Here is a 288,358-nt window from a genome sequence, read left to right on the forward strand (position 1 = left end):
GTAAGGGTACCTCCCATGCTTGTCAGTTCGCGAAAATTAGCGGGTCCCAACTCTGCTTGGAGACTAGTTCTCCCTAGAGAGACCACAGATGGGAATTCAGAGGTCCCTAGAGGTGCAGGGAAGTAGCAAAGACCACTGGCGACGAGCTTTCGCAGGTGAGTTGAGCGCGCCGCCCTTTGAAGACCAAACTTGGGACCACTTTTTCTGGTTTACTTGGACTGGATGCAGAGATCGCCTTTTCCCTCACATAGGCTGCTTCCGACAGCCTCTTTTCCTGGACCCTTTGTCCCCAAGCGCCTGCACATACCTGCTCTGCGCTGGGTGGCAGGTCGGACCACCAGGACCTGGGATCGTCCTCAACAGAGCTGCAGAAGACCGGTTGCTGCCTCCGGCATCGCTTGGTCGAGCAGTCCCCGTGGGCACCTAGGGCGTCTCCAGGGTGACCTCCTCAAACACTGCCCGGGCCGCCCCTCCTCTGTTCGATGGGCCTCTGAGCCATCTTAGGAATCCCACCATCTCTGTCTTCTGGAGCCTTCCCAGTCCCGCTGCCTTGTACGGTTGCCAGGTCTGACGGTGAACATGTGCCCCAGAGCCCTGTATCATGTTTCTCCCCCGAGGACGTCAGGGATGCCAGTGGGAAACGTGCAAATTTTCTACGACAACTCAGACCTGAAGACTTAGAAGCTGCCCATTCCCCCCTCCCCCATCCCCCGCTGCTGACAGATGCTGTGCAGCGGTTCAGTTGGCACAAAACTCTGTCACAAAATGATTTTACAGAAGTAGCGCACCGAGAACTAGAACGTTAAAGGATGCACCTAGGAGCACAGGATTTGAAACTCTGCTGGTACAGAAGCAGGCTGCGCTCCTTCAAGCCCTCGGAGGACCCCAGACTACTGAAGCTTCAGAAGCGTTGTGGAGAAGGTATTTAGGTATTGAGGGTCCACATTCTATCCTCCCTGCTGTGGTGGACACCCACTGAATGAAGACAGGACGCCGCCCACTGAATACAGCCTATACAGCAGGGTGCTTGACAAATGTTCTCTTGGTCCGCGGGAGCCAGGGCGGTAATTAGCATTGGGACTCCAGCAAAGTGTTAAGAGCTCTAAAGCCCGTGCCTAGCCCTGTTTACACAAAGATAAGAGCAGGAAAGAATTGCCCATTGACTACTACCAACTAGGTTGATATCTGCTCAGTGACCAATAGCTGCTACCTCATTTAAACCTAAAGACCTGTTGTAGAAACCCCGTTATTCATTTTTAAAACACTTTTGTAATTTATTTTTATTTTACACACGTTGGTTTTCTGCCTACATGAATGTTTCTGTGAGGGTGTCAAATCCCCCGGAACTGGAATTACAGACAGTTGTGAGCTGCCATGTAGGTCCTGAGAGTTGAACCTGGGTCCTTTGGAAAATCAGCTAGTGCTCTTCTCTTAGCTAGAGCTAAGCCGTTTCTCTAGCACCACACCCTGCTATTCATTTTATTTTATTTTATATTATATTATTTTATTTTTGTTTTTATGAGGATATTTACAACTATGATGTAACATGCTTGGGTCTTTAGTCAAAGCATGGAATTGAATTCCCCCCACTTGAAAGCTCTTACCTTTGCTAGACCTTGGGTCTACCATCGTTTCCCTAATTATGGAATTACATTTTTCAGAAATGTAGGTAAAAATTTAAGGTGCAGGAAATAAAAGGTTCACAGCTTGGTTTATTTTCATATTTTTTCATTTATTTTCCAGGAAAAAAAATCACATTTCAATAACAACTTACATTAAACTGCATTTTCAAATGGGAATCCTATTTGCAATAATGTGTCATGAAGAATAATTGCATATTCAAGATTTTGTGAGATGGGTGACTGGAAGGACTATGAAGGCAAGGGCATTTATAAAAATCACCAGTTACAAAAAATGATATCCACACTTTTACTAACTCATAAGGTGAGTGATATGGTGATAGTCTCATGATTATTATCTTCAATCAGTTCAGCCACATTTCTGTCCTGCTTGCCCTGTAGAGAGCTCACAGCGGTGGGTCGTCAGAGGGAGCAAGCCTCTGCTGCTGCTGGGCTGAGCTCACAGGAAGCAGTAAGCCATACTGAGGCAGTAAGTCACACACTGTTGAAATGAGCAGGAAGGAAGAAAGACGAGGCACTGACTTTCTGACTAAAATTTAAATATACTTGAGTATCTGAACACACCGTTTCTTCTGTGAATATTTGATGCCCGAGATGTTTTGTGCGATGGTACATGTAGCAGAGGATTATACAGAGAGTCAGTGTACATTGCTACATGGGTCACAGATAATCTGAAATAAAGGCCACTACCAGGTCAAAGTACACACTGATAAACATCTTCACTGACCCGATGGATTGCGTAACTCTAAGTTAGAAACACAGCAACATTTCTCGGTGATGCCTTTCCTAGTTTCTTATTGTTAACAGTAAAACCCAAATGGCTTACACTGCCACTTGTTAGGAAATGATGATTCAAACTGGTCACTTCATTCAGAGAGGTTTTGCCCTAAACAAGGGAAAAACTAATGAGAAAACCTTTTCATTTGAAACACAATAGTGTTCAAACAGCCTAAAATCAGCCCTGGAAATTCCTCCTCTGCTGGTAGGGAGGGCTCTAGTGTTACCGCTGCAGCTCCTGCTGGTTTCCAAAAACAACTATCAACAGCAACTATCCAGATCCCTTTGCCTGAGTTAAGGGGCCAAGTGGGGTGGGGGTGTGTGTGAGGGGAGATGGGAGGAGGATGCAGGAGGATGGAAGGGGTAGGAAGATAGAGGGAGAGGCATCCATCTCTTCCATGCATGTTCATTTTAAAAAGCAGTAATTAAACACCGACCTGTGGAGTCAATGCAGCTCTAAGAAATGTCATCCCAGCCACTCCTAAGAAAAACACCAGGTATTGATGGTCTGAGACAGTCTTGCCGTTTATTATTTTAACTAGCTTAAGGTGATGATGGATAAATGAGATTCATTTTGCCAGAAAAGATGCCAATAAGATAATGAAGTTGGCTGAGTCAGGTGGAATTAATATGCGCTTAGTCTAGGAAGCAGGGAATTTATGGGTAGCTTGTCTTTCAGGTAATAACTCACAGACTCTGAGGGGATTAAAGGTTTTGAATTATGTTCAGAAAACATAAATGTCATTTCTGTCTGCTACAAACAATTTTAAATAAACATCTTTTAAATGTGATTTTATGTAAAAAATGATTATTTTTTTAAAAAGTAAAAAAAAAAAAAATAAAGAACCAAAACCAAACCAAACCAAAACAAACCTCAACAACAACAACAAAAAACCAAAGCCTACCTCAGGGTTAGTCCTCTGAATCTATGCTGAGAAAACAGTGCACTACATTTGGTTCTAACTAAAATGTTTTCATAGCAGTCCAAAAGTTATGTAAAACTACGATCAGCATGGCTCTAACAGGATTCTGCCATGATAACTGAAGAGTCTTCACTAGTGTCAATTACTCCAAGGATGTGGAACCTTTCAACAATAGGGGCTTGAAGTATTGATCAGAGATTCAAATCTTTAAAACGTGAAACAATTTCCATGTGGGGTTAAGAGTTCTTTAGAAAATAAAATTAAAACTCACTGAAAGATATTAGTAAGCACACATAACAACTCACTTCCAATGGGCAAAATTCCCTTAGAGCTACAATTATCTTTCTTATATAATTTGATTTACATATCCTTCGATGGAGCTGTGAATTATAATTAGACACGGCGTTTCCTAAAGTTTTTAAAGGGCTACTCTTATACTTAAAAATACCCTTACCAGTTTAGGGACACTCTAAGTTTCATGAGGACTTTGAAAGTTATTGCCCATATCTAAAGAGAGACAGCTGTGACACATTGTGTTGTTTCAGAACACAATGAATATTTGCTTGTGCTAATAAATCAAACATGATTTGGAAAATACTGGTGGACGTAGTATCAAATATACCACTTTTTCTTTAAAACAGCATTAAGGGTCACTTTAATCTGCACTGGCTTTGTACTGAAAGCTCTTTTTCTTATGAGGCTAAAGATGTGTTTAGCACAGGCTAAATGTACTCCGGGAATAAAGGGAGGAAGCCAGAAGTTCAGTTTGGAGAATAAATTATTATATCCATGATACATGTCCACAATCTGTCACACACAAACCATCCCCCTCCCCGCCCTGGCACTACCCATTTAGGATAGAAAACAGGAACTACACATGGGACCAGTCTACAAGGCTGATCCTAAGAGTTGACAGTGTTTCAAGAAGGAACGTTATTTCAGTTGGACATTAACAATGTGTCTCTGGCTTACTCTAGATAGCACAGCCCCAGAGCAGTGATGGGTGAAGAAGGCCAGTACTTTTTGTTTGTTCCTTTTTAATATTTGAAGATGTAAAGAGAGCAGTCTGGTCTCATTCCTCCTCCTCAGTCTATGGATTAACAGGAAACATGAGAGAAGCCATAGTGAAATCAGAAGCGAGAGAGTTGTGTTCTCCACTGTGTGCCAAACGAAGAAATGAAACCAACATAACACAAGCAAAAAGGTCAAGGAGGAGGGCAAGCCCAATAGAGCTGAGATCAATTCAGGAATGAGCGTGGAGGTTCGTTATGAGAGTCTCCTTAATCAGTGCCATGTGACTTGATTTAGGTATTTACACTAACAATTTGACTCATTGGTTAAGGTGAACGTCAGGAGGGGCATCATGGGAACATCACATTTCCTTATAGTAAGTTTCTAAGCTATATTCTGGCCCACACTGATGTCACTAAAAAACCCCTCTATTTTAGGTTTTAGAAGTAATTCAACAGAAAAAGATCACATGACAAAATAAATATATTCGACTGGGATTTTGCAAAATACATCCTCTTTGGGGGAAGAGAAATCTCTAACATATTTTCTCTCTCTCTCTCTCTCTCTCTCTCTCTCTCTCTCTCTCTAATCTCTCTCTTTCTAGTGGATATTTGCATATATTGCCATCATTCAACTTTCTCTGGCGACCTGGAACTGGTTTGAGGAAAAGACAAAGCAAAGCAAACATTGGTAAAATTCTTCTCGGAAAGCCAAGAGTTTGTGAGATAAAGTCAGGTTCCAGGGTTACTGTCTGAGTGTCTCTTGCAAGCCAGGAGCTACTATTAATTGGACTGAGTTGGGAGAAAACACTAGAAAAATAGCATTTATCTTAGAAATTAAATGCTTAAGTCCACTATAATGTGAGCAGTAAAAAGCGCTCTAGAGAATTATTAGGGCCACAATGCAATGCTCAGCTTTTGGGAACCTCTCAATGTATAGATTCCCAAGTGTTATCCCTAGAGATTGCTAAAGACTTGCTGGTACTCACTGCAGTCTGGCTAGGTTCTGAACGTATAACAGGGCCTCAACTTAAATCATTACTCTACTATGACTGGTTGGAAACAAGGGGTCTCACAGTTCATCCTTTGAAGAGAAACATCCGTTCTTTTAAAATGATATCTTATCAAGTTCCTCTTTAACACTTTCAATACAGACTTTACAGAGTGCCATTTATCTTGACATTCAAGTTGATGGTTTTATCAAAATGAACCAGGTGAAACAGCAAGGTACCCATTCTATTGTCAGGATAATTGAGGTCGTTACCAGCTGTGATGGCACTTTGGGGGGAAATGAATCAACCCAAGCCTCAATACCACCGCTGGGAAAACACAGACTGAAAAGGCTTTGTGCCATTTTGGAGTCTAAGGTAGAATGCAGTGATATCTGCAGTGTCTGGCAGCCCAGGAGCGCTCACAGTACACCGTACTGTACAGCCATTTTGCTATTTTTTATTGTGTAGCAGCTAATCACTATGATTACACATGTTCTTAGAGTCTCGAAAGGTAGTTTATCTGGGTTAAGTAGAAGTGTAAGTCTTCAGGGTTAGAAGTTACTTTGGAATCATTTACATATTGTAATGCAATGTTTCCGGATCTGGAGAAGCCCTTTCCCTGCTCGGCAACATTCTGCTATATAGGGTTCTAGGCACAAGCTTGTTAGAAAGAAAAAATTAGACGTCCCATTAAGGAAAACGTGAAAATTGCATATGGATCCACTCTCACCATAAAGGTGAGAAGAAGGCAGGGGCACATCTGCGTTTGCCCATCCGGTATCGCTGGCAGAGCAAAGGTAGGTTTGCTTCCTTCTAAAGAAGAATTAAAGGTGCAAATGTGTGTGAGGACGGCTCTGATACTTTGCAGACTGAGACAGGGGAGAAGTATACAAACTGTCGAAATGCACAAGCAGCTGCTCTTGGACTTTCCAGTCACCCTTTGCACAGGAACAGGCTTTCGAGGCAAGCGGCGTCCCAAATAGCATACAGGGAACGCTCTTTTGAGCTGTCGGTGGATCTCAGAGAGTTTTAGATTAGCAGTTGCAAGTTCCCATTATGATAAAATGGAAACTAGTTTAAACAGGAATTTATTTTTGAGAATTTCATAAAAATATGGGATTTGTTTGAAGAGGAATACATACTTTCCATGTCACCAAAATAAAACATGCACACTTTCTATCAGCCTTAAAGGTCAGAGTGTTTAGGAAATTGCTCTCTAACTAGAATTTTGTCTTAATTTAGCTTACTGTCCTGCCAACCATCTGTCTATGAGCTAACCCATTTTGTTTGAACAAAAGGGAACCTGACCCGACTGACACTGATAACTGAGACCTGGCCTGCCTAGTCTTGGACCTCGTCTCAGAATACGAATTTTTATCCTATAGTGCTGCACACAGAGCTTCACCAGGAGATGAAATTGCACAAGCTTAAAACCAAACAGCACTGACATCTCCATCTCTGATATGAGCAACTGTTGTTATTTGACCCACTCAGCCATTCCCCACTGAAGCTCTGAATTTTCAAGTCTTAATTTTGAGATCACCAACTGTCGTTTCATTTCACAATAGTCAATTAAGGGATTACAAGATTTCTTCATAGTTTCCAATTTGGTTCCAGGAAACATTTGAATAATGTTAGAGACTACTCAAATCTCTATCTTTAATTACATTTTTACAATATCAACAAAATTATTCTTTGGAAAGAAACACTGCATATTTCATGACCAATTAGTTCTAAAACTTCACAAAATAAGCTATAAAGAGAAAGACATGAGAAACAGTAATATTTACATATTTTTAATATGCTTTGTGTTAATATTCAATATTTTTCCATGAACTGACTACTTAAAAACATTGTATAATCACATTTTAGATAAGCTTCATTTTTTTTTCTGCTTCGTACTCTCCATTGGTTTAAATGTTTTCATTTCCACTTGTTCCATTAGATTTAAATTTTACATTTTATTTCTATATTTCGGTTTCAAAGCCAAACTTTTTGGTCAACAAATTAGTTTGTTCAAAAAAACCTTCAAAGCCGGACTGCTTTGGGGAATTAGGCAGGAGCCTATTTTAAATAGATGAATTGTTTGCAGGTAAAAATCCTCTTGGACATCCTTTCGGGAGCAAGCGTTGATCGAAGAGAACATAAATAAAGCTACAGAGCTCACTAGAAACAACTGCCAACCACAATCTCACTGTTGAAGTAAGACTTAAAACATTTTTAATTTGATTCTAAAATTGAAAAGGAGCTGACCACTCCTTGTCAGATTCGAGTGGATACAAAATGTGATTCAGCAGCCAATGCTACACATGCCAACTCAGTAGGAGAGCCCCAAACAGGAACTTTTCTGTTTAAAATAACTTGTGGTTTACTGGAAGACGTCTTCTTTAGGCCTCACACGACACTGCTTTGATTCCCCTCCGGTGGGGCAGACACCGTCCCCACTCCCAGAACTGTGGCATTTACTATGTTCAAAGCCACTGTCCCGTCTCTGGCTCTGCTTTCAATTCCCCAAGAGCGGCAAAGATTCACAGTTGTATATGATGAATCTTAAAATCATCCAAAAATATTCATAACAAGGTGAATAGAATTTCATTTATAAAGTTTATTTCTTCCTTCCCCCAAAGATGTAAAAGATAAGTTTAGAATTCTCCTTTTGGATGGACCAGGGGACTATTTGTTTTCCTCCATCCTTCTCTGTGTTTTGATTCTCATGAGTAAAGAAGAAACGAGGTACCCACCCCTGGATGCTGGACGAGGGAGGCCCCTCTGTCCCGAGCAATTGTGCAAAAGTTTTAACCAGTTCAGCTACAGAAAGTCTCGAAACTTTAAAAATCATGTTGGCTTTAATCCGATGACTTAGCAATCTCCACATTTGCTAAACGGCACAGAAGGGGCTAGGGGTCAGGTCGGACTTCAGCAACCTCTGCCCTCTTGGATATAATTTAATATACTTAAACTTTAAATATGAATTGCTTTTCCCTTTTTACACAAGTTATAAAAATAAGAGGCCCTGTTTACACAGTTTGCATTTTTATGAAATTTGCAGTTTGAAAAAAAAGCTCTTTAAAAAGTGGTAATTACTGTTTCTCTTTGAATATGCTGTAACTTTAGAATTTTCTTTTCTCTGAGATAGTGTGTGAATTTAACCCACTAAACTGAAGCTAGAAGTTTTTTTTAGCACTAGAGGGAAACATAGTAAAGAGTGAAGGAAAGTAGGCTGCGTGTTTTGTTTCTGGTTCTGTTTAAGGTTCTCGATGTGTGGCACCCCCTTTATGATAACTATCAACATCATATTTAAATTTTATATATTGACAAAATGCGCTGTATCTCTGTAAGCATTGTGCCGTTCAACAGTACTACTATTAAATTTACATACCACAGTTTAAATTACATCCGTTTCAGGAATGGAAAATGCTAAAACCCAAGTGTCTAACTGCCTTACTGGAATGAAGGTACAGTTTACAAATACAATAATTACATTTTAAAACCATTAACAAATATTACACCTATAAGTAAATACTGCAGAACTGAGCAGCACAGTACTGGGTGCCGGAAGTCACTGCTGAAAGCCAGGACCTTCCAGCTGACAGACCCCCAAGTACGGACATCGGTTTGTGTTCATCAAGCCAGATTAAAACATGTCTCTCAAACAACAGTTCTCCGGGGCATGGATCTTCCAAATCCTTGCATGACCTTTTATTAGTTATCTGCCAAGTACTTTCCTGCAAAACAAGATCACAGATCAATATGTCATCCACAAGCTCTATGGATGATCTATTGTTCCTGCTCTACCTCAGAACCAAACCCTGCAGGCTCGGAGTGCCGCGCTCCTACGATGCGGTGAGGTTTTCAGGTTTCTTAGTTCTCCACATCCAAAGTCACCATTTCTATTTCTGCAGACAGTTTGCCAAGCATTCTGGATCCTGCTCAGGTGGGTCAGGGGTTTGTCCCCGAATATGAGAAGCTGCTCATGTTTATTTTGGACTTAGTTCATTTGAGAATGAAAGGGATATAATGAATAATGAATTACATCAGAACAGCAGGCATAGAAACCAGGTCCCAGAGGAGCAGGAGGGGAGTGGTAATATATTGGCTTCAAATGTGTAAGGCTCTACCGGTGCCAGCCACTGACAAGCCCAGTCGCTATTTCTGGGGAGGTCCTGCCCTCTATACACTCTTGTTTGTGCCATACCTGGTTCCTGGGCAAACAGTTCATATCTATAGACTAGATATTTATCTATCGTCTGTCTGTCTGTCTGTCTATCTATCTATCTATCTATCTATCTATCTATCTATCTATCTTCCTGTTGGGGATGGGGAGGGAGGGAGAATGTATATACTTTGGCATTTATCTATCGTCTGTCTGTCTATCTATCTATCTATCTATCTATCTATCTATCTATCTATCTACCTTCCTGTTGGGGGTGGGGAGGGAGGGAGAATGTATATACTTTGGCATTTATCTATCGTCTGTCTATCTATCTATCTATCTATCTATCTATCTATCTATCTATCTACCTATCTACCTTCCTGTTGGGGGTGGGGAGGGAGGGAGAATGTGTATACTTTGGCGCAGTGTGGGAGTTAGAGGACAACTTGTGGTTGCTGGTTTTTTTCTTCCATCATCTCAACTTCTAAGGAGTCAAATTCGGGCTTGGTGGCAAGCACCTTTTCACCAACTCAAAAACTACACATATTCTTATTTTTTAAAAAGAATTATTATAGTATGTGTATAATGATGTGTGTGTGTGTGTGAGAATGTATGAGGCAGCACACATGGGGAGGTCAGAGGACAACTATTTTAAGTTGCTTTCTCTCCTTACACATTGGGACCTAACCCATGCTTTCAGGCTCACATGGTCAGGTCAGTGCCTTTAACTTGCTGAGCCATCTCATAGACACATTAAAGGTTGCTTTTAAAGTAAAAAAAAAAAAAAAAAAAAAATCAGATCTTCCCAGGGCCTTAGCTTAGCCTGTCTAAATTTCAAAAGTTAGGTACGTGGAAAAAAACCAAAAACCCTTCCTAGGAATCTAATGCCCCCCTGCCTTAGGTACGCCACACATTTTTATTCTTTCTTTCCTGTTTCAAAAATACATGTTCAAGTCAAAACTTAGTCTGCCAATCTTATTTGGCTATACAGTGGCAGGACTTATCCCACTGACTTCAATCAATATACAGATCAACCAGGTGGGAATGGTGGCTCAGCCCACCACGAGAAACAGACCCAGCACAAGCAGCCAGAACCTTTGTGCTGGAATTGCCAGTTCATCTGTACTTAATTCAATGATCAGTTTGCTCTCTAATGGGCTGTGGGGATAGGAGCTGTGAGGAGGCAGAGAAATCACAGCCAGTTCCTGCTCAAGGAGGGACAGCTAACCACATACCTGCAGCAAACCTCTTCTTAATGAGTGAAAACCGATAGCCAGCTCCAACAAGCTCAATGTCACAGCCAGAGAGAGTACTTCCTTCACTCGTGAACTGCACAACCAGTGGGGAAGGTTTGCTCGGGCCTTCGGATAATTGAAATCTCGCCAGTAAAGAACCTACGCCTTTAAAAGAAGAGCGTTACCGCAAGACAGCAGTTGGCAGCACTCTCCATGCAACTTTGAAGTCACACTTGAGGTGAACTGTGCAAGACTGGGCAGCCGAGGAAGCAGCGGATTCTTCGTTTGCAAAATGAGAGTGAGCAAAGCATCTTTGAGGAGCCTGAGCAGCTGGTCGGGGCACGTCAGCAGAGCGGTACTTTGAAATTTGTGACATGCTACAAGGATGGCTACATCCTTTCCAGCCTGTGATTTACATCAGAGGGAGAAAGAAAAGCATCTATGGGGACATGACACAGGGCGGACACATGCCGTGGTCTACATGGGAGTTGAGGGCTTGGTGGGAAAGGAGAGAGGAAGGTCTGCTAAAAGCCACTTGCTTTGATAGATGTTAGTAAGTAAAGAAAGACTAACAAAGCATTCTGCTTGCTTCTAGGGGTACGTGGCTTTGGGTTCATAGTTGGCCAATACCTGTAAGTTATGTCAGATTTAAGCCCGTGATTACAATTACCTCCATTTTCTGACTTCTGGGAGATATCGGGAATCTTCCATAATATTCTTTGTTGTTCAGCATTCCTACAAAATAAAAGGAAGAGCTTTCTCACACACCAAGAATTTGCCCAACAGATGTCACAGTTCCAGATAGTGCTAAACTAGAACAGACTCCAAACGTTTAGCTCTGCCTAACTGTATCTGTTCCCATGCGTGCATAATGTGCTTCCATTTCCTTATTCTAAGGAACCACAGCAATGTGAGACAAACAGAGGGTACACAGACCTTACAATACATCTACCCAGAAAGCAGATGAGAAGCGGTTGGTAATTGTGGTGTTTAGGTAATTTTCACTGCAAATGCTGGTTAGCGCTAGCTCACATTTGTTTTATTTTTTAAATATTAATTTATTAAAGTATATGAATGCTCTGTTTGCATGTACACCTGCATGACAGAAGGGGGCATGGGATCCTATTATAGATGCTTGTGAGACATTATGTGGTTGCTGGGAATTGAACTCAGGACTTCTGGAAGGGCAACCAGTGCTCTTAACTGCTGAGCCATCTCTCTAGTCCCCCACATTAGTTTTAAAGAAGTACTCTACATCTTGCTGGTACTTGTGAAAAACCTGAAGTCCTCCATATCCCCCCATTAGAGATGATTCTAGCACTCAGTGATTTCCTCAAGTCCCATCTGATTCCCACCAGCGAGCCTTTCTACAGTTTAGGGGCTCAATGGAACACTGCATTCCCCAGACTCTCCTGCAGTTAAGGTTCTAGCTCCAAGGGAGGCTCAGGTTTGGGAGGCAGAGGAGGCTGATGAACCTGTTTCCCTAGCCAGCAGCTGGGATGGAAAGAATCTTCAAACACAGGGTCCAGCCTGGGCCCCAGTGTGTGTGTGTTGAGAAGGAGTTAGGCCAGGTGTGTTTTCTGATCCTGGGAATCAAACTGTTAGGAGGCAAACCAACCTGATTTTCCTGGTAGCCAACTCCTCTCCTTCCCCAGGCCCTGTACATTCTGCAGTGCACTGGGAAACACTCACTTTCAGCTGAGATCCAGAGGGAAGCCTCTGCTCCATGCTTGCATGGTAAGCTAAACATCAGACTCCCCTGACTAAAGCCTTTTCCGCTCAACTGATCTGTAGTAGTTATCCGTTTCCACCCAAGTCCTCGGACTGGCCCTCTGAGGTCTCTTCCCACAGTGAAGCCTGGTGCTAAAAACTCTACAGTCCCTTAAGCAGGAGTCCCTTTAGAGGACAGAGCAGGGGGAGGGGAAAGTGAAGCTTTTTACCAGACTGCTGGAGGAAGCACAGCCTGAAGCTTGGTCACTCCTCCGTCTATGGGAACCAGGAACTGTACGTTGTTGAGGGCCACTGCAGTGGACATGGCATCCGTGTTGTACTTATAGTCTATGCGCAGGTCAGTGCTTGCAGGCTCACAGCGCCAGTTTACTGCCAAGTTCAGAGGTGTGGACTGAATGCCCTGGGCAGACACCTTGCCAAAGGACAGGAGAGAGAACGCGTAAGTCTCAACTGTTGATCTAAAACCAGAGGCTGTGGTTGGCTCCCACTGGTCTGGGCTTACAAATCCAAATGTCACACTATTGTTTGTGATGCTCACAAATGGGATCCCAGAGAAAGGGTGGTGACGCGCAGGTGACAGGTGGCGTACGGGTGGGAGTGTTGGGTCCTTGAGGTAACTGTGACAATTAGATGCACAAGGTCAGCTGTGGAAATCCCTACAGCATGTTCAAGTCCACAGAGGCATTTTCTGTACTTAGGAAGGTGAGCCAGCATGTTGGTTAGAAGCTGCGGCCACAAGACTGAACAGTCTTGGGTATGAAGTCTGGTTCTGTTGCTTAGCAACCTGATTGATCTTGGGCATATCACTAAACCTGCTCAGCCTCAATGGCTTTCTCATCTGCCAAATGGGAATTATAAAAACAACAGAGCTCATAGGCTGTCAGGAAAGTCCAAGGAGGAACAGCACCATGTCTGGCACATAGTATGCATATGTCTAGCATACAGCATCGGAGCGACTCCTTGATACTTGTTAACTGCTAATATGCATGTCGTGTTTGCTCTTCATGATGAACCAATGAGGCAGACAACGCTGGGCACTGTCATTATTCCTTTGAGATCTGTTTCCTTGGAGATTCCCTGAGATTCCTTAAGTTCAGAGGACCTGAACCAGGTTCTCTGCCTGGAAAACTACAGTCTATGCAGTCTAGTTAGAGCCAACAGTGAGGGAATCAGAACAAGAAAAGCCAGGTTTGAATAATAAAATGTTGCCATAGGACAGTGACATCAGTTCCTGGTGTGTAGTGTAGAATTCACCTCTCCCCATTCCCTCAGCACCCATCAGCTGCTAACAGCCCTTTGGCTAGAGGCTCCTCCATCATTGCATTATTTCTTAGCGTAAGTTTCATTAGAACTATTACATGATTAGAATTATTATCCTAGAAAAAAACTAGGTTAGTTATCCTTAATAATTTAAAATTAAAAGTATTAGAACACTTATGCTGTAACCACAATTATGCTGAGCTAACTTAGCAATACCTATCACATTTTAAAAATAGATTCATTATTTGTATGTGTATGTGTGTGTGCCACTAGGGAGCTGGAACTGAAGTTGTGTCTTCTGCAAGAGCAATAAGTGCTTTCCTTAGCTTAGCTTAACCTCTGACCTATTTTTCAGCTCCAACACTTATTAATTATGTATGTGAATTTTCAACTTCATTTTGGGGCCATGTTTCTATAATAATTAAAACAAAATATCTCACTTTGTATTTATGGGTATGATTAATAGTCTCCTCACTAGTCCCCTCATGATTCCTTAAGGCTTCGGTTTTAGAACCACAACATTTCAGTAATAGTAAAAGAAATGGTACTTTTATGCAATATTAGGTAATTTAGAATATAAGTTTTATAATGTGAAACAAGATAACCCTGACCATACAATCGGCTTACCTGATATTTGAGCATGTCCACATTATAGTATGTAGCCTGGGGTTTTTGTTCAGAGACTTTCTTTAGGTGAGTCATCAAATTTGGCATGTTTACCCAGAATTCCTTGGTATTGGCATCATTTTGTGTATTATCACTAGTAAGATGGGAAAAAAAATCAACAATTGAGCAGCATCTCATCAGTACTGTCACCTGCACAAGAAACGTCTCAGCAGACCATCTCTGATTTCTGCATCTGCCTTTGATAGTCAGCGCTAGATAGCATCACCAGTGTGGTTTTGGCATAATGCAGTTTGATGTGGTGTCCCATAAGCTGCCGGGTTCCCACAGGGAGGCACCGCTGTGCTGTCAAACATTCCTGAGAGGCCCTGTGTGTTAACCCAGCAGACTGACAACCAGCTGTTTCCTCATCCATACTTAACAGCTCTCCCCACATTATCTTACTTCTATTCAAACTTATCAGTCAGTACAACTAAGGGGGGGTAAATTGATTTTCCTTTGGACTGGCTTAACTAGTAGAGGCTTTCAGAAACTAACCAGGTAAAAGATTCAGTAGTACCCACTTGCAATCCTAGCATTTGGATCCCAAGACTGAGGCCAGCCTGGTGTACTTGGTGAGTCCTTATCTTAAAATGGAAAAAGTGAAGATTTGGTCTAACAGCTAACGTCACCAAGATCCTCTGCCAGCATGCATGATTTCACCCAACAGCATCTAGCTCAGAGGTTCTCAACCTCCCTAATGCTGCAACCCTTTAACACAGTTGCTCATGTTGTTGTGACCCCCAACCATACAATTATTTTTGTTGCTACTTCATAACTGTAACTTTGCTATTGTTATGAACCATAATGTAAGTATCTGTGTTTTCTGATATTCTTAGGGGACCTCTGTGAAAGGGTTGTTTGACTCCTCACCCAAATGGTGGAGAACTCACAGGTTGTGAACTGCTGAACTAATTAAAAAAAAAAAACCAACAACAACTAGCTTTATAAACAAGATGGTCTTGGAGTTTAATGGTGGTAATCATATTTATAGGAAAGCAGAATGCAGCCTTGGCCCTCTAAAAAGCTCAGTATTCTTGACAGGGTTCATCAGCTTGTTCAATGACCACATGCCTCATCTATCCTGCAGCTGCTTCTTCATCCAGGATGAAGGATGGCAGCCAGGTCCCAGGCCCTCTGGATTGTGCTATCTCATAGGGACAGGAGGGTGAATGAACAAACACGTGGATAGGAAATTTTTAATGAAAAGAATGGGGATTTTCCAGGAGAATGGCAGGGGGACAGGATTACTTTGGGGATGGTCAACGGGGTGGGAGAGGGCAAGGAGATGATCAGGGGAGATGGAGGAGATGAGAGGAAGTAGGGCCATAGGAAGGGGGGGGGGCAAATTAGCATGCCAAGCTTTGAGTGAGACCTGACTCCACTCGTCTTTGACACACAGGGACTAATGAGGAGAATGACTAGTGAAAGGACACATGGATCTAGGTAGATGCTCAGAGACAATGGCACCAAGCTGAGATTTTGGGCCATGGGCCACATGAAGCCACTGGTCAGCTTCGAGCAAACAGCAAAAAGCTATGACCTCATCAAGTTCGTTGGCTGTAGAAAATTTACTGAGCAGAGCCAGGCTGGGGTCAGGGAAGAAAGCAATCATGGCTGCCATAGCTGAGGGACATGATGTTAGTACTAGTCCAAGGGAAGACTCTGTAAAGGAGGAGTGTGGCCACTTTGGAGAGAGACTTTAAGCTAGACTAGCCACACTCTATGATGGACAGGAGTGACCTTTGTCACACCCACCATGAAGCAGCACACATGTGCAGAAGTATATAATAAAGGCAGCGCTTCAGGTCTGAAAATGAAAAGGTGTGCACTTACAGGGACAAGTACACCTGGCCTTCTCCGATGTGACACATGCCAACAGATGACCATTATAGTAAAGTTGTGTGCTTCACAGTTAAGGTTTTCAAATTCATGTGGGAGAATGACCCACAGTTCCAACATTATTTCATCTAAAAAGGTCTTGGTACAAGTTTTCCAATTATTGGGTTGGTCACCTACTACCCTTATCAACTGTTAAATAGCAAGAAGGCATGTGTGTACTGTCAGCAGAGTACTCAGGGCGTCAAGACAATCATAAGACTGTAAACAGAATCATATTTACCAGCAGAGAAGTTGGGGGTTCGGCAGGACGTGCTCTAACCTGCTGGAATTTACCACCCGGAAAGTCAGAGCTGCTGGGGATGGGTTGTTGGCAAAGTGTCTGGTGATACCAGCAGGGAAGGACAACACCATTTCTCCCGTGATCTTAACAATGCACCTGAAATACCAACCACATGAGAGGAAAGAAACAGAGTCAGCACGCTGGGATGCAAAGTGCGGTGCAGAAGAAGAGCTTTGACTGACAACCATAACACCCACACAGTTAGAGTTATGCTTCCTACCGCCAAGTCATTTCTAGCTTGCTTGAGAGCTCCAGTCCTGATTTTTTTCTTTTTAAGAGCCATAGTTGTAAGAAAATATATAGTTTGTTTCTAAAACGGGTGGCCTCTTCAAGAACTAGAAGTTTCAACTTACCTTTAGGGGACTTGACTACCTGTTTTGCGAAGTAACATATACCCCTCTGCTGAGACGTCACAAGCAAAGAGAAAAAAATGGCCTCAAGTCATATTTATTGTGTGTGGGTGCATGCACACGTATGTGTGGCAGTCAGAGGACAACTTGGGGGAGTGGTTTTCTCTTCCCATCATGTGGGTTCTAGGGATAGGCTCAGATCATCAGCCTCCTGGATCTGAGCCATTGCCAGTTAAACCATCTTGTTGGCCCAAAAGAGGCTGGCTGTTTTGTTAAATGTTTGAGTTGTAGAAGACCAACACGAAATCTAATGGTTGACCTTACAAATGGAATCATTTAGTGTTGTGATTTTTGTGTATTTGGAGATGGTCCCTTGAATGTTATCATCATAGCTCACTGGGAGGTACTTTAGCTCATTGGGTAGTATGGTCAGGGTCCTTTATATGTACCAAGGTAAAAATCTACTTTATTAGTTCTTCAGTCCATTAACTTGCCTATTTTGTCACAGTTAAAGTTAGTCATAGAAATTAAAACCCAGTTAGATGATAGCATGGAAGGTTTCCTGGAGGTATAAAGGTGATACGGTGTAGTTATTCATCACGTAGACTTTCATGCATTTGCATGTTATGACATCAACACAGTACCAAGCACCATGTTTCCATTATCCCCAAACATTTCTTCCTGACTTTCTGTAACCTCTCTGGCCCAGCTTTATACTCCCCAATCCCAGGTACTTTCTCTGTACTTTCATCACTCTGTATTGCTCTGCACTTTCTAGAATGCCATTTAACCTACTTGTGTTTGAGGGAGGGGTCAGACTCTGTTTCCCAGATAAATTAGCTTCATGGTTGTCCATGCAGTTCTGTGCATCAGTAGTTCATTTTTCCCCTCTTGGTGAGTGAATATAGCATATTTTTAAAAGAATGAATCCATTCACCCATTGAAAAAATTAGAGTTCATTCCAGCCTTCATCTCTCACAATGTGTGGTCAATGTATACAGAGGTCTTTGTGTGGGAGTAGCTCTAATTTTTCTTGCTAAATAGGAGGGATCACTGTGGCTTGTGTTGGGTATAGCCTTACCTTCTAATGAAACAGTCCAACTGCCTTTGTTTCTTTGCCCTAATCCCTCTTCCTGTGTCTTCTTTCCTTCCTTCCTTCCTTCCTTCCTTTCTTCCTTCCTTCCTTCCTTCCTTCCTTCCTTCCTTCCTTCCTTCCTTCCTTCCTTCTTCCCTTCCCTCTCTCTTTCCCTTCTTTTCTCCCCAAGTGTTTTCTAAAATGGAAAATGAAGCTGTGTGTGTATGTCAGCATTTCCACATACTAACCAGCACTGTGTACAATCTGTCTTCCCTTCAACTACTTGATGAATAGTGAGATTTAGTTTGACTTCATTTTATCTTGACTTTTAAAAAAGGCTAAGAATCTTAAGATCTTTAAAAAAGATTTATGCTATGGAGCATCTTTGGGGAGGTCAACTTGCAGGAGTTGGTTCTGTCCTTCTGCCACATGGTTTTCTGGGAGATGTTCAGGTTTGGCAAAGGTGTCTTTCTTTCCTGCTGTGTCATCTTGCTGGCCCCCCCTCAGATCCTTTTCCCGTGCTGATGTGTCCTTAGCAACTTGAAGGTGATCTTCCCAGATTCCCTGACAAGTCTTTAAATCACTTTTTTTTTCTCTTACTGAATTCCAAGTTATTTTCTTTCAGATATTCCAGGAGGATATTGTTCATCTGGTGTCAGCTTTGCAATCTTTTCTCAGATTTGGGGATCTGGTACCCTCTCCCCTGCCTCAGAACACTTGGAAGAGCAAGGAGGTTTTAACTTACACTTCCTTTTTAAGAATTACAAGAATTCAGGAATTCTTTTGATGTTCTATCTCAGAAGTCTTTGCTAAACCTAAGACCGAAAGAGTATCTCCTGTACTTTCTTCTAATTTCTATCATTTACTTTGTCATTTATCTTCATAAAACATTTTAGTAAATATTTGTATGTGTGAGATGCAGAGCTTAGTTGGTTTCTGTTCTTCATTTCCTTCTTTATTTTTCATCTTTCCTCTTCTCCCTACACCTCTCCTCTTCCAGTTGTTGGGGAAGCTCTATCTTTTCTTTCCTAAAGGAAATTGGAAATTGTGTTTATAGTTGTTATCTAGATAGGGGCCCATTGCTGGATCCATTATCTTGTTCCATTGAGATTGTTTGCTATTTGAAGCACACTGTCTTGTTTACTATAGTTTTATGATAATCTTGAAATCACATTATATTTGTCTTCCAAATTTGTTCTTTAAAAACATTTTTTGAGATTTACTTTATTTGTGTGTGTGTTTTGCTTGCATGTATTACTATCCACTCATACACGTATGTGTCTGGTGCCCTCTGAGGGCAGGAGAAGCCATTGGGTCCCCTAGCACTGGAGTCAAGAGTGGTTGTGAGTTACCATGTGGGTGCTCTAAACATAATAAGTTAGTCCTCTACAAGAGCAACAAATGCTTTTAACTGCTCAGCAATCTCTCCAGTTCCTGGCTTTGTTCTTTCCCAAAGTTCTTTTAGGAATGGGTCCTTTGTGTTGGTATTCTGTCTAAACTCCACCCCTACAGTTACCTGGCAGCAGCCAGATATTCCCCTCCCCACAGTTACCTGGCAATAGCCAGGTAGGCTTGTCCCTCTATAAAAAGGGCTGCTTGCCCCTCCTCTCTCTCTTATGCTCTTGCTCTCTCTTACATCTCGCTTCTCCCTCCTCATACACCCCCCCCCCCAACGTGGTCATGGCTGGCCTCCACTTCTCTATTCTCTTCTCTCTGCCTTTCTCTCTGCCTCTACTACTTTCTTAACTCCCCTCCCCATCCCCTAAATAAACTCTATTCTATACTTTACCAGTGTGTGGCTGGTCCCTCAGGGGGAAGGAATGCCTCGGCATGGGCACACATTCCCCCACACCGCGCCAGAGCATATTCTCAAAGCTTTCTCTTTTTATGATCACAACACTTTGTATTTCCAAATTGAATATAGAATCACAGTATCAATTTCAGCATAAAATCATTTTACAAACTCAATTCCAACTCATTCTCTACTACCTACTTTGGGAAAATTAGAATTAAAAAACATTGTTTTTCTTTGCCTACAGCATCAGGTAAAGCTTTGTCAGTAGAGGGTGCTGAAGAGAAAGTGTATGGAGTTTGCTTTGCCTAGATATCCTCTATATTCTCTAAATGAAAATGTAAGGTTATTGTAAATATAGATTACTAAATTCCATTGTTTGACGTGGTTTTATTTCTTTAGGAAAAGATTTTTAACCATAATGACTTTTCCTATGAGCATTTGATGTGAGCATCAATGTGTAATGTGAATCTGAATTATGAAAAATTTAAAATAATGCAAAATGGAAGAAATGCGTTCTTAAATGAAGCCTGGAGCCATGAAGCATTTACAGAGAATGAAGAGATTTCCAAGCCAAGTGGCCTGGCGTGTGGCTTAAAAAAAATCAGCCCTTCCTCCCCTCTTGCCATAGGCAGCAATTAATTCTCTAGCTGGGCTACCAGATCTGCAGCCTGTTCTAGTGAGGCACTGTGTGAGTCTCGAGAAAGGGGTGGGCATGAGAAACACATCTCTCCCTTGCGACTGCACTGCACTGTTAACTGCACACAGCTTCCTCTGAGCAAGCTCTGTGTGCATACACTTGAGCTGCCTAATCAACCCACTTGGGCTTATTCACTATGAAAAGTCTTTCCCCTCTTACAACACTCAGTTCAAAGGACCCTTTCTGAAGCCTTCCTTACCATCCTCATCCTTACCATCCTCACCTTAGCCTTCTTTCTTCACACTTTTCTAGGTTAGATATATGGACAGATTTAAAAAAAAAAACATGTGTAATCAAAATATTAAGGTCTTGTCTTCCACCGAATCATATTTACACCCCTTCTTCACCAGACTCTGGATTATCTCATAACATAAGCCTTATTTTCCACCCTAGGTGTCTTCACCTATTGCTTCCTGTCTGGCACAGTGCAGTGTAATAGTTTGGTAGAAGTTAGATGAGGGAGTCAGTGGGAGTCATTTAGCATCATTTAGTCACTTGAGCATCCCCAGCCTTGTTTGGATGCTGAAGACACAGCAATGGAGAAAGGAGTCAAAATTCATCTGCTGGAGGCTCCATTCCAGTGGACAGGGAGAGACAGACAATGGAAAACTGGGGGGAAATGTATGTGTGAGGTGTTAGGGGGTATGGAGGTGGTGGGGAAAGGGAGGGAGGGATGGAAGAGGTGGTGGGGAGGGTAAAGGGAGAGGAGGGGGCTGCTGTTTGTTGGCTGGATAAGAAATTCTGTTTGATAAATTTGTTGAAAACCCAAAGTGAGGGGTCAAACTGCTCATGTACATGGGAGAAAACTTCAGTGAAGCAGAGAGAGAGAGAGAGAGAGAGAGAGAGAGAGAGAGAGAGAGAGAGAGAGACTGAGTGGGAGACAGAATGAGGCAGAGAAGAGAAACAGCTATAGGCTAATGTGGCGGAAGTAGAGAGAATAGGGAGGTACATAGACAAGGAAGGAGGGAACAATCCAGGCTAGATCAGAGAGGGGGCAACTGGGTGTGGCTGGCAGTTCTTCATCAACTGAACACAGAGCGCCCAGGACCTCAGAAATCCCTGGGAAGTGTTTTCGCTGGGAACAGATGAGAGTTTGGAGCATGGGAGTGGTGTGCTGTGCGGAGATGGACTTCAGAGGGGCCGGAGTAGAAGCTGAGAACACTAGTTACATCTCTAAATACATCAGTGAGTGAATAAATGAAAGCCAGTAAGGAGGTAAGGTAGAGGACCCGCTGTGTGATTCCCCCACCACAGATTATACATTCTCTCCACATTTTATTAATTTTTAAAAATAAATATGCTTCTGTTTTCTTAGTTCTTATCAGTCTCAGTGTTCAAGGCATCAATCAGCAACCAGTGGCTCTTGCAACTCCTATAACAGGTAGTTGGACAAGTTGTTCTACCAGAGTCTACAGGACGAATATCTAAGTAGTAAGTATCTGTCAGCCTAAGCTGGCAGTGTTTATGTGCCCTATATGAGCCCCTCTCCTTTCTCCCCGATTCTCTCTTTCTCTCATGTCCCACCTCTCTGGATCAACCCCAGGCTTGTAGTGTTTGTTTGTTTGTATTATTATAGATCTAGAATAAAACCTAGTTGCTGTTGAAAAAGCTATGCCACCCAGGAAGAATGAAAGATCTAGTGACTAGGTAGGATGACTTGGGGGCTGGATTACTAATTATTTTGGCTTTCTAGGAGTGTATCAGGAGAGTCATGATGTTTCGAAACAATGTTTCAGAAGGGGAGAATGGATCCATATGTTGCCAGGTGAATTCCCACTTAAATGTGTTGCTCCAATCGTATTTAATTCTCACTGTTTAATAAAATTAGTAATGCCAATTGTGAGCACACCCGATGCTTCACATTCCTCTTGTCCTAGATTGTAAGTTTTTCTTGTTTTTAAAGTCCGGTTCTTGTGAGTGAAGAAAGACCTAAGAGCCATTCATCGCTCACTTAGGTTTCTTTTTGTTTATTGATGGGACTCAGGCCTAGAATTAAATTAATGATACACTTGGCAGTAGTCTGGTGAGAGTGTTTGGTGTGCAGGGTAGATTAATGATTCCTGTCAACAGTTTGGAGCCAGGATTCCCATTGGAACAGAGTGCTGAGAGCCGTATATCTCTCTGTGAAGAAATGCACACATAAGATGTGGCTCACATACGTCTTTAACGTCAGAACATGGGAGGCAGAGGCAGATCTTTGTGAGTTCAAAGCCAGTCTGTTCTATGTTGCCATCTCCAGACCAGCTAGCTACATAGTGAGATTGTCTTTGGAAAAAAAAAAGGATATGCAATATAATTTCAGAGAATTTTTAGATTTATGGATCTGATCCATAGAACTCTTTTTCAGAAGGCAGGGCTGACAGTGTCCTCCACCCCCCCCTGCCCCCCCCCCCCACACACACACACTAGATAGAACCAGGCTTTTAGAAGACAGTAGGCCTCATCCCAGGCTTACTTGCTTGGATCTGCTCCTTTGAAGTAGGCGTTGACAGTTTCTGTGAAAGCTGCTGCAACCGGGAGGGTGTCCTGGGCCCCCATAGTTAGGGGACTGGGCCCCCGGGAGGAACCTGTGGGAGACGAAAGACTTCCACTTATTTTCAGCGTCTGTAGAAATACACTGTATATGTCAAACTACAAATACAGTGCATTAAAGTTCACTAAAGGATTGGAGGGTGGGGTGACTCTCACTAAGAACGTGATTAAACAGCAGCTGTGTGTTCAACTCAGAGCACAAGTATTTAAGAGGAAATATTTGGCTGGCTTGTAGACAAACCTACTTGACTCGGTCACTTCACAACAGAAGAAAATCCAAGCAGATAACAAAGTCTCACAAGGGTTTACAAACGTCCTGTATAAAGCAAGAGGCAGTATTTGCATGACAGTTTGTGCAGCGGGTGGTTAAAAGAGAGAAGTGTTAGTTTTCTATTTCCCCGTTAGAGCCTTCCACCAATCACGCGCTCAGATTGAAAACTCACACTCCTTCCTTTGGAAGAGATGGTCACGTGGTGTTACAGAGCTCAGCGCTATGTTTCTGCATTATTTCTCTTTTAAAAAGCTCAGTTGCTCTCAGACTCAGCAGGTCAAGCTCCTTGCCTGAAGCATGTGCCACCGAAACGTACACATTGACAAAAGAAGGCACTCGGACCAAAGCGGTATCATCTCCATGCGCCAGGCGAGCCAATGAGTGCCTACCATGCAGGGTGTCACTCCACCTTCCCCTTAGTTCGGAAGATAGGCAAGCCACATTTTACAGAAGAGGAAGCTGAAGTTTAGAGAGCGTTGTCCAAGATAATACAGTTTTCCAAGCAGTAAAGCAAGAATCCAAATCTAGATTTGCTTTTCTGTAAAGTTTGTATTTTTACCGCCATGGATTTTTGCAATCCTCTCTCCCCTACTTTTTTCTATTTCATTCAGCTCTTAGTATCTTGTACTTGGTAGTAGGTCATCAATTTAACAAGTACTTGTTAGTATCATGTATCAGGTCCTCGGGTCCCTCAGCTGAGGATGCTCAAGATGAGTTAAACATGGTCTTTGTCCCGGGGAGCCATTCTTCAGTGTGTAGTTATGGCCATCCTCACACAACAGCATCATCCCCACTGGCATTACCATTTCCGTGAGCTCAGGCCTCCCTCAGCATTCTTTACTTCACATTTACTATCTGCGTTATGATACTCACTTAGCAGACTATATTACAGGCCTGGCTCCCAGCATGCAACACTTCCAGGGGATGTTGGAAACCTTAGGATATTGGGGTCACATGGAAAGAATTTAAGTCTTTGACAGTTTGCTGTTGAAGGAGATAAGACCCTACCTCTTTCCTGAATAACTCTTTGCTTTCTGGCCTCTATGAGACAAAAATGCCCCCTTCAATACACATTTCTGACAGGATACACTGTGCCACCACAGGCCTACAGCACAGGGCCAAGGAACTGTCACCCCAAATAAACCTTTTTTCCTTTTATGTTGATCTTTTTAAAAAAGTTTTTTTTTTTAATTTTTATTTAATGTGCAATGGCGTATTGCCTGCCTGTATGTCTGTGTGAGGGTGTCAGATCCTGGAACTGGGGTTACAGGCAGTTGTGAGATGCCAGTGGGTTTTGGGAATTGAACCCAAGTCCTCTGGCAGTTCTTAACTGCTGTTAAATAGTTAACTGCTGAGCCACCTCTCCAGTCCCTAAATTGAAGATCTTAAACATTTTGTCCCAGTAACAGAAAACCAATTAATACAGGACCAAGGCTCAAAGAGTTTCTACAACTTGCTCAGTTTTTGTCTAGCTGGAATGCAACAATATTAAGATTGGTACTAAAGTATGTGTGAATTCAAAATGTAGGCTCTGAGGACTATATTATTTTGTTTCCTTAGTGGAAAATTATAGGGCCATATGGGTCAAGAAAACAATTTCAGACAATTGGAGTGTGCATGCCACGGGATTGCAGATTTCCTGAAATAGAACCAAGATCATACATTCTAACCTTTCCTTAAGAATCAATCACCTATCGTTAGATCCGAGAAAGGTGATGTCGACACTCATTGATAAATAATTAGAGAAGAACGGAAGAAGGGATTTTATAGTGTTGCTCAATTCATTTGCTTACTTGGATATTTATAGAATGATTAACAAGTCCCGGAAGACAAGGTTCCCTAGCTGATACTAACAAGTAGGTCAGAGTGGAAAGGGGTTTAGGATGTTATCATTATAGCAAGATCATGATTCCACGTGATTGGAACTTAGAGCTTTGTTGAGGTAGTAATAAAAACAAAACAAAACAAAACAAAACAAAACAAAACAAAACAAAAAACCTGCCATCAAATACAGTAATTCAGCAAGTGCTTTAAAAGGCTGGTGTGGGAAAAGAAAACGGGATGGTTAGAAATTCAGTGATGAAGAGTTTTATAAAATATCTTGGAAAATTTGTAAGTGAAAACGTACACTAAAATAATTTTCCTCTGAGAATCTATATGAAAATCTCTGCATATGTCACAGAGCAAAGTACACATATATACAAGATTTGTACAATCTGAAGTAGCAGTATCGGTTTCTTGAGTTCTTTGGGGTTCCTGGAACTGAGATGATTAGAAAAGTTCCCTAGAGCCAGGTGTGGTGGTGCACGCCTTTAATCCCAGCACTTGGGAGGCAGAGGCAGAGGCAGAGGCAGAGGCAGAGGAGGCAGAGGCAGAGAGGCAGAGAGGCAGAGAGGCAGAGAGGCAGAGAGGCAGAGAGGCAGAGAGGCAGAGAGGCAGAGAGGCAGAGAGGCAGAGAGGCAGAGAGAGGCAGAGGCAGAGGCAGAGGCAGGTGGATTTCTGAGTTCGAGGCCAGCCTGGTCTACAAAGTGAGTTCCAGGACAGCCAGGGCTATACAGAGAAACCCTGTCTCGAAAAACCAAAAGAAAAGTCCCCTAGAAAATGAGAGACTATCCGGTGTGTGTGTGTGTGTGTGTGTGTGTGTGTGTGTGTGTGTGTGTATGTGTGTGTGTTCTACATTTAGATCATGTTCAGTATAATGTAGTCTACTCACTTCCCTTGTGTGTGCCTGGAGGGACCAGAGGTTGACATTGCATGTCTTCTTCAGTCCCTTTTGTCCCATCTTCTGAGACAAGAATTTTTTTTTTTTTTTTTTTGCATCAAGACCCCAATGTATTAGCCAGGCCCAAGGTTTAAATGCACAAGCAAAAGGGGAAGTACAGATACTTATCAGCGGGAGAGGTGGGGCAATACAAGCAAAAGGAGAAGTACTTATCAGTGGGAGGGGGGCAATAGAAATTTTTTTCTTTTGGCGTTATACGGGAAGCAGGAACTTGGTGGTATCAGGGTGTGGTCAGGACATCGGCGATGACTTAGGGCTGGAACATTCTGTGGTTATTCTCGGAATCGGTGTGTCAGTGGCTCACTTTTGACCCCCTTTTCTTCTCGGGGGGAGAAGCCCAATTCAGAGATCAGGACAATTGTGTTGTCTTAATGGCTCCCAACATCTCTCCCATTTTAATATTTTTATAAAGGCATATTGTGTAATAAATTTGTAGCCACGTTTTTAATGACCGCCTAAATATCTGTTTGCTCATCTGGTGATTTCTAACTAAAGCTGGAGCTGTTTTCCACTAAATTATCTGGGTAGCAGGCCCCTGGGACCCACCTGCCTCACGTCAGTTTTGGAGTCATATAGGCATACAGAGCCATGCCTGGCTTGCCCTGGGCACTGAGGATTGTACTCAGATCCACAAGCATATGTAGCCAAGCCCTTTACCCACTGAGCTATCTATCCAGTCCGAGGTCTCGCCTTAAAAAGAAAATAAAATTGATAAGAATTACAGATGTTAACAGATAAAGAGAATATCATGGGCATTTCATTCTTCAAAATTGCAAAACATTTGAATAGCCAGGATATTTTTTGTGAGTAAAGTGACATGATTTAGGTGGATAATGGTCTTTTAAAGTGAATGGACAATTACATGAGTCATGCGATGAATCAATGGAAAAATGTTTACTGAGGAAGGAATTGCTGGTAAGTGGTCTGGAGCTCTGCTCACAGACTGGCCTTTTATTACCAGAATTGTTAGGGGTGGGTGATGGGGGTGATGATGGCAGTACCAGTGATGATGGTGGTACCAGTGTGGAGACTAGAATAGACATTCAGCCATGACACTGGATCGAGTCTGGGAGAATAGGATTTGGCATCCAGCCTGGGATTGTTTCTTTTTCTGATACTTGTCTGAACTATTTTTGGGCAGAAATGATACAATCATAACCATTTTGTAGGCCTGTTGTGAGGATAAAAATGTATTCCATTTAGAGTAGTTCTTGGTCTGTAACAGCATCAAATTAGCTATTTTTATGATGATTGTCACAACTTAACACAGTATGGAGATTATCTGAGTAAGACAGGCTTACTGATGTGCTCAAGAATTTTTAAAAACTTGGGATATTGAGATGAAACTGATGCGAAAAGTAGCAAAAATAAATATGAAATTCCTATATATTAAGATTGAAAAATTGTCAAGCAATCTGGACATGGTGTTGCATATCTATAACCCCAGCATCCTGGAGGCTGAAGCAGGAGGATGACAAGTTGAGGGCAGTCTGGGCTACATACTGAGACTGTCTCAAAAGTCAAAACAAAACAAAAACATTGGAATAAGTAAGGCAAACATTTGTGGTTTTGACAAATAAAACTATCTCAGTAGATGGATATGTGGAAAAAGAAAACCAACTGGGGGATTTAGTTGGTTGATGAGCTTATAAGAAGGTCCCAGGAGCACTTCAGCAGTTAGACCAAACTCTGGGAGACCATGAAGACAAAGCTCTAACTCAGATCTCTCACTTCCTGTCACCTGACCCCGCCTAGTGGCCCCTACCATCTTCTACTGTTGCTGTGTCCACTTCTTGGACACTATAATCATTCTTATGGATTTGATCAATACAGTTACAAAAGCAGAAACATATATAAGATAAATATTTACAGAGAACACTTTTACCTGAAAGTACCCACAATTTACAGTTCTAATTCTTTCATAGGCTTGAACTTTGCCAAAATTAGAGCATCTTTGTATTTTATTTTATTTTAGTTTTTATGTATTTCTTTGGTCATCACATTCTGGTCTGTGTATAATTTCCAATAGCTATTTAATGCCTCTACAAAACTTTTCCAAATGTCAGGTCATTTCTAGGTAGTAATCTAAATTCATCTGTATATTCATTGATCTTTTCCCTCTGCATTATTTCCTGAAGATAAGAAAAAAAATCATTCCTATTGAGTTGTAAGATCAAATATAGATCATTTTTAATTGTGAAGAGTGCCAGGCTATATCACATAGATGCTGTGCTCAGTGTGGTTGGTCATAAGTGAGTGCTTCCATGTCCCCCATAAAACTTCAGAGTTTTTGTTTATTGAGGTTACTGACTGAAACTAGGATAATGTTAACGATGGTGAGAAAGTCAAAGTTATGGCCTAAGAGAACGAAGAAGAGCTTTTAAAATTTAAAAACATCTGAAATTGTGTTGTCCTACGACTTCAAGGGAACAGAATGTTTAAGGCCAAAAATCTGTAAGAAAACAGCATTGTGACCATAGGGAAGTCAGGTTACCCATACTTCTCTTGGGAGGACAGGGGTAGCAGACAGTGTACACTCAGATTTCTGTCTTGCAGTATCAGGTGCTTTGTAGATATTTAAGGTTGTCACTGTGAGAATAACTTTATAACAGAGAACAAATGCTCTGGACATAGCTTCCCCTCACTGGCAGGTTGAGTACACATACAGGTTCTGCTGTGTACAAGACAGAGGCGAGGACACAAACATGTAAATATAAGACATAAGCAAATGAAAAACTTAACACTAAGACAGTAGCTCTCAATCTGTGGGCCAAGCATGCAAATCCTCAACCCCTTTGGGGGTCAAAGAACCCTTTCACAGGGGTCACACATCAGATATCCTGCATGTCAGATATTTACATGACAACAGTAGCAAAATTACAGTTATGAAGTAGCAATGGAAACAGTTTTATTTATGATTGGGGGTCAGCACAACACGAGGAACTGAATTAAAGGGTCGCAGCATTAGGAAGGTTGAGAGCCACTGCACTAAGAGTGTACAACAGTGGTCCGTTAAATGCTTAGTTGACCACAAGGTGAACTTCCAAGTGAGGGGATGTGATCACTAGATCAACAAAGAGAGCATGGGCTCTACGGCCACATCCATCCAGGTATGATGTCTTGGTGTCCACTAGGACAGGCATTTGATATCTCTGTGGCTTAGTTTCCTCATCTTCAATATAGCATCAATAAAAAGAGAACACTAACAACTTGCATTACCCACTAGAGGCAGTATTTCTGAAGTCCTTACTGTGGTATACACTTGACGACCATGGTGCTTTTGCTGCCATGGGTAAGGTTATAGAACTACAGTTTAGTCTTTGAATTAGAATAAATTTTTAGGTACAAAGCAAAGGGAAGTTTAGAGATTCCTGTACAAAGGAAATTTGCAGGTTCCTTTCATCTCTCAACCTGATTTCTTGATGGTTTCTGTGCATACATGTTTAGTTTGGCATATATTTATACAGTAGGTGCCTACTATATTGGTTTAAATTGCTTTGTGTAGTATTTGTATCATGATAGGCTATAAAACTTGTTGGAATGCTTGTTTTATTAAAATTAATTTAAAAATAAAAAAGTATTTTAATTTTTACTTATTTAAAACAGCAATCATTATATTATGGTTAGCTTGCAAAAGACTCAAGGTAGGTGCAATATTTGTTATTACAATAACACACCTCTGGTGCTCCTAGAAGGGCCAGCCAAGTAATAGCAATTCCTGGGTACCTGTTGTGGGAAATATTTAAAAAATGAACCCGCCAACTCTCAGCGGGGCCAGGTCACGCTCTTGGGCTCCTGCCACCACCAACTCTCTAGAGCTAGCCCCTGCACCAGGTGATCTCACTTGCTCGGTCTCTTGGCAATGGAACTATTACCCTGGACTGAGGCTGGAGGGGTGAGGGATAAGTATCTAATGCAGACTCTGAACATGTTATGGAATAAGCCAGGGAAGGGAACATACTTTGCAAGCCATACCGCAGTGTCTTCTTTAGTAGAAAGCTAACTCAAACACTGTCATAAAATGTGATAGTTTAAAAAAAAGATGTGATAGTTTTTTATTTTTAAATCAACTATCAAAAGAAAGTCAAAACTTAAGAATGTCTATTGAGCTGTTTTTTTTGGTTTTTTTTTGTTGTTGTTGTTGTTTTTGTTTTTTGTTTTTGGTTTTTTGAGACAGGGTTTCACTGTATAGCCCTGGCTGTCCTGGAGCTCACTTTGTAGACCAGGCTGGCCTCGAACTCTGAAATCCGCCTGCCTCTACCTCCTGAGTGCTGGGGTTAAAGGCGTGCACCACCACGCCCGGCTCTATTGAGCTGTTTAATGTGTTTTCTTGCCTCCATTTATTTTGAAGTGGTTTAAGACTGCACAGTGGGCTAGGAAAGCTACACCCAGGCCTTACAGGAAGGGCAGCTCACCGAGCCTTTGTCCCTTTGTCCCTCTAATTTTGAATCAAGCTCAGGTGAGCTTTTCCAGCTTCTTTCATAGTCTCCCCAGCTGAGCTACTTAGATTAATTTCCCTTAACCTATCTGACTGAATTTCAACACAAGGAAATGTTATTTCCCTTGAAAATGCTTGGAAAAGAAAAAAAAAGTTATGCTTTGATGCAGCAAGAATGTGAAAAATCAGTTTATGCAGAAGATTAGCTCATTTATGTGGCTAGGCACCTTCCTTGGACCTTAAATCCTGTAACCTTAACAACTGGGACAAACAGGCTGACTGACAGGCTCGATGGACTAATACTTGGGTAGTGAAAGCTTCTGGCTGATTTTCAGGGACGCAGTTTGCTTTGCAGAAACTTAGAAATAAACTTGGAAAAAAAATAAATGTAGCTAAAATCCTGGAGTTCTTTTTTTATGTATTGTAAAATTAAGCTATCAATGTTATCACATTCAAATAAAATTAAAACAGCATACAAAGTCAAGATTATAAATATGTTTAACAAATCTAAATCACTGAATTAATAATCAAGTGCCGATTCCAGTCACCATTCAGGTATCTGAAGCTGTGACTTCTGATGGGTATGTGGAAGACAGTGGCTTGGATATCATCCTTTGTCATTGGTTAGTAAACAAATACTTGTCTCTATATTGAAGCTTATTTTGCACCTCAAAATAAACCAGTGGAGTGTGTATCATTAGATGGATTTGCGGTATCAACAAAATAATACACTGGTGTGTGTGCGTGTGCGCATGTGTGTGTACAGAAAGGTGCTTCTTCAAGAATTTAACAAAATATTAAAAATATTTTCTGTATCAATATAAAAAAAGTGTGATTTGGCACCCCAAATTTTTACTTTGTGCTTTTTGATATTTTTAAAAAATTTTTACAAGTAAAGTGTTTAAGTCAATATAATGATCACAAGAAAGCAAACCGTGGGTTATTCTCAGGTGCTTAGTAATGGCACCGAGGGTAGTTAAAATAAGGTGCTGTGTATGTGCTGTTTGGTCATAAAAGCAAGCCATAGATGCACAGAGTCACAGTCACAGGGAAAATATCATAACTGAAGTACAGCGGAACAATAATAGGCATTGTCTGCAGTTATTAGATCACAGATTATCTTACTTCCTTACATGTTTGTCTCTTCTATAACGTCCACAAGTAAGAGAATAATCAAATGGCATTTATTAGGAAATCTTACACAGAGGTGTCTACATTTCTGTTTTTAATTTCTTACATGGTTCCTTACAGTTAAAAAATGGATACTGGCAATTTTGAGAACTATTGAAAGTTATTTTTCCAATGGGGCTGACATGTATGTATGGATGGATGAAGGAGGAGGAAGAGGAGGAGGAGGAAGCTGCCTGGAACTGACTCCCTGAAAGTCCACAGTTTGAGTGGCCAGTTTCATTGACAATGAGCTGTGAGTTAATAGTTCAAAGCCAGCGACCACCTATAGACAGGAGGAGCCGTCACTAGTAACCATTGTTCCTGTCCTCTCAGCAATACAGTGTCACCATAGTATCCTGCAAAGACAACCCTGCCCTGCTTCCTCACCAGGCTTCCTGGAGTAACCCTGGGGCTTTATCAGAGGCCATCTTCATGCTTCTCTGTCATCACATAGGGCAACAAAAGCTTGTTCTCATCGGCTGAGCAGCAGACAACCGTAACTGTGAAGACACACAGCTCCTGTATAACTGATCACCTGCCAACCACAAAAGCAGCCTCATTCCTTTTGTGTTTCCTCACGTCCTGGTGACTCCTAAGCAGAGCAGTAGAAGAGAAAAACAATTCTACCCCAGGTCCCATGGGTTGACAGGCTCTGGAGGAATGACAGCCACATGCATGATGGCAAAAATCATTGATGAACTCCTAACAGTGACAACTGAACACTCCTCCTCCTGAGACCGTCAGAGCCATCTTGGATGCAGTGAAGCAATTAGTGCACAACTGTTACTACACATCCGGTGTTATTTATCTTCCCCATATTTAAAAGTGGGAAGGATATGTTTATGTTAGTAGCTATTATAAGGTGTAATTATGCTTGTGTTTCGGTTTTACATTTTGAAAGGATGTTTCATAACCAACAGTCTGAAGTCAGTTTGGAGGTAATGTGAATTAAATATGTTTCAAACCCAGAGACAGAAAGGATGTGAGAGGGAAGTGTCTCCCGAGTCTCCCCATCTCTTTATATCACCAGCGTACCTTCTCCACTCATTTATGGCACTCCCCCATCATAGGGTAGCTAGAGGCTCATAAAGGAGGTTTTCTCCCTTTTTCCTTCTTTTATCCTTTTGTAGTGCTGGGCCTCTTACATGCTAGGCATGCGGTGAACTGATGAGGCCTACCAGCCCTTAAAAGACTATTCTATTATGGGAGTATATAACCTAAAATTGTGGCTAGTCCTTCCTAAAAGACTCACAGCAAACATAAAAGCAACAGAGATTATTGGCCAGCCATTGTCTGAGGCAGGCTCAGGGCCACTGAAGAGCAAAGTGATTTTCTTTGCTTTCTTACCCTTCATTTTCTTCTGGGGAGGTTTGAAATTACTTGTCAAATCTGCCAAATGCTGTGGTTTATGAAAGAACGAGACAAAACCAGTTTTCCTGCCCATCTCCCCGCAGCTTTAGCACAGGAGCTCACCGTCAGCTAGACTATTAGTCTCCAGTCAGTCTGAAGGATTAGCTCAGGGGATGCGGGTGCAGAGGAAGGTGGTATTATGGGTCCAACCATCCTCTTGTTCCATAAGCAACCCAGGGGAAAAAATGCTTGCTGTCCATAGAAAGGAAAGTGAAGTAGCAACTCAGAGAAGATCATGTTGTGGGATTACTTATGTAGAAGACTGAAATGCCAGAGACTTCTTGAAAGCAAGCAAAATTGGCACAGAGACAGCACGTGTCACAAGCCAGGGATGTGTGAGGGTGGACAATGGTGGTAAAAGCTAAGATATACTGAATGCCCCACATTCACAGTGAACCCATGCTACTGTGCTGGGCTTTCATCTTGACCACAGTGGCATAGAAAGGTGCCATTATTATCCAGCTTCCAGAGCAAGAATGCAAAACTTAGATTATAACACAACGTGCTAAGGATGTAGTTCCAACCCCCAAGGTTTATTACAGATCCTAAACAGTATGTGTACTCAACACACATACACACACACACACACACACACACACACACACAGACACACACACCACTACCACCACTACCACACCCCTATTTAAGATATAAAATATGTCTATTCTACTTCTCTCCATATGTAATTGTATATATGCATGTGTAAATTATTACCAAGTACACTGATATAAACTAATGGGGGTTTCCTCTCTAGTATTTAGGATAAAACCAACTTACAGTTACAGTAGCACACCTATGGCATCTGATGATGTTTCAGAATGCTAACACAGCAACAGTGAGCAGTATTCAGAGAACTCTACCTAGACCTAAATCACTCCTATTTCTTCCATTGCCCTTAGGTTAAAGGAGAAAATAGCACAAGACACTGATGGATGCCCCCAGGGCACTGTAGCTCCTTACTAATAATATTCTTTACATGTTAGTGTCACTGTTCATTTGATGTCTGGGTTCTGTACATCATAAAGGTGAGGACATGCTTTTCTTCCTGACTGCTGTGTCCCGATAGCTTTCACAGTACCGGTGCACATAGCAGGTACCCAGTAAACAATCACTGGCTGAATGAGCACAGCTGTAATAACATTGATAACAAATGCACAGTACCTAAGCCAAGTTCTACAAATTTAATCATTGTTTTCCCTACCACATGCCTACCTGTTACAGTTAGTAAGCATGAAAAAAATTAGTCAATACAGTTCCATTATAATTAATCCTGAGAACCTACAGAAAGAGTCTTGACTCCTTTCACAGCTATAACTGTGAGCCTACCAGCAGGCATTTGCATGCTGAATCTACCTTAAGGGAGTATGTTAGTCAAACTCTGTAATACTGGCTGTCCTAACAGGACAGAAAACTTCTTCAGCATGACTTATATGACCCTAAGATTATGTGGGGTAGGTAGTGAACTTAATTTTTTTCTCTACCTGCTACATGGAAAAAGAAAAAAAAATGAAGTATTATATAAAAGTAACTCTTTTTACTAATAAAGAACTATACAATTTAACACTCAGTTACTTTATTGTGAACCATTTCATTTTTATTTGATATGAGCCAACAAATATAAATATCCCTTCAGTCTCAAGTCTGTAAGCATCCATGTGTGAGAGTCAGAAGGGAGAAAAGGCAGAGGTAATAGAAGATTATATCACAGAGAAGGATACAGGCGCAAGAGTGCTGGAAGCACTGACGGGCAGCAGGTCGGGAGGGGAGAAACATCCCACAAGTCCCCTGTTAACTTGTATTCTTGATAGCAACCAGGAAGAAGCTAACGCTTTTCTTCTGCAGTTTTCCCTTCTAGTGGTCAGGTTGTCACACTTAGGATGCCACAGGGTTTTAGATATTGCCACAGTCAGGAACAGGCAACAGAGAGAAGACAGCAAGACTTTTAGGCCATTAATAGGTTCTACAAAAATGTAACTGTTGACTGGCCCACTCAAAATTAATCGCTGATTCTTTTTTTTCCTTAAGAAAACCACAAAGGAGCAACTTCTGTTGCAGCTGCTCTAAACCTTCCTGTCTATGGATCCAGAGCCTGTCACACTCAGCAGACAGCTCCCTGTTTTTTACAGTCCATTTCTTCTTGTACTAATCTTCAATGGATTCTGCACAGGAACCTCAGTCCTTCTTCCTGGTCACATCACGGTTACTTGATTTCTTCCTCCTGATTAATGACAGACTTCTCCCTGGTTCTCCCATCCAAGTACTAAACAGGCAGAGCCCTGCTTAACTTCAGAGAACAAACGACACGTGGCAGTGCCGGAGGTGTGACTGTCCATGGCTCCTTAGATGGCTCCTTATCTGAAGGCAGACTCAGCCTTCCAATTTTCTGCCATACTACGAGGTATTAAAATTCACCTTGAACAGGGTTGCATTACAGATTCTTTCTCCAAGCAGGCAAAGCACTTTAGAATGTGGTCCTGATTTACTTGGTCCATCTTTGCAAACATTCCTCACTTGCCCAGGATTTATCAGTGCCGAGTACCAGTTAGATGTTTCTCACCTCGACTCCGACTCCGTTTAAGTCACTCTCTCAAGCCTGTGCACTTAGCTTTGTGAATCCTGGTTCTTTAACGTCAGCTGGGGCAAGTCCCCTTCCCTCTAAGAAGATGCTCCTGATTCTTCTCAGTTAACCCCTTGTGCTTTTCTAGAGTTTCACAACTCTCCCATGCCTTTGCTAAAGCCACCTTATGGGAAGTACTTCACTCCTGGTGTTTGTGTGTTTCTAGAAAGCAGACGCCATTTTGTTTGATCTTCATAATGTTCCAACACAGGGCCTTTAGCCAAGAAGACTGATGGAATAGTTGTATCCACCAAGGGAAGGAACAAGCGAATCTTTGTTAGCTTTTCTGATCTATTAATCATGGGCTATTTCCTTTTTCTGCTCTAGGGAAGTGCCAAACTCATGCTTCAGATTTCCAGTTGTCTCCGTGTAATAACTCTTCTTCTAGGACTTATGGCTTTGTGATCTTCCTGTTCGACAATTTCCTTCTGCACCCAGGCAAGTGTGATGTGCACTTGGGGCTCATCTCCTCTCTGAGGGGTGAAAGTTTCTATAAGTATAGCAGGTCTCCTGTTTTGGGCATATTTGTCGATCTGTTGGATTGTGTTCAATTTCTTTTGAGCACAATACAGTTCAATACACAATGCACTTTGGACCATCATTGTCTTAAAATGAGGAAAAGACACCACGGGCTGAATATGATGGATACACAAGAAAATCCTGGCCTAACTACTGACAAGGAGATAAAAGGTGACATCAGAGAGAAGGAAAATGCCAGAATCTAGAAAGCACAGTGTCTGGGACTCAGCACCTTTTTGGTCACATCACTTCATTTTTTTCTTACTCAGTTTGAATGCACCTCAAAGCATTGATAATTAAAAACCAAAACCAAATCCTTTCAGGTGATATAATAATTTAACAAACAAAAGACAAGTTGGTCCTTTTTGGTTTTCTTAATTATCTTGCTGGGTGGCTACCATCCCTTCCATTCTGAAGTTTATAAAACACAGACTAAGTGACATTAAGCCCTCAAGATTAGGAGTCTTGTTGGGCACAACAGAGACTTGAATACTATGGTGATTAAAACATAACTTTTAGGACTTAATAATTCCCCCATGAATGGTTTAATCACAGGACTTTGTGCTACCTTGAAGACATTTCCCAAGTTCCTGCATCTCTGCTCACCATTTGAGATGTTAGTAGTAGAGTGCCACAGCCTTAGGTCATGGTGTGAACAACCTGAGCCAATGCTATTGCAGTGGTAGCTCAGAAATGCACTACGATATGGGTTAGCCATAACATCCTGCAGCACCATTACTGGCAAAGATAGTGGTACTTAGATATGCAAAATAAATAAATACATAAGTCACCATTTCACTATCCAGGTATGCCCTGCCTGGCAACAGACTTGGCCCAGAAGCTATCATACATTAAATTTTCCCACAATTATATAGTCAGAGAGATTCTGACATGAGTTCTGGACATTCATGACCTTCTCAGGTGCCCCTACACACATTTTGCCTATATATCATGTTCAAGCAAGACGAATAAGGCACACTCTGCCCATTCTGTCTGCAGCATGCCTGCATTACACTAAATGTGAGTGAGGTGGGATGATGTCTTCAGACAGCAAGAACAAGTCAACATCCACCTGTTCATTCTGAGGGATTTTCAGAGCCAGGTGATGAGTTTACTATGAAGAGAAAATGGGAAAATCTAAATCTTTGCAGATTTCCCTGGTAGCACAGTTTGCATTTTTCAATTGCACTTTAATCTTTTAAACTGAGTTAGTATGTTAAAGCAAAGCATCAAGCCCTTGTGTGAGCTTCATTATTAAGGGAAAGGATTGGATAGTTCATCAGCATACGGCAGATAACACACAGTCTCAGAAGGGTACGGACTATGCCTGCATTTGGAATGAAGACTGATTTGAACTGATGCTTTTTATGTTCCGGCGTTGTTTCACCACCCTGACAACCCAACGCGGCGACTTTTGCAGTGAGTGCTCATTCGCTTTCATGTTTGTCCATTGAAAATATTGTACCTACCCTGAATGGGAAAGGTACAACTGGGGAACCCTTCCCACCAGAAGAACTCTAGGAATTTAGCAAAGCAAATGCTTCCCAGAAAACTGTCCACACCTTTCAATTTTCCTTTCCTTAATGACTTCCAAGTGAGTTAATTAGAAATTTTGTGATGAGAAGAATGTTGAGCCTTTCCAAACTCTTACAGTTTTCAATACATGTCTGTGTGAAGAGAAGTGAGTGATGCTGGGATGAAGGTCAGCGACAGGGCACGTGCCTAGGGGTTGTAAACTATGGGTTCAATCCCTAGAACCACAAGAAAGAGACACACAGACAGACAAAGCGGTGGTCGTGTGTTTCCTGCATGAAGTTATGACTTACCAGCGGTCAATTAGGGAAACTAAAAAGCCTGCTTAGGTTGGTCAGACATCTGGAGTGCTGTTTCTCGGAGACAACACAAGTTCAGAGAGAATAGAGTATCTTATTGCAGAGATGACCAGGGTGCTTCCAGAAACATATCTTCACTCTCTGGGATCTGGTCAGGATATAGAAAAGAATCCGAATGGCAGATTGGGCTGGTGGGCAGAGTCAGAGTAGAAAGGGTGGGAGAGGAGGTTTCTGGGAGGCCCAGGCAAGCTGTGCCTGGGAAGAAAAGAGCTGGAGAGCTGGAATGAGAGGAGGAGGGAAAATCCTGCTCTGCTGTTGAGACTCTTGAGTACTGTGGGCTGAGGGAGTGGCGCAGGGTGTTTTCCACAAAGCAGCTGAAATTTAAACCTCTAACTCTGCCGGCTGTGAGGCTCTGGAAAGCTGTTACCCAAATCTCATTTTCTATAGCAGTGGCTGGTGTAGGTGAAATGACAGCACAGAGGTGCTTCCTGCAGAGTGAGTGCTTGGGCACTGCTCTATTTTTATTCATTTCCTCTCTTCTCCTAACATGCTCCAGCCTTTTCCAGGTGTTATTTCTCATATAGAACTCATTCCCATCCCCCTACTATAGATGACACTTAATTCTCTCCTTATTTTTTATTCTGCATGCTGGAAGTAAGCTATGTAGCAACAGGGATTTTTTTTCCCCTAGTGTGAAGTGGTCAGCAAGGCGCTTGTATGCATCTCATGCTCAATAGATGCTGTTGAATGAGCGAGAATTAGTGCTTAACATAGTTCCTATTATATAAGACTTGTGACACGCTTTAGTTATGAAATGGCTAAACGGAGCCCTGCCAGGAAGCGTTGTTTCCAAGGTGCTGATGCTGAGCAGAGTGGAGGAACCAAGTTGGGGATGAAGAAACTGTTGAGGCCCTGGAGACCATGTTGGGGATGGGTCATCCCCACAGAACCGGAAGAGATGGTGCTTGAAAATGAAGATGATTCAAATGAAGTTGCTGGTACTTCACAGATAAATGCAGAGGGAGGCCCTGAGGTCAGGGGTCAAGGAATAATGAGGGAAGCCAGTGGAGTGATCGGATAGATGGTCAAATGACCAATATCTAAATCAGGAGGTTTTGACATGCAAAGCAGGGCTGTGGGAATTTAAGCCTGATTTTCAGTCCGATGGCATGTGGCCCCCAGGAAAGTGAAACACATTCTGTGGAGGCTGTTTCAGAGAGATGTGGGTCCCTGGAGAGAGTGGGGATTCAGTTAGGGAAGTGAGGGTGTTCCCTGAAGTGAGTTCAGCAAAGAGAGTGAAAATGTAGAGAGTGGGTGCCAAGGATGCTGGGCCAAGGGGAGCAGGGTCACAGAGGACAGTGTGACACGTCTGAGACACAAGATGACTCATGGCCACAAGGATTTGTTGTTGTTGTTGTTGTTGATTTTCACTGCCAGATGCAAGATGCTTTTATAGTTTAAAGAGCCATGAAGGAGAAAGGCAGTGCATTTTTGGAAACATCTTGACATTAAAAGGCACTACAGAATTGAAATATCTGTCAGGCTCAGTGATTTGTCACGGAAATATAATTTCATTCTACCTGAGGATACTTGATGGCTTCAGCAGTCAGCTACACGTGTGTGTGTGCATGTGTGTGTGTGCGTGTGAGTGTTCATTCAGGTGTGTGCCTTGTGTATGGGCATGACATGTGGGTATGTGGCAAAGGTCAGAGGTATCTTCTTCAATTGCTCTGCTCCCTACTTTTGAGGTAGAGTCTCTTGCTGAACCTGAAATTCACCATTTGGCTAGACTGACTCCTGAGATCCTTCAGTTTTCACCTCCACAGTGCTGGGATTATAGTGCGAATGGTGGTACCTGGGTCTTTAGGTGGGTGCTAGCTCCTCATACTTGTGTGATAATAAAGTCTTTACTAAACTGAGACTCGTCTCAAGCCCAGATTTTCTTTTGGTTGATTTAAAAGTTACTAGCATTTAAATAATTTTCTTAATAAGCTTAATATACATTAAATTTTCTAGCAAAGATATTTGTAAAATATATTTTTAGAAGCATTGAGATATATTTAGAAGCACTGTAATTTGTAACCCTGGTCTAAGGCCTTGTACCTCATTTGTTAGCAAGTCTGAGGTACTTCATGTCTTTTCAAACTGAACTCACTAGTCAGTGTTCACAGACTGGTCAATGACTCAAACATGAATGGAACGAGTGTAGAATCCTAATCATGATTAAGAACAAATGTGAGCAGAAAAAAACAATGAACAGTGAAGTTTTAAACACAAAAATGGTACAGAAGTCGGAAAATAAATGCAAAACTTCTTAAAACAAGCGAAGATTTTGACAAGAGAACCTTCAAGTTCTTCTTTCTCTGGATGAAGCATTGAAGAAAGGTGTGATTAATAAAAATAAATGTGAACAAACATGAACGTCCCAGAGACTCTGTTAAAATGCTATTCAACAGAATGTGTTGGATGGATTTTTGGAGTGTAAACACTGTGGTGGGGCCACGTTCTCAGGGTGTTATACAGCCACGTCTACGTCATTTTATCATGACAACAGAAAATAATCTTTGCCATCTTTTCAGGTTTTCCTAGGCGAAACCCCCTAGAGACTGATCTGTACGTATGAAGCTCTATTACATTAGTTAATTTCCTGGCTTAAAAATTGGAGTGCAGACTTCATTAGTGGCTCAGCTGAACAAGAGTTAGAGTCTTGGCAGGCTCAGCTGTGGGCTTGTGTGCACTTTAGCTTCCAACTCATCTTGAAGCAACCCATCCCAAAGCTACTTCGATCACTTTACTGATGTATTCGACAATAAAAAGATGCCTGTACATTTTGTGTTTGTTTGGTTTTGGACAGGTTCTCTCCAGCATGGAGCTTGCTACTATCCCTGACTACTCTCGAATGCATCAGACTCTCTGTGCTGGAATTACAGGGGTGCTTCGGCCCACCAGTCTCACCTGGACCCTTTAGTTTCAGCTGGTTGAAAGAGAAAATTTAGGGGGTCACGGGTTTGTGGGCTTACCATCTTTCTTATTAGAAAACTAACAGCTTCAGGTGATAAAGGCACACGAGAAAAAGGGCAACTCAGAAAAATCACCTAGTACCAGTTCTTAGCTCACACTGGGAAAAGGCTTCAGGGCATCAGAAAGGTTTACATAGACGGTTTTGGAAAATATTAAAATGGTCAATCTGCCATCTCTTTTGGTTTGTCGTTTTAGTTTACTTCATTTGTTTTGATTTAATTTGAACTAGGATAGGGAATAGTAGTCACTGACTCCAGAGTAGAGAGCACAGTGAAAACCATTGCCTGCTTTGAACAGGTATTAATAAAATAAATGTCTGTGGCTCTAGGCAGAGAGCTAACAGAAAGATGGTACAAAGATATATTGCTCTAATATGTCATGACGGCATACTCAAATTCTGTCTAATGTGGGCTCCATGGGAATTCTGGGTTTAGTTCCTGCTTTGACTAGCTGCCTGCTTATAAGCGGGTACAAATAGAAGTGTGACTCAATTGTATTAAGATGGCATAAAGATAGACTCCTTGCCTCACAGGATACTCGTATTTTGTCTAACATGGACTTTACAGGAATATTGGGTTTTATATCCTCTTGGCAACATAGGAAAGGCCTAAATATAGGCACATACAATATTTTAGTTTATTTCATTTGTTTTAGATTGTTTTAATTTTCAAAATAGGTGTGATGTTGAGTTTTATGCTTATATTATTCCTCTGGGAGAGAGGTCAAAATGAAGGCTTTTCTCGTTACTGGTTCAAGGCTATGCTTATTTTGAAAAAAAGGTTTTTGTCTTTGTGTTTTGGGAAAAGGTGATTGAGGTATTTACATCTTCCAGAGTTATGTGGATCAGATATGATGGACGGAGACCTCCAGAGGACTAGATTCCAGAAAATCAAACAAAAAATATATCTTGATGATACTGAAGTTTTGTTTTGAACTCCTGATGTCCTGGACTTCAGCTGGATCCAGTCAAGAAAACACAGATATCAGAGACTGATCAATCCTGTTTTCCCTACCCTTCTCCCCGGCCCCCTTCATAATATCTCAACACCCATATTCAGCTTGAAGAAGTTATGAAGAGTTGTTAACCCAGTTCCCTGGGCTTTGGGGCTGGAGAGAGTTATTAATAAGTTGTTGTCTTTCTAGGGAATGTAAAAATGCTCATATTTGGAACAGGGAGGAAATAGCTAGAATTGATTGTGTAGCCATAACCTCATTTGATAGACATCTTTATAATTGTTACTGGGTTGAAGTCATAAGTTCATTTGGTACAGAATTTATTATGATGCAAAATCAAGGTTACCTAGTATAAATTTCTTCTATTGACACTAAATATTTGAAAATACAAGGATTAGACCTAGTCCTTCTTTTGCTGTTTTTATAATCAGATCTGAGATGTTTAAGTTTGTGAATTTAGGGTCAAATAACAAATTCATGGCTCTGAGTTTATTGTTTGGGGGTTTTCAAGATTTTAACTAGAAACAGCTGAGAGTAGTTAACAGACAGCAATCCAGATTACTTTACATAGACAGTTGGTTTTCAAAAACATCAGAAATCCACAGAATGTGACGTTTAATGTTATTTATTCACTTGTTGTTGAGACTAGTCTGTGCTTGACAGCGTTCTCTGTCTTGGATTCAAAGAAGAAATTGAATATCTATGAGTTACTCCAGTTGTGGTGAGACAACTAGACAAAAATTGCCTTTTTTCATCTACAGACATAATATTGTCCAAAGAAAGAACACAATTACAGGTTTAGGACACCTTAATTCTGCTGTGACAGAGTAGGCTAGTCCTTAATATTCCTGTTTCTCTAGGTGTGTCAGATGGCCCTGGCCCAGAAGGCTAAAGACTGATGCTCCAACATTTTGAAGTAAAGAACTGTGCAGGTGTTCAGCAGTCTCTATCAATTGGCTAGTTTTGGAAGCTGTGTTACACTTCCTATATATTTTCAGTTATTATCAGTCATTCTTGGATTTATGATGGGGTTGAAAAACTATATAGTCTAGCCAACCCAGGCTTTTTACTTTGAGAGGAACAGATTTAAGAGAATGGTTTTCAGTTGACATTCAATCTTAAGGCAGGACATAGCCAGGTACAGAACTATAGTTTTCTAAGTTAGGATAGAGGACAGTGTTCAATTTTATTGGCAAAAATGTTGGACTGGGTGTTAGATCTATCGTATACCATATAATTTACAATATGGTAATAGTTGTGTTCAATTTGTATTTTGAGAGAAAGTCATGTTTTTGTTTTTGTTTGTTTGTTTTAATTAAACAGAAAGGGTGAAATGTTGCAGGATTTTCTCTGTCCAATCACATTAGGGCAGTGGCAGACCTGTGATTGGACAGGAAAAGAGAGGTGGAGCTAGGAGTTTAGGGGACAGGGAGAGAGATGGAGAGGTAGCAGGAGGGGAGAAGAGGAGAGGCCAATATGGATGCAGACAGACAGGAAGAAGATCATGATTCTGTATGGTTTCAAGCAGCCACAAGTAGCTAAGATTTTCACAAGGTTAGAATACTTGGGTTAAAGCTTTATCTTTATTAATTGGCTCTGAAAGTACCGTATTGGCATCTTGTAAATTGTGATCTTATTGTTATATAAATCTGATTGGATAATTAAGCCTTAAGAGTCATGTTTCTACTGTGTAACTAGGTGTTGAGATGGCTGATCGTGGGGTGTGTGGGGCGTTGCCGTGTGGAAATGAGGTGAACTCGATAGCTGGGAGAGAATAGCTCAGTGGTGAGAACACGCCGAGCAGGACCGTGGAGGGACATAGTGTTGGGCCCGCCAGTACTCTACTAGAGCGGGAACACAGACCAGCGGGGCAAGAGACATGGCAGATTGACCTTTTTAATATTTCCCACAACAATAGACCATGTTTTCTGCAAGCTACTCTGCATTAAGGGCTCCCGTCTTACAAGAAAAATTCACTGTGGGTGAATTTCATTTTCCTGTGTTTCATACTGCTCATATATTTCAGCCACTATAATTTTAAAAACTGCACTAAAACACACCCAAGTTCCTGTTGTCATGAAACACAAAGACAAGTTCTATATTGATATCTATTCTAAGAAGAAAAAAATTACATATACATATTTTTGTCATTTTTTTATACCAACTTTTGACCCTGGTATAAAACTTCACTATTTAAAATTACGCAAATAAGACCTTATATGATAAATCCTTATGCATAAAATGGCTGATTAATTAGGTAAAGTGCTTCATTTCCCCACACTGGTAGTTTAAGTGTGCCACTTAATCAAATTTCCAGCCCATGAAGATGAGTTAGAAGTTAAACACTTAACTAAGGGTTAGACTGAATTAAGGGTTAGACTGCTAACCCTTGATGGAAGATATAATAGATGGTCAAACCTTGAGTTTAAAAATTTGACATTATTTTTATGTGTTTTTTTTTTTTAACCTTCTAGAATGGCAGGTTCAACAGCGGTTGGTCTACTTTATTGCAGTTTTATTACAGTAGCAATTTCAGGAGATGCAGATGAAAGTTTCTTCTAACACTCCTTGTTGCCTCTGTTTGTCTGATTCCCTTGTGAACATTCATAATATGCACATGTATGCACGAGTACATGCACACGCGCGCGCACACACACACGCACACACACATGCACACACACACACATGTACATGCATATTTACAGTTTACAAGATTGAATTCTATATTTGGAATGTCAGTTTTCCAAAGCAACCCCAAACGTGCTTGAGTTTGCCACACACACTTGCAAAAGGGTTAGGCAAGAGCCTGGTTGACAGAGTCAAGTTCCTTACCTAAAGAAGGCTCCATTTTGTTCTGCTTTTAATTGGCCATCATTAATTAAGTAACCGAGGTCAACTGCAAATCAGCTTTAATTTGTTCAACGTGGATAATTGAAGAACACATACAAACCAAATTCATGAAATGCCTTCTTTAGTACTTGATGCTTTCTAAGTAGCCATAGCATTTTTCAATGGAGAAAGCAAGATCAGAAATTTTGAAGAAAAACTGGGGCTTTTGAAATGAGAATAAAAACAACACAGGACTATGGATTAGAATCTGGTATGCTATGCACTACTTACCTTCAAAAGTCAAATAAAACTTTCCTCTGTCAAACCAAACGAGGGAGGGCTGTTCATTCTCTGTTTGGCCAGGAGTTGAAGCGGGATGGGGAAGGTTAAGGAAAGGGAGAGAGAAGGACACGATGTGAGTCACAGAGCAGGTAATTAATCTCACTACGGGGAGGGGCGGGGCACTGCATGCCGTTAGCGTGCAGGAAAAAGGGAAGGCTGGCGGTCTAGAGCTGTTTGGTTTTTCTTTTTCCTTAAAATTGAGCAAACAAAGCAAAATCGAAGCTATGGAGACTGAAGGGATGGACACGCATGTAGGTAGCTTGAGGGCTAGGCACTTGTAAACATGGAGCAGATGTCTTCCTGGCCATGCAGGGGTGTCAGCATATTTCAACTGCATTAATTTGGGCAAACTTTCATTCAGCAATTGCTGTATCGTTTTCATCTTCAGTGTCATCCTCTTGCTTGTTGGCACAAACGATAAACTTGGCTAGTGGCTTATATGCAACATTCGCTTAGCATTGCATATCAATGTAAAGTCCGCAGATGATGTCAGAGACCTCCTGTCCCTTTCTGGGAACTGCCTTAGGCACCCAGTCACAACACACCCTTTACTTCCGTACTAAAGAGAAGAGACACTTCCAATGGTGCCTTGTTAACTGCTAAATTAGAAAGCAGACAATAGATTCTGGGTACCTAAATCACTCCTTCCTCTGAAAATTCACACAGCAATGACTCTCACCTGGTTTGAGCCTTTTCTCTTTTGAGAAACTGTCATGCAACCTGTTGCTTTATAATAAAATGTCCACTTAAAATAGGTTCAGTGACATGAGTTCCGCAATGGTCGGGACATGTACAGGGTGCATCTGAGAGGCACTGGGACTCATGAGGGGAGGAGGATGTCTAATGAAGCTTCTAGCATTCAGATGGAAAATAGCTTGGATTTGAAAACTCTAAGTGTCCAGAGATCACTCAGCTAGCACCGTACCTGCAGGCGTGTCACAGCGCCTTTCAAACGAGGGCAGTTTGTCATAAAAAACATCATCTTCTGACACTACAAACCAAAGAAACATAAACGAATGGAAAACAAAAACACAAGGACAGATTCCAAAGGAAACTGAGAAGCACGTTTACCGACCAAGGCAGGGATGATTTTCATGGCGAAAGGAAAGAACTTAAGGTTAAGACATTGGGATTAGGATGAAGATGGAAATCGATGAGTGTATTCGAGATGGTTCTATGAGGAAAAACTGAATTAAAAAGAGTCAGGGTTTAGCATCTATCAATGTGGTGGAAATCAGGGAAGGGGCTATGCCCTACCATCTCAGGGACTATTATTAATAATTGATTTCTGCAAGAATACTTCTCTCCAATGCAGTTCTCAAGGGGCTAGATGTATGTCAACACAAATCCCAGCACAGCCCTGACATCTCAACAAGATCGCCTGGCACATACATCTCCCCCAGGAGAAAGGAGTTAGCTTTTAACTTGACCACAAAGCAGCAGAATACATCCAGGGTTCCTTTGGGAGCAGTGCCATTAATTTGCTTGTACCTGCCTTTGACAGTTAACGATCATGAATTTTGAGCGGTGGCATCACACTGGTATTTCTGATCATGGCTCCAACTGTGGCTGAACATCTTTGGAAGGTGGCCCCAGCTTTATGAGCTGGGTCTTTGGACCTCAACTATTTTGGATCCTTAATCTCTCTTCTTACCAAATTACAAATACAAGAAACTTCTTTTTTCTTTTTCTTACTATATGAAATCAAAATATAATGCCACAAGTTTTAAAGGTGTTATTAGACCCTTAATAGATTAAGCAAATAAAACCAGTAATGGGCAAACCTATTCTCACTGCAGAGAAGCACAGAAATTAGGATCCTGCAAATGTTTCATGCACAGTGATGGTTCTGGAAGTCATTCTATTAACCTGCTGTCTAGACTTACGGTCCATGGCAGGGAAACTTTTCTTTTTCAATTCTTTAGGTTCTAAGATTAAAAAAAAAAGTATGTATGTGAATGTGAGTTTGAGTGTGTCTATGTGTGCTTGTGAGTGTGTGTCTATGTGCGTATGTGTGAGTGTATGTATATGAATATATAAATGTGTGTATTAGAGTATGTGTGTGTGTGTGTGGGGGGGGGAATGTTGGGAAGGCAAGTGCATGCTATGCCCATGGAAGCCAGAGGGCACTGGGTTTTCTGGAGTTGATTTAGGGTTGTTTACCATCTGATAAAGTTTGTTTAGAATTAATCCTGGGCCTTATGGGAGAACAGCAAGCACTTTTAAAAGTAAATTAACCAGTTAATTAACATATTTTGTATGTGTCTTGCTTGCATGTAATGCTGGTGCACCACATATATGCCAGCTCCCTCAGAGGCTGGAAGAGGGTGCGGGATTCCTTGGAACTGGAGTCTTAACCACTGAGTCTTCTCTGCAGCCCTAGGTTCCAGGATGCTACTTGTCAGTACTTAACTGTACTCTTAGGTTCCTTGCTGGTGGAATGACTCAGGAGAACATCTGTTCCATCACATAGGCATATGGATACAGACGCTTCACAAAATACAGCATCTTTTGTTAGACGCTTCACAAAATACAGCATCTTTTGTTTCCATTGCAGACTAACTCTCCCCCGCCCCCCCCCCCACAAGAAAGTTTATAAAATTTAGAACTGCTACCCCCCATTAGAGAAAATATTTTATATTGCATTACTTAGAATAAGTCACTTTTACTCAGGTTACGGACCAAAGGAAACATCAAAGTCCCTGCTTTGGACTTTGATGGACACTCACTTGGTTACTTTTGCTTTGTTACAGATTCCTGCCACATTAAAGATGCAAATCACAATGCATAATTGCCAGGGAATTGCCCTGTTATAAATAACAGGGTAGCAAATGCCTGTCTTTCATCATTTAGCAGTGGCAGTCTGGGAAATAGTTTACAAACATCTAAATAGATCCACAGAGAAACAAAACTTCTCACACTCACTGAATTGAAGTAAGAAGCAAGTAATAGGTGGATATTTGCAAGGAGAGATAAGGCTTTGCTATCTCTCCCGCTAGCTCTCATCTGATTCTTACAACTTCACTTTCTTTCTTTCATTAATAGCAATAGGTCTATTCCTCCTCTACATCAGACAGTGCTGGTCCTGTGGGCATTTTCTAGCACAAGAGTCATCTAGATATCTCCTCCATTCTAGAAGGGCATCTTTTCACATCCCCAGCTGTCTACAGTTGGGGCAGATTACACAGTTAGTGCGTAAGAAAAGTTCTACCCTAGCACATTTGAGATGTAAAATTTTTAGTCATGTGAAAAAATAATGGTATTTTAAAATTTGATAAATTCTTAAATTAAAAATTATACAGTTTGTAAAAACTCTTCATTATTTTGGGGGCAATGATACACAGAAACACCTATCTTCTCATGCTTTATTGGGTTCATACTCTATGATCATGGCTCTCGTAAAAATATTCCCACTTAAAAGTTCTTTATGGATATTTTCTTATGAATTATTGTGTGGGGGAGAGTTTAGAGTTGCTGTTATTTTATTTTTGGAGTTAGAGTCTCACTCTGTAGTTCAGGAACCCGTGATTCACTCTGCCTCAGTTTCCTGAGGTACACTACCAAATGTGGCACAGACTTGCTCTAAAAATGTTAGTTCACTTATGATTTTGAGACTGGTTCATTGGTACCCATGTAATTGCCGCAATACAAACGGCACAGGAAACAGCAGGTAAGTGTTGTGGAGGTGGGAGGGGACTGCTCATTCTCCAATTTAGGGAACTTGCTGTGGATTTTCAACCTCCCCCAATCCACTGCTTATGGTCAGTTGTCATTTTAGGCAAAACACAGCCTTTGGGGAAAACCAGAAACAACAGCACACAAGCTGGCTGGTCATGCCGCTGCAGAGTTACTGCTGAGAAAAATGGCGGTCATGTGACCCAAAGCAGACAGGATTGTAAAGACCAGGTCTGGGAGGACTTTAGTGGGCAGATGAAACCAAATTGAAACAACAGAAACTAGGGACCTTGGCAGGAGACATTTTGACAAGCTTCCTACTTGTCTCCAGTTTTCAAGCCCTCCATGGTTCATCTTGAAATAAAATACACGAGGTTTGAGTAGGACCAACGTTCCTGGCTGTAACGGGAGATCTCTGCAGCAGCCAGTATAGAAAAACACTGCCCCAAAGCATGAACACCATTCCGATTCCGTGTGCTCAGTTTTCTCCATGAATTATAGCGAGCCGAAAGAACACACTGAGGCCCATCTGAGGCAGAGTGTGGTTATGTTCTGAGCGACAACTCACTTTAATTCTTTTCTCGACAAATGAAGTCAAATGGAGTGTATGGAATGAATGAACTTGAGGAAGCCTAATATTAGGACAGGATTTGGGTAAATGACTGCTGAAATCATGAATAAGATAAGGGGTGGGTGGGGGGGGGAAGGAGGTTAGTAATTACAAAATTTAATAAAAACAAAGATTCAGAGAAGTGAGCTAATACTATTACTATACACTGAAAATCAGGAACTCTCAGATTGTCCTAATGAATACAGAAAAGGAGCAGATATAGCTATATAAGAAATCCTAAAAAAAAAAAAATCTGTCTTTTAAGAAGGTACATGAGCTGGGACATATGACTGTCTTGAAAAACTAAAAGGAAAAAAAATCACATGAAATTGAGAAAGTGGTTATATTTCCAATTTATTAATTTAACCCAAACTTGAAGGTTTGTGTGTGGGGGGAGTGGTGGTGGTGGATGGAGGGTGGGGTGGGGATGGTCTGACTTAAAGTATAGAATATATGATAGAGCTGAAATTCCCTTTGTGGTTCTTAGAGGCACAGTTTCATTTGTTTTTCTGGGAAGACATGGGCAGTTATTCCCTAGAAGAGCTTCTGGCTTTGTCTAGCTCCTTCTCAAATGAGTGATTCTGTGATGTGCTCTTCCAGAAGTAGCAGCAGGAATTCACTGAGCTGAGTGAACGATTCCCCCAAGCAGTGCAGAACGGGCCAGCTGGCTTACAGCATGGAAGAAATGGAGAGCAGGTCGGAGAGTTGGGGAGGGAGGAAGGTCACACAGGGAAGTGGGCAGGGAAAACTCCAGGTCAGACAGCATGCAGTAAAGAAGAGAGTGGGGAGATGGGGCGTGGGGGGAGGGAGGTGGGTGATGGTGATGGTGGGGAGCCACCCTGAGTCACCCTTCTCCACCCCCATCACTTTCATCACACCCAGAGGGGGCATTTGCTGGAAATGATACTTCCCCCACCCCGGGGGAAACTGACCACAGATCACTGAAAAGCAATGTGAAAAAACTTCCCAAGTATCCCAGTGCCAATGTCTACCTCAGATAACCCAAAAATGAAGAAGAACCGAAAGTTTCAAGAAAGCGAACTTTCCAAGATTTTTTAAAAAGAGAAAATATATATTACTTCTGATCTAAGCATTTTCTCTCAAAGGAGAATACTTCTTGTTTCGAGAAAGATCCAAATATTAGCACCTTCCTTGATGAGTTCTTCTGTGAGTCGATCTGCATGGGATAACATAAGAAAACTCCTACAAAATACATGCGCTCTCCCATTCTGTAGATTGCTAATTTGTATGGCTAGAGCTCTAGCTTCCTTAGCTGAGAAGGTGCTCTCGAGAGAAGAACCAGGTGATGGTAGAACACACAGCAAAACAATTAAGACTAGAAACAGGGCCTTGGGGAGCTCAGATCATGAAGGACAGCCAGTCAACAACCACAAACACATGAAAAGAGAGAGAGAGATCTTTTTACCAACTGTGGGAGTGGTGGCTGCGCTCAGTGAGTTAGTTGACGATATTGAAGAAGTGCTTTCAGCCCGGGCTAAGGGTGCTATCGGAGGAGGGCTGGAGGAGTGTATGGGTGGGCTAAAAGGTCTGGACTGTAGGGAGAAGAAAAGAGAAGAAAGTTAGACACAGACAGCCGAAATACTTCAGTTCAGTAGTTTAAAATGTTTATTGTGCTTTATTTATTTTGTGTTCATGTGTGTATACATGCCATGGAGTGCACATGAGGGTCAAATGACAGCCTTTTTCCTGTATGGGCCACAGAGATTGAAATCAGGTCTTGGCAGCCAGTGTCAACTAAGTCATCTATCCAAGCCTGGTTTCTGTATCTTTATTGGGTCGCAGCCCTGGAGATAAAAACCAAGGTTCTTGAAAGCCATGGTACCATTTTCACTGGATGGGTCTGTGTTTATACAAGCCAGTGTGCTGGATCTAGGGGGAAGGAGCCCCAGCCCCAGCCTGTGAGCTCAGAAGGCACTCTGGCTCACATGCGGTATCTACAGGTACTCCAGGACCTAAATGGGTGCTCTCCTACATAGAGAGGTTTCAAGACGGCATCTGAAGGTTATGATGCCATTCATTCTGAGACTGTTGTACAGGGGTCAATGAGATTTACCTCTGCCACAAGCTTCTTTTTTTTTTTAATTAATTTATTTATTTATTATATGTCTGCCACAAGCTTCTTAACTGAACCATTGAGAAGACCGTTCCCACCCCTCGATCTTAGGATTAAAATTTAAGGAAGCAACTGGAGCACACCTACAGGGCGCCACGCCACTCTACCTTTGTGTTGCCAAATGTCTGCTGCTGACGTATCTGGCTTCTGGGGTCAGAAGCCAGAAATGCTTTTATATATATGCTGGGTCCTCTTACACCCCAGAAGAGGGAATCTGATCCCATTACAGATGCTTGTGAGCCATCATGGAGGTGCTGGATATTGAGCTCAGGACATCTAGAAGAACAGTCAGGGCTCTTAACTGATGAGCCATCTTTCCAGCCCAGGAACCATTTTTTTTTCCTCTCACAGTTTTCTAGTGACTAAGACAATTATTGTAAAAAGAGTTCCCTCTCTCTGAAGATTCTCATGACTGACCACCACTATCCATGTTTGTCTCCAGCTGCTGCCAAGTACCCGATTCCTACCATTTTAGATCATGGCTTGCAAGCTGGGAGGAATTTGAGGTGGGTGGAAAAGGCATCCTCACACAGCAGTTACTCCTTTTCAGCTGGCCCCTGTGATGATGGTCATCTGTATAAGTGCTGTACTGCTTAGACCTGATGTTGGGATGGCCCATGTCAAGGGACTTGGGGATCTCATTCTGAGCAAGCTAGGGCAGGGAGGAACATACCACATCTCCAACTCCAGGCTTTCCTGGAGGTAGCTTTGGCCGGGATGGAGGCCGGGGAGGAGGTGGAGGCGGAGTGGTGCTGCAAGGAACTAAGGGGGTGGCTGGCCGAGCAGGAGAAGACGCACCTGGAAAACAGACAGGCATTAGAAGCAGCAGGAAACACAGGTAGCCAGGAGGCGGCAGTGCACAGGGCAATGTCTGGCACGGATGCATTTTTTTTTTCACTTTTTTCTTTGCAGTTACTATGCTAAACCTTTTGCACAACACATTTCTTTTTCTTTCAATAAAGAAGAAAGTTCCTCCGTTGAACTATGGTTGATGGCAGAAGCTGAAGCTTGGTACCGCGTTGTCATGTGACACCCAGTGGAAGGTAAATCCTTGATGGAAGGTGAACTCGAGGGACTCTTGGCTGGCCAGGAGGGGTGCTTCATTTGGATCATGTACACAAGGGACTTATGATACATTCTCTTGTTTTTGATTTACAGTCAGAATTTGTGTCCAAGTTGAAAATGAAAGTTTCAACTCAAAGGAAGCTGAATGCTTTTATTTTTTTCTCCCCACACTAGAATTTTCTTTTTTAAACACAGGTAGAGAATTATGCTGTTGACTCTATGTCAACCCCGAGTGCTAACTTCATCACTATCTCACACGTGTGTGATGAATAAAGGACACGAGTTCTTTGTGTGTTGAATCTTTATATCGGAAACACAGCAAGTGCTTTGAATGGACTGTCCCCGGGGGGGCCTGTTAAAAGTAGGGGTTGTTATTGTCTCTTTGGTGGTTTTTGAAAAGTCTCTTGGATTTACTTTTCTGGCTGTCCATGACAAGCATATGAAACACGGGTGACACACAGAGGCTGGCATGCACACCAAGCGTGGCGCTCAGGGACCTGTCTATCTTGAGTCATAAATGCATGGAGAACTACCTGGTCCCAAACCTTAGGAGGTGAAACTGATATTCAGACAGTTCTTGCTCAGAACTGTCACTTGGTTAGAAACAGCAGGTTGGAAAATCATGCCAAGGAAATTCCAGGAAATCTTGCTTTAGAAAAATACTCCTCTGCCTCTACATCCCTCCCCCACCAGCTGCCTCCAGACTCCCATCTCCACATTCCCCCCACCAGCTGCCTCCACTTTTCCCCTGCTTCCATAGTCTCCATTCCCGCAGCTGCCTCCACACCCCACCACTTCTATAACCCCTAGCTTACCAGTTGTCTCCACATCCACCCATCCTCACCGCCATATCCTCTACCGTTCTCCACCCACTTCCTTTACACAACACAACATAAAACCAGTATCACCAGAGTCCTAGACCAGCACCTCAGTCCAGATTCTGAGAGTCTCAAAGAACTTTAAATCTGAGAAGCCAAATCCATCTCAGAATCATTTTTCATCTCAAGAGAGCCTCTGGGGGCAAGTCTTGCTTCTCCTGTTTAAAGAGTGGAATCTTGAGCCTTGTCTCTGCATTGCTTCTACCTCCTAAGTGTGGGGACACTGTTACTGCTTCTCCTCCATACCCTCCCATGTCTCCCCTTCTACCACCAACTGCATACATTAATTCTACTCTTCCTCTTGCCTCAGTTGGCCAGGATCTGTGCTAGGGCTTTACATAGGTGGCATTATCCTCATGCTTAGCTTTGACATCTCAGTGAAGACTGAAGTTCTTTTAGCGGCATGTCCATGCTCATAAAGCACAAATGGTGTTTTTAACTCCAAAGGATATATGTCTCTTGAAGCCTCAGATAGACTATGGACTGCCACGATTTGCATACAATCTGCCTTCCTCCTGCATCTTGACATCTTGCACACGTCTTTCTTAATCTAAATGTTCTTAGTATTTGGGCAAATAGTCTTTTTAAAAATGAAGGCCCACTTACGAAAGTTTCTCTTGAGTACTAAGTAGATGTTATGCCTAACACAGTTTTAGAAGACAGAAGAGACAGTGTAGAGATAGACATACGTTCTCAAACAGCAGAGCTTTGTAGGAAGTTTTCATAGAACTTTTTTGGTGGACAGGGTTGTTTCATCCAGTCTTAGGACTATCTTTTTGCTATAGGAGTGTTCCTAAATGTTTGTTCATGTGTCTATAGTCTGAATTGAGATCAGGAAAACACAAGCTTCAGAAAAAAATTCAAGACCCCCTTTTATCAATGCTTGGGCTGAGGACTTGTCACCAGGGCCATATGGCTGGGTGAAAAGACAAAGTTCTGGCCCTGATGCCTTTTTCTGAGCTATGAGTGGGATCTTTACCTCTCTGAGACTCAGCTTTTGTGTCTCAAAAATTTATAAATGTTCTACCTTGCAAGGTACTTACAACAACTCAAACTGAAAGAGCTTCTGAGTTTGCTAAACACTAAGATGTTATCTAACACAAGGCAAGGGATGCTGTATATGAAGCTAAAGACTGTCTTTTGATGCAGGCATAGCCAAAAGTAAAAAAAAATAATAATGTTATTTAAAAAGTTGTTTTCCTTTTCCTTTATAGACTCCTTACTTAAGTCACATTATTTTTATTGAAGTAATAGGATTAATATATGTAGGTAGACAGTACAGGAATGTATAGGAGCTAAAGGACACACTGGATAATCCCTCCTGGCTAGAACCACAAGATCTAGCAGGATATGTGCAGGGCCTGATAAGTATCTAACAACTGAACCAGTGCTCCAAATCCTTCTGTGACATTGCTTACGGGCTTCAGGCGTTATGGCTGCAGGATCATAGTTGTATATCTCCATCTTCTCTGATTTTTCAGTCATCTTTTCATTTTACCCTTAATTAGGGTTTACTCTCAAGAAGGATGATGCGACATACACTGGGGAATCCATTGTTTAAGATGTAAGTTGTGCTACTGATGTTGGCAACCCTCACATGCTCCTGGCCCATTTGCTGCTCTCAACCCCAGTTTTAACAGTTTCTGAAGACCACAGGTACATGCGTTGTGTGTCTTCCTATGTATCAGTTTGGAGGGGGTTGGGGCAGTGGAGGCAGCTGACAGAAACTGGCAGAGGCAGAGGTCATGGACTCCAGCAGATCTTTAGCAGATCCGAGTTCTGCTACTCATAAGGTTTGCGAGCAGGACTGAGTTACTTCTTTGTGTGTTGGTTTTTGTTCTGCCAAACGAAGCTAATCACTATTTCCCTAAGATCAGCAATTAGTTTGATCAATTCAACCTCCTTTGTCTGCTTTTATGTCAACTTGACCCAAAATATTGTCATCTGAGAGGGGGGAACCTCAACAGAGAAAATGCCTCCATAAGATTGGGCTGTAGCCAGGCCTACATGGGAGTGCTCTGCCCATTTTGGGAGTACCACCTTGGGCCAGTGGTTCTCCTAGATTCTCTTCAAGAGCAAGATGAGCAAGCTATGAGTAGTAAGCCAGGAAGCAGCATCCCTCCATGCCTGCTGGATCAGCTCTTGTCTCCAGGTTCCCATCCTGTTTGAGTTCTTGCCTTAGTTTATCTCAGGACATAGAAGCCAAAAGAACTCATGCCTTATCAAGTTGCTTTTCACCATGGTGTTTCATCACAGCAACAGTAGGTGATCGAAGTCATTGTGTGTATGTTTATGTGTGTGTGTGATTTTGAGTAACACCGTTTGGCAGTTTGCTAGTTTCCTGACACTCTGAACCTAACTCTTAGCTTTCCCTGGCTTCCACACTTGCTGCAGGCCAGCAGAATGTTTCGAGAATGTCACACAGATGCCAGGAATAAGCATTTCAGTGAGACTATGCTCTATGTGAGGCTTAGGGACTTTTTGCTTGAAAGAAGTTAAGGCTATTGGAGCAAATTATTGGGCGCCAGATGTCTCAGCAGCAAGTAACTCTCCTGAGCCACGCTCTGGGGTCTACACTTGGTCAGCAGCAGACCTCTGGGACAAGTGTTTACTGGGTGGGGCGAAGCACACTTTGAGATGTCTAGGAAAAGGTGGTCAGACCAAGCTAAGGGCCATGAAGAGTAGAATTCAAACATCTTACTGTTGAGAACCTACATTTTCATTTTGGGCTGTGTGTCTACATTCCACCAATAAAAGATGAAGTCATGAATTAACTGGGACTTAATTAAGGAGATAATGGTTTAGAGTTTTATTTATTCATGGGTTTTACTAGCCGAGTTCAGATTTCCACTTATAAATTCAGTCCCTTAATGCAAGTGAATGCAGTGTTCTCTAGCTCACTTAGCAAGAATTAAGAGTCTCTACTGGTAACACTTTAAAAATAAGTTCAAATAAGGGCATGGAAGCTAATCACTGAAGTAGTAACCATACTTTCCAAGATCCCATAACAGAAAGGAAAGCTCTTCTCTTTACCAGATCAGTGGCCAATTAGCTTAAATATGCCAGGCGACAGGTAAGGGAGAACACAGGTGCACAGCAAACTCCCCTGATTAAAGGCATTTGCTTTGAGGAGTGCATGATGGCCCACCATTGGCTGATGATGGCTTTCTTGAAATATCCTTTCATAACCCTAAGGACCTAGGCCATGAACAAGAGCAACTCAGGAACTGATGGAGGTACAGCCCTCTTTGAAATGGACTTCTTCAGGATTGTGTTCAAGAGGCTGTTTACTCCCTTTACAGGTAAGCATGTAGCTTTGTCTAGACAAGACCTTACAAGGTAATGTCTGCATGGAGAGGCTGCTCTAGGCTTCTATGCCAGAGAGAGAAGCATAGAGTGGGGTCTTTTGCGATCATTTGGGAGGTCATAGCACTGTGCAGTACAGGAGGGCGTCAGTAGTAAAGCGCATTCAGTCTGTTTGTGATTGGACTTTTGGGAAGTACCTGACAATTCCAGTGGTTAGGAACAGCTCAGTGCTGGATTTAGATAACCCAAATGTCTAAATGCCAAATCTGATACTGCTAACTGTGTCAACGGTTTTGGTGTATGTAAAACGGGGGATATTTTACTACCAAAGACGGGTGGTCATTGTGAGGTTGAAGTGAGGTGTTTAGGACTGGAGACTAGTTGTTCTTATTATTGGGTAATAAAAGCTTTCAAGGTTCTTCTGGCAAAGGTGCTGGCCGTTTGTTTACTGCTCTGTCAGTGTTGAGTGTTTTCCTTTCTCAGGGGAGCACATGGTCCATCCAGCCCACTCTGATGTCCTTAGAACCTGTCACTTTACAAAACACAGGTTTATTTGTAGACACAGAGCAAATCCCAGAGGACACCCTGAAAAGATGCAGCAGTGGGATTAAGATAGCGGTCAATGCCCTTCCCCTCTGTCTTGTTCTAAAGTCCCTCACACTTGGTGGCCCCTTTCCAGGCTAATATCAAAGTGGCATTCACGACCTCCTGGGATGTGCTGAGACTGAGCCCTCATACAGAGGAAAGGAAACCAAGGCTCTCATTTGAGTGACTGGGCAGTGGGGTAACTGGTATAGAAAAGTCCTGGTATTTTCTTGGTGTATACAGCAAGTGTTCCTACTGTGTTATAATCAGGAAACACAAAATACAGTTTCAAATAAGAATGAGAAAGAGAGAAAAAAAAAAGAAAGAAATTCAACGGGTGAGTTTACATCCCAAGTCCCACTGTCTAACACATGGTGGCATGGTGGCTTGATGAATGTCAGACTCTGATATCTGACATCAAGCCTGGTCATGAGGCTCAGGTACAAGGGAGGCATCCAGTGGTTGTTCTCAAGTATCTCCTCCCACATTTTGACTTATAAACTGTAGGGCCCCCGTGAGGCATCTGACCAAAAGGAAAAAGAAAAAAAAATCAGACATGTGACCTGTAATCTATTTGCTGTGACATCTATCCTTCTAGAACTTTCTGGAATTCTAAACAATGACATCACAGCTTTCTTTACAAAAAAACAAACAAGCCCCCTCCATACCTCCTAACTGTAGGGTAGGAGTCAGGGCACTCCCAGGACTGGGAGTGCAGGACAGGACACATTCACAGGCTTGGACTCAACTGGAGCATTCAACGGACTAGAACATGCCACAGGGCCACAGGACACCAGACCAAAGGAGGAATGGCAGAAGCCCTACAGCCAGTTGCCAGGCAGGAGGGGGGTGTTGCTCTCACATCGCAGCAGCCACGGCCATTCCCCAGCACACGAAGCACACTCAAATAGTAAGACATACCACTGGTGGTCCCCGTACCACTGCCCGAGCCAGGTCCGGGGGACGAGACCACAGTCCTGTAGGTGGGTGGTGGTGGGGGAGGTGGAGTTGCTCTCTGTCCCAACCCACACTCTTTAGGAGATGAGAGTGTTTCTAAGTAATCATCTTTAATGAAGGGCTGCTCAGCGACTTTCTTCTGGACTTCTTCTAAATTGAGCGGAGATGGTACATGGCGAGGACCAGGAGGCCCTGGGGGACCTGCGGAGCCTGGGGGGCCAGGTGGGGCTGGAGCGGGGGAGTCAGCTGGGATGTCTGATGCAGCTGGTGGGGTCACCACCTGTTCCCTTGGAGTCAACTCTGGAGTAACATGTTCCGGGGATGCATCAGAAAAATGGACCCACTTCTCTTCAGTATTAACAGCAACAGACTTGGGCGACAACACTGGCCCAAAAATGCTGTCCAGGTCACTGATGGATGGTAGTTTCTCAATTTTGGCCTCTGTGGCTGCCTGGTCATTTCCTGTGGTTAAAGTAGTTGATTTTAAATTTTATTAACTCTTACTATTATCTGTATAGGGGCTAGAAGGAGGGAGGAGGCAAGACTTACATATAGCACCTTGTAAGGTGCCTCAGATTTTACACTTTCATGGTGTAAAAATACCTTTATCGACTTAAGCACTGAAAGGCGAGAAGCAGGTGGACGCTCAATTCAATACACGAGCGTCCTATTTCTGGGCCACTGTCCCCTCCTTTGTAAGGTGTCTGTGGCTGACCACCTCCCTATTATTAAAAATGGTGAGCATGATACACCTCTCAAGTGGAGTAGCGGTGATCATTTTGAAAAGTTAGTACGAGGGTCACAGAGACCTTCAGGCTCTGAAAGGGCAGCTACCCAAAGGGAAGGCACTTCTGAAAAGCTGGTCTGCTGAATACGCATAACGCTGGTCACAAAGATTTGAGCTCTGAAAACCGTCCTCATCTTTACAAAGTGTCTCCAGTCTAGGGTGTTAACAAGTGTTTGGTGGAACTAATGATAATCTCTGCTAATTGAAAAAGACACAAAGCAAAAACAAAACAGGACATCACATTTAGCTGTTGATTTACTTTAAATATACCATAAACACAAAAAAGTATACTTAAGATGATAACCCCACATGAATATACACAAACATACACACACACTCCACACACAACACACACGGGGCACAGCAAGGCATTTGCTACTGATTAGAAATGTTATATGTGTACCTGCATAACAGAGGAGAAAAACACCATCGAAACATTTTTAGATTTTTTTTTCTCACAAAGCTGAGCTTGTTAACAAACCAGTAGTGACTGAGATGCATAGCTTTCTCAAGTATGATGAAGGAAATTTCATTTTGCATAAATATTAGCAGTATATTCTTTTCAATATGTATCAATAGTATGGAAAAATAAAAAATGACTTCTTAAGTGAAGTATAAAATATTTGATAATTACAATTTGGAGAATAGTCCTTTTTCTTTCTTTTTAAACGATTATGAGGTTATTTAAATTAGAAATTGCTTCCTAAATAGGTGGAAGGCACGGCCAGACCCCATTTTACTTGTAAATGAAAGTAAAATGGGCTATAAGCACTGGCTTGGTATTTCCATACTTCTGTTTGGAAAGGAGTTACTTTCCAAGGCTCCACAGACACAGATAAATGGGGCAGCATCGTGCATGGCTGGCAATAAGTTATAATTTTGTTGCTGTCACAATTTATATGGAAACACAGGGTCTCCAAACAGCTGATCTCACAAATACCTTGTTTATGATGGTTTTGATGAGTCTCTACTGGGCTTGAGTCAGTATAAATTTCGTAAATGACTGTGCCTAACTTTCTGCTTCTCTGATAAATACCCTGTTCTGTCTCTATCAAACTCACCAGGCTGCAGAGACAGCCAAGCGTAAATGCTGCTATAGGACTCCAAAGGTGATAAAGAGCCCCATTCTAGGGCCCAGGTAAATAAAATCACCATCACCATTTTTGAATTGCTTGTCCAATAAGACCTAGCAGGTTATAAATTGCATGAATGCACAGTATTGATTTTTATAGGAAGGAAAAGTGGTGCCTCAGAAGTGTTATGTATAAAATAGTTTATAGCAATTCCTTGCCATATTTTGCAATGATGACTCCAGCTTTTGCAGGGAAATGACTACGTGAATGACCACTGGGGACAATAACTCCTCCACCAGTATACTCCTCATCCTGGGACCCACTAAGGTTTTTAAACACTAGCCATTCATAAATGTTAGTTCTAACAAAAGGCTTAAAGACTTGAAAGATACAGACTATGCTTCAAGACTTCATTTTCAGATCATTCAAATGAGAGCCAACACAGTCAGACATGGAGTAAACCAAGCAGCTGATTTTTTTTTTCTTTGTCTTATGGCTATTTTACTTTATAACTTGTGTGGCCGTCATCACATAAGATGATGTTGAAGGAAAACTGAGCGTTTGAGTACTCATGAAGACCGAGTCAGCACAAGAACTTGCAGTGATATGGAAATTCAACACCAATACTGTGTGGTTTTAGCACAGCCTGCACTTTCCAACATCAAGGGCACGTTGCAGTCCAAGGCCGTGGCTGTCTTTGCCACATCATTTCAGAGCCGTAAAGATTCTAGTTTACCTGTTGCAACTGTTAAGGGGGAGCCTGTTCGAGGCGGGGTGGCTGGTACAGTTTTTGGAGGCAGAGGTGGAGGTGCTATAAAGAGAGAATAACATGTCAGTGATCGCATTCTTCCAAAATTATACAACAAAGTAAAAGACACATGATTTGGGCTTTTATCTATACCCCTAGTCTTGGAAATGGGCTAGTCATGATCTAAATGTTAAAAAATGGCAACAGCAAGTGTGTTGGCTAATTTATGTCAACTAGATATAAGCCAGAATCATTGGAAAAGAGAAGAGGAAACTCAATTGAAAAAATGGCTCCATAAGATAGGGTTGCAGTTAGAGTTTGGTTTGGTTTGTTTTTTAAATCAGTAACTGTTATGCAAAGGCCCAGTGCATTGTGGGTAGGGCCACCCCTGAGCTGGTGGTCCTGGGTGTTGCAAGAAAGCAGGCAGAGCAAGCCATGGGAAGCAAGCCAGTAAGCAGTGCCCCTCCATGGCCTCTGCATCAGCTCCTGACTCCAGATTTCCACCCTGTTTGAGTTCCTTCCTTCTCTCAGTGGAAGGTGATTCAGGACTTGTAAGCCAAATTAACTCTTTCCTTCTAGGTTGCCTTTGGTCATGGTGCTTCATCGAAGCAGTGATGACCCTGACTAGGACACCAAGAGACAAGATGGTATGCAGACTCCTCCATCCTATGCCCATAGTTCTTCAAATGGCCCTAAACAACATCAACATTTTATTCATTCAACAAACATCAAGCCACAGTTATATTCAATTCCTTTACTAAGAGCCAGGGGCACTGTACTGAGTGAACCCTGGCTCTGCCCAGGAGGAATTGTGACTGAACACGAATCCTGGTCACACAGAACTCCAGTGCAGGGTGTGGTCAGGGAAACAGTACTGGTCCCAAGGGGGCTCCACAGAGGACTTTATATCCAGGCTGGATACAGTGTATCTGACAGACTTTGTAGCACTATGCTTTAACAATCTTTTTTTTTTTTTTTTTGGTTTTTGGTTTTTGGTTTTTTTTTTTTTCGAGACAGGGTTTCTCTGTGTAGCTCTGGCTGTCCTGGAACTCACTTTGTAGACCAGACTGGCCTCGAACTCAGAAATCTCCCTGCCTCTGCCTCCTAAGTGCTGGGATTAAAGGCGTGCACCACCACTGCCTGGCACTTCAACAATCTTAATATGTCTTAGAAAGTGAGAAATTGAATCATGGGTCAAAGAATAAATATCAAGTATAAATATTCCCAATAGCTACTCTTTATGGAATAAAACCCCAGGATTAAAAAAAGCAGAACCTTTTGGCCCCTACCAAAAGATTCATCCCTTTGAACAGCGTTTCTCATTTTGTAGATAAAATTTAGGAATTCTTCTTCCAACAGGTAAATGTTCTTTTTTTTTTCTTTAAATATATGTTATTTTCTCATCTGCTGTGTTTTGTATTCAAGAATTCACACAACTGTCATAAGCCCTCCCCAACTTCACACAAGTGTGGACTCATCTTTCATATCTTGAGATCAGAATGATCCAAGTGGGCCCAAAGCTAGGAAGCCCTGATGAGCCCTCTGCACCCTCTGCACCCGGGAGAGTTCTTCCTGACATTCCTCCCTCTTCACCCCCAGCACTATTTTATACATAAATGCTTCATAGATGCTTCAAGATAGAAAGGCAGGATGTAATATATAATTTAATATATTATAACGTTATATAATTATAACAATATAGTATATATTAATATATAAGTATATTATATCCCTCCTTTCTTAAAGCTCATGGATAAGTAATTCTGCATAGTGATTTTATTTTATGTGTATAATTGTTTGCCTGCATGTGTGTCAACAGTGTGAGTGCCCCTGGCAGTCAGAAGAGAGTGTCCAGTCCTACAGGGTTGGAGTTACAGAGAGCTGTGAGCAACCATGAGGGTGCTCGGAGCCAAACCCAGGACTTCTACAAGAGCAGCAAGTGCTTTAAAACCAATGAGTCATCTCTCCAGCCAGATAAGAGGTTCGTAACTTTAGCTATGAGCTGTCCAAAATCCTTCTGCAAGTGAATATTTTCCTGTGGAAGTTAGGAGCCAATCAGAGATTCTGCCTCTTACTCATCACCTCTATAAAATGTCAAGATGGTAATCCCTAGATATCATAGCACAGATCAGATGGCTAGATACCATAAGGCCTGACACTGAAGAGGAGCATGCACACTGTAACTACAAAGCAAGCAGTCTTGGCTGTGCTACAGAATCTACAGTTTGCAACTCTGAAGTTCCAACACATTATTGCCAGATAGACTTTTTACATCTTCTTGCCACTTTTCTAGGAATAGTTTCTAGGATAATTCAGATCTGTAAAGGAAGGTTCCCCCCCAACACCACCACAGGACCTTTTCATTGGCACTGTAGATTGTATTCCAAGTGCATGGAGAAGCAGCACTCAGAATCGTGCCTCTACAGTTCGAGCCATCTCTGATAGACCCTCCAGAGTTCAGAGGTTTGAGAAAAGCTGCCAACTCTTGCCTTTCCCACCTCTGTTTGAGGAAAATAGTTTTGTTTTTTTTTTTTTTTTAAAAAAAGACTGGATTACATGGCCTTATAGTGACAACATTCCCAACAACATTCCCTTTTAGCCTTTAATTCTGAATCCCCTTGGCTAATTCCTATGGCTAATTTTAAACACCAAAAAGGAAGCCCTGGAGATCCTGGGCTGGAGAAAGTATTTGTTGGTGAGTATCCATGCATAAACAAGGCCCTGAGAACTCCTTTACTCCCCAGTCACGCCATTCCTCCCATGACTATTCTAAGGAGTCCCCACTATACACATCCTGTATAGTGTGGAGTGTTTCTATGACGGAGACTTCATAAGCCCATGGGCAGCAGGCTTGACCTAGTGAGGAACCCATTCAGCTCAGCGCATCCAGTTCATCACAGGTAAGGGGGTTTCAAGGCTTCTTAGGACCCTCTCCAGTCACATGGGCTAGAACCAGCAGCCTTGACATACAAGTGGCTTGGTCTCATGGCAGTATCTCTCTGTTAGCAAGCCTGTTTGTCTTGCTTTCCAGGGGCGTCTTTCCTGTCTATGGGTTCCTTCTGTCCTGTGCAGTCTCAGTTGTTCACCTGGGACGAGAAGTGACCCAGCTGGACTTGTTCAGTGCTCATATTGTGTGGTTGTTCCATGCCTTCTGCTTAATTTCTTTTCTTTCTTTTTTTATTAATCATTTTATTCATTTACATTTCAAATGATATCTCCCTTCCCAGTTACCCCTCCACAAATCTCCCATTCCATATCCCCTCTCCCCCCTCCCCTTTGTCTCTATGAGGGTGCTCCACCCATTCACCCCTCTAGCATCCCCCTACCCTGGGTTATCAAGCCTCCCTCCCCTCCCATTGATGCCAGATAAGGCCATCCTCTCCTACATATGTATCTGGCGTCCTGGCTTCCTCCATGCACACACTTTTGTACACAGTCACACAGGAGGGATGGTTGAACAATGGAGCATGTAAGTTGTCATAAGAGGGGCTACCTCAAGTCTAACAGTGCCACTTCATTCTGTTATTTTATCCCAGTTTAGAGAACCTGATCTAGTCTGTTAGATAGTAATGCCTCTTTTTAAATTCAAATACTATTGACCCAGGCCTTCTAGGAGTGGGCTAAAGTTTTTACAATGCAGTCAGCGAGCAAGGTGAGTAGATCCATAACTTACTTCCAGTGGGGAAAGGTCTTGCTAGCTCTGGCGACTCCGTACTTGGGTTCATCGGTTGGCCTGAACCCCAGATCTCAGGCTGATCTAAAAGAACTGGAAACATGAAAATAGAATTCCTCAGGGTAAGTTCAAACAAGAGTTTAGAACTTCCATTAAAGTTGAGTTTCCAAACATGATCCCGATGCCTCCACTCACCCTAGAAGTTTAATGTCGGAGTGTGCCTATGCTGCACACACACTTTAGACAGAGAACAGGCCTAGAAGCATGGTGTGGGTGAGCAAGGGGTATCTGTGTGTATGTACATGGAGCTGAGCTAAGTTAAGCCAAAATCCAACTAGAACCTACATTTTCTTCCTGGTTGGTCACCTAAGGACATTCCAGATACCACTACACATACTGTCCCCATTTCTGTACCATTCCAAAATTGTAGAAGTTACTTCAAGAAGTTATTTTGCTGTTAGCTGGTTTATTTAAAGAGTTCTATGAATATATCTCAATGTTGAAAATATCTGGAGTCTGTACAGTGGTTCCTATTTTTAAAGATTGTTCACGCTCTTAACCCTTCACGGCATCATAAAAAGGAATAATTACTCTAAAGATGCTTGTTGAACATTTTGAGAGAACCAGATTTTTTTAAATTAAATTATTTTATTTTGTATGAATAGGTGTTTTGCCTTCATGTATGTCTGTGTACCATGTGTGTGCCTGGTGCTAGAAAAGGCCAGAAGAGGGAATTGGATCCCCTGGGACTGGAGTTGCAGATAGTTATGAGCTACCATGTGGGTGCTAGGAATTGAAGTCAGGTTGTCTGAAAGAGCAGTCAGTGCTCTTAACCACTGAACCATCTCGCCAGCCCAGCGATCAGAAAATGAATAGTTCTTTAGATGTGTGAAGCAGATCAAGGCAGCTAGGTATTGGTCTAAGAGCTGTGAATTTAAAACATTTTTCTTTGTTGTGTTGCTGTTGTTCACCTGTAAATCACCGGTCTATTTCAGCAAGTGCATTGCTATTCATTGTGCAATGGAGGAAACAAGTTGGATGTGGATTTCACTGTAGCTTATAGATTACTGTAGAATCTTGGGCAAGGCATTTAACCCCTCTGAGCATTCTTCCCGCAGTGGGAAGGGGAGACAATAATAACCTCAGGAGGATATTATTATTCAATCTGAAAGGGATGAAGAAGGTGGCAGGGTACAAACACATGCATGCATGAAAACGGTACATGAAGCACTCATCTGAGGCCAGTAGCTGTTATTTTGTCTTTCATTCTCACAGCACTACCACGTGGTAAAAGTCAATGCTGTTTGGGGGAGCAAAAACCCAATGACTAATGTTCACAAACACTTGACCATAGAAAGAGCAGAGGAGCCAAGATCTGATGCAGCCACAGCTCTTTGCTTCCTAGGTCTCCTAAGCAACCAACATTACTATCCAGAAAGAAAGCACTGCCAGCCATTTAGCAATGCTATGAGAGAAATATCTTCATTTCTGCCATTAAATACCTATTGGGTTGTCTACTAAATACATATTCTACAATTAAGTATTTAAGTCTTTAAAATTAACCTGTTTTTGAGGGACTATAAATAATATGTATTTTGATATAAGATACCTCCTTTAAAAAGATCTATTCTATATTTGAATTTTATTTATACCCAATGCATATACTGATAGTAGTATCAGTCTGAAGTAGTAAGATTATCTTGTCTGAGCTGGTAAGAAAGAGGGGATTGGCCAGGGGAAGGGCTGGTGTGGTTGGTGCAAATGCCAGAAATTGGCGGAAGTCCACTGGCTAAAGCCAGAAGGGCAGTCAAGCAAGACTTCTCAGAGAGCACAGATATATGTCTGCCCATCACAAGCTTCCATGCAGGGAGTGCTGGGAACAATATTGCTTCCATAGGCTCAATGTAGGGGGATAACCTAGATTTTAAAAATCTGTTTCTATTTTCAGTGAAGATATTTTTGTATGCTTATGGAATTCCTTAAATGGGCAAATTCAAATGCAACATACCAGCTCTCACCCCCGGTCACCTTATACAAATGAAAAATGATTACATCTGACCATAGATGATTTAGTAATACAAATGAAGGCCTTCCCCTAAGGCTACAGTTCTAGGTTACAAGTGTAAGGCCACCAAGATGGGATTTAGGAATGCATTTTATAAATTTGTCTCACTACGTCATTGAAAGCACCCAGGCGTAGCTTGCTGCTACAGAGCCAGTCTTCACAGAAAAGGGAGTTTTAGTAGGCCATGTTACACCAAATTCTCTGCAATGCACTTTGTGATGTGTTTAGAATTTAGAGTTTGTTCTCGTAACAGATGTCAGTGTCTCTGGCACCTGCCGGAATGAAAGGAGCTGGAGCAAGTCCTTGGACTCAGAGAGGAAGGTAACCACTGAAAACGAAAGACTAGCCCGGACACCCTATGGTTACCTCTATAACATTAACAAGAAATAATTTCTGTCTTCATTACTGCACTTTGAAACCTCTTTGTTACTTTAGCTTAGTCCACTTGTCTACCTACCATCCACATAAGTCTTTTGTGACAGGATCTCCCTATGTAGCTCTGGATGTCCTGGAACTCACTCTGTAGACCAGGCTAGACTAGAACTCACAGAGGTCTGCCTGCCTCTGCCTCCCAAGTGCTGAAATTAAAGGCATGCTCTGCTATATCTGATAAGTCTTAAGGAGGTTTGTCTAATGGAGCCTAGAGAGTTACTATCTTATCACAAAAAGATAGTATTTTAATATGTGTATATGTATATCTGTCTATGGGTATGCTCATGTGAATGCACGTGCCTTTGGAATTAAGAAGAAAGGGCTGAGTCCCCTGGAGCTGGAGTTACAGGCAGTTGTAAGCTGTTTCCTATAAGTACTGGGAACTGAATTTGAATCCTCTGCAAGTGTAGCATGTGTTCTTAACCACATTTCCATAAATGTGGGGCTATAGCTAGCTCTAATTTAGAGGTTTTAAGTCAAATAACTTTTTAAATGACATTCAATAATATCAAATAATAATAATAATTAAATAATATCATTTATTGGAAATATATACATTGGGCATAAATAAAATTAAAATATAGAATAGATCTTTTAAAGGTGGTAGTTTATATCAATAAATTATATATTATTTATAGCCCTTCAAAAACATGGTTTATTTTAAAGATTTAAATACCTGATTGTACAGTATGTAGTAGGTAACCTCAAGTTAATAACAGAAATTAAGATATTTCTCTCATAGCATTGCTGAATGGTTGGCAGTGCGTCCTGGGTCTTGAGCCGGTAGACCTGTGAGCTATCCCACTGACACTGCCCTGATGAGCACTCCCGAGGGTGAGAAGCCCACTGTCCATTTGCACTCATGCTCACGCCTCTCCAACTGTATTTACCTCGTAAGGATTTGCATAGATCTGCATTCACTTCTACTGGCCTATTTTCAGGAGTAAATTTGTTAGCCATTAGTTATTCTGGGAGTACAATTTCAAATCCTAAAATAGATGCTTTCAACTAAACCGAGAAAGCACAATTCCCTCAGAGCTTTTGTTCCACCATGACAGTCTGATTGTGCACTCACAATACACTTCAACTGTGTATGTTTACCTTGGAGAAGTAACAGGATAGCAGTGCTGTAGCCATGCAGTTCCCTACCTTCCGTCTTCTGCTCATCAAAAGCTGATTCTAATGGTGGACCAAAGAGGGGAGCAAGGGCCAGAGTGTCATCCAGAGGCTTCTTGCTAAACCATGCATTTGGAAGGGGCAGAATATACAGAGAAAAGGATCAAAAATCAATGCTTGAAACCATAATACAAACTCTCACTTTCCTTGTTTGAACAAATGTGCATTTGTGTGCACAGGAATGTACATGTGTGTATGAAGCTTCTGCTGGGCTTAGAAAGTACAGCATGAAGATGTCATGTGCAAAAGGGTCATGGTGGGAGATAGCTGTGCTCCTAATAGAGGCTCATGGACAGGGCCAACAGAAACATAATGAAGGAGAAAATGCTGCCAAGGGGTAAATAAGTCTTTACACATAGAAGTAACATATTACAAATGCCAGTTTACTACAAGGCACCTTTCTGTCACATGAACTTTTTATGGTTTTGAGACAGTTTCTTATAAAACCCAGGATGTATTAAATTTAACTCACAATCCTTATGCCTTTGCATTCTTTGTTTTAGGGCTACAGGTTTGTGCCAACATGCTTGGCCTAAAAATCTATACTTGTCATTACTTGTGCTGGCTAGTTTTTAGGTCACTTTGATATAAGCTAGGGTCACTGGGGAAGAAAGAATCTTAATTGAGAAAATGTCTCTATATGATTGGTTTGTGGGGGTCATTTCTTGATTGATAATTGATATGAGGGCCCAGTCTATTGTGAGTGGTTCCGTCCCTGGGCTGGTGATCTCCTGGGAGAAAATAGTTAGAGCAAGCCATGAAGGTGCAAGCCAAGTAAGCAGCATCCTTCCACAGCCTCTGCTTCAGTTTCTGCCTCCAGGTTCCAGCCTTGACTATTTTTGTTGATGGATTGTTAAACATTTTCCTTCTCAAGTTCTGTTTGGTCATGGTATTTTATCACAGCAGTCGCAATCCCAACCAACACATCACCTTATTTCTTGTAGATAATGCAGTTTGATGAAAGTCAGGCACTGGGCTATTTAAGTGGCACCCAGGAAGTTTGCCTTAGAATAAAAATAAAAAAGCCTGGGATACTCAGCTTCTAACTTCATCTTGCCCCCTTCCACTTAACAAACTAGTAATGTCCTGAACCCAGTGCATCTTAGAGAGGGCATTGTGATAGCGCATCTTTCCTCTTAACTATGAATCTAGTCTGATTATTGAGCAAGTGTTGCATAATTGCTTCCATTCCTTCTCTAGACCTGATTCCCATCAGGGAGACTAATGATTTCTGTGTGAGTCTCATGCAGGTGAAGGTTGAAGAGGAAAAAAGAGAGGCTGGGAGAAGATGAGACAGCAGAGTCCAAATTTTAAAGAGATGTAGCTAACTATCACTTTGGGAAACATTACCTACCTAACACTTCACTCAAAGAATCTACGATGCAATACAATAATTTGTGGGGGAAAAGAAAGAACCACAAAATATGAGGTCCTTTTGTTATGGGATTTGGAATGCATCAGCAATATAATGTATCTCAGATGAACACCCCTAAAATTAAAGGGTGTTTAAAAAAATTAAAGAATTTATGAAGAACTCGAGCCTTCTCATCAGTGAGTAGACCATAATTCTACTATAGACAAATGCAGGCACTTACAGTTTTCCCTTTTGGCTGCATATATGAGAAATGACAGCATATTTGGCCCATGCTAGGGATATATGAACTCACACACATGTTAGGCCCTTCATTCACAAAGGCCTGCAGGATATTTGCTGAATAGTTAAAAGTTCATGGTTAGTAAAACACAGCCAGTATCTTCCATGCTTACCTTGTAAGTTCTGGAGTTGGGGTGGAACGCCTGGGCCTTGCAACTTCTTCACCTGACACATAGGACAAAGGACCTTTTTAGGCATATCTTTAGCAGTCTCTTCTGGTGTGTCATATGAGCTATGTTTGAGAACACTTAGAGATTTAAGTCTTATCAATAATCAACTTAACATGGAAAGAGCAAAACAAACCCTCTCTCCTGGCAATGTGGCAGCCATATATCTGCCATGTGGAGTAGGATTTCTCTGGCATATTGTAAAACCTCATTAACCAAAGAACAACCATAAACAAGCCAACAGTTGAAGATTGTATGCTCTAGAGCTCAGAGGAACAGCCTACTATTCTCCAAATGCTTGCTGCCTAGATGGGTTCTGGTTCTCAGTTACCATAAAGGAATAATCCAGGCCACATGCCCATAGTACACAGATTCAGTCATCAGCCTGCTCTTTTCATGGCAAGAAACTGTTGCACCTTTAAGAATGAATTTAGATTTTCCTAGGACACATTGCATGTAGCAGAAGTGGATAGCAGACCCTATAGATGATAAACTGTATCATATCTCACTTTGGTGGGCTGGACATTTTATAGCCAATAACGTAAGAATGGATAAGTTGTATCTGCCTTTACTTCTATAGTCCCCTTCTCCCCACCCTTAGCAAGAGCATCTAATCAAACACATTTGATTAAATCAATTTCTAGGCTTAATGATACAGCCAGAGCTGGCAAATATAAGGAAGGAAGCACCAGTGTTTTTCCAAAAACATATTCGTTTTGACAATCTGAGCATTATTCAGAACCAGATTCTCTTCATCAAAAAAGAAATCTTCACTATAAATGTTTTTTAAGCCTTAAAAATCAATTCCCCAAACTGCAATTTGAATGCAAATATACTCCAAGATCCAAGGAACTATTCCTTCTGCCAAGGCACATTCTATTTCTGGGAGCTAAGATATACTTACTGGATAAGTTCCTTTTAATTGCACCCTAGAATTAGAAATAAACACTATAAGGCTTAAGACCACAGATATGTTACGTACAATATGTATTATTTCTGTCATTTCAATTAAACTGAACTCTGAGATACCCCAGATTGGGAAAAGGAAATTTGTCTCAAAACCACATCGAAGTTGGAACCTATACCACACACATACACACACCAGCTTCTCATGCGCCTCTATTGTGACCGAGAAGAGGGAGAGTGATCTATAAGTCACCAAAATGAGCAAGCCCCTTACCTGGGTGGATTTAGTAAGGACACAAAACTTGTCTCTTACATGAAGGATCCCTTTGAACTCTAGCAATAAGAATCCAAACTTATTAAATGTTCAGTATCTGAGAATTGTAGAGTGTGTGAGTACTGTTAGCTCCTGGTCAGATGGGATCCAGAACTGATGAATGGTGACTATTAGAGTTTACACATGTCCCATGGACAGGAGAGGTTTACTCAGGGAGCCCAGAAGCTCCACCCTCTCTATTCATCTTCTTTGACTTCCTGTCTCTGTTTGCCACCAGTCAGCCAACCAGGAACTCTCTCTTCCTGCAAGGCATGGTCGGAATGTAAACAGCTATGGCAGGGAGAGATTCCATGCAGATCAACTCTAAAGCTACCAAGTTAGGGCATAAACGTATCCAGATAACAGGAAAAGTGACTCATGGAAAGGTTCTGTCTAAAAGTGAAAGATTCTTTGCATAGGCCTTTCTAGAAAGGTAAAACATTGAGAAGGTAGCACCATGAGGCAGGGCATGGCTCACCTTCTGAGAAAGTTGGGGATGATGGAATACAAGGAAAATGTCCAAGAGGCACGCACCCATTCCCACTTTTCTCACTGTGGGGCAGGGAGCTGCTGGGCCTTGTTCTCTCAGATTATAATCTCAACAGTGCAGGGCATACTTTTAGTACTCTACAGAAGACCCATCTCTTCTAGAGCTAGCAAATCAGATGTTTTTCCTGCCCCAATTCGAATCCATTTATGACAGAACAGTTTGAGTCACAACAGACCCATTAGATGATTCTTGGTGGGTGGCTTAATCTCACAGACTGCATTTCCTAGTTTATTTTGCCTGAAAAAAGGCAATATGTTTGGTCTTACTGCGTGCTACATAGAGTGATCCCATGATTAGTAATGAAATGAAAAGGCTGATTTCAACCTGCTTTGCTCATTATGGGAGTCTGAATACAGGAGACATATAGACAGATGACCGAAGAATGAATTGTTAAAGCGGACTTGAAATGTTTTTCTGCATAGGCACAGCGGTTCAAGTACTGAACTCTGACATTAATGAGCTGAAGGGAGGAGCGGGGCTTCAGTTGTACTGTGAGAACTGTGATCCAGCAGATAGGAGACACCAGAGCCTTTAGGTCTATCTACACTGCCCACTTAATTAAAATTGCAATACACAAGGAAACAAAAAGGGCACCTCTTCAGTATTCACCAAGTACCATGTGTATGCATCCCTTCCATAGACACTTATCACTGAAAGTCAGTCAGCGAGGGAGCTGCTGTAACAGCATATCACCTCCCCAATGGGTGAGCTAAGTGGAAGCCAGACAGGGAAGAAATGTACAGAAAGGCTTGGTTATTTTGAAATGAGAAGGAATAAAGCAATTACAAAGGAATAGATTTTAAATGGCCTGCAGCAACAAGCCAGCCCAATAGGAAGGAGTCTCGCTGTCAGCTGGCTGTGTGGCACAGCCCTTGAGGACCCGAGGTTGCAGCATGACAAGTCAAGAATGAGGCTGAGGTACTGTCACCACAGAGTCCACACCCAGGAAGGATACCCATTGACTGAAACCTTAAGTGACCATGTTTTTATTTCAATGAATGTGTGTATATATACATACACACACACACACACACATACACATGTTCATATATAAAATGCATGTATACATATTTATATATATGTATATATGAACATGCACATATATGAATTAGTGAATTGTTATTTTGAATTAATGAATTCATTCCATATCAGTTACTTCTCACAATCTCAGAAAGCACCCAATGACTGGATCAGAATTACCACACTCTGGATCTTAAGATACTGTCTCATAGTTTAAATTGAAAACCGGCAGCATTTCCCCTGTGTAGGGTGGTAGTTGCCTCAAATAGTTGATTATTGATTGGTGCAAGCTTAGAGAGCTTCTCTCTCTCTCTCTCTCTCTCTCTCTCTCTCTCTCTCTCTCTCTCTCCTCTCAGATCTCCTCTCTCCTTCTCCTTCTCTCTCTCCCCCTCTTCTCTCTGAGATAGGATTTTGCTAAGTATTCCCAAGTGGACTTGACCGCACTATGTAGTCAAGATGGCTCTGAACTTACAATGATTTTCCTGCCTTAGAGTCCCAAGTGCTGGGGTTATAAGCATGCACTACCATACCAGCTCTGAAGGGACTGATTAGGTAGCTGGGTTATTCCAAACATCAAAGAGTTTCCTATATTGCTATAAACTCTCCTGATTCTTTGACCTGAGGAAAACAGCTCATTTCCCTTTGAAAAAGGTGGACTACCATGATGACACTATGCCAAAGTTGTCTAAAATGAGGGGATTTTGAATAATGTGACATTTTAGGAGCATGCTTCCCTTTCTCAGGGTGAGTTATGAGTCTGTATTAGTGTGTATTGACCAATGTAAGCTACAGTCCAAGGACATATCTTGAATTTGGGTAAAGAAATAATGTTTAAAAAATAATTTCTTCAGTTTCATTAATATTTTGAAAAGACTTTTATTATTTTAAAATTAGGTATGTATGTGCGTGTGAGGGCAGGTACATGCAGAGTCAAGAAAAGGGCAGATTCCCTGGGACTGGAGTTATAGGCAGTTATGTGTGCTTTGGGGAACTAACTCAAGTTCTTTACAGGCTCTTCACCATGGAGCCATTTTTTAGCCTTACATCATCATCATCAACATCATTATTATTTCTGAAGAAATTTCTCTTCTTAATTATCACCTACCACCACCACCATCATTATTACAAACATCATATATATCCCTATATCATACACCAGATGAACACTACTAATCACTAATTCAGTTTGTTATAGAAAGATGCTTTGGTAATTCTAAATTATGCCTTCAAATCTAGACAGCCAGTGAATCTACCAACCAGTGAACCCAGTCCATCGGCTTCTTGTACGCTGGGTGATCATAAAGGTAACGGGAACAACCTGGCCACCTCCCTTTTGCAGCAACATTCTCTACACACATTTAAGGTTTAAAACGTTGAGAGTTCTTACCGGGCTGCGCCTCTGTGATCAGCAAAAAGGAAGAGAGAACAGACACCTAGTCAGAGAATGATGGATCAGTCAACAGGCGTGGGTAACAGAAGACTTCAAAACAGCTACCAACCACACACTCCAAATCGCCAGGTCAGAGCCAGTCAGGCAGGAATGGGATTAGGGCTCATGAGGCATGTGATTAGGGCTCGTGAAGCTATAGGTGGCTTTGGAGAAATGTCTTTGCTAATGTGGTGCAGTTTTTTTTTTTTTTTTGTATTTATCCATAAGAACAAGGTACAAATGTATAGAATCCTCATTGATGGTAAAGTGTCCTGTTAAAAGCAGGGTTTTTTTGTTTGTTTGTTTTGACAGAATATTCCATAAATAGTAGATTCCCTGTAATTCCTACAATCAGGGCCCGAGGGAGTCTCCAAAGATGTAGCAGGACATAGAAAACCTACTCTGTAATTTCTCTTCATTGTTCTTAGAATGCTCATCTCAGGGGAGTAGTAGCTGTGGTTGTTGCTGCTTTACCATGCAACCTTCGGGAATGTGGGTCACCTCCTTATGGATAACTCCCAATAAAAGCATATGGAAACAGTGAAACTGCCTGGTGACAGTAAACACTTGTGGAGCAGGTGATCTCTGAGGAACACACCACACTGAGACACTGCTCTCTCGACTCCTCCCACCTCAGTGACAGCTGCCATCAATGTGCCCCAGCATTCTCTTCCTTTGTGATCTTTCTGCTTCAACAGGAGAGACTCAAATGTGGGAGGTGAAGGGGGTACACAAAGATTTGCTTTTAAGATGGATTAGAAGTTAGGGACTTCCACAGTAGAGGCCAGGAGCACAAACATAGGGACAGGCAAGGGGCTCAGACAAAGATAAACCGATCTTGGGAATGTAGCCTTTATACTTGGGAGGCTGCAGTGGACACTTAGTTCAAAGTGAGGTCTGAGACCCAGTTAGTGAGTCAGCCGAACTGGGACCAGGTTTTAGACCTCCATTCCTGTGATTTTGAGTATGCCATTGTGGGAGAACTCCTGGAGTGAGTTGTGGCTGGCACTGAGGCCTGGGCTACCATCCAGGCATGGTCATTTCTGAGACTGGTCAGGTTTGTAAGGGAGTTCACTAGACACAGGCTAACCAAAACGACTCCTAGTAGTTTAGACTTTGTTGTTATACTTTGTTAACTTCAGGTACCACTACGTGTTCATCCCACCTTTTTTACTGACCCTTGTCTATGTGGATGCAACTTAAGTACCATTAGAGCAAAAGGATACAGTATGTATCCTTGGGCTGAGATTATCATACTGTTTGAGGGGGAAAATATCACTTTTTAATGACTATTTCGGCTACATTATTGTTTAGTGACCTGACTAAAGTTCTTTAAATAAGGCAATATGGAGCTTACATGACAAAAAACGATAAATACCGTAAATAAGACACTGTGGTCGACACACTCCCCCACTATGAGATTATGATAAATCATGCAAAATAAAATGTAGACTGTGGCCAAACAGAGGCAGAATCTTACAAGTAAGACTTTCTGCATTTAAAATGAAACAAAACATTTTCAAAATATTACCAAATATTTTAACTTCAAATTAAGCCATGCCTTAATTTTCAATGAGTTAAAAGTATATTTTATCAATTAGTTCATTCTGAAAGCTCTCGTGATAACGTTTAGAAACTTCGTTCATATTTTTTTTTTCCATCAAAGATTAGCTGTCCAAATATATGCCGGTGCAGGCTGGTTAGCAAGACCCCCAAAGACGAGAAGCTGTGCCACATACAGACGCAGACAGTTTCAAGGTCTGTGATTAAGAGCTCCTGAAGCCCTTAGAAGCAAGATTTTCCTAGAAGTCAAGTGGAGAGGATTTACATAACTCACTACTGTTTAAGATCTCTACAGGACTAAAAGGCCAGGAAGGTAATCACCAGCTGGGGAGGGGGTGGAGCCTTTGCCAGCTAATCAGTTTTATGTGTGAGGCCTTGACGTCCTTCTGTGCACCGTAAAAGGGAAATTATTTTACCTAAAGTTCAAAACATTTAACCTTTTGTTGTGTTCTATGGATTATAGAACTTGCATCAAAGGTAGGTGAGAACAAATTTAGGATCTGGTGCTGGTCTGTTCTAGAAACAGGGAGACCTATCTAGATGCTCTTAGGATAGGAAGACGTGTGGTCAGGAAACTGTGTATCACCAAGCTCTGCTGTGTTGGCCACTGAACCCACAGTGTGAGGAGATGGGCTCACTGCAGCTTCCTCTTTAAAGGGAAATGAATAACCAGATTTTACAAAATAACTTGGTCTAGTTTTTAAATGTGGGCCAAAATTATTTTTAACTGCATAACTAAATAACACACCCATTCAGTTGTGCAGAGCCTGCAGGTGGCTAATGATTGCAGACATTTGTAGCACACAGAATTCGTTCTCATAATATTGGCCATACCTGAATCATTCAGAGGCCCTGTGATCCACTTGCTTGTGCTCTGGACATATTTCCTCCATTCATAATTAATCATTATTTAAATCCCTTGGTCATTTGTTGCACCCTGGAGAAGGCTCTGAGGATCAATTTTATTTTCTCTTTGAGGTAATCATTGTTTTGTATTTTGAGGATATTTTTGAAGTAAGCCCTGATATTTGTGATCCCCCTATCTCTGTCTCACTGGCACCAGGATTAAAAAAAAAATTTTATGTGCATTCTGGGACTCTAACTCAGGTCCTTGTAAATAAGCACATTACTAACTGAGCTATCTCTCCAGTCCTCATGTGTTGCAGAGTTTTCTTGGAAAGAATTAGAATTCATTAACATTAAGTAATTACTATGATCATGGCCAACAGACTGTGTTGCTTTTAAATGCTTTAGGGTCAGGCTAAAGTATATGGTAGACCTCTATTATCTTTGCTATTGTATTTGTCAATCCTTTAAGCTTGTTCTTGTGAATTACAAGGTTGGCTACACCAGCTATCTATTGCTCCCATAGGTGGTCAGTCTTCTGAAACCCCACTGGGAAGATGAAACAAAGATCCCATTAGCTATCAACAGTTCATTCACAGGGGAGCTGACTAAGCAATCAGCATGATGGACATTTCAAAACTAAGAGTTACACAATGTCTTGAAGGCATATGGTTAGTTCTAGATGCTGTAAGGACAACAACGTTTTCTCTTAGGAGGAAAAGCGAAGAGAAATGAAGAGTTTTGACAGTGCTACTGGGAAATTTTAATGAGAATTGGCCAACTTTGCTTAACTCAGAGGACAATCTAGGGTCAAGGAGAATATATAAAATTGGCCCCACATGAGGATATATATATATATAGTGTGCCTTGCATACTGTGTGACCCTCAGATCATGCACAGTCACAGAAGTTCAGCTTAGTAACAACAGAACACAGAATTGCACTTGGTTGATTTTAATTTTTATTATTATTTGGACTCATTTTTGTTCTGTGTCTCCCATTCTGTCTCCCTCCTAACATCTGAACTTGGAGTGCAGTTTCCTTGTGAGGTAGAGATGGAGTCAAGGTACAAGGTAAATAAGCACATGCTCCCATCATGAGTTGAACTCAGTGGAATAAGTCAACCACCTCTTAGTGTGTGCTGATATGAAAAAACAGGTTTGTACTTTACATTAGCATCATCCACATCAGGCTTGGGATGGGCATGCTATGAACATGTTCTCAAGTTCCAGGAAACCATGCCAATAGAACAAACTTTTCTTTCTTTCCTCTTCTTTTTTGAAAAATTTGTTTTTAAATCTAGTTTGCTCCAAGATAAAGAATGCAATCCTATTGTATCAGATTTGTGCCGTCACTAAAAACCACCCACTGGCACCAGCAAATAGCAAGGTGATATATGTTTTATTATACTCAAAGGTTGTGTCTGCATGTGGGTGCATGCATTCCATGGTTTGTGTGGTAGTCAGAAGACAACTTGTGGGAGTCAGTTTTCACCTTCTGCCCTGTGGTTCCCAAGATTCAAACTCAGGTCATCGGGCTTGGTGGCGCACACTTGTTACCCACTTTATAAAGATCTCTCTCTCTGGTCTCCAGCAATCCCAAGATGGGGTATTTTGATTTACTGAAACAAATATGAATGAATAAAACCAAAATAATCCTATATCATCTACTGTTCCCCTTTCAGAGGCCAGCTCCATAAACACTCTGGATTCTGGCAGGTTGTCCATTTTAAAAAAATGCTTATGGTTTCATTTTTGAGGTAGCTTGACCAGTTAACGTGGAAGCTGTAAGAAGTAAAACTTTGGATGAAATGTACTGGGCTAGGGCTGGTGAGATGGCTCAGCAGGTAAGAGCACTGACTGCTCTTCTGAAGGCCCTGAGTTCAAATTCCAGCAACCACATGGTGGCTCACAACCACCCGTAATGAGATCTGACACCCTCTTCTGGTGCGTCTGAAGTCAGCTACAGTATACTTATGTATAGTAATAAATAAATCTTTGGGTGGGAGTTGACCAGGGCGAGCAGAGGTCCTAAAAATTCAATTCCCAGCAACCACATGAAGGCTCACACCATCTGTACAGCTACAGTGTACTAATATGCATAAAATAAATAAATAAATCTTTAAAAAAAAGTATTGAGCTATATACCTGTGACCAAGGCAAAGGTAACTCCCCCCAAATCTACCTTCTAGCCCATAACAATGAGCATGCTATCTCTTAGCAACTGACTTCTTTATCCCCCAAACTGGCTTTGTTCTGGCTCACAAAGTTTTGCTTTAATATTGGAAACCTTGTTTTAATGTTAAACAGTCATTATACATTCAGATGGTAAAAATGAGTGGAATACATATAATTGTCCAAAATAAGAAAATTGGTTTCTCTTACCGGACTTTTCCTCTAAAAGCGAAGGCATAGGGAAGAAAAATAGAGAAAGTGAGAGAGTTGACAAGCACCTCAAAAGGAGGCACTCAAGACTCAGAACGACCTCATTTAAAGCAGCTCATCAAAGCACTGCTTCTGTATGCGCTTCCTGTTTGTGTCTGACACAGTCACTCCTAGGTTATTATTGTCTTTACTTCAAGGTTCTGGAGGGCAGAGACCTAACTCCGCAGCTCCACCGAAGCACATTTTAAGCTTTCTTTTCAATGATTCACAATGCTCAACCGTTTATGTCTTGAGAACAGGATGTTGGAAGTCACTGGAAAATGTCATTAGTTCGTTACAGGTAGGCATGGCCATTATAAGACAATATGAGAATTTTCTAGAAACTAATCTCACTGAAACCTGACAATATCTCCTCTTAAGTCATCCTGGCTACAGCTAGCTTGTCTCTGATCCCATCGTTCATTTCTTTCTGGTCTCTGCGGACAGTTAAATCTTCTGTCCCTGGTGAGTGGCCCCTGGCCCTCAGGACACTCTTATTTCCTCAGCAACATCTTAGCAAGAGCCCATTATCTCTTGCAGACAGTAGTTCTCTGTTTTACATGTTCTTCTGGCCTGTGAGTCTACTTCCAGTGGTGACAGTCTCCAGGATCACCTTCCAAGAAAAATGTCAGCCAAAAATGTCCTGTCTGTTCAGAGAACAGAGTGTGAGCTTCTCTCTAGCATAATGCCTTCCTGATGGGCTGCCACTGCCTACTGGCTCCCACCCTTTCCTTGTTTTTCTTGGGGAGGGCCGCTGTCTGAATTTAAAGGCATATTCTTGATACAAGTGTGGCATACTCAGAAGGCTTTTCTTCCTTCTCTCTTCATTGCTATCAGCCTCAATGGTGTCTCCCATTCAGCCAGCCAAAACCGTTCTTCATTCTTTTTAAGTCCAGAAGAAAAAAAAATTCCCATGAGACCATGAGGTCTTTCCCAAAGTTAAGAGCCCCACCCCCAATTCCTTCTCTTGTTTGTTCACAGTGAGTCTTTTTTGCACAGTAACGATCAGCCACCTTTCTAAACAAAACAAGATGCTCATAGTATGCTTTGCAGTTCCCGTTTTGTTCTGTATTAGCTGCCATCTCTCCTCCACTCCACAGCAGTGGCTACAAGTGAACCTCCTCTAACCCCAAACATGGTGCTGTGTATGCTTTGCCCTCAGGTTCATGGATTCCCGTTTTGGGTCCATTAAAGCATTAGGTAAACGTTTGAAGCACAATGTCTTCTGTTGGAAGTCATTTGCTGCTTCTCAGAAGCAGAAAAAAGAAAAAGAGAGAGACAGAGATCTGCCTCCCAGGCAGAGTCAAGGCAGGTTAGGGTCTGCTGGCAGATTTCCCGGCCTGCTGAAGCATGGAACAGCAAGAGGAAGTGCACTTGAGGCTCATGGCAAGGAGGCAGAAGATTATACTGACCTTGGTGGATTAAACAGGGAGGCTTTTGAATGGAAAGAGATATCTTTATGTGTATATTTCAGCAATTGTTTCTGTTAGCTTGTGGCTTTGCTTCCCATGGCACTGTAAATTATAAAATGGCTAAGAAAAGTGAACTCGCTGCTGGTGTGGTATTGACCTGCAGCCCTTCCATATCTGTCTCTTGCATCTTCTTTCTGCCTTTCCTGTCTTTAATCCCCACTCCCTCCTCAGAGGCTATTCAGCCCTGTGCTGGTGGGTCCAGTATAGGTGGAGCCCGAACTGTGGCGCTCTGTGAGTAGGGGATTAAAGTGGTGGACAACTCTTGAAAAAAGCAAGCCCTCCTAAAAGGTAAAAGTGCAGTGAAAATTTCTTGGGAAAGCACAGATAAGGGAGCTCAGAACAAGTAAAAGTCAAGAAGAAAAAGAAATAGAAAACAAGAAAAATTAGAAATGGAAAATGGAAACAGTCTTATGCTTTTTGTATCAATGCTTAGGAATATGCTTCACTAAAATAGGGCAACAACAATGACATCGTTTTTTAGATTTTGTAGAAAAGATTTGTCCTTAGTTTCTGGAGGAAGGTCCAATAAATTTAGCAACCTGGAAGAAGGTCCAAGAAAGACCATGCATGATGTGCATGGACTAGGTAAGGTGACTGTAAGGTAAGGATACTTTTAGCCTTTGGATCTGGATTAGGGCTAGTAGAGATAAGTGGGTTTCTGAGAAGGAAAGTGAAAAGTGAGCAGCCCTGGAGTCCTGGAGGCAGCTGGCCCCATCCAGGGGGCAGTCCCTTAAATTTCTTGGGCCCTCCATCCAGCACCCATTGAAGGAGCACCCACCAAACCCTGGAGGGGAGAAGATGGTGGCAGTGGGAGAGGGATAATGAGGGATGATACAGTGTCCTGAAGTGGCTGGTAGCCTGAGCTTGCTCCCTCCTGTCCCTCCTCTCAGGTACTAACATCGAGCACTGCAGCAGACATCATTGTGAACTTATGAGTTAGGATTCTTGGTTTTCACACAGGCGGCCCCAAGTTTAGATTATATAAATTAACATAGATTATACAAGCTAGAAATTATGTACATTGAAACATGTATATAAAATGTATATTTTATTCACATGTCCTCAGAAGATGACCCATCCTTGATAGCTACATGCATATGTATATATAAATTATCCACATTAAATATAAATTATATGTAAATATAAATTATACAAGTTAAATATAAATTATATACACTGAATATGATTTATACACATTAGTATATACATTATACACAATGAATAAATCACACATTAAATGTTATTTATATAGTTTAAATAAATCTTAAATATAAATTATATATGTTAAAATATAAATTAAATATAAGTAAACTATAAAATGAGTTATAATCTATATAAAATACATAATTTCACATGTCCTCAAGGACAAAGAACACAAGCCCACAGAGCCCTAAAAAAATCAGTTACATAAAATAAAAATGGGGAGTTATATACTCTTTCACTTTTTATTTTGAGTCTTTAGACCTTGGATGCCAAAAGATTATCTGCTGTTGAGTGTCTATGGTACCCTACCACTCAGCAACTTATGCCCAGGTGAAATGGAGGGACTTACTTTAACATGAATCTACCTCTGTTGTCTAACAGACATCTGTTAACTATATTTCTAAAACATGAATTTCAATACAGTTGTAAGCTAAAGTTCACATAAGCTTGGGGGGAATCAAGAGTCCTAAGACATGGACCCACCCGTCACAGATCAAATGGATTCCAGATAAGTATACCTGCTTGTTATTGAAAATGGGAATTTCCCTTGGTCTTGGGATTTCTTACCTTCCCCAATTGCTAGACAATTTTAATTTATGTTCCTAGTTTATATTTGTCTCATCAGATCTTCACTGGCTGACAGACTCCACCCAGGGATCAGCTGTGGAGCTGCTGAACTCTGGACTTGCTGAAGGTGATATTAACAAGTCCAACTGATGTGATTGCTCCCTGCTAGCCAGATGTTTTGATAACATTGCCCCATTGCCCAGCCTTTGGCAGGTATTTCGGCCTTCCTGGGCCCCTTTGCAATATCCTAATGTCAGCAGGAAGCAGATATAGAAGAGAGATACTACAGCCATTGTGTCCTACTCTAGGCAGAAATGCTGGGTCAAAAAAAGACCCCACCCCCACCCCATTATACTATGAAAACAACCCTTGCCCCTTGTCAGGTTTTATAATGGCTTATGTATCCTTTACTCCTGGGTTGATGGTTGGGCAAATGAATGTTTTTTTATGTCTGGAGATTTGTTTAATGTACCCTGTGACAATTGCACTGTAAATTTTATGGGTCCAGATTCAATGTAACTTGCTATGATTATAATTTGAATAATTGTATATCTGACATTGTACAAGGAATTATGCTATGGTTCTTTATCAGCCTCCATTTGTTAAACTTCCAGTTAATATTTCAGAACCTTGATATTCAGATAGAGGCTTGCAAGTGTTGGATAAAATTCAAAAAGTTTTGAGTAGACCTAAGAGAATGATCAGGTTGATCATTGCTGGGATTCTTGTTATGGTATCTATTATAGACATAGGATTATGCCTGTTATCACTTGTGGCTAAGTGTGTCTGTCCTCCGTTTCTTTTTGAACATCCATGCAGATCTCCATCATATATAGCTTAAAACTGTAATCTAGTAGGTTGAATACTCCATTGCAGAGGCTGACAGTCAAAGACAGGTAAGATTCTCTCAGAGGTAGATTGACCTCAGACAGGGTATGAATGCTAGGATTCACACACCAATGACAGGTAAGGTCCACTCTTCTTGAGGGGACACTAAGACAGGCACAATCTTTCTGCATCAATAGCTGAGACAGCCTTGGCTTGTATAAAATGAAAAAAGGAGAAAGAAAAAGAGAAAAGCCTATCTGCCAGGCAGAGCCAAGGCAGGTCAGGGTCTGCTGGCAGATTTCCCAGCCTGCTAAAGCATGGAACAGTAAGAGGAGGTGCACTTGAGGCTCAAGGAAAGAGGGCTAAAGATTCTACTGAACTTGGTGGAAGGAACAGGGAAGCTTTTGGATGGGAACAGATGTCTTTATGTGTATATTTTATTAGTTGTTTCTGTTATCTTGTGGCTTTGCTTCCCATGGCACTGTAAAGGTATAAAAAAGTCTAAGAAAAGTAAACTTGTTGCTGGTGTGGTATTGACCTGAAGCCCCCCCCCCCTCCTATCTTTAATTCTTACTTCTCCCTCAAAGGACTGTTCAACTTTGCACTGGCAGGGCCAGTACAGTCTTCTAAACTGTAAAAATCTATATTGTTCTCTAAGGCAGAATTGTGGACAGCCAAGGCATGTGGCCTTATCTGAAACAGTTCCTTTCACAGCTTTATCAGTTCTTCACTTTGCTCCTTCTTGAGTGTTTATTTCTCTGCCATTAGTGACCCTGGGTCTGACATGTTATAGCCTCTATAGGAGCATGGCTCACTACACATTAAAGGAACATTATAGGACTATATATCATGGGTGGGATTTCTCTTACAGGAAACACAAAGCTGCCTAAGAGCTGTAGTCCAGGGACCAGGAGAAGGCTGTCGTTGGTGCCGTTGTCAGATATAAAAAGCATTGGGAAGGACAGAGAGATGAAAATGATGAGGGTAGGTTCTCAATCTATAGACAAATACACCTTTAGGGTTAAAATAGGTAGCTGTAGAAGGGTTCGCACAGTGGAAGAGGTGTATATGTTCCACATACTCAAATTAGCCCAAACTGTTCTTTGTTCAATGCCTTTTGGCAAATCACTCTGGGCCTCATGTGAAATGGCACAGGTTATTGATTTCCTGTAAGGAAATATTTGAAAGACAAGAGTGATACTGGAAGCTATCAACCAAGAGAACCAACTTACCACAGCTTTGCCTAATGAGGTTGGTGCCATCACTCTCTAATTCAGCTATAACGGTGAAAAGAAGGATCATCAGAGGTCTAAGGCCACAAGGTTACAAAGGATCTGAGACTGGGTCCCAGACCACATAACTCCAAAAAGCTTAGATGGGCCCACAACTCTTAACCAGATGGAATCATTGTTCAAGGCCCGATCAGCACTGTGATCCAAAACAAAATCGTGTAATGCCCAAAGAAAAGGATAAAGTAAATCATGCTGTCTCCCTAGCAGTGATGCAAGCATCTTGGTGTGAACTTTTAATCTTTCAGTTGGGGATTAAACTCTGAGTGTAAGGCATATTTATTAGACTTTTCAAATGCATTTCTTCTCATTAAAATGAGAAGAACAAGCATGAAAACAGATGATATGGGTTCCTCTGTTCTTCCTGTGCTTCTCCATGCCAGGCAATAGGATGGGTCAAATCCCCTCAGTCAACATGTTGGTTGGTTGTGTTAGCAACCATTAACACCACTGAGAGTCTCTTAATGTAAGAGTTTCTTAAGTTTATTAAAAATAATACAAAATAAAGACACTTCTTGGTTTAAACTAAGCTAGTAACATCAAAGTTGAGTTTGGGAAACTCATGCGAAAACCTTTTCAGAAAGAGATGTGTAGTGGCTATTCCTGGTTGTCAACTTGACTATATCTGGAATGAACTACAGTCCAGAACTGGAAGGCTTACCAGTGATCCTAATCGTGAGACTGGAAGATACAAGTTTTTGACCTAGATCTTGGCATAGAGATCTTGAGGCATAGTGGCTATGAATCCCAGAAGATTAAGACAGGGAGATCTCTAAATTCAAGGTCATCTGGGATTAACAGATGGCACACACCTTTAATTTGGGCTAAACCTGCTGGAGGCCTACATAAGGACATTGGATAAAGGAAGATTGACTCCCTTCTTTGTCTGCTTGCCTTGTGGACCTGAGCAACTTCTAGATTTTTGGACTTCCATTCACAGCTGCTGCTGACCATTGTTGGGAGTTGGATTACAGACTGAAAGTCATCAATAAATTCCCTACTATATAGAGACTACCCATAAGTTCTGTGACTCTAGAGAACCCTGACTAATACAAGATGTATGCTATAGGCTCACATTCGGACATATCTCACAGACTCACATGTAAATCAATGTAGAATAAATGGATTTATGGATTGGAGAAAATTTAAGAAACATATTTTATTTTCCCATAGACAAAGAAAACCTGGTTCCTAACTTGCAAGCCTTTCTAAATGGCAGCTCAACCTTAAGATCAGCGACTTTTCAAGACACACACAGACCACAGAGGCAGAATCTCTTTCTAGCTGTTACTATTCCAGATAAGTGAGACAATAATGCAAACATTCATTCATTCATTCATTCACTCACTTATTCAAGTTTGGTCTCATTGAGTCCTACTTTTTCTTCTTCTTCTTTGTTTTCATAAGGGACTAAAATCAGCAGTATTTGAAACTGAATTCTGTGAAGACTGGAGCTGAGCTTGACAGTGGTGTATGCAGAAAATGACTGTAGATTTTGCTGATCCTCACTGGAAGCTTGGTGCTCTTAGTTCATGCCTGACACAAGGAACCAAGCTGCCCCTGTTCTTGGGGCATCAAAAATCACAGAGCTGGAAGGAGACCTTACACAGTCAGGTTTAAGTCACAGGCCTTTTAAGATTTTACAAATGTTCAACTTTAAAAATAAGGTGGTTGTCTTGGTGGTTTTACTGCTGTGAACAGACACTGTGAACAGACACCATGACCAAGGCAAGTCTTATAAAGGATAACATATATTTAGGGCTGGCTTACAGCAGAGGTTTAGTCCATTATCAAGGTGGGAGTATGGCAGCATCTAGGCAGGCATGGTGCAGGCAGAGCTGAGAGTTCTCCCTCTTCATCTGAAGGCTGCTAGTCGAAGACTGATTTCCAGGAAGCTAGGGTGAGAGTCTTAAGCCCATACCTACTTCAACACTACCCACAGTGACACATCTACTCCAACAGGGCCACATCTCCTAATAGTGCTACTCCCTGGGCCAAGGATTTACAAACCATCACAGGTGGCTAAACTATAGATCTTTGTATTCCAATTAATGGGATTATACTTCAAATCAACCATTTTCTATCATTTGTGACTAGCTGAATATTTATAAGAAGCAAAATGGGGTTCATTCATTCACTTGACCATTAATAGACAAGCACTCAGTAAGTACCAGACTCTAGTCTAGAAATGTTTGTGACCAATGGAGACAATGAGAAAGTTGCCATGAGCTCACCTTTGAAAACTGGGGAAGGAGACATGTACCAATACTACATATAATAAATAAGCATAGTATTAGTATTTAGAAGATGATAAAAATGTTTATTTTAAAACTGGAGCAAATAAAGGAGCTTAGAAATACCAAGTTAGGATGCTTTGTTATTTCAGTAACATTGTTGAAGTGACTGGTAAAGGCACAATACAGCTATCTGGGAGAGAGTTTGTAGGGAGATAAAAAGGAGTGGGACAAGGGGGAAGAATGGTAGCTGGTAAACAGTGTGGGTGTGGGGATGGAGGGCTGTTCTGACTCCTGGGGTCACAAAGCTGTTAAGACTATTCGCTCTGTATCTTGGGTATTCTAAGTTTCTGGGCTAATATCCACTTATCAGTGAGTAGAATACCCAAGATACAAGATACAATTTGCAAAACACATGAAACTCAAGAAGAACGAAGACCAAAGTGTGGACACTTTGCCCCTTCTTAGAATTGGGTACAAAACATCCATGGAAGGAGTTACAGAGACAAAGTTTGGAGCTGAGATGAAAGGATGGACCATCTAGAGACTGCCACACCCGGGGATCCATCCCATAATCAGCTTCCAAACGCTGACACCATTGCATACACCAGCAAGATTTTGCTGAAAGGACCCTTATATAGCTGTCTCTTGTGAGGCTATGCAGGGGCCTAGCAAACACAGAAGTGGATGCTCACAGTCAGCTATTGGAACACAGGGCTACCAATGGAGGAGCTAGAGAAAGTGCCCAAGGAGCTAAAGGGGTCTGCAACCCTATAGGTGGAACAACAATATGATCTAACCAGTACTCCCGGAGCTCGTGTCTCTAGCTGCATATGTATTAAAAGATGGCCTAGTTGGAAATCATTGGGAAGAGAGACCCCTTGGTTTTGCAAACTTTATATGCCTCAGTACAGGGGAACGCCAGGGCCAAGAAGTGGGAGTGGGTGGGTAGAAGAGTGGGGGGGCGGAGTATGGGGGACTTTTGGGATGGCATTTGAAATGTAAATGAAGAAAATACCTAATTAAAAAAACCCTATTCACTGTTCCAGTGTGACTTATACCTGTCACTTAGGAACTCTGTAGTATGGGGGTCAAGTTTGTTGGCTTACAAGAGACAGAGAAAAACTGTCTTAGGGTTTCCGTTGGTGTGAAGAGATGTCATGACTAAGGCAACTCTTATAAAGGAAAACATTTATAGGTTCTGAGGTTCAGTCATTATCATCATCATGACGGGAAGCATGACAACCTACAGGCAGGCCTGATGCTGGAGGAGCTGAGAGTTCTACATCTTGATCCAAAGGCAACCAGGAGAAAACTGACATCCAGGCAGCTAGGAGGAGAGTCTCAAAGCCCAAGCCCAAAGAGACACACTTCCCCCAATAAGTCCACATCTACTCTAACAAGGCTACACCTCTTAATAGTGCCACTCCCTGGGCCAAGCATATTCAAACCACCACACTAACACAGGAAACAATGCCAGAAAACACGTAGATGTAATACATGCTACTATTTGATATTAGTCTTTGAAAGCTTGTTTTGGTTCTCCATGTTAGAAAATATAAAAGCAGTCTCCAAGTAGGGTAAGAAGTGGGTAAGAAATTTCAAATAGACCATACAAAATGGGCACAGTGCATCTTGCTTTCAGTCTGTGCTGTCCACAGTGGGATATGAAGCCTAGGCTGACACATGTAGTCCTCTTTTTGATACAATTTGAGTGAGTCACCGTTTTTGTTTTGTTTTTTTTTCAAAAGCAGTTGAAAATTATATTTCCTGCTGGATGTGGTAGAACACCCCTAAAATCTGAGCCTTTAGTGAACAGAGTCAGGATTGTGGATTTGAGGACATCTTGGCCTATACATCTCTAGATCAGTTGAGCGACAAAGCAAAAACAACCCATCCTACATCACATTCAACACTAGGGGTTTCTGCCACTAATATACATCCCTCAAAGGATAAGTAATGGATATTTACCTTCTCACTGTTGTCTGAATCTTTTACCACTTCATATGTTACAGATTTTTTTTTTAAAAAAGGATAAAACCAAGTATCATGGTTTAAGGAAGATAATTTCAAATGCTTGAATTCCCAGTGTTAAGGATCACAAACAGAAAACCCCAGCTTGAGAAGAGAATACAGACTTCCTACTGGAATGTGCAGGATTGGAGGAGAAAAGACCTAGGAGGAAGTCTCAAGAAAGGAAACACATGGATAGGCTTTGATGAAAGAACCTGGAACTCATTAGGAGACCAGGAAGTTGCTGGTCCACTGCCAGGAGGTGTGGATGGCAAAGTAGAAAAGAGCCACAAATCCGGGGACCATAAATCTTAAAAAACAAAACAAAACACCCAAAACAACACAATGTAAGTCACATTATATTATGGCTAGATGTCAAATTCTCCATAACTTCTCATAGTGGAACTATACATCTACCCATGTCATCAGTGAGTATTTTCTACATTCCATCTGTGATGGCTAATATGGTCTACCGATGTAGATCTGGAGTTACCACCACCACCACCACCACCACCACCACCACCACCACCAGACCTCTGTGGGTCTATGAGGGAATGTCTAGGCAGGGTTAATAGGTGTGGGGTAGGGACGCCCTCCCCCAGAGCGAGCAGCTGAGATGTAAGAGGTCGGAGGGAAAAGCACTGCTGCTTCTGCTGGCTCCGTTGCCTTTGCTCCTTGCTAATGAGTGCATGGAGTGCATCTACCTAGCAGTTGCTGCTGCTGCTGCTGCCATCATTCACTGACACTGGACTCCAGTGTCTTTGGCCTGTGACCCATCATCAGTCACTGTCCAGGAACCCTCTGGGTCTTCAGTGACAGGCTGGCACCAATGAGGCTTCTGAGATTTTGCCCTCTTCAGTATGCAAAGAACTATTTATGAACTAACCCCACCACTACAATGTAAGCCAATATAACAAGCTATTTATGAACTAACCACCCCCACTATAATGTAAGTGAATATAACAAGTTGCCCTTTGCAATATATATCCATTCTGTCACTTCTGTTCTTCCAGAGAACCCAGCACATATACTGTCACTCATTGCTGCCTGCGCTGGAGGAAATGGCTCCTTGGGGGAGACTTATACTTACCTCCTCTGAGTGCAGAAATAGTTGCTAGGGCTGTTCAGAAATGATGTACAGGTCTAGAGGTTGTTTAATAAACTGATTGCTTCTTTGGAGTTCATTGTCCTCCATCTTTGGAGATTAGCTACTAAAAAGAACTCAGATTGCAGACCTCACAGAGGGAGGACTAACACAGCCAAGGAGAATTTGAAAGGCAGAAAATTCTGCCTTGTAAAAAAATTGCAAGTGACATAATTAAAGGCATGTAATTCAAGAATTTGCTACTTCCAGTGAAGCTAGTCGAAAATGTTTATATGTCAATATATGTCTGTGGTTACTTCTACCATGACCTACTCAGCTAGAGTAGGTCAGCTTGCCTATATCAGTGGAGCAAAGTGTAAGACTCTGGAGTTCCACAGGAAAACCTATCAGAGCTCATATGGGGAAACAGGACTTTGTATTAAGTGCAGCTAGCATCCTTGGGAGATGTAATTGCTAAGGAGTGCCAGGATGAACACCAAACACCTTGCTCATGGTTCAGACCAAAGCGTAGAGCAATGCAAGGATTTCTTCTTAATAAAATAAGGTAGGCATGGGTGGTTTGGAAAACAATACTGTGCTACAGGTCAGAAAAGGGAAGCAACTGAATTCTCCAGGAGGAAAAAAAATTAGTAGTGAAGGGGATAAAAAAAAAAAAAACACCAATGCATTTTAGACATTACACATAGTGATTTCTTAAAATGTGGAGAAGGCAGTGACATATTTTGAAAAAGTTTTGACTCATTTTCTCTACCTTTTTGTTCCAGAGCCTTGAAACAAAAAACCAAAACAGCACCACTGTCTTAGCTTTAACTTGTTCTGGTGGGTCTGGGTGCTGCTGTTGATCCTTAAACTCCCTTTGGGATCTATTGCAATGTCTGCAGAGGTTTGTCAGAAAGGACTGGAAGCTTTAAAGTCCCACCCTTGGCATCTCTAAACCAATCCAAATCGAGTTTACCTAAAGCTGACTTGGTGAGCAATGCAAGTTGAGCATTTACCCTCTAGGTCCCTGAGTATAGGAGGTCTGTACAGGGCATAGAACCAGGTGGTTCATCTCTCCTGGTGTGCAGGAGCCTGGAGCTCTCCTCCCCACCACCGATGACTCTCTTTTCCACTGAATTCAATGGGGTGCTCAACCTTCTGCCAAAGTGAAGACAGGGAAGGGGGCGGTGTTACCAAGCAGCAGCAAATTCGTGGAGTTTGCTCCCTGGCAGGGTAATTTGGGGGCGGAAGGTGGGTGGGCCACCTGGAATCGGCAATGAGTACTAGACTGTCTACAGTTCAAAGCTTATCTTCCCCAGCCTCAGAGCTTTCGATAAATAATTCCGTTATGGAGTGCACGTGTCCAAGAACAAGATCAAACTACCCAAATCATCCCATCATACTCACTAACGCATACTCCCAATGCCTCTGAGATTCTCAGGCTTGGGGGAAGAGGTACAAACCTACTCTTAACTGCCTCGTATTCTCATCTATTCTACAGAACTATTTTTGACTTCACACAAATCCTTCCTTGCTATTTTTATTTCCTTCTGTCTCCCACAAGTCTCTCAACTAAGGGAAAAGGAAAAGTGCAGCTGAAGGGATCTAATTACCCAGAAGCCCCTGCTGGCTGCTCAGGCACACCTGGACATTTCTCATGTCCTCTTGTAACTCTGACCTCAACCCTAAGAAGACTGGTACTATTATGTTCCTGTTTTACAAACCGGAAAACAAGAGGCTCCCAGTTAAGGAACTCAGCCAGGATACACAGACTCTGGCCTGGGTTCTTCTCACATGCTCTTGGTCTTCAAAGGGTGAGCTGGAGATGTAGTCTGGAGGCAGAGTTTACACACCCAATCTGCTCCCACAGCAGGGTGTTTCCCATAATGACAAGGAGGCCAGCATAGGACAGTGCTAAGCTGAGAGCAACCTTAAAGAGAGCTGGCTCTGTAGTTCACAAAACATTGGCTTTAATCCGTTTAGCTAAGCAAAAATGGGGCAGACACTAGAGTTTGGGTCTTGCTCCTTAGACCTCCAACAGTCTCTTGGTTTTTCTGCATTAGGTTCTTTGTGAAATGGGGCTGCCCAATACTGCTGAAGCTCATTCAGATTTTAGACCATGACTGGGAATTTACAAAATGTAAGGCCTGATTGTAATGTACCAGTGACGCAGAAATACTTGTCACTGATGAACTGACTGGGACAGCTGAAACAAGAGGTGTCATTCTTTTACCACTGAAAACACAACCGGTGGGAAGCCTGGATATAAAACCAGAGATTTTAATGAGTTGGACATCACTTATGACACTGCAGTGTTTAAATGAGGACTGGCAAGATGGCAGCTGGTTCTCACTCACTTGTCACCAGGGATGACGCATGAGTTATTCTAGAAGGAACTTTCTGTAGAGAGAGATTTTCTGGGCCAAAGGCCTGGGATTGTAGGCCCTTGGGATTCTATCAGTAGCCTTCAAAGCATTTATAAGCACCTGGAAATTGTGTACAGCATGTCTTGGGTGAGCTAATTTTTTTTCTCCTGGGTAGAGTGGCTTTCATCAAAAGCAATATAATGTAACAATGTAACAGTTAAGTTCTGACTCAGAAATCAGTTGTACTAGATTTAAGTCCCAGCATCTTCATCACTGGTGACGGGCTGGGTGAGTCACTTCCTTGGTGCCTCAGGCTTTCATCTGCAAAGTGGGGCTAGTTACAGTACTGTCTCCATGAGGCTGCCATGAAAATGAGAATGTGTGTGAAGCATCTGACACAATCAAAGGGCCACCATTGCACACTCTTAAACTGGTCCCTAGCCTTAAAGGAGGATTTATAGCCACTGCCATGAGACACTGTATTGCTCCGGTTAATAGTAGTTATCATTTTCTAAGGGCCACTTTGGGACCTTGCTTAAAAGGCCTTAAGCACTTTATATGCCAAAAAATATAAATAAACAAATAAATACATAAATACATAAAAAATCCTTACAAGAACTTACAAAGTATGGAGTATTTCTAATCTAGCTTTAGCACCAGTTAATGGGTAGCTGAAGCTATAGAGTTAAGTGACTTGCCCAAGGCCACATGGGTGAGCAAGGCCTGGATGAATCACAATGGAAATTTAGCTTTGACTCAATCTGGAGAAAAAAATAAATAAATCCCTGAACTGCTGCAGAACTAAATGTGTATAAAAACAAACCTCCTTGAGGCAAGCCTGCAATGTCTTGGCTCACTGAAGACCAGAGGTATGAGGAGCAACACATGTGTTCACAGAAGCCCCAGGTCTCCCAGTGTGTCTACTCCCTGCGCATTCCAGAAGGAAAGAGATGCCTACCCCAGAGACCCTGGGAGGAGGGAGAGAGATAGATCACAGCTTCAGAAAACCAAATGGAAGAAAGATGGGTTTGGGACATAGGGGAGTGTCTGTGGGTCTACTGAAAGCAACACTGGTTGCATGCTGCTGTCTGGTAATTATTTTAGGCAGCATTGTCAAGAAGGTTGGGCAGCACTGTCTGTTCGGTACTTTTGTTATAAACTCAGTGCCTGCTACATAGAAAGTGCTGAGCAACTATTGAAGGAGAGCGAGGAGGTTTATTTTCCAGGTAGCTGCCAGCCTTCAGTGCTGTGTCCCGAAGGACCATACTTGAAATGATTTAGTATGGCTTCTAGAATTACCGTAAGGGAAAATTTACGAACATGTTTTCCCAGTTTGGTGCTTAGGCTAATTAAATATTGATCTTGGGTCTAAATGACTTTTGAGTAGTTGGGTTACCTAAATATCAGTATTAATGATATTCTTTAAAAATGTGCTCTAGGCTCTGTAGACAGTTCTAACAACTTTGAGATGGTCTTTGAATGTCATATGCAGTCCAAGTCTCCCATCATCTCTTGCATGCCCCCCACTCCCACCCCCGAGCAGCAACCCAATGAGGTAGGATGGGAATTGTTACTGCTTTCAGATGAAGAAACCCAGGGCAGGGGTTGGAACGTCCCAAGGTTCCCAGCTTGGAAATGACTCATTTGAGCAACTGTGACATTACTGCATTAAGCATTCATTTGTTTCCAGTTACCTTAAAGAAAACTACATTTGGTGAAATTCAATTGTATATTGAATTCTGTTCTTAAAGTTCAGTGTTAACTTTTTAAGAACAAAGCCGTCCCCTGACCATTGTAATGGAGCTGTTCATCTGCTCTGAGTTTGCAGAGGGCTGGTCTCACATGTTTCTGGGAAGATCAGAAATGACACTGTAGCTGCTGCCCATGTTTATCAGTCCCATTTCAGAGCCCAAGGACTGGGCTCTCACACAGGTTTAAGCACCTTGCTTGAACAGCAGAGCTAGTAAGCTGAACTCAGGTGGGGCCCCTTTCTCACAGCAGCTCAGTTCCCTTGGTGGCAAGTGCATTTTCTATGTCCTATCTGTCTGGAAGAGAGAAATTGCACTTTAAAGTTCCTCTAGATGTTAAGTTGGATTTGTTGAAGAAGGAAAGTTTGAGGTAGGCAGACTTGCTGTGCTTCTAACTTGAGCCTTGAACTATAAATGCCTCATACACATGTCAGGGCATGAGGACATTGTGCTCTGAGGAAACGTGGGAGCAGCACATGGCTCTTGAGAGGGAAAAAAAAAAAACAAAAACAACAAACAAAACAGCAGCACAGAATAGTGTCGAGAAAGCCCATGGCTGCAAGCACCAATGACAATCAGGTACTGTTACAAGGATTCTGTGTGTACCACTACGACATATCTCTGTGTCCCTCATCCCATTAAGCATGGAGGACAGACAGAGTGCCAATTGAGATTTTTTTTCCCCTGACAGATGCTGTGGTGGTTTGTATATGCTTGGTTCAGGAAGTGGCACTGGCAGGAGGTGTGGCTTTGTTGGAGAAAGTATGTCACTGTGGGGGTGGACACTCCTCCTAATTACATGGAAGCCAGTTTTCTCCTAGTGGCCTTCAGATGAAGATGTAGAACTCTCAGCTTTTGCACCATGCCTGCCTGGGTGATGCCATGTTCCTGCCTTGATGATAATGGACTGAAGCTCTGAGCCTATAAGCAAGTCTCATTAAATGTTCTTATAAGAGTTGCCTTGGTCATGGTGTCTGTTCACAGCAGTAAAACCCTAACTAAGATAGACGTCTATGAAAATCAGCATCCAGATCACCCCAGGACTGAATTATGACCTTGACTTTATAGAAGAGGAGACAAACTCTCCACCGCAGGGCTCCTCTAAAGAGACATAGGAAGACCACGGGGGCCAGACTGACTCAAAGCCATGCTTTCTCTCTGTTCCATTGTAGTTGCTCCCTAGTGACCTACATTCTCCAGCCAAGTATTCAAACAGAAGTATTTTCAGAAGGCATATGGAAGCAAAAGACTCCGGTGTCATGGTAACTACTCCCACCTATCTCCTTCTCACACAGCATTTAGAGAAGCTAAATGTTCCAAATACGACTCTGTATTCTATGATTTCTTTTTTATTTGATATTTTCTTTCTTTCTTTCTTTCTTCTTCTTCTTTTTTTTTTTTTTTAGTTTTTCGAGACAGGGTTTCTCTGTGTAGTCTTGGCTGTCCTGGAACTCACTCTGTAGACCAGGCTGGCCTTGAACTCAGAAATCCGCCTGCCTCTGCCTCTGCTGGGATTAAAGGCATGTGCCACCACGCCCGGTGATATTTTCTTTATTTACATTTCAAATGTTATCCCATTTTCTGGTTTCTCCTCCCAAAACCCCCTATCCTATCCCCTCTCCTCCTACTCACCAACCCACCCACTCCTGCTTCCCTGTTCTGGCATTCCTCTATACTTGGGCATCGAGCCTTCACAGGACCAAGGGCCTCTCCTCCCATTGATGTCCAACAAGGCCATCCTCTGCTACATATGCATCTGGAGCCTTGGGTCCTTCCATGTGTACTCCTTGGTTGGTGGTTTTGCAGAGACTGAAGGAAAGGCCATCCAGAGACTGCCCCACCTGGGGATCCATCCCATATACAGTCACCAAACCCAGACACTATTGTGGATGCCAACAAGTGCTTGCTGACAGGAGCCTGATATAGCTGTCTCCTGAGAGGCTCTGCCAGTTCCTGACAAACACAGAGGTGGATGCTCTTAGCCAACCTTTGGACTGAGCACAAGTTCCCTAATGGAGGAGTTAGAGAAAGGACCCAAGGAGCTGAAGGAGCTTACAGCCCCATAGGAGGAACAAAAATATGAACCAATCAGTACTCCCACAGCTTCCAGGGACTAAACCACCAACCAAAGAGTATTTTATGATTTCTAATACTGTAACTAGTTTGTATATCAAGGAATTAAAGGAAGTACGTGGCCAGCATGAGGGCATGGCTGGGTGAATCACTGGCTCAACAAAGGGGTATAAAGTGAAGAGTGTAGAAGGAGAGGGCAACACAGTGACACATCCCACACTGGCCTCTCCTTGCTCTGCTTCCATTTACTCTGTTGACTCATAAGCATTTATTGACTCACAATGACTCATAAAGTTCCATGTCAAATGCAAAAGATTTGGGATGTCATGCATAGTCTTCCAGAGGATTGTTTGCACCAACTTGGAGGCAGTCAGATGTCTTCAGCTGTGCATACCTCAACTGCAGAGAACCTCAAAGCTCAAGGTCATGTCTTACAATGACTCCTAGAGTACTGACTGATATGGGGGTATATGGTTCTCCTCAGTCATACATAACACAGAGGCATCATTCAGGCTGCTGCTGGATGCACACAAGCATTCATTTCTCTCTGCCCGCAGCTCAAGGTCTCCACCAGGAAACATCTTGCTCACTCAACTTGGAATTAGACCTAGATGGCTCTGCAGAAAGCTAGTTGGCATTATCTTTGCACAACTATAACCAAGGATAAAAATCAAAAGACATATTCAACAATGAATTTCCCTGCTCTAAGAAGTAGCGGACATTTTGAACAGGAATAGTGGTGCACACGTAATCCCAGAGGTTAGGAGGCAGGACTTTGTGAATTTGAGGCCAGCCTGATCTCCATAGTGAGTTCCAAGGCAGCTAGTGATACCCAGTAAGATCTTGTCTCAAATAAAACAAGAAAAAAGCTGCGAAGACAGAGAAGTCAGTCTGATTCAGCCACACAAGATGCCTGAACTGAGAGCTGTTTCCACTCAATGTGATGGTAGCTAATGTGTAGCATAGCATCCCTGTTCTTTAAAAATTAATGAGACATTTTTTAAAGAGAACTTCTTATACTCTTCACTTGGTTTCTAATGATGTTCCCCAAATAATCTGGGACCATTTGTGATACAGTGGCAGAAACTGCCAATGTCCTTCTGTTTCAGTTCTCAACGAACTTCATAGAAGTGGGGGAGGTGGGCAGAAAGACTGAGAACTGGAGGATGGGAAGTAGTACTGTCCATTGCTGTCCTCTGGACATGACATGGCTGCTTCACTTGAACTACATAAGACTTGGTCCATCAAACACCCCACCATGAATGGGCAAAGGGCTCCTAAGATCCTGCTCTTCTCAAGGGGCTCTGTACAACTGACTGACTGTTATACAAGGAAGTGGGAGCCATAGTCCTCAGTCTTGTAGCCAGCACATTCCACTGTTTAAGCAAATAACTGTTCATCCGTGCTCATGCAAGCAACATATTCCATGCAGTGTAATTACCCCATATACCCACCTCCCTAAACCCATGAAAGCAGGAAGTACACTTGAAAAGAAGGGGTTTGGTGGGAGATGGAGGCAGACATAATAATGGGGTAGATTTTGATAAAAGGATTGTATGTATGAAAGTGTAAAAGCATAAATAAACTTGGAAAGTTTAAACACTAAAAACCACTAAAAAACTGTCCAAAGACAAATAGTGAGGATGAAGGGAAGGAGGAACACTTAGGCACTGCCACTGGTAAAGAAAACTGGTGTAGTCGTCCTAGAAGTCAATGTGAAGATTCCTCAAAAACAGAAGTACCATCTGACTCAGCGACATGATCGGCGGTGCATGTCTATAGTCAGCATTCCATGAGACACGTGCACATCTGTGTTTACTGATGCACCGTTCACAAGAGTTAACCAATGAAACCAGCATAGATGTCTGTCAAGAGACCAGTGCTCGAAGAAAATGTGGTCCATATGGACAATTGGAGCTTCACTCTGGCATAAGAATAAATGGTGGTATGGCATTTACAGGAAAATTTATGGAGATAAAAGGTCATTTCAAATAAAATGCTTCATGCTTTCATATGCAGGTTACAGATGTGTGTGTGTGTAAAATAAAAGTATAAGAGGGACCATGAGAAGGGATAAGGAGATTGTAAAGGAGCACTGATGGGGGCAGGCAGTAATGGAATTCATACAACATGAAGACAGTGGAGAGGAATATTTGGGCAAAGAGATGAAACCACCAAGAACAGAGGGGTGAGGAGAATAAATAAAAAAAGCATTTGGACATGTGTGTCTAAAAAATGCATAATGAAATCTGTCACTTTATTTAATAATTAAAAAATGTAAAAAAAAGAAAAAATTAAAAATCCTCCAATTTTCCTTGTTGCTGAAGCTTTGTTTTGACAAGAATCATTTTCAGATAAGTGTGCAATTTGTCTGCACATGATGTATCTGCACATGATGTGTCTGCACATGATGCACCTGCACATGGTGATGTTGCTTATTTTGTGTTACTTATTTAATGAACAATTTGACTAGTTTATAAAGGGGAACTAAGAGGAGAAAAACCAATTCACAATAAAAGAGGTCGAGTGAGTTACAGTTAAGAAAGGCAAATTCAGAGATGAGTTAAAGAAACATGTGAAATACAACTTCTAATTAAAAATATCAAAATTGGGGCTGGAAAGATGGCTCAGTGGTTAGAAGCACCAGCTGCTCTTCCAGAGGACCTGAGTTCAGTTCCCAGCACCCACATGGTGACCCACAACCACCTGTAATTCCAGTCCCAAGGAATTATCTTTTGTCTTTTGAGGGCATTGCATGCACACTGTGTAGGAACACACATGTAGGAAAAACACTCACACACATACAATAAACCAACAAATAAATACATAAAAATCTTAAAATGAAGACAAGTCAGAACCTCCACTGAAGCCTTGCTATGACCCATTTGGAGTCTTGTCTCTTTCTGGTGCAGCATTCACTGACTTAGGAAGTCCTTTCTAACACTGAAGGAAAGTCTGACTGCTTGACTGGAAACATCCAAAGCGTTGCCAGGGTCACTGGTTCTTCCATCATGACTCTGTCTGAATTTTATAAAGTTATTTTTGTCCACGTGCTTCTGATAAGATACAGCATTTCATCTGTTTCTACACAGAGTATCTAGAAAAGGGCAGGGATTCTAAGACCACATATGTTCAGCCCCCTCTCTACATATATATATATATATATATATATATATATATATATATACACACACACACACACACACACGTATGTACACTTAGAATGTGCCTGTGCTCATCTGTTTCCAAAAAGAGTGTCAAGAACTCATTCCTATTCTGAATATCAAAATTACAAATATGAGGGAGTGACTCTAGTGAAAGAAAGGTTCCTGGGAGAGGGAACAAATCAGAGTGGGACCTGAAAGCAGCCGTCCAGGCTGTGGAAGATTCAGCAGCTTTCTCTGCTGTAGTCTCAGAGTATGTTCATCTACCTTGTTTCCATGTGTCCTTTCTCATCTCTTCAGCCTTAACCACCTGATGGCAATGGCTTACCTTACAGATAGCTTCTGAGGAAGCTTCCAGCTTCCAGGCACTGTTCTTGCCGTGCCTCAGTAGCGTATCGGGTTGGAAGAAAACGCACCCAGTGATTTGGGCACACATTCATTTTGGCACAGTGGATCCCACCTTGCCTAGATTCAGTGGGCTTTTAGCTACATTTCTGGGACCTGAATAGAGAGCCCACTTTCCCACACCGTCATCCTTTTAATTGGGTGGACTTGCCTTCTTCCATCTCCCCATATGATTTCCAAATACCCACTCAATTTATCATGTCCCACAGAGAAGTGGATATAAACTTGTTTCTGCCATTGAAAAAGATTTTCTTAAAATAAGCAAACAAATGAAGACTCGGGAAGTGAAAGGTGAGGAGAAAGGTCTTGAGTGAACCGTGAGAATGATGTCAGAGGGGCAGGCAGGCCACAGTGCTTCCTGGCCTACAACTCCTAGGCTGGGATGTGAGTTAAAACCCACACCCTCCATTGCATAAGAGAAAGAAACTGTATTTCATGCTTTGATTAAGGTAGCAGGTGAATACATGATAAAAAATGACTGCAAAGTCCATCCAAATGGCTGGGTTACTATTAGCAATCATCTTCATTTTCACAGACAGATGGAATCAAGGCCACTGTAAGCACAATAATCTAAGTGTTTTGATTTTGGATTTTTTTAATCCTGGGAAAGCAAAAAGTTCATTCTCAAAGGATAAACAATTACAATTGTTTTAAAAAGATTACCTGGGATATTTCTAGAAGCCCCTAGAAAGTGGCACTTATTAACTAAGCCGTTGAGGGGGAAGCTCAACAGAGAAGCCAAGAGAATCTCATTAGGGAGTCTACATCTGTGCTCACAGCTATTCTTAGAAAATAATGTTGGCATTTTCAAACCCCAGGGAGAAAATACTTGAAATATTAGCACTCAGACTCAGCAACTAAAAAAATTAAGTAGTCAGGAGAGGGGAATGGGAGCTCAGACTGTGGGAGAAGACCAGTAAGAATAATATAAATGAGGCAAGAGCTCTATGTGAGGGGTCTCAAGGCCAAGAGTATTTAAAATGATTTGAGGATAAAATAATGAAGAATGGGAGTTTTAGAAATCTAGTGAGATTTTATTTATTTAATATGATTTTGGAGCATCCCAAGGGGAAGTATATTTTAAAAGTAATTTTCTTGGCTTTTGTATATTTTCATGAAGACAGAAATGGCTAGTGAAATTTATGTGTATGTGTGTATGTATGTATGTATATATATGTGTGTGTATATATATATATATATATATATATAAAATAATTCTCCATCATTGGTAAGTTTGGAAAATCTTTTTGTTATTTTTCTTTTGTTTGATGCTTATTAGAAAATAAAAGAAAACACAGTTTCATGTGCCTTTGCTGGTTTGAAAGGCATAGGAATTGCAATATAAGAGGTTAAGAGCAGGTTACTCGGGGGCTGCTGAGTTCATCAGATTGGACACATGTCATTCTTAGCACATGTGGCAGAACATAGCTCTCTGCCCTGCCTTACCAAAGCTTAACATGAGACTCCACTCACCACAGGCGAAGGGGAAAGTGCGATGTTGCCTATTGAAGCCTTCAGCTCGTCTACCGTCGCTGCATTCTTCAGGACGTCCTTCGATTGCAAGGGTTTAATCTTGATGTTGAATTTCTTGTGCGACTCTTCCTCCTCTTCAGATTCACTTGAAGAATAAAAGTGCTTTCCTTTGGTAGGTAGAACACAGTTAAAGACACTTAGCTCTTTCTTCTGCTGGGAGGTATGGGTGAGGGCAAGAAAAGGATGACTACTGGTCGGCAAAGCAAAAGTAACCTCAGGTGGCAGGAAAACAAAGCAAAACCAACAAAACTGAGGGAGGACAAGGTTAGGTTCACTCTCCTCAGAAGCTTACCAAGGACTGTGAACGCTGAGGAGCATTAGTCAAAATCCTACATGTGTGTGTGTGTGTGTGTGGTGAAGTTTGTGTATCACACCTAGCTCACAGATAAGAATTCAGGAGATTCCTCATCTCCAGACATAGGATGGCAACTCTAACGGACACCTATGAAGAGCCTGAAGGGTTTGGGAGTTGGCTAGTGTAAGGCAAGGGTGCTTGAGTCTTTCAGGGAAGAGCTGAAAGAAGAGGGCAGTGAAGCTCTCTGCTGCTCACTGTTAATAGCATTGCCATATTAGTGTGCAGCAGGTCATCTGGGGTCACAGTGTGCTGACTGTCTTACAGCACATTTGCTCCACCCATCGCGTTATCTCTGTTCCTCGACTAGATCAGGGCACATCCATGCCTGTCAGCCACCAGGCTGTCCTCGGGGAGAGTTATTCATCTCTGAGACTAAGTATAGGAGCTTTGGTTATTTTGCCACCTTTGTGAGACCTGAATTTTGCTACTGGTTCCTTAGACAATATACATTTAAAACATTTAAAAAGAAAGGATATAGCCTGGTTCCTCAGGTCTGATGCTGTAACCTTCTTCATCTAGCTCAGGTGAGTTCTGTAAGACACAAATGCACATATATATATATATATATATATACATATTGCATGCATATATCTATATACACACATATGTAACAGTAATAAAGAATGATTATTCAGAAATTGAGAGGACGTTGGAGGTGTGTGAGGAGCTGGAGGCTAGAACGAGGGTAAATTATATCATTACAACACTCCTGTTCCAATTCCCCCCAAAAATAAGGTATAAATGCATGTGAAGTGACTATTATTCCAAAATGACGGAGGAAATGTTTTCCTTCTAGAATCTTATACTCAAAAATATAGACCAGCCTCTTAGTTTAAAGGGCTGAGGATTTAGCATTTGGAAGTAAATGCTAAGCAGTCTGTGTTTAAATCTTTATTCAGGATATTGGAAGGACCCCAATGTACGACCCACAAAAGAAAGCACTCAGAAAGAACTTACCAGGCCTTCCCTACAAGCCTCAGACTGTGTTAAGCAACACTGTTGATTGAAATGCAAACTATTTGCCCTAAGGGAAATTAAACCATGTTCTTGGAGGCAAAAAAAAAATTATAGAGAAAATAGCACAATATAGCAATGTTAGGTATTAAAAATGAGGGGATGACAATAGATTAGTTTTAAGAGTAAGGGGCGCTGCTGGAGCCTTTCAATGTAGACAGAGAGGGTAGAGTTGGGGCATGGGGTTTTTCCATATTGGTGGGAAAAGCCTTGGTTGAGACACCATGGCAGGAGCCGACACTGTGTGACTCAGGTGCTAAAGTATCCAAGTATTGAGGGCAGCATGGCTGGAAAGTACGCTGTACAGTGGGGGGTGGGGGGGGGCTGGGCAACTGAGCACAGGCAACTGTGTGCTAGAGTGGAGGCTTTGTCTTACTAGGGCTGCTGGAGTTCTTGGTTACAGTAGAACATGCTGGGGACAGAATGGTAAGGAGATTGGTGGCAGGAGGAAGGGTGACTCATTTAAAAGATGTTTGCCAACTCAGACACACTTGCTAAGACTGTAGCTCCAGTTTTGGTGATGGGATAGGAAGAACCAAGGCCATCTAGAGGAACTGGTTGTCAGTTCTCAGTGATAGAAGGAAAAAGAGGAGGGAAGTTTCAAGAAGATTTTAAGGTTTCTACCCTCAAGTCCTGGGAGTCTGACTGCCAGATGAATCTAACAGCAGAGAGCTAATCCTTTTAGGGGAAAGCTGGAGAAGATAAAAGGCAGGGTGCGTATCTGGGGTTCATATATCATATCTTTGCTCCCGTTATAAATGTGTGGCACAGTCTCACTGAACAACATGACAACCCCACTTGGCAAGAAGAAGCTCAATACGTAAAAAGGCGACAGTGTAACCAGATGATGTGTCAGCATGAGTCTGACTTTCTCCTTGACTCCGTGTGCTTTGAGACTGAATCCTCAGCTGATGAAGGAAAGACCGAGCCCTGCTGAAGTTGGGCTTGGAGAGGCGGCAGTGAGAGATCTCTGATGCAAACATGCTTTACATGCTCTATACCATTAGGAATCTGAGGGTAGGCTGGGTGAAAGGGCTGCTATGTTTGCTTAGTGACCTGTGTGGTAATGGCACTAAGAATTATGGGGAAAGTTTAGATCTCAGCCGGGAATCTACCTTCAGTCCCTGAGAATCAACTGACTTATTGCTTGCCCTGGGAAAAGTCCGTACCATAAAGTTTTCATCATATATCCCAGGCTTAGTAGTTAACCTCTTTGCCTCTACATTCAAAGCTGCTTAGAAAGGGAACTACCTAGATTAAATATGAAAAAAAGTATTTCTGAGTACAGCTATGGGCTTAACATATTCCTGGAAAGTGCAAGCGATTGGCTCAGAGTCCTCACAACAAAGGCACCAGGTAACTGCTGTACCTATTGATCATATTCCAACACACATAGCTGGTACTTGGAAAGGCTAGGTCTTGAAGCACAGATTCTAGTGCTGTGAATGTCTGTCCATCCTAAGCATGACAGACATTCCCTAGTGAAGCCTACAACTTTCCACCAATTTCCATGTCCTGTTATGTACCTAAGTGCCTCAATTCATTTTAAAGTTGTATATAAAGAAAAATATTCTTATACTTACATATCTTTCCCAATCAATTTCTGCATAAAATCCATTTGGTGCCCCATTGCTTTTCTTCTGTAACAAATTTGAAAAATAAATTAGGAGGGAGACATTTAAATGAGAAAAAAACCCCACAATGGAACAAAACACACAAAAAACCACTTAACTCTTATCTGTAAGATAACTTTGCATGAGCTATCAAAAGACAGATTAGGGCATCCTATGGTAAGAAGCACACTGGTGTAACTGGGCGGTAAATGGAGCTGCCACAGGACTGAACGAGAAGCCTACGCACATATTTCACAAAACCACAAATTAGATATAAGCTAGCATTGAAGGTTTATTCAATCACTGATGGACTTGTAGGGTTTACATTATGATTTAATTCTCTGTATATTGAGGATTAAAATCATATGGACATAAAACAGAAACCTTTGACTTCGGTGCTACTGACATAAAACAGTTCCTATAAGCTCAGAGTATTCAGCGAGGTCACTCACTAACTGCGGAATTATTTTCACCATGACTCAATTGGTAAAATATAAATGTGATCAGCTTTCGATTCATTTGTTCAGCTCCTACTCACTGAAAATTGCGTGGCTTTTCTTTCCAAATGGCTCTTCTTATCAAATTTACTAAAATATAATTTGAAGATTAAGGGTGAGTTTGTCCTTTCATGAATTCTATGCTTCCATGAATACACACTGTTGCAAGATGGGAAGCCAGCATGGTTTTGTCTCACTTATCTAAGTTTTATTTTGGCTCCCAGTAGAATTGTGACACACGAACACAAGTACTCGACCAAGGAGGTGGCACCCTCCAAGAGGAAATTAATAAGCTTCTCTAACTTCTCCTTTTTTTTTTTTTTTTGGACAAAAGCACAAATAAGGTTAGAGATGAAGGTCCATTCAATAACATTCTTGCATTTAGCACACAGATCAATGCTAAGTCATTGAGCAATGGCAGACTTCAGAACAATACATATGGAGATGTATGGGGCTTGAGGACAGGGCCTCTCATTTTGCCATCACAAGTAAGGCCTCTAGCTTTATTTGTTGCTGGTAGCTATCTGAGTGGACAAGTAGAGGAAGCTTTTCACCTATGTACAGAGGCTTTCTAGAAAGCCCAGGAGAACTGTCACCAACCATTAACGTTCACTGAAGTTGTCTGGGCTAAGAACAGGCAGTGCGACTCAGCGAGGGGTAGAGTGCACAGGTGTAAGAGGGGTAGAGTGCACAGGTGTAAGAGGGGTAGAGTGCACAGGTGTAAGAGGGGTAGAGTGCACAGGTGTAAGAGGGGTAGAGTGCACAGGTGTAAGAGGGGTAGAGTGCACAGGTGTAAGAGGGGTAGAGTGCACAGGTGTAAGTGGTGTGCTCCCACTTGCTACAGACTATCCTTGCATAGAGAGTTCACCAAGCCTTGCATCCAGATAGGTGAGGTCTGTGTTGGTTGCTCTTTTTCCTATTCCGTACAAAGATTACATGTATGCAGACATCATTTCACTCTTCCCACAGACCTGCCTTTGTGATGTTTGAGATTCAGTGGCAGTTTGCCCAATCTGTCAAAGGTCTTTAAAAACCTGCCACTAGCTCTGCCCGTGTGCACTATGAGAACCTGATTAACTTTGGGTGTCAATACTCTTTATTGGGAAAAGACCTTCCAATTTTTGTATATATAGTTTCTGCTTTACCAATTTGACTGTATATGGTTTTACTGCAAAATGCTTCAACTCCTCCTAAGAGAGCATATATGATAACTAACCTCAGCACAAAATTGGGCATACTAATAGGGAATCAAATAAGCCAAACTGACTCCAGAGACACAAGCCCATGGATACCGTCACCAGTGTAACCCTGCTACCAGTCTGTCTTTTGCTCTTAAATGGTTCTTCATACAAAGGAGTGCTAGTATAAACTCAAAGAAATTAGGTAAATTAAAGACTTCAAAGTTTGTCTAATTCTACATCTTTCTTCTCTGTTATTATTCTCTGCGATTAAATCTCCCTAAATTCAAGATACTCTACGAGATCAGATAAATAAGCTATATGTATATAACATATGTATATGCATGTATTACTATATATTTTTCTTGACAACATATATTTAACACTTGCATAAAGAATTTACTAAATGTCTAGATTTGGGCCTACTAAATGTTCCCTTGTTTCTATGGAAACCAATGGAAGATTGAGACAAAGGAAAACAAAAATCTAACGGATTTCTTTTTCTCTTACAGCAATATTAAAAACAAATACCAAATTCAAACAACATATCATAACAGTACATTATTTTGGTAAGATATTCAGCACTGCACACATATGCACACACACACGTACACACATGCACACACACTACACACACACATGCACACACACACACACACCACACATGCACACATACACTCACATACACACACATGCATACATACATACACACATGCGCACACACACCACACACATGCACACACACACACATACACACACATGCATACATACATACACACATGCGCACACACACCACACACATGCACACACACATGCACACACACACATGCCCACACACATACATGCACACACACACACACCTTATTAGAGGAATTGGTAATTTGCTCTCATACATTTATTGCAACAATTTTTGTGTGTGTGTTTGTTTGTTTCTCACGTGAACAAGGTAAGCCAGGTATTTACTGGGATTTTTCTGGTTAGGCACAAGGGAAAATAATTCTTGTTTTTAAACCTGGCATAGTTCATAGCTACCAGATGTATCAGTTTCAGTGGAAGACATCAAAGCAGGGAGGGATGTGGTGGTGAAGAACCATGGCTGGACAGTCGGACCAAAGGTTGACAGCAGCACCTAAATGGTGGTTACTTTTCATCTTGGAGTCCGAGTCATATGCCCTTTTGGTTTTTTTTCCCTTTTCTCTTTTCTAAAACTTTAGCATTATTTTTATAACCTGAGTATTTGACTGTGTCTAAAGGTGACTGACACCCATGGGCATAGTCATCTTGTTTTCATAGGCATTTAACTTTGGATAACGTGAGCAGATAGAACCGTGGTTCTCATCCTATGGGTCACAATCCCCTGAGGTGTCAGACGACACTGTCACGGGGTTTAAATATCAGATAGCCTGCACATTACATGTTTACATTAGGATTCATAATAGTAGCAAAACTGTAGTTATGAAGTAGAAAATAGCTTTATGGTTGGGGTAGGGGGTGGGGTTCACTACAACACAAAGAACTGTATTAAAAGGTTGCAGCATTAGGAAGTCTGAGAACCATTGAGTTAGATAAATAACTATATAGTAATGAGCACTCAACAGTTATGTTTCCACTGTGAATGCCCCTCCCCCCATTTTAGTGAGATCAGCTTACAGCTACACAGTGATCTTAAAAATATGTGATATACTGTCAAAATGTTATCATCTCTTCTAAATAGACTTAAGTTACTTTCTAAGAAATCTCACAAGACAGCACTCTCCATGACGCTCCCCGTAAACATGAGAACACTCTCCGTGCTGTTCTGTATGTACCCACTAGATACGAGGAGCTATACAGTATTTGAAACATGGTGTGTGTGAGACCAAGGGACTGAATTTGAAATAGCTTCCTAGAGCTAAAATGCTGTAGTCAATGCACAGCTTGGCCCAGGACCAGCATCCTTGACTCCATATTTCTTGGTCAAGATTACTGGTTTCCACAGGACAGGATCCTGCTGAACTCCTGATATTATTGATAACAGAGTTGGTATTTATTTTACCAAGTGCAATCTAACTCGAATTGCATGTGGATATTTGTACTATATAGTCAAAATCATCTATACAGATACCAGATTCTTTTAAAAACCTGGAAAGTTTAAACCCTTGCCCTTTGCCTAAGACCAAAGACAACGCAAGTCTTTAGGCTTGATTATTCTCTTAACAGAATCTTCAGACATCAGCATGTGATGTTTGTATGGTTGATGTAAAACCTGGACCTGGCTAGTCAAGAAGTAATCTGGAGTTACCTTGTTGAATGAATAGGGATACTGTGCTTTCCAGAGCTGAGGTGGGGATTTCCCTCACTGTTTCTACAACCCCTCGGAAATGTGAAACTGAAGTCTGTGTCCTTACCGAAGCTTTCTTCCCTCCTTCCCGCGCACACTCTGCTTTGCTATGGTAGGGTGGCTCGTGTGGGCTGGGCTGCTGGAATTGATTGTTTTCATGTAGAAAAAAGTTGTTAAAGGATCTGTTTGTTCTTCAAGACACATAAAGAATCACACGGAGTCAGCAAACACATCACAGTAGAGACAACCTCTAGACCAAATTGTTCAGCCTACCAATTGTGGCAGGGTTCTGTAAGCAAAGAGCGGACTTTGGGGCCCATAATGAGGCTCTATTCAGCAGGCCAGTTTGGCTAAGCCAAGAGAGGAAGTGGGAAGGAGGGAGATGGGCTGGGGCACCAGGGGCCATTTGGATCCTCATTCAGATGGCACTTAGCCCATGAATAGAGAATAGACACCAAGACAATACAGAAAGGAACTGGGCAGTTTCTGATTGCATTTGTAATCTGTGAATGTAAAACCTAGCTACCCCCCCACCCCCCATCAAACAAAGCCTTTGGAAAGGTCAACAAAAAGCGTCAGGGCTCACAGAGGGCAATTCCAGAACTGTGCCCTTTCCTGCCTGCAGGTTTAGAGACAAGCAGAACAGATCTCACAGGCAGGGACTCTGACCTTGGTACCCCAGTGTAGTGTGGAGAATTAGAACCCCTTAGGGGAAGTTTCAGTTACTCTGCAGCAATTAGAGTTTGTCTCTGGGTTAGAACGTGTTGTCACACACAGCTCCCTGAGGTCTAGACGTTGTGACAAACAGCTCTGCCAATGATGGATGGGCGTACACTCAGCCAGTGAGCAGCAAGACACACCCACCTTCACACCATGCAGCCCTGCCATGCAGCCTCATCAGTGATGGGCTCTGTCAGAGTCTAAGTATGGCCATATGGAAGTTTCAGCACGGACTCTTCGGTTTCCGTCTTGTTTACAAGCTCAGCACACCCGTAGCTTGTAGAATCTCATTTGTGAAAGTACAAACACCACCAGCTCCCGGCCTTGAAAAAGCAATCAGCGGCTCTGGAAGCTGTCTCAACCACGTCAAAGTGGTTTCAGCCCACAGATTCAAGGGCTTAGAAAATCATTTTGAGTTTAGAAGTTCAGGCTGAGGTGTCTATAGATTAATAACGGACATATTCACGCTAGCCCACAACACCGGGCCTTAGAATTTGGTGGTCAAGTGTTTGAGAGAAATTTGAAAAATTTCCAGTAGAGCTTATAGCTAAATTATAATTTCCAATGATCCATGAAGGCGAACCTCCTTTTCTGAAGGTGGCCTTTGTTTTACTTCTGGAAAAATTAAAATTAAATAATTCCTTTTTCTCATGAGCATCTTTATTTATGGCATTTCTAACTAATAGCTGGGAGGACACAAACTGCTAATAAATGATTTTACAGGATTTGGGATGATGTAAGGAGAACTCAGGGAGATCTGGACGGCATCGTGCCCATGCCTGCAACACATGTTCATGGGCATCTTCAACATCAGCTACTGTGGTACATATTCCAGCAATATGTCAACTGGGCTCCTTAGAAGAGCAGAGACTAGTGAGTTAGCCATGGGACCTCAGAGACAATGAGCAGGAGGACGACGGGGGTTGGGAGGGGAGGAGGAGAAAAAAAGACAAGACTAAGAGAGTGGGAGAGTGAGAGAAGCCAGGAGCAGCAACTCAACGGGGGCACTGGAGGTGACAGAGCCTGGTAGAGGCAGAGACAGGAGGACAGAGGACCTGGGGAGAGGACCAAGCTGGAAGCAGAGAGAAGACACAGAAGCAGAGAGTACCTGAGACAGAGTTAAGGAGAGGGCTCTGAGCCAGAAGCAAGAGGTGAGGAGAAGCTGGGTCTTCTGAGCCTTTTTTTTCCCCTGCTGAATAGAGCCTTGATTATAGAGGTACCCGAAGTCTGATCAATTTCATTCTATTTCTTAAAAGAACATTTCATAGCAAGAATCACATGAATGCAAAAGGCACCCCAAAGCTGAAAACTCTTAATCCATAAGTAGGAGAAGAACTCCTGCGATGGCTTCAATTAGCACCCCATTAGGTAGACTATTATAAAGAGCAGTCTTAAAAATATATATTTTTTTAATCACCGGGTTTATTTTAGTTCTTATTCTGGCCCCGGGGAGCTTAATGTGTGTCCATTTCCCCCAAGTAACAGCTGTTCTTTTGAACTCCCTGAATAGGCATCTGATTAGATGGGAAGGAAGTCATTTTGGGAGCTAGAGCAGACTCCCGTTAAGTCTGACGTCTAAGCTGGCATATCCCAGACCTCTTTAAAAACCAAGAAATCTGACAGCCAGCTAGGAGTCACTTTCTGTTAAATCGAAGCCCGGTGGATACATTTTTGCTCCTTCGGGCTGTAAAATTCAGGCATAAGTAGTTTTTTAAGACCGTTCCCTGTTTCTGAGTTTAATATAGAAAATGTGTTTGCGGCCCAGCTACTCAAGGGAAAAGTTTCCTTCAGTTTTATGGGGAAGCTGCTCCTTTATGCCCGTGGTGCCACTGGAGAAGAACATTCTCACATAATGAGCTCTAAGTCCCTGAACTGGAGATGGGAACAAGCCCCTGTACCAAACTATCCCTGTACAATTTATTTTTCATTTTTTTTTATTATTTTTGACTTGCCATCTCCCTGGCTAGTTTGCTCGTGTGCTCTGGGGCTGAGTTTTAGGTAAGTGCAATATATAAGTTCTAACTTGACGAAGACCACATTTATATCTCATGCACATTTACTAGAGAGACTTAAAATAGCTGAATTTTTGAAAAGAGGAGGAAAGGAGAAGGAGAAGGAAGAGGAGAAGAAAGAAGAAAAAGAAGAAGAAAAAGAGGAGGCAGAGAGAGAGAGAGAGAAGCTGGCCTTGTGGAAATTTAAGCATAGCAGATATCGCGGTGCAAGCTCACTAAAAAGGATCGTTTAAATACTTACCATCCCATCTCGGTCTGGCGAGCCTCTGCAAGAGAAAGAAATTGGTAGCAGTTATGAAAAAGAATCACTCTGGCTGCAGTGAATAAAGAACCATTGGCCATCACCTGCAACCTCTGCGTATTCCCACTGCACTGCAAACCTCACTAAGGAAACAAACAAACAACCTATCACGCTGGGTGACATCTGAGTGTGAGCTGGACATGCGTGTTAGGCAGTGATCGATATTCTCAAAAGGAACTGAAGTCCAAAGGCATGCATTGGCGTGATGGAGTTTGTTCCACATAATTCATGAGTCTGGTCCGCTCTTTCTGAAAGGATTTATTTAATTTTAAATTATGTGTATATGTGTATGACTGTGTGGGGGCATGTGCACGTGTGAGTACAAGTGCCCAGAGAGGCCAGAGAGTGTGTCAGCTCCCCCAAGAGCTGGAGTTACAGATAGTTGTGAGCCACCTGACATTAGTGCTGGGACCTGAACTGGGTCATCTGCATGACTCTGTACAAGCTCTTAGTGGCTGAGCTAGCTCTCCTGTCCCCTTGGCTCATTATTGCTGGCTTCACTTAGATCTATCATAAAACATGTATACAGACAGGTGTGTGCTCCTTTAATTTTCTCCTGTGAGTGATTCTGAATAGTCTTTTATAAGTTAAAGCTTTTGTGGTAGTTTCCAACCAGTTTGAAAATCTGTACCTTCTTTCGTATTTCTGTAATAACATCCCTTTCAAATATAGGACAGGAAATGGAGGTTGGAATTGTGCTAAGTGGCGCCCTCTGCTGCTGAACCTTAGGGTAGCAGTTCTGTGGTGGTGACCTGCTGTGATAGGCCTTTTAGAGTAATGAACCTGGAGGTTCAGATCTTGCAATTTCTAAATTCTGTTACCTTGAACTCATTATCCAACCTGATAGCACAAAGAATGAACAAATTCTAGTTCCTGACAGATGTTATGCATTCAAGTGTTGATTTTACTTTCTTTTCTTATCCATTGACATTTCTTGATTGAGAACATAAACTGCCCACTTCCAGCCACACTGTGCATAATACAGTGAAAGCAAGTTATTTTTCTTGTTACAGGTGGAAACTGTACTGGCTAAGCGAGGGAAGGTGTAGTGGTTTGAATGACATACCTCCCCATATAGTCTCAGGTTGAATACTGAGAACTGTTGGGGTAGGCTCAGGAGGCGTGGTCTTGCTGGAGGAAGTACGTCACTGAGGGTGGGGCTTTGAGGTTTACATTCCTAGTACCCTCTTTTTCCTGCTTTTGGTTCAAGATGTAAGTACTCCACCTGCTAGCTACCTCTATTCTGCCAGCATGTACACTAATTCTTTAGAATCGTAAGCTCAAGTAAAGTCTCTTGTAAATTGTCTTCGTCATGGCCGTTTTTGCAATGTCACTAATACAGAGAGGGAAGCGAGAAGGTAGTCACTGTTACATGGGAACATGGTTTTAGTAGTGTAGCACTTTTAGTAAGGAATTTAAAAGTGTTACACTGTTAGCAAGAACTAGAATGTAGAGCCTTGTTTTATTTCGGAATGATTGAGGTATTTTTATTTCATGAGTATGGGCGTTTTGGTTGCATGTTCTATGCACCTTGTGCATGCCTGGTGCCTGTGGAAACCAGATGGCGTTATTGAACCTCCTAGAGCTGGAGTTACAGATGGTCGTGGATCTCCATGTGGATGTTTTTCAGACCCTTAACTGCTGAGCCACCTCTCCAGCCCTGGTTAGCTAAGATGATGCCATTTGCATTAAAGTCATTACAGAGCAATCTCTAGAAATTCCTTTCATGCTGTTGGCTATTTTTCTCGTTTGTCGGAGTATTAGATGTTCTTTTCTTTCTCCCCGGGTAGGATGAGCGGCTACTGCGTGGTCACAGTGGGTCCCCTCTTCCCTCTATTTCTATCATCATCATCATCCTCATTCCTTTCTGTGCTCCTGTGGTTGGGATGATTTTTCTAACCCTTTGTATCAGTCTTGTGAGCGTTTCCTTCAGTGCTGGTGTGGTTCCCATGAATTGCTTTAACAGTGCTTGTTTGGAAATGTCCAAAGTTCTCCATCAGTTTTAAAAGACTGCTCTGCTAAATATAGCAGACTCTTTGGCAGTTACTTCCTGTTGAGGCTTGAAGCATATTCCATGCATCCCTGGTTTTTAGACGATGAGAGATCTGGCATTAGTTTGTTGTGTTTGCCTTTGTGGACTAGTGAGTGATCAAGGGGGAGAGCCCATTGTAGGTGGTGCCATCCCTGGGATGGTAGTCTTGGGTTCTATAAGAGAGCAAGCTGAGCAAGCCAGGGTAAGCAAGCCAGAAATAACGTCCTTCCATGGCCTCTGCATCAGCTCTGGCTTCCTGACCTGCTTGAGTTCCAGTCCTGACTTCCTTTGGTGATGAACAGCAGTGTGCAAAGTGTAAGCTGAATAAACCCTTTCCTCCCCAACTTGCTTCTTGGTCATGATGTTTGTGCAGGAATAGAAACCCTGACTAAGACAGTATTTTACATTCCTATTGTTCATATGCCCACTTCTCTGGTGAAATTTTCTGCTATAACCTCATGGACTAGATTGTCTATGCCTTTCTAAAAACCTCCTGCGGTCTCTTGAACATGGGCCAGAGTTCTTGGAAGACTTGGTCATATTCATTCATTTACTTTCCTTTGCATATGACTGATCTTCTCCAGACGTGGAAAGCTTTCTTCCACTCATCCTTGTTTGTTGATGACTCTTATTTCCAACATTTCTTTTTTTGTTTTCTTTTTTCTTCAAAATCTGACTTCCTCTGTGTTTCTGAAGATCTCTTCCGTACCATTCACCATCATTACCTTGACCAACTTTCTCACGTAGGTTCTAAGCTCACTTTCATATTTTACGCATCTACTGGATGAGGCCTCTGTGTTTAACAGCAAGAGTCTGAAGTCTTCTGGCATTCTAGCTGCAAGAGGGTGCTTCTGTCTTTGAGTTCTGAGCTTGCAAAAGTACTAGAGTGGCTTGATTTACCATGTGGTTTCTGTTTTTTTGATTTTTCTTTATTGGGATCTTTATGAACTCCAGGTTTTAATTTGTCCTTTCTTTTCACTTTTTTGTTTGATGTAATTTATGGGAGTCTTCTGGTCAAATGGTTTCTGCTTGGATTTCTCCCTCATTACAATTTTTTTGGGTGAAGCAAACTACATATTCAAACATGGCGATTTATGGCAACCTTGGTATACATACAGAATAAAAACAAAACAAACAAAACCAACCATAAGGTTCGGAGATAAGGACACCAGGGTACTTTAAGAAAAAAAAATGCAGTTTACAGTGTTTTAGAGCTGCGAGAATTAATAGATAAGTAAAAGGAGCTGGTGGTGATGATGCATGTCTTTAATGCCAGCACTTGGGAGGCAGAGGCAGGTGGATCTCTGTGAGTTTGAGGCCAGCTTGGCCTACAGAGTGAGTTCCAAGACAACCAAGGCTACACAGAAAGACCCTGTCTTGAAAAACAAACAAGCAACCCTCTCCCCCCTCCCCCCCCAAAGAAAAACAAAAAAGAGAAAGAGGAGGAAGAGGAAAAAGAGAAGAAGAGGAGGAGGAAGAGAGAAAAGAGAATAGGAGGAGGAAGAGGAGGGAAGATTTTCAGGGATGGATGTGAGCTATGGGAGAGCCCCAGTATGTGAGTTAGAAGTGTGAGGACTAATAGAGAAAATACAAAGGAGAGACTCAGGAAAAGAGATGGAAAAGCCTGTTCAGGCAAGATTCAGACCAAAAGGAACTATATAATAGAGGTGAAAAGGTGTGAATTAAAATAACAAAGAAAAATAAAATGAAACGGGAAGTATACCGCTAGCTCGTGCTTTTCTTAGGTGGGATAAGATGGCTGCCCCCATTCCTTTGTTAGTTTTTTTCTTGTAGCTGTCCCCACAGATGGGGAATGAGGTCCTGTTCTCAGTGGTTCAGGCAAGTTGGATTTAGATGTCCTCCCTTGTGAGTGAGTGAGCTTCTGTGCTGGACACAGCTTTCTGTTAGAATGTCCTAATGGGGGACAATGGGGGACTGCAAGCCATCTAATCCCATCTCTTCCTGGTGTGCTCGGAAAGCCTGCTTTCCATTCAGGCCTTAGTGTTGAGGGGGCCCTGGCAGGCTTGTGTTTACCTCTGCGGCTGGACATTCTTTTCCTTTAGGATTCCTGGCCTCTTCCCTGATGAGTGACCCACAAAGTCTGAAAATGCATTCACGGGCTGGGCAGGACCGGGCCTGGGTCAGCACAGTTCTTGTGTTCCCATGCTGCTGTTCATCTATGGTCTTCCACACATTCTCCAGGACAGCTGCGTGCCATGCTTGCAGAAGACTGCAGCGTTAGGCTCCTGCTGGTGACTCAAAGCAGCTCTCTGTGTGTGGGTGCTAGCTGATGGCTGCTTCAGGCTGCTTCCAGTCGGAGGATTCTGTGGATCTCGTTGTCTCTTGCTTCTTTCTATATACTGCCTTTCTTTCCTTTTGTGCACACTCTCCAGCTGCCCTACCATTCCCTCTGTGAGCTTCTGACATTCCTCTATTCTTTCTCTTTCAGAATTAGACAGACGGTTCTTCACCAGGACACACAGAGGCAGCTTTTAATTCGCCATTTTCTACACAATGCCAAATTTATATTGCATTCCATAAGAGAACCAATCAAGCCTTAGACCTGTATTTCATTTTAATTTTTTAGTTTTCTTCTTTTCTTAATGAGATACTTTATATTGGATAAATTCTATTTTAAACCTCGTTATTCATCATCTTTGTGTGGCCTCTAATTTTAAATGTTGGTTTCCTGGAACGGTTGCCATTTCTCTTTAATGGTCTGTCTGGGTTACAGATCTTTCCCGTCTTTTCTAGAGCAGGGTTCTGTTCTCAGCCTTGCTTACATCAAGGCCTTCTGCAACTTGCTAACCCCTGCTGGCACTGATGTCTCATCTCTAGAAGTGAGGTATTGTTACTGACCTTATTGAATTATGTGAAAATGAAGGATAACAGGGCAGTCACATATTCTGCCACTTAGCAAGGCTCTCCCTCCCTTCCTCTCTCTATCAGCCTCTCTAATGATGATCAAATCAGGAAGCTCTGGTTTTTGCCCCACTCTCTCTGAGGAGGTTCAATCAGTTGAAGTTGATGCTGGCTGCTACCCTAGCGTTGCCTAGCAACCCTAAGCAGGTTGCAACAATTCTGAAAAAGGCCTGGCATCAACAAGGTCTCACTGATTGCAGGCTAACATAAGGATTATCTAAAGCTGGAGGGACAGCACACTGCCCCAGCGTTCTATGAACCCTTTTGTGTGGATGGTTTCTTCTCCAAGTATGATCCGTGATTCAATTTGAGAACAGGGGTTCATGAAAACAAAAGCTTTCCCAAGACAGCCTGTCCTTTAGCCATTGCTGTTGGGGGGAGCCAGGTTATTAATTTGCTCTCCTGTAAGTAATTCTGTACTCAAGAGAAGTTAAGTAAAGGCGCTTGAGACTCTATAAAGTAATGCCTCATTAGAAGACCTCAGAGAGACAGGACATTTGAGGCAAAGGCGTGAGGAATAACTTACTTTAATAGACTTGGCAATGGGAAAGAAGGGCTTTGGCCACATGCAAATTAGCTGAGCTTGCCCTGGGGCTCATTTAGCCCCCCTCCCACTCTCTCTTTCTCTCTCTCCCACTCTCTTTTCTTCTCCCTCTCCCTTTCCATCTCTTTGCCACCCTCCCCCCTTCCCCGTGTGTGTGTGTGTGTGTGTGTGTGTGTGTGTGTGTGTGTGAGAGAGAGAGAGAGAGATCCCTGGTCTACTTCCAGAGGGGCCTTCTAGAGCAGCATGTTTGTCTTCTGCTGTGATGCTCTTTGGAGAGGCTTCCGACAGAGCCTCCACACAACTCATGGCACATCGAAGATGTCGGCAGGTGTGGCCGACAGCTCAGTGTGTGGCCTTCTAGGGGACCTAGACGTCACCTCATAGAAAGCTCATTGTCCCAGGTAAGGAAACTGAGGCCAAGTAACGAACTGCATGATTTCCAAGGTCTGAAGGCTCTCCTGACTGAACTGGTGCAAGAACACAGACAGGTATCCAAGAGAGAGTAAGGGATGTATTTTATTTTGATGGTTAATATTTAGAAAATGGCAAACTTATCAAGAAGCATTATAAAGTATTAGATGCTCAGGAAAAAAATATTCCTAACTTAATCATTCAGAAATTGCTTCAGGACCACAGTAATGTAATTTCCAAGAAATATTTACCAAAAGAAGCCTCAACTGTAACAACCGAGTTAACATCTAGCATCTACACAGAAAGGTAAGCTCCCTTCTCAGTGCCTCACATCTCTGGCTTACATTTCAGGGGTCCAAGGTGATCCACTGCCAAGGATGGATGCCCCTCAGCTTATGATTTAAGGCCCTTCCTGTTTTACCACATCCACTTTCCATCCTGGCCTCCCGAGACCACATTTACTAACGGCTCGCAGGTGTGTGACACTGTCTGGCCCTGTCCTGATGCCCGCTACCTTTCCCACCTCTCTGATTTGCTTTTTTCATTCCATTTGTGTGAAAGAAAGCCCCTCACCCTTTAGAAAGCTGGACTCAATGTCCTCCTGCCAGGAAGCATCAGGCCAAATGTGGACTTTCTTACCTTCAACTTTCTCTGAAATTCCATGGGAATTGATTATGAGGAACTCATCACTACCAGTTTATACCAGTCAGGAGAGCTGTCAGAGCTGATGCTTATTAAATATGAAGGAGCCCACTAGGCACTTTACCCAGTGCCTTTAGATGCAGGAAAGACTTTTTAATTTGTGTAATACTTTATTGACTCAATTTTATATTCTTGCATGGAAGGACACAAGAAAATGCTAGCTGTCCTATGATAAGATTTATATTTAATTAAAGTGAAAATTAAAGGCTTGAAGATGAAACTAATGAATTGTGTTCACCTCTTCACACATAGCTGTGATTTTTCTAGATTGTTCTTTTTCATGTATGCTGGGTGAAGGATTCGGCTGGATTCCATTCTGATGGAACCAAATGGAATCTCAGAGTGGCAGGCCTTCCCAGACTTGCAGTTCACCTCCTTACAGCCAGCTGTAGCTGCTTGCTGCTGCTTTCCTCTCACTGAGCTAGACCGAGAGTCCATGATCCCAGCCAGGGATGATGTTACTAAAATTTTGTGTCAGGGCCAGCTTCAAAACGAACAGTCAATATGGTTAAATAAGAAGCAAGTGAACGTGTTATGCTACTAGCACTCTCCAGGGTCTACTCTCCCAGGGGACACAGAGAATCCAATTTCTTGGGCAGGATCACTTAGCTACATCAAAGCACGCCTATATTTGTTTTGGCATTGATTTCTTACTGGCAGTGAAATGAACTGAGCTTCCTGTCCATACGGTTCTGCCTGCCCACCCCTAGTCTTTGGGGTGTCATCTAGGGGTTGTGTTAGGGTGAATCTGCCTACATAAGTATTATGTTATTCTCTTGGGATCTCATACAGATAGCTCTGGAAGTGTAACTGGGTGTTTTTTTAGTTTTTCTTTTTTTACTTCTACAAATGAAATAATCACATTTTCTGCCCCTCTGCTTGGAAGTAACAGACTAGATATGAGACAGTGAAAATACAAGATAAAAAAATTTGAATCCGTGATGAAAAACATCTACCTTTTAAAGGCACAAATCTAAGTATCTATGACGAACAGTGGCAGTTGACCCAGAAATAGGGAAAGCCCAGAAAACCAAACAAATGAGCATCTGCTCTCAGAAGAGCCTTTGGGGCAGGCACTCTTTAAACATCAACATCAGTGACTTAGACTGAAGGCCAGAGGGGCAGACTCTAAGGTACATACGTAGAGTCAGTGTCTTTTTCTTTCTTCCGTATTCCAAAGGCCTTCCTTGTACGTTTTTTCAGTCCTGTGGTAAAAAACACAAAAAAACAAAACAGCAAATGGTCAGAAAACAACCAGCAGACCAGGTGAATGTATCAGGGAAGGTTCAGCCAGACCTGGTACAGTGTACACTGCTCTAGCGCCCCAGAGGCTGGGGCATTTCTAATCCAGGGCCCCTTCTTTGCTACAGACTGAGTTTAAGATCAGTTTGGGCAACTTTGCGATTTCTTGATTTCTTGTCTCAAAGATTTAAAGAAAAAAGTAAAGAAAAAATAAGGCCTAGGGGTATTAGGGACATGGCTCAGTGGTTGGGCACCTGCCTGGCACAGACCAGGCCCTAGGGGTTCAATCCCCAGTACTAAAGAGAATAAGGAAAGCTGCCACATAGCTCTTAACTTTGCATAGAGCAGTGTCATCATATGCATATGCATGTGAATATGGGAGTGTGATTCATTGTTGAGGTTCCAACAGGTGTTTGTGAGCCCCAGGGAGGGAGGTTCTTAGACTCCTAAGCAACAGAAGGACGCTGTGCCTGGGAAAGATCACAGGCTTTTCTTAGATTACTGTCATTCATCAGTAAGATCAAGACTTTGGCAAGAAATGGAGTCACAGACCTAGAATAGCCATTTCCAGGGTGGGTCCTGAAATACAGAGACTATGAGCCATACGAGAAGAGCTATGCACACCCTGCTCCCCATCTCTCACTCTACATTCCTCTCTCATCTTCAGCATCATGGCCAGGCTGGGATATTAACTATTTTCTGGACACACCCAACACTGCAACTCCAGCATCTCTTCCTAAGCATCCTCATCTCTGGTTGAAACTCACTGCTTATTTTGTCAGTGATCAGAATTGCAATTCATCCTTGGAGGTCGGGCCCTAGTACTGCATGCAGATAGGACCTATAGCAGTCTTAGTGATGCTCTTGTGTGAATCGTACATTAGTGGTGCCACTCATCTGAAATTTCAGATTCTCTGGTGACTGTGAGCTCCCACCTCCCAGCCTAGAATCCAGACAGTCTGGTTAGCCTGTATGCCCACCCCAACCCCATCTGACTGCCCATCTTTTAGAGTGGAAGAAGTCTCCCTTCTTTCATTCTTGTGAATGGACCACAGTTTGGATTCCATTCTTACTCCAACAAGGACCAGTTGAGCCTTCCTATCTCCTACATGCACCACAGGTATACACGCAGCTGACCTTCCTATGTCAGCAAGTGCTATTTTATAATAGCAAGTGGTTCCATAATCAGAGCCTTGGTGAAAGCTGTATTGAGAGATAGGAACTTTAAAAAGACAAATCTGATATGGCTGGGCATGGTGATTTAGCCCTATAATCTCAGCAGTTGGGAGACTGAGACAGGGGGATTACTGAAACTTTAAAGCCAGTCTGGACTACAGAATGAGACCTTTTACACACACACTCTCTCTCTCTCTCTCTATCTATCTATCTATCTATCTATCTATCTATCTATCTATCTATCTATCTATATATAGTCACTATTGCTGTAGGATTTGTTTGGTACAAAGCACAACCACTGAGTCAGGCATTTGATATCTTTCTCAAGACCTGTGAGTCAGCCAAGACTCTCTGAGTCACTCATTAGTTGTCTCTAAGGATACTACTCAAATATAGTTTCCAAAATGTCTTTGTGCAGCTCGATTTTTGCATTTAATAGTCATTCTATTTAAGGTGTTTAGGTCTTTAAAATGTCAATGCTCTTTTTAAAAACCATTTCCCACACAAAACTATTCTCCTTTACTCTTCACATGATGAGTTTATAGGGGAGCTGACTGACATTTCAAATGATTCATAATATTTAGGAATGCTTGCCCCCATCCCATCCCATTTGTAATTCTCTTTTTTAAAAAATCTCTGGTCCTTCTCTATTCTGTCTTATTCCCCCATAGGGACAAATGCTCTGGTTATGTATTCATTGGTTTTCTTCTAACCATTTACCCTAGGTTTCAGCTTCCAGTTTACCTGTTGGTTCACAATGATTGCTTTACTCCTGAATCACCACTGATGACTTTAGGACCACTTAACAAAACCATTGGTACCTTCTATTTTCAAGTTCTTTAAATTGGTAACTCTCCCTGTTAGAGACAGCATGTCCTCCAGAACAGTCCAAGAAAGACCACAGCTTTCAGATTCCAGGTAATGCCATATTAGCAACAAGACTGTCAAGCCTTGGACCCACACATTTGGAGAACAGCCAACGTGAACTAGGTTATGAATGTCCCAGTTATCTATTTTCCAGGAAAAAGTGCATCAGACCCAGAATTGTGGGACACAGAGTCTGTACACCATCACTTCTGGCTGCAGAGCTCACTGCTACCTCTGTTCTCTTTGGGCTTCCAGTGTTCAGTTTAGACCAAAGAAAGTAACAGTAAGAGGCAAAAGAATCACACACTCTCATAAAATCCTCCGGAGCTCCTGTGTCACTGAAAGTCATGTTTCTAACACATAGAATACACGTTCACATAGAACATTAAAAGGAACACACAAATATGTGACGTGTTAGGAAAAAGAGTCAAATTGTTAATTAAACATTAATAAAGTTGTCTCCCTTCACAACAGGAACGAGACTTGAGGAGATGAAGAACGTACAAGGCAAACTTTGATTAAAGCAACAGATCGCAAGGTGTACGCTATTTGTATGTCCCCAGATCTGTTAAAGATCCAAGCAGAAACAATCATAACACCTCTGCTAAACATGAGGTACAGCCAGTCACGCCTTTTGAGAACTTTCAAAAAAAAATATTTTGGAAAAATCTCCTAGGAGGAATAAGTCAGTGAAATGGCTCAGTGAGTAGAGGCGTTCACCTGGCACTACAAATTCCGTCCCCCAAACTCATGTTAAGATAGAATAAAACTGACTGCAACTCCCCCACCCAAGCCCCCACAGTCATAGGAAGGAGAAAAGGTTATCAAGGATATTATCAGAATAACAAGGTAAAGACATTTTGTGTCATACTGTAATAAGCTCAAGAAACACTGGGTAAGCAAGATGGCTCAGAGGGTAAAGAAGTTTGCCACTGATCTTAATAGCTGAGTTGGATTCCCTGGGACCCGCATGGTGGAAGGAGAGAACCAGCTCCCACAAGCAGTCCTCTGGCCTCCACACATGTATGGAAGCATGCAAAAGTTACATTTGGTTTCAGTTTAAAAAAATTCCCAGGCTGGCGAGATGGCTCAGTGGTTAAGAGCAACTACTTTTCCAAAGGTCCCGAGTTCAAATCCCAGCAACCACATGGTGGCTCAAATCCATCCGTAACGAAATCTGATGCCCTCTTCTGAAGTATCTGAGGACAGCTACAGTGTACTTGCATATAATAAATAAATCTTAAAAAAAAATTCCCCCCTCTCAGGTGCAGAGATCCACAGCAAGAGGATTTCTCTGCTGTGAAGATCCAAGGTGAGAAGGGTTCTTTTCAATCTGTGGAATCAAGGCCACTTTTATGGGCAGCCCCAGAATTGATGTCTTAGCTGAGCTGTGGTAAGATGGCGAGTGTCCCCTATCTGACTTAACTTCTGCTCTTTCCTCTGGTGTCCTGAGACAAGCCAGTCAAGTTCTGAAGAGACAACATTAAAGAGATACTATTAAAAGATGTTAGATGCTTATTTAGAAAACTCTGAGTATGATGCTCCTGAATAATTAAACTGAATTGGTGGTACTCATGCAAAACTCCAGGGCAACTAAGCAAAAACTGTCACTGAGGGCCGCTCTATAGGTCAGGTACCAGCTGCATATGTTATCTCTTTAAAATGTCTTAGAAGGGGCTGGAGAGATGGTTCAGTGGTTAAGAGCATTGGCTGCTCTTCCAGAGGTCCTGAGTTCAATTCTCAGCAACTACATAGTGGCTCACAACCATCTATGATAAGATCTGATGCCCTTTTCTGGCAGACAAGTGTACATGCAGAGAGAGGACTCATGCATAAAATAAATAAACCTTTTTTAAAAAGTCTTACAAACACTCTTTAAATTTTGTGAGTATTTGTGTTTGTGTGTGTGTGTGTGTGTGTGTGAGTGTGTGTATTGTATAGACATTAGTGAATGGATCCATGTGCTGTGAGTGTACATGCAGAGGCCAGAAGAGGATATCAAGTGTCTCCTTTTATGACCTTCTACTGATTGTCTTGAGACAAGGTCTCTCACTGATCTGGAAGATTGACATTTCAGCAAGGCTGACTAGCCACAGAGCTCTCAGTATCTGCCTATCTTCACCCCCCCCCCCCCAACGCTGGGATTACAGGCAAGCTTGCTTTTTCATATGGGTGCTGGGGATTCGAACTTAGGTCCTCCTGATTGCACATTCTTGGCACTGAGCCATTTCACTCGCCCATCTTACAGACATGAAAATGTAGTTGGCATTTTCTCTTCAGGCAATGAGCTTGAGGGGTGGCTTAAGTAATGTTGTGGCAGATAAATCCTGAATCTATAGATGGAAATGCAGCTGTAAGTCATGGGCTCTGAATGAACACCATTTCTCCTATCGTGGCTTGCCCAGAGATGTTGCATTTTATAAAAACCTTTAACCTCTAAACACATGTCTCATTGTTTAGTTTATATTATTAAGTAAAATAAAGATGAAATATTTCCCTATGAGCAGATGAAATGTGGTATATCTATACAATAGAATATTATTCAGCCTTGAAAGGAATTAAGTGCTGATATCTGCTATAACATAGACCTTAAAACATTTTAATGTCTGAAGGCAGATATACATAGAACACTGTTGGAAATTGATTCTAATGCTTTGTCTTCATTTGGCTCCCAAAGCCACACTTCCAGACCTGAGGGTCTCTGCCCCCAACTGGCTTCAATTGATAATAAAGGGTTCCATACAGTCAATGGCTGAGCAGAAGATGGAGGTGGGACTTTTAGATTATGTGGACAAGGGATGGGGAGAAGGTGGAGGAAGAGGAGAATTGCCATGACTCAGAGGAAGAAGGAGTTAAGAGATAGGACTGAAGGAATTGGAGGGGTTTCCAACCCCATAGGAAGAACAGAAATACAAGCTAACCAGAGCTTCCAGGGTCTAAACCACCAACCAAGGAGTACATATGGAGAGACCTATGGCTCCAGCCATATGCTTGTCAGGCATCAATTGGAGAGGAGGTCTTTGGTCCTGTGAAGGCTCGATTCCCCAGTGTAGGGTAATGTGAGGGCAGGGAGGAGGGAGTGGTTGGGTGGGTGGGGGCACACCCTCGTAGAAGCAGGAGGAGAGGGGATGGGAGGGGCTTTTTTGGGGGGGGGATTGGGAAAGGGGATAACATTTGAAATGTAAACAAATAAAATATCCAAAAAAAAAAAATTGCTGCAGGAGAGAAAGCATCCTACAATGTAGGTAGAAAAGGAATGCAGCCCTATGTGGGTAGGGTCTGCCCAAAAGGTAACAGGGCAGCAAAGATAAAATATAGATTTTAAAAGATGATAAGCCGGAATACCAGAGGGAAATGTATGCTAGCCATGGGGAGGGTTAGAAATGCCCAGCCACTGAGCTAGTCAAGGCATATCAAAATTAGCTGGCATGTGTACATCTTTCATTCACAAATCCAGAGACCTCTTGGGCAGGTGCAGCATGCGTGAGACCCACCGGGAGCCAAAATAGATTAACTAATTCATCGGGACAGAACATCATCACCTATTATGCATTCTTATTTATAGAAAATGCCCAGCAAAGGCAAATTCAGCAACATAGAAATCAGAGTAATGTTGACAGGGCTGGCTGGTAGGAGGGGATGAGGAGACTTGAATGACAGAGGCCCTTTTTTCTGATCCTGAATCTATATGGTGGTGCTTATTCAAGGGATTGAAAGTATATGAAATGAGATGAGTTATGTATGCTAAATGACACAAAGGGAAAACTGTATGTCATGTGCATTTTATTGTAACAGAAAAGATATGGAAGAGTTCAGGCCAGGGTATTTTGCAAAGGGAGAGAAAAAAAGGGAAAGAAAAAGGTAAAAGGTAGATTGTCATAAAAGTTTGAGGCCTATGGTCTTTGATAATAACATATGACAACAAAAATCATGCATTATTTAAAATGTTTTGACGCAATTTTTGGTGATTGTGATTTAAAAAACAATTCAATTGTGTCATTCTCTACTGTGAACTTGTTACATGACACTGTCGTGCTGTGATGTCAAAGGAAAGACAGTTACAAGTTTGTGTTCCTCATGACCTCCACTGTGAAGAATGGTGTTTCCATGAGAATTTACTGAGAACACATACTTTGTCGGGTATGTGCAGAGCTTCTAGAAACAAACACACTTTATTCCGTTGCTTGGTCCTTTGATCTTGTCTGAGGAGCTCACATTCACACTGCATGGCTCAGTGGATAAAGGACATGCTGTGTAGGTTTGAGAATCTGAGTTTGAATCCCAGAACCTGTATAAAGCCAGATGCAGCAGTGTTCACCCTGGATGGAGACAGGAGAATTTGTAGAAGCTCTAGGGCCATAAAGTTGCAAAGGCCTTATGACTAATCTCTACCAGTGGCCTTTTAAATAGTCCAATAATTGAACTCTCCCATTCATTTCTTTTGCACTCAAAGGGGAATGGAATATGGCAATAACAAGACAACTATCACCGTCCAGCTCCTGCCCGACGTCCTGCATCCAGGACGTGGACTGTGGTCCTGGCAAGCAGAGTCTGTGGTTCATGATGCCTGGTAAGATAACGGCCAGCTTCAGTTTGGGATGGAGATGTAGCTTTGGTGTTAGTTGTGTTTCCAGAAGTCTATTACTAATTTGCTCCAGTGTTCCTGGTTCCTCGCCTTTACAGACAAGGTGGGTTACTCTACTTGCCAGTACTATTAGGACTCCAGCCACTTCTTCTTCTGAGGTGGAATCAAAAAACTCCACCATAAGCCTATTTAACTATGCGGTACCTGTATGGGGATTCTACAGATGTCCCTTCCTCAGAGGCATCTTGTTTCTGCAGGAGCACTGGTTTCAGTGGCTCCTTCTGCTGGTTGCCCTGATCTCTGTGGCACCAAACCTTCCTCCCAGTGCTCAGATTTGCAGGCTCCTTTCCTTGTAGAACTTTAGGCTGTTCAGCTTCATTCGTATCTGTCAAGGTCAGTTTCTTTGTATGTGAGGGTCTTCCCTCTGTCTTCTAGAACAAACAACCTGGTTTTCTAGTTCAAACTCACCTGGTTGGGGGCTCGTCATATCATTACTGTTGAAAGAGAGTGATTTGGGTCAAGATCCTGCATCCTCTGTCTCTTGTCAGCTGTACTTGCTTCCTCATGCCAACTTTCTACATCAAAAACTCTCCATCTCACGCCTGTTCATTGCTCTTGTATCAGTATCTGAACAACCACAATGAAGCCTTTAACACTTAACTGGGGACCACTGTACTGTCTTGGTTTCTCCTTTTGAGAAAGAGTGTTAAGAAGTGCTGTTGAAAAAATATGTAATTTGCATAGTTACTCAGACTCTCTTGATCATCTTTGAGGCAGTATAGAGATGTCTTCTTGCAGGACTTACTGGTAAGATGAGTCTAGAGAGTGAGCAGACATTCTTGCCACCTCTTGTCTTTCATGAGTCCCTGTAGTTCTCATGCCAGCCACTTGCTGATCTTTCATATATTTACATCATATACTGAGCTACACTGATTCCTGCATCTCCAGAGTCGTAAATAAGCTGCTGCTCCAAACCTTCTTGGTACATAACTGACGTTCTCCACATTAGATACACATAGGGATGCTGCTCTCCATCTTGTTCTTCTTAAGTCCTGGTGCCTTGGATGATTTGTTGTCAAAGCCTTTCTGCTGTGAACATTACTAACTACTAACTTGGCATCACCTAAGCTAGACAAAATATATTTGCTAGTGTCATTCTAAAAGATCACTACTAACCTGCTTATGAACATTTCATGTTGCCTGAAGGTTTAGTGTCTGAGTAAGTCTCTTCTCAGGCAGTGGCTCTTCAGGAGGGACAGACTTTGTAGCCTGAGGATTCTTTTCCTCATGTTCTATAACAGGTGCAGGCAGAAATCACTCTAAAACTTGTTTTGCCAAGCCTGAATGGAAGGGAAGACACACTGTATGTCTTGAGGTGTGCAGACATGTGGATCAGCATTTGCACCATCCACATGTCACGTGCCAGAGACTATCTCCTCCTCTTCTCCTCAGATACCAGAACAGCTAGAGAACAAGGCCTCTCCATCATCCTTAAACACATTCCTTATGGTAGGTTATGGATTAAAAACAAATTTGTAAAAATTAAATTTGAAACACAAATTATTATGTTGATCAGTGTCTTCTCTGTAGTACTCACTAACTAATTTAAAAAGCAAAACCAAATTAAAAAAAACAACAACAATTTTTTCATTTTGTAGACCATATTGGTTTCAAACTCACAGAAATCCACCTGCCTCTGCCTTCCGAGTGCTGAGAATGATGGTGTGCACCACCAAACCTGGTCCTGAGAGCTCCATTTTGTCATTGACTATTAAGAAGCTCTGCGTGCACACCGGAAAGTCCATCTCCTGCCACAGTCCTGAGTAGTCCTTACACATATTACTCTCACTGCAGTCAAGTACACAGTCACTAGACGCACACCCTGAGATAAAACTGTAACAAATATTCTATGTATCCATTGGCACTGGCTTATAAAGCTGCATTCTCTTTGTTGTGGTTTTCTGTAGTGCTCTCTGACTGTTGCAAAGAGAAATTTCCTTGAATAGGGATGAAGACTCCACCAATCTATGGCTTTAGGGACAAAGGTTTGCCATGACTTCACTAACACTGAATAATTAGCTAGGTTTCCAGCACCAGACATGGGTTCTGTCTGTGAACAGGTCTTAAGTCAAATTAAAGAATTGTTGATTCTAGCCAAGGAGTATGTGCCACAAGTGCATCCTTAGGGTGATGGTGCCAAGATGGCTGTCCTTGTGGTTCATAGGTGTTCTAGATGAGTAGAACTGTTGGTTGTCTCCCTCATTTGGAAGCTTCCATGGCATTTTTGGTACTATGAAATCTAGTCCTTAGGAGGGAAGCATTTGGGTCAGTTCCAACTCTGGGGTCTCTAGGCCCTGTTTTCTGTGAGTTTGAGGCTGCCCTGGTCTACAAAGCGAGCAAGTTCCTGGGCAGCCAGGGCTCCTACATAGAGAAACTCTGTCTTGAAACAACCAAAATCAAACCAAACTAAAACAAACAAAAACAGAACCAAAAAATCCCTCAGTCTTTGTTCAATGCAGAGCCACAGTATAAAAACAGGGTATTTGCTTGAAATGCTATGTTAAAGCCAACATTGCTCTCTTATGTATGGGTCTAATATTGCCTTTAATTTTTAAAAAAATGCAACATAAAAATTAAAGATGGAAAACAAAATGTCATGGTCTGATTAGTTATAATAATAGATGATTGTGTTTCATCTTACTGGTATTGTATATACCAGTTACTGATGAAAATATGTGAAAATAAACATACACAACACATACCAGAACCTTCTGGCCTTAAGAGTAGACATTAGCAGAGTTAGTCAAGCGCTTGTCCTGCAAACACGAGGACCTGAGTTTAATCTCCAGAACTCATAAAACAAATAAACAATCCACAAGGAAAAGAAAACAAAGCAGCCAGGCATGCACTTGGGATTCTAGTTCCGGAGACGGATGACTCTTAGGACTCTGTTTTCCAGGCGTCTTCTCCTCCAACCTGGATATGAAGCATGGAGAGAAGAAATCCAGCAGGAAGGAACTTCTTTGCCTTGGCCCCAGTGCTAGTGGGCGGCAATTAGAGTCATGCCTACCCGGAACACACCACGGCACATGAGAAGAAGCAGAGGCAGGTCACCGAGTAGCATCAGACAGACTACATTATTAAGATCCCTCTGCCAGACTGAGTCCTGGCTTCCTCTTTTCCTTGGAATATCTTTCTTTTAGTGTTTACAACTATTTTCGCCTGCTTACCAAAAGTAATGTCTTCTCCAATGTGATTTTTTTTTTAAAAAGGAAAGACATTTCTAGGCAAATTAAGCTGCACATTAATTAAACATAAAGACTATATTTTGCATGTGGAAATCTTTGCGTGTTTCCCAGTAACAGAAGGGAAGCTTAATCAAGTCTGGATAAGTGGATTATTTGTGCAACGAATGTGAATTTTCAGCTGGAGTCTTCATCAATGTTGAGGGTTACTTAAAGGTGAATCACATGTAATGGAATTACTTGTTTTCTGCATGAACCCAGGCCAAGCATTTAGTCTCAGGAATAAAAACCAGGCAAATCGAATTGCCCTGGGCATGATGCCCCATGCAGATGGCGACTCCAGCATAGCAATGAGTATTCATTACGACGGCTGTATCTCAGGAAAGATGCAGGCAGGGGCTTTGCACGTCAGCATCTCTTCTAAGGTTGGGAATGGAACCCAGTCAAATTCTCAGCCCTCCCTTCAGTTTTAAGCACAAGTTCTGTGTTTCAATTCAGACTGTTCAAAAGAAAAAGAAGTCTTAGCTCAGTTCTCCAGGTCACTTAAGATACAAGCCAGTCCCTCCCATGAGTTTCTGATATTTCTGATTTCCAAGGCTTACAGTGCTGCCTGGAATGTGGGAGATGTTTATTAAAAGTGAATGCCAGGAAGCAGGAAGAGTTGCGGCCAGTGTTTTGGAGTATTCCAGCTTGTGACGTTCAGTAACACGTTTACTGGCTGCTCTATATATTTGCAGTTTTAACCAAAGGAATTATTCAGAGTTGATAGACAGGCCTTTTTTGGTCTGAATACTGTAGTTTGACATTTCAGTGATCAAAGGAAGCCCAAGGGACCTTTGTACTTGGTGAGTGCAAATCCTGTTTACATGACATTCTGAGCTAAGCCCATTGGGAAGAATCCCATGACCATCTAACAGCAGTGGGCCGTAAAACTCTGGAATGATCAAACAGCAAGTTTAAGCACTGAAATGGAGAATCCTAACAGATGGCAGTGAAGAACTTCAAGGGCTAAACATGGCTTCTTTTTTTTTTTTTTTGAGTGAGAACTCTTTGACCTTTTGGTGACATAGAAGGACATATTAGAGAAGATAGAAGATATTCTCAAAATACATTTGATTCCAAAGGTCCTGTTTGCTGTGCCAGTGTTAATGGAACTGGGGAGCCCGGTGACCAGGATTTGAAGCAGTGGATGACTTACTGAGCTGCCAGCACTGTACCCAGATGCTCCAGCGCATACTCTGCTGGAAAGGAAGTGGGGACATTGAGTCCAGACTTGGGTTCCCTGCTTACCTTCACTGACATCAGGGATGGGTACTTAATCTTGCTGAGTCTCCACTTCCTCCACTAATGATTATAAAGTGTTTTGTAAGTTTTAGAATTTTTAGCGCAGTAAGAAAACCAAATAGAACCTTAAGTATACTGGGTATTTTTTTGTGCATATTTCTCTTGCCCATCTTGACATGTTGATGTTCTAAAACAAGTCCGCTGTTCTAAATGATGACACAAGGGTAGCTAAATACCCAATTTCACACTGCCAGCAGCTATAGCTCTATTTCTCTAGAAATGATAATAAAAATAATAGCAAAAATTGAAAATAATTGAAAATAATTTAAAATCTTAAATTTGCCTTGGTTACAACAGTCATCACCAATCAAAAGTCACTCTCAATCTCTGGGTGTCCCACCCACTTTTAATGAACCTCTGAGAAACTTATCTCAAAGCCTAAGTTGATAAATGTGGTAGCAGATTTCATTTCTGCCAAAGAGCCTCTTCTACCCTGGATGAAACACTATAGGACCAGGGCTGACAGAAAGCTTTCCCATTACTGTCCAGTTTGCTTTCTCTTGGGTTAATTTTTTACCTGAATGAGGTCTGTTTGTTTCTTTTTCAAAGGGAAATATATGATGACTTATCATTCAATTGAGTTTTCTGTTTATGCCTCAAAACCAGAATTTATCTGTGCAAAGACATAGAAATCAGTGCTGTCTGTATGTCACAGATAGGTTGGGGAGGGTTTGCAGGTGCCAAGACGAATCAGGGTACATATGCACACTCACTCACTCACTCACTCACTCACTCACTCACTCACTCACTCACACGCATATATGTGGAAGTCTCAGAATGGAAATTTCCAGTCTCTGGTGAGTTTTATTTTCTATTTTAGTGTTACTATTTTTCTAGTACTGGGCAGGGATGCGTGCTTCATTCAGTGCTAGTCATATAGACTGTGGAGCATGGGTGATCGCTATCTGAAGATCTCTCCACCTTCTTGCTCAGTGGTTGATGGAAAGGGGACCTGGAGAGCATCTATCATGCGACAGAGGTTCTTCTAAGCTTGGTATTATACTGCCTCTGACTTACATGAGACAAGAGCTCAGTTTCTCACACCCTCAACACCCCTTCTCAGTAGGCACCTGTCACTCACTCTGCACCTTATCTACTTTTCGAATAACAGCTACACACAACTGCATGGTGTTTGAGAGTACAATGGGATGGGTTTGTGATGCAAACTATTGAGGATAGAGTTTAAGATATTGTAATTTAAATGTAAAGGGAATTCTTTGAAAGCACTAGAAGTGAAAAATGTATCAGGAGTCTGTTTAATTCCCCAGCAATATCTATTACCTGGGACCAAAAAGCTCCAGGATAATAGGAATCTATTGGTAGTGTGGCCATATTGATAAGCAAGAAACTCGTGTTTCCTAGTTCATCAAATGGCAGAGTACTGTGATACATAATTATTTGAAAACAAGTGTTTGAGTTCTGTACTCCCGAAGAAACACAAACTTTCAGTAAAACACTTAATTTTCTGGCACAGCTGAACACTAAAGCATTTCTTAGCTCATAAGCACTTTCAGGTTGTGACAGGATGTGTAATGTTGTCAGTTGTGGCAGTCCCATGTGGTTCGTCTTATGGACCCCCTCATAGCTCGTAGACTCAACTCCTTCAGTTTTGTTTCACTTTGGCAATCAGATCTGAAATCTGATTCTAGCTTCACTGACTAGCTATGTGATATGTCAGAAAAATCATTTCTCAAGAATTGAATTTCTGTGACTGTAAATTATATGCATCAAATGACTACACTAGTAAATGAGAAGATATATTTGTATATATAGAGAGCTGCCTGAGTACAAGCCATCATTTATCTATGTAATTTTATTATCATTTTTATCAAGGGTAAGAAAATAGTAAGCCCCAGAGGTGCATATCATGTAAAAGGAAAGTATAGAATTCAGTTCCAACAGCAAGGGCTCTTTCTCCATTAGACCACAGTAGGGAGTTCCATTTCCTCTCAGGAACCATGTGATGACATCACATCCAGCACTCGCTGCTGGGAAACACTAAGGTGCCATGAATCCTGATGAATAAATGACTCCATGATCACACATGTTCATGGAAAACTCCACGCCGTATTCCTCACCTTCCTGTCATGAGATCCTGTGTTTGGCTCTCTCTAAGTAAAATCCATAAAATGGATCTTTTCACATGGGTTGGCAACAAGGATCAAATTATTCTTGCATGTAGCAAGCTTAGCAACATAAATAGCTCATCACAATCAATATTTTCTAGACATCAAGTCTGAATATAAAATGGACATTAGGATAAATCCTTTCTGAAATTAAAAACACCACACATCCGTAGTAGAGTTTACTGAATTGTTCCTCTGGAAAATGAAGAATACTTTACAAATTTTTGTTCCTGTCCCAAGTGACAGTTTAAGAAAAATTTCGTCTTGGAAATGGACTTTTCTAAGACCAGCCTCCAAGAAAGAACAAGAAGGGGGAAATAGCGTGACACAACCTACAGGTAGTCAGCGTACAGAGCATCAGCATGTGGGGCAAGGTGTGGGTTGATAACAGATGAGCAAAGCCAAAGTCCAGGGTGATGACAGCAGAAGGCCACACCTAGAAAACCAGGGGCAGTCTCCACTCCCTCATCCCCTTGGACAGACCAACTGTGTCTTTCTACCATGTTCCACATTAAACATGTCTCTATGAAACATGAACAGAGTAATAAAGGTGGAAAGAACAATTTGTCTGCCTCCCATAGAACTCTACTGTACTGAGTGGTATTGTTTTAATATAGTGTTTCTTTCTATTTTTGAGCTAAATGTATCTCATCACTTTTGAAATGTCTGGAAGAGCATGCCAAAACCCAATTTAGCTGAATAGCATTATCCCAAAAATGTAAATCGCAGTTCCAGTGATGCCAATACCTTTATAGTTGAACTTTGTCTCAGTATTTTGATTAAATTTTCTAAATCAGACTCACGCCAGGCCCTTTCTTTAAGAACAGATAACCTGCCCTTGGCGCTTCTGTCCTTGTAAAATCTCCCTTTTCAGACAGGAAATGCAGCTCCAAATTAGAGGGTTTCAAAGGAACAAAGTTAAACATCTGTAGGAATAGCAGCTGCCAGAGAGGAAGTGGTACATTTTGTGCCTTAGAGAACCAAAGGCTTTGATGCCCCCTGTACCAGCCCAGAGTGTAGCAGCAGTGTCCCTAATCTCTGTGAATAACCTCATAGAGCATTCATTAATATTCTAAGTCAATGGTTCTCCACCTTCCTACTGCTGTGACTCTCTAATACAGTTCCTTGTGTTGTGGTGACCCTAAGTATAAAATTATTTTCATTGCTAATTCAAAACTGTAATTTTACTACTGTTATGAATTACAATATAAATATCTGGTATGCAGGATATCTGAGATGCAATCCCTGTGAAAGGGTCATGTTACCCCCAAACGGGTCATGTCCTACAGGTTGAGAACCACTCTTCTAACCAATGACATATATAAAAAGCATTTTTAAGTTATTTAGCACAGTTACAAAAATGACACTCTTCTCCATCGAAGATTAAAGCTAGGTATGGTGGCGTTAACCAACACTTTCTCCCAACCCCCAGGGAGCAGAGTCAGGCAGATATCCATCAGTTCCAGGCTAGACTCGGGGAGAATGAGTCCCAGGCCAGTCAAGCCTACAGAGGGAGACCCTTCTCAAAAGACAAATCCAAAGAACAAAGAAAGATCGTTACAATTTGAGTCTAGAGTGCCTCCCAGAGACTCATATTCTGTATTCTTGCTCCCCAGACTGCAGTGCTAATTTGAAGGCTGTGGAGTCTTTGAAAGACAGAAGGAAGTCATTAGGGGTGGGTCTTCACAGGTTCCATCCACTGCCAGTTCTGGCTTGCTTTCTGTTTCCTGTCGGATGCCATGCGAACATGCTCTGGTCATAGCTGATGGAGCTGTTCTGCTATGCAGTCCCAACTATAATGGATGGAATTCCTCTGAGACCGGGAGCCAAAGTTAACATCCCACCTTGAAGTTTCGTCAAGTATTTGAGTCAGTGATATAAAAATAATGCATATCGTTTCATGACTTTAGATTAAGATAGGATTATGTATGTACATACTATACATGTATGCACATATAACCTCACAGTCATGTCTTAGTGTCTGTGGGGATTAGGTCCTGAATCCCCTTCAGATATCAAAATTCACAGATGCCCAACTGCTTTATATAAAATAGTATATTAGTTTTATCTAAGTTACACCTTCCTATGTACCTTAAACCATCTCTGGATTACTTATAGTACTTAGAAGACCTGATACTGTGTAAGCACAATGTATTTGTCATTATATTGTTTTTAATTTATATTATTTTTTGTTATTATATTGCTATATTTCATACATAAACCTGTGGATATAATTGTATGCACATTGCCTTTTAGAAATACTACTATGGCTCATGAACTCCAAAAAAGATCTTAGTTTGCCAAAACTAACTTCTGTGAAATAAGAATGCACAAGGTACAATGTATGCTCAAACGAAAGTGTCCTCATGTAACACAATATCATGTACAATTCATATGCACAACAAATACTTCAAAAACAGTAACATGAGTTACTATAAAAAGAATACAGAGCCTTGGGCTAATACAGATACACCACACTCTATGTAAGCATTAATTATCACCTTAAAAAAAAATCACAGCATCTAAGTGGTAGAAATCTTCAAGGCCCGTGGGCTTATGTTCTTTTTGCCAAGTGGCGAGAGAGAGAGAGAGAGAGAGAGAGAGAGAGAGAGAGAGAGAGAGAGAGAGAGAGAGAGAGAGAGAGAGAGAGAGAGAGGAGAAGGAGGTACACAGCACCCCAACCATACAGGAGCTGAACTGGCTTCCTGCTCTCTGCTGAGACCCTCAGACTTACTCTCCTCTTCCAATACTCCTGGCCCCGTCTGCTATGTTTTGTCTTCTTGATAATTATTGCAGAGAAGGAAATTTAAATTTATAAGGAAACAAAAGTGTAGAAAGACTGTCAGTGGCTGGAATGGCTGGAAAAAAAATAAATTGCTCTTTTTATCATACTAACTTTTCAAGCTGCCTTCTCCTCTCAAAGCACTAGAGTTTGCAAAAGGGTCCCCTGGTGGGGAGAGGGTGCCACTGCAGGCCTCGGTGGAGACTGGACTCAGCCTTGCAGTCTGGGCTAGGGGAAGTGCATGTCCTATTTCCATCTCTGAATTTTCAGTTTTTAATTTTAGCAACAAAGATGGTAACTTTGGCCTCCTCCCTTTGATTCTGCTTGTCATCAATGTCCAGCACAAAGCCCTCAGCATGATGGTGTGCCGATACCACTCACCACATGCCCAATGGCAAGTGCTTTCCCCCAGCCTAAAGGCACTCTCCAGGACTCAGCAGGTTTAATTCATAAATAACAAACATACTGTACTGGATAAAGCAGGAGGAAACGCCATGCCATGGCTCCTTAGTGACACAGAGCTAGTCGTTTGCGAAAAAGGTAGAATCCATTTGAAATGTTAAGAGACTGATAAAGATGAGTTTATGGTTAGGAGCATATTCCAAACTCAAATGAGTTTTACCAGCTTGTAAGAGGGATTTTGGAATATCCGTGAATTCTCTTCAGAAACGAATACAGTCAGAGTCCCAGCACGATGTATTATGGTTTAGACACAATGCAGGACTACAAACTTGTCTTCTTGACGATGCCTATCTTGAGATTGCAGAAAAGGCAAACTCACAAATGTGGTCTCTCTATACTGCAACAGTCATGGTCTTTCTTTGTGGAGCAGTGGCTCTCTTAGTCTTTTTGTCACCCACACCCTTGAGAATTTAATAATAATAATAAAAAAAATTAGTCCTGTCCTCAGAAAATACAGGCATGAATGGATATTTGGCAACCTGTGTATATTAAGTGCAGGGAGTTTATAGGCCTCCTAAATGGATCTATGAGTATCACCCAAGTCTTAGTCTCCAGTGATGCCGTATTTGCATTACTGTATAACAACATGTAACAAGCTATCTTGGCAGAGATGGCCCAGGTACACCAAGCATCTGGTGGCTCATCATACAGTCATCTAGTGACTTTACACCTTGGAGGAATCAGTCCAAGTCAGGGTTAAGATGCAGTGTCTGTCCCTGGACCCATGAAGATGAACGCTCTGGATTGGAGTCAATCATCAAGCGCTTCTGTCACATCTCCCCAGGGAACCTTCCTAAATTTTCCCTGGCTGGCTTAGTCATTCACATTTCTGTTTCTATTACAAATAGCTACAATAATCTTGCTGGGCCTGAAGCTTTCAAACTGGAGTAGGAGACGAAAAAAAAGATTAAAAATTCAATTATTGAAGTAACAGAGATAAAGAGCTTGGCCATTAGTAATGATGATGAAGGGAAAAAAAACCCACAGTGCCTATAGTGTGCTGTTCTAGAGCTTGGCAGTCTCCCGGGACTTATCTGTTAAGCCCTGAAGTCAGTCCTGCTGGAGAAGAACCTCCACCTGCATTTTACCTGTGGGAAGCTAAAGGGTCTGAGAGAACCCAGGGCTCACATAAAACCTAGGGCTTAAAATGACAGCATGATTTAATCTGAATGTGTCTGACTCCAGTTTAGTGTTTAGATATACAGTGACTTGTGCATCTCAGGGGGCAGGGCTTGAGACCTTACTCTGAAGCCCAGGCTACCCTTGAACTAAGGCAACCTTGTCTTAGCCTCCTAAGTGCTGGGCTTATAGGTGTGTGCCACCATGTCATCTGCTAATACATGAAAAGTGCTTTCTGAGAAAAAGGCTGGCATCTAACTCCTTAGTTCCTGTACCTTGAAATTAATTACATCTGTGAGAGATCTCAAAGCAATGGAGGTGGAGTGGGTGACAAACCTATACCATCTAGAAGAGTCAGGTGGATTCCAACTCTGGTGTTACATGGGCTTGAGGCACAAAGTGATAGAAGGCATCCAGACACAGTCTGACACACGCTGCTCTCTGCTAAAACACAGCTAACTGAGCCACAGAGACTGGAAGTGGTGTCAGACATCAAAACTCCATATCCTCTTTCTGTTTAGTTTCAGTCACCAAATTAGCCTTACCGGTGTTTCCTTTAGATGAATATAGTGACTATTACAAACTGTCCTAGCAAGAATATCAGCCTATATTTGGATATAAAGGGGTTGGGAACTGTAGTTGGGCTATATCTTCTAAGGGTTCTGGGATATGCCAGGTCACACAGTACATTCTTGTCACCTTTATTTCCACTGATTGCTTCCCTGCACAGCCAATTCCTTTTAGACACAGCTTGGGGTAATGGGGGCAATCAGTCTCCTTTAATTCAAGTAGTCAGGTCAAAAAGAAATCCACATTACAATTCTTCATGGAGATGTCTGGGGAATGTGGTAGCTCTGATTTACTTTCTGACATCTCCCCATGTCTGTCTCTCTCTCTTTCCTGTGGGCAAGGCAATTGCGAAGCTCAGGGTCTTGAGCTTAGGACCACTGCATACAGGGTTTGTGCTGGGGAACTACTGATACAGAGTTATAGGTTGTAAGAGAATTTCTTCCTAAGTCACACACACACAATGAACTGGATGGTATATATAGAAAAAGCAATTTGCTATTTCTTATTAAATTACAAGGAGACAGTGACAGGAGATAATGCAGCAAAGCTTGGTAAAGATTAGAAGTCAAGAGCTTCTTTATGTCACTATAGTGATGTGTAATTCAGCCTGTAGGTTACTGGGAAGCAAATACAAACTTTTAGAGAAACATCTACCCAGTTAAATCTATTTTTAATAATGAAGATTGGTTAAAGAATGAAGATTAGGTTTGGGGATCCTTAAAACCATCTAGTCAAGAATTAAGATTCTTGTCGGCACCCTGAAATAATACAGTGCTATAAAAATGGTCAGAAAATGAGGAGTTTAAGTAATCATATAGGACACACAGCAGAAAGATAACCCTATGTTGAGATGAGGGAGTGAAAAGAACTCAGAACCTATCACAGTGGGAAGGGCTGGGCTGGCCAGAGAAGACAGAACTGTTTTAAACTGTACAAAGGGGGCACCCACCCTGACCATGAAGTAGATCACACGATTACACAGTGATAATAATTTATGCATTGGGTAGTATTCCCATCACATAGTTTGTCCTCCCAGTCATTCTATGCAACAACATTAATTTTGTTATGTCCTTGCAAGGGCAAGGATTTGAGTTCGTGGCCTTGATCAGAGTCATGTATCAGGCAGCTACAGATTGAGGGCTCAGACTCAGGTCAGCCCACCAAAATCCAGGAATTCTTTTTTCACAATAAACCATACAAAGTAGCTCACTTTGGCTATTTTGGGAAGCTCAACTGCTTTAACCCACACTGTCTACACCGTTCTGCAGTAGAGGAGTCTCATTGTCTAGAATGCTCAGGATGGAAACATAGGCCACTCCTTCATTAATTATTTCAGACTCGGTAGGCTTCTGGAGCCTAGTGGCTTCTTACATAGAATAATATGTTACATTATGAGACACAGGTCACAGTGCTGGAAATAGACCCAAGGAAGGAGGTTGATGGTCTTAGTAACGTTGGTTAGCAGTAAAGTTTCTTTTTTTTTTCCTGTCCCCAGCACTGTGTCTTGTCTGACTTGCATTTTAACTTAGAGTTATTGTGTAGGCACAGAATCTGCCTACTTTACCAGAGTACTGAGGTCAAATAAAGCAGCAGGCATGAGAGGGACTCATGAGCTGTCATACAGTGCATCTCACTCATGGTGTGCGGTTATTACTCTATGGGAAGAATTGAGTAACAGGGAGGTGATGAAGAGCTACAGTACTCCCAGACCCCTTCCATCTGCCACACCACCCTGTTCCAGGACTGATTTGGGGTTATTTAGATACAGATCTATGAAAGAAAATGTAATGATTCATATTGCTTTATTTACTATTTCATTTGGTCTTCATTTCTAGATATTTCCACAGATATATTTTGCTCCCGAAAGATTAGGCTTTTCTGCTCTAAAAATTTATATCAAACCTTTTTTTCTTTTTCCCTGTAGCCTTGTGCTGGGGATTGAACCCACAGCCTCAAACATGCTAGCTAGGCGAGTGCTCTACCACGGAACTGTCTGCTCAGCCCTAGATTAAACTTTCAGTGAAGGTTCTTTTGAATAAGCATCCCAGCTCCAGCACAGTGTAACCCAGATGATTTATAAAAGGGAGATGTCAATATACACACAAAGGCTACTATTTCTTACAAATAACAACTAGACCCCAACCTGTTAGTTTAGAAAGACCAGTAGCTCATGGCAGGTTTCATTTGATCATGATTCTAAAACTCCATATCAATCTTTCCAAGCCTGGGTTCTAGAAATTTCCCAGAACTGTCTTTCATCTTTTCAGATACTCTATTGTGGTCGTCGTCATCATCCTAGGCATTATTTTCTGGGTCAATGAGGAGGACATGCTAAATGAGAGCTGACCACACACTTTCTGTCCTATGCTGTATAGATCATGAGTGGAGCTTTTGAAGTTTCTCTGTTCCAAGGTCTTATCTCTAGTGTTCATAGCTCTCAAGCAGAGAGTTCCCCAAATGATTCTGATAGAGTCACTCCAGGCTCAATGTGTTAGTTACTTCTGTCATTGCCGTGAAAAATGCCCGACAGAAATAGTCTTAAGTCGGAGGTATTTACTTTGGGTCATGGTTTCTGGGGACTTCAATCACCCTGCCAAGCTGGAAAAGGCATGGCAGAAACAGCAGCTCAGTCTGAGTGGGCAGGTGTGTGCAGTGAAATGGCTGTGCACATCTTGGCTGAACAAGAAGTAGAGACACTTCAATCAGAATCATGGCTAGCTCAGCCAAAATTGCTCTCGAAGACATGTCATGGGTGACTCACTTCTGCTAGCCAGGTGCCCTGTCTCAGAGGTCCCATAACCACCCAAACTGCACCATTAGCTGGGGACCTAGTGTTCAAATACACAAGTCTATGAGGCACATTTCAGACTCAATCTATTGCACGTTGTTTTGGAAGCTGATGTCTCCTGAATGAAGTCTATGACCTGGTTTTCTTTTAGTGCTTAAGCTTTGGGCCTTTGAGATCTATTAGGACTGCTAAGTCCCTCCAGAGGCTAATGCTGCTGCCAGAGAGTCTATAGGCATAAAAACCCAAGAGCAAAGCTCTAGTTTGTTTCTGCAAACTATGGAGAGTACCTCTCAGCTGAGAGGTAGTCCTGCTATGTTCACAAGGAACACATATGGTCAACATATGAAGAAATACTCAGATGTGCTGAGCATGTTGTATCAGAAAGGTGGCATTTACAAGGAAATTGATCCACATATCAATTTAGAAATGTTGCTTCATTCATTCATTCACTTCAGTTTTTAACCATAAGAGAGAAGCCACATATCCCCCACTTAAGAATTGTAGAACCAGAGGCCCTGGAAGTTAAATAACATGCCCAGGTTTCAACAGAAAGAAATAAAGCAAGACTTTTATGTAGAGAGAGAATCTGTTATGCACTGTATGGAAGTATCACCCATCAATAAAAGCTGGTGGCTTATTAGCTGAGCCAGGAAATAGGAGGAGGGAGTTCCAGTGGGGAGAGAGGAACTCTGGGACCGAGTCTGGCATGGGAAGAGATTCACCCCAAACTCTGAGGAGACAGACACATGAAGCTGAGAAGCTGAGAAGAGGTAACCAGCCACGTGGCACTCATAGAATAGAATAATCAGGTCAATTAAGTTATGAGCTAGTCGGGGAGCAAGCCTTAGCATATGGCCTAGGCGTTTACTCATAAATAATGTCTTGGCATCGTTATTTCTGGAACTGGAACACGGGTGGAAAACCAGCAGTTACATTTTCCTCTATACTATATTCGTCTGGAGAGTCAAGAACACAAGCTGGGCTGAAGATAGTCTTTTCAGGGGAAGCATAAGAGGCGGAGCCATTTGCTAGATCACCTGGGAAGACATTTTCCTGAAGGCCCTACGGATGAGAACATGGCAAAGATGAGCACATGTCAAAGTGCTCTGGGATTTCCTCCCAGCAAACACAAGAAGAGAACTAGCCGCACTGTGAAGCCATTATAATGCGAATAACATTTAAAGTAGCTATATATTAAATTAGGGTGGAATGGTATCAGGTACTGATTCTCACCATTCTTTGAAATGTGATTATTACTGACATTTTAAAGATCAGGCAACAAAAGGTTAGAGAGCCTCAGTGGCTCACTGGGAAAAAAAAAAAAAGGAATGGTCTGTGTGCTTCTAGACTCTAAATGCTGTGTGGCCCTCAGGGTGAGACATCTGTAGAGAGATGAGGCTACTGGTGCTCTCATATGGTTTCACTGTTTATCAAACAGATCAAACACTGCTCCTTACACCCTATTATCTTGTGCATTTCCCCTAGATACACATAACATCAAAAGGAGCTGTGATTAAGCCAGCCATTAGAGATCTTGTGGGGCTGGGTCAGAGTGTACTTTAAAGAATGCTTTCAATGGCATTTAAATTATCTGCACAGATTTACACTGATATACAATTTTCAATAAGAGTCCACTGTCCATCCAGCCTAGTTATCTGATCATCTAGAGTGACAAGGTGACTGTCACTGGCATCTCTCCCACTGGAGTCTTTCTTGGTTTAGGCTTTGAACATATTCCAGGCCAAAAGGTGGTTGGTTTGTTTGTTTGTTTGTTTTTCCCATGTGTGCTAACATGATCATAGCATGCCCCTGCCTTAGACTGGAAAGTTCCATTTCTATAAAGTGTGTCACCTTTTCTAGCCTGGAAGGCAGTTCCCACTGCGACATCCTCTAACCACTGCAGCTTCTTCTACTTTCCCCTGGCCACACGGTTACACCTTCATCCTCCATCGCTCCCAGCATGCCTTGCCACTTTCTCCTATGCCTTAGTGATTTCTCCTGGAAAAAGTCCTTAATGTTCAGGGTAAAGCCTGGTCACCAACCCTTCCCACTGAGCCAGCCACTGGGAACTTGCAGATGCCTGATTACTGAGACAGCACAAGAGGATAACTTCATCGGTGTGACTGAAGGGAGGGGGCCTCTCTGCTTGCTGCTGCTCTCTGAGTCTCTAGTTTCTAACAGAATGAATGACAATGCATATTCCATAAATATTGGAGGAACTAGTTAATACTGCAGAAGGAAAGTGTCAATCTGTAGTACATTTTAGTTTAAATGTGAGCCACAAGGGCAATTTAATAATCAATGTTTTAAAAAATTAAATTTCTAGAAGCTTATGGCTCAATTTGAGACACATGCCATGAGAGAGAGCCCAGCCCTGACACTAATAATGATATTCTTCTTTTTTTTTGATTTTTAATATTTTTATTACATATTTTCCTCTTCTATACTTGCTGTCATAACTGTCCTCTGAGAGGCTTGACCCAGCAGCTGATGGATACCTATACAGAGACCCATAGGCAAACATTTGGCGGGGCTTGGGGACTCTGGTGGAAGAGGGAAAGGAAGGATTGTAGAAGCCAGTGGGGTCAAGGATGGCAAAAGAAAACCTACAGAATCAACTAACCTAAACCCACAGGGGCTCACAGAGACTGAACCACCAAGAAAGCATGGGTGAGATCTAGGCCCGCTATACTTATGCAACAGACATGCAGCTTGGTCTTCATGTGGGACCCCTAACAACTGGAGCAGGGGCTGTCTCTGACTCTCTTGCCTGCCTTTGGATCCCTTACCCCTAACTGGGCTTCCTTGTCTAGGCTCAATAGGAATACATGCCCTAGTCCTATGGCAATTTGATATGCCAGGGGGGTTGATATCCACAGGAGGCCTCCCCTTCTTGGAGGAGAAAGGGAGGCAGATGGAAGGAGGGGAGGGAAGAGGGAAAGCTTCGATCAGGATGTAGAGTAAATAAATAAGTAAATAAAAAAGGAAGAAGGAAGGAAGGAAGGAAAGGAGGGAGGGAGGGAGAGAGAGAGAAAGAAAGAAAGGAAAAAAGAAAGAAAGGAAGGAAGAAGAAACAAAAAGAAAGAAAGAAAGAAAGAAAGAAAGAAAGAAAGAAAGAAAGAAAGAAAGAAAGAGGAAAGAAGAAAATGAGCTCAAAGGCACAAAGACTATTTAATTGTAGGGCTTGTGTTAAATGCCACTGGAACACTCAGAGGAAAACCCAACAAACCTGGAGAGAGCTGTGTGTTAAACACTCCTTCAAGGAGTCCTAGAAGTTTTAGAAAACTCTATCCTGGTTTTTGGACTTCAGATTTTAATAGCACTTGTCCCCCAGAAGGGCTAGAAGATGGTTCAAGGATCATTTCTTCCTGTAAGGACTGAAAAGAAAAAATTCAGACTCTCGGCAGTGTCAAATTGGAGCTTGCTCTAGGTTGAAAATAGATCCCAAGTGTCCAATTCCCTGAGAGGCAGGATCAGCCATTTTAGCTGCAGGAAACTGGAGGAGAGGTTCTCTGAGAGGCTTTGGGATCTCCTTGGTTGGGGGCCCCAGAAGGTGCTTTTTAAATACTGGTTTAACGTCTGTTCATTCCTAACACACAATGCCACCATGCCACCCCATGGGCTCTCACACACTCAGAATCTGGACAGCAAGCTCGGAAGCCAGGCACACATTTCCCAGGGAAGGTGCAGAGAGAGGGAAGCCTGCCTCTCCAGGTCATGAATTCAGGCAAATGGTTTGGGGGAAGCACGGCTTGGCTGGAAGAGCAGTGGGATGGCCATCAAGATGCTGGCATTTGTCTTAGTTATGAATCCTGATGTGCTGTGAGTTCTTAGGCAGTCACATGCCAGTGGTGGGGACCTGGATTAGTCACCAACCCCTCCTCCTCCCCAAGTCTGTTTCTGAGAGGGTGAAATTAGGCTGATTGGGGTGGGAGATGACTCAGTGGGGAGTGTAAGAATTCAATCCCTAGTACCCACATTAAAAAAAAAAAGCCAGACACTGCAGTCTGTGCCTGTGCTGGGGAAGGGGAAACCAGAGGATCCCTGAGCCTCACCTGCCTGCCAGCCTAGCCTAACCTAGGAGCCCAACGTCCCAGTAAGAGACCTTGTCTCAAAAACATAGATGTTGGTGTCTCATATCTTTAACCCTTGGGATGCAGAGGCAGGTAGATCTCTGTGAGTTCAAGGTCAGCCTGGTCTACATACCTGTTTTAGGCCAGCCAAGGCTTCCTAGTGAAAATGTCTCAAACAACAACAACAACACAACAACAACAACAACCATGGAGCACCCAGATTCCAGAGCACCCCAACTCATGTCAGACCACCTACAAGGCATCTTCCAGCCTGTAACTGCAGTCCCAAGGATCTGGGGCCATCACCATACATGTGAATAATGCTGCCCAGACATGCTGCAGGCAGAACACGCATATTTATAAAAATAAGTTTAAAGAGAGAGAGAGTAGATGGCTCCTGAGGTTGACCTCTGACCTCCATAGCGATGTGCATTCATATGCATGCCAATACACACACACACACACACACACACACACACACACACACACACTGATCATTCCCATCATATGGGCTTTTCTTAAGGAATATAGGCAGGTAGCATGATTTGATTTAGCCACCCCAGAGCCCCAGGTCTAAGTGATATTTATAAAAGATAGAAATTCCCAATTGTGCCCCCGTCCCATCACAAAGCACTGAGACCCAAGTGACTTCATGAATATATAGACCCAACAAGACTTAGTACTTAAAAGTACTTAGTAAAAAAAAAAAGACACATGCAAGCCAAAAGAAAAATAACCTCTTGTATTTGTGACTACGTACGCGTACTGAAGGAAACGTGTGTTATTGTGCTCTCCCTAGAACTCTGCCTCCTGCGTTTCCCCTTCTGTGTTGATTGCTGTGGTATGTTTGTGTCTCATGACAGTGACCATTCAGAGCCCATGATGCTAGGATAAGCTAAGGGCATGTGGCATGGTCTATTATTAAAAGTATAAGTGCTTCAAGCACATTCAGTTAAACGGGTTGTGTTCACAGTTTGGAAAGACTGGCTTTCGAGCAGACTGTAGTTAGGATAGGAACTTCGGGCTTACTTTCAGGTAAGTAAACTATTCTATTTTTTTTCTTGTTCTTATAAATTTTCTTACAAAGAAAACTAATTAAAAAAAAAAAAACTAACTTTTGGCCAAATGTGGTGGGACATGCCTTTCATCCCAGCACTTGGGAGGCAGAGACAGGAGGATCTTTGTGAGTTCTAAGCCAGCCTGGTTTACAGAGTAAGTTTCAGAGTAGCCAGGGCTACAGAGAAGCCTTCCTCAAACAAACACCCAACTCTTTTTCGAGGTTGAAAACTACTAGAGCCAGCATCCTAAGAAACTTAAACCTCTGCACTTAGGTCATCAGTGCACACCACCTCTTGTACAAATAACAGAGCTTTGAACTTAAGCTGGCCTAAGAACTTGCATCCCTCACGTGGGCTTTTTGTTTCTTTTCTATCTATACTACTTCCCTTTTTTCTATTTCCCTTTTTCTTTTGTCTCTTCTTTCTCCCTTCCCCTCCCCTCCCCTCCCCTTCCTTTTCCTCTCCTCTTCCTTCTGCCTATCATCTTATCCTAGGCCTTACCCATGCTAGGTTTGTGGACCTCCTTCATTTCTTTATACCATACATTGCACCTAGGCCTTATCCATGCTAGGTACATGTTGTACCACTGCACTACATCTGTGGGCATTTCTTTCTTCTTGATCTGCAAATAATTTAGAATCAGTTACAGCTTGCCAGCTACATCTGGAACTCCAATTTTTTTGTTTTTGTTTTTAAAAGAATGATATAATTTAATGAAAAACGATACCACACTGGAGAATATTTGTTTATGAAAGATAAAAGCATTTCAGCATGCATGGAATTTATGTTCAGAAGAGAAAACTTAGGAGGAGACAAACTGTGGATGCAGAGACTTCTACATGCCATGGGGAGCTGATAAGAGTCTGCTAGAAAACCCTAAACTGGGGGTTGGAGAATTACCACACCAGTGCAGAGCTTGGGGCTCCATTCTGTACCTGTGGCACCTTACTGATAATGGAGATTTTGTAAATGTGCAGAGGGTGCTAAGGATTCTTCGGGGGCATCCATGCTTTCCAGAAAACCAAATGTCATGATCAACAACTAGCATCTGACATCTGCACGGGGCTGGATGCTGATGGACAGGCAGTACAGTTACCCCATGTTTGCTACATCCATGAAACCTCCTCTTTTCCCATTTCCAACAGGAAAATAAAGAGTCATAGCTCATGTTTTTTACTGACCTATTTTAGTTTCATATTAAAAATAGAAAACAAATAACTAGAAACCGATTTTCTTCTGTGAATTAAATAGATTCTTTTGGGCTGACAGAATGTTGGAATAACAGTATTTTGCTACAGAATAGATTATTCAGGCCAATTGAGGGGCTGAATATACATCTTTGGAGAACAGAAGAAAAATAAAGGTAATTTTAAGAACATAGTCATTTAAACGTTGAAAAGACCTGAGCAACAACATTTCCAACTATTCTCAAGCAACATTCCTCTTTGAGATGCAATGTTTGTAAAACACAGCTGCCGTTTTCAGTGCCCAGTCAGGATCTTTATAAAGAACAGAGACCCCATCAAACTGCCTTCTAAATACTCAGGTTTATATTCACAGATTGATAAGTGCTGCACCTGCCTGTTCTCAAAGAAGCTACTTACTTCAGTGGGTCATGGTCAACACAGAAACCTATAATCTATAAACTGACCAACGTGCCAAGAGTTTATGACACTCGATTACACAGCCCTAAATGGGACATCTATATCACCCCTCCAAGGCTCAGGGAACACCTTGGAGGAGGGAGGGAAAAGAATGGAAGACCCGAAGAATCTGAGGAGTGAGGCGAAAAGATACAGCCCCTGGACATGATGTTACCACTGTGCTAATTAATTCACTGTGGTCGTCTACACAATACCACAATCAGGCCTGTGGATATTGTACATGGATGGCAGAAGGGGCCATGAGGCTCCACCTCTTCCTGAGGGTCTATTTTCTGTCGCTGATGTTTGAGGAAGGGGGAGTTCATTTTCTATAGTGGCATAGTCACTGACAAGTTACCAGTGCTCCAACAAATAACTTCTGATCCACACCAAGCAAGAAACTCAGTGTCCACACTCAAAGAGAAGGTATGGAAGAAGGAGGGAGGCTTGGTAGAGAAGGACTCCAGAGGGAGGAGGGAGGGGAGGAAGGAAAGAATGGGGCTAAAACACTGTAATTGATTATATAAACACGTGAAACTGTCTAACAAAACATAAGCGAAAGTCATTGAAGAAAATGATGTGGCAGAGAGCTTACCTACCCTTCCAACTCCTTTGGAAGTGGCACTGCCTTAGAACTGTCACACAGAGTCACAGTCAAAACTTTCGTGTTGTTACAGCCTACCCACCCAGAGTTTGTCTGTTTTAATGTATGTTTGGTTTTTGTTTTAAAAATTGTAGACACTTTAATTTTCTATGCATAAATGTTTTTCTTGCATACCATGGGCATGTTTGGTGCTCTCAGAAGCCAGAAGAAGACATGAGATTTCCAAGAATTGGGATTACAGACAGTTATGAACTGAACCCAGGTCCTCTTCAAAAGCGGAAATTGCTTGTTACTGCTCAGCCATCTCTCCAGCCTGTCTTTATTTTGTAAATGCAGTTTTACAGCATGTTCATGAACTCTGAGGTCCATTGTAAAACCTCTTAGGCTCACTTAAATTACCAAATACACCTTTGTGCTTCCCTTATGCCAAAGCCTTGGGAGCTGCTGATCCTCCTCCCATCGTAAATGTTGTCATTTCAGAGATACACAAACAGGATCAGTCAGTATCAACCCTTTAAGACTGCCCTTTGAGGCAGAGCAGAACTTCAAGTGTCTCCACCTTATTGCTTTGAGACAGGGTTTCTCACAGATGGGTTAGGTTTTGCCCCTAGGGATTTGCCAGTCTCTACTCTCCAAAGGCTGGGGTCACAGGTGTGCACAGTTTTATTTCCTGGGTGCTGGCATTTGAACGGAGGCTCTCATATTTACAGAGCACATGCTCTTACTGACTCATCTCTCTCACCCCAAGACTGGCTTTTCTCAAAACAGTATAGTTCCCCTGAGCCCCACCACTCTGCACTCTCCCACAAAGCACTTGTATAAGCAATCAGACTTATTGTAAACTATCTGAGGATGTTAAGGAAGTCGGTCAATGGAAACGCCCAAAGCACAAACTCTGTACACACAAACCCTGAATGCAGAACTCACTGACATTATTTTCATCATTAGCTTTTGCTATTCTGTGATGCTCCAGAGGGCTTGGAAGTTATCCTTAAAATACCTTAGAGTGGCGCAGCAGCACACCATGAGAACTAATGTGCTTTTAGCTAAAAGTAGGGTGTGATGATGTCATCTTGGCCTGTTCCCAGGATGGCAAATACATCATTCTTCCAGTACAGATGAGGAGTGACTGGCAGTGGCTGCCCCAAGGGCAGGAATGGAGAAAATGTAGAGGGTGAGTTCAGGTTCAGCACCATCAGAAACTCGTTGATCCCTTAAATCTGCCTCAGGTATCCACACCAGCACTAGTGTCATTAGTGGGGTCGACAGAGCTGGAGAAAGGCCACATGGATGGGCAAAATTAAGGTTAGCATGGAATGATAAAAGCCAACCCAAAATAAAATGAGGTTTATAGAGACACGTCTGACTGATGTTTCTGAGCTCTGTGCAGGAAAGAGACTTCCAGCAAATGAACAGAAATGCATTGACTCAAGCTATCTGGGTAGTGGGACAGCAGAACCTAAGCGTGGAATCCTGAGCTCTGAGTCGACACCATCAGTGAAGTGACCCTTCTGACCTTCAGCAGCCTCTGAGCTGTGAACAGCTCCTCAGTCATACTAAGAAACCCGAGCACAAAGAAGCAGGGCACTGTTTTCACATGGACAAGGCGAGGAAACTCAGCCACATTCACAGCAGGTCTAATAAACTGGAACAGGTTTCCCCACGGGCCCCAGGGAGAGTAAAAGAAAATAATTCTAAGAATTAAGACTTAGGGGCTTTAGCTGGTTCTAATTTCTATATCCCTCCCTACAGATCTTCTTATTAAATCATCTTATGAACGATCTTTGCTCTTACGACTATATCTGATAGTTATAAATGATTGTCTCGCTGAAGAACTCACATTGCACTTTGAGGCAAGAAAGACATGTTTCTGTGATCAGACAGTCATAAACAGATGTTTTCCTTTCATGACCTAAGAGGTGATCAGAAAGAATCATGTGATACAAACCAGACTATCTATTCTATTGTTTGATACTAGGTATTATCTTACATAGTATATTCATGTTACAATTTTACACATGAGTCGAAAGTTATGTCCACATGCAGCATGCATATGGACAGTTATAGTGGCTTAATTCACACTGTCCGAAACTGTCTTCACAATACAGCCACAATGTCCTTATAGGTAAACAGATCAAGACTATGGGGCAGCCAGACAGTGGAAAAAACTAACCAAGAGACAAAGCCATGAAAAGATAAAGAAAAACCAGTGCATGTAACTAACTGAAAGAAGCCAGGCTGAGAAGGCCGCATAACGTACAATGACAGCCATAGGACATCTGGGGACAGGCCAAACCACGGAGAAGGCATAAAGATCGTGGCTGCCAGAAATGATGGGGTAGAGCACAAACTATGTTTTTCAGGTAGTAAAACAATTCTTTATGATTCCATAATATGTACAAGAGTTATACATTTGTCAAAGCCTTCAAATGGAAATTACAAACTCCCAGAGGTGATGCCAAGTCAGACGGGTTCATCAGGGCTAGCAAACCTTCTCTGGTTTAAGAGGAAGCAAGAGACATGCCCTTTTTGATCAATTTTTCCCTGAAACTAAAAGCTGGACAGAGTCAACAAAAACAGGGAAACTGTTAAAATGGGATGGAAGATTGCCTGTTACCCTCGCCTATCATGATAGCAGGCCTAGCTAGACCCAAAGGATCTTACAGATTTTTAGCCTAAATGATTATGAGAAACTTTTGTCAACAAGCAGAGCCAGTATTTCCTGTAAAGGAAAAATGTAACTCTGTAGGGACAGTATCTTGCTAAGGTGCTTCCTGAGTTTGGTACCAAGTCAAGAACCCAGTGGGGATCTGGGGTGGGGGGAGGGACCCCCTTTCCCTCCTGGAATCATGGAACCAAAGCTCAACTTTGGAGAAAAGTCATTAGATAAATTAGACTTTGATTTTACTAATGAGTGCACATATAGTTTCCCCTGAAACATTTAGAATTTTTCTCTCTCTTCCTAGTTTAGAAGCATTGTCCAGTGGCATTTGCAAAAATAAGACAATTAGATTACTGCCATTTGGATGGTGGCTACAGAATATGCCTCACAGTGCAAAGAGTTCTGATATACAGAACCCACACTATGAAGCCAAGAATTCTGATGAGAATCCTCTCTAATGTGTCCTTGAATTTTACAGAGATTGACTATAGTTGTATGTATATTCTAATTGTCCCTCGGAACTGTAAGGATGCCCAATTTACCTTCAAACAAATTAGGGTTTATTGGTAGACCATTTTAGCATTTGCTTGCTGCATCTAAAATTGGATCTTTTTCCTTTCCTTTCCTTTCCTTTCCTTTCCTTTCCTTTCCTTTCCTTTCCTTTCCTTTCCTTTCCTTTTCTTTCCTTTCTTCCTTTCTTTTAAAGAATGATGTCTCAAGAACAAATCTTCCTGGGATCTCTTATCCTTATCAGGCTCAATAGCATTATTAAATTTTACATTAGATGCCACAGGGGCAGAGGATACCAAACCCCTCTTTGGCACACAGGGAAACCCTGAACTTTTAATCCAGCCACGCCCATGAGGAACTTCCAATCTTGATGAGGTGATGTACACCCAGATGCAGCAAAGGCGGAACACACAGCCTCATATCATCATGTGGTAAACAGCACCTCTTGGTCTATAAATTCCATAGAAACTGTAGAAGATGTTGGGTGAGAGTTTAGTTCAGTTTACGAGGCTCAAGCCAAGCCTAAAGGATTGAATATGACATAGATGTACAGAGGGAGGAGTGGAATTTTATAGCCAAGCGGGGCTTAAGTAGCCAGATATCTCCATGACATCTAAGGACAATTCAGTTAGAAAGACTTTGCTCGGGCTGGAGATGTGTTTCATCAATTAAGAGTACTTGCTAATCTCGCAAAGATCCTGAATTTCATTCCCAGAATCCCTCGGGCATCTTGTAACTCAGCTCCACGGGATATGAAGCCCTTTTTTTGGCCTCCTTAGGCATCTGCACATTGTATATGCTCACATAGACACAGGCACATAGACATAAATAAAAACAAAACCTCTTGGTTTACAGATTAGGATTAAGGAATGTTATGAAATATTCTTATTTATTGAGCCCCAGGGAGTTGAGAGCTGCTATGCACAACACAAAGGATGCAGTATTTATCAGGGAAGTATCTACCCTGGGCTTTGCATTCCCACGAAGTCATGCTTTGAAAACTAGTTGGTACGGAAGCATGGAGTCTCACCGCCAGTGCAGGAACCCCCAGCCCTGAAGAATTTGTGCCTTAGAATGGTGGAAAGGTTGGACTTGATTTAAGAATGCTTGCTTATTCTTGCCCAGCGTTTAAAGAATTTGTTTTTCTTGATTTTAGGAAAAGAAGAGAAACTGGGGTTAAGGACACAGGAGATGTCTGTGCCTAAATGGTTTAAGAGGAGGGAAAATCTAAAATAAGCAGGCCTTAACCTCTGCAGCAAACATTCCAGATAATTTCTTCTTCCCAGTCATGAGAAATCCCTGAGTCCTTCACTTCCTCTGAGCCCCAAATGCTGAAAAAAAGTTCCCCCTGAGCTATGAGGACTCTGTGGAAAAAAAATGAATGTCAGCATGCAGCATGCTTCAATGTAGATGAGAAAATGAAGACAAGTCCATGTTCACTCAAGTGAGTCTGCACTTCCCTGTGGGAGAAGACTTAAAAGCTAGGACAGTAGGTCCACTTCTGCTGTTTGTGTTAGGATAGAAGGTTCTTTCTTTTGCAAATCTACTTTTCTTTTATGCTCATTAGCATTTTGCCTGCATGTGTGTCTGTGTGAAGGCATCAGATCCCCTGGAACTGGAGTTACAGACAGATGCCAGTTGTCATGTGGTTGCTGGGAATTGAACCTGGGTTCTCCAGAAGAGCAGTCAGTGCTCTGGACCCCTGAGCCATCTCTCCAGTCCCTCTTTTTCTTGTTTTAAATATCACCTTCCTACCAAATTGAACTTATAAAATGTTAGAACTAAAAAGACAGCATGTCCCCTGTATTTAAAACCCCTAAGGATTTATAATAAAATTTTGTTCAATCTATGAAAATACTTAACTAAAAATCTGATGCAACAGTCTGCAAGGAATCAGGTCCAAATTAAGCATGAAATCAATGAAGCAGTACATGCCAGAGACTGGGGAGGACTCCTGCAATACAGTGTGTCTCCTGTATATGAAAGGGGCATTGTACCTGTGAACTTATAGAGGCTGTGGTTGCTTACATAAAACTTATACAAAGTCAAGCTATCAACACCCCAGCATAGACAGAAGAGGGGCTAGGGAAGCCCCACCTCTCACCATGGCATTTTAAGAGGTGAGGGCTGCTGAGGTCAAGGTGTTAATTTTCTTCAGTTGCATGGTCCATTGGCTGCCTATGTCCCAGTGAATGTCCCAAACCCATGTGCAAACAGGCAGCACTAGCAGTTATACTCACTGAGTTACAAAAATTAAGTTGGAGACAAAATTGGGAGGAGGATGTGTGTGGAACTCTAGGTGCAGTTGGAAGGAGAGTGGAAATGGGAGGTGAATACAGTCTAAAATCATCATACTTATGTATGAAATTATGAAAGAAAATATAATAAAGATTTTAATGACAGTAAAGGTAAAGGAAACAGGAAAACTTGTGGAGATAAACTGCACTCGAACCTGGACTGCCATGCAAGGCAAGCAATGCTAGCTTAAAGAAAGTGACAAGTGTTTCTCTTTAGCCAGCTCTTCTACTGTAAAAATTAAATTACAACGTACTACTAGACTGAACACATCTTTACCTTAGAGGATTCATCCTCAAATAGTGACAGTATTGTTTAGCACCAAACGTGCCCTCAGTTCAGTGACACAGAAGAGGGTCCTATTGTGCAGTTGGAAATAATGGAGAAAAGCAAAGGCAAGATACAGAGCCAAATCTAACTATGTTTCCAATTTTAAAATATATATATGTACATATATATATTCCAATTTTAAGATTATTTAAATATATTTCCAATTTTAAGATTATGTATTTCCAATGTTAAGATTATATATACATATATGTATATTGATAATAACAGACTTTCTAATAAAAATAAATATTCACTTGTCTTTGAAGTAAACTTAGAGTGAGGAGCATCTAAGTGACAACCAGAGAATGACATCGCCACCAGCACTTAAGCAGATTTAATTTGTGAGTTCAAGGCTGATATGTAATTCAGATGAAGTGATGCCCCGGTGTTTCATTATTCTTATTGTTTAAAGAAAACAGACAAAACATGAAGAAGAATGTGTTTTAGGCCTCCTTGGTAAAGGTTAAGTAAACTCTTCACCTTCAGTGGGAGAAAACTCAGGGATGAATGTTAAGAAGCTTCACAAGGCTCCCCTTTCCTCCCCACCCCCTCACAGCTCTCCCTCTTCTTCACCCCTCTGAAGTGGATTAACAAGGGAGAGATGGGTAGCACAGGCGCAGAACAGGCAAACGGCTTGCTCTGGGCAGATGTACACGGTTAATTATGCAGGATGGTCATCTCGCTTGAGAAGAAGGAATCCAGTAGGAATTAGCAGCCTTCTGGAAATATATATATATATATATATATATATATATATATATATATATATATATATGCAGTAGGAATGTAGGAATGCAGCTATTCAAGACGGAAGCAATCAGACTAATCCGGTCTGCTGTTCTGGGCAGACCATTTTAGCTTCTCTGGAGCTGCAGAGGAAGTAATGCAGGCAGGGCAGAGAATGGGTTAGGACAGGACTGATCTCGCCTAAAAACACAATAACTTCAATTTTTACGAAGGCTCAGTGGCAGTAAAGAACCAGTGACCCAGACAGTGGAAGAATGTAACAACCAAATCTGAAAAAAAAAAAAAAAAAAGAGCCAAAGGACAAAGGAGAAATGTGAACATGACTATACAGAATGTGTGAGCCTATACCAAAGAGTCTCATCTGCGTCAGGGGATCTCACAAGAAAGCTGAAAGGTATGTTTGAAAATGTGCTCAGAGAAGTAGCTAATAATCCCCCCTCCCCACTTTTTAAGAAATGGTTTCTCTGTGTAGCCCTGGCTGTTCTGGAACTCACTCCAGTAGACCAGGCTGGACTAGAACTCAGAAATCCCCTGCCTCTGCCTCCCAAGTGCTGGGATTAAAGGCATGTGCCACCACCACCCGGCACCAAGCCCCAATTTTGATGAGAAATAAAATACCAGTTCAGGAAGCTGAGCTAATTACAAAGGGAATGAACACCCCTCAAATCCACAACGATACCTAACGTATTGTAACTGAACTTCTAGAAGCTAAGTATTAGGAACATTTATAAATAAATCCACAAAACAACTAGAGATATATGACAACTTGATTATGCAGGAAAATGGTTCTAACTACAGCACATCTCGCACTAGACATCATCGAAACCAGAGGAAAATGGCAAATATATATTTAAGTCCTAAAACCAAATAAGCAACAACAAAGCCCTCTGTTAGTCCAGAATTCAGCAGTCAGTGAAACTGTCATACAGAAATAAAGGAAAACTAAATTCTTGTCCGAGGAAAGAAAACAATAAAACACCTTTAACAGTTTTCTTTCTAAAGAAAAACTTTTCCCAAGAATGGTGGAAGAGAAAACATGGAACTTCAGGAGGGAATAAAAACCATGGCAGGCAAAAATATCAATGCATACACTAGGCTTTCTACCTTTTTCTCCAGTTTTATAAATTACTTCTTATAATATATCAATGTAGCTTATAATAATATAATGTAACATAATAACATAATATAGCTTATAACAACATATTTTGCCATCTAAGGTCATATCTGTTCTATTCTAAATGGGAGAGGGTAAAAGGACATAACAATTTATAAAGTTCCCACACTTCCCCCAAAGTGACATAATGATAGTACCAGTAGTACACTGTGGAAAGTTATATACTGTAATAGCTAAAGAATCAACTAAAAAATCATATAAAGGGATATACTTCGATGACATAGAATTCTAAAAAATGTTCAAGCAACAGCCTCCAGGAAGGTTGGAAAAAGAAGACAGAAAACAACCCAAAATGCCATACTTACACTCTAACACATCAATAGTTTCATAACTGTAAGTGGACTAAGTATGTGTAATAAAAATGGAAATTGGCCAGATGATTAAAAATATGTCCAATTTGAATGCCAAATATAAGAAACAGACTTCAAATGTAATTGTGTAGGTTGAAAATGGAAAGATGGGAAAACACATTTTGCAAATGGGAAGCCAAGGTGAGCAGGAGAGCCTGTGGATATGAGACAAAGATGGCATCTGCCAGGCGATTGCTACGGGCACAGAGAAAACTATGAAAGGACAAAGTACATGCAAGCCAAAATGCATGTACAGGAGAGCTGCAAAATGCATGAAGCAAATATTGATGAACTTGAAAGAAGGGAACAGTGCGGGGCCAGCATGACTCTCAACAACTGATAGGACAGGTAGAAAATTAGCAATATTTCTTAATAGGACTCCAGGAGATATTACTAGGCTTGAGGGCTCTCCAGCATACAGTTTTTACTCCCTGGATACAGACAGAAAGCTTCAAGATCCTTCTAACTCTACTGGAAACAGCATCACATACAGGTCATCTGTGGTTAATTCCTTTTACTATCTGTACTAAAGGTAGATATTGGGGAAATGGAGATACTAACATTTAATTCATAAATTCAAAAATCTTACAGTCTAAGTAGAAGCAGACGGACCTTTTGGCTAGAGGTCCAAATTAACGTAACTTTACTTTGTAGACCCATTCCCCACAAAAAAGTGTTATATCATGTCAGAAGCATTAAGTCTCAGGCTCCATGATGGAAGGTCTAAAAGATGCTGTAAGTGGTCAGAGTCTCCCTGATGTAGAGTTTGCCTGGAAACTGATGGAAGGGTACAGTAGACAGTCAAGGGAGACAAAGCAGAAGAAAACAAACAAAATCACCGCCAAGAACTCAAGAGGCAACAGAGGAAAGGGCATGCATGAAATGAACGATGAGAAAAGGCAGGCAGGCAAAATATAAACTTATGCTGTGATCAGAGATAAAGGCACAGAGCCAGACGGGGCCCAGAGAGCACGGATAATTGCAGGGATAGAGGAAAACACAGGTGTGCTTGGAAAGTAATTCAGGGACACTTCTGATGTGAGTGAATGAGCCATCGCTGCACTGGTTGCTCTTGTCTGGTGGGCGGGAGGAGTGGCAAGCCTGGTCGCCAATGAGAAACATTTGAGAAGAGCTTGAAGTAAGGCAAGCACAGGCTCCACAAAGAAAGACACCACATGTAGACTGTCATCTGTCAAATCTGCTCACATACCCATGGGCATGGATTTGAGCTGCAGGGAAGACAGGCTTTCTGCCCACTCTTATCCTGTGTTGTTGTTGTTACTTTTACAGCTTCATTTTTTCCTACAATTTTATACATGTACACAATACATACATATATGCAATACATACATGCATACATATATTTTGATCATATCCACTCCTTATTACCTTGGTGCACGGCAGGTCAGTGTTGTACCACTGAACTACACACTCATTGTATCACTGTATACTTCAAATTAAAATATTCAGTCCCAAAGAGAAGAGAGTCTCCTAAAGCTCATGGAGCTCAAGAAACCCACAAGACCCGAGAGACCCCTCCCCTGTGCTTCAGCGCTGAGCTATAGCTAGAGGATAGCTTCTGCAATGGAGCAACAAGTTGGTCGGGAAGTCTGGTGTGCAGCTTCCCAGAGTCATTACCTATGCGGTGGGCTCTGGGGATGCACCTGCTTTCCTGGAGGTGAGCCCTACCCCGTGCCCTGTATTCCCAGTAAATTCACTGGTCCACTGTTCCTGCGGTACTTACTGTTCACTATACTGTACCTGGGATGAACAGAACTTTGCTCACATTCCCCCAGCAAGTCACAACATCACCAATCCCCTCCCACTGTCCTGATGTTATTTTCTGTTAAGTGTATTAACATATCTTGCTAAAATAAAAGTTACTATCACATTTCAGATATTGCTAGACATCTGACAACCTGGAAACCCTGCAGAACACCCTGGTGGAGGAAGGCTTCATGGTAATTCATCAGCGTGAGTGGTTCTGTCTCATGGAAAAAGACCTGTGAACAGTAGAGCGGTTTAAATAGACTTGTTTTGCCTTTTAAGCCAATTAAGCTACCTAGGACGAGAGGAATTTAATAAGATCTGGGTGGATAACAGGGGCTAGATTTTAACAGGCCCTGAAGAAGAAATTGTTGCAGGTTAGGAGATGGACAGGTATCTGCCGAAATATTTTCTTCCTCAATAGTCAGAGATGAGCATCTTTTTAAGGAACTTAAATTGATTCGTCTGGGCAGTGAGTGGTACAAACCACATCTGCTCAGCATATGTTCACTCCAAGGGCCAAGTTTGATAGCAACAACCCCCCCCCCCTTCATTATCTGCACTAAATGCTAGGTATTGAAGAGGTGGAGAGGCTAACATCTAATTTACAAATTCAGAAATCTTAGAGTCTAAGTAGAAGCAGATGCCAAATCAACAGACTCTCTTTAATCTGAAAACCTTCTAACAGCAGCTAGCCTAGACCCGGCTCCTTCTACTTCCTGGCTTATCTCAAATCTAGTTCTTGGGATCCCTCGAAGGACTGGACTCCTTTCTATTCCATAAAAAGGTTCCACTCAGCCCAAAAAGGCTTTTAAGTTAATATTTTTTTTCAAAATGTTAACTATTACTAACTAGAGATAAAGCATGCAATGAAGATTTATTGACTATTATATTAGGGGTATTAGAATTAAATTTTTTTTTCATCTTACTGATAATATCCCAATATAAACCAGCCATATGAACAAATGTAAGAACATGTAACAGAGAAATATTTAGTAGACACTAAACAGAGCAGGAAGGAAAGGGCCTAAACAGAGGACAGAACACAGAACAGGGCTGACGTAGACACGGAGAACCTTGGCCTTTGTTTATGTAAATAAAGATTAGTATTGTCAATCTCTTCACAGTCAAGGCTGGCTGTGAAGCAAATAGTCAACCCCAGTGGTTGAGAACCCAGAGGGAGCACACAGACGAACTAAGGACCCCAGAGATCTATTCCCCAAGACTCTGCAAAATGGACTTAACCTAAATGTTTTATAAATCCTGGTGCAAATGGCTAATGTATCACAATCAGTGACTGACTACTCTGGGTAGTTCTGCCTCTCTCCTCGATACTAGAAAAAGAACTTCTGAGCCATTCCTTGCAAATTCATCTTCTGTGTTTAATCGAGACCAGGTGGACTTTTCTAGCATGTGATCACAGCTGGTCGCTTTGTCGAAGGAGGCCATGCATCCTGAAGTCTCATCTCTTTGATAAACAACTGCGAGACAGGACCTGAAGGGGTGTGTGTAAGCCTGTGTGAAATAAAGTTACTATGTAGCTCTAGTTTCCCTCCTGGTGTTGCCACAAAACACTCTGAGCAGAGCAGTAAGAGGAAACTTAATGGAAAAGGGTTCATTTTGTCTTAGACTTTTTTGAGGTCACTGGTGCATCACCGAGGGAGTCACAGCAGGAACCTAAAGGCAGGAATGCTTATTGTTCCATGCAGCATTACCTTTGACAAGGAACACACTGAAGCTGAAGGATAGCAGGAACTATACAGGATGCTCTCTGCTCTCTCTCTTATTCTCTGGCTCACACACAAATTCATGCTTCATTCCTAGGACCGCCTGCCTACAAATGGTGCTGCCTAGAGTGGGCTGGGCCCATCAATTAAGGCAATCAAGACATTTCATCATAAAATGTCTATGGACCATCCTGATAAAGACAGGAAGTCAGTTAAGACTTGTATTTTCAGGTGAGTCCAGGCTGTGTCATGTTGACAGTTAATGTCAACTAATACTCATATTTTTTTTCATAAATCAAAATTTTAATTGGATTTTCTTGTACGAATGTCCAATCATCTACAAATTTATGGTTGAGAGACATGAGTTACATCAAACATGATGCAAGCTGGGGGTGATGGCTCACTTGGTGAATTGCTTGCTGTCCAAACATTAGGACACAAGTTCAATGCCCTGAATCAATATTAAAAAGGCAGGTACAATAATATGGAGTTGTGACTGCAGCACTGGGGAAGCAGACACAAGCAGATCACGGCTTTCCGTCAAGACAGCCCAGCCTAATCAAGTTAGTCCCAGACTGACTCAAAAAACAAAGTACACAGTAACTGAGGAGGGATCACACTCAAGGTTGCCCCTGGTCTACACAGGCACATGGTTTCCTATGCACGTGCCCCTGTGCACACTTACACAAAACTTCAAAAACTCATAATGTGTTAAGTGAGTTATCACTTGTAACGTGCCACATTCACAGCTGATCTCTGCTACATGTGGTTGCATGTGGCCTGTGAGATGCAGTTGGAACACATATATAAGGCAGATATGTATGTTACCTATGTTATGTTGGCTTTTCCTAGCAGAGTACAACTGCTAACACTGGTACAGTTAGCTATGATCAAAAGAACTAAGAATGAGATTGTTGAGACTAAAGTTATATAGGCAAAAACCTTAGATTATTGTAGACGAGGCATTATTTTAAGCTAAACCAGTGAACTTTTGTTTCTAATTCCTTCTCGTCTTTGACTGGAGATGAGTTCACTGCTTTCACAGAGACATAAATTGTCAAAGCCCTTTGTATCTCTGGCCTGTGATGTGTGCTTCCTCTCGCTTAATCAAAAACTTGGAGCAGAGTACCTTTTCTTAGATCACCAGAGAACAATGGCTCCCCATTCACTTCACAGCCTGGGACCTGATCCTCTTTCACAGAGAGTGTCCTGGGAAGGAGGCTGAACAGTACAGTCCTATCTCCATTCACTTGTTCCCCCAACACCACCACCAAGCAGAAGTACCAAAGGCAACACTACACAATAAGTGTTTTATATTCCTCCGTTACTCTTCTAGTCTGCTTATCCTCATTATGTATTTATGAACTCCCTTAAAATCAAAGGATGACCTTTGCCCAGGTTGCCACACAACTCACAACCTCTTTACCAGCCATAAGAGCTACAATGTGAAACGAACATTCAGTGGACATTGGCAGACCAACCTGCCATTTTTTTTCTGTGATGTGAGAGATTTAGAATCTGTCATGACACTCGCTGGGACACCGTTCAATGTTCCTTCACTGGGAGGCATAGAATCCCCCAGTACCAGAGTGGTGAGACACCTGGCTTTGTTTCTGCTGTGGCCCCCACAGTAGGCAATGCTTCAGTGCCTCACAACCTCTCTGGGCACTTATTTGCCCGCTACCAACTCTTGTTGAATTCTCAGTGAAAGCAATTTGAAGTTGTTGGAGAAATCTTAATAAAGTCTCCAGTAGTTTTTTCATCCTGAGGTGTTAAATAAGCCAATAGTAAACTTATACTTAATATTATCCAGTATTAAGATAACCATTCATTAGCAAGAATTACAAAAGAAAATTGCTATAGTTGGACTTTTTAATGAGGAATACATAATAACTCATGTTGAACAACACTGAGAGTAAGCCAGGAAAATCATTTTAAATTTCAGAGCAAATGCAGCACTGAATGTGAGCTTTTAAAACAGAAAATCTAATTTCTAATTTCTCCAAATTTCCCATATATTTTCTTATGCTTTGTGTATTTATGTTGGCCATATTTTTTTTTAACAAATCAAAACTGACAGAATCCCACAAGTGAAGAGCCAAAACAGAACTTAGAAACAGCCAGCCATGGGTTCTATCTGTTCATTTTTATAGATATGATGGCCCTTGATTTTACCCTGTATGTATAAAGACAAATCCTGTATGTGTAAGTACATAGTTTACTAGAGATACTTTAACATTTTATGCTATAATATAGTTTCTGTCAATTGGTTATGGCTAGTTTTATGTAAATTTGATGCAAGCAAGATTTATTTTGGAAGAGGGAACCTCAATAGAGAAAGTGCCCCCACCAGTTTGGCCTGTTGGGCATTTCCGTCATTGAAGACTGGCGGTAGAGGGAGGGCTGCTCACTCTCAGTGATGCCATCCCAGGACCAGTGGTTCTGGGTGTTATAAGGCAGGCTGAGCCTATAATCAGCATCCTTACAGTTTCTGTCCTCAGCTTCCTCCTCTGACTTCCTTCAGTGAGGGATTGTGATGTGGCACTGCAAGCTGAAGTAAACCCTTCCATCCCAAGTTGCTTTACCACACCATACAAACCATAACTAAGATACCTCTAAATAGTTAATGAGAACCTATTATGTGCCAGGCACTGGAAATAAAATGACCAAATGGTCTGTCTATAGAAATGGGTAAAAATAAGAATATAAAGAAGTGACTATGTTAAGTAGCAACTTTGGGTCTTTTTATCCAGTCAGCCATTATGCAAGCACTATGCTGAATATTATGACAGTGGTGAGCAGAATTTTTGGTGTATATGAGAAGACAGATGATGCAGAAATAAAATAATATGTGTTGTGTCAGGTGAGGAGAAGTAGTATCGACAGGAAAAGGGCAGATTCAGGTGTAATAAGGGCTTCGGAATTGAGGTTGCTACTTCAAGTGTGTCATCAGGAGAGACCTCTGAACATAGATGGAAAGCAGCAACCCTCATGTGGCTGGGGACAGGTTGAGAAGGAGTCAGTGACGGTAGGTCTTAGGTCATGTTGTATAAGCCACAGTCAGCTCCTTCTCAGACAAACCTATTTGCGAACTGGACATAGGTTGCCCTGTATTTTAAAATGATCAGCCTAATAAAACTCACATATTTTCCTACATGATTGAAGGGGGGCTATAAACATAAACAGAGAAGACAATTAGGAAGCTAACAACCAGGAGAGAACAGATTGTGTTTTAAAGGGGGGAAGCTTTGTGGGGTGTGTGTGTGTGTGTGTGTATGTATGTGTGTGTGTGTGTGTGTGTTGGTGTGTGTATGACTATATTTAGGATATTCTGTGACATAAGAGGTCATAGAAGAGTTGGTTGATTGGAATCAATACAAGATACATGGAAAAATCATAGATATCTCAAACTAAGAGGACTGATAGGAACAACATTCTTATATAGTGAGGACAAGGATGGAATGGTCAGTTGTATTTGGGAAGAATATAGAAAAATAAGATTCATAGGAGTCAATAAAAACTTTATTTAGGGGAGCTGTATAGGAAGCATGGACAAGGATTGTTTATTCCCATCTGACAGGGTACTGCACACCAAGTCAGTGACAGATTAAAAAGAATTTTTATATAAGGAGTATGAGCAGCCTGCTGGGTAAGAACAAGCGTGGCTTTGGACTTCAGCAGAGTCAAGGTCATAAAGAGCCTTTCATGTGCACAACAGAATGTGGACTTTACAAGAGCCTGGCAGTATGGTCTCCTTTCAAAATCCTGTATGTCATTTTCTGTCTTGTGAAATGCTTGTTTCTCTCATGTGAGCCTACAAAACTCCTGGTACTAGGCATCCCGCAGTTCACCATCTAATGCCAGCCACGGTATATCCAAGGCATTTGCCAGACACTAGGTCTGTGCTAAGGGAAAAGTGGGAGATGCTGAGCACCATGTTTCTTGGAAAGGAGCGCTGTGGGTACTGGGATGGAGGGACAGATTATCAACAACAAACACTTGGATAATCCTGTCAGAAGCAGATGTACAACTTTAAACCTCCAAATAGATGAGGGAGCCATGCTCTCTGCTGTTTTCATTCATTAGATTTCCGTCCCCGAGACATCCAGAAAACACACATTTCAGATGTATCTCTATTGTCAATTTCAGCTTCTGTAAAGAAGCTCTCATCCTCTCTGGTTCTCTCTGCTTACCGCTCGAGGTTCTCCTCAACACCAGCACATACCCTGGGCCACTCAATTGTTGGCACAGCTAAGGACATGGAGATCAGTGTTTGCAGCTGGACTCACCCGGGACTGTGAGGCTTCTGCGCAAATTAGTTTATGCCTTTTGCATCAATACCAATTTAAGAAGATGAGGAAGAGGAAAGGGAGGTGGAAGAAGAGGAGGAGGAAGAGAAGAAGAAAAAGAAGAGGAGGAGGAAGAAGAAGAAGAAGAGGGGGAAGAAGAGGAAAAGGAGGAGGAGAAGGAGTAGGAGAAAAAGAAGGAGAAACAGAGAAACAATTTGTATACAAGCACCTTATGAGATGATTGAATAGGACTGAATTTAGGTATCCCAGAATCCAAAGCTTGAGGATTATCTGTCCTTCCATCCGATTTTCCTGAGCAGTTATTGATTCCTACCAGGAAGAGCCTCTAAGCTCTTTATCCCCATGGTTTCCACATCAGTTGCTCATCAGCCTCATGGGAAAAGGTTTTTTAAAGAAACTCATTCTGGGTATCCTGACTCAGTCTCTAAGGATGGGCTCAAGGATATGCACCCCTGAAAGTCTGGGGAGATCAGCCAGGCCACACACTGGATTCTCCCATCTAGGTAGCTGTGGATGGTAGGTATTTATGGGTGATAATAGAACAATGCTAAGACAACAAATGCTGCCCTAAGACCTGGCACCCTGGTGAAAGGCACACTAACTTACAAACAGAGACATGGTTTTGTTGAGAATATGTCTTCTACCTTACTCTTCTTTTAGAGACAGTCTCACTTTAAAGCCCAGGATGGCCTTAGACTCGTGGTAGTCCTCCCGCTTCAGTCTACTGAGTGCCGGGATCATAGGTGTGAGCAATCTTGCCCAAATTCAAGGAGGTCCAAGAAGAGAACTGAGTCACAGAATCCAACCTCAGAGCTAAAATGAACAACTGGCTTGGAACACTGACTTCATCAAGGGAAAGTACAAAAGAAAAGTGAAAAATGTTTCATAGGATAGCGTAAGAACGAGCCAGTTCTTCACTATATCTCTCATCCCTCATTTTTAAGGGGCTGTACATGCAGAGGGTGTGTGAATGTGCATGCGTGGGCATGTCGGCACACACATGGGCAAACACACACACACACACACCTGCACTAGTATCACTTTCCCATGCTGTTAAGTGAATTAGCTCATCAAATTCAAATTATTAATCCTTTGAACACCTAGAAAAACAAACTGATGGACTCCCACTTAAGGAAAAAAAATGGAGTTTTTCACAATAGTACAAATGAATGAAAGTAATAACCATTAGCTCAAACAGCCCCATGGTCTCTTTCCACTGTGTACTTTATTTATGCATGACCCATGTGGTCAGAATCAGAAACCAAGATGGATACAACTAATGGCCAATTAAACCATCAATTTATATTAGATGAAAACCAGAGAATGGTCATAACCTCAAGAAGCCAGTAGAACAGAGGATATTATCTGAGTTCAGACTATAGGCTACCAGTATTTTCAGTGTGCTCTTTGATGTAGGGGGGCTACTTCACCAGATCAGTCAAGAAGGCTCAAAGATTCAAGTTCTGGGTATTAGCCCATGCCATAAACTGAGATGGGAAGGAAGACCATCAGAGACTACAGAAGCCTGCATGCAGAAACTGATAGTTGAAATGGACCTTGAAGAAAGGACAAAACATTTAATCAGCAGAGATGGGAGGAGAATTTGGTCTCAACAGCAATTTGAGCTTTATCTGAGGACACACTACCCCAGTTGGTAAAAGGTAGCTCATATTCAAGATACGGGAGCATGTCTCGGCTTGCTGGCAGCTGCCCCTCTCTTACAGCAAATCTGGAGGGCATCCTTCAGCTCGTCTCCCCACAGCTGTACTCTCAAGCATCCAGCACAACACAGCTGACACTGCAGCCCTCATCAGGCAGCAGTACTTCAAGGGGAGGGGCTGTGAGGCAAAATAAGACAATTACCTCCTTGTCTAGTCTGCAGCCAGTGGGGGGGAAAACCTTCAGATCCCAAACTTCATGTGCTACATGCTTAATCTGAAGGCACCCTCCTTCTAGAACAGCTTGTCTTTGTGGTCATCATGTAACTTACCTACCTCAAGTGGGGAAGGGTAAGAACACCAGAAAGGAGGAAACAAAACTGAAAATTATTTCAGAAAATTTCAACAGCAGGGGTTTTAGGAGTAAAGTAGTAATGTCAGAAGAGCTTGGGCCAAGAGATCTAGAATAATGCATTATAGGATAATGAGAACCAATAGCAATTAATATAGGTTGTTTACCATGTCTATTGGGCCCACTGTCTCTTTAAATCATTACTGTAGGCTTACACTATCATTTTCCATTTTATAGACAAGGACTCTGAGGCTTTGTTGCTATGTGACAAAATCGTTTCATACAGCTTTTAAACGAGGAGTCAGATTTTAAACTTGGGTTGCTGACACCGGAAGACCCTCATTATATTGGGATCATAACTGCCTGGGCTTGGTGGTAGAAAATGCCTGAGTTATTGTATTTCACCCAACAGAGAAAGCTTTTCCCATTCTTCCTCATCTTTATGGCTCTTCACTGATTCCAACTCGGTGACTGTTGTATTAGCATTGGCTTTATAAGAAGAAAATGGCAATGGCTGATACAGTTAGCAATAACAGTGTCATCTTCATGGCTCTGGAAGGACCGTCCTGAAAGCCACCCTCTTACTGTTACTGTGCATGTCTATTTCTGACCCTCTGATACAAAACATAAAGACGCATCGCCCCTCTGGACTCTTTGTCCTTCATTCCCAGCTCCACTTCCCACATGATCTTAGGAAGAAAGACCATGTAAACCAAGCAAGAGACTATGCAGTAGCAGAACTGTGCCTGCAGCCTGGGTCTGGCGGCATGGGTCACTGATAACAAAGGCAAAATGGTTCTATTTGTCTTTCCAAGGCATTCCAAGGACCAGAGGTTCTCACTAAGTTCTGTACATATATGTATATTTTACTTACTTTGAAGTTTGTCAGATTCTAGCCATGGGTACAGAATAAACTCCATGATGTGATATTATCATAAAGTACAGCAATCCAGTGTACACAGTGAAGAATGAAGGGGCATTAGAAATCAGACTTGACCTTTCTTACTGATTTGTGAGAAATGAATCCTTTGGCTTGCCTGACTTGCAGAAGGGCATACAACTGAGCCACGCTCAGGGTGTCAATGCATATGGACTTGATAGTATTTACATTATTACAGTTAAATTTGTACTGGGTATATTTGGATCCAATATTAAACTTTTGAGATATCCGTTATTCTTTTTTTTAATTTGTACTGGGTATATTTGGGTCCAATTTTAAGCCTTTGAAATATTTGTTATTCATTTTTTTTGCTTTGGTTTATTTTGAGACATGTATGTCATATAGTGAAGGAAGTCCAGATATATATAATCCTCCTGCCTCAGCATGAGTATTGGCATCACAGGCATGTGCCATCATGCCCAGCTCTGAACGTTAATTTTGAATGCCTAATTGATTTTCTGAAGTACTAATGAGTTTAATTAGGGTTACTCACAGGAGCATGGGGGACTTCTCAGTGATTACCCTCCCCTCCACGAGTAACAATTCACCACAAATGGCTCATTTTTAAACACAAGCAGAAAAAAGGCTCCGGGGACACATATACAACTAAATAGTAGGTCAAGTTGAGGCTGGGGTGGTATATAAGTAAACTCAAGATCCAAGTAGGGTATAAATGTAAAGCCAAGTAATTGTAAAAGTAAAAGCCTTGGCCAAATGAAATGCAGCTTTGGAAATGCACTGATAATAGACTGCAGTGAGGATCAAAAGTTATTTTTTAAGTAGCAATCTTATGGGGAATTCACACACGACTCAGGGCTAGCTCCGCCATCATCTTTGTAATGCTTTTTGAATTTCTGGAAAACCCTTTACTTTTGTAGTCACCAACATCATGCAGGTACAGTGCTTCTGAAGACGAAATGCAAAGTATCTATTATATGATCAGGGACTATGTGCGTTCTAAATGTTCTGTGAGTGGCAACTTTATAAATTCTCCTCTCAAAGACATGCTAAAGAATCCTTGCTTCTCTGAGTCCGTGCTTGCCCACATCTGGGCATATAGAGCTAATACTAGCTTGCAGTGTAAGGAAATTCAACGCTAGACCACTAGTGCCACAGTTCATGAAAGAAAATAAAATTTCACATCCTTGAAGAGCAGAAAAATGTAGCCACTGAATAAATCTCTTGAGCAAAGGCACTGGCGATCAAACACCACATATACACATGTTGTATTTATACATATAAGTGTGTGTATATATGTACATGACATACATACCCATATTGTTAGAGCACACAAAATATGAAATTCTATTGGGTGATGAGTAAAACAAACCACTGGAGATAAGCACCTGCAAAGGAGGCAGAAAGATGGGGCACAGGGTGATGTAGGGTGGGGTTGGGAAGAACTGGCAAGACACTGTCTGGATATGTCTCTCCTTCCTATGCCATGCAGCACAGTAGCACTTAAGCAGAAGTCACATGGCTTGCTCCTAAGTTGGGCAAGGCAGAGAGCTGGAACTGTCTCCTTTGACTCTCTCTTTACTTGCCAAATGAAAGTAGAGGTGTCATGAGCATTCTAAACATAGCACACTCTGAGATTTTAGAGGTAAGTAGAATGGGTTTGAGTCTCGGGATGGGACAGAGGCACACCAGTCTCTAATAACACCTGCACTGAGCTCTTTCGTGAAGGAAGAAACAAACCAAATTAAGGGGAAACTCACTGAAAGGCACAGGGTTCGCTTTACGTCATCTAGCATCAGTCTAAAAACACCAGATCCACTTCACATGCCTAAGCTTAACATTAAAGCCATCTCATTGAAAACTATTGTTAGTGTTTCTAAATCATTGTCTGCAAATCTATGGTTCCCAGAAGAATAACAAAGGTGTGCCCATGTTCCTTAATTCCTCCCAGCAGCCTCTAACTTACTTTCTGTTTTTACAGACTTGCCTAAATGATGTAATATGTGGTCTTTTGTGACTAGCTTCTTTCATTTGACATGTTTTCAAGGCAGGAGCACACTGTAGCCTACATCAATGCTTCAGTCCTTTGGACTAGAAATGAGATTCCCTCTTATAGATCCATCACATTGTACTGGCTCAATAAATACTTAATAACTCATGTATAACATTTCATCATCTCTGCTTCAGTCTCTGTAAAATATTTTATACTTAAAGACAACCAGTCAGGTGGAGAATCGCGTAACTGGTTATCATGTGCACAAGATTTGGGAGTTACAGCTCTCTAGATCTTACAAAACATGGTTAACTCCGCAGAAAACACTGAGAAAAACTCAAAGTGACTGACAGAGTGATCTAGACAAAGTCCTCAAGAGTGGAAGGGAATCTCACACATGGTTTCAAATCTTTAATTCATGAGTACAGGAAAACTAATTTACTGTAACCAAATAGCCTGGGAGGAACCTCCATAAAAACACATTTGGGGAGGAAGTCAAGGAATTAAATCTAATATAAACATATAAACACAAAGAAATTAAGTAGAAATTAAGTATTGCTGGGTCAGGGGAAAATGTTGATTAAGGAAGTCACCTCCCAATATTTTTCTAAAGAGAAATGCCAGCTGTTCTAACAATTATTAAATCTTAACAACAGAATTGGCCTGTGCTCAGTTTTCTAGCATATGTGTGCCTAGGGCTTTCGAACTGTGATTCCTCTGCCCTTTTTAGAAGAGTCTCATCTCTGGGAAGACTTATGAGATGGGAGAGAAACCTTGCAGGATAGAAATATGCTGTTTTTAAATGTTTCCCTTTAGACACAAGGAGAACATTCTATAGATATTAATTTGAAAGTTACTAAGCAACCTTTAATTTTCCTGGCACCATAATGGGACCAGGAGTAAAGAGACTAACACATAGGCTTTGGACTTATAACCAAATGTAGCAAGACTCAGAGAAGCATGGGCAAAGGGGAAACTTGGAGTGAATGACTACATAGGACAGATTTCCCCAGCCCAGTGGTAATACTTTGTACTGAAAAGGAGAGGAAAGACTCATGAGCAATGGGAATGGGATTAACCAGAGACTAGCAGTCTCAAAGGACATGGTGGGTTTAGAAAATGGGGCACATTTAGAGTAGTGTTTCCACCCCACCCCCCCTCAAGAAATAATCCAGGAGAAGGCAGGAGAGTGAAAACCAGTATGGAGTCAGCCTATCAAATAACCAGTGTGGTGAATGCGTGAATTAATTTTAAACTTATAAATCAAAAACAGATTTAAATGATATTACATGAGTGGCCAACTTTTATAATTTAGTCATAAAGATACATACTATAAAAGAGGATAACAAAAAGTTAGCATGCACATATCAACTGCCCAACAATTGTCTCATTTTCCTACTTTGCTTAGTTGTTTTATTTTTTTCTTAAACTTTCCAGTATTGTATATAATTGTGAAAAGCAATAGGGTTCATGCAACATTCCGTATATGCATGTACCACCAAGAGAACCTCTTGCTCACCTCCCATGATCCTGTACCTCTACACAGAGATGTGTGTTTGCACAACATGATCTATTTTCTCAGCAAAATGAACACTACTTAACTGACACCAGGTTATCAGGCAGGATGCTCTCAAAAGTCTTGAATTTGGTCACCAAGTTTATAGTGTCCTTGCTCAAATAGGGGCTCATTACACCCATGTTGCATTAGGTTGTGACAATTCATGAAAATCTTCACTTAGGGAATCCTTTCTTCACCTCTTTTGCCCTCTTGTTTATTGAGAATGCCTGTTGTAATTCCCCAGGGACTGTGTAATATACTTCATTTGTCTATTTGCTTGCTTCTTTGGTGGTGTCATTTAATTTTTCTTCTATTTTTTTTCTATTTCCTTTAAATGAGTAGTTTATTCTAAAAGGCCCAAATATAGATTCAGTTAGCTTTAAAAGATATCTCTTTAATTTATGAATTTTTTTAAATTTTATTTTTATTTTTTAAATAGAGTTTATTTAGGGCATGGGGAGGGGGGTTGAGAGAAAGGCAGAGCAGGGGAGGGAGGGAGAGTAGAAGAATAGAGACAGGCCATGAGCATGTGGAGAGAGGGGGGAGGGGAATGGGGAGAGAGGGGAGCAAGACAAAAATCAATTTATGAGTGTTTTGCCTACAAGATGTATGTGTTCCACGGATGTTCCTAGTTCCTGAGGAAGCCAGAAAGCTTTAGACAACTAAGTGTTGGACCAAGTGTCCACGGACCATCCAAGGTAGGTTCTGTAAACCAAATCTGGGTCCTCTGCAAGAGAAACAAGTGCTCCTAACTTGAGCCATCTTCCTTGGCCCTCAGATTCAATTTTTTTTTAAAGTTAAGATTTCTTCCTACATGACATTGCATATTTTATATTGTATTCCATTGATAGATATTGACCAGTTGACTCACTAGTCTAGTTGACCCATTCCTAGTCATCTAGTTGATTCATCCATAGTGATGCTAAGACTGGTATGATTTATTTCCAAGAGGAAAACTCACTAGTATCTTGGGAAGATTAATGGCAGCAATTCTAGGCATCCGTGGGAGGAGAAACTGCAGAATTGTCAGAGGGATAAAGTAGATGGGAGAGCAGTCAGGGATAGTAGGGAGATGGAGAGCTCAGACCCAGAAATAATCCTGCGGGTTTAGGGTTGCTGATCAGGGGTAGAGTGCTTGCCTAACAACTGTGAAGCCTTGAGTTTGGTCTCCAACACTTTGTAAAGGGAGTGAACAAGTATAAACTGCAAATGTAATGTCCTATATAAAAAGAGATAAGGGATAGAAATAATTCTAAAATAGAATTATTGAAAGATTGGAAATTTACCAGAAGTTTCAAGAATCAAGGAGAGTAAACAAGTGATGAGGACTTGAAACTACGATACAGGCTCTACAACAGCAGGTAATTAGGTGGTCGTTGCTCAATTCTCGGTTCCCAATGCCTATTACAATGCTTAGCATGGAGTACATACTCAATAGATATTTGTTAAGGATACACAATTAGTATTTCGAGAGTGGCTGCATACACACAGCTGGGAATTCTAAGGCAGAGAACTAGTTGGGTGTTCACACTGACACCAGAGATAGTGAGGGAGACAAAACAGACCTTTCTTTAAATTTAGTTTAGACTTAGTGATAGTTAATGGTGAATACTATCAGGCATTGGAATAAATTCTCAGACAGTACATCCTAAGAAAAAAAAATATAACTTTATTTCCTGAGATGCATGCTTGGAATACAGGAACATAAGAATCAATTTTCAAAACACTTGGGGTTTTCTTGGTCTCAAAAAGGAAGTTTCAGATGGTTCCTAGAAATAATCTGCCAACAAAACCAAAGCTTTAATAAGATCAAAAGTAATCCCATGGCCAAGATAAGAAAAAAAGAGTGATGATATAGATGACAAAGTAACAGGTATAAGACAGAATATCATGGGTATTTAAAGGGTAATAAAGGAACAACATGGGTAACTGTGTTCCAAACCTGTTATCTAAGATGAAATGCACCAATCCCTTAAAAGGTGTAAGCTGCCAAAACTCATGTAAGAACAGAAAGATAATCTGGACAGGTATATGTATTAAGGAAATTGAACCAGTAATTATTAACTTTCAAAAAAGAATGCATTATTACCCATACAGACTCACTAGTGAAATCTACTGAGCATAGAAGGAAGAAACCATATCAATTCTTTAGCATCTATTTCACAAAATAGAAGTAGATGAATGATCTTAACTAATTTTTAAGGCTATAATTAACGAAAAACTCCAAACAAGGACATTATATGTAAAAAAAAAACTCTACAAGCCAGTATTTCTTACAAAGATTTAAAAACTCCTCAATGATATAGATGTAATCTGTTCATGGAATCAGACTTGTATAAAAAGAATTTATACCACGTATGCAAGCAATCCACTATATTAACACCCTATAGAACACTAATAAGGTCATACTCACAGCCTTAAAAAAAGCATCTAACAAAGTCTAATGCTTATTCATGAAAAACAAACATCAGTAAACTATAGCTAATGCTCCTCAACTCAAAAAAGACCATCTACAGATCCTACAGCCTACAAGCCATCATGCTTAATGGTAACATACCCCACTAAGGTCAGATACAAGACAAGGATGGCCACTCTCAGCTTCCCTTTGGACTTCATACTAGAAGTACTTGCTAATGCAGTAAGACAAGAAAATAGAATCAATGATACACATACTTCAGAAGGGATGCCTGTTTTTGTGTGCCTTCATTTTCAATCCTCCTATAAGAAGATTCTAGCCTCAGGTCATACCCTTACAGATACCATTCATGAAAATGACTGGTACCTCATGCCTATAGCTCCCAAACAACTTAAAAAAATTCACTCTTATTAGGCCAGTTTGAATAATACATGCTTTTTTTGTGCCCATTACTGTGGCTGCTTTCTTCCTTTCTCTACTTCCTTTTCTCTCTTCCTTTCTCTTCCTTCCTTTCTTTCTTTTTTCTTTTTCTTTCTTTTTAAAAAAGATTTATTAATTTTTATTTAATGTATGTGAGTACAGATGGTTGTGAGCCTTCATGTGGTTGTTGGGAATTGAATTTTTACAACCTCTGCTAGCTCTGGTCAACCCCACTCGCTCAGGCCCAAAGATTTCTTATTATTATACACTGTAGCTGTCTTTAGATGCACCAGAAGAGGGCATCAGATCTCATTACGGGTGGTTGTGAGCCACCATGTGGTTGCTGGGATTTGAACTCGGGACCTTTGGAAGAGCAGTCAGTGCTCTTTCCAGCTGAGCCATTTTGCCAGCCCACTGCTTTCTTTTTATGGGCACCATTTACTGTTCTACTTAGCCAGTTCTGTTACACATGTTCTGCACCATACAAAGTCAGCTTAGTTTCCATGGGGAGAAATTTGGACACCATTTCTAAAAAGGAGTAAATGCTCCCCAGGAGGGAAAAACAATAAAACACTCCCTATTTGGACATGTTTTCATCACGATCATGTCATCATCATGATCACAAGTCCTCAGTGGAAAACCAAGCATCCAACAGGTATGGTTAGGGCTACAACTGGGAGAATAGTGTTGCTTCTCTTTAATAGTGTCATTTCATTTGCCCAGTCTGTGCTCTGCATTAGCACAGGTATTCCTCACTACAAAAACAGAATATTTCTCTCAGAAACAAGTGGATTTATTTTTCTGGGAAAAAAAGAGATGATTTTGGAGGCAAACACGAGTATGATCTTCCCATTTCCAGTACATGAGCTGCTACCCCAGGTGTCTCTAAAATCAAAATGACAAGTGCAATGAGAATCATCTTCTAAGAAAGCTGATGGTCCCCAAGGGACAATGACTTCTCATTAGTCACATTGATTTTTGAAAAGATCCCAAGATCCCAAAAGCACTGGCATGTGTGCACCGAGGAGGGTTGCTTACAATCGCTCAGTGATGTCCTCCAAAGAAGGCTGTTTCTGGTAGTTCCAACATCCACTACCCTTCCCCTTCCTTACTTTTTTGTATTTTGGTTTGTTCAGATGCTACGGTGGGGTCTCGGTCTATACAGTCCAGGTATGTAGCACAGGCTGACCTGCCCCAGCCTCTCAAATGTTGGGATTAGAGGAAGGCACCATGTTGGCTTTCGTTTCAACATTTTTATTTAGACTGACCAATTTCTCTTCACAAGGGAGATGTTAAAATCACTCTGTCTTAGTTAAAAGACTTGTCTGGGTTGAAGCTAACTAAAGCTTTAACGATCTGGAATAAATCATGTGAAATAAGCTGCACCATTACGAAAATGGACTGGCAAATGGGACTGGAGTGTTGCTGATTCTGTCTGACTGCGCTCAGCACCTCTTGCCCTTGGTTTTCTCCTGTGGGCTCATTATGACAGGACTGGTAAACCTGTTTTTCTTGGGAGGCTAGACTTTAAATTCTGTAAAGGCAAAACTGATACTACATTCACCTCCTGGAACCTACACAGAGTCTAGCCTGGGTGTGGGTGACTGGGGTTGGGTGGGGTTGGGGCAGAAGTGTGTTGAATTGTGAGTAAGCAAATGATTTCTTCAACTCAGAAGAACAGGAGTCATCGTAACTTCTTGCATTTAACTGTGACATACTTTATTTCCCAGTATCCTAAGCCCAAATTTCAGCACATTCTTCCCAAAATAATCTCTCAGAGCCGCCTCATACTTTCTTCTCATTTGGAATGTGTTTACTGCCTCATGGTTTCCCTGCAGAGTTCTCGGTGTCCTCGGTGGAACTCTATTTTGTGATATGAGAAGGCTCAGTCCTGGCCAGTGAGATGCTTTGGTGAATAAAAGGTACCTGCTGCCAAGCGAGATGGTCCTCGCTCAGTAGCAGGGCATCAAACAGTAAAAGGAGAGACTGACTCTTGCAAGTTGGCCCATGACTTCTGCACACTGGCTGTAGGCCTCAAGCACACACATGCACACAGAAATCAAACAAAACACAAGGTAATTTTTAAAACTTGAAAAAAGAAACCCCAGTTCATCTATTTTTATATCCCCTGTAACCTTAAAAAGGGATGGCCAATCAGATGCTGGATGACAATACACTGGTGGAAACATTTCTTCTCTGAGTTAAAATAAGGCATGACTATGTTGAAGGTCATTGTAATAAACAGCAAATTGCGACTGTCCAGTGGCCATGGTTTTATATCTACTCTCTGATTCTAAAGAATCTAAAGTGTTGATTCTTTAAATTCTCCATGCCCCAGTTTCTTCATTTTGGCAGTGAAAACTTTGATAACTCTTAACTCCCATGGGGTAATTGTAAACATAGATAAAAATAATAGTTTGTGGTCTGGTGAGGTAGCTTACGGTGATGTCAAGCCCCATGGCCTGAGTTCAATCCACAGACCTACACGGGGAAGGACTGACCCCATTCCCACAAGTTGTCCTCTGACCTTCATAGGCACACTACGGGTGAATGCCCACTCCCACTCCCATATAAGACAAACAAAAAATATAATTAAAAAATGAAGAAAGGCTTACTTCAGGCACCGGGCTGAGGGAGCTCTATGAGTAACCCCTCATTCTCTCCTCACTTCCTCCTGATGGGGGAGTCTGAAGCAGATGAAGCAAGTGGGTCACTGCTCCACATGTAGTGGATTCTGTGAGTTCTAAGCATGCATTTCATCAAAGCTAAGCCCCTATTAAGTGTGACCTTCTGACTGTTTCTTCCATAAGGTGTTTATAAGAAGAAATTAATGGATGCAACATGATTTGCCACTTACACTTTTGTTTGTTTTTGTTTTTTTTAAATTCTGGTGCTCTATCTGTATCCAACACAAGAAAAAATGGCAGACAACACATTAGATATCAAGGATTTGAAGAATTATAGTCTTTAACCATATAATTTTGCTTTTGTCAGTTATACACATAGCATATGATGATGATTCTGTCAGGTTGGCAAGGAAGCCAGAAAATTACTGCTGCTTGGATACTTCATACCATTCTACAATCCTAACACAACCCATCACAGATATGTTTGTGATATGCTGGAATAAACAAACCTGTTGGGTTGCAAGTAGCATTTAAATGTAGCATACACAGTTTCGTGAGCTATGTTATACTTGATAAATGTCTGCTCTGCTGGCTTTTGTATTTACTATACTGTATTGCTACTATTGCTTTGCTTTTTTTTTCTGTAGCAGTATTTTCCCTGTCCAATCACTTTAAATATTAATATAAGAAGCCTGTGATTAGGCAGGGAAAAGGGAGGCAAAGTGAAGAGTTGCAGAGATGGAGACAGAGGAGACAGGGAGAAGAAGGAAGCAAGATGGAAGGTGAACAGGATGATTCAGATTCCGAGTGTTTTTAAATAGTCCCAGGTAGCTATAAATATCATAAAGGACAGAATAATTGGAAAAACTTGTCTAATCTAGGTGGGCAGCTTGTATCATCAATAGGTTCTGAAATTATTGTGTGGGCATCTTGTGAATTGAGAATTTATTGATATATAAATTTGACTTATTAATTAAAAGATTCTAGAGCTTTGATTTACTGGGTTAAGGGGATCTGTGACAACTAGCCACTGGAGGTAAATGGTTGAGAAGAGACGAGTGGTCCTGAAGCAAGCGAACTGGAGCTGGGAAGACTGCAATTGGTTGCTGCATGAGGGCTTGCTGTGGAGGCAGTGGAGTTGGCAGTGTAGAGAGTAGCCAGGTATAGAGTGTGAACTTGCCGTTCTTTTTAATATTTCTCTGAACACTTTACTGTCAGACAGGGTACAGTGTCTAATCTGCAACAGCATCATACATCTAGTGTTTACTGTGTCTCTCGACTTTACCCTCTTCCTCTGCTTGTTTCAATCTTGTGCTGGTTTGTTCATCACCCATAGGTCATATGGTGAGTTCTCACCATTCAGTCCACATGTGCTAGAGGATATACCATTTAGGTTTGTCTAGAACACTGGTACATAATAGCAGTGGGATTACCACACATACATTTCTCAGGGTGATTTCACTTTAGTAAACATGTCTCCTGGGCACCTGCCTTGCATGCTGTGTGCAAGTCAGACACAGCTTCCCCTGATTCAGCTGCACTGACCTTCCTCACTTACTAGACACAGTGACCACGGCATACTGTCACTTTCTGCCCCTAAGCAGATCTTAGTTTCAGGTGAGGCTTAAGTCCCTGGAACATTTGACTGTGGCAGTGAACCTACAGAAAGGCCAAAGGACCTGAGTTCAAGCCCATACATATTTTGCATTAACATTTGGGGAGGAGACCTGAATGTGAGCATTGTTAGGACTAGTTGGCAGCCATGCTTTTGTTTCCTGTGATGTCCTTAGAGACCTGTCACAAGACTACTCCATGACTATGACAAGAAGCAGTAACAATATTATCAACCATTAATATAATTTCAGCAGCTTATCAGTTTGTGCTTATTAGGCTTGACTTTAATTTTACTTAAATCAGGGCTTCTGCCCCTAGTTAAGTTTGCTGCCTGCCACTGTTCCCAGTTAACTACAGTCTGTATTTGCAATCTCTGCATGCACCTCCTTTTCTGGCTGCCCCAGAGAGGACCTCATGTGGCAATGTAGTGAGAGCAAGCATTATTTAATACTGGAGTTAGAGAAGAGAGAGCCTCTCTTCTCCTTGATTCCTCTGAAATCCAGTATTTCCAATGCTACCCCTTCTCTGAAACCCTGGGTATGATTTTTCATTTCAAGTCAACTAACTGGAAGGGGCAGGAGGAAAAGAAACCTTGCTCCCCTTTAGCCCTGTGGAGAGGAAGTAAACAGAGCATTCCATCCAACGTGATTCACAGTTTCCCAGCTGCTCTGCCAGTGGGCCCACTGGAGACTGCTAAATCACTAGGATTTTCCCAAACACCCTGTGGGCCAGCTCCTCTGGAGTAAAGACAGATAGGGCAGAAGGAGAAGCAGAGGGAGAAGGGACCTGTTAGGGCTCGTTCTCCCAGACCTGATGGTGTTCTTTCAGCTGCCCACCCTCTGGCCTACTTACCAAGCTGTTAAAGAAATATTGGGATGATCCAATGAAGTTCCTTCCTGCTACAAAACCATTTCTTCCCCTAAATGACCCCAGGGGCAGAACAGCATGAGGGCCTTGCCTGTCATGTAGTGCTGCAACAGCACTGTGCATCCCAGCCTGAGGCCTACACTGCCCCAGCTCCCCTGACTCTCTCCCCTCTCCCCAACGCCACTCCCCTCTGTTCCTGTCGGTTTTCTTTTCTTTCTTTTTCTTGTTTAGATTGTCTTTTTATCACATTATGCTGATATCTCAGGGAGAATGCCCCTCCCCCTTCAATTTCCCATAAATCACAAATGCCAACCATGAAAGCATCACTTCAGGGAAACAACATTTAACAGCAACAGAGCACAGGAAGGAATGGCTGCAGAAAATCTTTAAGACAGAATCTGGAACTCTAGTGTTTTAGAAAAGTGCAGATCACTGAGAGAGGTCAACTGGTCAACCTTCATCTCTCAGTCTCCATTGCAAATCTTGGCTCCTTCTTACAAACACTTTTTTTTTCCTAGCAAGTCCTGGATAGAAATGTTCACAACTTCATTTTCTAGAGCAATTCAATTCTTTTTACTCACTAACCAACCCTCTCCCCCACCTCATTATCCTAAATCATACCTTGGGGCTGGCTTTCCAAATCTAGAAAGACCTAAAATATCTTTAATTGAAATAAAAGGAAAACAATAAAGCTAATATTAAGCTGGGGGTTGCTGTTGGCAAGTAGACTGGAACCTACCAAGGTTGTCAAGGTGTTGGTCCTACTTGGGCTCCTCACTGTAGCCGGCAGGTCACCAATGTTTGGTGATTCGGGTACTCTTTTTTTGTTTGCTGGGGTACTGCCTCATATGCTGTCTTACCACTTCTAAAAATTCTACCCAAGGTTTTTCTCTATTTCAGGGAGAGGAATCCTATCTCCTTGGAACTATTGTGTAGCCAACATACTTGTTTTAAAATTTCTTGCATTTGGGAAAATGTTAGCAAACGATCTCAAATGATTAGTTACGTTGGTGCCTAGGCTCGAAGTTGTACAATTAGTTACGTTGGCACCTAGGCTCGAAGTTGTCATCATCAGAGCTTCTCTATCTTGCCCCTTGAGTCTTGGAGGGCTGGCATGGACAGGTTGGCACTAACACTTGTCAACTAGTGAAGGACTGAGCCTTTTAGGTCACAAGAGACTCTCACACTTCTCACACTGATATTGAAGAGCTCTGAGTGACTCAGGGCTTTCTTTCTTTCTTTCTTTCTTTTTTTTTTAAATCAGGAGTAGACAACCAGAGGCAAAGCTAGAAGTAAATTTTGGGCCTGGCATACTTTTATTTATTTTCTTAGAATTGAAAAAAAGTTTTTTGGTGTGTGTGTGTGTGTGTGTGTGTGTGTGTGTGTGAGTTTGTAGGACAACTAATGCCTCAATTTTGCTCAGTTAAATATAAAAGTGTTTAAAGGCTCTAATCCCACTTGCAATTATTAATATCTTTTAAAAGAGATTTCCTCATTTCTTTGGTTCAGCTGTGTTTTAGTGGTCATTTACTCCTACATTCCCAAGGCTATTCTGACAGACGGTTTTTATGTAAATTCCCTCTGAGATTTGTTAATTTCTATTTAATGTATATGGATTTTGTCAGCACGTATGTCTGTGCACCACATACATGCCTGATGCTGATGGAGACCAGGAGAGGGTGTCGGATTCCCCTGAACTGAAGCTATAAATGTGGATGGAAATGTGAGTGCTGGGAACCCAGCCTTGGTCTTCTGAAAGAGTAGCCAGTGCTCTCAACTGCTGATCTCTCTCTCCAGTCTGGCCGACAATGTTTTAATACAATGCTTTCTGGCAAAGCTGGAGGATAAGAACACAGGAGCAAACCACTCAGTAACAGGGGAGTCCACCTACTTTCCTGTTGAAGGCAGCATAAGATTGAGTCTATGACTCAATGAGATGAGAGCTGACTGTTGCTGTATGGATCTCACTGGGAACAGTTATTGTAAATTAATTGACTTCTGTGTCCTTCTATTTCCTACCTGTAGAAGTGGTAGAATCACATTTAAGTAAATTTTTTGGATGGCTCCTATGAGATGGTCCCTGTGGGCAGCCAAAACAAAGCTGGAACATAGTGTTCAATTACTCGTAGTTATTATGAGCTGTTGGGCTTACATTTCTGTGTAATCTTTCAGGATTATGTTGAGGACTGCAGGAAATATATGTTAGCTGTTGTCCCTGTGTCATGAAAAACATAAAACAGGAGATAGGATTCCTCTCCCTGAAATGGAGAAAAACCTCTTAGTGGGTAGAATTTTAGAAGGGGCAAGGCAGCACGGGAAGCAGGTGACTCCGCAAAACGAGTAACAAACACAGGGTAACACTTACAGAGCAATTACTATCTGCTAAGTACCCCCATCCCCGTTCATCTGTACACTGAACATTCACAACAGCAAACACACACACACACACACACACACATGCATGCACGTATGCACCCCCCCACTACACACACAAAGCAATGTGGCATTGCTTTTTGTATCCTCATTTTACAGATAAAGAAACATAAGAATGAAGACAGTACCATCAATACAAATCAAACCTCCATTGGGACAGCAAGTCACTCTTGTTAGAATAGGTATTATTAAATGACAGAAGGTTACAAGGGCTGAAGGGATGTAAGGAAAATGGAACTCCTGGTGGTCACGTGGTCAGTGGTAATAAAAAGTAACTGGTGATCATAGGAAACAATATGGAGGCTCCTCAAAAGAAAACCAACCAACCAAACAAACAACAACGACAACAAATCAAGCAAAGAAAACAAAACAAAACAAAAAACCCTAAAAATGAAACTACCATATGATTCAGCAATCCTATTACTGGATGTATATGCAAAGAAAGTGAGAACTCTACCCTACACATTCACAGTGGCCAGGAAAGGGATACAATTTGTGTCCATCAACTGTGGATAAAGTTGGATAAAGAAAATATGGTCCATATAGACCATGGCATACCACTTAGCTAAAATAAAGAAGAATGAAATCTCATCATGTGAGTCAATCTAGATGGAACTGGAGATTGTCTTTTAAGCGCTGTGAGCTGGACACAGACAGTGCTGGATGCCCTCATTCACTGGAATCTAAGTAAGGGACGAGGGCAGAAGTTGAGAATAGAATGGTGATTTTTGGAGCCTGGCCTTGAACTCAAGAGAGCCATCCACCTGCCTCTGCTTCCTGAGTTTTGGGATTAAAGGCATGCACCATCACCACCCAGGTTTGAATGGTCTCTTTATATACTTATATACCAACTATATATAGACTATATATATACTACTACTATATATAGACTAGGGGGTTGGTAGATAATTGGGTCTTCTAGGAAAGTTGTCCAGAAAGTTGGCTTTATAAGGTATTTTATAGTCTTTGACAGTTTCATACATGTATACAAAAAACTTTATGCAGCTTGGTCTTCAGGTGGGTTCCCCAACAACTGGAGTGGGGACTTAACCTGACTCTGTTGTCTGCCTGATGATCCTATTCCCCTAACTGGTCTGCCTTTTCTAGCCTAAGAGGGAGAGGATGTGTCTAGTGCTGCAGACTTGAGGCACCAGGTACCCAGGGAGGATTTTTCCATTCTTAGGGATCAAGGGGAGGGGTGAGGAGGAGGGGCAGTGTGAGGGGGATGGGAGGGGGCTACAATTGGAATGTAAAGTAAGCAAGCAAGGAAACAAATAAATAAATGGAGGGAAAATAACTTTAGTCCTTTTCATCCTCATTATCCTATGTAATTTTCCTCTTCTATTGAAACCCTCTTTCTTCTTTCCAACAATCCCCCTTCTACTCTTATAATAACTCCCATGTGTGAGTGTTTATGCATGTGTGTGTATGTATAGGTACATGCATGTGTGCACACGTTTGTGGTGTGTGTGTGCATGTGCATATTTATGTGTGTGTGTGTGTGTATGTATATGTGTGTATGTGTGTTTGAATGTGTATGTACATGTGCCTATAGTATATGTGAGTGTGTGAGTGTGTGTGTGTGTGTGTGTGTGTGTGTGTGTGTGTGTGTGTGTGTGATTCTTTGAGTTTCATTGGGGTGCTTACACAAACATGGACAACAGGTTGTTTTCTGGACTGTAGACAACTTAACAGTGGCTACACCACTGAAGAAAGTGACATCTTTCCACTGTTAACTGTCAATAGTCCTTCAGGGAGCCTATGAGCCTTTCTCTTTTCCATGATGAGATGTTCATGAGTCTAATCTATGCTACTCTTTCTGCAGATAATGGCAGCTACACTGATCTGGTGGGTGAAACAGCCATGACATCCCCAGAGTACAGTTTCACTGTATTCCTCCCATCCCTGTGGCTCTTAAGTTCCTCCCATCCCCTCCCTCTGCCATGTTCCCTGAGGCTTGAGGAGGGATGATGTGGTGGTAGTGCTGGTGGTGGTGGTGGTGGTGCTGCTGCTGCTGCTGCTGGTGCTGCCAGTGGTGGTGGTGGTGGAGGTGGAGGTGGTGAGGGTAATTATGGTGGGTCATAAAGATGACTGTTTAGGACCCAAGTACTCCAGTCACTTATTCTCTGAACTTTGACCGGTTGTCAGTCTGTACTTGGGCTGGTTATGTTTTAATTGCTTGATACAAAATTTATCTGCTGTCTACCCCAAGGAGTCCCACCCAGCCTTCTGGTGGATGCCTGAAGATTTGAACAAGAGGTGGGGGTAAGTCTCAGACTTTAGTAGTGTCTTTTCAGTTTGTTTAAGTTTGAACTATAAGGGTGAACTGATGTTTTGTAAGGGTGGATCCAAGAAATTTACAATAGACCAGCCAAGTCAAGTCAACAGCAGCGTCAACCAGAGACTCCCCCATCTCAATGCTACTCCACCTGCCCTGTAATTGAGCATGCGTCACTGGCTGACATGAGAAGCAGTAGTAATGGCTAGATTTGGGGAGTTGAGCCAAGCATTGTTGAGGTCAGCTTCAGGAGAAGATAAATTAAGGAAAAGCAAAGAGAAGGCCAGGAAGATCGCTTGCTGCCTTTCCCAGAGTCAGGATTCTGATTAAATATTGTAAATGAAAAGACACCTGGCTCCAACCCCATGTTTGTTCTCCCTTCTCCCATGATGACATATTTCTTCTTTCCAATAGAACCTATACATTTATTCTTTTTTTCTGATATACACTCCTTTGCAAATCCATATACTACAAGGCATATTGGCCTCCTCTCTGGCTCCAGCAAATGCCCCCTGATTATCTCCAAACTGAGATAATTGCAGCCACCCTGTTCTCCTGATGAAGTGACTGAACTAGAACAGACCTGTGACATTTGCATGGAGCTCTGGGAAATGGTGAACTAGGAAGATGAACATCTAGATCCTGAACAGAAACCAGAAAGAAGCACAGTTGTTTCTACCTCTGATGGGGTTTGACATAAAGGTGTTGGTTAGGGTGACCTTGGACATTCTACAGTGCCAAGGACAGCATAGAAGGAAGAAAAAGAAAGCAGTGTTTTGATGACACTGCAGAACCAGACACTCAACAGCTCTTGAAGCCTCTGTCTGACTCCCTTTGCTTTTTCAGTTGTGTTCGATAATAGATCTCATTATTCAAAGAAGACTGAAGCCAGCTTTTTTCCACGAAGGTCTGAACATTCAAAGTTACAAAACACATGGATGTGTCCTTGGGAACAGCCTTCTGTCGCTGTAAGTACGAGGGAAACAGGAAAGGTCAGACTGCTTCTAGGAAGGGTAGTGGTGCCACCATAAGACGAATGAAGCAAAAATTCAGGATCTGGTGCAACATCTGAGAACTTGCAAGCTTGTCACCTTAGTACTCAACATAGGAACCCTGAAGCATCGGCATTAGCCTTGTCTGGGAGCTTATTATAAATACAGTCTTAAAAGCTTCTCCGAGCTGGAGGCAAGAGAGACTGCATCTTGACAGGGTTGGCATACATTTCTTGTACACATGAAAACCAGAGAAGCATTTTCTTAGGACATTTAGACCCTGGAAGCATTAATAGAGTCAAGGGGCTAAGCAGTACAACTTCCCACGTGTCTCCTGTGGATCATTCCAGTTTGCTCAGATTTCTTCTTCTTCCCCTCATCTTCAGTTCTTGTCGAAGGGCCTTAGAAGTCATTTTCATACTCGTTCCTTTCCTTTGGGTCCCCCTTGACTGTAAAACCATGTAAGGATTTAAAAATAGTCACCTGAAGCCCAGGTGGCAAGGGTATACCTTGCTCTGATGAGAGAGAGGCTGTTAAGGGCTTTAAATACGGCAACCCCACATCTTAAACCTAGTCATTATTTGTGAGTTCAAATGTGGAAAGAAAAAATTAAATGCAGATCTTGGCTTAAAATGATTTATGCAAGTGTATCTGTAAGTGCTTGCAACCCTGGAGCTTGGGGGGGTGGGAACAGAGACCTGGGACTTGGGCTCATTGGCCAGTCAGACTAACCTACTTGGCAAGCACCAGGCCAAATGAGATTCTGCTTCTAAAAACAATGTAGGTGGCACCCGAGGACATACAAGTACACCTTCCTCCTCACACATACACATATCTCTGCATAGGTACACATACAACACATACACACATACAACACACACACACACAATTTAGACTGGAATCTATAATGTGCCATGTGAGATGTATGTGTCTAGTACATATGTGTATATGGTCCATATCTATGTCCACAAATGTCCCTGAATAAATACCAGTGTGTTTGTTCCTTGGCATTTGTAGAGAGAGGTCAAAGGCAAACCTCAGTTGTCTTCCTTTTCTGCCTTTTCCAGACAAGGGTATCTTGCTGTAAGGCAGGGTTTCTGGACAGCAAGCCTCCGGGGATTAGCTTCTCTCTATCCATCTTCCGTTTTCCCGAATGTGCACTTGGATTACAAAATGTACCACACCATATCCTGTTTGTGCTTGGGCTTGGGCTTCAGTGCCCATGCTTGTGGGGCCTGTGCTTTATCCACTGATCTGTCTCAGCCCTGATTTAGACTTTCAAGAAGACAACTGTAGAACATTAAACCAGTCACGGGGCTCCCCTAGGTGTGGGCTTCTGTGGAACTTTACAGGCTTGTGTGACCTTGGAGTCAGCTCATCTCTCAAAGCCAAAGGAATGGGAAGGAGAGGAAGACAGTTGTCTCTCGTTTTAGGAAATGTCTTATGATTAAAAGAAGTTATCACCGACCCTTAGGCTGATGCAGGGTCAGAGTCAGAGAGGAAGCTATCATACTCAATATTTATTCACATCTTTATTCAAGCTTTACTACAGCTGAGGGTGATTGACAGTTTTAAGATGCAAATTAAACACAAAAGGGAACTTCAGATCAACATGCTGCAATAGGCAAACACACCATAGACATATAAGGAGGGGGGGGGCTTACATTGTTGGGATAGACAGATCCAAATGCGCCTTCCACAAGTTATCAATAATTTTTCTAGTTAATATTAATTCTACTAATTCCTAAATAAAGACTAGATATAGTCTGACTTAGGGTGCCAATAGCTAAGTTTCTAGTTGACACATTATTTGCCCTCATAGATATTTGTTTATTATATGGCTATTTTCTCTTGTATGAACTTTCGTCCTTGCCCTTCCTTTTCTTCACCAATTCTTTTTTTTTTTTTTTTTTTTTTTTTTCGAGACAGGGTTTCTCTGTATAGCCCTGGCTGTCCTGGAACTCACTTTGTAGACCAGGCTGGCCTCGAACTCAGAAATCTGCCTGCCTCTGCCTCCCAAGTGCTGGGATCAAAGGCGTGCGCCACCACGCCTGGCTCACCAATTTTTAAAATATCTACTTCAGGCTCATTACCAAAGGTGAGCAGACAAAATACAGTGACCCATTTTCCTGATGCTTTTAGGAAATGCTTAGCAAGTTCTGTCTGAGAGACCCAAGTTATATAGGAGGGAAAGGGTAAATCTGCATTCACCAACAGGCTCAAATGAAAAGGAGGCAGCTCATTTCAGAGCTTGCAAAGTCCAGCAACATGATGTTACATCATGTCAATTTACCTTCACAGAAGAGTATGGGAAGACTATCTCTGACCAGTGCCTCTGACTGACTATCTAGGTCTGCCCTGAAATGTGACAGTTCGAAAATCCTTGCATCACAAGCATGTGTACAGAAATGGAAAATCTGTGCAACCAATGCAGAAGTAGTTTTTACTCTTGACAGTCAGAAGAGAAATGCAAATTACCATTACTACCCCAGAGGGCATCAGAGCATGATGAGATTGAGACAGAACGTTACTATGCTCTACCTGTACTTGAACCCCCACGTCACTAAGATATGCTTGCTTATACCTTAGAAAACCAGCAAATTGCCACTCACTGGGAACCCAGCGTGTACCAGAGGAGCACTGGGAACCCACACATTGACTGGTCAGTATCAAGAAATGAGTGTAGTTAGTGTTTGCCACACAGTAGTGGAACACAAACTTACATTAACCTGACAATCCTTTAAATAAATGATATCCACATGTTCAAGATCAGGATCTTCTGAGAAAGCCCTTTCATGGAGCAAAAATATTAAGCTTGAATAATCGAGACGAGGACAGTTGAGACATCTTGTTTTACAAAGCATTTCACTCATGATGGATGCACTCAGCCTTTGAAAAGGGTGTTCTGGTCTGCACACTCCTCTGGTCGGGATCCAGCTGGCATCAGAAGCAGGGCATCTCCACAAATCACCCCATGACTTGGTATGGGGGTGGGAGGCTCTGACGCCTCAGTTTTAAAGGGTACCAGTGACACAAATCCGAAGCCATGCTTTGCAAGAAGCTGGGCACCCAGCCTGCCTTCCTCTAGCTCCATTGCAAACCTGGAAGCAAGCCTGTCTATGCTTTTGTGAGGCTGAGCCTACATCAAGTTGAGCCAACTCAATCAGTAGGGACACACAAATGGTCAGTTCATTTTTATTCAGCTGACCAGAGGCTCACAGTGAAGAGCTTCCTAGGGTGACATGCCAGGGAAGCTCCGGAAAGCATAACTTCCTTAAAGAAGGCTCATCCTGCTCTCGGCCATGTGGCCTCTCAGGATAATCTCTCCTGAGGAAAAACAGCTCTAGCTATGGCACAGCTGGTATCGCTTAGTGCCAAAACACAAGAGCAGACCCTTCTATAAACAGCCAGGCAAACACCAGAAACTGAGTAAACAGGAGATGAGGCCATGGCTTCTAAACAAGGTGAGATTGTGCCCCAGCGGCTGAAGGGGCTGACTTGGGAGCTGTCTGTCAGGCTTGGAGTGTGTCGGGGGAGACGTTTGATAATTGTTATGCTTTAAAGCACTCCAGAGGGCAGCATGGTAGAGTAATGATGGCTGCACACTCTGAAGTCAGAGTCTCTGTGTTTACAGTCTGGTTTCAGGCGTGGTACAGCATTCCTAATTTGAAAAAATAACTTAATCTCTCTGAGCCTCAGTTTTCACATCAGTAAGATGGGATAATGCTATCGCCCACCTCATAATTAGTAGATCAATGAGTAAAGTATCTGAGACCTGCAGACCTGACATATCAGAAGGGCTCTTTTAGGCTGGTCTTTAAGGAAAGCAGCCACTAGCAAACCTCCCCAGTGACAACGGCCATGACATTGATGTCAGCGTTCCTGAAGGGGATGAAAGCAAAGCCTCCTTCTGGAACCATTCTGACTAAAGAGCCAATGCTGGCATTTAGAATCCTGTTCAAAACTAGGCTGGGGAGAAAAGAAGTTATAACAGCTGAATAGTTACAAAGCACTACCGGGAGCTGGACGTCACGCTAGGGCCTTGGGATTGGGCAAACAAAAGGAGCAGGGCTCTTTTCTGTACTTGAGCAAGGCCTTGTAGGTGAAGACAATTATACCAACAAACATCTCCGTAAAGAGATGGCATGAGGATGGCAGCTATGGAAGGACAGAACGATGACTCAACCTCTCTAATGCTGTGACCCTTTAATACAGTTCTTCATGTTGTGCTGACCCCAACCATAAAACTGTCTTCAGAACAACTTCATAAATGTAATCTTGCTACTGTTATGAATCATAACTATCTGATAGACAGAATATCTGATATGCAATCCCTGTGAAAGGGATGTTCAACCCCCAAAGGGGTGGGGACCTGCAGATTGAGAGTCACCATTCTAGTTAGTTTTTGCTTATGGGATTCCAGAGAATTAGATAATGCCAGCTATAGAGAATTCAGACAAGACTGAGAAAGCATAGGTACACACACACACACACACACACACACACACACATATGAGCCTGGGAGTGTGAACAGCTTAGAATAGATTTCAGGATCCGAGGAGTGCCATTTGGTCCAGTTCTGCTGTGGGGACTGCAGCAATGGAAAGATTCACCTTCAAGCGAGTGCTAACTGATAGTACTTGGTGACTTGTCACACAAGGAAAGAGAAAGAAAATGTACTTCAGTGTCCTAGCTTGCTGGGATAATTAAACAGCACCTTGGTGTTCAATAGATCCTCTAAGCTAAGCAGCTTAAAGATAAGCAAAGATGGGGAAGGTCTTATTCAAAATACCACCTTGAAGAGGAATAGGAGCACAAAACATACAAGTGGACCCAGCCATGAATTCTTTATATAAGCCATGGGGTTTGACTCTGAGCCGTGGAGAAAGTCGCCACTCCCACAAAGCAAGAGCTCCACAGAGCTCAATGGCTGTTGGGTTTCATCTCATTTGGGCTCTGTGGGACATCTTTCCTTCTGAAGGTTTGTTAACTTTGCAGGACAAGGCCACACACATTATGCAACCTCTGGAAGAGGATTCTTAGAGCACCGTGGGATTCCTTGGAGGATTTGCTTTGTAGTAATGGAGCCAAGCATCTTTGCTTGCTACAAAAGGGATGATAACAATGTAAAGCTGCAATGTGACTCAGTGCCAGAGTGGCAGACAGCTACAGCATAAGCCAAGCAGCAGTGAGCATATGAGGCCCGTCCCTGCACAAGGTGGATGCTTAGGAGCTAACCAGCAACAGCAGCATGGCTGACCCTAGGGGACCAGCTCCCAGGGCTTCAGACTCCAAAACCATGATACCCAAGCCTGTTGTCTTACAAGTGGAGAAACTAAGCCCATGGGAAGAGTTCTAAGAAGTCTGTGTGAAGGACATCCTCTCCTTGGCCTTGACCGAGCTTCTTAGGACCACAGACTTGGGCCAACTGGAGCCAACCATGTGGGTGTCATCCCTGTGTTGTAAACATGGGCCAGAGTCAGAAACGGTAAGAGCTAGGAGCTAAATTAAACTTATCTGATGTGTTGGTCTCTGAGGTCCTACTGGTAGCCAGCCAATTCTCTTTACTACAGGCAATGGAAGATGGAAAAGTAAGAAATGGGAAGCACCTTGAAGGAGGACTTAGGTTTTCTTCCAGGGAGAATGAGTTTCCTTGCTGTGGCTGGATTGCTCCTTCAACCTAACAATGTATTTTCTGATATAAATTACTGGTCACCATGCAAATGACATCATCACCGTGGGCCAGGCACTACGCTGAGCTCTTTATACACATTAAGTGATTGTTACCCTGCAAACACTCTCTAAGCTGGCATTGAGTATCACAATGCTGATTTTAGAACCAGAAACCATGAAGCGGTGGCACAGAGAGTTGAGCTAGTCTGGTAGCACATTGAGTGGGGTAAGCGGGGTCAGACTTAAAGCCAAACATCCTGGCTCCAACAGAGGCAGCAAAGGGTGGAGACTGACTGTCCAGCAGCAGCACAGTAAGTGGCTACACAATACAAACCAGGTCAGAGAACAGAAAAGCTGGAAGGACAAAAAGAGGCGGCTTTTAGCACAGTGGAGAAGGGGGTGGGTGGAGGCAGCAAGGGTTACACAGCCCAGGAAAAGGTTCTGCGGACAAACACTGTCATCTCAAAGGTGTTCCAGCCAGCAAAGTAGGCGAGCTCAAGAGCTGAGGCAGGAGATGAGTGGGGAGGAAGAACTCCCTGGGGAAGTCCTTGCCCATGACAAGGGACAACAAGCCTCAGCCAGATTGTCACCCAAGGGCATCCTGTGGGGATATCTTGCAGTATTCATAAGTCGGAGATCTCGGGAGCTAAGACTCAGTCATATCCCACATTTGCAATTCCCTGGCTGTGCAAGTAACCCTAAGCCTTAGTGTCCACGTTTATCAAAGCGGATGTAAGACAACTCTCAGAGTTACGACGAGAGCTGGGTAAACCACATGGGTGCAGATGTTTACATCAGGCCTGACACACCGAAGTGTACTATGACTATCAGTCATGAGTGGGGCTGACCCTCCTCTGTATGTGGCAATTTCCCTCTCAGAGAGCCTGCAGAGGTTTTGACTTTAGTTCACTTCAAGGTCATGGGCCTTATAGGGAGAGTTCAATGCTACTGTTGTGTGGCTTTTTTTCTTTTTCCTGCTCAGCTAATGAACTTGTGAGAACAGAGAGCAGAAACATAAGAGCAAAAAGAGACTGACCAGAGTTGTGTCTTTATTGACTGCTAAGTAAATAGCATAAATGCTATTATAAATAAAGTTGGAGAGAGCTGCATATTTTTACACATTTCTAAAATATGTGTTTTATTATAGTTGTGGAAAGGGGAGCATCTGCTTTAGGAATATTAATATCAAGGGTGGGGTTAAGGAGCTGGAGAGATGGCCCCGTGGTTAAGAATACTCGCTGCTCTTGCAGAGGACCTGAGTTTGCTTCCCAGGACCCACCTGATGGTTCACAAGTCTAGTTCCTGGAGAATACGCACACGGTGCTCATACATGTAGAAAAACCATGCATATTCATCAAATAAAAATAAATACCAAAGGAAAGTGAGGGTGAGCCCGAGACACGTGATCCTTGCATGGGGCCACAAGGGCAGGCCTAGGTGAGGAGTGAGTCCAAGATGACCACCGAGATGGCACCAGGGGTCATGACTACAGTCTGGTGCCTCACAGGCCGGTGAGGGTAGCAGCCCATGCATGAGATGACCCCTGCTTGGCACCATAATGCACAAATAGGACATAGCACCCCTTAGACCACTCCTGAGATGACCCCAGATATTTAGAGACCCTGACCCCACTAAGAGTAAGGGGGAGAGAAACGTTAGAAAAAGAGAAACAGAAGGATGTGGCACAATGAAGACAGGCAAACCCGGAGACTTAAGGGTAGTGTGGAACAGCCTGATGTGAGTAGCACACGGTACCAACTAGGACCATGGCGTGGCCACATCTGGGTCCATGAGCCTGCATCAGCAGGGGTCTGTTAGAACCAAAGGCCATTCCATGGTCTGAGGTGCTGCTGGGGGGGGCATGTTGATGTTTGGGGGCTTGGCAGAACTGGTTCCACACTTGGCCTAGGGATTGTGGGAGAGCTTGACATGGGGCTTGTGACAGAGGAGCTGACTCTGCCCCTAGTCAGATGCAGAACCTGAGAAAGCCCCTACCCCATTGTGAGAGTTGTAGATAAACTAGCCCCAAGGGTGTGAGTATGGTAAAACTGGCCTTGGCCCTGAGACCATGAGAGCAAGAGAGCTAGTCCTGTCCTTAACAGCTGCAGCACTGGGGAGAGTGGTTCCTGGGCAGAAGTGTAAAGCTGGCTTTGGTTGTAAGGTTGCCAGTGAGCTGCCCTCAAGGGTGTGAAAGTAGGAGAGCCAATGGTATGATAAGCTCAGATACCTTTCAGGCCCAGACCAGGGCTTTGAATTGGCCCACCCCAACATCTACCCCATCTATTGATTGCTGGAGTTCATGAAGGATCTGGTCCTACAGATCCAAAACTACAGGATCTCCATGACACAGGGCAACTACAGGATATCCAAGAGGAGGAGTTGTGGGGTTCCAGTATTGACAGAGTAGCAGAGGCCAACTAGTCATTGCAATCAACATTTGCAAGCAAAGAAATATAGATAAAAGGCTATACTGCGGGATACACTGTGATATACTACAGCTTCCACAACAAGATTCCCACCCCATCCTGTTACAATAGAGTGGAGGGCGGGTGTGAGGGGGTCTGAGGTATGAGTGGGACTGGGGTGCATGTTGGGAAATTCACAAAGGACCAATACAAAGTTTAAAAAATGATTTTATTTTTCATGTTAAACAAAAGCCAACTGATGACTGATTTTTTTTTCTTCTGAAATGCTATAAAATAAAATGTCTACTATAACCAGAACCAGAAGATGGGCCCAACAACTGTTAAATCTTATGACCGAAGAACTGCAACAAATACTGAGAAAGACATGACAACATTTCTTGGGAGCCCTCTCAGGCTTGGTGACTGTGTACATTAACACCTCACCTGACTGAAAGAACAGAGAAGGCATGAGCACGAGTCCCTTACTTCTGCTGGCCTTCGCTCATCTTATTAACAGCCAGCAAGGCTGAGGTGTGGTGCGACAGATGTTTGAAGGTATCACAGGGTAAGCAGGTGCTTATTATAGTCTCAGCCTCTTGGGGTAGTGAATGCTAAATCAGAGGAAGTCTAACCGAAGCATAGTTTCTTGCACACAGTAAGAGAGCAAAGCATACTAATTATTTTTACATTAAAAAAAAAATCTAAAGAGCCTCCCTTCTTGGGGAGAGATGGTACTTGGGGAGGGATTATAATTACTTATATAAGAGAACTGGTAGAACACTTTAATAATGTCATTCTTAGTCTTCCCTAGTACACCGTGACCCTCAGACAGCCTGTATTGTTTGAGCACAGGCAGCTTCTGTTATGTGTGAGGGTAGCTGTCTTTTAATAAGTTCTAATGAGAAAATGTACAGAAATGGAGGAGAAAGAGCCGCAGTGGTTAAGATCAACCCTGGTAGGAGGGGCTCAAAGCTACAAAGAGTTGTTCCTCTCGCCAATGCCACAGGAAAATTAAGGCCTACCATGTATGGCTGCCATCAACATAAATGCCCTAAGGTATCACATTGCAAGAATTCTGTTTTGTTTTGCCTTTGTTTTTGGCACCACCAGAGAGGAACTGTGACGTCTTCTGGTTAATGGCCCAGAGCTCTAGCACAGTGGCAACCAAGAATATTCTCAATGGGAAGAAATATAGCCCAGTTCTACAACTCAGCCAGAACAGGTACTTGAAGTCCCAAACGACTGTTGTGAGCGTCCCTTCAAAATGGTTTTAACTGAGGGCCAAACATCCCTTTTAGTCTAGAAACTGTCTTTTCTTTCTTTCTTTCTTTCTTTCTTTTTTTTTTTTTTTTTTTGGTTTGGTTTTTCGAGACAGGGTTTCTCTGTATAGCCCTGGCTGTCCTGGAATTCACTTTGTAGACCAGGCTGGCCTCGAACTCAGAAATCCTCCCTCTGCCTCCCGGGTGCTGGGATTAAAGGCGTGAGCCACCACTACTTTCTTGAAAGGTCCATGGTAATTGTCCTGTTGAGATTTTGATGGCATGTTTGGAGGAAGAAGTGATCAAATCAAGAGCTTTCTATTGGAGAATTAAGGTGTGGGTGGAAACTAAAATGTTCTGCATGTGTGGCAGGGCCTGACCCAGAGCCTGCGCAGACACCAAGCCAGAAACCATGTAGGCAGCCAGAGTCAGGAGTCAGGTTCTGAGTGGGGCCAAGACAGTAACAAGGGGTTTACTATGCAGATGTTCTGACAGCTCCTTTTAGCAAGCTCCATAAAAGCTTCCTGAATCAGAGCAGGGATGGAGCCATACAGAGGACACAAGAGTGACAGAAGGTATAATCAGAGTGGCTATAAGTCACTGGAGGCAACAGGACAGGAGGTATGCTCAGTTCTATGCAATGACATCTAATAACTTGTCTCACTTCCAACATCCCAGGTGGGTGCTAGATTTCAGAAGCCCTTTGAGAACCCCATTCCCCACTTCCTCCCCAGTTCTTTCTTGAGGTCATTGGCTTACCCATACTAAACTAGTATTGGTATCATGAAATTGTAAACTCCTCGAGGTGTGCCTCACTGTGCTTGTTGTTCACACACACCTCATTCCTAACTGTATTTGGAATCTTAGTAGACACTTGCTGAACATCTTATGAATTTGGGCCAGATTAAAAAGCTAAGTGAAAGGTCCTCTGCATATATGTTATGGCTGAATAGCTTGGTGTTGTTGTGGGATTCCTATAGTGGGAGCTGGGGCTGTCTCTGACTCTTTTGCCTGCTTCAAGGACCCTGTTCCTTTTATTGGGTTGTCTCATCCAGCCTTGATGTGAAGGAATGTGCCTGGTCTTATTGAACCTTGTTAGGCAGTGTTTGGTTAATGACCCCTCAAGGCCTGCTGTTTTCTCAGGGGAGGGGGAGGGAGAGGGGAGTGGATCTGGGGTAGAGGGGAGGTTTTGAGGGGAGACTGGGGGAGGGGAAAGGAGGATAAACTGATGTAATACATCAGAGAAGAATTAAAATTACAGTTAAAAAGCTAAGAAGCTTTGTGTGGGAGGAAGGTGGGAGGTAGGATAAGGTGGGAATGAACAGCTTTCAACTTGCTTAGAGGGATATATCCAGCTAGTCACATAGCCAGATCTGTCTAATTTCCAAGCCTGTGCCCTCAGCTGCTATACCATGTAAGTAATTAAAGAAGAGAACTAGAGAAGCTAGCACAAAGGAGGCCAAGAAAGGAGCAGCTCCTGCCTACAGGGAGTCCCATGCAATTTCCTGTGGGATATAAATGTGTGTGTCCGTATGGGTCAGCACACAGTGCAGCTAAACGTAACAGAGATCTCTGCCAACGGCATCCAGAGAGGACACAAAAGTGTTTGATAGAAGCTTTTGTGGAGGAAAGTGGGATGTGGGAGATCAGCCTGTGCTGATGTAAGAAATCTTAAGCGATTCTCTCTATCTGATCTGGTCCAGAGACAGAGGCTCAGTGAGGAAAGCTGGCCTCATGATCTAACTGGTTCACCATCAAAATGACCATCAAGGGACTGAGGTACATTAAAGCCTTTCAAAAGAAGCACAGGAGACAAGTACAGGACAATATTAAATCTGTGTTATCTCCATCTCTTTCTCACCTGTCAGCATGACTCTGAGAAGGCCCAATTCCAGAAACATCTGGGCTAGAAAACAAGCTTATTCAGTGGCTGAACTGAATCCTTACTTCCCCCCTTCAAACCTTATGACTGATGGTGCCAATGGGAGGCTGGGGAAGGGATTCCATGGTCCTTTCCGATTTCTACCAGCTTTCCTCGAATAAGCATAACATGCAATTAGATAAAATGAGGGCATCTATTATCAAACATAAACTGATGACGAGAGAGAGAGAGAGAGAGAGAGAGAGAGAGAGAGAGAGAGAGAGAGAGCAGAATGCCATCAGAAGTCCATCCTACATCAAAAGTAATTGTTTAAAGATGTAGATGAGATCATGACCTTCTCCTTAAGCCCTGCCAGTGGCTTTCCACTGCCTCAGAATAAATTCCAGATCCATCCCCACTGCTCGCCAAGCCTGGCCTGACCTCAATCTTCCAGCCTGTCTCTCCCTGTCTTACCTGTCTTCCTTTCTGCTCATTGATTTCCCCAAGTCCCAGGTCCCTCCTGTCTGCTGCAATCAATCCTTTAATAGTCTCTTCCTGTATCTCCATGGGTCATGGCATGGAGACATCTCAGCTTGGGGACATCTGCTCAGGAGTCCTTCCCAACCCTACCATCTGGCACAAGATTCTTCTTGGGTTTTATTGATTTTAGCATGACCCGAAGTTAAGTATTTGTTTGTTTCGCTAAGCTGTCTCCTTGTTGTTATCTTTGTGTCCCTCTGTGTGTCCTGGTCACCTCACATCTAGACCTCTGGCTACTGCATAATATTCCATGGTCATCAAAACACTTCCAATGTCCCTAAGCTAAAAGCTGGTCAAGAGTGTGAAAAGATGCATTTTGTACATGTAGGCATGAGTTCATGTGTGTATATGTGGCAGCATGGTGTGCGCATGTGTGTAGAAGCCAGAGTATAATTGGGTATAATTCCTCACATACCACTTGTTTATGAGTGCTCTCCCTGCCCTAGTGCTCAGCATTTCTGTTCACCTGGAGCCCCAGCACTTTGCATGTTAACACTGAAGCATTAAGAATACAGGAGCACAGGCTAGGGATGGAACCCTGGTCCTCATGTCTATGTGGCGAGCACTTTCCTGACTAAACAATCTCACCATCCCCATCAAGCTCCATTCTTCAGTGATCCAAGCTGAGCTGTACTGCCATGAAGGAGAAGGCAAGAGAAGAGCCAGGAGAAGAAATCCAGTTTGAATAATTGGATCTGGCATTTTGAGGGAGTAGATTAGACCTGAATCCTCTCTTACCTTTAATCTGACATTGGGCTCAGAACTATGTATAGCTGGCTGCTTTGTAACCAGGCCAAGGTTCATTTTATTTGAACATACTTTCATCTGTATTTGAAACTGTCTCACTAAACAGCCATTATTAGTAACAATATTTTTATCCAGCTTAACAAAGTTATATATAGTTTCCCTCAATGTAATAAATAATTCAACACAACAGAAAGGTATACACCCCTGGTATCCAAAAATGAAGACTGTTTGTAGACCTGAGAGGCAGTGGATGTGGGGGAGGTTGGCAGTGTTGAATGTTCATCAGAGACCTTAAAACTAGTTACATTTTCAGGCTTATTATATCAAACCTAATCCTAAAATGGAAAACAAAGCTACCAAGATACAACAGAAAATAACATCCCCAAGGCTATATTTTTTATCTCTATAAATTTTCATAAGTTCCAAAATACTTTCCATTTTGTGCTTTATTCTTTATGACAAGGTGGTAAAGTTAGGGATGCCTAAAATATTCATCATGATACAGGAGAGGACACAGAGAGGTGGCAAAATGCCCAAGATGCACAACCAGCAGAGGGAGTGTTAAACCTTTTCCTGACCATGAATAGACTCAGCCTCATGTCACAGCCAATGAGCAGCAGGGCTAGGAGAGAGTAGTTTTTGAGTTAAGCAAAGTTCTCTGTCTATAGCTTATTTTCTTCTTCCATAATGAATAGCTTTTCTAAAACCACTGGGCAAAGCCAGAAGCAAAGCACCACTATAACTCACTGAGCAAGACCCCCAAATTCATATTTAATACATGAGTTATTGATATGAGCAATTTTAGCTCAATCACAAATTAAGCTCCTGGTAACAATCTAAACATCTCATGACATAACTTATCAATCAATGGGATATTAAGCAACCAATAATAACAATGCTTTTGAAAACTACCTCAAGATCATGTGTAGAATTAATAATAATGATAATATCAATAAATGTTGAATATTGAATGAATCAAATCCTTATAATAACGGTTTCAGGTAGAGACTATCTTGTGCAGAAGAAGAAACCAAGAAATAGAGAGGTTAAATAACTTGAAAAAGTTCACCAAATTTGAGAGGTCATTCTTGGAATTTATGGTTTTGAACAAAGTAAACGCTGCTTAGAATAGTGGTTATAACCAAATTGATAGAGAAAATGTCATATGTGTATGTACAGACATATATGTATGTGTGCACAGCTATATACATATATGTATATTTAGAATTTGACATAAAATATTTTGATTAAAAAGCAATTAAGAGCTATACTTTATTAAGCATGTACTTAGTATGTCAGGTACTGTGCTGAGTGCAGATTATGCAGCATCTCATTTAATCGTCCTAACAATTATATGCACTAGGCATTACTTTACCATTTTGCTAATATTATCATTGAGAGTTATGGAATTTCGTTCAGGTTGTGCATCTTCAGAGACCATATTCCTACACTCAGTAAGTTGTAGCAATGGTTATTTCATCACAGTGACATTTTGGGTGTCAAATATTCAAACAGTGAAACTTTTAAACTTACAACGAAGGGGGTGGGGAGAACATTGGACAGACATGGGTGCGACAATCCTTCGTGCTGCCAGGACCAGCTTGATGGGTGGTCCTCCATGGCACACTGTGTTCTGGAGCTGCAGAGAGGAGTCAATCCAGGGCACTACTTGACATCTCAAAATCACACAGAAGCCTCTGTAGGCCAGGCAGAGTCACATGTACTAAGCTTCACTGTGGACCAAGCTGTCTTCTAAATGCCTTGCAAAGGTTAAGACCTTTGAGTCTAAGAATAACTGTGTGCTAGGTGCTGCCCCTGCTAAGGTCCATAATCCCTTTCCCATGCTCATTCATTCAGTGGATGATATCTGAGTCCCGACACAGGACCCCCACTGGGTTAATTAAAATGAGCAGGGCAGGCTTCAGCCAAGGCATAGTCTCTAGCTCTTATAAGAGGAACGGGACTGATAGAAAAGAAAGTCTTGTGCCCACAGAGTACGACCTCTGAAACGTACTGAACTCTCAACACTGGGCACATAGGCTGCAGCAGAACCGACCCCTGCCTAACCCAGAACTGCCATGCTGGTCCCCACAAGTCATATGAGCCAATTCCTGAAACCAATTCCCCCACCCTCTTTTCTTTCACTCCCCGCTTCCCTACCTCCTTCCAGTGGTTTGGTCTTGTCTAAGTCAGTGGTCCTCAACCTTCCTAATGGTGCAACCCTTTAATATAGTTCCTCATGTGGTGATCCTGAACCATAAAATTATCTTCACTGCTATTTCCTAATTGTAATTTTGCTACTATTAAGAATTGTAATGTAAATATCTGATATGTAGATATCTGATGTGTGAGCCTCAAAGGGTCAAGACCTGCAGGTTAAGAACAACTACTCGAAGTCTAAGTTTTGGTTGAATTCTTACAACTTTTCATGTTAAATGACCACAACTGCAGCTTTCATTTTCTTAATGAGGAAACAGATCCACCCTCTTCCCAAAGTCACAGACTTGAGGTTTGGTGAAGGTCAGTCTGACCAAAGTCAACCATCCCCAGCATGCTGTGTAACCTATGTAGCCATGTAGGATACTCCACATGAGCAAGGAGAAGGGCCTTCTGGCACATAAAGAGGGCACTTGTGTGACCTTGAATGAGCACCAACTAGGACTTGTCACTGTAAAGGGACGGGAAGAACAGTGTATGGAAGGGAAAGGAGGTAAGAAAGGGTTCTGCGTTGCTCAGCCAGCGCAGTGAGAAGGAAAGGTGCTTCACGGGGCAGCCTTGCACAGCACAGTTTATGTCATAGGCAAGGAAACTGATAACAGACAGGAGAAGGGTCTGGCTCCTGACACACTGGAGGTGACATAGTCTGATGAAATGACTTAATGGGAAGACAGGAAGTTGGGCAGGGTGGTCTACATCCTTAAGAATCCATTGAGAATGGGAGGATGGGGTGAGGAATCAGGAAAGAATCCAAACATGAGCATGAGCTTGGTTACCTGGTATCTGCCTCCATCATCCACATTAGGGTCATGTCATGAGAATCTAAGAGATACTTGAAGGTTAAAGTCACCAGCACAAAAAGCATGCACTTGCCCTGCTCTGAGGATTAGACTATGTCTTGTCATTGTTGCTATAGTTAGTGCTATGTAATGCTATGGGCAATTTTTCATCTCTGTTTCAGCTACTCAGGAAGAATTTGTGATGTGGGGATGCATAGCTAGACCACCCGCATTCTGGTTTTATTCACTCTATTTTGACTCTGGGAAAGGGTCCATGGAAGGAAACACAGAGTGATAAGCCATGTGCCAACTCCAACAAATTCTCACAAGCATCCCAGAATATGATGTCAAGATAGTTACTGAAGCGGGACAGAAAGACCTCTGGGATTGATTAACGATGTGGGGCATGGTCCAGAAAGGAGCAGCCTATCATGTGGACATGGAGAATAAAGGATGATAGAAGATGCTAATAAATTACAAGTGGGTATGTAGAAGAGGGACGAGTGCAAGGCCTGTCTGCAGAGGCAGTACAGAAACCCTCTATATGATAGGCACAGTGTCGAGAAGCAAGGTTAAGCCTCTGAAAATGAATGAGTAACCTATGGTAGAACCCTGAGAAAACAACGAATGTGCACCAGGCTCTTTTGGATGTTTTCATATTCATTACCCCACTGTGGGCTGGGAGGTGGAAACCAGCTCTGTTCCTACATGGAGCATGGGGAAGCTGAGGGCAGGCCATTCCTGCACTCACTCAAGGTCACACAGCTGGTGGGGGGTTCAAGGCCTGTCCTCTTCCCTGACAGCAGGTGCGTGAGCTCACAGAGGAAAGTGCTATAAATGGTCCCATTGTATGTGCGCTCAGTAGAATGTTGACCCTGGGGACACATTCATTTGTGTGTCTTTTGGCAGTCGCCCAACCACCCTCAGCACCTTTGAACGTGAAAGACACCATGGGTTCCCAGTCTTTGTCTATCCACATTTTTGGAATCATGACTAAAGTGAATGTTCCTTTATCTTCCAGACAAAATAAAGACCCTTGGATAAGTTGCTGCATTTTGGCGTAGGTTTCCTCAACTATAAAATGAGGCTGGACCAGTTTAGTTAACCTTCAAATGATGGAGTGCACTATCGTATGTTCATGATAATAGCCCAAGCTTTCACAAGATGCCAGGGGAAAATGAGCTGTCCTTCTAAGGGAGAAAGGGGCTTTTGTTCATGGTGAGAAGCAGGTTTTCATATGAAATGTTTTGCAGAATGTCAGCTGTGAAAGTTTAGAGTCTCTGGGAAGAGTGACAGGACAGTGTGGTCCTTGTCACCATTAACTCCAGGGAAGACAATGAGTGCTCCTGAATGGAGCAGAGCCCTTTGCTAAGCTAGGGTCCTTCTTCAAGCTGATGGCTGATGGCAAGGACTAGAAAGAGGTGATGAAACCAACTTTCCTAGTTGCGATGCAATACCCCACTCTAGACAGCCTGCTGCTTGCATGTCAGAGACCCACATTTTCCAGCCATACCCCTGAACACAGGAAGAGTTCTTGCCTGGGAGTCAGAGTCTAGCTACTTATGGCATTCATTGGTTTGCTTATCAAGTCACTTCATCTCACAGAGCCCCACTTTCTGCTTTTTGGAAATCAGGATGTTAACACTTATTCTTTCTCCCACACAGAGAGGCTGTGGGATGGCAAAGTGTGTGAGAAGGTAGTATCTACTAGGCACCATGCCAGACTCAGGTTTCTAAAGACAGTGACTACAGCTGGCTCCTTTTCCCTGTCATTTTTAGTGTGATTATAGTACCTGAGACTAAAGAAAAAGTTCCAAGTGGTTCTGGAGGAAGTTTGGATTATATCACTCATCATTGAATGCCTAGCATTTTGAACAAGTTGCCTAGGATCCAATACATACCTTTTAATCACATACTCATTTTTATCAATTTCTTTAAAACACAATGTTTTATTAATTCTTTGAGAATTTCATATAAGCATACAATGTATTTTAATCATCTTTACTCTTTGCCCCTCCCCTAACTCCTTTTGCATTCATCCCCAAACCCTTCACCACCATAGAAAATCAATCCTCTTAATCAAAAACAAGAATGCTTTTTATAACTCAATGGCTCCAAACTGTGCTGACCACATCTGCATAAATCTGGGGGGCCATCTACTGGAGTATGCTCAACCTACCAGGGACCATACCTAGCTAAAGAAAACTGACTCCCCTTACCCTAGCAGTTATCAACTATCAACGGCTCTTCAGATAGGGATAGTGGCTCCTCTGCTCCTTCTCCCTTCTGTAAAGGCCTTTGAGATCCAGCTGAAAGCTCACCACTTGACAAGTGATCCCAGTTCTGAATGAGCCTTATCATAGGTATAACTTCTCTTCGTTGGATGTATTCAAAGTTCAAAGCTGTATGTTCAGCTCTGTGGATTTGGAATGATGGACTGAGACAAGGACATGGCATATCTCCATTTACTTAAAAGAGTGGGAAGAATAAGTCCAAGAGGCACCAACATTAGACATTCATTGTGTTGGCCTGATAATCCCAGCCTTCTAAAGATCCAACTGTTATAAATATGGAATGCTGACTGGCTTGGTTCATATTCAGGTCTTATACAGGTATCTCAGTCAGTGTTCTTTTGCTGTGAAGAGACACTATGACCTCTGCAATTCTTATATAAGGAAACATTTAATTGGGGACTTGTTTACAGTTTCAGAGGGTCAGTCCATTATTGTTATTGTAGGAGACAATGTAGTATGCATGGAGCTAGAGCAGTAGCTGAGAGCTACATCTGAATCCAAAGGTAGGGAAAGACGGCCTGGTATGGGCTTTTGAAACCTTAAAGCTCATCCCAGTGATATACCTCCTCAAACAAGGACACACTGCCCAATCCTGTTCCTTTCAAACAGTTCCACTCCCTGAAACTAAGCATTCAAATATATGAGCCTACAGGGACCATTCTTATTCAAACCACCACAACAGGCAACCAGAGGTGTTGTGAATCCATCAATGTATTATCCTTGTCATGGCTAGAAGACACAGCTTTGCTCTGACAATCCCTAACCTCTGGCTCTCACAATTTTTGGGCTTGCTCTTCTGTGATGTTCCTTGATCCTTGAGACAAAGGGTATGATAAAGATATCTCATTTATGACTTTATGTGCTAGACACTTATTCTATGCATTCTTAATAGTTCAATACATATTTTAATGGATAAATAAATAGTTGTAGACTAGGTTCTATAGGTGGCAGGTACATAGTTGCTTGTCTTCTAGTACAGCAAAGATGCAAAACAAATCTGTGGCATGCAAACATAACAGAAGCTCATTAACCAACAGAGGAGACAAGTAATCTATTTGAGTTAATTGTGTGCCGGGTATATGTTTTTGGGGTTGGGGACAGGAGCCTAGCCTCAAAATTCAGCCTTAGAGAAAGAATTTGGGAGAATGCAATCATTCAGCAGAGGCCATGGTTTCTCAGAGCTGGGTATTCTAGAGCTAGGACAGATCAATCATCTCATGCTGTCCTGAGGAAACACAGCCTGGAATGTCAAGTAACTTCCTCATGGCACCCAGCCAAGCAGTCCCAACATTTAGACTTGCACTTAAGTCTCACTTCTTGATCCATACTCTTTATATACAAAAGCCCATGCTATAGGAGTTCAGCACAATAGACAAATTCTCTACTCAGAAATAATTCATCATCTGAAAAACTTCACATTCTATGATGCTATCTTTGTTCACACAAGCACATCACTCAACTAGACACTCATGATATTCCTCCATTTATTTTAAATTATTTTTTACTTCAAACTCTCTAGCTTTAGAATCTATCATATTCAGGCGTTGCCTTAAAGCAGAGAAAAGGAAAAAGAGCACAGGATGAAAATGGTGGGATGGAAAAACAGGAGAGATGAGCAAGAGAAGGCAAAATATCAAGGAGACATGCACTGTATTGACTCAGATTTCTTTGCATAAGCCTTATTTATAATAGCCAGAAGCTGGAAAGACGCCACATATCCCTCAACAGAGGAATAGATATAGAAAATGTGATACATTTACACAGTGGGGTATTAGTCATCTATTAAAAACAATGAATTTATGAAATTCTTAGGCAAATGGATAGAACTAGAAAATATCACCCTGAGTGAGGTAACCCAATCACAAAAGAACACACGTGGTATGCACTCACTGATAAGTGGGTATTAACCCAGAAGCTTGGAATACCCAAGATACAATTCACAGACCACATGAATCTCAAGAAGGAAGATGGATACTCAAGAAGCTGTGGATACTTTGGTCCTTCTTAAAAGGGGGAACAAAATACCCATGGGAAGAAATACAAAGTGTGCAACAGAGACTGAAGGAGAGACCATCTAGACACTGCCCCACCCGGGGATCCACCTCATATACAGTCACCAAACTCAGACACTATTGTGGATGCCAACAAGTGCTTGTGGATGGGAGCCTGATATAGTTCTCTCTGATGAGAGACTCTGCCAGTGCCTGACAAATACAGAGGTGGATGCTCTCAGCCAACCACTGGACTGAGCACAAGATCCACAATGGAGAAGCTAGAGAAAGTACCTAAGGATCTGAAGGGGTTTGCAGCCCCATAGAAGGAACAACAAGATCAACCAATCAGTACCCCCAGAGCTCCTAGGGACTCAACCAAAGAGTACACATGGAGGGACTCAAGGCTCCAACCACATATGTAGCTGAGCCTTGTTGGTCATCAATGGGAGGAGAGGCATTTGGTCCTGTGAAGGCTTGATATCACACTGTAGGGGAATGCCAGGACCAGGAATCAGGAGTGGGTAGGTTGGTGGGCAGGGGTAGGTAGTAGGGGATAGAGGATAGGGGTTTTTTTTGTAGGGGAAACCAGGAAAGGAAATAACATTTGAAATGTAAATAAAGAAAAAGAAATCATCTAATAAAAAAATTTCTTTGCATAGGTGTTGCACAGCATGTCTCTTCTCAATATGAATTCTTTTCCTTGGGAAGACTCACCAAGATTAAGTCAAACTCAAGTGCATATTCTCAGATGAACTATTTTTTAACACTTCATAACACATTGTCTTATTTTCCAATTCTGTGTCATGTTTATAAGTTTTGTGTCGCTAGGAAGAACATAAATGTGAACAATTAATTTTTACATGTACCATGTACAGAGTGTAGTTATCAGAGCTATATATTTATATCTAGTTTTGTTCACGTACTCAATGAGTAAACGTATGAGGCCTTCTCTAGGTATGAAAGCTACAGAGGTGAACAAGGTAGACCAGATGTCTGCCTTTATGGAGCTTACCTCCAAGCCTTCAGCTTTGAGGACTCAGTGGCCCAAGGTGTGTGCGTGGGATTTGAGGATAACAAGAACAAAAGGGAAGTAGTGCTAAGGAGTGGCAGTTTTGCAGAAATTATAAGAGAACTGGTGAGTCTGCAAGCTATGAAGGACAATTTTTGCAAATCAAGAGTTTGGCTGGAGGGAAAGGACTATTCTAAATACCAGAAGGCATGCAGTATGATTCTCTATGTTACTAAAGCGTCAGATGAACCTGAAGAAGAGTCGGCCAGAGCATACAAGCTCATGTAGACTATGGATTTAAAAAGAGATGGAAATGGGAGGAATGGACATTTCAAACAAGGAAGTAGCACAGTGTAAGATATTTAAATACAGATGTTCCATCCATCTCTAATATCCTACAGAAGAAATGAGCTGATACTCAGATTCCAAGAATGGAACTTCACCCCTCCCACATCTACAGTACATCTCCAGTAGCTGTCCTATTGTGAGAAAGCTATGCTAGCCCTACCGTGATATGTATGGCCAGTGCAAGTCTGCCTTCTTCCCAGAGGGCCCTGCTCTCACTGTGCATCCTGTCTATCTATGACCACCTCTTCACAAAGCTAATTTCTTTCTCAAGCTTCCAAGATGCACAAGCTAGAATGTACCACGGCCCATTAAACCCTTCCTTCAACTCCTTCCTAGTCATTTCAGTAAAATCTCTCCCATTCTTTATTCCATCTATGAGTTTATGTAATGACCTTATCACTGGACGATGCTTCCTATGACAAAATAGAATTAAGGAAAGGTAGGCCACAAGGATAGAATGAAAAGGTAAAACTGAACAGAATCGAAAAATACAATATTATCACAAGCCACCAAAACTTCCTATGCATAATAATTTCTGGAGGTGCCTTCAAATTTTGTCTCTAGCTCCTCATTTTCTTCTAATTAAGTTTTCTTTGTTAATAATTGACTCAGAGAAGCCATGTGGGAGGACTAATAGCAATATCCAAAAGCAATCTTTGAAATTAAAAACACATTAAAATGCCACCATTCTCTTCTGCTGCATCACTTGATAGCTGGTGTGCTCATAGCAGGTATTTAGAATCCAGTCTAAAACTGGGTTAACCACCCCGATGGACTAGTATAAGACTATACACTCATTCATATACTTCAGAGATTTGAAGTTGCCCACTGGAATTGGATGAGAACCAAACAGTCTCTTCCCAACTCACAACTGAAGATGGAGATGGATTACATAAATGACAGAGCGCATATCAGAATCTCAGATGCACACTTAGATTTATTAAAGTCACTTCCCCATGTAAGGGAAGGGAGCCAGTAGCATTTACAGCACCTCTAAAGCCTCCAGAGCTAACTATAAAATGAACACTTTTGTTCAAAATGCTTTGTTCCCTCTTTTTTTTTTTAAATCACATCAAAGAATTTTCCAAATAGAAAATTCCATTTCTAGAGTTTGCAGGTTTATTGCAGCAACAGATGTTCAGTTAATCTCAAATTGGACAAAACCATCTAAGTAATCATTTGCAGAATAGGAAAACACTAATAAGGGAAAAAAGGCAGGGCCCTGCCAGCAGTTGGAGTTTCAAGTAGAGAGAAATAGAATATACATGTGGAGAAAGAAATGCGTGTTTTTCAGTGTGCCTAACACGCCTGCTCTGATACAAAGTAAAAAAGAAAAAAGTTTTCTTAGAGGCTGAAAATTATGAGTTTTGTTAAACGGACTTGAATTAAAATTCCACTCTACCTTGTTTTCCTGCCACAATGTATTATGTTATGTTTAATTTTTTAAATTTGGAAAAAGTTTTATAAAATACCATATCTAAAATATACTTATACAGACATTCCTGTGAATAGTAAATAAATAAAATGTATTTTATTTATCTTGGGTTGCAATGAAATCCTCTAAATAGGCTTCTTTTCCTGTTTCAAAACTGTTATACAGAATGAAATTGTTGACAGCAGGAAACTGACATTTTGAACACAGCACATATGAGCCTAAAGATGAGATTCAAAACCACAGAGCACCAGTTACTTCTGCATGGGATAAGAAACATACCCACCAGCCTCCCATGTGAAAAGACTCTAAGAAACTTTAGCTTACTTTCAGTTATCTTAGGAAATGCCATTTAAGATTTTTAATAACAATGTATCAAAGAATAGCCCCTGATTCCCTGCCCTAACCACACTGACCCCTTCTTAGCGCCAGCAATGCACACAGCACCAGCAACACACATAGCCATAGCAAAAGTGCCTTTTGCTTACCACCTTCACTCCCATTCTACATCCAAACATCATCGTACTGTAGCTCTTCTCAGCAAAGAAACAACTCAGTACCAACCACTGTCAAAAATATAAAGAATTCAGGAAGCAACAAGTCAAGTCTCTTAAAAGATACTGCTTTCATGAGGATAACTAAAATAAAGCCATGGAACCACACAGTGGTGGTGATCTGTCGGAGGATCCTGCAGTTATAAAGTGGACACTGTGCACCTTCTTAGAATTGGGAACAAAACACCCAGGGAAGGAGTTACAGAGACAAAGTTCGTAGCTGTGATGAAAGGATGGACCATTTAGAGACTGCTGTATCCAGAGATCCGTCCCATAATCAGCTTCTAAACGCTGACACCATTACATACACTAGCAAGATTTTTCTGAAAGGACCCAAATATAGCTGTCTCTTGTGAGACTATGCCGGGGCCTAGCAAACACAGGAGTGGATGTTCACAGTCAGCTATTGGATGTATCACAGGGCTCCCAATGGAGAAGCTAGAGAAAGTACCCAAGGAGCTAAAGGGATCTGCAACCCTATTGTTGGAACAACATGATGTACTAACCAGAACCCCGGAGCTCTTGTCTCTAGCTGCATATGTATCGAAAGATGGCCTAGTCCGCCATCAATGGAAAGAGAGGCCCATTGGACTTGCAAACTTTATATGCCCCAATATAGGGGAATGCCAGGGCCAAAAGAATGGGAATGGGTGGGTAGGGAAGTGGGGGGCGCTATGGGGGACTTTTGGGATAGCATTGGAAATGTAATTGAGGAAAATATGTAATAAAAATATAAAAAAAAAAAAAAAAAGTTGGCTCTCAGTATGAGAGCAAGAGGGAGGTGGTACCATTCCTCATCTAAGACCAGGCCTTCCAAAAGAGACTGAATGAACGAAGCCTACAAACTGTTCCAATCAAACAGAGATATGAATCTGAACCATAATGCATTCATCTAAATATGTATTTATTCTTGTTCCCCACAAAGTAGAGGAGGGGCTGAAAAGTTGCCCTGCCAGGCTTTCTCCAAGCAGCAGACAGAATCACTGCAGTAATAGAGCAGTGTGCACGCACGCACGCGCACACGTTAGTATCAACTACAGCCTCTCTAGAACTGTGTTTATGTGCATGACCGCACATGCATGTGTGACCATGTGTATGTGTCACACAGGCTCTGGCTGAGAACAGACTAACTATGCAGATGCTTGGCAGTGTAGTCTCACAAGACACACATGGCATTTCACCTGAGACCTGCTAGGACAGCATTTCTGGCACCCTGGGTGAGTTCTCATCTTCCCAAGGTTACTGTGGCATGAGCAATACCCTGGTATTCTCTGGGGTGGTTCAATGGACATAACTGCTGTAACACATCTTCAGAGTAAGACAAATTTAGAGCAGGAATTCTGGGATGCACTCTCAGAAATAGACACAGGCATTGTGAAAAGAGACTGGCAATTTAGTTGGAAAGCTACTGACTGGGAAATAGATTTCTGATTAAGGGTCCTACCTGTTTTTCCAAGGTCACTGAACAATTAATAGGAGACCTTTTAAATAGGAATTACGAATAGAAAATGTTTATTCGTTTCACATGGAATTTGCAAGCAGGGGGCACACCTGTCTAATTTCTCCTGCGGAGATTCATTAGAGGCAGCAGAACCCATCCTGTCATCTCTGATCCCACCAGTGAGAAGATAACATCCTCCATTAGGTAAATTGGGCAAGCTAACCACAGTGCTACTTCATCTCAACACCAGCCTTTGTTAGAGTTCCCGTTTCAGTTTCTGTAGCTCAGATAAGCTTATCTCAGGGCTTCAAGCTGATGTTCCGGATGGCACTACAGACCTGATTACCAGGAGAACCACTAATGATCATCAGGAAATGCTACCAACCTCCAAAGAACTCATGGGATAGTTTCAAGCCCAGAAGTGAAAGGAACGGTCCTCAAATTTCCCATGGAAGATTAGAATTGAATCAGAATGTATGCAGATGCATTTCAACACATCCTTTGTAAAATTTAGCTATAAAAAATAGTACCCTTCTATAGACAAGTTATCTTTTTTTTTCCTGATGAGGATAAGTCTTGTGGGCTTTGAATTAAAAAGTATGTAAGTTATACCTTTTCTGTTTATCTTGCTTGCTAGTCAAAGATTACATTCATTTGGAATTAACTAAAATTGATTTAATCATAGAATCTTAACAATCTCACTTAGCTCTCTGAACACAAGACCAGGCTCTAAACGGAATGATGCGCTGCCTCCATTTAAGGCTATTTCTCTGAATCTATGAGCTTCTACCCCAGAATTCTTCTCTCCCTAGAGTCACACTAATGACATTTGACATGATGACGGGGGGGGGGGGGGGAGGGAGGAAAGGGGGAAGGGAGGGTGGTGGAGAGAGAAGGGGGGCTTCACTGGTTTTGTTGAAACCATCTCCCTTTTATTCCAGTTTGGTAAATTGCTAAGGTCCATTGACCATTGGCAACTGGTAGGACAGACCTTGGCTTTAGGTGGCCCCTCTGACATTTCTGTGGCTGATCTGAGACCCATTATACACTAGGTTCTGCATTATAAAATCTAGCCTGGGTCCAAAATTTCTGCCTGTCATCTTAGGAAAGGCCAGGAGTTTTACACCATCCTGTAATGTGAAAACAGAAAATCAAAACCAGCACAGAGCTGTCTGCTTCTTCTCTGACCAATTTGTTGCATTTTCTGAGGCGATGTTGGCTGTCACTATCTTAGACTGGAAAGGGCAAGCTGGTAGAATAAAATGTAGTTTAAATAGCATCTCCCAGGGGAAGGTCCTCCTTCCACTTGGTATTAAATGCAGTAAGATAATCAGCAACTAATCACTTGATGCTAAACTAAGAGCCATTTCCTCTATGAACTGGTCTGATCCTGATGAAGGAGCAAAGAGGCCCAGGTCTTTTTCTTAGATCGTTCATTCTGCTGCAATGACAGCCCTCATAAAACTCCAGTTTATGAACCAAATTTGTTGCACCCCTCACTCCAATACTATAATGCAAATCCCAAAGATCAGAATATCTTACAAGATATGTAAGCAGTTCACTGAAAATGCCAGCATAGGTAACTCTCTCGATGACCTCTTCTGTCTAATATCAATTTCGGAAAATTACTTTCCATTGCAGATTTAACCAGCGTGCTTAACCTTCCACAGAAACCCCCTATCTTCTTCCCCAACTTGTTTGGTCTGAGACCTTCTTCTTGGCTGCCTCAGCTTCCTGCAAACACTTAGGCTTTTCTCTTTTCAAAGGGGCTGGGAGCTGTGGAGATTCTGAGCTAGATAGAAACCCTGTGGTTTGATTCCATTAGTCTAAGCCTGGGCCCGGTTGCAAGCAAGCTGCAGTATCTGCTTGCAAAAATCCTGGCAGCCAGGTTCTAGACACAGACACCACGGGCTGCATGCATTCTTCCATACTGGTCTACCCAAATCTTGCCTGGAGCCAGCCAACCACAGCAGAGGGAATCCTACCTTCCATCATGGTGGCAGAATTGCATTCCTTATTTTCCAAGAAGTCAGAAAAAACACAGGAGGATACGCTTCCAGGTCCCAGCTAAGTCCTCACAAAGCTGCCGCTGAGGTCTGCTCTGCTTGCTGCCAAGCCAAAGGAGACAAGTGTTAACCTGAAAGACCGGCCATGGATGCAGCTGGTGCTGCTTCACCTACAGTCTCCCAGGAAGATGCTGTGAGAGAAAGGCAGAGAGGAACAGCAAGCCGGCGAGCTGCACCGCCTGCGCTGCCTCGGCCAATCCCTTCAGCTCTGGACCGCGTCACATGGTAGCCAGCCTGCATCTCCTGACACAATACCCCCGGAGAGCGCACGGAACCCATTTCCCGTCCCCATTGCTCGCTACCCCCACTGCCTCCCGCTCCTCTCCAAACACACAGCCCCTTCCCCACCTGGTGACGCACTTCCCCCGCCCCTCCTCGTGGTCCTTGCAAGCCTATTGCGGCTCTGGGGCGCCCGATGATCTGAACTGCCACCCTGACAGGGGATGCCAGCGAGAAAGAAGCCCAGGAGGCTGATCCCAGGGAATTTTTTTTTTCCGTTTTTCTCTCTTTTACTTATTTTTTAAGAAAACACTTCTTAGTAATTCCAGATCTTAGCAACACACTTTTACACTCCCATTCCAACCTCACTTTGACCTGAAGGAATTTCAAATGTCAGCGCTTGGCCTCTGTGCACATCTGTCATCTGTGGCTGGCTCGCGCTCTCTTTCGGTCTCTCTGGCCCCCACACCCCCGCGCCCTGTCTCTCTGTCTAGGTCTCTCTGTCTCTCCTTGTGTGTCTCTTCCTCTCATTCACGAGAGAAAAATCAATTCACTGACGTCACATCATAAACAACCATCCCCCAAAGGATGATGCAGGAAAAAAAAAAAAATTCACCCCAGCTGCCTTGAAAGGAAGCAGGAAATTAATTGCGCATGACATGCCCAAGGGCTGGCAACTGTCATTAAAACAAAGAAACAAAAGAACCCACCCGATTCGGGCTCTGGAATCAAACAGGCGATGCTCCAGCTCATTTCTGGGGCGAGAGGCGGGAGAGGGGGACTGAAGGCAGGAGTCTCAGCGCCGGCCGCCTCAGGCGTGCGCGCGTCGCCTCCTCCCACGCACTCCGCTCCGCAGCCGCGACCCCGGGGCTGCGGGGGCCCTCCGTCACCGCGTCCTCCCGCCGAGCTGGGCCGACGCTTGCCCCCAGGTGGGGAGCCTCGCTCGCAGCCTCGGCTACAGCTGCCAACTGAAGCCCCTGCTACATGGCAGGTTTTGCAAGACGCTCCTCCCGCGATCTTCAGTCGCCTAGGAGCCCAGTCGTTCACCCCAAGGGAAATCCAGAGGGGAAGGCAATCAGTCCAGGTTGCGCTGGAGGAATGGGCGGAGCCTGGGGCTTGGCAACTTGCTAGGATGGGGAAAGGTTCAGGCACGAGGTCTGGTGGAGCTGAGGGTCTGTCACCTGAGTGCTATCAAAAGTCCTAGGAGTCCTTCAAAGGGAGGGACTCCCAGGCCTGGTGTCCTGCGTTCCTGGGTTTAACCAGGCTAAAACAACAAAGCAAAAGGAAATAAATTGAATTGAGTAAGGAAGGCCTATCACTGTAGGGAGCAGATGATGAAGTCTGGAGGCTAGAGAAAGGTCTTTAAACTAAGGAAGAATAGCAGAGCCGGGGCTATGAAAATCCCTTTATTGAAGATCAGGTCAGAAACTCTAACAATAGGGCCGATCATTTATAACACCCTCACTTAGTATTACCCAGATCTCGACATAGTCTGATTCTTTCCTCCAGAGGGAATATGAGATATTGGTGGCTGTGAAATGCTAAAGAGGCCAAGCGAAGAGATGAATTAGCCAAAATCAAAAAGCAACTCAGTTTCTTAGTAACTTACAAGAGTTTTATAATAATAATTAATGATAATAACAATAATAATTTTTTTTTAAAAGCCTCATTGTTTTCCCACAAGGATCCATCTTTCTATGGCTTCTGCGTTTAACTATTAAAGTCTCCTGAGAGATACACATGCTTTTCCCTAGGCCTATGAGGCAGTCGAGTTTTAAAAGGAAGAGATGACAAAGTAAACTTGTCTTAAGGGCAAGTTGATCTGCTCTAAAAACTGCGGTGGGTTATTGCATAAAGGATGTATGTATGTGTGTGATTAGCAAATTATTTTAATGAAGGTGAACAACATGGATGGAGACTGGTGTCAAACAATGAAATGGAACCCTGTCTCTTCTTCATTGAGGTCTGAGAACAGAGGCCAGTTATACAACTCTGGACTTTGGCGTCTTACCTATAAAATGGAAGTTAGAATAATACCAAGTCCACAAGCCTACAAACCAGTGGTTCTCAAGCATGTGGGCCGTGACCCTTTTGCAGGTCAAATGGCAGTGGTTACCTAAGACCATCAGAAAACATAAATATTTGCGTTGGGATTTATAACAGTAGCAAAAGTACAGTTATGAAGTCCCAACAAAAATAATTTTATGGCTGGGAGTTCCCACAACATGAGGCACTGTATTAAAGGGCCATAGTATTAGGAAGGTTGGGAACCTCTGCTATAAATAATAATAAAGCAAATCTGTGGTGATGCCTTACTATATATCCAGAAGTGTTCTGATACTCTGCCTGAACGTTACTTAGAGGTGTGTCTACAGCTTTGCTAAGTCCTCTATGTTAGCTTTGCAGAATTAATATCACTGAAGGGCTGGCACATGGTTCCAGAAGGTTTCAGCCAGAGACTTGAATGCACAGAGAGCTACACCCACTAAGAACAGTGGTGAAAGATAAGGTGAGACAGAGGGCCAGCTTGTGAGAGATGCCTGAAAAGTTGCTGAAGAGAAAATAGAGCCAAGCACGATTAATTGGGAAAATACAAGGCTGATGAAATTTTAGCATAGTTCAGGGGGAAAAATGGGGTGAACTTGAGGTGGACATTATAAAATTAATAAGGAACTCTGAATGGCGAAGTTTGGTCAGGTGAGGTCTGGAGGTAAATGGAAGCAGGAAATGCAGGAGATGGACCATGGCTGCAGATCGCAGGCAGGGAGAGTCTGCTGCCTCTGATTCCAGCCATGGCTCAACTGTAACACAGAGAAGCCTCTCACATTTACTGCAAGCTCACACCAGTTTGGTATTAGGATTGAACGCCTAACAGCTAGACAGAAAGATAAATAAACAGCCAGGAAGTATGTAAGAGATGTTCAATGCCACTCATTACCAGGGAAATACAAACCCAGTTAAAACTGTCTATTAACAATAAGACACAAACATAACAGAGTCTGATAGAGAGCTGAGAAAAGAGAACTCTTACACACTGTTAGTAGAAGCGCAGTTGTAAAAACAATAGAAAGCTTGCTTAACCTGACAGAGGACTACAACGTGGTCAGGTAGTTTTACTCGTGGGATACATTCAGAAAGAAAGAAAGAAAGTAGTATGTTAAAGAGACATCTGCTCTTACCTGTATATTGTGTTATTATTGGCAATAGCCAAGACATTGAACTAGCCTAAGTGTCCATCAACAAGCAGCTCAAAGATTCTTGTTCTCAATATATTTTGAAAATTTTTAATGTACATTTTAATGTAACATTGTACATACTTACGAGGCACAATGTAGTATATACGAGCAGATGTAGCATGCTTAGCAATTAGAGCAAGGTAATTCATACATCTACCATCTCAACGAGAGAGAGAGAGAGAGAGAGAGAGAGAGAGAGAGAGAGAGAGAGAGAGGAGTGATTTAAAATCTTTCCTACTAGCTATCTAGAAGTATACAACTATGATCAATTGTATGACTCTACTGTACAATGGACTATTAGAGGTTACACTTAGCCAGCTGCATTGCTACATACAGACACCTATTAACCATCTTCCCTTCACCCATTCCCTTACAGTTACGTGCTGCAAATAACATGGTTCTACTCTCTACATCAGTCAAATCAAATGGTTCGCTTCCGCATATGATGAGAATCTGTGGGATTTATCTTTCTGTACTTGAGGGACTTTATGTCACCTAAGCTAATGTCCTGTAACCTTCCTCGTGTTACAGTAAGTAGCACATTTTTGATTAACGAATACTCCACTATATATAAATAATCACACATATATGAATAATCATATACATGTGTGTGTGTGAATAGTCATATATGTATGTGACATTTTCCTTAGCCATTCATTCGTTGATAGACACTTAGGCTGATTCCATATCTTGGTTATTGCCAATAATAACACAGTATACAGGTAAATGCAGATGTCTCTTTAACATACTACTTTCCTTCCCTTTGAATGAATATATGTGCAGTAGCTGAAGTTAAGAATAAGACTTAAATGTCATTTCTCATTATTATTTGAACTTTGGTATGATTTTATGGATGCCAAGCAAAAATCAGGGGTGAAAAAGAAATAAAATGTTGTAATAGACAACATTTGCTTATTACACTGTTTTCTCTGTCTGGGTACAAAGGGGGGCTGTATCTACCTGTTTGTTGATGGAGTACTGTGACTAAGTTTCAGTCAACAGAATTTTCCAGACACGGATGTTACAAATATCCTGCAGATTCTCTATATTTTCCTCCAACTTCCAAAGAAGACCTCTTCTTGATCACAGGGAGGTTAACCCGTAGCTCTTCTTATCTTACCTTTGGATAGAGACCTGTCTGGTTTGCTTTAGGCTGTAGACATGAGTGAACTAAGTGTTGATTGTAACTTTCTGTAGCCAGCGTGTTTACATGTGCACACCTGATGTGCAATCCATGTTATTGCAATCACTAAATAGCACTCATTGAGTACTTTATAAACATAATTCTTATAGCTTTAAAGGCTGTAATTTAAAAATCAATGCCAGGAGTGTGTCTGGAGGGAACTTGTTGTTTTGCTTATAAATGGTATCATCTCTCATGCAATCACATTGCAGAAGGATGGGTATTCCTGGAGTCTTTTATAGGGATCCTAATCCTATTTATGAGTCCTTTATTGAAATATATGAGCATAATCTTTTTGCAGATAATTTATTCAATGTATGTTCTAAGCAGAGATAGAGGAAGGCAGTGCAAACTGAAGGATCCAAGTGAGGAAGCCACTGGCAAGCAAGAACGAAGCACACTCTACGTCTAGAAGTGCCCTGTACAATGTGGCATTCTCTTAGCTGCATGCAAAGTGCCTAGTCTGAGAAAAGATGCAAATATAAAATACACTCTGGATTTGTAGAGAGTACAAAGCAAAGAGAATATAATATATCTCATTATCATTTTATGTTTACAATGCATAGGAATGACAATGTTTCTCTACATTTGGTTAGGTAAAAAATATTAATTTATTTTAAAACAAATGGTTATTACTGTGTGTGCACATATGTGTGAGTGGGGAAATAGGTCAGGAGAGGGTGATGGATGGTGAATGTGATCAAAGTACATGACACATTTGAACAAGTATGTCATTATAAACCCATTGCTGTGTACAGTGTATAGACACTTAAATCTGTAGGATAAGCAAAGTTAGCTGACGTACATGTATGGATATACAGAAAAATGCTAGAAAATATAGTATAGAAAGAAAACTGTGGTCGGGCAGTGGTGCCACATGTTTTTAATCCCAGCACTCAGGAGGCAGAAGCAGGCAGAACTCTATGAGTTCAAGGCCAGTCTGGTCTTCAGAGCAAGTTCCAGGACAGCCAGTGCTACATAGAGAAACCCTGACTAGGAGAACAAAACAAAAAAAACGAAACAAAATTAAAAAAAATCCCTCAAAACAAAACAAAAAAAATCCCACAAAACGAAACAACAACCAAAAAGCAAACAACCCCCCTCCAAAGCAAAACAAACAAAACAATAAACAAAACTGTGGCATTAATAAAAGCAAACTAGAATGATCTCTGTCAGGCTGTGACAAAGTTTTGGGGACACGAAGATGGAAAAATAAGGAGTCTTTGAAGAAGCATGTAGCTCAGGGAGGCAAATGAGCAAGTAACGGCTGGCTGGGCAGATGGACCACAGATGTTCCAAGTTATGGCGTCTCAGTGGATGAAGGAGGAACACATACAAGTCTCCAGAGCCCTTTCTAGGGATGAAAATACTCTTTACATATTCTCCCATATCTATATCTATATCTATCTATCTATCTATATATATATATTGATACAGCATCTCTACTGCCTAAATTGACCTATTGACCTGCCACTTCCAGCCCTCCCACTGCCTCAGAGTCCGGGATTGTGGGAACATCCAACCATGCTCATCTCTTTTAGGCCCCTCCTTATTCAGCCCCACTCCCTTTCTCCTTCCTCATCCTCATTTTCCTCTCCAATTTTAGCTTCTCCTCTCATAACCTTTTGGGTACCAGGTGTTCAACAGGAAGTAGAAACTTTTCACCTCAAACTCGCCCAATCTCACACTTGCCCCATCACACACTCGCCTAATCACATTCACCTAACCTGATGCTTGCCTAACCACACACCAGCCTAATCTTCTTAGGCTAGTGCATTTCCTTCGATTTTCTCAATTCCCCCCACCCTAGCCTACTGGTAGCCACGCCTCTTTCCTGAAAACCCCGCCCCCTTTTTTTCAAGCCCAGCTGGCCAAGTAAAGGGACCAGCAGCATTTTTAACACCCACCTTACCTTCTGGGCCATTCATTCGCTGCCAATCAAACGTATCTCCAGAAGGCTTCTCTTCTGCTTGCCTGACACTGTTTTTACTACCTGCCTCTCCCCACCTCCAGTAAGACTTTCCTCTGTGACCTCAGCAGCGAGCTCACAGTCCTCTCCATTGCCCACCTCCTCTCTCAGCCACGACTTAGGCATCTCTTCTGTAATCACAGCACCTACCTCACAGCTCTTTGGCTTTTTAAGTACCATTGACCTTACTGTGTCTTAGTTACCCAATGCATAAACTCTCTTTGAACCTCATCTTTGTTGATATTTAGTATTTCACACCACATGTTGTTCTAATCCATCTACCAACGCTTCTCTGGTCCACACAGATTCTAAAGACCATGTTAACATTTTAGAATTCTTTTTCTTACCGATTTTCATTTCTTGAGTCGTTTTCTTTGTATTCCATAGGTTTTCCCTGTAATCACTTCCCCAAGTCTTAGAAGATGAATCAGTTTAAAGCTGTAGTAAGGCCAGAGGGAGTAGCATTTCCCTGAAGCTCAATAGCTTGATAGACATTTTCTCACAGCACTGGCCTAACCTAGATGGAAACGCATGTGCATTTCTGTTTCTTAAGTTATATTGCGCTAACTACACCAGTTATTACATATACAGCCTGTATCTGTGTGCACTAGAGAAAAAGAACCAAACAAGCTGAGATACATGTACGTAGAGTGATGGAACATGAGGCATCGGCTGGCTTGACTATATAGCTAGAGAAGCCTATGACCTACAACATGGAGCTGGAGTCCCCAAAGGCTGGTGGTGTCGTTTTGACGTCCCAAGGACAGGGAGAGCCGAAGATTGATGTTCGGCTTGAGTAAAGAGAAAAATGGAGCCTTTCTCCTGCTTTGATTGCATTTAGACCCTCAAGGGATTTATGCCACCTGCCCAGTGTGAAGATGTGTGTTTCTACTCTGACTCAAATGGCAGCACGCTGTAGGAACATCCTGCCGTCAATGTAACCAGAACCGAGTTACGTTGGCACAGAAAGTGAATCACTACACAGCCCAAGCCATCTATTATTTACTTATTTGTTTGCTTGTTTATTTATATTTTTATTTTGTATTGTATTTTTTTTACTTATCCACTTCATATCCCACTCACTGCCCCACTCCCAGTCACCCCCTTCCTCAATCATTCTCCCACCCCTTCCTATTCTCCTCTGAGTGGGTGGGAGTCCTCTGGGAATGTCCCCCACCCTGGCACTTCAAGTCTCTGTGAAGCTAGGCACATCCTTTCCCACTGAGGCACAGCTAGAAGATCATATATCACATATAGGCAACAGCTTTTGGGATAATCCCTGCTCCAGTTGTTTGGGATCCACATGAAGAGCAAGCTATATATATGCTACACACATTCAGAGAGGCCTAGATCCAGCCTGAGCACGTTCTTTGGTTGGTGGTGCAGTCTCCGAAAGCCCCAAAGGTCCAGGTTAGTTGACTCTGATGGCCTTACTGTGGAGTTCCTATCCCCTTCCTCCTATTCTTCCATAATATCCCCAAGCTCCATCCACTCTTTGACTGTGGGTGTCCAAATTTGTCTGAGTCAGCTGCTGGGTGGAGCAGCTCAGAGGACAACTTGTTCCTGTCTGCAAGCACAACAAGAGTATCATTAATAGTGTCAGGGATTGCCCATGGGATGGATCTCAAGTTGGGCCAGTTATTGGTTGGCCATTCCCTCAGTCTCTGCTCCACCCCCCCCCCCAAGCATAATTACTTGTAGACAGGATACATTTTGGGTTGAAAGTTTTGTGAGTGGGTTGGTGTCTCTACAGCTCCACAGGGGTTCCCACCTGGCTAGAGGAGGTGATCTTTTCAGGTTCCATATCCCAAATATTATAAGTCACAGCTAAGGTCACCTCTATCGATTCTCTTGGGTGCCTCCCTCATCCCAGGTCTGTTTCTTGCTGGAGATGCTCCTCACCTCCTCACCCCCATCAGTTGCAAATTTCCAGTCATTTTTTTATGGCCATCTAGCCATCTCTCTTGTCCTTTCCCACACCTGATCCCGAGTCCCCCCACACACACCCCCTCCCTCCCAGAATGTGATATTTCTTGAGGTTTTGATCTTAGCCATTCCTCTGGTTGTAAGATGGAACCTCAGAATTTTTTTTTTTTGCTATTTTTTCTTTTTTTTAATTTATTTTTTTAATTAGGTATTTTCTTCATTTACATTTCATATGCTACCCCAAAAGTCCCTCAGACCCTTCTCCTGACTCCCCTACCCACCCACTCCCATTTCTTGGCCCTGGCGTTCCCCCATACTGAGGCATATAAAGTTTGTAAGACCAAGGGGCATCTCTTCCCAATGATGGACAACTAGGCCATCTTCTGATACATATGCAGCTAGAGACATGAGCTCTGGGGGTACTGGTTAGTTCATATTGTTGTTCCACCTATAGGGTTGTAGACCCCTTTAACTCCTTGAGTGCTTTCTCTAGCTCCTCCATTGGGGGCCCTGTGTTCTATCCAATAGCTGACTGTGAGCATCCACTTCTGTGTTTGCCAGGCCCTGGCATAGCCTCACAAGAGACAGCTATATCAGGGTCCTTTCAGCAAAATCTTGCTGGTGTATGTAATGGTGTCAGTGTTTGGAGGCTGATTATGGGATGGATCCCGGGGTATGGCAGTCTCTAGATGGTCCATCCTTTTGTCTCAGCTCCAAACTTTGTCTCTGTAACTCCTTCCATGGGTGTTTTGTTCCCAATTCTAAGAAGGGGCAAAGTGTCCACACTTTGGTCTTCATTCTTCTTGAGTTTCATGTGTTTTGCAAATTGTATCTTGTATCTTGGGTATTCTAAGTTTCTAGGCTAATAGCCACTTATCAGTGAGTACATATCATGTGAGTTCTTTTGTGATTGGGTTACCTCACTCAGGATGATGCCCTCCAGGTCCATCCATTTGCCTAGGAATTTCATAAATTCATTCTTTTTAATAGCTGAGTAGTACTACTCCATTGTGTAAATGTACCACATTTTCTGTATCCATTCCTCTGTTGAGGGATTGTTTTGATTTGCATTTCCCTGATGACTAAGAACTTTGAACATTTTTAAAAAGTGCTTCTCAGCCATTTGAGATTCCTCTGTTGAGGATTCTGTTTAGCTGTGTACCCCATTTCTTAATTGGGTTATTTGGCTTGTTGGTGCCTAACTTCTTGAGTTTTTTGTAAAATTTAGATATTAGTCTTGTTGGTAAAGATCCTTTCCCAATCTGTAGGCTGCCCGTTTTGTCCTGTTGACAGTGTTCTTTGCCTTACAGAAGCTTTTCAGTTTCATAAGGTCCCATTTATCATTTATTTATCTTAGAGCCTGAGCAACTGGTGTTGTGTTCAGGAAATTGTCTCCTGTACCAATGTGTTCAAGATTATTTCCCACTTTCTGTTCTATGAGATTTAGTGTATCTGGTTTTATACTGAGGTACTTGATCCACTTGGACTTGAGTTTTGTGCAGGATGATATTTATCTTTTTATTTGTTTGTTTTTGTGTGTGTTAGTTTCCTTCCTTCCTCCCTTCCTTCCTTCCTTCCTTCCTTCCTTCCTTCCTTCCTTCCTTCCTTCCTTCCTTCCTTCCTTCCTTCCTTCCTTCCTTCTTTTCTTCCTTCTTGTTTATTGGCTCTTTGTGAATTTCACATCATGTACCCCAAACCCACTCATTTCCCCCTTCTCTCTTACCCACCTTCTATCCTTGTAACCTTCCTCCCAATAGAGAAAAAAAATCTCACTGTGGGAAGCTGTAGTGTGTCACAGCATGTCCCTCAGCATACCCTTTTTCTATACTTCTTTGCTTGCAAATGGTCATAGCAATGACTTGTCCGTCTGGTGCCAGGGCTCTGGCTTCTGCTACTCTAGCAATACAGGAACCTTGTTGGGACTCCTCTCCTGTGTCATGGAGATCCTGCATTTAGATCTGTAAGGCTTCATGTGATTCATTAATTCCAGCAGCTCATCAGTATGTTGGCATGGGCCATTCAAAGCCCTGGATCTATGCCTGAGAGGCATCTGAGTTGGCCCTTCCTTTGACTTTCCCACTCTCATACCCTTAGGGCTGGCTCCTACAACCAGGGCCAGCTCTACTTTACTGCCCAGGCAAGGAGCATGGTCGCTCTCCTTAGCACTGCATCCAGTGAGGGACATGGCAAGTTCTCCCACTCTAGTGACCCCAGGACCAGCTCTTCCTCCTGCCATAGATAGTGCTGGACGAGGGAGGGAAGGAGGGTGCTCCTCCCTTGTCCGTGCCACCATCCAGAAGACAAGAGGCAAGGCCAGCTTGCCCACAACACCCACATCCAGGGCCAGCTCTACTGTGCTGCCCAGGTGAGGTACAGGGCTTGCTCCCCTGAGTGTTTGCAGCAGGTGAGGAGTAGCAACAGCTCTCCTCCTCTGATGACCTCGAGGATAACTTTCCTGTCTGCTGTGGGTTGCAAGGGGCAAGAGGTAGGGGGAATCTTTCCCTTTTCCAAGTCATCTCATGGCAGACAAGTTGCAGAGCCAGCTCTCCTACACTCACACCCTCAGGGCATCTTGCCTGCCCTCCCTGACTCTAAGGGGAGGTCAGCTCTCCTATGCTTGCCTATACCCTGGTCTCCCGAGTACTGTAGCTGATAAAGAGAAGGGCCATCTCTCCTGTTCTCATGATCCCAGGACCAGGTCTTGCAGGATGCCCAGGCCAGTGGTTGGGACAATTTTGCACAGCCCTCAAACATCTACATGCCCCCCAGTGGCAATCCAGACCAAAGACCTCTGCCTGACCTTTCGTGGGAACAGACTCCTGCTGCTAGAAGACCATGGCCCCTGGTGATAGCACAGGCTAGGACCCCACCATGGTGCCAGGTAGCATCACTGGCTACTCTACCACTTACTTGCTCCTCTTAGTGGTGCCAGTGTCTCTGAGTGTCTGGGGTCATCTCAGGGAGGATTTCAGGAGTGCTATGTCCTGCTTGTGCATTATGGTGACCTCTAGGTAGAGGTCATCTTGGGCATGGTCTGCCCCCTCGGGCCTATGCTGCATCAGGTGGGCATTTCAGGGTAGCTCCCTGACTAGGCTCCATGTTGATGGCCTGGTGGTTCTCTCACCTGGCCCTTTGTGAGAGTCATCTGTCTTGGGCTCACTTCTGATCCAGGCCCATGACTCCAGGCACAGTTCTTCTAGTCTCTGGCTTGCACTCAAGCACTGTCTGGTACTAGACTGGTGGTCATCTCAGGCTCTTCCCCCCTACCCCCACCAGGGAATGTTAACCTATTAAATCAGATGTTCATAGGTCAGAACACGGAGGCTAGACATAGACCTCTCTCCTCTTCCACCCACGAATACTCATGCAACACAGTAGCCACACCTGCAATGCTTCCAGGGGCAGGTCTCTTATTTATTATATAATTATTCTATGCCCATTACTTATCATTTACTTGAGTACCTGGTGGGAAAAAAACAGCCAATGTGATTTTCTTGATTGTCAAGGGAGAATTTTGTTTTGCCCAGGTTGGGTCGTGGCTTAGAATACAAGGGATTATTGACCCAACCAGTGTCAGATGACTATCTCTTGACTAGTCATTGTGACTACACAGGTACAGCCAGTACTGGTGGATGACTGTTGTGAAGTATCCACCAGCAAAGACTAGGCAGTCTTTCTAGCCACTAGAAAGACTTTTTTAGCAGGTTGGTATCTACACTGGGTGTTTAGGAACTGAGTACAGTCCCGAGCCTCTCTCAGGGTGAACTTTTGAGCACGAAAACCACATTCTGTGTTGACATACATCAGTTAGTAAGAACAGGTAGACAGAAGCAGAACCAAAGAAGCCAATAAACAAACTTACTAACTCAGGGACTTCCCTGGAAGTATGAACTTTAATAGATTAGGTCTTTGTTCTCATTTTGGCAGGTATTGGTGCCTTCATGCTGGGTTCCAAGGCCTGAATGGTACTTTCATCATGGCTGCAGTTGTGCTAAGGTCTGGAACCTACTAAGGTCTGGAGGCCTGTAACATGACAGCAGAAATTTCTCCATGAAGGGATGTAATGAAAACAGAATCTATAAAAGGATCCCACATTCCATTTCTTGGTTATTCCTACACAAACAGCAAAATGCTGGCTATTACATATATTTATGTGTTCAATAATTATTTTACAAACAATAGGTTATGTTTATTTTGTTACATAGATCCAATCAAAATGTTTTGTTTTAAATCATGTTTATTATGATTCTCTGTGGATGTTGTCCTTGTTTTTCCCAACAACAGCTCCTACCAATTTATGCCAGGCTTTTGAGACTGAATGAGAGGGGTGATTTTGTGAAATTATATTCCTACTGGGATTCCCCTGCTCCAGCCTTTTGGGGGAAATCAAGCAAGAAGTCTTTTTGCTTCCTTAAATATCCTATGTGGAAAAGTCCAAGTCCCAGAGATAATGAACCAGTCCTGGAGAGAAGCAGTCAGCGTATTGACTGGTGCTTCTTCTTCCTGTTGCTCTGGGTTGGAGGAATGTCCTCCACGTGTGCTGGGAAATACAACAGGCAGAGTTTATAACAGCAGAGATCTATTTCTCACAGCTGGAGTCTGGGAAGTACAGGGCCAACTGTGGGCTCAGTATCTGCCGAGGGCTCTTCTGTTTCTGAGATGACTCCTTGTTTCAGCCTCCTCTAGCAGAGACCATGACAGGATGGAAGGCAAGGAAAGGTAAATGGTTCAAATGCAGTGTGAAGACTTTTATGAAGCCCTTAATCCTATTTACAAGGGAAGTGCATACATTGAAACTGTATAGGATGACAGAAAGTTCCCTTAAACTAATGTAGGCTATTCATCTGGCACTAACTGAATCAACTCACCCCAGAAAGTACTGGTGTCTAAAACTAAGTAATACTCAGACTTTTAAACACGATCAAAAAGCAAATGGGATACAGAACCTGAGGCAAAGGGAAAAAAACAATATGAGAGTCAGAAGACAGCAGAGGTGGGACACGGGGCGAGAACAGGACTGAGCCCATCCCAGACCATTTATTCTGAAAGAGCTCCAAACCAAAGTTCTCTCTCTTTTTAAAAGGTTGCTAATGAAAACCAGAGTCAAAGATCAGCTTAGTTCAGTGACGCTGGTGCAGGCTGATGGAGTGGGTCAGTAGTAGACAAAGTTTAGCATGTCTACAAAGACCTGGCATTTGTTCACCAGCAACCCAAAAGCAAACACCAAGAAAAACAAACAAAAACAAACCAATAAGCAATAACACTCCCCTAAAAAAATAGATATCACTGGGATTGCAGTAAATAGAATTTCATCAGACAACAGCATTGCTTTTAGGAACTGGGTCTGCAAAAGCTCAAATGCTCCTTAAAATAGTGTTTTCTTCACTACTTTTAGAATAATGATCATTAAAATCTAAATTATATACTAGGTCCAAATAGAAAAAAAAAATCAGAAAGACTGCTGAACATGCAATGCACCATATTGGCTAGGAAACGTGGGTTATACAGAACAAACCCAGAAGACAAAGCTCTGTGACTCTCGACAAATTTGGTGTCACAGGATGATGCGCTGGGGTCTAGGTGAGGGGCTAATCAATCTGATGATAGCTCTAGGAGACACACACCGTATCTAATTACTTAGCTGTAAAGGAAAAAAAGCTTTCTCGCTCTGCATTTTCATTTTGAAAGCATAATTTCATAAGGCTAATTTCCTAGCAGGGTTTAACTGGATCAGTGTCAGGCAGTTGGCTCTAGAATGTCAATATTTCATCAGTTCACCTTGTGATTGCCATAGCTACCAAGGACCTTAGTGCTCTGCCCTCTAGGAAGGAGGGGTGAAGGCTTGGGTGGGAGCTTTATTTAGCAAATCCTTCCCATTTAAAAGCCATAAGCTCCTTGTCCCTGTCAGCAAGCGGCTAGAAGGAGCCTTGTTGACAGATCACATTAGAGGGGCCACTGTTGTGAATAGAGATGGGCAGAGCCTCGAGAGAGCGTACTATAATCAAGTATGACACGCTTATGCATATGTTCAAGTACAGAGTGTGGATGATGGACATACATGCAGATGTGTCAATCAGCTGGAGCTGAGAAGGCTTTCATAGCACAGAGTGCAGTACAAAACCATTAACCCTGAAGCTGCTCCTTGGAAATTGTTTAGTTGTTGTTCAGAAGAAGAAAGAAGAAAGAAGAAAGAAGAAAGAAGAAAGAGGAAGAAGAAGAAGAAAGAGGAAGAAGAAGAAGAAGAAGAAGAAGAAGAAGAAGAAGAAGAAGAAGAAGAAGAAGAAGAAGAAGAAGAGGAGGAGGAGGAGGAGGAGGAGGAGGAGGAGGAGGAGAAGGAGGAGGAGGAGAAGGAGAAGAAGGAGAAGAAGGAGAAGAAGGAGAAGGAGGAGAAGGAGGAGGAGGAGGAGGAGGAGAAGGAGGAGGAGGAGGAGGAGAAGGAGAAGAAGGAGAAGAAGGAGAAGAAGGAGAAGGAGGAGAAGGAGGAGAAGGAGGAGGAGGAGAAGGAGGAGAAGGAGAAGGAGGGGGAGGGGGAGGAGGAGGAGGAGGTCAGGGGAGGAGGAGGAGGAGGGTATTCAGGCCAAACTCACTGCAGAACCCATCACCATTAATATGTGATCCTCATTTTCGAGAGTTGTTAATGAATCAGATCAATGGATGCCCATGATATAATAACAATCATGCAACCTATCCCCTGAAAGTTAAGGTTAGGGGGACTCAAGGCTTATACACACAAAGAGTGAAATGATTTACCATAAAAGAGACATAGCACAAAAGTCTCTAGTTCTATAACTTCCATAATTGGCAAACCACATACAGCATCTATAAACTGGAGTAAGAGATAATTCTTACTGAAAAAAAAAATCATTTCACTTTCAAGGTTGCTTGAAAAACAGTGGTAGGGACATAAATCCTATTAAGTGGAAAACATGGCACTCTGAGTTAGATACACACATTGAACTTGAGAACAGGATTGGAGATGAAGATTTCTCTTTGTAGTCTAGTGTAGTCACTGCTAATTTCATCACAGCATTTGCTGATTATAAATAAATGTGTTAATTTCATATTGGTGAGAAGCTTTGCCCTCATTGTAGTTCTGAGCTATCATAGATGGGGGTGTATTTGTATCCCCCACTTAAACCCCAAAGTGTTGATCTCTTTCATCTGTAACCTCAGCTATGCCAATAGTGAACTGAGCTTGAGAAATGCTGTAAAGGATGCTGGGAAGTGTGTTCATTACAAACAGCTGGTAAAGCCTGGATTGCTGGTCTGTAGTCAGCACGAGGAGGGCATCCTCTGGATTCGGAAGCTTTACCCTCCATTTATCCTGGTCTCTGGACCTGATTCACTCTTGGTTTACCCATCTACTGACATCTTCACATAGCCTGCCTTTCAAACATTTATTTGGTTTTCCCATATCCATTTTTTTTGTGTACAGGTTTATATCACTGAGCATAACTTCCAAAGAGGTTGCAGGTATGAAATAAACCAGCCACAGATGGTTGCTCACTCTATCAGCCTGAATTGGTTTAAGATAACAGAATTTACTTATAATGGAGAATAAGTGAAGCTGAGGAGTTTGTGCACTGTGGAAAGAGGTGGAACTGAAGATGTAATGGCAGCGAGGAATAAGTAGGTATGAGGAGTCTGCATAGCCATGTGGGATCCAGGTGATGTCTGTGCCTGGGCTGCCACCAAGGACCATATCTGGTTCCATGTTGGTACAGCATCTGGGGTCTGTGCTGATGACTGTGGCCCATGTTGCCACTGAATCTCATCTGGGTATCAGTGGCCTGGGCTGCCACTGGAGGCCATGCTGATGTCCGGGCCTGATATGCTGCTGAGCACAGTGTCTGGGTCCACTGTCCTGCTGCAACTGGGGTCTGTGTTGATGTCTGAGGCCTGTCTTACCACCAGAGGCCATTTGGATGTTCCTGGGCTGGGCTGGGCTGGGCTGGGTTGGGCTGGGCTGGGCTGGGCTGGGCTGGGCTGGGCTGGGCTGGGCTGGGCTGTGTTGGTGCCTGAAAGGATGTTGATGGAACACTGTTGAGCTGGCTTTGTCCCTTGCCTGGGCAGCATGGAAGAGCTCCTCTGGTTCGTGTCCCTGTCCTTCATTGGCTGCAACTCTTGGAACCCCATCCACCTCTCCTGGGTAGTACAATAGAGGTGGCCTGTTGGGTAGGAAAGAGAGAGGTTCCACCTCTTGCTTGGGCAAAGTGGGAGAGCTGTGCCTAGTGACAAGGACATGAGAGAGCTGGTAAGCTGACAGTTCAGCTTCCAACCAGAACCAGATCTAGGGCTCTGAGTTGACCCACTCTAACATCCATCCCATCTATGAGCTGCTGGAGAATGTGAAGGGGCCAGTCCTGTAGATTCAAAGTCACAGGATTCCCACAGCACAGAGCAACAACAGGATATCCGAGAGGAGTCCTGGTAAAGATCCAGTACTCATAGTGTAGCAGAAGCCAGAGGCCTTGAACAGGACCAATGATCATTGCAATGAGCATTTGTAAGTAAAGTTGTTTGGACAATAGGATATACTATGTGATACACTGTACTTCCACAAAGATTTTTTTTCTCTTAATGGGGAGATTCCAAGGACAGAGGACAGATATGAAAGGAAGAAGAAATAAATGGTATTGGCTAAGTCATCCAGCCAGCAAACAAAAAGCAGTAAACCAAAATCTAAGAACAAGAATTAAAATTTTAAAAATATGGCTTTAATGTATTTAAAATGTATTTTTTGAGAATCTCATACATGAGTACTATAATTATATAATTTCCATCCCCCTCTTCTCTCCCAGTTCTTCTCATGGCTCCCACTCCTTCTCAAATACATGACATCTTATTTTTAATTATCACACACACACACCCTACTAAGTCCATTTAGTATTGCTCATATGTGTATGTGTTTATGGCTGATGACTTGTGATTGGATAGTCTATTGTGGGCTCTTCTCTAGAAGAAACTGCTTCTCCCAGTATAAAGAACATTTTTAAAAATGGATTCTTAGGTGTACAATGAGATGACCTATCTCAATTCACAGTGGGGTTCTTAAATCCATGCATCTGTGTATGGGGAAGTAATGTCTCAATAACAATAGACTAATTGGTGATTCAGAGGACATATGCCATCCTGATGTTGTTTCCTGTCATTAAGAGGCCATGAAGGGTGATAGCAGGGCAGCTGCTTAAGGATGATGGGAAATATGACAAACCAAGTGAACTTTAAGGGCAGGAGCCTTCCCTAACATTAATTTGCTGCCAATTTGTCTTCTCTATTGAAGACGAGACCTGTGTGGAATAATAGCACTGTGAATAAACTGTTCTGTAACTCAACAGATGATGGCTCTAGTAGAACCTCTCAAGTAGGAAAGTAAACGTATATGCCTCTTCATAAATGCTCCAGTAAAAACAAATAGTGAACCCCCCCACAACCCTCCCCAAGTAGCTGGCTGGTCTTCCAAGGGAATACTGCCATGCTTGATAAATAATCATTAATTTTTGATTTTGTCAGCTTTTCTGCACACACTATCAGCATCTACACACACATCAGAGGAGAGCTTTGCCATCCCCTGTGCCTCACCCCAATGGGAAGGCTTTGACACTTTCCGTGGGTCTGAGGCTTTGGTCCTTGACATAGCCATACACATACCAAACAGTACACCCCCCCCCCAGGGTGTTCTGGCTCCCCACAGTAAAGTCTTCTGGACAAAAAAATGTCCAGGCCCAGGCTGATTCACTGAAGAATTCTACAAGATGTTTGAAGAATTAGCGTCAAAATATTCTATAAAAGAGAAAATAAATCAATGGTTCCAAATTGTGTGTGTGTGTGTGTGTGAATCTAGTGCTTTCCTGATACCAACACCAGGTAAAGAAAATAGTAAACAGATATTTAGGATGATTTGACACAGGTAAATCAATAAGTAAAATAATCATGTGAATGGATTCCAGGACAGAAGTCACATTATTGCTTCAAATAGATGCAGAAAAGGCTTTTGATAAATCCAGCATCTCTTCATAATACAATTCCCAAGAGACTAGGAATGGAAGGAACATCTCTTAACACAGCAAAAGCTATTTACCACAAGTCTATAGAAAACATCAAGACAGAGAAAAAATTCGGTGTTTCCAGAAAGATCAAAACCAACATCAATATCAAGTCAATAACAAAACCCCTATCCATTCTCTCTATTTCTATTCAATATAGCACTTGAAATCTCAGAGCAAGAAGAGAAGAGAAAAATAAGGAGACTACAAACAGGATAGGAAGGGGTTAAAAGTATTTGCAGATGATGGGCTCTTTTATGTGTTACAATCCTAACAACTGCATCGGTAAACTTTTGGAATTGATAAACAATTTCAGCACAGTGGTAAGATGCAAAATTAACACACATTGTTTGCTCGGAAATAGTACTGAACCCTGACAAATGGGATATCATGAAACTAAAAAGCTCTGTACAGTGAAGGAAGCAATTAGTTAAATGAAGAGACAGACTACACAATGCAGGCAATCTTTGCCAAATAGAATCTGACAGAGGATTAATATCCAAAATATATAAGAAATTTAAAAAACTAAATACCAAGAAAACAAATCACCTAATGGGAATTCACGCTAGGGACTGAATAGAGAATTTTTGAAACAAGATATAGAAGTGGCCAGTAAGCATTTTTAATGTATTCATGGATTGGAGAGATGGCTTGTTGCCTGTGTCTTGGATAGCTCTTTGCCCGACCCAACTTGCCCTTGGGTATTGGGGGTGAGTTGGTGCAGAGTCAACAACACAGACTCAGGAGCAGGTGAGAAACACAACAGAAGCTCATCTGAGAACTGCTGCAAGCTTCTTTAATACTCTCCACTCAGGCCCTATTGGTCCCAAGAAAGTATCTGTTCCAAACAGCAGTTCCTGATTGACTGGCATTATTTGCACTAGCAATCCTTGGTCTCTCAGGCAGTCCTCAATTAGGTCCTCCTGCAAGAATGCTGCTGCCACAGACAGTCCTCAGGTCCTCCTGCAGGGATGCTGGTGCCACAGACAGTCCTCAGTTAGGTCCTCCTGCAGGGATGCTGGTGCCACAGACAGTCCTCAGGTCCTTCTGCAGGGATGCTGGTGCCACAGACAGTCCCCAGTTAGGTCCTCCTGCAGGAGATGCTTTTGCAGCTGTGTGGTCCCCAGCTTTACATAGAGGGAGCCCTGCCACAATGGCTCAGTGGTTATGATCTCTAAACATTCCTTCAGAGAAACAGCTTGACTCTAAGCACCCACACTGGGTGGCTCACTACAGACTGTAGCTCCAGGGCATCCTGTGTTCTATTCTGGCTTTTATTTGGTTTCTTTACCCTACCCACCTCTCTCTCTCTCTCTCTCTCTCTCTCTTTCTCTCTCTCTCTCTCACACACACACCATATATAATAAATAATAATAAATGTGTTCAGCCGTCTAAGCAGGAAAATGAAAATGAAAATTAATTTGATATCTAATCTCCCCTCAAATGAAAGAACTTCGACTATGAAAACAAATGAGAATGAATGAGGGTGAGCATACAGGGAGAGGGGACTGTCTAGATTGAGTATATTCTCAGAACAGCACTGTGCTGTTTTGAGAGTGCCTGCCGTGGTGAGTTATCATATATTTTCTTAGTTCTTTGATGCTTCTAACTCCTACTAAGCTGTAAGTCTTAGGACCGACTTTTTTGTTTACCACTACATCCTTTTGTTTATCATTACATCATAGCACCTGACACACAATGGGAGCTCAGTAAATATTTTATGCAGTTGTCACTTGATAACATCAGACCATCTCTTGCAAAGCAGAGAGCAGGGTACATAGGAAAGCAAGACACACTCCAGCAGGAGAGACTTTTTTCAGCACCATTTCAGTGACTGTCTTGCTAAATGACTGTAGGCAGTTCCTCTGAATGCCTGCCTCACTAGATAGCAAAAGAGTTGAACCCTAAAGAATACCCATCAACATTTTTAGTGTAACTTTTCAGTGTGGTCAAATATTATACATTTAATTTTAACTTTGGTGACTGCCATTTTTATCTAAATAACAGCAATAAAAGTCTATAGTTTGAGGCCAGAATCCTTCTTTGTATTGAAGGCTAGTAAAGCCTCCACTATTTTATCCATGTGTCTTCGGAACTATGCTCATGCCTGGTTTTCCTTTAAGCTATTGTTCTGGCAAGGTCTTAGTTTAAGAACTCCGAATATCTAGTTATGTTTTTTAATCCTGAGTCTGTGCTTGTTGGTTGTCTGATCTTGATGAAATAACTTCTGACAGTTTCAAATTCCTCTTCTATAAAGCAAGAGTGAAAATAATTTCCCTATAGAATTACTTGAGGAATAAAATCAGATTATCTTTGTGAAATTGAAAATCTAGTGAAAAAAACTGATCTAGGTTTAAAATAAAGAAAGTGAGAAAATGGGAAAATTGTGTGTGTATATGTAATAGATAATGGTGTTTGAATGTGACTGTGTGTGAACATGGGTATGTGTGTGTATGAGAGATGGTGTATGTGTGCATGAGCATAATGTGCATGAGTGTGCACATGCGTGTGTGCGTGTGTGCGCACTCACGCGTGTGTGTGGGTGTGTGCATGTGCGTGCGTGCGTGTGTGTGTGTGTGTGTGTGTGTGTGTGGCTAAAGCTCATGCAGTTACAGCACCGGCTTCTTCATTCTGTCTGGATCCTTGGTTTATCTTACCCAGGTCTCTCCTGAAAAGGGGATAAATGATAAATTATAAACCAGCATCATCCAGAAAAGGAAAGCCATTAATCCAATAGGTACATGGGGGAACATAAAGAGTTCTCCATTTGTAACAGGGGTGTTAACGATACCAGGCATCTGAGTTGTTATTTCTTTAAAATATTTTTTAAGTTCAAGAGTAAAGGGTGGAGACCAGTGTTCCATTTTGGAAATCATCTAGTACAATGCACAGCATTTTATAGCATCAGGTACATTGAAAGGTTGTTTTAAATTAAGTAATAAGCTTGGGTATTTAAAAAAAAAACAAACAAACCTCCTCTCAACCCTATTTTCCATCCTCCTACTCATGAACTTAGAAAATCATTTAAAGAAAAGGTTTAAAAGGTTTCTGTGATTTATAAAATATGTCCATCGTAGGGCATTTTTCTGATGTGTGGCTAGGGGCCTAACAATGCCCTGTTAATATCACTATCAATTGTAAATTTTTGTTTTTTCTTTCCTATGTGTAAATATGATGATTGTATGCCCTTTGGAATCTATTATGGTCATTCAAAATGTGCATTAAATATGTGGTAAGCAAAGAGGAGTAGTACGTGCTGCCATCTCTTTAACTATTAGCCAGCTTTAGATGTTGTAAATTTCATATCATTCTGGGCATATTGAAGCATCTCGTAGATCATCTTATCTAACAATTACCTTATTGTTCTACAGAAGAACCACAACTAACTCCTTCCTGCTGTGCATTGCCACTATTAAACTCCTTGCTACCCCTCAGTCCCACCCTTCCTAGTCTTTAGTGAGCAACATTCCACTACATTCTTTTACAAGGCTGTCCTATTTCCACACATGAGTGAGCACATGTGGTATGTGTCTTGGTGTGCCTGGCTTATTTCACATAACAGAATGACTTCCATTTCCACCCATGTGGTGGTAAATGACAAATTTCCATTCTTTTTGTGGTTGAGCAATATTCCATTGTGGAAAATATACCCATGTTTTTCCTTCATGCACTCATGTCAAGGCATCTGGGATGATCACATGTTTTAGCTAGGAATACTGCTGTAATAAATGTGGGAGGGAAGGCTTGCATCCTCTTGACCCAGTGATTTCATTTCCTGTAAATACATACCTTATAGTAGAACTGCAGGTTTCTGTGGTAGTATATAGTTTTTGTTCAATTTCTGTAACATTTTCAATATTAACTATGCTAATTTATACTCCTATCAATAGTATATGAGACATATCCTTTTCTGCATACTCTTGCTATGCTGTTTTGCCTTTTTGGTTATGACCATGCTAACCAACATGAGATGATCAATAGTTCACTGTGGCTTTGATTATATTATCTCTGTCTACAAACAGAAAAGCTTACCCATCTTCATCATCCATGTCCTTACATCCTGCTCGGGCACTGGACTTATCTATGACATAATTTAGTCTCTTCTACCCAGAATTCTTTGCAGTGTTCCCAGTCCTCTCATCGCTGGCTGATAAGCTGTGATGTGGAAGTGTAGGGTGAAATACATCCTTCCAAACCTGTTTTTGGACAAGGTGTTTCATCACATTAATAGAAACCCTAACTAGCATAGGTAGTGAAAAGGAAGAGGTGGTTCACTAATTGTGGGTGCCTTGAGTCAAAAGATCATTGAAACTGACTTTTAAAAAAATTTTTATTAGATATTTTCTTTATATACATAGAGAAATAAACAGGAATGCTGAAGGCTGGTGATTATAATTGCTGAATGGCTAGGCTGCCATTAATAAGATCTAAAGGTGGCTTAGGGAGTTTGGGTTGTTTTGCTTTCTTTTGGTGTGGTTTCGGGAGCTCTCACAATATGTCTAGAGGTGGCCCATGCCAACTTTGAACTTAACAATTCTCTCCTGCCTCTGCTTTCGGACTGCTGAGAGGGCAGGCGTGCTCTACTGGCTCGTTTGTTCTGTTTTTGCAACTGTTTTCTCTAACAAGTGACATCTGAAGAAGAATCTTCAGTTTGATTGACATTGTGCCCTGTTTCCTTAGAATTCTGTCCAATGTCAGATAGGTTGAATTAGTATTCTATAACTAACTCACCTCAAACTATTTTCTAAATAACTTATTTTAGGGAAGTAGAATGCTGGCCTTGGAGGACCATAGGGAATGTACATTCAACTCTCCAGATTTGTAAGAGAATAGAGATACAGAGTAAAATGAGCCTGAGGTCACAGCAGTGCTGCAGGGTGGAGCCAGAAGCCAAATTCCTAATAAGCTCTGGTTAAAGACTATGGTCACCTTAGCTTAAGATCTTCCAAAGGACTTTTGTTGGGAAATATTCCAGACACGGGAGCTTGTAGAGTTTAATATGTGAATAGGTGTTGTATTAAATATAAGTATGCATTTATATGAGAGTGAAATATTATAGAAGTGAAAGGTTTCTTTGCAGAATTGCCAACGTTTCACTGTTCCATTTGTGGTTTTAGTCCTTATTAACATATTTGGACCTTTAATGAAAAACATTAAACTCAAATTATGTCCATTGCCACGTAAGAAGCCATCCCAAATTGATCCTTTCCAATGGACACCCCCCCCCCCCCGCCAACCCATTGAGACTAAGCTTTACTGAAACAAGATAGTGGTTTCAACAATGAGAACCTAGTCCTGATTTCCTAAGAGTGAGAATGGAGGCAGACAGGTAGGTACCTCCAGATACGACTACTAGCTTTGTGGGCTGGTATCCTGCAGTCACACTGAGCAACACAGCTCATATGACTCCATGCTTGATTAAATTCTCTGCTGAGCATGGTAAAATCCTGGTGGTTTCTGACCAATGTCCTGTATCTTTATATATATATATATATATATATATATATATATATATATATATACCCTCCTCTTGCCAGCTGTTGTAACTGGTTCTGGCCCCAAGATGGCAGTCTTAGTTAACAGTGGCTGTCAAACTTGTTTTGTCCTCTGGAGGATGCTCGACCGCTCTTCTGTCCAAGTACTGTGTGTGTAGGCACCTTGCTTTGATTCTTTTATTCCCCACTTCAGAGCTAAGGAAATGGACATGGACATACTGACAGGTACTCTGCTAAGGACAGAGTACCAGGATGCCTTTTACAGATAAAACAGAACCACAAACATGGATCATCCCCGTTTTACAGGTAAAAAACAGGTATTGAAAGTTTAAATATAAGGAAAACTAACTAGTAAAAGTGAACTGGAATTTGAACCCAGATGTATTCGTCTTCAGACACGACAGATGGGAGGTTGGCTGGAATCTAAGAAAAAAATAAATCTAGAAAAAGTGTAAAAAAGAATTTTAAGCTTCAGTCCTTGTGCCTAGTCATGTCCTTGAAGGACACAGGAAGAATTTCCGGGGTTCATCACACCTTTGGAACTCAACTTTATTAAGCAGATACAAGATTCCCCATATTGTTATGCGTTTCTTAACAAGCACACATCTCAGGTTTTCCAGCAGCACATAGGTTTTCAGTCTGCTGTCCCATTTTCAAGCTTTCTTCTTGTATCTCATGCAATGCGTTTTGACTTTGGGGCTTCGGAAGTGTAGTCACTGAAAGTGGGTTATACATTTAAATTGATCTATTTCAACCCAAGTCACCAGCCACCAACTTTACTGACAGCAGTTTGAGGATATGTCAAGTCACAGATGCCTCTTAAATACCCATTTGACCAATCATTGGTAGAGCAATTAAATATTTATCATTGGATTCAAATATGGCCTATAAAATCTGACACTCACTCAAAAGCATAGACACTTTTGAGAAGCGAGAGACCATAGGCCCGTATTACCACCCTTGGCTCTTACAAGCTCTTTAAGCATATCATTTCAAATATATTATCAATTAATTTTAACCTACAAATTAATTTCTATTTAACTCTGCAGATTATTGTTTCTGCTCAGTCTTGATTTGTAAGATTTCTGATTGTGAATTCATTTGGCTAGAAACAAATGTGTATTTTAGGAAACTGATTCAAACATGTTTTCTCCTAGCTTGGAACTGTTTGTTCTGTCTATGCCTGTTAAACTACCAATATGGGGCTACACTTATAACTTTAACCTCAGACTCACTGGCTACATGGGTGAATTCTTGTCCTGTGTCATGTGATCTTGAACTAGCATTTGAGTACTCTCTCAGATCTTTTCACTTTTGATATTTCCACTCAGGGTCAGTTTCAAGAAGGCAAATTCCTCTTTTTCTTCCTCTCTGAGGAATCCCCTAAGGTGAATCTCTGGGATTCCTGATCAGAAAGGACTTTTCCAGACATCTCCACACTCACATTCCCAAAATGACCTCTGATCTTCCGGGTGAAGGACAGACCTAGGACCATTGACATTCAAGTCAAGAGCTATGTGTTCCCCTCTCCTGTTGGGTTTCCCCGTCCCTTTCTCTCTGGGCTTATTCTGTTCTAACTCAGTTTACCTTTCATCAAGCCATCTTTTGATGCTATGTTTTAGGACATATTCTCTATGTCACTCAATATGTCTGTCAGAGATGGACATCTAGGAAGTAGCTCTTCTGAAGGAAAACTATCTCAGAGGCACATAAATTCATTTTCTAATACGAGTGTTTTGAGTACTAAGAAGAAATCTCACTGAGGAAAGACATCATGGGATACTGTTTAGTTGGATAAGCAGCTAAACGTAGGCTGTTCAGAGAAACTCCCTTCAGGCATCAGCATCACGCTCATTTGCTTACCAGTGAAATAAATACATTTTATTTATTGTTTCTATGTCTCTCGAGACCTGGTTGCTGTTGCTGTTGTTTGCTTATTTCTTTTGAGGCAGGATCTAACTACACAGCCCAGGCTGTCCTAGAAGTCACAACCTTCTGGCTTCAGCCTCTCAAGTGCTGGGATTATAGTCATCTGCTTCCATTTCCAGCATCAAAATTATCTTGTTTGGTTAATGGGTTATGTAGATTTCTGCTGTTCTTGTCAGGCTATGGAAGAATAATGGTAATCATGGGAAATGATAAATTATGATTAGAGAAGGAGATAATGACTGATAATTAGTGTCACTTGTAATGATTGGAATGTAACAGAACTTACAGTAAAATTATTAGTGTCCTTTAATACATTAAAGCTTTAATCTATGTAACAGACACAAATTTGGTATAATAAATGGAAGAAGTAAGTCCTTACTAAAATAGATGTTATATCTATGTGTTGAGCCCAGCACTACACTGCTATACCCAATAAAAAAGAGTGTCTTAAATTTGAACTTGAGGTTTCTGTTCTTTCCTTTCTTCCCTTCATCCCTCCCTCATTCCCTTATCCTCTCTCCTTCCCTCCCACCTCCCCTCTGTGTGTAAGTGTGTGCGCGTGCGTGTGTGGGTGGTGGTGGAGTAAGTATGTGTACATGTGTGTGTGGGTGGTGGTGGTGTAAGTGTGTGTGCGTGCGTGTGTGGGTGGTGATGGGGGAGTTGACCTTAGATGTTTTCCTTTGCTACTTCCTGCCTTAGGTTTTGAGGCAGAATCTTTTACTGAACTCCAAACACCCCAGCTACTCTGTGCTAGGGTTATAGAGATGCCCAATGAAATCCAGCTTTTATGTGGGCACTGGGATCTGAACTTAGATCTTCACGCTTGTTCAGTGAGCACTTTACTGACTACAACATTTCCCCAGTCTGAGATTTCAATTCTTAGGCAATATATTTTTAACACTCCATGTATGTTACTATTAACAATGGCTTCACTTTAGCTTGATATCAACAGAGTGTGTGTGTATGTGTATATATATATATATATATATATATATATATATACATGCATACACACACATATATATGTTTATACATTCTAACAGATGTACAGTGGCAGAGAAGTCATATATATATACATATATATATATATATCATGCATTTTCATTTAAAATGTAATTACTTAGGTTGTAAGAATCAAGCATGTTTATTGTGGTGCTCATATTCACCTCCTGCTAAAAAAAAGATTATGGACCCATTTGCATGTAGAAGGACTCTTCAATGATTTTCTACTGAAAGTACATGTGTACAAATGTATACATGTTCTTTGTACATACACACACACGGGAGGGGGAGCTGGACTAGTGAATTATTAAGTGGATTTTTATTTTCAAGTTGATTAACTATTGCTAACTAGTTCTCAGAAAAGGCTCTAGCCATTACTCTCCATGAGAGGGATGCAGCATTAGTTAGTACTAGATTTTTTAACATTTACCTCAGTAAGGGTTGGTTTTAATTTGCATTGAGCATCTCTCTATCCTCCTGCTCTACAAACTGCTATGTATATATAGTTTGCCCTTTTAGGCAATATAGTTATTTTGTTTTCCTTACTCAACTGTAATAGCCATTGGTGAATTTCAGTTATGTTTGCTCTAAATAATTTTCCTGGTGTAAATTTGTCTTTTCCCTAATTTCTTATTGTCTTTTGTAAACATACATGTTTAACTTTACTGGAGTTGAGTTATTCCCAGCCTTTCCTTGTGCTGATTGAGAAAAAGATTTACTTACTTCATGTATACGAGTAAGCTGTTGCTGTCTTTAGACACACCAGAAGAGGGCATCAGATCCCATTACAGATGGTTTTATGAGCTACCATGTGGTTGCTGGGAACTGAACTCAGGACTTCTGGAAGAGCACCCAGTGTTCTTAATGGCGGAGCCATCTCTCTACCCCCTATGGATGTCTTTTGAGTCTGGTTTAATGGCATTTTACTATCCAAGATAGTGTCCTATATTCTAGATTGCAAATGTGATTTTTCCTAGAATTCAGACTTTGTTCTATTTGGTAGAAATTTATTTTTAATTAAAAAATTCGAATTATTCTTTGAGAATGCCATATATGTTTACAATGCGTTTTGATGAAATCCACCTTCAGTCCCTCCCCTCTAACTTCTCCCCTGAAACCACATCTTCCTCTTATGTTCATGTATGTCCTTTTTAACCACTGAGTTCAATTGGTGCTATGAGGACATGTTTTGGGAATGGGACCATTTACTCTATCTTGGGCAATTACCACAGCTGCATTTCAGAAGAAAACCAATACTCCCTCTATTGGCAACCACCAACTACCAAGAACTCCTCAGCTAGGATGGAGCTTTGCGGGTCTCTCCACCATCCACATTTGTATTTTTATTGGCTTGATCTAATGTAGGTAGTGTGCACAGCCACAGCCACTTGAGTTCTTGTGTGCAATGGGACTATCGTGTCCAGAACACACTGCTTTGCAACAGTTCTGAGCAATCTCTGGCTCTTACAATCTTCTAGCTCCATCTTTTTCCATGATCCCTGAGCCCTGAATGGAGGAGGCGTGATACCCATGTCCCATTTACACTAAGCCCTCCACAGTTTTCTTATTCTCTGCAGTTTAACCAGTATGGAGCTCTGTATTAAGCGCCATCTACTGGCAGTGACATTTTTATGTTTGTACAAGGTAAGAATCAAATTTCAATATTCCCAAGCAAATCACATTGTCCCAGCACTTGTACCATGTCTTTTTCTGTCTGTCATCTTTCAATATCACTAAAACATAGTCTATGTCTCTGTCATTTCTATTTGATTCCACTAGTCTATGTCTCTGCTATGATTTAGAGAAATGTCTTCAAAGGTCCTTGTACTAACATCTTGGCTCCCAGGGTGCTACTACTTGGAGGTAGTGGATCCTCAGAGGTGGGCCCTAAGGAGAGGTCCTGAGGTTGCTGGGTATGATCCTGCTTTCTGGTTGTAACATCAGCTACTGTGATTGGTCACATGACCCACCATTGACATCCAATGCCCCCCAGCAGAAGCCCCAACTCATGGAATCACTCAGTCCTAGACTAGACTCTCAAAACTTGTGAATGATATAGGCATTTTCTCTTGTTGGTTAATTATTTTGACTATTTTTGAACAGTGATACAAAGCTGAAATAATACTATCTCTTCACAGACTACCCTGCATTAATCAACATAACTTAAAATAATATGCTAACACCCTTCTTAGACTTATTTTGAAACTTGTGTATTCATGATCCCTTGCTCCGCAATATTAAGTTATAACAAGTAATACATATTTAGTGGCTCAAGCAACAGAAATTTATATTCATACAGCTCCAGAGTCCAAGATGAAGGGTTTGGTTCCCCTTTGAGGTTCGTGAAAAAAATATCTGCTTCAGATACTCTTGACTTAAAAATGGCATGTTCTCCCCAGAGTGTCTTCATGTTATCTTTTCTTTATCCTGGTCTATTTTCAGACTTTCCTTTTTTATGAAGGTACTTTGACAGTAGAGTGGTGGCACCGAAAATGGGGCATCATGATTACCAGATGAAAGAATCAAATTGGCATAAAGACTAGAAATTCCTCTCTACCCCTACTACAGCAATGAACAGCAAATACAAGACAAGATCATGAGAAAGTAGCTCTATGTAAACATAAGGATGGTAAACTCAGGTGGTCTGAGCTCTTGAGCTCCTATGTTCCCTGCTCAGCAGCTCGGTTCTACTCTTGAGACTACCACTCCCCTTCCATAATACACGACCACTGTCTCTATCACCATCCATAGGTTCCTGGTCCAGCTCATCGTTCCAGGATACAGGATCCTGGGGATTTTTGCAGAGGTGCTTCAGACTGGGATCCATACTTACTAAAATCACTAGTCATGTTGGATCGGGGCCTATACCAATGACCTCATTGCAACTGTGTCACCCCTTCATTGATCCTTTCCCCTAAAACACTAGCATTCTGAGGTTGTCACATGTTAGAATTTAATACAGTATTTTAAGGAGAACACTATATAGCTGATTATAATCTGTGCTGGATAGTTTCATGTCAACTTGACACAAGCTCAAGTCTCCATAAGATCAGGTTATAGGTAAGGCTCTAGAGTGTTTTCTTAATTATTGATTGATGGAGAGTTCAGCCTATTGAGAGTGGGACCATATTTAGACTAGTGGTCCTGGGTTCTATAAGAAATCAGGCTAAGCAATCCATAATGAGCAAGCCTGTAAGCACCATCCCTCCATGGCCTCTGTATCACTTCTTCCCTCTAGGTTCCTGCCCTGTTTGAGGTCCTGTTTTGGCTTCCTTTGGTGATGAACAGTGATTTGGAACCATAAGTCAAACAAATTCTTTCCCCTTACAAGTTATTTAGTTATGGTGTTTCATCACAGCAATGATGACCCTAACTAAGACACAGCCCATCAAGTTATATGAACACCTTAGGTGGGATTTTATTATTCATTTTATTTGAGGTGAGGAGATAGACGGAATCTATCTTAAAATCTGTGAACATTTACTTAGGTCTTTAAAGCCTTTCAACAAACATCCACATTTTTCACATAAAAATCTTGCATATATTTTGATATATTTATTTTTAGCTTTTTTTCACTTTAAGTGCTTATATACAAAGAACACTTTTAAAATACATGCAAATATATTTCCTGTTTATGCATGGTTGTGTGTGTGCGCACACTGTATGCCTATATCTATGTATTTTCCCCATCTCAGAGTAAGTAACTCACCCTGTGCAGCTATAAAAATCTCAGTGTAATTTTAGGTATCTGAGCTAACACCTCAGCTGCTTCCCCATCCCCTTCTGAAGTTTGCATTTAAAATCCCTCTGCTGCTTTCTAAACCCAATGCATAAATTTATTGGTTCAATTTGTGAGGTGGGCTTTTCCATTCACAAGCAATCATAAATCTTGAAATAAACAATTTTCTCTATAAAAATTATCTCTGGGTAAATTAAAGCAGCAGGCCGATACTGATGGCCCAGGATCTCACTCAGCTCAGTTCTCTAAGCCGTGCTTGCAACATCTAAAGCAATGCTTCAGCAAGGCTCCACATTCAGCAAGATCTCTCTCATCTGTGAGACCTGTGCAGCTGCTCACAAAGGATTCCGGCCAAGAATCTGTGAGTGGCAGGGTACTGATTTGACAGTGAATGATGGTTTCTGTGAACAGTGAACATGCAATGTATTTCAGGCATCGTTTTAAGTATTTTACACATTTTATCTCCTTTAGGTGCCCACCAACAGTCTTATGAACCTGAAGACATAAAAGTCCAAAAAGATACAAGGAACTGAAGTTGCTTGTCTTGAACACCTGATATTTCTTCTATGCATACTTAAGCCACTACATAGCATGTTTTTATATTGTGAGGAATGGGAATCTGGGAGAGATTGTGTGGGCCTATCCAGCAAACAGGTGTTCCTCAGAACATTGAAAGGTTATTTTGAAACAAAGGTGGCTGCTGTATGGATCTATCTCTTATGATTCTCTGGTCATCAGCCAGGAAGAGCTGCTCATGTGACATTGAACTCTTATCTCAAAAGGTCACACTTCTAAAGGAGGGGTATGCCAATGCTAACAGGAATGACAGTGGAGAGCAATGTTTGTCAGGAAGTATAGCTACTCTTCCAGATTACAGTTGCACATCTGACTCTGGTCTGTCTTTCTAGGCTGTGCCCCTGCTCAGTTCCACATTTGCTCCTTCCTGGCAAGAAATGGGCTCTGTCTTCTCTGATAGCCCTCGTACTACTAAACATAGCCTAGTTATCTTCAACTTTTCCATGTCTTAGACTCCAGGCAGTTGCTAGGTAGACTGAGAAGGATCTCTCAAGACAGTGATGTTCTCCTAACAGTTATAAAGCCCACCACTCTCTTTCTTGCCACTAAATTGATGACAGTGACTTGCATATAGTCATTCTAAATACAGGAAACTACTCTGCCACACAGAATTTTACATCAATAATTACTTTTACTTATCAAAACAGGACTTTATAGCAACACACACAGTAATGGATGTTCTTACAGCATTTACATACATGATGTATTCTAGTCAATGCCTGTTTTATGTTTTTAATCCCCACCACACTCTTTCCCTACTCCCCACCCTCTGCCCTTTCACTTACATATTTTCGGGAAACTTAAATCTTACCTTAATTGTATTCTTGATGGAATTATGTTTATAGTTATTTATCAGCAGCATAGAGTTATTTCTTAGATCTGTATCCATATGCCTAAATTTCAATAATAAATGTGAAACTTGAAAGATGAGAATGTTTTTCTGAATTATTAATAAACATAATTGGCTAGCAAACCTTTCCAAAATTGATATAGAACATGTCTAGTCTGAAAATGCATAAATATGTTATAAATTTTCATTAATGTTAAATATAAGCAGTAACATTCTATTGGCATCCAACCTCTTACTATAATGGCTACTTTCTTTTTTTAAGGTTTATATAAAAATCCATAGATGAATATTAAATTCCATTAGAATGATTCAAATGTCTGTATCAATTCTATTCCACTTAATTTTTTTTTCTCAAATTAAATTTTATTTGATGGGTATATGTATTTTGTCAGCACATCACATGAATTCAGTGCCTGGGAAGGCCAGAAGAGGGCTTTAGCTCCCTTAGAGTGGAGTTATAGATGTTTGTGAGCTACCCTATAGTTCCTATGAATCAAACCCAGGTCTTCCGTAGGAGCACCTAGCTCTCTTAACCACTGAACCACCTCTCCAGCCACCCCTAACTCCAATTTTTAAATCTGTAATGCTGTAGGTTTGTCTCGGCTACTTTTCTATTGCTGTGGCAAAACATTGTGACCAAGCCAACTTGTAAAAGAAAGCATTTAATTTGCGGCTCGTGGTTCCAGAGGGTGAGAGTTCATGTCTATCATGTCAGGGAACACAGCATGCAGGCAAGCATGGTGCAAGAGCGGTAGCTAGGAGCTTGTATCTTGTGACAACCACTATGAGGCAGAGAGGAAGAAATAGATAGAGACATCGGCTTTTGAAGCCTCAAAGCCTGCTCTCTCCTAGTCTTTTCTCAATATTTCTACAACTTGGGACTGAGAATTCAAACATCTGAGGCTATGGGGGTCAAGCCCATTTAGACCACCACGATGTTCTAAGATGTTCCTGTAAATAATTCAATGGAAGTGGAAGCAATCCTGTTACACAGTAGCCCCGTAGACCTTGTTGTCTGTGAGATATTTGCCTAGAGAAAATGTGGTCCGTTATCAAACTGTTTAGTGACTGTGATGGCTAATATTGATTACTAACTTGAAATGACGTAGAGGAGAAACCACTGGGCAAGTCTGTAAGAAATTTTCTAGGTTTAGCTATTCGAGATAAGAAGACCCCTCTTAATGTGGATGTTATGCTGAGGGCCAGCCCTGGCTGTTCTTCTTTCTTGTTTGGTTCCTCTTGAGGCAGCAGAGGGGAAGAACATTGATGGGATTAAGACTTGGTCTTACAAGATATTAAGTGTTGCTGTTTAATAATAAAATTGTTGTGTGTAGTTTTGAAAAGCACACTTGCTCCTTGCCTGGTCTCCTTGTCCAGTGCTGTGACCCCTCATGACTTAGCTCAAAGATCATGCCCCCACTGGATTCACTTCCATCTCACCTGTTTCTCCTGCTGGCTCTGCTAAGTCACCCAAGAAATCAATGGGAGAAGAGGTCCTTGGTCCTATGAAGGCTCGATAGACACCCTAGTGTAGGGAAATCGAGGGCTGGTGGGGAGGCGGGAGTGGATGGGTGGAAGAACACCCTCATAGAAGCAGGGGGAGGGGGAATGGGATAGGGGGTTTCTGGGAGGTGGGAAACTGGGAAATGAGATAACATTTGAAATGCAAATAAATAAAAAATGTATATATATTTATACTATATATATATATATATATATATATATATATATATATATATATATAAAAGAACTGTCCCTCCTGAGATACCACTCCTGCTCCACAAACCGACTGCTCTGGCATCCCGTTTTCTCCTGTCCACCTGACTCGCCTTGATGGAAAACGCCAGAAATCCTTAATATTTTAAAACCAGCCAGATAACACAACTGTTGGGTGAAGAATTTCTTGACCCATCCTCCTCAGCCTTGGCAGCGGCCTGCAGAGGCTATAAACTATTGGTCCCTGAGAGATGTCTGTTACTTCTTATCTGCTCCAAATCCCAATCCTCTCTCGTTCCCATTTCTTCCTCCTGGGACCCGGAAATCTCACCTTATTCTTCGCCCAGTGATTAGCTTCTGCGGTCTTTATTGGCCCAATTAAGAAACAATTAGGGAACCAGATTTTATTTATTAGCTCCTCCCCCTACATCTCACCATTTCTGTACAATAAAAAAAAATGTAAAAACCTCTTCTCCCAGATATAAATTGAAAAAAAATCAACTTAGGATACCCAAGATATATAATACAATCTGCTAAGCACATGAAACTCAAGAAGAATGAAGACCAAAGTGGGGTCACTGCACCCCTTCTTAGAATTGGGAGCAAAACATCCATGGAAGGAGTTACAGAAACAAAGATTGGAGCTGTGACGAAAGGATGGACCATCTAGAGACTGCCATACCCAGGGATTCATCCCATAATCAGCTTCCAAACGCTGACACCATTGCATACACTAGCAAGATTTTGCTGAAAGGACCCTGATATAGCTGTCTCTTGTGAGACTATGCCGGGGCCTAGCAAACACAGAAGTGGATGCTCACAGTCAGCTAGTGGGTGGATCACAGGGCTCCCAATGGAGGAGCTGGAGAAAGTACCCAAGGAGCTAAAGGGACCTGCAACCCTATAGGTGGTACAACATTATGAACTAACCAGTAGCCCGGAGCTCTTGACTCTAGCTGCATATGTATCAAAAGATGGCCTAGTCGGCCATCACTGGAAAGAGAGGCCCATTGGACACACAAACTTTATATGCCCCAGTACAGGGGAATGCCAGGGCCAAAAAAAAAAAAATGGGAATGGGTTGGTAGGGAAATGGGGGAGAGGGGGGGTATGGGGGACTTTTGGGATAGCATTGGAAATGTAATTGAGGAAAATGCATAATAAAATATATTTTAAAAATCATGACAAGTAAATTACACAGTATGAGGTATAAATGACATCCAGTTCATCAGCTTGTCAATTTAGATCGAGTACCCTACCATCTCTCCTAACTTAAAAGGCTTACCATTCTACACCTGAGCTGTGTCCTGGTTTTAGCTTGTATACCATCTGAAAAAAAAATCCTCTCAAATCTATATCATCTCTCTTAATGCTAAACAGCTTGGGTTGGCTATGAGACTACAACCAGTCTTCAACCCCACCAGAAATCTGAGAATGACTTAAAATTACCTGAAAATATAGGAAGCACTAAACCTATGTTCCAAAACTAAGGAAATGTTGTGACAGCTGGCTATCTGCACAGTGCCCCAACCGTTTAGAATCCAAGGGCATCCATCCATCTCCGGCCTTCTGGCCAAGGATCACCTATCTGACAGACTTATGCAGAAAATATAAGGGCCACTGTCCCTGTCTCAATAAAGCCAGTAGTTGACTATTCTGCAACATGTGTCCTTCTCTGGACAGAATTGTCTGTAGATGAAATGGGCGACTTCTGCTACACTATCTATACTGGATCCTCACATGAACTCCTCTCTGATATTCTCTTTTTGCCCCATGTGATGGAAATCCTGCAGCTTTGGATCTGCAGGACTGGCCATCATGTGTTTCAGCCAATCATAGATGAGGTAGATGTTGGGGTGGACCCACTCAAAGCCTTGGATCTGGGCCTGAGAGGTATCTGAATTGGTCAGCCTACCAACTCTCCTGTGCTCAAATCACCAGAGTGGGCTCTTGAGCACTGCTTCAGCTGGCTCACCCAATGCCATGTCAGTTCTCCTCTCTCACGCCCTTGGAGCTGGCTCTCCCCTCCCCTGCCATCAAGGTTAGCTTTACTGTGCTGCTAGGTGAAGGACAGGGCTAGCCAGCTCTCCCTAGCATGGTAGCTGGTTAGGGGCAGGGGCAGCTCAACACAGTGCCTCAGGTGACAGTCCAGATCAGGGATATATGCATGGCCTTGGGTGGCAACATGGGCCTGGGGCATCAACACAGACCTTGGCTCCCAAAGTAGCATGGACTCAGAAAACATGGACCCAGATGTCCCCATGGCCTCGGGCCTGCAGCCAGGCCACTCAATCAGCATGGACCTTGAGGGCAGCATAGCTCTCTGATATCCACATGGTCTCCAGCGTACACCCAGATTATGGAATCCTCTTGACTGTTGGTTGCCACAGACTTCGGCACAGTCCACAGCTGAAGCAAGACCATGGACCCAGCCATGATCCTGGCAGCATCTAGGGTCAGGACTTCACCATGATCTCCTCGTATCTGCATGTTCCTTACTACCACTGAGTCTCCAGTTCCACCTTTCTCCACAGTATACTCATTCCCTTGCTTGACATTTCTCTTCAGTCTTTCCACCACATAGTCCATCCTCCATCTTTCCCATCTCTCCATCACACATTCCTGCAGTAGTGGTGCAGGAGGCAGGTGCTCAGGTTTCTCCCTTCCAATTTGGTGCCCTGGGCAGGTACGTCAATCTTGTGTGTGTGTGTGTGTGTGTGTGTGTGTGTGTGTAGACAAAGGAAATTACTGCAATTACTTTGAGCACATGTAATCTCTCAGCACACTAACTTTAGGAATGAGAGCAAACAGGATATCTGGAATTCAGTTCTTTTACAGTTGTTTTCGACTGAATTCTCCTCAGAATACTTTTGTTATGTATACAGAGGGGTGTGCACATACTCTCAATATTGTAGCTACATGTAATGAGGAATCACTGAGAACCTTAAGAAGGTAATTGCTTGTTCACATCAGAATTTGGGGAAGATATTTAGCTGAAGAAGAGAAAACTCTACAGACAGGACATAAACTGGAGAAATTGGCACCAGAGGCTAAAGCAATACATCAAAATCAGTATAAACCACAGAAGGAAACGAGGTGGGGAAGAGCTGCTCCAAGGCTGTAGAGATGGAACCTCAGATTGCCACTGATCTCCTCCATGTTTCACTAGAACCTGCATGAAAAGAACCACAAAAAGTGATGGGTGAAAGACACCGTCATATGTTGCTTGGTAATCGAGATACCTTCTGAGAAGTGTGTCCATAAGTGACTGTGTTGTGAGAACATCATAGCGTTTGCTTACATAAACTAAGATGGTGGGTGATAAAATATCTTTGAACGCTGCCATTGACCTCAATTTCACAGTGTAAAACTACATACCTTATATGTGAAATTACATTGAAGGTTTTTTTTTAATATCTGTAGTGATCTCCACTCAAAAGGAAACTGTCAAGAAATTATGAATCATTTGTTAGAGTTGAGTATGTTTTGGAAAGAGATATAATAAACCAACATCTGTGAACAAACTATTTTGGTAAACTGGGCTGTATCAAATACGGAGAATGAATTCTACTTAAACACCATGTCCTTTCGAAGTTATATCTACGTGGTTTCTGGAACCTTAAGAGGAATCAGCCTCTGGCTATTCTCCTCTTTGTATTGACTTGTTTACAGTTTGTTTCTTCTGTCCTAGACCTAGATGCTGATTGCGTCTTCTTTCTTAGAGTTGTAAGTTGGCGTTCATTATGGAATTTAATATTTCACCAGTATTTATTGCTGGTAGCTCTTACAGATTTTAAGGTAGAGTTTTTCAAAGATGGAACTCGAGTGTCAGGACACTTGAGTTTGGAGACTGGAGTATTCATCGCCTCATTATTGAACATGTCTCTGAGTGTCCAATGCAGGACCACTCAATCAACGTGTCCCTGTAGATTCTAGTATCTCTTGGTATTTTCCGTGTCATGATGATCCTCTAGAGAAGATGTCTTCTTTCTCTAATTTCTTTATTAAATAATAGAGGTCTTGTTACTATGCAAAGTACAGTTTATATAAATTACTCATCTGGTCACACCAGGAGTCTTACAAGGCCAAGAAAACAAAACAGAGAAGCACTAAGTCTCTGCTCTAAACAATTCTGTCTTGGTGTTTTTCTTAATCCTCAGTAATAGGCAAATCCCTGATATTTTCAGGTAACCGAGGTCATGGAGACTCAAGCATTTTTATTTTTCAAATGCAGAGTTGTGTAAGTGCCACCAAAATCACATTAAGGGAATGAATGACTTGCTTCCATTATTAACGGATGACCCAAGCTACAGAATTGCTTTCAGTAGCAGGAAGGATGCTTGGCAAGAAGAGTAACCTTTAAAGAGTAACAATTGGGTAAAGCTAAGACCTTTCTGCTCTACATAATGACACTATAATAGCTGTACAATCTCCTAGTCTAGGGACACACTGCTTGCATAGATACAAAATCCAATAAAGGCCTGCAGCAAGAGTGTGGCCCTGTGCCTTGAGGAAGGTTACAAAAGATGGTGGCAACTTGATGGACTAGGTGTGGTCAGCTGAGTATTGGATGCACAGTTGGGAAGAGACATAAACATTGCCAGCCTCCTGGGCTGTGAGGCCAAAGTCCTTCTCTTCCACACATTGCTTTGATTGACACATTTATTTCTTTTTTCTGTCCTGGGTACATCCCAGGCGCCTAAATCTGGTAAAGCCATGTTGGTAGGTTTAGTGAGTGGTTTGAAGCAGAATAGTGGATACTTCTGGGCAACAGAATTTAGGGTAGGTGTGACTTCTACAGGATCTTAGAGTTTGGTCGCTGTCTGTTGGGAGTGTAGCTGTGAAGAGGCAGGAGCCTGGATCCCTATTTGGTACGTGTCTATAGGTTGCTATAATAAATGAATAGACTGAGTGGCTCATAGCAGACAGATATTTGTGTTTCATAGATCTAAGGTCCAAAGTTCAAGACTAAAGTAACACCAGAGCCTAGTACTGATGACGACCCCTTCAAGGTCACAGACTGTTCAACTTCTTATATTTTCACATGCCCTCTTTTAAATCTCATTCAGGAGGGCTTTGCCATCATCTCCGGATTACCTGACAATCCTACTTCTCAATACCTGTGTTGGAAAGTAGGCTCTCAATGTAGGAATTCAGGGTAAACATTCAGTCCATAGTAGAAAGTGGATAGTCTTGAACAGCTGCCTATCTTAAAGTAGATTTAATGATTAAGAAATAAACTTTTATCTGCAAAACCACTAAGATTTTAGGACTATTCATTGCCAACATATAGCAATTCCAATTCTTATACTGGATGGTTCTGTTCATCCATTTCATTTTTTGCATAGCTTGTGGCCACAATAAACTTCTTTTCTCTGGACTCATCAGAGAAGGAGGAGTCACACCCTAGTGAAATTTCAATTTCCCCATTAGACAAGCACCCACTCTTATACTATGGTAGCACTTTGGAAGCCCCTAAGAAATTTTTGCTCAGTCTTGGAAATGCATAATACTGTGATTACTTCAGTTTACAAACACTGTTCATTCAGCATATGGATTACCTGTCCTATTATAGCCAAGATTTTGAACTCCAATCTCATTTCCACTTCTAGCTTCATATGCTCCATGCTGAGGGCAGTGTTGGGAAGGAGGCACAGGCACGGACTCTGCTTTCCTAGTGTTCACCCATCTCTGCTCAATCACTTTACATACTCTACCCCTAGTGTACATGAAGGCATCATAGGTATGCAATAAAGGGTATGGCAGTGTTTTCAGGTTTTTTTGTTTTGTTTTGTTTTTGTTTTTTGTTTTTTGTTTTTTGTTTTTTTTTTGTTTTGTTTTTTGCTTTTTGGTCTGTGTTGCTGTATGCCTTTCATGCCCAGCCAGTGATGAAATTGGCAGTCCTGCATGAGCCTGAGAGATAATCAGAGTTAACTTTCTCTTGGTTTGACATGCTTTTGTATGTTTTCTGAGGGTACTTACTAATTTTTACTTGCTTCCATTTCTGTTGACCAGTACAGATGCATATTTTTCATTGTGGTAAGATTTATTACCGTTTTTTAAAAAAAGCTTTGGATAGTCTCTTGTTTCTCTAGGTGGTTCTATCACATAGGACTCGGGAAACTCCACCGTGACACCTTCTCATGTGGCCTACAGATGGCTTAGAGGAAAGATCTCCCATCACTTGTCTCTCCAGAATACAGGTCTGTCCCAATGCACAAGCACTCTTCCGGTTCTGGGCCTCTAATTAGCCTTTCTCTCCCTGTTCTGAGGCCTTGGCTCTCACTTCACTTTTGCTTTCGTAGGTGTTAATCTTTGTGACAACACCCAGCCTCAGAGCATATGCTCTAGGAGGTGCTATGGAAGATCATCTCAATAGACTTGAAGTGAAAAGACTGTATCTCTACTTTGCTTCAATATTGAGGGGATTATAGAGACTGTTAGCAAGACAATGTGTCCCTCAAATATCTTTCTTGCTCTGCTTATTGTCTACTTGATCTTGTTTTTAGTCATTAATATGGCTGAGGGTGTAAGATATCTCTATTAGCTTCTCATGGTCATCTTTTTAAAAATAAATTAAACTGGTATAGTAGGAGCCCCTGAAGAGGGCAATCTGTCTCAGGCCCAGTTTGCATGCTGGTGTGTGTCATGTGATTGATACAAGATAAAGCATGCAGTCCCATTTCTTATATCCCACATATGGCATGCATTTTAAATATTTATTACATCCATTGCTTCTGAAATTAAATAATTTATGGGTACATGGAGAGTTTTATCATGCTTATCAGTTATGGTATACCAAATTAATTCATGCCTTTAAGGAGAGTGAAAAACGTGAATTTTCTTATTTCAATAGCAAATGATTTCAAATGACTGCATTTCAATGACATCACAAGAAGAAAATAAAGAAAATTGGATGTTGAGATTAAAAGAAAATATGACATATGGGGAGATATTTTTTAAAAATATATACATTTGAAGAATTTTCTTGGGAGGAAGTATGAAATCTATTTTTTGCTGGGGGCAGAATCAGAAGGCATCGCTGTGGAACTCCAGCTCATAATGAACTTTCTTATGAGTCGAAGTGTGCCAGAGACCAGTTTGCTTTTGACCAAGCTCATGCCTCCTTTTCAGTGATACATGGCTTAACAATATTTCCTCCTCCTCCATGCCCAGAAGTGAGACACCCAGCTCTTCAGCCCCTATTCCTCAACAAGGCCTGATTGTAGGCATAATGTTTTTATACATTGTGTAAATGGTTATCCTGGAGGTATTCAAATGCTGATTTCTCTGCCCTCATCTCTTATTCAATCCTGAATATGGCATTGTAATGCTTATTCTAGAATCTCTTGTCTCAAGTTTCTGCAAACAATTCTTATCATTTATTCTCTGCCTTGATAATAAATGCTGATTATCCAGTGGCTGGGCAGAAGAGAGAATAAGGCAGGATCTCTGCCAACCAGAGGAAAGGGAGAGAGAGAGAGAGAGAGAGAGAGAGAGAGAGAGAGAGAGAGAGAGAGAGAGAGAGAGAGAGAGTAAAACCAGCCAGGAGGATGCAGGATTTGGAGCCATGGGAAAGGGGTCCAGAGAGAGAGAGATCATGGAAACACATCTGAAGTCCAAAGAGTCAGATAAATCATAATATGCAAGTATCATGGGATGGGGCTGGGTGGTGGCCAGATTAACATAGAAAGTAAAAGTAGATCATTGAACTGCTCAGCTATTGAAGTAAAGTACTGAGGTAAAGCATTATTTAAATAAATGCTGGTTTTTCTGTGTGTTACTGGGGCATAGTATAATGTTACAGCCGCCAATTTAATTCACTGCTTATATTTACATTAAAATTAATTCATTTGCATTTGTGCCCATACATGAAAAAAGAAAGTGGGCTTCACAAGGTGGGTTTTGTCATCTCCATGAATTGTAGACTCACACTCTGTGGTTGCCCTTAAGTGATGGTCTCCAGTTAAGTGATAAACCCTTCCCTACTTATAGTCCTGTATTATTTATATCCATCAATGCTTTCCATTTCTCATTCCTCCATAAAAAGGCAAAGCAGAGAAGCAGCTGCTTTTAAAGATGATGTTAGAACCATTCATCTCATTTTTATGGCTCATTTCATTAACTGGCTGTTTATATACCACCTATTGTAGCCTGATTTAAATCTTTGATCAGAACAATTATTTACAATTGCAAGTCTTAAATGAATGCTTTCATAATCAACAGTTTGATGGGATTGGGTACTGAGTTTTACTCTCCTCAAAATTAGAATTGGGTCACTCTCATTTTTTGTTACATTATTCCCAGGCTTCCAATTTACCTTTGACTTACCACCCTGCTTATTTCTTGTCCTCTTAAAGTATACTGCTATCATTTTATGTAGTTGTCAGGGGACATGTCTGTGTTCTTTTTTACTCCCTTCCTTAGTAACCATTCAGAAATCTCCTCATGGGAAGAGTGAAAGTTCCTATAGCATGATTAGATGGCTGGTAAGTTAGCTCAGCAGGCTGAAGGGTTGAGTATTAACATTTCCAATTTGGACATTTCAATATTGTTACCAAGATTACTATCTGAACCTTGTCTAAACTGAGCCTTTATAGTGTCATATCGTCATATTTATCGTGTCATATCGGGCATTAGAGAGGGAGCACTGTAGTTCCCAAATCCACACATTCACATAAGTGGGGTTTAATGGTTTGGGCCATACATGTTTCAACAATGAGGTGATTTGAGCAGTTATCAGATGCAGAGAAAGGGTGCCATAGAAGCTCTGGATCCAATGATACCACAATGTTCTCTTATATGATTTACAGTACTCACAGGGACTTTCCTGGTTGATGTGAACCCAGGAGGAAGTGCTAAATGGCAGCCATGATTAACAGCTGCATCTCCTCACCCCAAATCCAGAAGTAGGCTTGACAGCATAAGATAGGTAAAGTATTTAATGTAGGTGTTGACAGTGGTGACAAAGCTTCAGATAAAGTGAGGGCAAGCAAGAAATAATATAAAGAATGAAAAACTTAAGTCACTTATCCAATGTTAAATATCCACTTCAAGTTTTAATATTAGAGTTTAAAATGGGGGCAAGTTTGATATTGAAGTTATGAGGTATATAGATGTATCTTACAATTATTGACATAAATACATTTAATTCCCACAATAACATCACTAAGCATGTTTATTTTACAGGGAAGAATCAGAGGCTCAGTTTTAGAGATGTAGCCATGGTCACTTAGCATTATGGTTGGCTGGTTGTGGTGTCAACTTGACTGGAGTAATAGATGTCTAGGACAGGTTAAAAACACCTCTGCTGTGTATATTGAGGATTTCCCAGAAAAGATTGGCATATGAAACATCTGCTATAAATATGGGTAATATAATCCAACAGATCTGCAGGCCAGAGAGAAAGAAGTTGGGGAAGAAAGGCCTCATGATGAAGGAAGTCCCTTTTATTTTCCAAGCAAATATCCCCATTGCTGTTGTCATTTTCCTTAGACACCTAACTCCAGCTTCATGCCAGCTTCCTTGGCCTTTCAATGTGGCTCCAATGTCAATGGCTCCCAAGTAAACCCCAGGCCTTCAGTGCAAGTTGAGACTTCTGAGGGAATCCAGTTTCTTGGATTCAATAGCTATTGAGTGGTTGGATGTTTCATTTGTAGGCAGCTATTGGGGGACTATGCAATCCCTATCATGTAAACCAACTTCATAATCGTCTCCCCTCTCTATTATGATATATTCCATTTCTTTACATAGATGTATTTTTCGTTTAGTGATGAGAATTGACTTCTTGTCTTATCACACACACACAATTACACATATACCTATAGGTTTCATGTACATGTGCATATACACACAGATACATGCAAACACACAACACACATGCACACACACACAGGGAGAGAGAGAGAGAGAGAGTCTGGATCAGCATCTTTCTGGGTTCTTAATCCTTGAAATCTGTCAGTTATATGCATGGGGAGGAAGGGTCTGTTAACCTGAAGGGCCTTTGTCGGTCCTATGATTTATGTTGGTGTTTGGCTTGTATTGGACAAATGTCTAATGTCTATCACAACTGTTGTCACTTCTTTATGTACCTAGGGCCTTTGTTAGTCACCCTTATCTTTGCCGTTTATGATCTCTGTAGGTTTTCTCACCCTCTTGGGACTCCCAAGATGGAGCCCCTTGACCTGGTCCATGGGTCAGCCAACCGGGTGTGCAAAAGAGAGAGTGGGGACGTAGGGGCAAGAGACACGAAGAATGGAGACAACACAGGCTATCTGCTCAAGGCTCAAGGCTCAAGGCTCAAGGCTCAAGGCTCAAGGCTCCAGTATCATTTATTGAAAAGCAACTATGGGTATATATGTACTCACTGGGGAGTGCAGCTGGAGACACTTAACCACAAGTCCAGGATGTATAGGAGAAAAACAAGATGTTATCAGAGTGTGTTCAGTTGTGGTAGGCTTCTTGCAAAAACATCATGCTAGGAAAACAAGTCTCTTGTCAGGGTGGAAATTTTCCACCTGTAAGTAAATAGCCCGAGATGGCTGCAGAGATGATAGCAGATTTCTTCTAAGAGTCGGCTCCTAATAACCCCTGGTGTGGCAAATGCTGTAGCTGGGGGGTTTCTCAAGTCCATGGGGGTGTGTGGGAAGTAAACTCCTAAGATCTATAGGGGTGGAAATTTTGTCTTTGTACTTTCAACATCTATGTGTTAATCAACCTTCGGGGAGCATGTGTTGGGCTATAACATTGAGTGGTAGATAGGGGGCTCTACAGGTTGGGCTACCTACTGATGTCAAACTTCAGTTGATGAGATCTGTTCCCAACCACTGAGAGTGGGGCTTTGCTCATCACACATGAAGCAAGCCTCCTGCAGTCTACACTTTCCAGCTGATCATTGTCCCAGCATGCCCCATCCCCTCCAAAGCTGCCTGTCATGGCCGCCTAGCCCTGGGGGAGCGAGCAGGTTAAAGTCAGTCGACCAGACTGGTTATTCTTTATCCATAAGCCCTCAGGGTGGCTGAATCTTAAAAAGGACCCCTCTCTAGACAGTGCCCAGCCACTACTCTCCAAATCATAGTGACAAAATGAGCTTGCTCAGTGCGTTGGTCCGTCTGCTGGAGGGACACCATCTCAAGAAAACCTGCGAGTAGATTTGAGGCTTGTCCTGAGAGTAAGACTGATGCCTCTCCAGGGCCATGGGATCTGTTTGGATGGGGCTTTTGCTTGCCCTCCTTGCACACGGAGCTGAGCAGTAGGAACTGTAATCAGCCATATTGTTCATTTTTCCAACAGTCTCTTGTCCCCCTCACGAGTTTCCACAGCGCTTTCTCCCTTTTCTTTCTAGAATATTCTAATATTTCTTATACTACTTTTTAAAAACCCGGATACCAAAGATGGAATTTGTACCCTTTCCACATTACCTGAAAGCTAATCTCCTTCTATATTTCTAGTATTTTGCAATAAAAAGTTAGTCTTTTCCTGCTGAACGTGACTTGAAATGTATGCACAATTGATTCTAACTCATGAAATAGTCAGTTACATTTGTGATTCAACCTTTAAAAATAAGAATGGATTAGTTAGGGAAGCAGAAACCGGCCTGAGTAGGGCCACAGGCCTCATCCGGCCGGATCAGCACCAGGGGAGCTAGAGCGCAGGGTCGGCTGACACCCGCCAGCTACCCACGAACCCCGCCACAGGATTTTGAGACTGCTGGTGAGTGGAACACAGCTTCTGCTCCAGTCCAATCACGCGGGACCTGAGACTGCTCTGGTTGGAGAGGCAGAAATCCGGCCTACATAGGGCCACAACCCTCTTCCGGTCAGAAAAGCACCAGGGCAGCTGGGGCACAGGGTCGGCCGACACTCGCCAGCTACCCACAACACCCGCCACAGGATCTTAAGACTTCTGGTGAGTGGAACACAGCTTCTGCTCCAATCCAATTGCGCGCGGGACCTGAGACTGCATTAGTTAGGGAAGCAGAAACCATCCTGAGTAGGGCCACAGGCCTCATCCGGCCGGATCAGCACCAGCGGAGCTAGAGCGCAGGGTCGGCTGACACCCGCCAGCTACCCACGACCCCTGCCACAGGATTTTGAGACTGCTGGTGAGTGGAACAAGCTTCTGCTCCAGTCCAATCACGCGGGACCTGAGACTGCTCTGGTTGGGGAGGCAGAAATCCGGCCTATATAGGGCCACAAGCCTCTTCCGGTCAGAAAAGCACCTGGGTAGCTAGGGCGCAGGGTCGGCTGACACTTGCCAGCTACCCACAACTCCCGCCACAGGATCTTAAGACTTCTGGTGAGTGGAACACAGCTTCTGCTCCAATCCAATTGCGCACGGGACCTGAGACTGCATTAGTTAGGGAAGCAGAAAACCGGCCTGAGTAGGACCACAGGCCTCTTCCAGCTGGGGGTACCGCCAGCGACCCACGACCCCCGCCACAGGATTTTGAGACTGCTGGTGAGTGGAACACAGCTTCTGCTCCAATCTTTAAACAGTGACAACGACAACAACTAACCCCAGAGATTACCAGATGGCGAAAGGTAAACGTAATAATCTTACTAACAAAAACCAAGACCACTCACCATCATCAGAACCCAGCACTCCCACTTTGCCCAGTCCAGGGCACCCCAACACACCGGAAAAGCTAGACACGGATCTAAAAGCATATCTCCTGATGATGGTAGAGGATTTCAAGAAGGACTTTAATAACACACTTAAAGAAATACAGGAGAACACTGCTAAACAGGTAGAAGACATTAAAGAGGAAGCACAAAAATCCCTTAAAGAATTGCAGGAGAACACTGCTAAAGAGTTACAAATCCTTAAAGAAAAACAGGATAACATAATCAAACAGGTAGAAGTCCTTATTGAAAAACAGGAAAACACATCCAAACAGATGATGGAAATGAACAAAACCATACTAGACCTAAAAAGGGAAGTAGACACAATAAAGAAAACCCAAAATGAGGCAACACTGGAGATAGAAACCCTAGGAAAGAAATCTGGAACCATAGATACCAGCATCAGCAACAGAATACAAGAGATGGAAGAGAGAATCTCAGGTGCAGAAGATTCCATAGAGAACATCGGCACAACAATCAAGGAAAATGTAAAATGCAAAAAGATCCTAACTCAAAACATCCAAGAAATACAGGACACAATGAGAAGACCAAACCTACGGATAATAGGAGTGGATGAGAATGAAGATTTTCAACTCAAAGGACCAGCAAACATCTTCAACAAAATTATAGAAGAAAACTTCCCAAATCTAAAGAAAGAGATGCCCATGAACATACACGAAGCCTACAGAACTCCAAATAGACTGGACCAGAAAAGAAATACCTCCCGACACATAATAATCAGAACAACAAATGCTCTAAATAAAGATAGAATACTAAAAGCAGTAAGAGAAAAAGGCCAAGTAACATATAAAGGCAAGCCTATCAGAATTACACCAGATTTTTCACCAGAGACTATGAAAGCCAGAAGATCCTGGACGGATGTTATACAGACACTAAAAGAACACAAATTCCAGCCCAGGCTACTATACCCAGCCAAACTCTCAATTAACATAGATGGAGAAACCAAAGTATTCCACGACAAAACCAAATTCACACATTATCTCTCCACGAATCCAGCCCTTCAAAGGATAATAACAGAAAAAAACCAATACAAGGACAGGAACCACGCCCTAGAAACAACAAGAAGGTAATCCCTCAACAGACCTAAAAGAAGACAGCCACAAGAACAGAATGCCAACTTTAACAACAAAAATAACAGGAAACAACAATTACTTTTCCTTAATATCTCTTAATATCAATGGACTCAACTCCCCGATAAAAAGACATAGACTAACAAACTGGCTACACAAACAAGACCCAACATTTTGCTGCTTACAGGAAACTCATCTCAGAGAAAAAGATAGACACTACCTCAGAATGAAAGGCTGGAAAACAATTTTCCAAGCAAATGGTATGAAGAAACAAGCTGGAGTAGCCATTCTAATATCTGATAAGATTGACTTCCAACACAAAGTCATTAAAAAAGACAGGGAGGGACACTTCATACTCATCAAAGGTAAAATCCTCCAAGAGGAACTATCAATCCTGAATATCTATGCTCCAAATACAAAGGCAGCCACATTCACTAAAGAAACTTTAGTAAATCTCAAAGCACAAATTGCACCTCATACAATAATAGTGGGAGACTTCAACACACCACTTTCACCAATGGACAGATCATGGAAACAGAAACTAAACAGGGACACAGAGAAACTAAGAGAAATTATGAATCAAATGGATCTGGCAGATATCTACAGAACATTCTATCCTAAAACCAAAGGATATATCTTCTTCTCAGCACCTCATGGTACCTTCTCCAAAATTGACCACATAATTGGTCACAAAACAGGCCTCAACAGATACAAAAATATTGAAATTGTCCCATGCATCCTATCAGATCACCATGGACTAAGGCTGATCTTCAATAACAAAATAAATAATAGAAAGCCAACCTTCACGTGGAAACTGAACAACACTCTTCTCAATGATACCTTGGTCAAGGAAGGAATAAAGAAAGAAATTAAGGACTTTTTAGAGTTCAATGAAAATGAAGCCACAACATACCCAAACTTATGGGACGCAATGAAAGCATTGCTAAGAGGAAAACTCATAGCTCTGAGTGCCTCCAAAAGGAAACTAGAGAGAGCACACATTAGCAGCTTGACAACACACCTAAAAGCACTAGAACAAAAGGAAGCAAATTCGCCCAAGAGGAGTAGACGGCAGGAAATAATCAAACTCAGGGGCGAAATCAACCAAGTGGAAACAAGAAAAACTATTCAAAGAATCAACCAATCAAGGAGCTGGTTCTTTGAGAAAATCAACAAGATAGATAAACCCTTAGCCAGACTCACTAGAGGGCACAGGGAAAGCATCCTAATTAACAAAATCAGAAATGAAAAAGGAGACATAACAACAAATCCTGAAGACATCCAAAACACCATCAGATCCTTCTACCAAAGGCTATACTCAACAAAACTGGAGAACCTGGATGAAATGGAGAAGTTCCTAGACAGATACCAGGTACCAAAGTTGAATCAAGATCAGGTTAATGATCTAAACAGCCCTATATCCCCCAAAGAAATAGAAGCAGTCATTAATAGTCTCCCAACTAAAAAAAGCCCAGGACCAGATGGGTTTAGTGCAGAGTTCTATCAGACCGTCAAAGAAGATCTAATCCCAGTTCTTCACAAACTATTCCACAAAATAGAAACAGAAGGTACTCTACCCAACTCATTCTATGAAGCCACAATTACTCTGATACCTAAACCACAAAAAGACCCAACAAAGATAGAAAACTTCAGACCAATATCCCTTATGAATATTGATGCAAAAATCCTCAATAAAGTTCTTGCTAACGGAATCCAAGAACACATCAAAACAATCATCCATCCTGACCAAGTAGGTTTCATCCCAGGGATGCAGGGATGGTTCAATATACGGAAATCCATCAACGTAATCCAGTATATAAACAAACTCAAAGACAAAAACCACATGGACATCTCGTTAGATGCGGAGAAAGCATTTGACAAGATCCAACACCCATTCATGATAAAAGTCTTGGAAAGATCAGGAATTCAAGGCCCATACCTAAACACGATAAAAGCAATCTACAGCAAACCAGTAGCCAACATCAAAGTAAATGGTGAGAAGCTTGAAGCAATCCCTCTAAAATCAGGGACTAGACAAGGCTGTCCACTTTCTCCATACCTATTCAACATTGTACTTGAAGTCCTAGCCAGAGCAATTCGACAACAAAAGGAGATCAAAGGGATACAAATTGGAAAAGATGAAGTCAAAATATCACTCTTTGGAGATGATATGATAGTATATATAAGTGACCCTAAAAATTCCACCAGAGAACTCCTAAGCCTGATAAACAGCTTCGGTGAAGTAGCTGGATATAAAATTAACTCAAACAAATCAATGGCCTTTCTCTACACAAAGAATAAACAGGCTGAGAAAGAAATTAGGGAAACAACTCCCTTCTCAATAGTCACAAATAATATTAAATATCTTGGCGTGACTCTAACTAAGGAAGTGAAAGATCTCTATGATAAGAACTTCAAGTCTCTGAAGAAAGAAATTAAAGAAGATCTCAGAAGATGGAAAGATCTCCCATGCTCATGGATTGGCAGGATCAACATTGTAAAAATGGCTATCTTGCCAAAAGCAATCTACAGATTCAATGCAATCCCCATCAAAATTCCAAATCAATTCTTCAACGAATTAGAAAATGCAATCTGCAAATTCATCTGGAATAACAAAAAACCTAGGATAGCAAAAACTCTTCTCAAGGATAAAAGAACCTCTGGTGGAATCACCATGCCGGACCTAAAGCTCTACTACAGAGCAATTGTGATAAAAACTGCATGGTACTGGTATAGTGACAGACAAATAGACCAATGGAATAGAATTGAAGACCCAGAAATGAACCCACACACCTACGGTCACTTGATCTTCGACAAGGGAGCTAAAAACATCCAGTGGAAGAAAGACAGCATTTTCAACAAATGGTGCTGGCACAACTGGTTGTTAACATGTAGAAGATTGCGAATTGATCCATTCCTATCTCCTTGTACTAAGGTCAAGTCTAAGTGGATCAAGGAACTTCACATAAAACCAGAGACACTGAAACTTATAGAGGAGAAAGTGGGGAAAAGCCTTGAAGATATGGGCACAGGGGAAAAATTCCTGAATAGAACAGTAATGGCTTGTGCTGTAAGATCGAGAATTGACAAGTGGGACCTCATGAAACTACAAAGCTTCTGCAAGGCTAAAGACACCATCAATAAGACAAAAAAACCACCAACAGATTGGGAAAGGATCTTCACCTATCCTAAATCAGATAAGGGACTAATATCCAATATATATAAAGAACTCAAGAAGGTGGACTCCAGAAAGTCAAATAACCCCATTAAAAAATGGGGCTCAGAACTGAACAAAGAATTCTCACCTGAGGAATACCGAATGGCAGAGAAGCACCTGAAAAAATGTTCAGCATCCTTAATCATCAGGGAAATGCAAATCAAAACAACCCTGAGATTCCACCTCACACCAGTCAGAATGGCTAAGATCAAAAATTCAGGTGACAGCAGATGCTGGCGAGGATGTGGAGAAAGAGGAACACTCTTCCATTGTTGGTGGGATTGCAAGCTTGTACAACCACTCTGGAAATCAGTCTGGCGGATCCTCAGAAAATTGGACATAGTACTACCGGAGGATCCAGCAATACCTCTCCTGGGCATATATCCAGAAGATGTCCCAACCGGTAAAAAGGACACATGCTCCACTATGTTCATAGCAGCCCTATTTATAATAGCCAGAAGCTGGAAAGAACCCAGATGTCCCTCAACAGAGGAATGGATACAGAAATTATGGTACATTTACACAATGGAGTACTACTCAGCTATTAAAAAGAATGAATTTATGAAATTCCTAGCCAAATGGATGGACCTGGAGGGCATCATCTTGAGTGAAGTAACACAATCACAAAAGAACTCACACAATATGTATTCACTGATAAGTGGATATTAGCCCAAAACTTAGGATACCCAAGATATAAGATACAATGTGCTAAACGCATGAAACTCAAGAAGAATGAAGACCAAAGTGTGGACACTGTGCACCTTCTTAGAATTGGGAACAAAACACCCAGGGAAGGAGTTACAGAGACAAAGTTCGTAGCTGTGATGAAAGGATGGACCATTTAGAGACTGCCGTATCCAGGGATCCATCCCATAATCAGCTTCTAAACGCTGACACCATTGCATACACTAGCAAGATTTTGCTACAAGGACCCAAATATAGCTGTCTCTTGTGAGACGATGCCGGGGCCTAGCAAACACAGGAGTGGATGTTCACAGTCAGCTATTGGATGTATCACAGGGCTCCCATTGGAGAAGCTAGAGAAAGTACCCAAGGAGCTAAAGGGATCTGCAACCCTATTGTTGGAACAACATGATGTACTAACCAGAACCCCGGAGCTCTTGTCTCTAGCTGCATATGTATCGAAAGATGGCCTAGTTGGCCATCAATGGAAAGAGAGGCCCATTGGACTTGCAAACTTTATATGCCCCAATATAGGGGAATGCCAGGGCCAAAAGAATGGGAATGGGTGGGTAGGGAAGTGCGGGGCGCTATGGGGGACTTTTGGGATAGCATTGGAAATGTAATTGAGGAAAATATGTAATAAAAATATTAAAAATTAAAAAAATAAAAATGGAAAGTCTTTAGAAAAAGTCTCTCTCTCTCTCTCTCTCTCTCTCTCTCTCTCTCTCTTCTTTCTCTCTAGCCTTGAACTGGGCTGGAACTCACTGTATAAACTAGGCTGGACTTGAACCCATAGAGATCACACCAGCATTTGTTAGAATCTGAAGCTTTTGGTTACTTTTTAATTTTTTCATGCTAATTGTAGAAATATTTATAAATAGGACATAGACGAGACAGAAATAAAATTATACAACCTTTCCAGAAATAAATACTGATAAAATTAAAATTTCTACATATGTTTATATACCAAATAAAAGAAACTCTATGGAAACTAGATTCACTAGATATGTCTAGAGCATCTGTTCTGGAGCCTGAGGGAAGAGGGGTTTGAAGGTAGCCTGGGATACCTAGCCAGATCCTGTCTCAAGCAGAGCAGAAAGCAAACAACGAACCATGTTATTTAACCTACAGGATGGGAGAAAATCTTTGCTAGCTCTTTATATGATAGAGAATCAACATCCAGAGCATACAAAAAACTAAAACAGTACAAAACAAACTACCACCACCAACAGGACTGAGCAAGAAGAAAACAAATAACTTAATTATAAAGGTGGGCTAGCCTTGTGTGACTGAGTCAGTCCACCTCCATGCTAAGGGAATTGGTATCCAGCCTGACCCCTAGGCCAGTCCCTCCCACATTGCTTTTATCATCCTAATTTTTCAATGTGATTAGATCATTGGGCCACTGATGAGACCAGCTACACAGTGCTTTGAAATATGATTATATAGTTATTATTCAATCATAATGTCATAATGAATTTCAACTCCTTGAGGCTAAGAATGAAATTAAAAATAAAATCATGATTATGGCTTAGTTTTCCTCTTCACATGTTAGTTTAAAGTGTTTTTAATGTTTACACTAATATTTAATTACTGAAGATCAAAATCTATTGATATGTAAATATCTATAATGAATTGATTTCTTTTGGATGTAAATGAACTTGTTTTGCTTCTTCAGTGATCAAATTTCTCTTATTAAGTCTACTACTTAAAACTGGGCTAAGGGGATTGGATAGAGTTCTTAAAATAAGAAAGACAAGTATGTAATAAATATTTTTTAAGTGTTCAAAATCCTTAGTCATCAGGGAAATGCAAATTAAAACTACTTTGAAATTCTCTTACCCCAGTCAGAATGGGTACTGTCAAGACAATTAATAACAGCTAATGTTGGTGAAGACGTGAGGAAACAGGGACACTTATTCACTATTACTGGAAGTGGAAACTGGAGTAGCTACTAAGAGAATCAGTGTGGGGGTTATCAAGGCTAAGAACCAAATTGCCACAAGATTCAACAATAGCACACACCCCCAAAGAGTCTGCACTCTATTACAGATATATGTACACATCCATGGTCCTTGCTGCTCTACTCATAACGTCCAGGAAGAGGAACCAACCTAGATAACCAATAGCTGAAGACTAGATAATGGAAATGTGATGCACGTGCACAATGAAATTTTACTCTGTTAAAAATCAAGACAGAAAAGAAAATGAATAAACCTGGAAAGAAGTTTACTGAGGTAACCCAGACCCACTTATAAAGGACAAACTGCATGTTCTCCCTCATATGTGGATACTAGCTTTGGAATTTTATAGCAGTATGTTTAACTTTGAGTACCTATAAGGACCTGGAAAATAGAAGGGGTCGCTAAGATGGGATAGGGAGAAAAGATGATCTAAGAGAAGGGACTAGTAGAACATATATGATATGAAAATAGAGGGGAAAATACTGGTGGGGGGAGGGATTGTATGAGATTAGGAGTAACAGGAGAGTAGGAAGGAACAGGAAGAGGTAATAAATAGAGGAGTTATAAAGAAGCCTTATGGAAATCTTATTGTAAGCCTTTCAAGACATACTACTACTACTACTACTACTAATAATAATAATAATAATAATAATAACAAATAATAATGAGTTTGATCAGAGGTATCCTGCATGGGTTGCTAGTAGTCCTCCTCAAAGCCATAGACTACTAAATAAAAATCCCAGTGCCAGATCAGGAGAGACTATTGGTATCCAGCCTGACCCCTAGGCCAGTCCCTCCCACATTGCTTTTATCATCCTAATTTTTCAATGTTAGTGAGGCCCTAGAAATACCCAAATAATATAGGACTAAATGATTATAAAAATGATTATATATAAAAGCAGCAAAGATGGAGCTGGAAACCTCCTCTGTGCCACAAAGCTTTCATAAGTAGCAGATGCTTCACAGGCTGCTGGGGAAAATAGAGCATCAATGGTCCTACTGACTTGTGAACCACATAAGATATAATTTGGACCTGCCAGGAATGATGCGCCCACTAGTACCACAGTGCCACCACTGTTATAGGGGTAATTATTGCTTTCTTATTGGATTTTTGGCCTTTTGTACAGGATGGAACTCCTCACTTTGGTGACAAAAAAAATAGGATCAAGAGCTCTAGGGAGGAACTTACTGTTGTTTTGGTGAATGAACATGTTGTCAAAATGTCTTCTAACTACTTACAATTACTATATCCCCACATGTACATTTGTGTGTGTGTGTATACATATATGTGTGTATACATACATATATATGTGTGTGTGTATATATGTATATATATGTGTGTGTGCGTGTATATGTGTGTGTGTGTGTGTGTGTGTGTGAGTGTGTGTAGGTTCTGCATATAAGGGAGAGCACTAGGATTTTGTCTGAGATTCTATGGTCTCCCTTAATATATATTCCAAGTCCGCCATTTTCCTGTACATTTTTTTATTACAGATTTCTTTAGAGCTTAATAGTATTCATGTGTGTGTGTGTATGTGTGTGTGTGTGCACATGCGTGTAAAACTTGCATTTCAAATGTACATGTGGGTACAATATAACATGTAGATAAGAGAGCAGGAAGGGTAAATATTAGAGGATGAGGAAAGACTGGATGCAGAAATTATGAAAGAAGACATAAAGCTACTTGTTTTTCAGGTTCTGTTTCTGTCCTGGGCTTTTCCAGTTTTAGTGGAAATTAAGTGCGTAAAAATATATTTAATAGTGGAAGAGTAAAATCTAATACAAAACTCCACAGCTTCAAGCGACTGTTCTAGGTTTGTGGAAGTTCTCCAGGATGTATAAGCTTTGGGTCTGGTTAATTTTTGTGGTGGTTTGAATAAGAATGGCCCACATAGACTCATATTTGAATGCTTATGGAGTGGCATTAGGTGGTGTGGCCTTGTTGGAGGGAGTGTGTTACTGGGGCTGGGCTTTGAGGTTTCAGATGCTCAAACTAGACACAGTCTCTCTCTCTCTTCCTACTGCCTGCTCATCCAGATGTAGAATTCTCAACTACCTTCCCAGCACCCTGCTAGCTTGCCTGCTTCCTGCCAGGACAATAACATGTTTGCAACGGCTTGGGTCAAAAGTGTGTTAAGAGCATGTGATCATGTTAGATCTATAGAATATGGAAACAGATTTGACCTTAGTACAAGGAGATAGGAATGGATCGATTCGCATTCTTCTACATGATAACAACCAGTTGTGTCAGCACCATTTGTTGAAAATGCTGTCTTTCTTACACTGGATGGTTTTAGCTCCCTTGTCGAAGATCAAGTGACCATAGGGGTGTGGGTTCATTTCTGGGTCTTCAATTCTATTCCATTGGTCTACTTGTCTGTCACTATACCAGTACCATGCAGTTTTTATCACAATTGCTGTAGTAAAGCTTTAGGTCAGGCATGGTGATTCCACCAGAGGATTTTTTATCCTTGAGAAGAGTTTTTGCTATTCTAGGTTTTTTGTTATTCCAGATGAATTTGCAGATTGCCCTTTCTAATTCGTTGAAGAATTGATTTGGAATTTTGATGGGGATTGCATTGAATCTGTAGATTCCTTTTGGCAAGATAGCCATTTTTACAATGTTGATCCTGTCAATCCATGAGCATGGGAGATCTTTCCATCTTCTGAGATCTTCTTTAATTTCTTTCTTTAGAGACTTGAAGTTTTTATCATACAGATCTTTCACTTCCTTAGTTAGAGTCACGCCAAGATATTTTATATTATTTGTGACTATTGAGAAGGGTGTTGTTTCCCTAATTTCATTCTCAGCCTGTTTATCCTTTGTGTAGAGAAAGGCCATTGACTTGTTTGAGTTAATTTTATATCCAGCTACTTCACTGAAGCTGTTTATCAGGTTTAGGAGTTCTCTGGTGGAATTTTCAGGGTCACTTATATATACTATCATATCATCTGCAAAAAGTGATATTTTGACTTCATCTTTTCCAGTTTGTATCCCCTTGATGTCCTTTTGTTGTCGAATTGCTCAGGCTAGGACTTCAAGTACAATGTTGAATAGGTAGGGAGAAAGTGGGCAGCCTTGTCTAGTCCCTGATTTTAGTGGGATTGCTTCAAGCTTCTCACCATTTACTTTGATGTTGGATACTGGTTTGCTGTAGATTGCTTTTACCATGGTTAGGAATGGGCCTTGAATTCCTGATCTTTCCAAGACTTTTATCATGAATGGGTGTTGGATCTTGTCAAATGCTTTTTCCGCATCTAACAAGATGATCATGTGGTTTTTGTCTTTGAGTTTGTTTATATAATGGATTATGTTGATGGATTTCCGTATATTAAACCATCCGTGCTTCCCTGGAATAAAACCTACTTGGTCAGGATGGATGATTGCTTTAATGTGTTCTTGGATTTGGTTAGCGAGAACTTCACATAAAACCAGAGACACTGAAACTTATAGAGGAGAAAGTAGGGAAAAGCCTTGAAGATATGGGCACAGGGGAAAAAATTCCTGAATAGAACAGCAATGGCTTGCGCTGTAAGATCGAGAATTGACAAATGGGACCTCATGAAACTGCAAATCTTCTGCAAGGCAAAAGACACCGTCAATAAGACAAAAAGACCACCAACAGATTGGGAAAGGATCTTTACCTATCCTAAATCAGATAGGGAACTCATATCCAATATATATAAAGAACTTAAGAAGGTGGACTCCAGAAAATCAAATAACCCCATTAAAAAATGGGGCTCAGAACTGAACAAAGAATTCTCACCTGAGGAATACCGAATGGCAGAGAAGCACCTGAAAAAATGTTCAACATCCTTAATCATCAGGGAAATGCAAATCAAAACAACCCTGAGATTCCACCTCACACCAGTCAGAATGGCTAAGATCAAAAATTCAGGTGACAGCAGATGCTGGCGAGGATGTGGAGAAAGAGGAACACTCCTCCATTGTTGGTAGGATTGCAAGTTTGTACAACCACTCTGGAAATCAGGCTGGTAGTTCCTTAGAAAATTGGACATAGTACTACTGGAGGATCCAGCAATACCACTCCTGGGCATATATCCAGAAGATGTCCCAACCAGTAAGAAGGACACTTGCTCCACTATATTCATAGCAGCCTTATTTATAATAGCCAGAAGCTGGAAAGAACCCAGATGCCCCTCAACAGAGGAATGGATACAGAAAATGTGGTACATTTACACAATGGAGTACTACTCAGCTATTAAAAAGAATGAATCTATGAAATTCCTAGGCAAATGGATGGACCTGGAGGGTAACATCCTCAGTGAGGTAACACAATCACAAAGGAACTAACACAATATGTACTCACTGATAAGTGGATATTAGCCCAAAATCACGCGGGACCTGAGACTGCTCTGGTTGGGGAGAGAGAAATCCTGCCTACATAGGGCCACAAGCCTCTTCCGGTCAGAAAAGCACCGGGGCAGCTGGGGCGCAGGGTCGGCTGACACTCGCCAGCTACCCACAACACCCGCCACAGGATCTTAAGACTTCTGGAGAGTGGAACACAGCTTCTGCTCCAATCCAATTGCACACGGGACCAGAGACTGCATTAGTTAGGGAAGCAGAAAACCGGCCTGAGTAGGACCACAGGCCTCTTCCGGCTGGAACAGCACCGGGGTACCGCCAGCTACCCACGACCCCCACTGCAGGATTTAGAGACTGCTAGTGAGTGGAACACAGCTTCTTCTCCAATCTTTAAACAGTGACAACGATAACAACTAACCCCAGAGATTACCAGATGGCGAAAGGTAAACGTAATAATCTTACTAACAGAAACCAAGACCACTCACCATCATCAGAACCCAGCACCCCCACTTCGCCCAGTCCAGGGCACCCCAACACACCGGAAAAGCTAGACACGGATTTAAAAGCATATCTCCTGATGATGATAGAGAACTTCAAGAAGGACTTTAATAACACACTTAAAGAAATGCAGGAGAACACTGCTAAACAGGCAGAAGACAATAAAGAGGAAGCACAAAAATCCCTTAAAGAATTGCAGGAGAACACTGCTAAAGAGTTACAAATCCTTAAAGAAAAACAGGATAACATAATCAAACAGGTAGAAGTCCTTACAGAAAAACAGGAAAACACATCCAAACAGATGATGGAAATGAACAAAACCATACTAGACCTAAAAAGGGAAGTAGACACAATAAAGAAAACCCAAAATGAGGCAACACTGGAGATAGAAACCCTAGGAAAGAAATCTGGAACCATAGATACGAGCATCAGCAACAGAATACAAGAGATGGAAGAGAGAATCTCAGGTGCAGAAGATTCCATAGAGAACATCGGCACAACAATCAAGGAAAATGTAAAATGCAAAAAGATCCTAACTCAAAACATCCAAGAAATACAGGACACAATGAGAAGACCAAACCTACGGATAATAGGAGTGGATGAGAATGAAGATTTTCAACTCAAAGGACCAGCAAACATCTTCAACAAAATTATAGAAGAAAACTTCCCAAATCTAAAGAAAGAGATGCCCATGAACATACACGAAGCCTACAGAACTCCAAATAGACTGGACCAGAAAAGAAATACCTCCCGACACATAATAATCAGAACAACAAATGCTCTAAATAAAGATAGAATACTAAAAGCAGTAAGAGAAAAAGGCCAAGTAACATATAAAGGCAAGCCTATCAGAATTACACCAGATTTTTCACCAGAGACTATGAAAGCCAGAAGATCCTGGACGGATGTTATACAGACACTAAAAGAACACAAATTCCAGCCCAGGCTACTATACCCAGCCAAACTCTCAATTAACATAGATGGAGAAACCAAAGTATTCCACGACAAAACCAAATTCACACATTATCTCTCCACGAATCCAGCCCTTCAAAGGATAATAACCGAAAAAAACCAATACAAGGACAGGAACCATGCCCTAGAAACAACAAGAAGGTAATCCCTCAACAAACCTAAAGGAAGACAGCCACAAGAACAAAATGCCAATTTTAACAACAAAAATAACAGGAAACAACAATTACTTTTCCTTAATATCTCTTAATATCAATGGACTCAACTCCCCGATAAAAAGACATAGACTAACAAACTGGCTACACAAACAAGACCCAACATTTTGCTGCTTACAGGAAACTCATCTCAGAGAAAAGGATAGACACTACATCAGAATGAAAGGCTGGAAAACAATTTTCCAAGCAAATGGCATGAAGAAACAAGCTGGAGTAGCCATTCTAATATCTGATAAGATTGACTTCCAACACAAAGTCATTAAAAAAGACAGGGAGGGACACTTCATACTCATCAAAGGTAAATTCCTCCAAGAGGAATTATCAATCCTGAATATCTATGCTCCAAATACTAAGGCAGCCACATTCATTAAAGAAACTTTAGTAAAGCTCAAAGCACACATTGCACCTCATACATTAATAGTGGGAGACTTCAACACACCACTTTCACCAATGGACAGATCATGGAAACAGAAACTAAGCAGGGACACAGTGAAACTAAGAGAAATTATGAATCAAATGGATCTGGCAGATATCTACAGAACATTCTATCCTAAAACAAAAGGATATACCTTCTTCTCAGCACCTCATGGTACCTTCTCCAAAATTGACCACATAATTGGTCACAAAACAGGCCTCAACAGATACAAAAATATTGAAATTGTCCCATGCATCCTATCAGATCACCATGGACTAAGGCTGATCTTCAATAACAAAATAAATAATAGAAAGCCAACCTTCACGTGGAAACTGAACAACACTCTTCTCAATGTTACCTTGGTCAAGGAAGGAATAAAGAAAGAAATTAAGGACTTTTTAGAGTTCAATGAAAATGAAGCCACAAGATACCCAAACTTATGGGACGCAATGAAAGCATTGCTAAGAGGAAAACTCATAGCTCTGAGTGCCTCCAAAAGGAAACTAGAGAGAGCACACATTAGCAGCTTGACAACACACCTAAAAGCACTAGAACAAAAGGAAGCAAATTCACCCAAGAGGAGTAGACTGCAGGAAATAATCAAACTCAGGGGTGAAATCAACCAAGTGGAAACAAGAAAAACTATTCAAAGAATCAACCAATCAAGGAGCTGGTTCTTTGAGAAAATCAACAAGATAGATAAACCCTTAGCCAGACTCACTAGAGGGCACAGGGAAAGCATCCTAATTAAAAAAATCAGAAATGAAAAAGGAGACATAACAACAGATCCTGAAGATATCCAAAACACCATCAGATCCTTCTACCAAAGGCTATACTCAACAAAACTGGAGAACCTGGATGAAATGGAGAAGTTCCTAGACAGATACCAGGTACCAAAGTTGAATCAAGATCAGGTTAATGATCTAAACAGCCCTATATCCCCAAAGAAATAGAAGCAGTCATTAATAGTCTCCCAACTAAAAAAAGCCCAGGACCAGATGGGTTTAGTGCAGAGTTCTATCAGACCTTCAAAGAAGATCTAATCCCAGTTCTTCACAAACTATTCCACAAAATAGAAACAGAAGGTACTCTACCCAACTCATTCTATGAAGCCACAATTACTCTGATACCTAAACCACAAAAAGACCCAACAAAGATAGAAAACTTCAGACCAATATCCCTTATGAATATTGATGCAAAAATCCTCAATAAAGTTCTTGCTAACGGAATCCAAGAACACATCAAAACAATCATCCATCCTGACCAAGTAGGTTTCATCCCAGGGATGCAGGGATGGTTCAATATATGGAAATCCATCAACGTAATCCAGTATATAAACAGCCTCAAAGACAAAAACCACATGGTCATCTCGTTAGATGCGGAAAAAGCATTTGACAAGATCCAATACCCATTCATGATAAAAGTCTTGGAAAGATCAGGAATTCAAGGCCCATACCTAAACATGATAAAAGCAATCTACAGCAAACCAGTAGCCAACATCAAAGTAAATGGTCAGAAGCTTGAAGCAATCCCTCTAAAATCAGGGACTAGACAAGGCTGTCCACTTTCTCCATACCTATTCAACATTGTACTTGAAGTCCTAGCCAGAGCAATTCGACAACAAAAGGAGATCAAAGGGATACAAATTGGAAAAGATGAAGTCAAACTATCACTTTTTGCAGATGATATGATAGTATATATAAGTGACTCTAAAAATTCCACCAGAGAACTCCTAAGCCTGATAAACAGCTTCGGTGAAGTAGCTGGATATAAAATTAACTCTAACAAATCAATGGCCTTTCTCTACACAAAGAATAAACAGGCTGAGAAAGAAATTAGGGAAACAACACCCTTCTCAATAGTCACAAATAATATAAAATATCTTGGCGTGACTCTAACTAAGGAAGTGAAAGATCTGTATAATAAAAACTTCAAGTCTCTGAAGAAAGAAATTATAGAAGATCTCAGAAGATGGAAAGATCTCCCATGCTCATGGATTGGCAGGATCAACATTGTAAAAATGGCTATCTTGCCAAAAGCAATCTACAGATTCAATGCAATCCCCATCAAAATTCCAAATCAATTCTTCAACGAATTAGAAAGTGCAATCTGCAAATTCATCTGGAATAACAAAAAACCTAGGATAGCAAAAACTCTTCTCAAGGATAAAAGAACCTCTGGTGGAATCACCATGCCGGACCTAAAGCTCTACTACAGAGCAATTGTGATAAAAACTGCATGGTACTGGTATAGTGACAGGCAAATAGACCAATGGAATAGAATTGAAGACCCAGAAATGAACCCACACACCTATGGTCACTTGATCTTCGACAAGGGAGCTAAAAACATCCAGTGGAAGAAAGACAGCATTTTCAACAAATGGTGCTGGCACAACTGGTTGTTAACATGTAGAAGAATGCGAATCGATCCATTCCTATCTCCTTGTACTAAGGTCAAGTCTAAGTGGACCAAGGAACTTCACATAAAACCAGAGACACTGAAACTTATAGAGGAGAAAGTGGGGAAAAGCCTTGAAGATATGGGCACAGGGGAAAAATTCCTGAATAGAACAGTAATGGCTTGTGCTGTAAGATCGAGAATTGACAAGTGGGACCTCATGAAACTACAAAGCTTCTGCAAGGCTAAAGACACCATCAATAAGACAAAAAAACCACCAACAGATTGGGAAAGGATCTTCACCTATCCTAAATCAGATAAGGGACTAATATCCAATATATATAAAGAACTCAAGAAGGTGGACTCCAGAAAGTCAAATAACCCCATTAAAAAATGGGGCTCAGAACTGAACAAAGAATTCTCACCTGAGGAATACCGAATGGCAGAGAAGCACCTGAAAAAATGTTCAACATCCTTAATCATCAGGGAAATGCAAATCAAAACAACCCTGAGATTCCACCTCACACCAGTCAGAATGGCTAAGATCAAAAATTCAGGTGACAGCAGATGCTGGCGAGGATGTGGAGAAAGAGGAACATTCCTCCATTGTTGGTGGGATTGCAAGCTTGTACAACCACTCTGGAAATCAGTCTGGCGGATCCTCAGAAAATTGGACATAGTACTACTGGAGGATCCAGCAATACCTCTCCTGGGCATATATCCAGAAGATGTCCCAACCGGTAAAAAGGACACATGCTCCACTATGTTCATAGCAGCCCTATTTATAATAGCCAGAAGCTGGAAAGAACCCAGATGTCCCTCAACAGAGGAATGGATACAGAAATTATGGTACATTTACACAATGGAGTACTACTCAGCTATTAAAAAGAATGAATTTATGAAATTCCTAGCCAAATGGATGGACCTGGAGGGCATCATCTTGAGTGAAGTAACACAATCACAAAAGAACTCACACAATATGTATTCATTGATAAGTGGATATTAGCCCAAAACTTAGGATACCCAAGACTTAGGATACCAAGATATAAGATACAATTTGATAAACGCATGAAACTCAAGAAGAATGAAGACCAAAGTGTGGACACTGTGCACCTTCTTAGAATTGGGAACAAAACACCCAGGGAAGGAGTTTCAGAGACAAAGTTCGTAGCTGTGATGAAAGGATGGACCATTTAGAGACTGCCGTATCCAGGGATCCGTCCCATAATCAGCTTCTAAACGATGACACCATTGCATACACTAGCAAGATTTTGCTACAAGGACCCAAATATAGCTGTCTCTTGTGAGACGATGCCGGGGCCTAGCAAACACAGGAGTGGATGTTCACAGTCAGCTATTGGATGTATCACAGGGCTCCCATTGGAGAAGCTAGAGAAAGTACCCAAGGAGCTAAAGGGATCTGCAACCCTATTGTTGGAACAACATGATGTACTAACCAGAACCCCGGAGCTCTTGTCTCTAGCTGCATATGTATCGAAAGATGGCCTAGTCGGCCATCAATGGAAAGAGAGGCCCATTGGACTTGCAAACTTTATATGCCCCAATATAGGGGAATGCCAGGGCCAAAAGAATGGGAATGGGTGGGTAGGGAAGTGGGGGGCGCTATGGGGGACTTTTGGGATAGCATTGGAAATGTAATTGAGGAAAATATGTAATAAAAATATTAAAAATAAAAAAAAAGAACATATCATGAGAAGTAAATGCTTAGGTGATTTCTTCATTGTGTGGCCATTATAAACCTAGCATAAACCTAGATTTCATGGTTGTAATCAGACTAGTCTCCCACAAACTGAGATATAATCCATCAGCTGAGTGGGGCTTGATAGAATCAAGGGATGAGATAAGCAGGAGATATGAGAAGCTGCTGCCCAGGCAACACAGATTTCTATCTTCGTGCTAAACATTATCTATTGCTTCTCTGCCTTTTGACTGACATCGAATTTAGTAAATATCTTTTATAAATAAAAGTAAACGTTGGTACAGCAATAAAATTATAGTACAATAAATACAAAAGACAGGTTCATAGTCAATTAACATTATCACGTTGGTGTGTGTGCCACACTTATCTGAAGGACAGGGCGCAGTAGGTTTGTTTACAGTATCATCATCGTAATTACATGAGTAATGTGTTGTGCAATGCTGTTGTCATGGCTACAGTGTCACTAGGCAATGTGTATTTTCCAGCTCCATTATAGACTTAAGGGACTAGAATCATATGCAGGTTCTTGTTGATCAAAATGCCACTGTATGGTCAAAGATAGTGTGAGCTTGTGTAATTAGACATAAGTGCTTTTACAGATACATTATCGTCGGTGACAGAGTTACAGTTCTAGTGCTTTTTTAAAGAGAAATGCACCAAGATAATTGAGTCAGAGAATGTTAAAGATTCTGAACTGTGGTACTGTTTACCAAAATTTAACAACACACTTCTATTAGTTTAGGAGACATTCTTCTCTACTCTTCCCATAACATTAGAAACCTTGACAAACTGATGCTCTAAGTCACGAGTCTCCTTCTTTCTTTATTTTCAATGCATAAGTTACTAATTTAAAATTTTACACCAACTGGTCACTTTCAACATGTTTCTCTTAGTAGCTCCTGTCTGCAAGCATAACAGAGTATCGTTAATCATGTCATGGATTGGTGCTTGCCCATGGGATGGGTTTCAAGTTGGGCTGGTTATTGATTGGCCATTCTTTCAGTCTCTGTTCCTTCTTTGTCTCTGCATTTCTTTAAGACTGGACAAATTTTAAGTTGAAAGTTTTGTGTGTGGTGTAGTGTCCTTATCTCTCAATTGGGGTTCCTGCCTAACTGCAGAAGGTGGCCTCTCCAGGTTCCAAGTCCCCACTTTTAGACATCTTGGCTAAGATCATCCACATTGACTCCGAGGATCCTCCCCCACCTCAGATCTCTGGGACTTCCTAAAGATTCCCTCCATCCCCCAATTCCCAGTAGCTTCAGATTTCCATTCATTCTCCAGGCTCTCTGGGTCTCTCTCCTGTCTCCCATTCCCCTACCCTACCCTCTTCCACCAACTACCCTTCCCCCTCTGCCTTCTATGACTATTTTGATCTCCCTCCAAAGTGTGATTCAAGCATCCTCACTTGGGATTTAGTTATTATTACTGTCATCATCATTATCATCTTTATGAAATAACTGATTTTCAAAGAAGTTGAGGAATTTGTTCATGGTGACACAGGAATCAGGGCTCTACCAAGGTCTGGGTGATCTGACAACTTGTAGTCTGCACCACTATTTCTGATGAAAAGGGAACTATTGATCAGGGTGGATTCTAAGCTTAACATTCATATGACAGAGGATGTGTGCCCCATTCTCCCACTGTTTTATGATCACCACTCAGGACACGAAAAGCCACAGGATGTGGATGCAATGGCAAAAGCCAATTGGTTCACTGCTTAGGAGTCAGGCAATTTCATCTGTTCTGTCTTGTATTGGGTGTCTCTGAAGAGGGAATGATTGAAAATATCCGAGCTACAAGGGGGAAATGGTACTTAATCTCTGCATCAAAACGTAAAGTCATGCAATGGTCAAGTTGGGAGCAAGCACAACCTATGTCAAAAGCAAAGCCATGAGAAGCTGGACCCAAGGAGAGATGGCAGTTTCATGGAGAGAAAAAGAGTAAGATTGGAGATGTAAAGGCTCTGGGTGGAAAGCAACAGAGGAACAGGGATTTGGGCTACCATGGAGACAAGATGATACTCTCTGATGCTTGAGTGACTGGCCATTTGAGATCTTGAGAGTATAGAAAACACAAACTAGACAGGATTTGGTTTGTTAAAAACAAAAGGCTGCCATGTCTCCAGTAACATTTTAGTAGCATCCTTTAAGTAAACAGCTTATACATAGGGTTTTTGATCCTTACTATTTGTCTCAAGCCATCGTATTCTTATGGTAGCCAAACTTGATACTAGAGTGACCCTGGCCCTCTGAATATTGTTTCTGTCTTGTCCCTGGGCTACAAGAAGGTTGGTCCTCCTTGCCCTGATGTTCATGATCCACAACTACCAGGCCTGATGCTCTCCTTCTAGCATTGGACATGGTACAGAAACTAAGCTTCAAGGTCAGCAAAGGTCAGTTAACATCAAAGTAGGCAATTGTGGAGACCCTCCCCTCAATTCCATTCATTCTGATCATTAGAATGTCTGTGCCTGGAAATAAGAAGGGACCAGAGAGATAGATGACTTATTTGTTTGTTTGTTTGTTTTTTGGTTTTTCGAGACAGGGTTTCTCTGTATAGCTTTGGCTGTCCTGGAACTCACTCTGTAGACCAGGCTGGTCTCCAACTCAGAAATCCGCCTGCCTCTGCCTCCCAAGTGCTGGGATTAAAGGCGTGTGCCACCACTGCCCGATGAGAGATGACTTTTTAAAATGTAGTTTATTGGTTCAGCCACCACATTATCTATGAAACATAATTGTTAATTCATCTTATAGTTAAAAGGCCTCAAGGCTTAAGGAGGACATGTAAGTCAAGGCATTGAGAAGTCTAGGCATTGCCAGCTTCTGTTCCTTTTGTGCATGCTCTTACTCTCTTGAAAATCCTGAAACCAGAACACAATTCTAATTAAAGTTCACTTTTGCATCTCTCTTCCCTTTCTACCTATGATGTGCTTGTAAGTGAGATCTGGGACAAAGTAGTATTACAGGCAAAGCAGGAGACACAATGAGACAATTGTATCTGTGAGCTGGGGAGGCACTGGCCAGAACAAAATTCAAAGACAGGCCCATCTCTTCTTCTCATTGGGCTCAGTCTCCTCCCTCACTGCCTCTTCCCTGTGGCATGGACATTCAGTGTCTCCATAGGCCCAGGGGTTGTATAAAGACTCACAGTGTGGCTGTTGGAGAGGAGGATCTGTTATTAGGTCACTTGAAGCATGCTTTTGAAGAGGACCATGGGAGTGTTTCCTTGTCAGTCTGTTTGGTTTCCTGGTCTTGGGGTGAGCATGTGCCTCCTACTTCCTGCTTTTTGGAGGGTGTTCACTGAGCTGTCTTCACTGTTCACCCCCCAAAAGAGGAGGACTGTGATTCGCAAGGTGAAGATCCTTCTCAGGGAGCAGAAATTCACACTAGAAAAATCAATACATTTATCTCAGCCTATGCTGGAGGACAGTGACGGGCTCCAGGAGATTCACTTACCTAAGATGCGCAGCTAGGTAGACCTTGTGCAGCCATATGTTCCAAATCTCATGCTTGTCTCTATCAGGACTCACGGACTCACCTCCCTAAGGATGAGATCAGTGCCCTGCTTCTTATCTCTCTCTTTCCATCGGCCACAGTGTTGTTCCTATTGTAGAGGACAGCACGGTGTAGTGAGCAACATTTGAAGAATGAATGCTGAATAGGCCTTTACGAAAATCACTCTTTGAGAAGGCAACCTTCCCATTTGTTCCAAAAGGACCCTGTTCCAAGGGCTATGAGGAGGACTGGAGGGGTGTTTCTAGACAGTCAGAACCCTGTGTCTTCTTCTACTCATGACTTATTCAAAACAGTTCTGTTGTGAGTGCCTGAGTGTGTGTGCATGTGTGCTTATATGTGTGTACGTGTGTATGCGTGCATGCATGTGCGCATGCTCACGTATTTGGTCTGTATTATATGAAACATAATTCATCCTTGACAAGATCTTGTAAGATGGAATGGTTCTGCATTATCGCTACCCTAGGAATTGTTGGAACTAAAACATTTCCTCCTGATTATTTTACTTTCTTTTTCCTTCCTCTCCTCCCTCCATCTTTCCCTCCTAGTCCTCTGCCTTACTTCTTTACTTCCTTCCCTCCTTTGTCCTCCTCCCTTCCCTCCTCTTTTTTTCCCTCCCCCTGCTCCCTCACTTTCCTTCACCATCTCTTCTCACTGTTTTCTTCTCAATGCTCTAAGCCAGTGATTAGAAGTGATTCTCAACCTTCCTAAGGCTGAAACCCTTTAGTACAGTTCCTCATGTTGTGATGACCCTAACTCTAAAATTATTTTGTTGCTACTTCATAACTGTAATTTTGCTATCTTTATGAATTGTAATGTAAATATTTTAGGATATAGTTGAGAGAGTTGTTGCCCACAACTTGAGAACTGCTGCTCTAGGCTCTCAGTTTAGGGTTCTTTGTTGAATGGATGAAAAATTATTTCTACATTTTGGACTTCTCTTGGACAGAGACCTACAAATCTGTGCATCTTACAAAAACTTTGGGAAAGACTCCTCCTTTATAGATCATTTATTTTTATTCTAAATCAAGTTAATTAAGCTAATAATGACACTGTCTCTCCGTGTTCACAGCTAATGGTGTGGCAGACATAGCTAGACATTATGTTGTTAATATTTGTTTCTACTTGTAAATTTATATTTTTATTTAAAAGTTACTAGTGCTGTATGATAATTGTTTTTATTTTTGGTAATTTTATGTACGCACATAATATTATGGTGGTTTGAATGAGAATTGTCTCCTATAGGTTTATCTATTTGAACACTGGGCCCCTAGCTGAGAGAGAGCCCCATGGAGAGGTAATAGAACATTTGGGAGATACAGCCTTGCTAGAGGAAGGGCATAACTAATGGGATGAGCTCGGCAGAGTTCACAGCTCATCTCCTTTCCAGCTCTTATGTCTGCCTCCTGGGTGCAATTAACATGGCTTCAGCAGGGTTGCTGCTCTGCCTGCCGGCTACTGTGACTCCCTCACCATTAAGGCATCCCCCTCCCCCGGAAGCATAAGTTAAAAGGAGCTCTTCCGTCATCCAGCCGGATCAGCGCCGGGGTAGCTGGAGCGCAGGGTTGCCTGACACCCGCCAGCTACCCACGACCCCCGCCGCAGGATTTTGGGACTGCTGGTGAGTGGAACACAGCTTCTGCTCCAGTCCAATCACTCGGGACCTGAGACTGCTCTGGTTGGGGAGAGAGAAACCCGGCCTACATAGGGCCACAAGCCTCTTCCGGTCAGAAAAGCACCGGGGCAGCTGGGGTGCAGGGTCGGCTGACACTCGCCAGCTACCCACAACACCCGCCACAGGATCTTAAGACTTCTGGAGAGTGGAACACAGCTTCTGCTCCAATCCAATCGCACGCAGGACCAGAGACTGCATTAGTTAGGGAAGCAGAAAACTGGCCTGAGTAGGACCACAGGCCTCTTCCGGCTGGACCAGCACCGGGGTACCGTCAGCTACCCACAACCCCCGCCGCAGGATTTAGAGACTGCTGGTGAGTGGAACACAGCTTCTGCTCCAATCTTTAAACAGTGACAACGATAACAACTAACCCCAGAGATTACCAGATGGTGAAAGGTAAACGTAATAATCTTACTAACAGAAACTAAGACCACTCACCATCATCAGAACCCAGCACCCCCACTTCACCCAGTCCAGGGCACCCCAACACACCGGAAAAGCTAGACACGGATCTAAAAGCATATCTCCTGATGATGGTAGAGGACTTCAAGAAGGACTTTAATAACACACTTAAAGAAATACAGGAGAACACTGCTAAACAGGCAGAAGACACTAAAGAGGAAGCACAAAAATCCCTTAAAGAATTGCAGGAGAACACTGCTAAAGAGTTACAAATCCTTAAAGAAAAACAGGATAACATAATCAAACAGGTAGAAGTCCTTAATGAAAAACAGGAAAACACATCCAAACAGATGATGGAAATGAACAAAACCATACTAGACCTAAAAAGGGAAGTAGACACAATAAAGAAAACCCAAAATGAGGCAACACTGGAGATAGAAACCCTAGGAAAGAAATCTGGAACCATAGATACCAGCATCAGCAACAGAATACAAGAGATGGAAGAGAGAATCTCAGGTGCAGAAGATTCCATAGAGAACATCGGCACAACAATCAAGGAAAATGTAAAATGCAAAAAGATCCTAACTCAAAACATCCAAGAATACAGGACACAATGAAAAGACCAAACCTACGGATCATAGGAGTGGATGAGAATGAAGATTTTCAACTCAAAGGACCAGCAAACATCTTCAACAAAATTATAGAAGAAAACTTCCCAAATCTAAAGAAAGAGATGCCCATGAACATACAAGAAGCATACAGAACTCCAAATAGACTGGACCAGAAAAGAAATACCTCCCGACACATAATAATCAGAACAACAAATGCTCTAAATAAAGATAGAATACTAAAAGCAGTAAGAGAAAAAGGCCAAGTAACATATAAAGGCAAGCCTATCAGAATTACACCAGATTTTTCACCAGAGACTATGAAAGCCAGAAGATCCTGGACGGATGTTATACAGACACTAAAAGAACACAAATTCCAGCCCAGGCTACTATACCCAGCCAAACTCTCAATTAACATAGATGGAGAAACCAAAGTATTCCACGACAAAACCAAATTCACACATTATCTCTCCACGAATCCAGCCCTTCAAAGGATAATAACCGAAAAAAACCAATACAAGGACAGGAACCATGCCCTAGAAACAACAAGAAGGTAATCCCTCAACAAACCTAACAGAAGACAGCCACAAGAACAGAATGCCAACTTTAACAACAAAAATAACAGGAAACAACAATTACTTTTCCTTAATATCTCTTAATATCAATGGACACAACTCCCCGATAAAAAGACATAGACTAACAAACTGGCTACACAAACAAGACCCAACATTTTGCTGCTTACAGGAAACTCATCTCAGAGAAAAGGATAGACACTATCTCAGAATGAAAGGCAGGAAAACAATTTTCCAAGCAAATGGCATGAAGAAACAAGCTGGAGTAGCCATTCTAATATCTGATAAGATTGACTTCCAACCCAAAGTCATTAAAAAAGACAGGGAGGGACACTTCATACTCATCAAAGGTAAAATCCTCCAAGAGGAACTATCAATCCTGAATATCTATGCTCCAAATACAAAGGCAGCCACATTCATTAAAGAAACTTTAGTAAATCTCAAAGCACACATTGCACCTCATACAATAATAGTGGGAGACTTCAACACACCACTTTCACCAATGGACAGATCATGGAAACAGAAACTAAACAGGGACATAGAGAAACTAAGAGAAATTATTTATCAAATGGATCTGGCAGATATCTACAGAACATTCTATCCTAAAACAAAAGGATATACCTTCTTCTCAGCACCTCATGGTACCTTCTCCAAAATTGACCACATAATTGGTCACAAAACAGGCCTCAACAGATACAAAAATATTGAAATTGTCCCATGCATCCTATCAGATCACCATGGACTAAGGCTGATCTTCAATAACAAAATAAATAATAGAAAGCCAACCTTCACGTGGAAACTGAACAACACTCTTCTCAATGATACCTTGGTCAAGGAAGGAATAAAGAAAGAAATTAAGGACTTTTTAGAGTTCAATGAAAATGAAGCCACAACATACCCAAACTTATGGGACGCAATGAAAGCATTGCTAAGAGGAAAACTCATAGCTCTGAGTGCCTCCAAAAGGAAACTAGAGAGAGCACACATTAGCAGCTTGACAACACACCTAAAAGCACTAGAACAAAAGGAAGCAAATTCACCCAAGAGGAGTAGACGGCAGGAAATAATCAAACTCAGGGGTGAAATCAACCAAGTGGAAACAAGAAAAACTATTCAAAGAATCAACCAATCAAGGAGCTGGTTCTTTGAGAAAATCAACAAGATAGATAAACCCTTAGCCAGACTCACTAGAGGGCACAGGGAAAGCATCCTAATTAACAAAATCAGAAATGAAAAAGGAGACATAACAACAGATCCTGAAGACATCCAAAACACCATCAGATCCTTCTACCAAAGGCTATACTCAACAAAACTGGAGAACCTGGATGAAATGGAGAAGTTCCTAGACAGATACCAGGTACCAAAGTTGAATCAAGATCAGGTTAATGATCTAAACAGCCCTATATCCCCCAAAGAAATAGAAGCAGTCATTAATAGTCTCCCAACTAAAAAAAGCCCAGGACCAGATGGGTTTAGTGCAGAGTTCTATCAGACCTTCAAAGAAGATCTAATCCCAGTTCTTCACAAACTATTCCACAAAATAGAAACAGAAGGTACTCTACCCAACTCATTCTATGAAGCCACAATTACTCTGATACCTAAACCACAAAAAGACCCAACAAAGATAGAAAACTTCAGACCAATATCCCTTATGAATATTGATGCAAAAATCCTCAATAAAGTTCTTGCTAAGATAGAAAACTTCAGACCAATATCCCTTATGAATATTGATGCAAAAATCCTCAATAAAGTTCTTGCTAACCGAATCCAAGAACACATCAAAACAATCATCCATCCTGACCAAGTAGGTTTCATCCCAGGAATGCAGGGATGGTTCAATATACGGAAATCCATCAACGTAATCCAGTATATAAACAAACTCAAAGACAAAAACCACATGGTCATCTCGTTAGATGCGGAAAAAGCATTTGACAAGATCCAACACCCATTCATGATAAAAGTCTTGGAAAGATCAGGAATTCAAGGCCCATACCTAAACATGATAAAAGCAATCTACAGCAAACCAGTAGCCAACATCAAAGTAAATGGTGAGAAGCTTGAAGCAATCCCTCTAAAATCAGGGACTAGACAAGGCTGTCCACTTTCTCCATACCTATTCAACATTGTACTTGAAGTCCTAGCCAGAGCAATTCGACAACAAAAGGAGATCAAAGGGATACAAATTGGAAAAGATGAAGTCAAAATATCACTCTTTGCAGATGATATGATAGTATATATAAGTGACCCTAAAAATTCCACCAGAGAACTCCTAAGCCTGATAAACAGCTTCGGTGAAGTAGCTGGATATAAAATTAACTCTAACAAATCAATGGCCTTTCTCTACACAAAGAATAAACAGGCTGAGAAAGAAATTAGGGAAACAACACCCTTCTCAATAGTCACAAATAATATAAAATATCTTGGCGTGACTCTAACTAAGGAAGTGAAAGATCTGTATAATAAAAACTTCAAGTCTCTGAAGAAAGAAATTATAGAAGATCTCAGAAGATGGAAAGATCTCCCATGCTCATGGATTGGCAGGATCAACATTGTAAAAATGGCTATCTTGCCAAAAGCAATCTACAGATTCAATGCAATCCCCATCAAAATTCCAAATCAATTCTTCAACGAATTAGAAAGTGCAATCTGCAAATTCATCTGGAATAACAAAAAACCTAGGATAGCAAAAACTCTTCTCAAGGATAAAAGAACCTCTGGTGGAATCACCATGCCGGACCTAAAGCTCTACTACAGAGCAATTGTGATAAAAACTGCATGGTACTGGTATAGTGACAGGCAAATAGACCAATGGAATAGAATTGAAGACCCAGAAATGAACCCACACACCTATGGTCACTTGATCTTCGACAAGGGAGCTAAAAACATCCAGTGGAAGAAAGACAGCATTTTCAACAAATGGTGCTGGCACAACTGGTTGTTAACATGTAGAAGAATGCGAATCGATCCATTCCTATCTCCTTGTACTAAGGTCAAGTCCAAGTGGATCAAGGAACTTCACATAAAACCAGAGACACTGAAACTTATAGAGGAGAAAGTGGGGAAAAGCCTTGAAGATATGGGCACAGGGGAAAAATTCCTGAATAGAACAGTAATGGCTTGTGCTGTAAGATCGAGAATTGACAAGTGGGACCTCATGAAACTACAAAGCTTCTGCAAGGCTAAAGACACCATCAATAAGACAAAAAAACCACCAACAGATTGGGAAAGGATCTTCACCTATCCTAAATCAGATAAGGGACTAATATCCAATATATATAAAGAACTCAAGAAGGTGGACTCCAGAAAGTCAAATAACCCCATTAATAAATGGGGCTCAGAACTGAACAAAGAATTCTCACCTGAGTAATACCGAATGGCAGAGAAACACCTGAAAAAATGTTCAACATCCTTAATCATCAGGGAAATGCAAATCAAAACAACCCTGAGATTCCACCTCACACCAGTCAGAATGGCTAAGATAAAAAATTCAGGTGACAGCAGATGCTGGCGAGGATGTGGAGAAAGAGGAACACTCCTCCATTGTTGGTGGGATTGCAAGCTTGTACAACCACTCTGGAAATCATTCTGGCGGTTCCTCAGAAAATTGGACATAGTACTACCGGAGGATCCAGCAATACCTCTCCTGGGCATATATCCAGAAGATGTCCCAACCGGTAAAAAGGACACATGCTCCACTATGTTCATAGCAGCCCTATTTATAATAGCCAGAAGCTGGAAAGAACCCAGATGTCCCTCAACAGAGGAATGGATACAGAAATTATGGTACATTTACACAATGGAGTACTACTCAGCTATTAAAAAGAATGAATTTATGAAATTCTTAGCCAAATGGATGGACCTGGAGGGCATCATCTTGAGTGAAGTAACACAATCACAAAAGAACTCACACAATATGTATTCACTGATAAGTGGATATTAGCCCAAAACTTAGGATACCCAAGATATAAGATACAATTTACTAAACGCATGAAACTCAAGAAGAATGAAGACCAAAGTGTGGACACTGTGCACCTTCTTAGAATTGGGAACAAAACACCCAGGGAAGGAGTTACAGAGACAAAGTTCGTAGCTGTGATGAAAGGATGGACCATTTAGAGACTTCTGTATCCAGGGATCCGTCCCATAATCAGCTTCTAAACGCTGACACCATTGCATACACTAGCAAGATTTTGCTGAAAGGACCCAAATATAGCTGTCTCTTGTGAGACGATGCTGGGGCCTAGCAAACAGAGGAGTGGATGTTCACAGTCAGCTATTGGATGTATCACAGGGCTCCCAATGGAGAAGCTAGAGAAAGTACCCAAGGAGCTAAAGAGATCTGCAACCCTATTGTTGGAACAACATGATGTACTAACCAGAACCCCGGAGCTCTTGTCTCTAGCTGCATATGTATCGAAAGATGGCCTAGTCGGCCATCAATGGAAAGAGAGGCCCATTGGACTTGCAAACTTTATATGCCCCAATATTGGGGAATGCCAGGGCCAAAAGAATGGGAATGGGTGGGTAGGGAAGTGGGGGGCGCTATGGGGGACTTTTGGGATAGCATTGGAAATGTAATTGAGGAAAATATGTAATAAAAATATTAAAAATCAAAAAAAAAAGGAGCTCTTCCTTCTGTGTTTTATCCTGGCCATTGAAAAGTGACCAACATACTATGTAGAAATCACCTCTTATTCTTTTAATTTCCTAAAGAAACGTTCTTTTTTTTTTCTGGGTTTTCTTTCTTTCTTTTTTTTTTTAAATATTTTTTTATTACGTATTTTCCTCAATTACATTTCCAATGCTATCCCAAAAGTCTCCCATACCCTCCCCCCCCACTCCCCTACCCACCCATTCCCAATTTTTGGCCCCGGTGTTTCCCTGTACTGGGGCATATAAAGTTTGCATGTCCAATGGGCCTCTCTTTCCAGTGATGGCTCACTAGGCCATCTTTTGATACATATGCAGCTAGAGTCAAGAGCTCCAGGGTACTGGTTAGTTCATAATGTTGTTTCACCTATAGAGTTGCAGATCTCTTTAGTTCCTTGGATACTTTCTCTAGCTCCTCCATTGGGGGTCCTGTGATCCATCCAATAGCTGATTGTGAGCATCCACTTCTGTGTTTGCCAGGCCCCGGCCTAGTCTCACAAGAGACAGCTATATCAGGGTCCTTTCAGCCAATGCTTGCTAGTGTATGCAATGGTGTCATCATTTGGAGGCTTATTATGGGATATATCCCTGGATATGGCAGTCTCTAGATGGTCCATCCTTTTGTCTTAGCTCCAAACTTTGTCTCTGTAACTCCTTCCATGGGTGTTTTGTTCTCAATTCTAAGAAGGAGCAAAGTGTCCACACTTTGGTCTTTGTTCTTCTTCAGTTTCATGTGTTTTGCAAATTGTATCTTATATCTCGGGTATACTAAGTTTATGGGCTAATGTCCACTTATCAGCGAGTACATATCATGTGAGTTCTTTTGTGATTGTGTTACCTCACTCCGGATGATGCCCTCCAGGTCCAACCATTTGCCTAGGAATTTCATAAATTCATTCTTTTTAATAGCTGAGTAGTACTCCATTGTGTAAACCTACCACATTTTCTGTATCTATTCCTCTGTTGAGGGGCATCTGGGTTCTAAAGAAACTTTCTAATACGCACTTTCTATGCACTGTAAAGCATCTATGTGCTCCTGGAAATTTATAGCAGTATGGGTAAAAATCATCTAAAGTATAGGTGATTCATTGTTTGAATTGCAGTGTACTAGTACTGGTTGATTATTTGAACAGATATCTGGGGGGAACATCTTAGTAAACTATTTAAGAAAATACATTCTATCCAAGTCCTTCTAGAGTGTTCTACAATATTAATGTCCTCCGATCCCAGTGCTTCAAACAGCTCCCCTCTATTGAGTAAAATAGCACGGAGAGAGTCTTAAATTGAAACACAGACTTTGGCACACTTTTGAACCTTAAAACAATAGTATTTTGTATTCTCTTTCTGTACTCTATTCTTAGCAGGAAGCTTTAAGTAAGAATGCACAGGATAAATAGAGTTAAAAATATTTATTTTATTTATTAGTGTGTGTGTGTACATGTGTGTGTGGTCTCACATACATGTGTTATGGTGTACAGGTGGAGGTTAAAGGACAAGGTTTGAGAGTCAGGTCTTTTCTTCTATCATGTAGGTTCTGGGTATCAAACTCAGGTCATCAGGCTTGTATAGCAGCACCTCTACCCACTGAGATACCCTGTCAGTCCTGAAAGCAATTGCTTTAAAATGTCCCTTTGATGGTTGGCTCTCAGGTTGCTCTGTAAGTACCTAAGTTTCTTTGGTTTGAGTGTATACAGCTACTATCAGACAAATTCGCACAACTCTTAAGTTAGTCATATTGCAAGAGCACTTTGAAATGTTGATACCTGACTCATATGTATTTAGTTAACTGTGTTTTATTCTTATGCTTTAAAAAGGGAAATCTTTTACTATAAACATAATACTCACCTTTGTGACTTTGCTACATGCCATGTTCTCAAATCTGAACTGAAAGCTTTTGTATTTTAAAATGCTCTTGAGTCAGTCAATAAAGTAGACATTATACCATTTTAAAATTAGAGAAACCAAGGATAAAGGGGATAACTAATGTAATCCCCAAAGTCCCACATGTAGTAAACACTCAAGCCAAGACGCGGAACAGATGCTTTCTAACCTCATCTCACCCTTCTCGCCTGCACACCAGTAACAGAATGGCTCCTGGCTGCTATAGACTCAGACTTGTGTGGTCAATTAGCCTTACACACCCTGTGTCTTTTGCCTGAGTTCTGGTGCTGCCCCAGTCCATGTGGCTTCAGCTTCTCCTAGACTTCTCTGATAAACTCTGTAGTTATTTCTAAGAACAGCCTGCTGGATAGACCCAGTGTGACTTCACATTGGAGCCTTCTTTCCTTTGGCATATCCTGGGATCTTGTTCAACCCACTAATCAGAACTTTGTCAGTTCTCAGGAGGGCTGGACTTATGTTTGCGTTTGCTTCCTGTACATTATTGCCTTTTCCACATTATGTAGATAACCCAGTGTTCCTTAGCCTTTATTAATGTCTGTGTATGACACTCTTTTACTAAGTTCCCATCATACCCTCTGCTCTATCATGCTTGAGAAATAACAGCAGCTTTTGGTAATTTATCCATAGGACTTGTTGTGGCAGAGATTCTCTGCCTGTATCTTAATTTTATTTCTCTCTTCTGGTGTTTTGGTGAGCTGGTTCATTGGCAGTTGTTCATCAAAGAACTGAGCAGAACAGCTGCTGTTGATTGCAGCACACATGGGAATAGCAGCTGTGTCAGATGGTGCAACCTCGAATTCCACATGAATAAGCTGATAGAGGACTGCTGCCTATCTTGATAGAACTGCGAAGCTGCCACAAACATTCTGGGTCAACCAACTACATCTATGTCCTTATCTTTGCCTCTTCTGTC

General features: G+C 41.8%; 1 protein-coding gene and 1 non-coding gene across 21 annotated transcripts; both read right to left on the minus strand.

Moving 5' to 3' along the window:
* Positions 1-1,721: 1,721 nt before the first annotated feature.
* On the minus strand, positions 1,722-211,373 carry Sgip1 (SH3GL interacting endocytic adaptor 1). Of its 20 annotated transcripts, XM_085839140.1 has the most exons (25): positions 211,045-211,373; positions 210,035-210,157; positions 118,976-119,039; positions 111,164-111,188; positions 110,019-110,102; positions 108,258-108,329; positions 104,166-104,222; positions 102,045-102,099; positions 101,154-101,329; positions 71,090-71,114; positions 70,132-70,183; positions 68,338-68,423; positions 64,692-64,784; positions 61,007-61,081; positions 58,375-58,872; positions 52,293-52,417; positions 50,912-51,038; positions 45,150-45,209; positions 22,939-23,050; positions 16,507-16,662; positions 14,349-14,481; positions 12,671-12,873; positions 11,401-11,465; positions 10,731-10,895; positions 1,722-9,067 (listed from the first exon to the last, which is right to left on the minus strand). In XM_085839140.1, exons 2-25 carry the CDS (start codon positions 210,042-210,044, stop codon positions 9,045-9,047), a joined length of 2,541 nt encoding a protein of 846 aa, XP_085695266.1. In that variant the 5' UTR covers positions 210,045-210,157; positions 211,045-211,373; the 3' UTR covers positions 1,722-9,044. The 20 variants fall into 20 exon arrangements, with proteins under 20 accessions (XP_085695266.1, XP_085695270.1, XP_085695267.1 ...); XM_085839144.1 differs by lacking the exon at positions 110,019-110,102; XM_085839141.1 differs by lacking the exon at positions 211,045-211,373 and having other exon boundaries at positions 108,258-108,326; positions 210,035-210,381.
* A 10,553-nt stretch (positions 211,374-221,926) lies between these two features.
* Positions 221,927-222,054, minus strand: LOC115031015 (small nucleolar RNA SNORA17). Its single transcript, XR_003836605.1, has one exon. It is a non-coding gene; the product is annotated as a small nucleolar RNA SNORA17 (small nucleolar RNA).
* Positions 222,055-288,358: the final 66,304 nt, after the last annotated feature.

The sequence above is a fragment of the Mus caroli genome, unplaced genomic scaffold, assembly GCF_978045245.1.
Source record: "Mus caroli unplaced genomic scaffold, Mus_caroli_1 scaffold_6, whole genome shotgun sequence".
NCBI classification, from domain to species: domain Eukaryota; kingdom Metazoa; phylum Chordata; class Mammalia; order Rodentia; family Muridae; genus Mus; species Mus caroli.

Bases quoted from the DNA above. Each gene is read 5' to 3' on its own strand.
- Sgip1 (XM_085839140.1), bottom strand. The intron at 68,424-70,131 runs GTAAGCATGGAA...TGCATGGTTTAG, and splicing joins CCAACTCCAGAACTTACAAG to CAAGAAGCCTCTGGATGACA. The intron at 58,873-61,006 runs GTAAACTAGAAT...CTTTAACCACAG, and splicing joins CCCCTTAACAGTTGCAACAG to GAAATGACCAGGCAGCCACA.